Source organism: Lutra lutra, chromosome 2, assembly GCF_902655055.1.
Source record: "Lutra lutra chromosome 2, mLutLut1.2, whole genome shotgun sequence".
NCBI classification, from domain to species: Eukaryota; Metazoa; Chordata; class Mammalia; order Carnivora; family Mustelidae; genus Lutra; species Lutra lutra.
Genome location: NC_062279.1, coordinates 69851544 through 70136023, shown reverse-complemented (window position 1 = coordinate 70136023; position 284480 = coordinate 69851544). Strand labels below are relative to the sequence as shown.

The window sequence follows — 284480 nt, the reverse complement described above, 5'->3', positions numbered from 1 at the left end:
ATGCCTGCTACTAATGTGCGTGTCACTATATTTCCAGGAGGGAGGCAAGTTAATGCCTGGGTTCCACATAAGAATTATACTCTCTGAAATGCACATGGTGGCTTAGAAAGAGATCATATAATTGTTGGTGCCACCCAGATGGACTCTGTGTCAGTTGGGGAACATGGGTGACAGTGCCTCAGACATCATCACCTGGCTAGAGAGGTTTTTTCTTGGTGGTAGAGTAATTGAATCTAATCCTTGTTTTCAGAGGGACAGCCTCAAAGCAGTCAGTTCAACCTGCCCTTTTGTCCACACCCCCAGTTGAGTGGCATATGTTTGTTCTGTGGAATAACTAAAGAATGCCTATGAGTATGTGACGATATCCAGAAGTGTTGACCAGGATGTTGCTACATTCTGCTGTTTCTTTTTTTTCTTTTTTAAAAAATTTATTTAGGGGCGCCTGGGTGGCTCAGTGGGTTAAGCCGCTGCCTTCGGCTCAGGTCATGATCCCAGGTCCTGGGTTCGAGCCCCGCATCGGGCTTTCTGCTCAGCAGGGAGCTTGCTTCCTCCTCTCTCTCTGCCTGCCTCTCTGCCTACTTGTGATTTCTCTCTGTCAAATAAATAAATAAAATCTTTAAAAAAAAATAAAAAAATAAAAAAATAAAAAATTTATTTAAATGTAATTTATTAACATATAGTGTATTATTAGTTTCAGAGGTAGAGTTCAGTGATTCATCAGTCTAACACAAAGTGCTCATTACGTCCCATGCCCTCCTTAATGTCCATCACCCAGTTACCCCATCTGTCTACCCCATCTCTCTAGCAACCCTCAGTTTGTTTCCTATAATTAAGAGTCTCTTCTGGTTTGTCTCCCTCTCTGATTTCATCTTATTTAATTTATCGCTGCCTTCCACTATGCTCTTCTGTTATGTTTCTTAAATTCCACATATGAGTGAAATCATATAATGGTTTTTTTCTGATCGAGTTTTTCCACTTAGCCTAATACCCTCTAGTTCCATCCATGTTGCAGATGGCAAGATTTCATTTTTTTTGATGGCTAATATTCCATTGTATTTATGTATACCACATCTTCTTTATCCATTCTTCTGTTGATGGACATCTGGGCTTTTTCCATAGTTTGGCTATTGTGGACATTGCTGCTATAAACACTGGGGTGCAGGTGCCCCTTAAGATCACTACATCTGCATCTTTGGGGTAAATACCTAGTAATGTAATTGCTGGGTCGTAGGGTAGCTCTATTTTCAGCTTTCTGAGGAATCGCCATACTGTTTTCCAGAGTAGTTGCACCAAGTTGCATTCCCAGCAACAGAGTGAGAAGATTCCCCTTTCTCCACATCCTTGCCAACATTCTGTTGTTTCAGGACTTGTTTATTTTAGCCATTCTCACTGGTGTGAGGTGATATTTGTGGTCTCGATTTATATTTCCCTGATGCCGAGTGATGTTGAGCATTTTTTCATGTGTCTGTTCACCATTTGTATGTCTTTGGAGAAAAGTCTGTTCATATTCTTCTCCCCATTTCTTGACTGGGTTATTTGTTTTTGGGGTGTTGAGTTTGGTAAGTTCTTTGTAGATCTTGGATGCCAGCCCTTTACCTGATACGTGATTTGCAAATACCTTCTACATTCCATAAATTGTCTTTTAGTTTTCTTGGCTGCTTCCTTTGTTGTGCAGAAGCTTTTTATCCCAATGAAGTCCCCGTAGTTCATTTTTGCTTTTGTTTCCCTTGCCTTTAGAGACATGTCTAGCAAGAAGTTGCTGTGGCTGAGGTTGAAGAGGTTGTTTGCCTGTGTTCTTCTCTAGGATTTTGATGGATTTCTGCCTCACATTGAGGTCTTTCATCCATTTTGAGTCTATTTTTGTGTGTGGTGTAAGAGAATGGTCCAGTTTCATTCTTCTGCATATAGCCATCCAATGTTCCCAACACCATTTTTTCCCTGATTTTTAAAATTAACATATAATTTATTATTTGCTTCAGGGATACAGGTCTGTGAATTACCAGTCTTACACAATTCACAGCACTCACCATAGCACATACCCTCCCCAGTGTCCATAACCCACCCCTCCTATCCTTCCCTCCCACCCCCCAGCAATCGTCAGTTTGTTTTGTGAGATTAAGAGTCTCTTATGGTTTGTCTCCCCCAACACCATTTGTTGAAGAGACTTTTTTTCCCCCCCATTGGACATTCTTTCCTGCTTTGTTGAAGATTAGTTGACCACAGAGAGGAGGGTCCATTTCTGGGTTCTCTATTCTGTTCCAGTGATCTATGTGTCTGTTTTTGTGCCAGTACCATACTGTCTAACGATTATAGCTTTGTTATACAGCTTGAGGTGCAGAATTGTGATGCCACCAGCTTTGGTTTCCTTTTTCAATATTCCCTTGGCTATTTGGGGTATTTTCTGGCTCCATACAAACTTTAGGATTATTTGTTCCAGCTCTGTGAAAAAAGTTGATGTTATTTTGATAGGGATTGCTTTAAATGTATAGATTGCTCTAGGTAGCATAGCTATTTCAACAATAGTTCTTCATGAGCATAGAACATTTTTCCATTTCTTCTGTCTTCCTCAATTTCTTTCATGAGTGTTCTATAGTTTTCAAAGTATAGATCCTTTGCCTTGTTGGTTAGATTTATTCCTAGGTACATTGAGATTTTTGGTGTAATTGTAAATGGGATCAATTCCTTAATTTCTCTTTCTTCAGTCACATTGTTAGTGTATGGAAATGCAGCTGATTTCTGTGCATTGATTTTGTATCCTGCCACATTGTGGAATTGCTATATGAGTTCTAATAATTTGGGGGTGGAGTCTTTTGGGTTTTCCACATAAAGTATAATGTAATCTGCAAAGAGTGAGTTTGACTTCTTCTTTGCCAATTTGAATACCTTTTATTTCTTTTTGTTGTCTGACTGCTGAGGCTAGGACTTCTAGTACCATATTGAACAAAAGTGGTGACAGTGTACATCCCTGTCGTGTTCCTGACCTTAGGGTCAGGAACTTAGGGAGCTTAGGGAAAAAAGCTCTCAGTTTTTGTTTTGATCTGATTAGATTTTAGTTCTTTTATATCTCCAGAAAGTCATTTTCTAGAGTCTTCTATGCTTTTTTTCAAACCCAGCTAATATCACTATAGTTGTTTTTCTGAACTCTAGTTACAACATCTTACTTACATCCATACTAATTAGGTCCCTGGCAGTCAGTACTGCCTCTTGCTCTCTTTTTTGAGGTGAGTTTTTCCATCTTGTCATTTTGTCCAGAGAAGAATACATGAACGAGATAACCAAATACTACAATAGCAACAATGACCCCAGAGAACTGAACAAATCAGGAAAGATCAGAAACCAAGAAAAAAAAAATAGAAGAAGAAAATATAATCAGACAGGTGAATAAAATAGAGCAATACAATAGATCCTGGGTGTATTTAGGTCTGTTCATTAGAAAACTAGATCTGAAAATTGTAAAGAAAGAAAAACTATATATATATATACATATATATATATGTATATATATATTTATGTTTATATATATATTTAAATACAATGAAAGGATAGAATGTAACTGTAAAAATAGAAATTTTAAAAAGCCAAAAAAAAAAAAAAGAAAGAAAGAATATAATCAGACAGGTGAACAGAACATAGCAATACATAGATTCTGGATGTGTTTTGACCTGTTTATTAAAAGAAACTACTTCCCAAAATTGTAAAAAAAAAAAAAGAGAGAGAGAGAGAGAGAGAAACTTATACATACACAAAAATAAAATTAAATACAATGGAAGCATAGAATGTAACTCTAAAAATGAAAATTTAAAAAGACTTTTAAAAAGGAAAGAGAATATAATCATACAGGTGAACAGAACATAGCAATACCCTAGATTCTGGGTGTATTTAGGTCTGTTTGTTAGAAGAAACTACATCCCAAGACTGTAAAGAAAGAAAAACTTATATATGTATAAAAATAAAATTAAATGCAATGAAAGAATAATATGTAATTGTAAAAATGAACATAAAAAACTTGATAAAAAGAGTTGATAAAATAAGAAATTAGTTGAAAAGGAAAAAGAAAAATACTAAAATTGATAGACTAAAGAATCCAGGGGGGAAAAACCCACAAATTCTATATACTATTTTCCCCAGCACTGGAATTTTGCAGTTCTCTATGATCCATAAACTTGATCTTGGCTGGATGTTCTGGCTGATCTTCTTGGGGAGGGGCCTGTTGCACTGATTCTCAGGTGTCTCGCCCCAGGTGGAATTGCACTGCTCTTGCCAGGACCAGGCTAAGTAAGTGGCTCCAGTTTGCTCTCTGTGGCTTTTGTTCCCTGAAGGCTTTTCGTGCAGCTTTAGAGGATAAGAATGAAAATGGTAGCCTCCCAATCTCCAGCACCTAAGCCAAAAGCTCATGCCCCCCATGCCTCAGTGGCCCTCACAGAAAATCAATCAATCACTCCTGTCTTCCTGGTTTCTGCCACACTCCGTGCTCATCCAGCCTATGAGGGAGCTTTTCTATTTCAGGCATGTGACCCCACTTTGAGTCTCCGAACCCTGCAGACTCCTGTGGCACACAGCCATGCTGTTCCTCCCTGGTTGAGGGGGGTCTCCCTGCCATTCTGCCACTTGTTGGGCCTCTGCTTGGAGACGGGTCACCCAACCATGCCACCATGAGAGGTTTATGGCAAACCTGAGCTGAGAGCCCACTCCTGGGTTCCCTGATTACAGCCAGCTTCCCCGCTCAAATGCCTATGTAAGGGCCTATTCAGCCAGAGAGGCCCCACCCCCGTTGAACTGCCATTTTGTTGTAAAACTTAAGTTGACTCTGTCCGCAGTCCACCCCCCCCCCCCCCCCCCCCCCCCCCCCGCCAGGGGAACTTACTTAAAAAACAAGTCCTGGAAACCAGTCCCAAGTAATAAAGTCCAAATACAAGTGTGGGTCAGGCCAGGTGGAGGTATTCAATCAGTGGGGGCGCATACTGTCTCCTAGCTACCAAGGAGTATGGGTCCCGCCCTTTGGGCACCTTTTGGGCGCCAATTCTGAACAAGGTGATAGCCTGGTTCAAATGTCTACTAGGGTAAATTGTAATTCAATCGGTCACCTAGCATGACTGTGTAGCTTTCTCTGTGTGTTACAATTTCATTGGCCACCTGTGAGTGGCTAGGCCCAACCACATGGCCTTTGCGCTATAAAAGTTAGTCTGGAAAGCAGGGAGGGGTCATCCTCCCTGAAAGGGGCGGCCCGACTGGTCTGTTTGACGGTCGGTTTGATTCTTGATGCTTGGCGCGAAATGAAGCTTTGCTTGACTTCCGCTTTGTATTAGTCTCGCTCCTTTAATCATGGACCCATTATTGGGGTACCCATTTTGGGGGGACCAACACCTGAAAACTCTGTCACACTCAGGCACCTCTGGTGTTCCGGTGACCCTTGCGATCCTGAGACCATCCTGTCCCACCTAGGATTCCACCCTTCTTCACCCACTGAGTGCATTTCAACCAGGGAAATCCCTCATTGGAGCAGACTTCTCAAAGTTCCAATTTTGTGTTCTGCTGCTCTATCACTTGCTGGGAGCCAGCTGAGGGAGGCTTCCTCCCCACCCCCACAGTCTATCTTCCCGTATATTGCCTTAGATTCATTCCTCCGCACCTCCTACCTTGTCACATTTCTATTTGTGGAATTGCAGCAATTCTTTTCTTAGATCTCTGGTTGAGTTTGCAGGCATTCAGAGTGATTTAATAGCTATCCAGCTGAATTCCACGGAGCAGATCAAACTAGAGTCCCTCACTCCTCCATCATCTTCCCTCTCCTCTATTTCAATTTATTCCCACAAACATTTTTCTAATGCCTGCTCTGTGTTTGGCACTGTCGAACGAACTAAAAACTCCCCCTGCTGTTTCTCTTAGAATTTTTGGTAGGGTTAAAGGGACTAGAGATCAAATCCTGATCAGAGTTGTCTGGCAGGGTTGGCAGACCTAGCAGCCAGTTAAAAGGAAGGCACTTAACGTACGGGGGGCACTTTCTTTTGTGGGGAAGCTTCTGGGTGATTCCAAAAGATAAGGACTATTAGTGTCCTTCCCTCCTTCATATTTTTATTTTCCAAGATCTGAAGTATTCCCTTCCCCATTTCTACCACCCCAAAATCAGTGTGTCCATTCCAGTAGTTATACCTTTTTCAAATCATCTCCTATATGCACCCAGACCTTTTGCCTAGAAAGGTTAGGCGCAAGAGGAACAAGTGCGTTCTTATAAAACTTACAGAGACCCACTCTACCCTCCACTTTGTGAGTTACTGTAGGGAGATTCAGTGAGCAGTGTACTCAACCAAGTGGTCATTACCCTGATGTACTAGGACATGTCCATCCAATAAGAGAATCCAGGTATCTGAACAAGAATTAAGTTTGAATTCGCAAGGCCCCCTTTTGGACAGGCTGATAAATACATTTGGGTATATACCTGATATATACCCAGATAGTGTACAAGCCAGGCCAACCTAGGGTTTCTCTTGAGGAAACCCTAGGAAAGGAAACTTCTCTTTCTAGGGGAAAGACGTACCATACCCAAGAATTGGTAGAGCAGTATCCTGAATTTTCAAAAAAGTCTTCTTGCCACTTTTATCATGACATTACCTAGGAAGCAGCCAAGGGGAAAGGATCACTCTCTGGGGACAAGCCAATTCAGTTAGCAAACTGCCTTAAACAGGTGTAGGAACCTGGATGATGTGAGGTAGGTTGAGTCCTAAATCTTTTTTTGAGTTGGGTGTTGAGGAAACCATTCCACTGGTCAACAATATCAGATGCCTATGTGTTGTAGGGAGCCTGGAAGGTCCATTGAATATCTTGACTATCAACCTCTATCGAACAGTTTATCTGATAGAAGGTGCATTGTCATGAAACTTTAATCATCCAGAAAGCCAAAGTGTTGCCACAGATAAATTTCAAGGGCCACAGTGGTGTGAGCAGACTCAGCTGTTCAGACTACAGGAGCAACACTGTTACCTTAAAAAATGTCAGTAGTGGGTGCCTGGGTGGCTCAGTGGGTTAAGTCTCTGCCTTTGGCTCAGGTCATGATCTCAGGGTCCAGGAATCGAGCTCCGCATCAGGCTCTCTGCTCAGAAGAGAACATGCTTCCCCCTCTTTCTGCCTACTTCTGATCTCTCCCTCTGTGAAAAAAATAAATAAAATCTTTTTAAAAAGCAATAATGCTGGGGCACCTGGGTGGCTCAGTGGGTTAAGCCGCTGCCTTCGGCTCAGGTCATGATCCCAGGTCCTGGGTTCGAGCCCCACATCGGGCTTTCTGCTCAGCGGGGAGCCTGCTTCCTCCTCTCTCTCTGCCTGCCTCTCTGCCTACTTGTGATTTCTCTCTGTCAAATAAATAAATAAAATCTTAAAAAAAAAAAAAAAGCAATAATGCTGAGGCATCACGATTTGCCCTAAAAGGATCAAAGGTTCAGCTTGTTCAATCTGCCAGGAGTTTATAGAAGTAATGCAATGTGACCTTCCTCACCACAAGGTAAATGGATCAACTTATGGCAGAAATCCCAGGCCTGGCATGTAATGGTGGCCTCTGAATCAGAAATAGAATCCTCTGCTTTGTACCACATGGTGGGACATGCTGTCATGTCCAATTCGGTGATGGACCAGGCAACAATCTGGGAGGTGCAGACTCAGTCGACAGCCTGACCCCAGCTAGTTTCATCAGAGAGTGGGCGCTTAGTGTTGGCATCTGTGGGAAGGACCCAGATGGTTCAACCAACAGCCATAATTTGGTTCCACAGCTCACAGCCCCAAAGACAGGTGTCTGTAATCCAACAGACTATACTTTTTAAAGTGGCTTCTAGCCATTAACAATAGCCCAAGAGTCAATAAAAATATAACTAGTTCCATCAAGAGGAATACTGGCCCAAGTTATGAAAACACCCTTGATTTCTGTCCCCAGTGTAGAACAACCACAACTGCTTCAGTTCCTGTATAGCTGATGCTGTAGTAGCATAGACTCGGCAAACCAGTGGATGTTATCTACCAGGTACTGGCTTGGCTAAACCATCAGTGAGCCAGGCCCAGGCACTTAGAGGAAGCACGGGGAGTCAAGGACCCCACTGAGCCAGCAGCTTGCTTCAGGTGGTAGCATGAGAATGAAGTTTCCCTCAAAGAAACAGCTGCCACTTTTTCATGTAAAGCCAACATGCCATGTGAACGAAATCAACAGTGTCCTTGTATATACCACTCCCACCTGACAAGTGAGGCTCTCTGGGCCCTTCCCACCTTGTTAGACATTGAGTCAACATTGGTCCAACCCCAAATAGGAATATAGGATGAAGAGCTACAGGGCTCCATGAACCAGGGATTCGGTTTCGTCAAGAGCCCAGCAGCAAGCTAAGAGACATTTTGTCAAAATGGGTGTACCCGGTCACCATGTCATGTAGATGACAAGTCCAAAACCCTAACAACTAACTGGCTGGAAGCTGCTTCCCTTCCCCTTCCCTGTGCCCAGACAAATAACCAGACACAGGGACTTATAGCATAAAGATTTATACCCCAAACATAGAGAGTGTGTCACCGCTTGCTGGATAGCTTCAAATGCAGTCTGTTTGTTGGGGTCCCAAAGTATCCTGATATAAAGGAGCAGGTAAATACCCAGCGAGGCACACACTTTCTCCAATGCTCACGGAGTCCATGAAGAATCTGGGCATCTTTCAGTGGTGGTGGTGGCAGGGCTGAAGACACAGCAGTTTTTCCCTAACTGCGGGGGTGGCTGAGCATTGTAAACCTGCCCACATAGTCTTAAGACACTTTACTTGGTCAGGTAGTTCTTGAATTTTGTCAGGGCTTATCAGCTTCACCTGCTGCCAGAAATACAATAATAACTGTCAAAGCCATGGAGACTAATGCCTTCTTACTTGCCAACCAATAGGACATCAACCTTGTAATGAAAACTTTGGACACACAGCTGGAGGGATTTTCACTAAATTCTAACCCATCCACCATAGGCAGGTGGCAGGAAATCTATATCCTCCTGAAGGAATAATGCAAATGCATAGTGGAGGCCTTGGAAGGTGAAGGGGAGCTGTACTTGATTCTCAGGTGCCAGTGGTATGGCAAAGATGGCACCGGCAACATCCAAGACATCAGGCCAAGTGCCATCAGTCTGTGCCATGGATTCAGGGACAGTCACAATGTCCAGAACAGCTGGGGCTATGGGATCAACAATTGAATTCAGCTGACAATAATCTACTGGAGGTCAAGCTTCTGTTAGCTTTCCTCACTAGCAGGACCATTATACTGCAATAATGCATCTCTTATAACCAGAGTTGCCTTTAAATTCTTTGATCAAGACTGTTCTGTCCTGGAATTTTATACTGATTGTGTTGGAGCATCCAGGAGGATCAGAGAGGTGGATTGAGAAGCAATGTATATGTTCCACTAGCACTTCTCTAAATGTGGCTCTTTTCTTTCAGGAGAATCCTCTTTGGACTTTATGGACATTTACAATACAAGAATGTAAAACATCAATAACAATGACACATTGGTCAGTGGATCCACAATGGCAGTCTACAGAATCGGCCCAAAGGACCCTGGCTCAAGACCCCTTTCGTTTCCCTTCTCTACTGCCCAAATTCCATCAGTTGAATTGGGAGCCCCCTCCTCCCTCAGGACCAGATAGGATATTAACTTGGACACCCATATCCAACAAAGCCATAACATTTCAAGTTCCTCCCTTTCCCCAAAACTCTAATATCCTTGGGCTGGAGTATATGGCCTCTTCTCTTTATTTTATTAAAATATAGTTGACATACAATGTTGTATTAGTTTCAGGTGTACAACATAGTGTTTCCACAATTCTATACATTACTCAATGCTTATCACAATAAATATAGCTATCATCTGTCACCATACAATGTTATTACAATATTGTTGACTATATTCCTTATGATGTACTTATCACATCTGTGATTTATTTCTTTTATAACTGAAAGTATGTACCTCTTAATCCCCTTCATCTATTTTGCTCATCTCCCCTACATCCCCTCTGACAACCACCAGTTTGTTCTCTGTATTTATGAGTCTGTTTCTGTATTTTTGTGTGTTCATTTGTTTTGTTTTTTAGATTCCACATATAAGTGAAATCATATGGTATCTGTCTTTCTCTGACTTATTTTACCTAGCATAATACCCTGTAGGTCCATCCATGTTGTTGTGAATGGCAAGATCTCATTCTTTTTTATGGCTGAGTAATATTCTATCATATGTATATACAAGTACTACCTCTGGTTGTTTTTCTCCTTAAAGCAATTGAAAAGGAAGCAGAGGAGAAGGAAGAAATCAGGGAACATGAAGGTAGAGAGTGGCTATTACAGACAATGTTTGTGTCTTCCCCCAAATTCTCATGTTAAAGCCCTAACTCCCAGTGTGAAGATATTTGGAGATGGGGCCTTTGGGAGGTATTTAGGTTTAGATAAGATCACGAGGAAGGAGCCCCCATAATGGGATTAGCCTCCTGATAAGATGAAGAAGCAACACCAGCGGTCTCTTTCTTTCTCTGTGGGCTCTGTAAAGACACAGTGAAAAGGCAATCATCTGCAAGCAAAGAAAAGGGCTCTTCATCAGCCTTCACTCTGATCTTGGACTTCCCAGCCTCCAGGATTGTGAGAAATAAACTTCTGTTGTTGAAGCCACCCAGTCTATGGCATTTTGTTATGCCAGCCTGAGCAAACTAATACAGTGGCTCTGTCCATTAAACAAGGTTTTCATTTCCTTCCAGTTTCAAACAACATGGCAGTGTCACCTTGCTCAACCCAATGAACTTCATTGCTTTTGGCCCTCACAGTGCTCTATGTCAGGTAGTGATATCCTCATTTGTCACAGTCTTGGGAACCCTTGACTCTTCAGCCACAGCCACATTGTTTTCTGGGATCATGGGGCTGTATCCTCTTTCAACTTGAGCATGGCTCACTTTAATCTGGGACAACCATTTCCCCATTACTAAGACAACAGTTCATGTTCTCATCTTGTATGATGGGGTGGACCTAACGCTCACCACCAGATTGGCAAGGAAATCCTCCATTTGGAGGATAATTAACAACAAAGAGGCAGCTGTCATTTGGGTAGCTGTCTTTGAACCTGTCTCTTACTTGTGATCCCCTTTCCAGTCTCCCCTCATGGTCAGGAAATAAAGCAGACCATTTAGTGCCTTGTTGACCATAAAATTGCATCAGCATGCTTCGTGCCAATTCCCCTGGGCTTTCTTCAGATCCCATTAACGCGCTTACAGGCCTGCATCCAGAAAGTCACATCTCTCAGTATCCTATCCTCACCACCAAAACTCTCAAGAACTCTTAAGGGTCTAAGATTTTACCCTACTTGAACCTAACAAGTTAAACTGGTACAATTTCATAGATGCTGGTGGAAGACATGAAACACTTGGGTCAGACACAAAGGACAATTTATTACTTAGAGCAACCAAAGCAGCCTGAGAATCAGTATTTTTGTAGTAGTTCCCTGATCCACACGTCCTACAGAGTGACATCAAGAGGTCCAATGACAACTGCTCACTCAGGGGGTTGTGTACTGAGGGGAACTCTGAGCTTCAGAAACCCACATATTTTTAAACGGGCAATACGCATGCTTGTCCTTTGCTCTGATAGAAGACCCTCTATCTTCCAAGGCTGTTCACTAAACAAACTTCCTTGAAGAGATCATCCAGAACAATAAGCAGTCAGTGCTTCACACACAAGACATGCAGAAATGCAAAGGACCTGTGGAAAACTGGCTCTCAACAATACATGTTCTCATTTGACAGAATCCTTTTCCAGTCATTCGCAGTTGTTTTGAAAATGTATTTCTGTGTCCTAAAGTATTAAGAGACAATGAAACAAAAAATTTTATCATGAAAATCAGGAAGAGAGAATATTGAATATATACTTCAGAATGACCCAGAGATGGATAAATTGATGCCTTTCTGCCTTTAATGCCTCTAAGAAATAGCAGAGCAACACCTTTTAGGGACTTCTTAAAATTAAACTTTTTATTTTGAGATAAATGTAGATTCACATGCAGTTCTAGGATGCTAATATAGACAGTCCTGTATATCCTTTACTCAACTTTTCACAATGATACAATCTTGCAAAACTGTAGTTCAATATCACAACTGGGATTCTGACATCCACACAGTTAAGGCAGAACATTTCCATCATCACCAGGATCTCTCATATTGCCTCTTTATAGCCAGAAGTATCTTTTTATGCTTCTCAGTTTTCTCAAAATATACTTTCTTTTTTTAAAAAAAGATTTTATTTATTTATTTGACAGACAGAGATCACAAGTAGGCAGAGAGGCAGGCAGAGAGAGAGGAGGAAGCAGGCTCCCCACTGAGCAGAGAGCCCGATGCAGGGCTCGATCCCAGGATCCTGGGATCACAACCCAAGCCGAAGGCAGAGGCTTTAACCCACTGAGCCACCCAGGTGCCCCTCAAAATATACTGTCTTAGCTAACTTGTACCTTCATTTTATCTGTGAAGAAATAGGGTTTAAGTAACCAGTCTTCTTGATTTTAAGGTAAATTGGTGCTCTCGCTAATTAGACTGTTTCCCAAAGACCAAAGGGATAAGATGGTTTATACTTAACAGGAAAATATTTTATATTTTATTTTTGTAAATATAAATAAAATAGCTCATCACAGAACATTTAGAAACCACAGTAACAAAGAAGTGGGAAAAAGCTTTTCGTTGCCCAGGGGCGAAAAAGTGCTTACCAATTTAATGTATTTACTTTCAATCTTTTTTCTTTGCTAAGAGAGGACATACACACACACACAGATTGAGAGAGAGGACTATTGTTATCTATCTACATATCCATATATTGATGTATAAATACATTTTGTTATATTCTAGAAACCAATCATATCAGTGAAGGGGACAATTCTTATGTCCTTTTACTCTCAGCTTTACTATAGAAAAACAAAGAATGGGGGGGTTAGCAGGTTTTATGAGTAGTTTGCCAAATCTCCAAGACTATGACCCTATTATAGTTACCTTACACAGTAGGCACATGGACTGTCCATCAGCCAGGGGCTTCTGAAGGGGCTGAAAGAGGAAGAAGTCCACTAGTTTGGGGGTTTGGCCAGCAACTGGAAGGAGACAAGAAAGCTGAGAAAGTGGTTGCCTGTCCCAAGCAGTACATTTTCAATAATCATTAGGTTTATGACTTTAAAAGATGCTAGAAGCAGCAGTGTGAAACATGTGACTGTCTCCTCCAAGGTCAGAATGTGAGTCACTATGAATTACACAGTCAAGGGTGGCCCTTTTCAATGTACTTACTGCCTCCCATCAACCAAAGGCATTGTTTCTTTGTAACCCTCCTTGCTTCAGAGTGGGGCCCTGGTCACAGATCCAGTGGTGAGTCGGGTTTCTGCCAAAAGGATCCCAAATGTCAATGGGCTGATAGGTCAATGCTGACTCACACAAGTCTTCCCAGTGAAACCATAATCACCTCCCACTCTCAGAAAAGAATTTACAAATGCAGTTATTATGTATGATCCTTTTACACATGATCTCATGTATTTTACTCATGCTAATCCAATATTTCCCATTAGATTTTATGTTTCCTATGAGATTTTATTATAAGAAAAATCCTTTTATATGGATGTCATTACAAATAAATTATTGGCATTAAAAAAAACCTTGTTGACCATATGTGATCATGAGGGTAAAAAAAAAAAAGTGTTTATCCCTTCATACAATAATACATGTCTCTTTTTAAGAATTTTTTTTTCATTTAATTCATGAGTAAGGCCGGGAATGAATTAAATTTTAAGTACTGAGACAGGGATATGATTCCTAATAATAAAACAAAATAATTTGAATGTACTCTAGAATAATTCTAACAGGATTTTATTCAAAATCTCTCAGAGAACCTAATATAAATATGTGGGCTTATGAACATTTATCTGAGCACCAATTGCATCATATATAAAATGAGGGCAATTCATGCCAACCTCATAGCAATGTTTTGATCCAATAACAGAAGATCGTCATGGGTGTCATTCCAGAAGCAACAAGGAAGGACAAGATGCTTCCCAGTATCCTGGCAGCCCCAAGGAGTGCTGCTGGTGAAAATCTCACCTTTTCTCACAGGATCTTCTTGTTAGTCAGGAACACAGGACTAAACTGAAGTTGTAAACTAACCATCATAACCAGCTGTGGGTGAGCAAGTCTCCGACTCTTTGGGTCTCACTTTAATCTACAAAATGAGCTGAGAGGAGAGCAGGGGAGTTGTCAGACTACATCAGAGGTTTTTGCCCCCCGCCCTCCCTGGTACATTAGGATCATCTGAGGATATTTTTTCAAATCCTAATGCCCAGATTGCACGTGGAACCAATCAAGTCAAAATCTATGGGGGCACAGAAGCATCAGTGATTTCTGAGGCTCCTCAGGTGATTCCACTATGTAGTCAAGATTGAGAACCATCAGACTAGCTAAGATAGCATTCAACTAATTATTTCAATGATTCTAAGGTAAAATATTTAGTGGCATTTTGAAAAATGAGGTACTACTAACATTATTCTTGTTGGGGGCCTGTAACATTTCAACCCAAGGACCACAGTATTCTTCATGGAGTGAGGATGCCAGAAATGGGGGGAGGGTAGAGGGTCTGTGAGAGGATAAAATTCTTCATAGAGGGATTGTGCCTCACATTGTCCTCAAACTTGCTGCAACCATCATCATCTCTGGCCAAGATTTCAATAGGAATCTCTCTCATAAAAATCTGTGAGTAATGACACTGATGCTAGAGTGTGGCCTTGGAAAATTAATCTCATCTTATTGGCCCTCATTCTCCTCTGTTACAGGAGGATGTTCAGATTATGTATCTCAGGGTTCACTCCAGTCTCCCCTTTAAGGGTTCCATGGCATTGTTTTATTCACAGAAGGGAACTAAATACATATGACAATAATACTTCTACAATACAAAGAAGACATTGACAATCAGAGAAAGACAATTATCATATGATCTCTCTGATATGAGGAATTTGAGAGGTAGGGCAGGTGGTTTGAGGGGTAGGGAAGGAAAAGATGAAACAAGATGGGAACGGGAGGGAGACAAACCATAAGAGACTCTTAATCTCACAAAACAAACTGAGGGTTGCTGGGGGGAGAGGGAGTGTGGAGAGGGTAGTTGGGTTATGACCATTGGGGAGGGTTATGTGATATGGTGAGTGCTGTGAAGTGTGTAAGCCTGGTGAGTCACAGACCTGTACCCCTGGGGCAAATACTACATTATATGTTAATAAAAATAATTTTAAAAAAAGAAGACATAGAAGTGTGTCTGGTAATTCCACTACTTTTAAAAAAGATTTTATTTATTTATTTGACAGAGAGAGTGAGAGAGCACAAGCAGGGGGGCAGTGGGGAGAGAGAGGGAGAAGCAGATGCCCTGCCAAGCAGGGAGCCTGATGTGGGGCTTGATCCCAGGACCCTGGGATCATGACCGGAGCCAAAGACCGCCTAACCACTTGAGCCACCCAGGCGCCCCTACTTCCAGTACTTTAAAAGGAAGACAGAACCTTATGCTATTCAATTCTGGAGAAAATTTTTTTTTAATGATTTTATTTATTTACTTGAGAGAGAGAGCACAAGTGGGGTGAGAGGCAGAGGGAGAAGAAGGCTCTCCACTGAGCAAGGAGCCCGATGCAGGACTCGATCCCGGGACCCTGCTGAAGGCAGACACTTAACCAATTGAGCCACCCAGGCATAAGAAATTTTACTTTGCATATTTAGAAAGGAATGTTGACGATCTTATTTCAAGTAGGCAGACACCCTGGAGATAGGTATCATATATGTGGCTTTTGCATTTCAAGAAGTTATTATTTATGTAATTTAACTGCAGCTTTTATGTTTTTCTTTGAACCCCTGTGATGCTGGAAGTCCTGCTTATTGAAATCTTGTATGCAAAATAGGCAAGACCATATAATTAAACCATCTGCAAGAGTAATGAGTTCATAAATCCCAATAAAACATAACATTCTATCAAGAGCTGTAGTTCAGAATTATGTTTCTGTTGATAAGTTATAACCATATTTGAGTTATTACTCAAATATTAAACAGGAAATGAACAGTTTTGAAGTCTTTTTTATGTGTGTAAATTTTAATGGAATATAAAGATTCCATATTGATTAAAACTTACCCAGCTTCCTTGATAGCTTTTCTGTGCAATATATACAGTGAATAATACTTACCTCCTTTTTTTTAATTAAATCAATATATGCTTATATTTTTCAGTAGTTGAGAGTTTCTTTCTCCCTTTTCTACATTATTTTATGTAGTGTGTGCTATTAATAGTGAAACTTAAATAGGTTGTAAACTAGGGACAATGGTGTGCCCAAACTAGAGGAGAATGAAGCTGTTTGTAGAAACAGATAAGGCTTTGGAGATATACCTATATATCTACAAATATATATGTATATGTATATTTTTTTTCTGTGTCTCCTATTTTCTCTCCAGGATTTAAGATAGCTTATAAAGAAATATGTAATATACCAAGATCACATTAATTAAATGTAGGAAAAAACATTGCAAGAGAAAAAAATTGATAGAGATATAAAATAGGAAAGAAGTTAATGTAAGAATATATACCATGATTTTCTGTATACTTATACAATATGCTAAACTTAAGCAACAAATTTGATTCTAAGCTTTCTACTAGCACACAGAGAGAAATGTGATCAATTACACAATTCATAGTTCATGAAAAACGCAAACTAGTTGCTTGTGAGAAATGTATTTCTAATATTAAGATTGGACCATAAACTTCTCCAAGGGTCTTTAACTAATAGGGTATAGTGTAATAAAATGAACATAAATCTTGACAAAAAGGGGTTGTAGAGAATTTTTAGTACAGTAAGTAGCTATATTTGGAGCACCTGAGTAAAGGGAATATCTTTCACTCGTTCTGTTTTGTTGATGTGTCTGCAACCATTTCACACATGCATTGGAACTATTCAAGATGTAATATGAAAGAAGGAAAGAGGAAACTTACCTGTATTAGGTGCTCAATGTGGGCCAGACACCTTTTATATGTTATCTCATTTAACCCCAACAAGGCATTTTTCATGTTATTTCATTTTTTTAAAAGATTTTATTTATTTATTTGAGAGAGAGACAGTGAGAGAGAGCATGAGCAAGGAGAAGGTCAGAGGGAGAAGCAGACTCCCCATGGAGCTGGGAGCCCGATGCGGGACTCGATTCCAGGACTCCGGGATCATGACCTGAGCCGAAGGCGGTCGTCCAACCAACTGAGCCACCCAGGCATCCCTACATTTTATTTCATTTAACCTCTAGCAACACTTTAAGGCACTCCTATTTAAAGATGGGGAAACAGAGAACTTGAACTATGTCACCAAACTATTTGGTAGAAATAATTTCCTTCAGAAGCAAATTTCATCAAGTCTGAGTCACCTCCTCAGAATATATTACTATTTTGTGTAAAAGTCTGTGAACTGAAGAGACCTCTTATTTATATCAAGTGCCTCAAGGTTATTAATAAAACTTCATTTCAACAAATTTCTGAAGCTCCAAGCTTCCCAAGTGCCATGTTTTCCTTAGGGAAACCAGAGGGAACTTAATATTCTCTCTTTTCCAACTATGGAGCTCAACCTTGGTGAGTTATTCTTTGTGACATTTTGATTAGGTGAGGACATAATTCAAATAAATATGAGAAGTGTTATGAAGTTCTGTGCCCACAAATCAAGGTTTTATTTTGTGGTTTATTCCTCACTTTAAAGACTATATTGTATTTTGTAACAGCTTTTGGCTAAATCATGAATTATTTGACCATTTTAAAATTTTAAATCTTTAAAATTAAAAGCTCTACATTATAAATTAATTCCCAGAAAGAGGAATAGACAATGAAAAAATACCTAAAATACATATGCTATAACTTAGGGATCCCTTCAGAACTAATCTCCCTGTTTCTATGATGCTTCACCTTCTACTCTGTAATAGAGTATAAAATCCATACAGAATGCTTTTTTTTTTCCTTTAAGAGAGGGAGGGTGGGGAGGAGTAGAGGAGAAGGAGAGAGAGAATCTTAAGTGGGCTCCACACCCAGTGTGGAGCCCCATGTGGGGCTCAGTCTTACAACCCTGAGATCATCACCTGAGCTGAAATCAAGAGTCAGTCAATTAACCAACTGAGCCACCCAGGCACCTCTGGAATTGCTTCTTTGAACAATTTTAATCTGAAAAGATTGAAAGGTTGGCCATTCAGAGATTGGCATAGATATGTATGACAGATTCCAAAGTGAGTAGGTATTTCCTTGGAAAACAGAGGCATGATCTCCACAGGTAGAAAATAGGACATGCAAGGACTCCTGAAGGTGGGGGCAGGCAGGGAGCAGAGTGAACACACTGTTTAGAGAAAAAAGTTAAAGAGATATGAGTACAGGAGCCTAGAAGACAGATTCCAAGTCTGTGAGAAGCAGTGGGTAGTATATGGAAGAATAGCAGATATACAGTTGGCCCTTAAACAACACAGATTTGAACAGTTTGAGTCCACTTATAGGCAGATTTTTTTACATAAATACAGTAGAGTACCATATATGTATTTGCTCTTGCTTATTATTTTCTTAATGGGGTTCTATTTTCTCTAGCTTATTTTATTGTATGATTACAGTATATAATACATATAACATACAAATTATTTATTAATCAACAGTTTATGTTATTGGTAAGTCTCCCAGTCAACAGTAGGCTATTAGTAGTTAAGTTTTTGGGCAGTAAAAAGTTATACACAGAGTTTTGACTGTGCAGGGGTTGGTGTCCTTAACTCCTATATTGTTTAAGTGTCAACTGTACTGTTGGGGGTTGGGAATTGAATAGGGAGAAACTAAAAGCTGAAAAACAGACATTTATTCCATGTCTGATCTGTAGAAAAAGCCAAGAGTATTCATCCTATCCAAGCAAGTTTTTCTGCTCTCCTGAATATCTATAGGTCAGCTTTAATCAGATACATTTCTTTCTAATTGTCCTAAGTTTCAGTGTTCTAAGAAGCATTTTTGTGAGTCAAGAAAAAAAATCAACTCATTTTTTAAAAGTCATTGTGATTCCATCGGACTACACCATTTGGAGTTTGGAAGTAATAATGATGACCAGCTTTTGCAGATAATTAGTTGATGACCTCTTCTAGAGTGATGTCAAGGAAGGGCACGACCAGCCACAAATACCGCATTTGGCAGTGCAAGGAGCCATACTGCCAAAAGGTGCTATTCGCTGAAACGTGAAACCAAACCAGGGCAAGACAAAAGGAGCTTAGTCCTTTAAAAAATCATATTGTTTTTCATCAATGAGCTTTTTTTAATCAAATGCTCTTAATCAAGAATGCTTTTCTCAACTAAAGTTTTAAGTTTTCAGGTAAGAACTTTCCTGTGCCAAATGTAAAAGTTATCTGATGAGACTCGATAACTTTTATTGGCATGCGAGTGGTAGCTTATAATTTTAATTGCTTTTGCCTAATTACTACAAGATACAAACTTTATACTGAAGATAAAATTTATTTTCTAGAGTTTCCACAGGACATAAAGGATTTCTTTATTAATCCATTCATCAAACATTTACTGAATACCTACTGCAAGCCAGGCACGGAGCCTGGCATTAGAAATGCAAAGATGAGTAAGACACAATCATTGCCTTCAAAACCTCACAAAATCTTTAGGGAAGGAATATTAAATCAATAATTTTTATGCCATATAGGAAGTGAAAAATCTTGCAATACACATAGTGTTGAGGCATTCACAGGGGTGGGGGAATTAGCATTGTCTCGGAATAGTAGGAGAGCATGGAAAAAGTCAAAGAAGATTGAAATGGCCATTAGTAGATGGAAACTCAATACCTGAATGTACCATATAAATGAAAACAGATAAGCAAGCCAGCATGTGCCAAACCATAGTCATCTTTATGCCAACTTAATAATTGTTAACCTATGTATCATCTATGCCACTGTTTACTTGACATTATGTTTTTAAATGGCTCATTTTCAAAAATTAAATTCAGGGGTTCCTAGGTGGCTCAGTCAATTAAGCATCTGATTCTTGATCTCAGCTCAGGTCTTGGTCTTGGGGTTGTGAGTTCAAGCTCCATGTTGGGCACAGAGCCTACTTAAATAATAATAATAATAATATAAATGAATGAATGAATGAATGAATGAATGTTAGATAGATAGATAAATTAATTAAATTCAGTCTTTGGAGCGCCTGGGTGGCTCAGTGGGTTAAGCCGCTGCCTTCGGCTCAGGTCATGATCTCAGGGCCCTGGGATCAAGTCCCGCATCGGGCTCTCTGCTCAGCGAGGAGCCTGCTTCCCTCTCTCTCTCTCTCTCTTTCCCTGCCTGCCTCTCTGTCTACTTGTGATCTCTCTCTGTCAAATAAATAAATAAAATCTTTAAAAAAAAATTCAGTCTTTGATGTGCTAGTTACATTTCCCAACAACTTTTGTAGTGGACAGTGTTGGGGTCCGTTATCAAAGGAGCAAGACTGAGACAAAGTGAAAGTTATGCAAAGCTTTATTCTATGCCAAGCATTAGAAGTCAGACTGACTGGCCAGGGTCGCCTCCGAAGGGAGCGACCCCATCCCGATCTCACAGGCTGGTTTTATAGGGCATAACTGCAGACCCAATGTACGTGGCTTCTATTGTTAAGGCGTTTACTCCCGGAATCGATACTAGAACCGATGCCGGGAACTACTGGGGCGTTTATTCCCGGAATGAAGTCCGTGGATGTAAACAACAATATGGCTACCTAGGCAATATGGAGTCGCTCTAGCTAAGCAGGCCCTAATAGTTAAATAGGTTTTAACATTAAATCGGTCCTAATAGAGAGTGTTTCCCTTAGATCACTTTTGAGGATTCTCTGTGCTCTGTAGGATTCGGTGTGCTTTTGGTTCCAACAGTCAACACATATGACTTTTCTTTGACCAGTTGCCCTAGAGGAGACCAGAGCCACTTTGTCCACACATGCTGAGTCCCAATACCAGGAATTTCTATCCTTGGGGTGGTATTTAACCAATGCTTGAGAGATATGGGAGTATGAATGTTCTGTTTCCTTACCTTGGTTTTGGACAATTTGTCAGAATTCCCTTGGTAGATCAGGATGAAGCTACTCTTTGCAAAATTTTGCCTTCAAGTCTACCCTTAGTGCTAGCTTCCCCCAGAGGCACTTCCTTAATAAATCACCTGCATACAAATCTTTGTCTTGGGATAATGCTTCTGATGAATTTGATTTAAGACAGTATAAAACCCTTACTGGGGCACCTGGGTGGCTCAGCTGGTTGGGTGGCTTCATTCAGCTCAGGTCATGATCTCAGGGTCTTGACCCGGATTAAGCCACATTGGGCTCTCTGCTCAGCAGGGAGTCTGCTTCTCCCTCTCTCCCTCTCTTTCTCAAATAAATAAATAAAATCTTAAAAAAAAAAAAACCCTCCCCATAAAAGGAAAAGTGTTCATTTTTGTACTCAGAAAATACTTTGGCTACCTATCTCAGTGACATACACAGCTTGGAGAACAATCTGACACTGTTACATGTAGTCACAATGGCAGATACTTTACATCCTTCAACAACAGGCTATTTAGTGGGACCGATTCTCTTGTTAGAAAACAGTCTTACTTTTTAGCTTTCCCATCTCTATTCATTTGCTTGTCCTTTACCTACCTGTTTCCATCTTCTGCCAACGCCTCAGACCAGAGGTCCTGCTTGTTTCAGGCCATGTCTGTTTGATTCTCTCTCTATACAATGAATCCCATTTGCACATTTTTGACTGTTCTTTTTTTTTTTTAAAAGATTTTATTTATTTGACAGACAGAGTTCACAAGTAGGCAGAGAGAGAGGAGGGGAAGCAGGCTCCCTGCTGAGCAGAGAGCCCGACGCGGGGCTCGATCCCAGGACCCTGAGATCATGACCCGAGCCGAAGGCAGAGGATTAACCCACTGAGCCACCCAGGCGCCCCAATGACTGTTCTTTAAATTGGAAAACGAATTCCCTGCCTTTTAAAAAAAATGTAGCAATTCTCCTTTGCCAAGCTTTAATAATTCTTATGAATTATAATTTATTCCTTGTCATTTTTAATGGTATTATAGCTATCCCAAATCATTATAATATGTATTTGTATTTGTTTACTCATTTTCTGTTACTCCTACTAGAAGCTAAGCTCTAAAGAGTAGGACTTTGCTTACCTTATTAGTTCTATATCCCAATACCTAAAACAGGGTCCAGCACATATAAAGCATTCATATATTTGTTGAGTAAATTGTGTAGAATTTTTCAACATAATTCCAAATTAAATCCCCTATTCTAATTCCTTCTGTGTTTAGTGAACACACTGATAGGTATCTATCATGTTTGTGTAGATGCCTGTGACTCTTCCATTAAATAAAAAAATATCAGGAGGTAGACCATTCCTAATCTATCTTGGTCATCTTTGAGGATCTAGAGTCTTTAAGAAATCAACATCATTTTCAAAATATGTATATTAATAATAGATCAGATGGTAGAATCAAGCTTGTCTGCACTATTAGTACATGTGATTTTTCTTTATTCCATTGATATGGATAGTCAGAGAGGGAAGTGAAAAGTGCATAGGATGACCTCTCAGAACATCTGAGTCTAGCTTGGCCTTGATCTTATGCACATCACAGATGTGCTGAGCATTCTTTTCCTCTTTAATAAAATGAGAATAATAATAAACTCCTCCAAACTCAGGATTGTTATAAACATTAAATCTGTAAATTAATGTAAAAGCCAGTAATTTAAATTGTTAGTTATTATACAATTACAAATAATTATGAATTTTCCCCTAGAATTTCACACAAAATCTACACATAAACTGTCTCCCCATAGTTTATGCACATCCTTAAACTTATAAACATATTTGAAACTTAAGCAGAAACTGGATAAGTAAAGAATAGTATAACTAAAGTTAAAATTTAATTGGATAAGATTAAATTTAATAAAAATTTAATTGGTTAAGAAATTAGATAAGTAAAGAATAATATAACTAAAATTAAAAGTTATTTACAACCAAGTTTTGGCAGGGATGTGGAACAACTGGAATATATACAGTGTTGGGAAGTATGAATTGGTAAAATCATTTTGGAAAACTGTTTATCCCTATTTACTAAAACTGTATATATATATATATATATACACACAGAGACATATATATACACACGCACATATTATATATATTATATATTTATATATAAATATATATAAATATGAATATATATACTAAAACCATATATACTAAAACTGAACGTATATATATATGCATATGTATATCTTATGACTCAAAAATTCCATTTCTAGGTATACACTTAACAGAAATTCATATATATCTCACCAAAAGATATGTAGACAAGGGGTTACTATAGCTCTATTCTAAATATCCAAACACTGAAACAGTAGAACAGATTTTTAAAATTGTGGAATATTTCAAAGATTTTACTTATTTATTTGAGGGAGAGAAAGAGAGCATGAGCACGAGCAGAAGGAAAGTACAGAGGGAGAGGAAGAAGCAAACTCTCCGCTGAGCAGGGAGCTGGATACAGGACTTGATCCCAGGACCCCAAGACTATGACTTGAGTCAAAGGCAGACAATCAACTGAGTGAGTCACCCAGGTGCCCCTGGAATATCTTTTTTTTTTTTTTAAGATTTTATTTGTTTATTTGTCAGAGAGAAAGAGAGAGAGAGCACAGGCTACTCTGCCTAGAGTAGCAGCAGAGGCAGAGGGAGAAGCAGGCTCCCTGCCAAGCAAGGAGCCTGATGTGGGACTCGATCCCAAGACGCTGCGATCATGACCTGAGCCGAAGGCAGCCACTTAACCAACTGAGCCACCCAGGCGTCCCACCCCTGGAATATCTTAATAGCAGAAAACACCAAGGGAATGAACAAAGTCAACAAAGTGCAACAACATGGATGGCTTTTACAAACACAATGTTGGGTGAAAAAAGTCAGACACCAAAGAGTAGTATATACTATATGATTCTGTTTATATATAGTTCAAAAACATATTTGTGATGCTGGAAGAAAAGATAGAGGCTACTTGTGAGAGGTAATAATAGAGTGGGAATTCTGGGGGTTCTAGAAATGTTCTCTTTCTTTATCTATGTGCTCACTGTATGAGTATATTTCTATTTTTTAAAAAAGATTTTATTTATTTGTTTGACAGAGAGAAGCACAGAGAGAGAGGGAATACAAGCAGGGAAATGGGAGAGGGAGGAGCAGGCTTCCCGCTGAGCTGGGAGCCTGATGAGGGGCTTGATCCCAGGATCCTGGGATCATGAACTGAGCCAAAGGCAGATGCTTAATGACTGAGCCACCCAGGCACCCCAGTATATTCTATTTTTGAAAAGTAACTGAGCTGAACAACTGTGATTGGGGACTTTTCTATATGTATATTTATATTTCAATAACAACTTTAATTTTTTAGATTTAAATTCAATTAGCATTAGCCAAGATATAGTACATCATTAGTTATTGATGTAGTGTTCAGTGATTCACTAGTTGCCTATAACACCCAGTGCTCATCCCAACATGTGCCCTCCTTACTGCCCATCACCCAGTTACCTATCCTCCACACACCTCCCCTTCTGCAACCCTCAGAGTCAAGAGTCTCCCATGGTTTTTCCTCCCTCTCTGATTTCTTCCCATACAGTTTCCCCCCCTTTCCCCTATAATCCTCTGTGCTATTTCTTATATTCCACATATGAGTGAAACCATATGATAATTGCCTTTCTCTAATTAACTTATTTCACTTAGCATAATCTCCTCCAATTCCATCGTAGGTATTCATCCTTTCTGATGGCTGAGTAATATTCCATTGTATATATGAACTGCATCTTCTTTATCCATTCACCTGTTAGAACGACATCTTGACTCCTTCCACAGTTTGGCTATTATGGACATTGTTGCTATGAACATTGGGGTGCAGGTGCCCCTTTGAATTACTACATCTGTATCTTTAGAGTACATATTCAATAGTGCAATTGCTACATCTGTATCTTTAGAGTACATATTCAGTAGTGCAATTGCTGGGTCACAGGGTAGCTCTATTTTTAACTTCTTGGGAAACCTCTATATTGTTTTCCAGAGTGGCTGTACCAGCTTGCATTCCCACAAACAGTTTAAGGGGGGATTCCCCTTTTTTCCATTCTCACCAACATTTGTTGTTTCCTATCTTTAATTTTAGCCATTCTAACTGGTATTAGTTGGTATCTCATTGTGGTTTTGATTTGTATTTCCCTGATGCTGAGTGATGTTGAGCATTTTTTCATTTGTCTGTTTACCATTTGTATGTCTTTGGAGAAAAGTCTGTTCATATTCTTCTCCCCATTTCTTGACTGGGTTATTTGTTTTTGGGGTGTTGAGTTTGGTAAGTTCTTTGTAGATCTTGGATGCCAGCCCTTTACCTGATACGTGATTTGCAAATACCTTCTACATTCCATAAATTGTCTTTTAGTTTTCTTGGCTGCTTCCTTTGTTGTGCAGAAGCTTTTTATCCCAATGAAGTCCCCGTAGTTCATTTTTGCTTTTGTTTCCCTTGCCTTTAGAGACATGTCTAGCAAGAAGTTGCTGTGGCTGAGGTTGAAGAGGTTGTTTGCCTGTGTTCTTCTCTAGGATTTTGATGGATTTCTGTCTCACATTGAGGTCTTTCATCCATTTTGAGTCTATTTTTGTGTGTGGTGTAAGAGAATGGTCCAGTTTCATTCTTCTGCATGTGACTGTACAATTTTCCCAGCACCATTTGTTGAAAAGACTGTCTTTTTTTCCATTGAATACGCTCTCCTGCCTTGTCCAAGATTAATTGACAATGGAATTGAGGATCCATTTCTGGATCTATGATCCACTGATCTATGTGTCTGTTTCTGTGCTGGTACCACACTGTCTTGATGATCACAACTTTGTAACATAGCTTGAATTCAGGCATTGTGATGCCTCCAGCTTTGGTTTTCTTTTGAACATTCCTTTGGCTATTTGGAGTCTTTTCTGGCTCAATACAAATTTTAGGATTGTTTGCTCCAGCTTTGTGAAAAATGTCAATAGTGTTTTGATAGGGATTGCTTTGAATGTATAGATTTCTCTTGGCAGCATTGACATTTAAACATTGTTTATTACTCCAATCCATGAGCATGGAATGTTTTTCCATTTCTTTGTGTCGTCCTCAATTTCTTTCATGAGTGTTCTATAGTTTTCAGAGTACTGATCCTTTACCTCTTTGATTAGTTTTATTCTTAGGTATCTTATGGTCTTGGGTACAACTATAAATGAGATCAATTCCTTAATTTCTCTTTCTTCAGTCACATTGTTAGTGTACAGAAATGCAGCTGATTTCTGTGCATTGATTTTGTGTCCTGCCATGTTATAAATTTCCATATGAGTTCTAATAACTTGGGGGTGGAGTCTTTTGGGTTTTCCACATAATTTATCATGTCATCTGTGAAGGGTGAGAGTTTGACTTCTTCTTTGCCAGTTTGAATGCCTTTTTTTTTTCTTTTTGTTGTCTGATTGCTGAGGTTAGGACTTCTAGTACTATGTTGAACAACAGTGGTGAGAGTGAGCATTCCTGTCGTGTTCCTGATCTTAGGAAAAAGCTCTCAGTTTTTCCCTATTGAGAATGATATTTGCTGTGGACTTTTCATAGATGTCTTTCATGATATTGAAGTATGTTCCCTCTATCCTTACACTTTGAAGAGTTTTAATCAAAAAAGATGCTGTATTTTGTCAAATGCCTTTCCTGCATCAATTGAGAGGATAATATGGGTCTTGTCCTTTCTTTTAGTAATGTAGCATATCACATTGATTTGCAGATGTTGAACCACCCTTTCAACCCAGGAATAAATCTCACTTGATTATGGTTAATAATCCTTTTAATGTACTGTTGGATCCTATTGGCTAGTATGTTGGTGAGTATTTTGGCACCCATGTTCACGAGGGATATTGGTCTGTAATTCTTTTTGGTGGGGTGTTTTTCTGGTTTTGGGATCAAGGTAATGCTGATCTCATGGAACAAGTTTGGAAGTTGTCCTTCCATTTCTATTTTTGAAACAGCTTCAGTAGAATAGGTATGAATTCCTCTTCAAACGTTAGGCAGAATTCCCCTGGGAAGCCATCCACTCCTGGACCCAGCAACACTTGTTGGGAAGTTTTTGATTACTGCTTCAATTTCTTTGCTGGTTATTGATCTGTTTAGATTTTCTTTTTCTTCCTGTTTCAGTTTCAGTAGTTTATAAGTCTCCGGATCTGTTTCATCCGGATTGTCTAATTTGTTGACATGTAGTTGTTCATAGTACATTCTTAAAATTGTCTGAATTTCCTTGGTGTTGGTCGTGATCTCTCCCCTTTCATTCATGATTTTATTAATTTGAGTCTATTCTCTTTACTTTTGAGTAAGTCTGGCCAGAGATTTATTAATCTTATTAATTCTTTCAAAGATTCAGCTTCTAGTTTCATTAATCTGTTCTACCATTTTCCTGGTTTATATTTCATTGATTTCTGCTCTAATCTTTATCATTTCTCTTCTCCTGCTTGGTTCAGGCTTTATTTGCTGGTCTTTCTCCATGTCCTTTAGGTGTAAGGTTAGCTTGTGTATTTGAGATTTTTCTAATTTTTGAGAGAGGCTTATATTACAATGCACTTCCCTCTTAGGAACATCTTTGCTGTATCCCAAAGGCTTTGAACAGATGTGTTTTCATTCTTATTAGTATCTATGAGTTTTTAAGATTCTTCTTTAATTTTCTGGTTGACCCATTCATTCTTTAGTGGATGCTCTTTAACCTCTAATTGTTTGAGTTCCTTCCAAATTTCCTCTTGTGGTTGAGTTCAAATTTCAAAGTGTTGTGGTCTGAAAATATGCAGGGATTAATCTCAGTATTTTAGTATCAGTTGAGACCCATTTTATGATCAAGTATGTGATCTATTCTCGAAAAAGTTCCATGTGCACTCCAGAAGAATGAGTATTCTGTTGTTTTAGGATGGAATGTTCTGTATATATCTGTGAAGTCCATCTGGTCCAGTGTGTCATTCAAAGTCCTTGTTTCTTTGTTGATCTTCTGCTTCTCCATTGTTGTGAGTGGGGTGTTGTAGTCCCCTACTATTGTATTATTATCAATGTGTTTCTTTACTTTGGTTATTAATTGGTTGATATAATTGGATGCTCCCATTTGGGGGGCATAGATACTTACCCTTGCTAGATCTTCTTGTTGGATAGACCCTTTAATTATGATATAGTGTCCCTCCTCATCTCTTATGACATTCTTTGGTTTAAAATCTAGTTTGTCTGATATGAGGATTGATAGCCCAGCTTTCTTTTGAGGTCAGTTATCATTGTAAGTCTTTGGGGTGTTGATCTATTTTTATTGATTTTGGAAGGGACCCTCTCTGCCTCTAGGACATGAATGCATGTTTCCTTCCCCAGATTAGGGAAGTTCTCAGATATGATTTGTTCGAATACACCTTCTGGCATTCTGACATTTGTTTCAGGGCACAGTTAAATTTCAAAGACTTTCTTCATGGGCTCTGAGTTCTCTCTCTCTTTTTTCCTCACCTTCCTTCCTTTCCATCAGCCTGCCTTCTAGATCACTTACTGTGTCTTCTGATTCATTCACTATAGGTGTTAGAACAATTCCAATTCCAACAATTCCACTATAGGTGTTAGAACATTCCAATTTCTAACACCAATAGGTGTTAGAAAATTCCAGTGGAGATTACATCTCCATTCTAGCATTTTTAAGTTTAGCTTGATTAGATCTCATTTCTGCACATAGAGATTCTCTACTGTTTTTTTTTTAAGATTTTATTTATTTATTTGACAGAGACCACAAGTAGGCAAAGAGGCAGGCAGAGAGAGAGGAAGGGAAGCAACCTCCCTACTGAGCAGAGAGCCCGATGTGGGGCTCAATCCCAGGATCCTGGGATCATGACCTGGACCGAAGGCTTTAACCCCCTGAGCCAGGTGCCCCTCTACTGTTTTTTTTATGCTTTTTTTTCAAGTCCAGCTTTTAACTTTATAATTGCTATCCTGAATTTCATCTCTGACATCTTACTTATATCCATATCGATTAGCTCTGTGGCATAGAGCATTACCTTTAGTTCTTTCTTTCTTTCTTTCTTTCTTTTTTTTTTTTTTAAAGATTTTATTTATCTCACAGAGAGAGATCACAAGTGGGCAGACAGGCAAGCAGAGAGAGAGAGAGAGGAGGAAGCAGGCTCCCTGCAGAGCAGAGAGCCCGATGTGGGACTCGATCCCAGGACCCCGAGATCATGACCCGAGCTGAAGGCAGAGGCTTAACCACTGAGCCACCCAGGTGCCCCCCTTTAGTTCTTTCTTTTGATGAATTCCTCCTTCTAGTCTTTTTGTCCAGGGAAGAATGGGTGAGTAATTGAGCAGAGTCCAAAATATCAACCACAACCCAAGCAATATATACCCCAGACAAATCTGAAGTGGTTGGAAACTACAACGGAAAAGCAGACAAAACAAAACAAAACAAAACAAAAGGTTGATGGGGGGGGGCAGTGGGGGGGGGAGACTATAATCTTGCAGGGCGGACAAAGCAGGGTTATCCCACTTGTTCCTGAGTGAATTTTGGTCTCTGTGTTAGAAGACACTACATTCCAAAATTGCAAAGAAAGAAAAAAAATTTTATATATATATATACAAAAATAAAATTAAATAGAGTGAAAAAGGACTAAAATGAAGCATATATCTATAAAATGTAGATGTAAAAGAAATTAAAAAGTGACTTAAAAACACAAGTTGGTCAAATAAGAAACTAGTTGAAATGGGAAAAAGATAAAAAAAGAAATGGAAAATTTTAGACTGAAAGATAAAGAAATCATGTGAAAAAACCTCAAGCTCAATATAATATTTTCCCCTGGCACTACAGTTTTACAGTCTTGTGGGATCCATAATCTAGCTGTTCACCTGTTTCTCCAGTTGGTCTTCTGGAGGAGGGGCCTATTGTGCTGCTTCTCAGCAGTCTTTGCCTGGGTGGAAGTTGCACCACCCCTTGCAAGGGAGCTGGGCTCAGTGTAAGCTGGTCCTCTATGTGGCTTTTTTTTTTTTCCCCTGGAGGCTCTCTGCTCCTCTTTAGAGGACCGGAATAAAAATGGCCATGCCCCCCTGGGTGGCTCAGTGGGTTAAAGCCTCTGCCTTCAGCTCAGGTCATGATCTCAGGGTCCTCGGATTGAGTCCCGCATCGGGCTCTCTGCTCCGAAGGGAGCCTGCTTCCTCCTCTCTCTCTCTCTCTCTCTGCCTGCCTCTCTGTCCACTTGTGATCTCTCTCTGTCAAATAAATAAAATCTTAAAAAAAAAAAATGGCCATGCCCCAATCTCCAGCCCCAGAGCCGAAAGATCCTGGTCCCCTCTCTTCAATAAGACCTCTGGGACAAACAGTCTTCACTCTTGTGTGTGCCAAACTCCACAGGCTCTTGTGGTGAGTGCCTACTATAATCCTTCCAGGGGGGAGTCCAAGGGACCCAAGTCACTGTCCTTTGTGTGCCTTGGGACTGAAAGCAATTGTGAGCTCATGCATGTACCCCATTCTGCTGGTCCTGGGGAACGGCTGGGTGTTGCCTTACTGTCCCTTCTGGAGTCATCGCCCTGAGAGCTATTGCTGGGTCATGGATGCACCTGTTTCACTACTCCCAGGGGATGGCAAAGGGCCCTCACATTCCAGTCCTTTTCAAGGTGCTCAGGCAGAGGGTGTTCACTGACTGGCCCAGCTCACAGTTTCCGCAAACCAAGCTGAGCGTCCCGTGGTGGGCTTGCTGACTATAACCAGTTTCCCGGCTCTACTGTTTCGCACTCTACCAGTGCAGGCGCCTCGTTCATTCTGTGACTCCTGGGATCCTGAATCCACAATGACCTACCTAGAATTCTGCCCTTTTCTTCCCCTGAGCCCCTTGCAGACAGGGATGTTTCTCACTAAAGCAGATTTCTAAGGGCTCTAATTTTGCCCCCTGAGGTTACATCACCTTCCTACAACCAGCTTATGGAGGCTCCCTTCCCCCTCCATTTATCTTCTGATATCTCCCTGCAGATTCATATCTCTGCATTTCCTACTTTGCAAAAGGCAGTCACTTTTTTCCCCCCTGTAGAGTTCCAGACACATTTTTCTTACATCTCAGGCTGAATTCATGAGTGTTCAGAATGGTTTGATAGATATCCAGCTAAATTCATGGGACCAGATGAAACAAAGTCCCCTACTATCCCACCATTGTGTCTCCTCCAATAACAAGTTTACTTAAAGGAGAAAAAATTCAGTGGAAGTTTTAAAGAGTAGGTTAGATTCAGTGGTGTGCTAAAATGCTGGCACATATGATTTGTAGTATCTGCCAAGTTCTGTGGTATAAATACTCTTACCATGTTTGATGTCAGGTTATCAATATTTTAACAACCATCCCATAAAAGTCTTAAGTATTTAACAATCAGATCTCACAAGTTGGAATGGGCCACTCTAACACACCAAGAAGATAACACTGATGAGAGAATTGACTCTAAGAATGATTTTTATTTTACAGTTTACTGATGTTCTTTAACTCTCAGTATGCTTTTTGCCATATAAGTCCTCAAAAGAAAATTATTTTATTATCACAACAGATTAAATTTATAGGAATGATACGTGCTAATAAGATCACTTCAAAATACACAAAGTAAAATGGACAAAACTACAAGAAGAAATGCACAAAACCATTATTATGGGTTATTTTAACATACCTTTCTCAGTAATTGATAGAAAATCAATAAAAATCAATAGATAACAATAGATAAGTAACACTAAATTAACAGTTCACCCTCTGGGTATTCAGAATGTTGATTTCACATCTGCAGAATGCACATTCTTCTAGGCAAAAGCATATCTCAACAAATTTCAGCTAACTGGTATCATATATGTAAAAAATCAGAAAACTATGGTCTGTGGGCCAAATCCAGCCCACCACCTGTTTTTGTAAATAAAGTTTTATTGGAATGAGTCATGCTCAATCGTTTATGTGTGGCTGTTTTTGCACTACAATGTCAGAGCTGAATAGTAGCACCAAGACAGGCCCACAAAGTTTAAACTATAAGCCATATGGCTCTATACAGAAAAATTTTGCCTACTCCTGACATAGATCATATTTTCCAACCACAGTGCAACAAAATTAAATAAGCAAAAAAGTTTAGAAATTTAAATTCTAATTAATTCTAAATAACTTATGGGTCAAAAAAATAATAATGGCAATTCAAAAATAATAAAAGTTGAGCAATAACAAAAATAATATAAATCTTTTAGAAAACAACTCAACATATACTTGGAAATATAACAAAAGAGGGTCGTTTTGTATTTTATGGAAGAGGGATCAAGTTATCAAGAGAGCATAACAATCTTTAATTGTTTATGCATCCAATAAGAGAACTTCAAAAGACATGAAACAAAACCTGACAGAACAGCAAGGAGAAACAGGTGAGTTGACAAATAAACAACTACAGTGTATTATTTTTATTGCTGCATAACAAACTACTATAAATTTACCATCTGGAAACAAAATCCACTTATTATCTCATAGATCTTTACATCTGAAATCTGGCATAGCATCACTGGGTTTTCTGCTTGGGATCTCCCAAGGCTGAAATAAAAGTGTTGGCCCAACTGGGTTCCTATCTGGGGCCTCTGGGGAAGAATTCACTTCCAAATCACTTCAAGTTGTTGGCAGAATTTGATCCTTTGTAGTTGAAGGAATGAAGTCCTTATTTTCTTGTTGGCTGTCAGTTGGGCACCACTGTCAGCTTCTGAAGGGCACTGATACTCCTCATCACATCGCTCTCTTCATATTCAAGCACATCGAATATTTCTCATGCTTTGAGACTCTCTGATTTCCTTTTCTGTGACCAAGGAAAACCCTGTTTTTAAAAGACTCATATGGGGGCATGTGGGTTGTTCAACTGGTTAAGTGTCTAATTCTTGATTTTGGCTCAGGTCATGATCTCAGGGTTGTGAAATAGAGCCCCAAGTTGGGCCCTACATTGGGCGTGGAGCCTACTTGAGATTCTCTCTCTACCTCTCAAAAAAGCAAAAACAAAAAATAAAAACCCTCATATGATTAGATTAACCCCACCTGGATAATCTCTATTTCACAGTATAATGTATAATAATCATGAGAGTAATATTTCTTCATATTCACAGTTTCCACCCACACTCAAAGGTGAGGGGAATATATAAGAGTGAGGGTTGTTGAGGGTCATTCTTAGAAGTCTTGCTACCATAGTCTGCCTCCTAATAATCCATGTCCATCCCACATGCAAAATACACTAACTCTTATCCCAAGGTCCCCCAAATATCACTCCATTATAGCAACAGTTCCAAAATCCAAAATCTTTTCATCTAAATCATCTCAGTCAGATGTGGATGAAGCTCTTGATATCCTCTATTATGTACAACTCTTCAGATAAAACTCCTCTCTCTCTATGCACCCGTGAAACTGCAGAGACAAGTTATCTGCCCCCAACACTCCCAACATACAGTGGTGTGACAAACATAAGATAACAGTTATAGATTTTCCAGTTCAAAAGGGGGAACTTGGAAGGTAAAAAGGAGTCACAGGTCAAATGTAGTTTTGAAATGGTGGGCAAATTCTACTTGAAGAACCTTGATTAGGCTACAAGGACATCTTCCATGTCCCTCAGTCCTGCTATCTGACCTCTCAGCTCCCACCTCTGCACTCTTGATTCTGTCTTCAGTCATTTTTATTCCCCAGGTGAGTAGTTTTATAAGCCTGCTTTTCAGGATTCCTGTATAATTTTCAGGATCTGACAGACTTCCATTTTGTACATACCTGCTTTTCAGTATAAGCAGGAATTGTTTCTGCTGATATAAAATTCCCAAGAACCCTGTGGATCTCAAGTAGATTCACAACATTGGCAGAGCTACATTCACAGATCTTTTTGAGATAACACATTCTCTATAGTTGGTTCTATTAAGATGGCTGAGAGGCAATGCTCTCAAGCTTCCTAGAGATGCTCTGGTTTCACTGAGAAGACCCGTGAGGTATATTCTTAATCTCTTGTGTTCTGACCCTTTAATCATTCCAGTGTCTCAGAAAAGTTTGCAAAGACAAACTTCCATAATTTTATTTTCTTTGCCATGTTTTCAGCAACCACCTCTGGATTTTATCATCTTTTGCCATCTAGATAGGACAAGAACTTCCTAAACTGAGTCCTATTTCCTTTTTGCTTTATAATCCTTACCTAATTCTGTCTCTTTCTTCTGACATTTTACTATAAGCAGAAAGAAGAAGCCAGGGAAAATCTTCAACACTTGGCTTGGAAATCTCCTAAGCTAAATAATCAAGCTTATTATTTATGAGTTCTGCTTTTCACATCACTGTAAGACCCAATTTTGCTAAATTCCACCACTATGTTACAAGGGCCTCTCTTCTTCCAATTTCCAATAATATGTTCCTCATCTATTTTTTTCTGAGCTCACACCAGCAACATTCTTAATGTCCACATTTCTATTGTTTGTTCATGGTGATTTAGGCTTCCTCTAAGGCAATTTAGATTTCTCCATAATGCTCCTCATTTCCTTCTGAATTCTTTAACATCTTTAACATCAATATTTCTATTAACAGTCTACTCAAAGAAATGTAGATTTTACCATCATGTCCCTCAAGATTCTTTCAGCCTCTTCTCATGCCTAATTTCAAGTCACTCCCACATTTTTAGATATTTGTTATGGCAGCATTCAACTTCCAGGTACCAAAATCTATACTAGCTTTTTTTTTTTTTTTTAAACAGTGTACCATATTACCACAAAATTTGTGGCCTAAAACAACACTCATTTGATATCTTATAGTCATGCCAATCAGAGATCTAAAATGGACAGATGGATCTGTATTCCTTTTGGAAGCTTTAGGGATGCTTTGCTTACCTTTTCCAGATTCTGGAAGTTGTCACATTCCTTAGTTCTTGGCTTTGTACCTAATTAGATAATCATCTGGCCTTTTTTTTTTAAATTAAAATGGCTTATTATCCCTTTAAATATTGCTGGATTTGATTTACAAAAATAAATTTTTAAACTAAGTCTGTACTTCCTTCTTTCTTTCTTTCTTTCTTTCTTTCTTTCTTTCTTTCTTTCTTTCTTTTTTTTTAAATATTTTATTTGTTTGACAGAGAGAGAGACAGCCAGAGAGGGAACACAAGCAGGGGGAGTGCGAGAAGGAGAAGCAGGCTTCCCACAGACTGGGAGCCTGACATGGGGCTTGATCCCAGGACCCTGGGATCTTGAACATAGCCAAAAGCAGATGCCTAACAACTGAGCCACCCAGGCACCCCCTTCTTTTTCTTTATAGTTTTTATGGGTTTTGGTATCAGGATAATAGTGGCCTCATAAAAAAGAAATGGCAAGTATGTCGCCCTCTTCAATTTTTCTGAAATTGTCTATGAAGAATTAGTATTATTTCTTTATTATATGTTGATAGAATTATTCTGTTATGCAATCTGAACCTGGAGTTTCCTTTGAAGATATGTTTTGTTGTTGTTGCTGCTGCTATTATTGTTCTTGTTGTTGTTGTTTTGTTTCAGTTTAGGTCTTCAAATAATGACCTTGAGCTGAGATCAAGAGTCAGACACCACTGGGGCTAATAATACATTATATGTTTATAAAAAAATTTTAAAATTATTAAAAATAAAAGAGTCAGACACCTAACCTACTGAGCCATTCAGGAACCCCTCTGGGCTCTCTATTCTGTTCCATTGATTTATGTGTCTATTTTTATGCTAATACAACACTATTTTGATTGCAAGCTTTGTAGTGTATCTTGAAATCTGGGATTATGATACCTCCAGGTTTGTTGTTCTTTCACAAGATTGTTTTGTCTATTTGGGTTTGGGCTTTTTTTTTTTTTTGGTGATTCCATAAAAATTTTAGGATTATTTGTCCTATTTAGTTGAAAAAAAATCATATTTTGATAAGGATTGCTTTGAATGTGTAAGTTGCTTTGAGTAATCTGAACATTTTAACAAAATTAATTCTTCAACCCATGAAAATGGTATATTTTTCCATTTCTTTGTGTCCTCTTCAATTTCTTTCATTAATGTTTTATAGTTGTTAAAGTACAAGTTTTTCACCTTGGTTAAACTTATACCAAGATATTTTATTCTTTTTGGTGTAATTATAAATGAGATTGTCTTCTCAAATTCTCTTTCTGCTACTTTATTATTATTGTATAGAAATGAACACATTTCTGTATATTGGCTCTCTATTCTGCAACTTTACTGAATTCATTTATTAAATCTGATAGTTTTTGGTGGGGTCTTCAGGGTTTTCTATATGTGGTATGTCTTCTGCAAATAGTAGCAGTTTTATTTCTTCCTTTCCAATCTAGATGCATTTATTTCTTTTTCTTGTCTAACTGCTGTGGCTAGGATTTCCAGTAGTATGTTGAATAAAAGTGGTGAGAGTGGACATCCTTAATCTTACCTGATCTTAGAGGAAAGGCTCTCAGTTTTTCATCATTGAGTATGATATTAGCTGTGGGTTTATAATATATGACCTTTTTTATGTTGAGGTATATTCCCTCTAAACCTATTTTGTTGAGAGTTTCTATCATGAATGGATGTTGAATTCTGTCAAATGCTTTTTTTGTCATCTATTCAGATGATAAGGTTTTTATCCTTCATTTTGTAATGTGATGTATCATGTTGATTGATTTGAAGACAAGGAGCCATTCTTCTATTCCTGGAATAAATCCCACTTGATCATGGCAAATGATCCTTTGACTGTATTGTTGAATGTAGTTTGCTAATATTTTGTTGAAGATTTTTGCATCTATGCTTATCCAATATTAGCCTGTAATTTTTTTTTTCGTAGTGTCTTTTTCTGAATTCTGGCCTTGTAAAATATATCTGGAAGCTTTCCTTCCTCCTTTACTTTCTGTAATAATTTGAGAATAATAGGTATGAATTCCTTTTTTTAAATGTTTAGTAGAGGGGCGCCTGGGTGGCTCAGTGGGTTAAGCCGCTGCCTTCAGCTCAGGTCATGATCTCAGGGTCCTGGGATGGAGTTCCGCATCGGGCTCTCTGCTCAGCAGGGAGCCTGCTTCCCTCTCTCTCTCTCTCTCTTTCTCTGCCTGCCTCTGTCTACTTGTGATCTCTCTCTGTCAAATAAACAAATAAAATCTTTAAAAAAAAAATAAATGTTTAGTAGAATTCACCTGTGAAGCCATCTAGCCCTGGAATTTTTGGTTTGTTGGGATTTATTATTTATTTATTTATTTAGTACCAATTCAATAATGCTACTAGGAATTAGTTATTCAGATTTTCTATTTCTTCCTGATTCAGTTTTGGAAGATTATATATTTCTAGGAATTTATCCATTTCTTCTATGTTGTCCAATTTTTTGGCATATAATTTTTTGAGTTAGTCTCTTATCATTCTTTGTATTTCTGTGGTGTCACTTGTTATTTCTCCTCGTTGATTTCTGATCTTATTTATTTGAGTACTCTCTTTTTCCTGATGAGTTTAGCTACATGTTTATCAATTTTGTTTACCTTTTCAAAGAAATAGCCTTTGCTTTCATTGAGCTTTCCTATTGTTTTCTCAGCTCTATTTCATTTATTTCCACTCTGATCTTCATAATTTCCTACTTTCTATTAACTTTGGGCTTTATTTTTCTTTTCTAGTTCCTTTGGGTATAATATTATATTGTTTATTTGAGTTTTCTTCTTGTTTCTTGAAGTAGGTGTGTATTGCTATAAAATTTCATCTTAGAACTGCTTTCACTTCATCTCAAAGATTTTGGAGCACTGTGTTTCATTTTCATTTGTCTGCTTGTATGTTTTCTTTTCTTTTTTTATTTCTTCATTGGCCCATTATTTGTTTAATAGCACGTTGTTTATGTTTTTTCAGTTTCTTCTTATAGCTGGTTTCTAGTTTCATATTGTTGTGGTCATAAAAGATGGTTGATATGATTTCAATCTTCTTAAATTTACTGAGACTTGTTTTGTGGCCTAACATGATCTATCCTGAAGAATGTAATGTGCACTTGAAAAGAATGTGCATTTTACTATTTTTGGATAGAATTTCTGTATATATTTAAGTCCATTTGGTCAAAGCCACTGTTTCCTTACTGACTTTTTGTGGATGATCTATCCACAGATATATATGCTGTGTTAAAATCCCCTACTATTATTCTTTGCTGTCAATTTCTCTCTGTATGTCTATTAATATTCACTTTATGTATGTAGGTGAGCCTATGTTGGGTGCATAGGTATTTATAATTGTTATATTCTCTCATTGGTTAGAACCCTTTATCATTATGTAATGTCCTTCATTGTCTCTTGTTACAATCTGTTTTAAAGTCATATACTGAAGTCAATACATACAACTAGCATTTCTGTCTGAGCTGTTTCAGATACATAGAGCTGAAATTAATTACAAGGTATGGTCTAACAAATGCTAGGGGAGTTTTTTTTTTAAGTAGTTTTTACAAATATTAAACTTGTCTTGTACACTGAAGTCATCATACATTCAGGGCAAAGTCAGAGCTTTTATATTTGAGTTTATTCTTCATTTAACTTTTAAAACACTACTATAGTTGAATATTAAAACAAGAACAATAGCAAGTAGTGAGCTATGATTATAGTCATTCACTCTTTCACTACTGCATATAAAATGCTAGCAGTGTTATTCACTGGCCCCATTGAGAGGTCTGACACTGAGCACCACCCCTGGGATGATGTTCATCATCCTCATATGATTCCCCATGGAAATGGCACCATCTTTCCTGATTGGGATCAAAGTCCACCAGTTCTACCTGGTCCATTTCATCAGTCTCTTCTACTTCCTTCCTCTCAGGTAGGAGTTTTTCCAGCAAAGAGAGTTTATTAGGAGAGAGAAAGCCATTCTCAGGAAAGTTTACCTTAAATTTGATGATGAGGCAACGCTTCTCATATGGTGTACAATAAACTGGCATGCCTTCATTTAACACACACTTGATATCTCCATGCTTGACAATTTGACCTGGATGAGAGGCGATGACAATGGTTCGGTTGTCAAGAGTAGATACTTGCTTTTGAAAACCACACAGTGCTTCAACCAGCTATATGTCCATACATATGAAAAGGTCTTCTCCTTGTTGTGTAAAAATAGCATCATCCTTCTGATCTAAAACAATGATATTATCTCCTGGTTTCAGTCCTGGTTCTTGGTCTCCTTCACCATGGAATGTTATCTTCTGGACATCTTTCATGCCTTTGTCAATATGAACATCTAGAATCTTCTTCTCTCAAACTATCTTCCTTTCATTGAAGCTTTTACATCTATCTTTAGGACTGATCTGTTCCCCATGGCCCTGGCACTCCATGAACAGAGACTGAATTTGCTGAACCATTCCAGATCCTATCTGATGAATTCTTATATGCATTCAAGTGCCTTGGCAATTGGGACATTTGACTGCTCCTTTCTTACCACCTCGGCCTTCACATTTATTGCAAATCACGTTCTTTTGCAGAGCTAGTTTTCTTGTTGCACCATTATATAAATCTTCTAAGGTTTCTGAGAGGTGATGCACAACATTTTTACCTCTCCTTTCTCTCTGCATCCTTCCTCCTCTTCCAAAAAACATATCAAAGATGTCCATGGGGAGCCAAAACCACCACCAGCTCCACCTTCTTTAATTGCTTGTTCGCCTCCTTTGTTGTATAATTCCTTTTTCTTTGCATCAGAGAGTACTTTGTAAGTTTGAGAAATCTGTTTAAACTTTTCTCTTTCATTTGGATTCTTATCAGGTTAGTAATTCAAGGCCAGTTTCCTATAGGCCTTTTTCAATTCTTCTGGGATCACATTGGGTTTGACCCCCAAAACGTCATAGTAAGTGTTTCTTACACCATTTTCTACAGCAAGCAAGAGGGCCAAGGCTGGTGTGGGGGAGTGGGAAAGAGCACGTTGCTGGGCTCAGCTCAGGCAGTTGCTGTTCCTCCGTGTCTCACTGAGCATTCTGTAAAGATCCTTGTTTTCTTGTTATTCTTGTAGCTCTTTTCTATTCCTTTCTTTTCCTGCTCTCTTCTCTTGTGATTGGTGACTTTCCTTAGGATTATGCTTGGATTGCTTTCTCTTCATTTTTTGTGAATCTATTACAGGTTTGGGGGTTACAGTTGGCATGAGGTTCATATATAAAATATTAAATATAGAGTAGTTTATATTAAGTTGATGACTGCTTAAGATTGAATACATTATAAAAGCACTACATTTTTACTCCTCTTCCATGTTTTATGTATATGTCGTATTTTGCATTTTTTATTTTCTAAGTCCCTTAGTTGATTTTTTAGATATAATTAATTTTACTACTTTTGTCTTTTAACCCTCATACTAGTTTTATAAGTTATTGATATACTACCTGTATTGTATATTCACTTCTACTTGTGAAATTTTTTCAAAAGTGAACAGTGCAGATACAGTCAGTACAATAATATACACGATGAGAGTCCCAGAAGGAAAGGAGAGAGTAAAAGGGGCAGAAAAAAAAGAATGGCCAAAATTTCAGAATGGGCATAGTGACAATAGTAAGTATTGGTCATGTGGTACAATAGGAAGTCATAGCATTGGTAAATGTATGAATTGATATAAATACTTTGGAATGTAATTTGACATTATCTTGTAAATTTGAGTAATTCCTAGAATGGTAATTCTTGATACATGTATTTATCAGAAAATGTATATGAACACCATTGTTTGTAATAGAAGGACAAACTGTAAATATTCCAAATATCCATTCATAAGACAGTGCAAAATTAAATTGATATTCACATATATAAACATAAATGTGTGTGTGTGTGTGTGTCTTATTTATTTGAGAGAGGGAGAGAGCAAGCAAGAGAGAGAGCACAAATGACAGGGAGAGAAAGAGGGAGAGAAAGAAGCTGATTCCTGGCTTCCTGGCTGAGCAGGGAGCCTGTTGTGGGACTCAATCCCAGGACCCCAGGATCATGAACTGAATGAAGGCAGCCACTTTAAAAAAAAAAGGCAGCCACTTAACTGACTGAGTCACCAAGGCACCCCTCATTTGGATACTTTTTGGCAGGTAAAATGAATCAACTCCAGTCACTTTCATCATCATGGATGAATATCATGAATAAAATGTTAAAATTTTTAAAGCAAATTATAGGGTAAAAATACAATATGATATTACTTATACAACATTCAAAACAAGGACCAAAAACCATAAGATACTTAGGAATAAACCTAATCAAAGAGGTAAATGATCTGTACTCTGAGAACTATAGAAAACTCATGAAAGAAATTGAGGAAGACATAAAGAAATGGAAAAACATTCCATGGTCATGGATTGGAAGAGCAAATACTGTTAAAATAGCTATGCTACCCAAAGCTATCTACACATTCAGCACAATCCCTATCAAAATATCACCAGCATTTTTCACAGAGCTAGAACAAACAATCCTAAAATTTGTATGGAACCAAAAAGGCCTCAAATAGCCAAAGCAATCTTGAAAAAGAAACACAAAGCTGGAGGCATCACAATTCCAGACTTCAAGCTGTAATCATCAAGACAGTATGGTATTGGCATAAAAACAGACACATGGATCAATGGAACAGAATAGAGAACTTAGAAATGGGCTCACAACTCTATGGACAACTAATCTTTGACAAAGCAGGAAAGATTGTCCAATGGAAAAAAGTCTCTTCAACAAATGGTGCTGGGAAAAGAATGAACCTGGGCCACTTTCCCACACCATAACAAAAATAAACTCAAAATGGATCAAAGACCTTAATGTGAGACAGGAAGTCATCAAAATCCTAGAGGAGAACACAGACAGTAACATCTTTGACCTCAGCTGCAGCAACTTCTTGTTAGACACATCTCCAAAGGCAAGGGAAACAAAAGCAAACATGAACTATTGGGACTTCATTGGGATAAAAAGCTTTTTTTTTTTTCTTCCCTTGGGATAAAAAGCTTTTGCACAGCAGAGGAAATAGTCAATAAAGCTAAAAGGGAACCTATGGAATGGTAGAAGATATTTTAAAATGACATATCAAAGAAAGGGCTGGTATCCAAAATCTATAAAAAACTTACCAAACTCAACACTCCAAAAAACAAATAATCCATTCAAGAAATGGGCAGAAGCCATGAACACACATTTCTCCAGAGAAGACATATGAATGGCTAACAGACACATGAAAAAATGCTCAACATAACTCAGCATCAGGGAAATACAAATCAAAGCCACAGTAAGAGACCACCTCACACCAATCAGAATGGCTAAAATTGACAGGTCAGGAAACAACAGGTGTTCACAAGAATGTGGAGAAAGGGCAACCTCCTTACCCCATTGGTGGGAATGAAAGCTGGTACAGTCACTCTGGAAAACAGTATGGAGCTTCCTCAAAAGATTAAAAATGGAGCTAGTCTACAGCCCAACAATTGCACTACTAGGTATTTATCCAAAGGATACAAAAATCATTCAAAGGGGCACCTGCACCCCAATGCTCATAGCAGCAATGTCCACAATAGCCAAAATATGGGAAGGGCCCAGATGTCCATCAACAGATGAATGCATAAAGAAGTTGTGGTATGCAGTGAAATATTACTCAGCCATCAAAAAGGATGTACTCTTGTCTTTTGCAGTGACATGGATGGAACTAGAGGATATAATGCCAAGCAGGATAAGTCAGTCAAAGACAAATAACATGTGATTTTCTTCATCTGTGGAATTTAAGAAACAAAACTGACAAACATATAAGGAAAGGAAGAAATAAAATAAGATGAAAACAGAGAAGGAGGAAAAGCATATGGGACTCAACTCTAGGAAACAAACTGAGGGTTGCTGGAGCGGAGATGGGTAGGGGGATGGGGTAATTGGGGGATGGGTATCAAGGAGGGCATTTGATGTAATGAGCACTGGGTGTTGTATGTGACTAAGAATCACAAAATTCTACCCCTGAAACTAATAATGCAGTACATGTTACCTAAATTGAATTTAAATAAAAAATTTAGGGGTGCCTGGGTGGCTCAGTGGGTTAAAGCCTCTGCCTTCGGCTCAGGTCATGATCCCAGGGTCCTGGGATTGAACCCCTTATCTGGCTCTCTGCTCAGTGGGGAGCCTGCTCTCTCATCTCTCTGCCTGCCTCTCTGCCTGCTTGTGATCTCTGTCTGTCAAATAAATAAATAAAATCTTTAAAAATAAATAAATAAATAAATAAATAAGTAAGTAATTTAAAGTAAAATTTAAAAATAGAAATTTAAAAAACATTCAAAACAAGCCAAACAATATAATACATATTTTAGATATCAATATATAAGCAGAAAATTTGAAAGATGACAAAATTCAGGAGGATAGTTGTCTCTGGAGTAGAGATGGGTAATATGATATGGAAAGGGCAATGTGGGTTTAATTATAATGGCAATACTTTGTTTCTTAAGCTGAGTATATAGGTGTTTATTATATTTGTATGCTTTATAAATTCTGCAAATTACATATATTCCATATTTATGAGTTATTTCATAAAGTTTTAAAAGTTGAAGAAAGAAGGAGGAAAAAGAAGTTGAAGTAGGGAGGAGAAAAAAGAAGGCAATCATAAGAAAACAGAGAAGGAAACTGGAACCAATCAAAACGGGAAATTAGGTCAAGAGTTGATCAGGGGAAATGTGTGTTCCCAGAAATCCTAGAAAATGCATGTTGGGTTTTCCACAGTGTTTGGAATGAGGACTCAACCCATTTTATTTGAATATGAAAAGACAGGATTTCCTGAGTTCCTGTTTTATCTAGGTTCTGTACCTAGTGCTGATAATGAGCCTTATTTCTCAATGTTGGTCTTTTAAAATACCAGTTCTACTGCAAAACTTATGTTATTGATTCCTATTAACTTAGACATCCCTATTAATCTGTTCCTGAATTCACTTTAAAGACATAGTAACTGTTGGGTCCCCCCAAAATTGGGTACCCCAATAACGGGTCCATGATTAAAGGAGTGAGACTGATACAAAGTGAAGGTCAAGCAAAGCTTTATTTCGTGCCAAGCATCAGGAATCAGACCGACCGTCAAACAGACCGGTCGGGGCCACCCCTACAGAGAGGACGACCCCTCCCTGCTTTCCAGACTAACTTTTATAGAGCAAAGGCCATGTGGTTGGGCCTGGCCACACACAGGTGGCCAATGAGATTATAACACACACAGGAAACTCCACAGTGATGCTAGGTGACCAGTTGAATTACAATTTACCCTAGCAGACATTTGATTTAGCCTATCACCCCAAAGGGCGGGGGCCCATACTCCTTGGTAACTAGGAGACAGTATGCACCCCCACTGATTAAATACCTCCACCTGGCCTGACCCACCCTTGTATTTGGACTTTGTTACCTGGGACTGGTTTCCTGGACTTGCTTTTAAATAAGTTCCCCTGGTTGGGGGGGCAAGGTCAATTTAAGCTTTGCAGCAAAATGGCAGTTCAACCGGGGTGGGGCTGCTCTGGCTGAATAGGCCCTTACAGTAACAATGAGATGAGTAGAAAATTATCCTCTTGGAAAACTTTGCCACTCCACAAATAAATAGATAAAAATATTCTACGTAAAACCATTGTGGATAGTACAGATTCCTAAAGCACGAAATGGAAGAATTAACATTTGAGAAGGTCCACATGTAACCTTAGAAAACAGGTTGTCCATCTTTGTGCTCCCTTGCTGGATGTAAGAACAATAGGTGGGTTTATATATAGGTCACATTTCTTAACTTCTTGCAGTTCTGCAAGTCTAAATCATTTTGAAATTGGTTTTGACCATACTCTGTTCCAGAGCCATAGATACCAGACAATCCATATTAGCCAGAAAGTTCAATTATTTACCTTAAAGTAATATTGGTAATGGCTGTGAAATCTGATTTGGAAATTTGGAAAATGGAAGAAAATGATCTCCCTCCTAAATGAAATAAACTACACACATGAGAGTCCTGCATTCCTTTCAAATTAGAAAAAAATGTTCCAGTGCTAATGGTGAGGCTTTGATAAATGAAAGACTGTGTTGCTTACTCTATTCCTGGACACATTCAAGGTTTAGAATTTCCACAACTAAGGAGCTAAGTGCAAAAGCAAATTTACCTTGGAAGCTAAGATACTCCATAATCTTGCCTACAGTCATGATTCAGCACACAAATTCAACATTTTATTAATTCTCTAAAATGATTTCTTTTGAATAATTTACAAAATTACTATAATTATCACAAAAAACAAACCCATTATGCCAGATTTCCTTTCTAATTATTGGGAACCATGATTTAAGTATAATTAAATAATTATAATGGTGTTTTTAATCCAGTAAATGTACATTTCAAAATCTTGATATAGACTATCAGACACAATTATAAGAAACTGTGCTTTAAATTTATTTTTACCAGGTAAATATGATCTACAATTTTCCCCTCTGGAGATAGAATTATATATTTTTAAAACTTAGTCCTCAGAAGGAGCAGTTAATGCTCCAATGTGTCTTGCCTTAATGTGTGACACCAATTCTTAAGAGAATGTTTTTATTTTACTTTTAAAATATTTATTTATTTATGGGGGAAGGCAGAAGGTGAGGGAGACAATCCTCAAGCAGACTTGTGAGCACAGAGCCCCACCTGGGGCTTGAACCCAGAACCCCAAGAATACGAACTGAGCCAAAATCAAGAGGCAGATGCTTAATTGACTGAGACAGCCAGGCGCCCCAAGAGAATGTGTTTAGAAAGATAGCATTGCTCATTGCTCCTGGCTAAGGTAATGTTTCTCTAACTCCTCAATATCTCATTCTTATACCTAGAAAACAAAAGCCCAAATGGGAACTAAACAAAGGTCTTTAGTGATTGAAACAAATTTTTTTTAAATATTTTATTTATTTGACAGAGAGATCACAAGTAGGCAGAGAGGCAGGCAGAGAGAGAGAGAGAGAGGGAAGCAGGCTCCCCGCCAAGCAGAGAGCCCAATGTGGGGCTCGATCCCAGGATCCTGGGATCATGACCTGAGCCGAAGGCAGAGGCTTTAACCCACTGAGCCACCCAGGTGCCCCTGAAACAATTTTTTTAAAGAGAGATAAATTTACTAACATTTTTGCTGAGCTACAGTTTATGAAACATTCCCACAGATATTTTCTCTTTTGATAAAATCATCCTGGGAATCACTTGGCAGTTGAGACCGCAGAATCTTAATCACTAGAACTCCAGGGAGCATCTCAATTGGCAGCTGAATAACAGAGTTAGGTCAACTGAGTCAATCAAGGGGCTAAACCAAGCCTGAGATTCAGATGTTCTCACTACATGCCCAGCAAGAACATTTAATTAGCATACACAACCACTTATTTTGTATTTTAGTACATTATATTCACAAGCATAAGTATGTATACCCAAATCTGGTTGCCTGAACATGATTAATACTGTTGATTAGAGCAAGTTGCTGGTCTTAATTCTGTAATTTGTATATTTAGGGCCTGTATAGATGATTATACCCTCACATGTGACCGTCCTTATAATCCTTTGAAAAATCCAAGACCTTGGCTCACACTCAAGGCAGACTCCTATATATCTAACTACCAATTGGACAATTTCACCTGGCTTCTCTCAAACTCAATAAGCCAAAAATTGAACTTACTGTCTTTCTTGAAAACCTGCTTGTACTTAAAATGTCTTTGTGCAGCTCCTTCATCTGTTCCCTGCCTACTCTCCTCCCCCCACCTTGTACTCCATCTGTTCCTGCCCACTGCTTTTGCAGATTATGTATGGCCATGTTCTATCTCATATCATATAGCATTTCTGCATCATAGTTGATTGGACAGGGATGGATGCTCTACCTAAGACCACAGGACAGTATTCAGCATCTTAATTATATTTCTAGGCTCAAGGCCAATCAGATTCTCCCTCTTTGAGACACGGAGTGAAGTAGTAGTTGTTTGTAGGAACAAGCTGAAGATCATGTAGAAGTAAAGTCTAAGGCAGCCTTTATAGGGCCTATGAATTACATTTGATGCCAGGGTCTCAGGAAAACCCAGATCTATTTAGGAAATTTCTCAGTGACCTTGGAGGTGAGGTGCTGCATGTCAGGAGATGCCAAGAGACCACAAGAAAATAACTGGATGAGACATCTGAGGCTAGATATCTCTGAATTGGCAGGTTTACTTCCCTTGTCTTTCTGACACAAAAGTATGGCCTTATTGTTTTTCAAGGGAAATGGGTTGACACAACAATAGGTCTATGAGCAGAGAGTAAATGGGATTTTAATGAAAAGGGATTATAAAAATTCTGCAAAGAGGTTTTTTTAAACCAATATAAAATCATTTCAAAAGTACTTTTCAGAGTAGGGCTTAGGACATTGCATTGTTTGCAGAAAGCCAATCAAGTTTCCTTACCATTCTGCGAACCAAACTTCTCTACGTGACTCTGGCAGCCCCATGGAGAATGTATCTCTCTGGGACTAAGGTCCTGGAAGGGATAAGAAGCAATTAAGTGCATAAAACTGCACTAATGTGGACAGGTACTTGTTTTTGTTAACACTCATTTAAACATTACACTATTTCAAGTACTCTTGAATTCTTTAGAAATCTATGTATTTGTGTATATTAATTATCTAGGAGGATCACCTCACAATCTTTACTGGTTTACCTTGTTTGGCTTATGGTATATAGTTGAGTGCAAAACATTTTCCAAAGTTATTATAACTTCCCTACTGTGAATTAGTAATACTGTAATATAAAATTGAGTAGAATTCTCTTTATGCAAACACTTCTTGCAAAAAGTGCATGAAACTTATCTGTAAAGTTTATCCAATGGTTGCAAAGGAAATATCTGTCATCACCTCATGGGCCACTTGCCTAGAACCCCTTGCCTAGAATATTTGAGGCAAGCAGAAACTATCACTATTGGCCCTTGTGTCTCCTAATTACAACACCTCCTCGCTTTTATGATAATTTATTTCCTTGTTCTTCTCTATGATTTTTACCTTTTATGATTGCATTCCTGAGCCTGTTTAAAACTTTAAATAAATGGAATCCTATTAGGTACATTCTTTGTTACCTTTACCAATTCTTCAAAACCTCTGACATAAGATTCATTCACATTTTTGAATGTTGTATAATATTGCTTCATATGAACACAGTGAAATTGAGCCATCTTAATGTTGATGAATATTTGGGTTGTTCCAATTTGAAGCTCCAAAGAAGAACACTGCAATGAACATTCTTGGGCATGAATTCTAGTGAACATGTGCACACATTTTTGTGGTTAAATATCTAGGACTGGAATACTGGTCAAAAGATATGCATATCTTTAACATTCCACAGAATAACATCAAATTGTTTTCCAAAATGATTGTACCAGTTTATACTCCTATCACAACATATGAGAATTAATTTTTCCCCACAAAATTGCCAAGAGTTGGATTTATGTAATTTTTGCTAATCTTATGGGTAATAGAAGCTTTGCATTGTTGTTAATTTGTATTTCTTTTTTTTTGCCAATGAGACTGATAATCTCTTCATATCTTTATTGGCCACAAAGGAGCTCTTTATGTATTTAAATACTAGTCAAAAATCTTTATGGCTTATCTTCTCACTTCCATTATAGTATCTTCTGAAAAATGAACCCTTAACTTTGTTATACTTGAATATATTAATCTTCTCTTTATGGTTAATGGTTTGGGACTTAAGAAATTCTTCCACACCCTGAGGTCCAGAAGATAGTTACTTCCAAAAGATTTAGTTTTAATCACTAAATTCCACACCTGAAACTAGAAACAGTTTTTCTTTTAATTTAAAAAATTAAGAAAAGAGGGGCACCTGGGTGGCTCAGTGGGTTAAAGCTTCTGCCTTCGGCTCAGGTCATGATCCCAGGGTCCTGGGATCGAGCCCCACATTGGGCTCTCTGCTTAGCGGGGAGCCTGCTTCCTCCTCTCTCTCTGCTTGCCTCTCTGCCTACTTGTGATCTCTGTCTGTCAAATAAATAAATAAAATCTTTAAAAAAATTAAAAATAAAAATTGAAGAAAACATTTATTTTTATTTTTACATTACTATTTCACCTGGAATCAATCTTTGCATGGAGTGAGAGTCTAGTGTGTTTCCTTCCCTCCCTCTCACTTTTGTCCTTTCTTTCCTTTCTTTTTTCCTTAGAGATACTCCATTGTCCCAGCATCATTTAAGAGACTGTACTTCTCCAGAGTCCAGAACTGTTACTTCTAACACATATCAAGTATCCATCAATGGATGAATCTGTTTCTGGGCTCTCTGCTCTGTTCCATTGGTCTACTCATCTTCCTCTGCACTATTGCTCATATCTGTATCTCTATAGTTTTATTATAATTCTTGATATCTGATACAGCAAGCCCACCTACCCTTTTACTTACAAAAGTGTCTTTGCTATATCTGGCCTTTTCTATATTCAAATGAATTTAAGAATGGACTTAAGATTTAGATTGTGATTGGACTGAATCAATTTATCAACTTGGTAGGAACTGACATTTTTATAATGTTGAATCCTCTAATTCATGAATATGGTACTCCATTAATCTCTGCTTTCTTTAGTGACTCAGTAATGTTTTACAATTTTCCCTTTGGAGGTTTGAGCATATTTGTTGCTTGATATTTTTGATGCTATTATAAATGGGACCATTCATTTTCTAAACATTTCCTGGTGATTTATAAAAATATAATTTATGCACTTTTGATGAGCACCAGGTATTGTATGGAAGTGTTGAATCACTATATTGTACACTTGAAACTAATACTACATGTAGTTAAATAACTGTAATTTGAATGAAAGCTTTAATATATATATATATAATTGACTTTGTATCTAAGAACCTGACTAAAATAATTTATTAATTCTTTTTTTTAAAGATTTTATTTATTTATTTGACAGAAAGAGATCACAAGTAGGCAGAGAGGCAGGCAGAGAGAGAGGAGGAAGCAGGCTCCCTGCTGGGCAGAGAGCCTGATGTGGGGCTCGATCCCAGGACCCTGGGATCATTTACTGAGCCAAAGGCAGAGGCTTTAACCCACTGAGCCACCAGGCACCCCTAATTTATTAATTCTAAAAGTATATTTGAGGGGCACTTGGGTGGCTCAGTCAGTTAAGCATCTGCCTTCAGCTCAGGTCATGATCCAGGGTCCTGATTGAGCCCTGTATTGGGCTCCTTGCTCAGCAGGGAGCTTGCTTCTCCTTCTTGTCCTCCCCCTGCCTGTGCTTGCTTTCTCTCTTTCTCTCTCTCTCTCTGTCAAATAAATAAATACATTTTAAAAATAAAAATATATTTGAGATATTTGGGTTTCCTATGCATAATGATTTTATCTGTGAATAATGATGATTTCATTCCCTTTCAAAACTTATAATGTCCTACATTATTGTACTAGTACCTCCAGTACAATGTTGAATAAGAATGAGAATAGTCACAACTAATACCAAAGAAATACAAACAATTATAAGAACATACTATGAGCAACTCTACGCGAACAAATTTGACAATCTGGAAGAAATGGATGCATTCCTAGAGACATACAAACTACCACAACTGAACCAGGAAGAAATAGAAAACCTGAACAGACCCATAACCAGTAAGGAGATTGAAACAGTCATCAAAAATCTCCAAACAAACAAAAGCCAGGGTGGCCAGACAGCTTCCCAGGGGAATTCTACCAAACATTTAAAGAAGAACTAATTCCTATTCTCCTGAAACTGTTCCAAAAAATGGAAATGGGAGGAAAACTTCCAAACTCATTTTATGAGGCCAGCATCACCTTGATCCCAAAACCAGACAAGGATCCCATCAAAAAAGAGAACTACAGACCAATATCCTTGATGAACACAGATGCAAAAATTCTCACCAAAATACTAGCCAATAGGATTCAACAGTACATTAAGAGGATTATTCACCACGACCAAGTGGGATTTATTCCAGGGCTGCAAGGTTGGTTCAACATCCGCAAATCAATCAATGTGATACAACACATTAATAAAAGAAAGAACAAGAACCATATGATACTCTCCATAGATGCTGAAAAAGCATTTGACAAAGTACAGCATCCCTTCCTGATCAAAACTCTTCAAAGTGTAGGGATAGAGGGCACATACCTCCATATTATCAAAGCCATCTATGAAAAACCCACCGCAAATATCATTCTCAATGGAGAAAAACTGAAAGCTTTTCTGCTAAGGTCAGGAACACGGCAGGGATGTCCATTATCACCACTGCTATTCAACATAGTACTAGAAGTCCTAGCCTCAGCAATCAGACAACAAAAGAAAATTAAAGGCATCCAAATCGGCAAAGAGGAAGTCAAACTATCACTCTTCACAGATGATCTGATACTATATGTGGAAAACCCAAAAGACTCCACTCTAAAACTGCTAGAACTGGGCGCCTGGGTGGCTCAGTGGGTTAAGCCGCTGCCTTCGGCTTAGGTCATGATCTCAGGGTCCTGGGATCGAGTCCCACATCGGGCTCTCTGCTCAGCAGGAAGCCTGCTTCCCTCTCTCTCTCTCTCTCTGCCTTCCTCTCCGTCTACTTGTGATCTCTCTCTGTCAAATAAATAAATAAAATCTTAAAAAAAAATAAAACTGCTAGAACTTGTACAGGAATTCAGTAAAGTGTCAGGATATAAAATCAATGCACAGAAATCAGTTGCATTTCTCTACACCAACAACAAGACAGAAGAAAGAGTAATTAAGGAGTCAATCCCATTTACAACTGCACCCAAAACTATAAGATACCTAGGAATAAACCTAACCAAAGAGGCTAAGAATCTATACTCAGAAAACTATAAAGTACTCATGAAAGAAATTGAGGAAGACACAAAGAAATGGAAAAATGTTCCATGCTCCTGGATTGGAAGAACAAATATTGTGAAAATGTCTATGCTACCTAAAGCAATCTACATATTTAATGCAATTCCTATCAAAATACCATCCTTTTTTTTTTTTCAAAGAAATGGAACAAATAATCCTAAAATTTATATGGAACCAGAAAAGACCATGAATAGCTAGAGGAATATTGAAAAAGAAAGCCAAAGTTGGTGGCATCACAATTCCAGACTTCAAGCTCTATTACAAAGCTGTCATCATCAAGACAGCATGGTACTGGCACAAAAACAGACACATAGATCAATGGGAGAGAATAGAGAGCCCAAAAATAGACCCTCAACTCTATGGTCAACTAATCTTCGACAAAGCAGGAAAGAATGTCCAATGGAAAAAAGACAGCCTCTTCAAGAAATGGTGTTGGGAAAATTGGACAGCCACATGCAGAAAAATGAAATTGGATCATTTCCTTACACCACACACGAAAATAGACTCAAAATGGATGAAGGACTTCAATGTGAGAAAGGAGTCCATCCAAATCCTTAAGGAGAACACAGGCAGCAACCTCTTCAACCTCAGCCGCAGCAACATCTTCCTAGGAACATCGCCAAAGGCAAGGGAAGCAAGGACAAAAATGAACTATTAGGATTTTATCAAGATCAAAAGCTTTTGCACAGCAAAGGAAACAGTTAACAAAATCAAAAGACAAGTGACAGAATGGGAGAAGATATTTGCAAACGACATATCAGATAAAGGGCTAGTGTCCAAAATCTATAAAGAACTTAGCAAACTCAACACCCAAAGAACAAATAATCCAATCAAGAAATGGGCAGAAGACATGAACAGACATTTCTGCACAGAAGACATCCAGATGGCCAACAGACACATGAAAAATGCTCCACATCACTCGGCATCAGGGAAATACAAATCAAAACCACAATGAGATATCACCTCACACCAGTCAGAATGGCTAAAATTAACAAGTCAGGAAATGACAGATGCTGGCGAGGATGTAGAGAAAGGGGAACCCTCCCACATTGTTGGTGGGAATGCAAGTTGGTGCAACCACTCTGGAAAACAGCATGGAGGTTCCTCAAAATGTTGAAAATAGAACTACCCTATGACCCAGCAATTGCACTGCTGGGTATTTACCCTAAAGAGACAAACGTAGTGATCCGAAGGGGCACGTGAACCCGAATGTTTATAGCAGCAATGTCTACAATAGCCAAACTATGGAAAGTACCTAGATGTCCATCTACAGACGAATGGATAAAGAAGCTGTGGTATATATACACAATGGAATACTATGCAGCCATCAAAAGAAATGAAATCTTGCCATTTGCGAAGACATGGATGGAACTACAGGGTACCATGCTCAGCGAAATAAGTCAATAGGAGAAAGACAACTATCATATGATCTCCCTGATAAGAGAAAGTGGAGATGCAACATGGGGGGTTAAAGGGGTAGGAGAAGAATAAATGAAACAAGATGGGATTGGGAGGGAGACAAACCATAAGTGACTCTTAATCTCACAAAACAAACTGAGGGTTGCTGGGGGGAGGGGGGTTGGGAGAGGGGGGTGGGGTTATGTGAGTGCTGTGAAGTGTGTAAACCTGGCGATTCACAGACCTGTATCCCTGGGGATAAAAATATATTATATGTTTATAAAAAATAAAAAATTAAAAAAAAGAATGAGAATAGTCTGCATTCACAGTTTATCTAGTTATCTATGTCTTTTAAAATTTCTCCCTGCAACATTTTGTACTTCTCAGTGTATATAGTTGTTTCATATCTCTTGTCAGGTGTATCCCTATTTCAAATAATTCATGCAATTTAAATGGAAGCTTAAAAAATTTAATTTCTGATTGTTGCTATAATATGGGGATAGAGTTGATTTTTGTATATTACCTTTTATCTTCCAAACTTTTAAAATTCATTTTTAAATCTAGGAACTACTATGTAGATTTTATCATGTCTTTACACAGATAATCATATTGTCTGAAAAAAAAAAAAGGCAGTTTTACTTCTTCCTTTCAATTGGGATGACTTCTATTTTCTTTATTTGCTTAATTGTACCAAGAGAAACTTCCAGTATAATGTCAAATGGGAAGAAACATGAAAATTTTTATCAAGTATGATGTTAGCTATAGGGTTTTTCATAGATGTCCTTTACCAAGTTGAGAAAATTCCCTTGTTTTTCAGTTGCTTAGTTTTTATTAGGAATTGGTGATATATTTTTGCAAATGCTCTTTTCCTTTGATTATCCAATCATTTGATATTTCTTTTTAGTTTTGTGTCTTTATATATGAAGAGATTTCTTATAGGCAGCATATAGTTATCTTTTTATCCAATCTGACAATCTCTGCTTTTAAATGGGATATTTAGGTAATTTATATTTAGTTTATTATTAGTTTGGTTAGATTTTAAAATGTCATCTTGTGGGGTGCCTGGGTGCCTCAGTCAGTTAAGTGTCCAACTCTTGGTTTTAGCTCAGGTCATAATCTCAGGGTCCTGGGATTGAGCCGTGCATCAGGCTTTGCAGTCAGCCCAAAGTCTGTTTCAGATTCTTATTCTCTCTCTTACTCTCTGCCCCTCCTCCACCTCTCTCTAAAATAAATAAATAAATCTTTTTAAAAATAGCATCTTTTTATTGATTTCTATTTGTTCTATGTGTTCTATGGTCCCTTTATTTCTTTAAAAAATTTTTTAAAAACTTTGTGTGAATTATGTTTGCTGTGGATTTTTCAAAAATAGCCTTATGATGTTGAGGTATTTTTATCTTTGTTGAGGGTTTTTATCAAGAATGGATGCTGTGTGTGGAAGGACCCCACAAGAGGGTGCTTACCCTAGCCCAGGCATAAGGGGGAAGTGAACATAAGGTACTGAAGTTTGAGAGGATTCGGAATTTAGACTGGCATGGTGGGTGGTTCTGTTTTTAATTGGAGTCTGATGCTTATAGGGCTTTGGTTTAGAAGGTGGACAGCCGGGGCTGGGTTCAAATTCTGACATTGTTGTTTGCCTGCCTCCTTGGGCAGGTTGTTGAGCAGCCCAGTCTCAGCACCTTTCTCTGCAAATGAAGAGAACAATATTACCCACTTCAACTATTTGCTGTGAGGATTTGATGAAGTGATGCCCATGAAGCACATGGCCAAATGTGGGATATATGTTAGTCATCTTGTTACCACTTAACAGAAATCTAATATAAATTACTAATATTTAAAACAGATTAAGAGATGTTTTACAGTACCAACTTCTTCTGTAAGAGGATGAATTAATATTTCCTTTCAAATATGAACATGTTTTTCTATTGATTTTCTTCAATGGTGTTAAAATCTGGGATGGGGCATCTCTATGTGTGAATTGTTCTTTTTAAAGATTTTATTTTATTTATTTGACAGACAGAGATTACAAGTAGGCAGAGAGGCAGGCAGAGAGAGAGGGTGAAACAGAATCCCCGCTGAGCAGAGAGCCCGATGCAGGGCTCAATACCAGGACCCTGGGATCATGACCTGAGCCGAAGGCAGAGGCTTTAACCCACTGAGCCACCCAGGCGCCCCTCTATGTGTGAATTTTTAAACATTGCTAATTTAAAGAGTTCAAATCCATTAGAAGTGAAAATAAAGTCTTCTGTAAGAGGATGAATTACTATTTCCTCTCAAATATGGAAAAAAAAGAATGGATGCTATACATTGTCAAATGCTTTTTCTACATCTATTGAGATCATATGGTTTTATTCTTTCTTTTATTAATGTGGTGTATCACATTGATTGATTTGCAAATATTGAATCGCCCTTGCAACCCAGGAATAAATCCCACTTGATAGTGGCGAACGATTCTTTTAATTTACTGTTAGATTCAATTTGCTACTATTTCACTGAGAATTTTTGCATCCATGTTAATCATGGTATTGTCCTGTAGTTCTTTTTTTCAGTGGAGTCTTCATCTAGTTTTAGAATCAGGGTAATGCTGGCTTTGTAGAATGAGTCTGGAAGTTTTCCTTCCATTTCTATTTTCTTGTAACAGCTTCAGAAGAATAGGTATTAATTCTTATTTACATGTTTGGTAGAATTCTCCTGTGAAGCCTTCTGGCCAGGAGTTGTTTTTTGGGAGATTTCCTTGTTGGTTATCAGTCTGTTCAAGTTTTCTATTTCTTTAAATGTTTCTGGGAATTTATCCATTCCTTCCAGATTGCTCAATTTCTTGGCCTATAGTTTTTCATAATATTTTCTTACAGTTGTTTGTATTTCCATGCTGTTGGTTGCAAGTCCTCCTTTGTCACTCATGATTTTATGTGGGTCCTTTCTCTTTTCTTCTTGGTAAGTCTGGCTTGGGGGTTATCAATTTTGTTAATTTTTTCTAAGAACCAGCTCACGGTTTCATTGATCTGTTCTACTGTTCTTTTTTGTTTGTTTGTATATCATTTATTTCTGCTCTAGTCTTTATTATTTCCCCTCTTCTGCTGGTTTTAGGTTTCACTTGTTCTTTTTCTGGATGCTTTAGGTGTAAGATTAGGTTGTGTATTTGAGATTTTTCTTGTTTCTTGAGGTAGACCTGTATTGCTATTTACTTCCCTCTTATGACCACTTTTGCTGCATACCAGATGCTTTGGACCATCATGTTTTCAGTATCATTTGTTTTCATGCATTTTAAAAATTTCTTCTTTAATTTCCTGGTTGACCAATTCATTGTTTAGAAGGATATTCTTTAAACTCCATGTATTTGTTGTCTTTCCAATTTTTTTCTTGTAGTTGATTTCAAGTTTCATAGCATTATGGGTGAAAACATGCATGGTATGATCTCAATCTTTTTGTGTTTGATGAGGCCTGATTTGTGACCTAGTGTGTCATCTTGCCTGGAGAATGTCTCATGTGCACTCAAAAAGAATGTGCATTCTGCAGCTTTAGGATAAAATTCTGCATGTATCTGTTAAATCCATCTGCTACAGTCTATCATTCAAAGCCAGCTACCTTGTTGATTTTTTGCTTAGATGATCTGTCCATTGATGTAAGTGGGGTGTTAAAGCCCCCTACTGTTATTGCATTATTATCATTGAGTTCCTTTTGATTATAATTAATTGGCTTATATATGTGGATGCTCCCAAGTTGGGAGCATATTTGGAATTACTAATTCTTCTTGTTGGATAGACCCCTTTATGATATAGTGCTCTTCTTAATCTCTAGTTACAGTCTTTGGTTTAAAATCTAGTTTTTCAGGTATAAGTATTGCTACTCCAGCTTTCTTTTGACATCCATTTGCATGATAAATGTTTCTCCATTCCCTCACTTTCAATCTGCAGATGTCTTTAGGTCTAAAATAAGTCTCTTATGAGGCAGCATATAGATGGGTCTTGGGTTTTTTTTGTTTTTTTTTTTTTAAAGATTTTATTTATTTATTTGACAGAGAGAGAGAGAAATCACAAGTAGGCAGAGAGGCAGGCAGAGAGAGGGGGAAGCAGGCTCACCGCTGAGCAGAGAGCCCGATGCAGGGCTCGATCCCAGGACCCTGAGACCATGACCCGAGCCGAAGGCAGAGGCTTAACCCACTGAGCCACCCAGGCGCCCCAGGGTCTTGGGTTTTTTTAATCCATTTTGTCACCTTATCTTTTTTTTTTTAAGATTTTATTTATTTATTTGACAGACAGAGATCACAAGTAGGCAGAGAGGCAGGCAGAGAGAGAGATGGGGAAGCAGGCTCCCTGCTGAGCAGAAAGCCCGATGCGGGGCTCGATCCCAGGACCCTGAGATCATGACCTGAGCCGAAGGCAGAGGCTTTAACCCACTGAGCTACCCAGGCGCCCCACCTTACCTCTTTTGATTGGACTAAATGTTCCAATCAATCAATGTCTTTTGATTGGAGCATTTAGTCCATTACATTCAAAGTAATTATTGCTAGATATGAATTTAGTGCCATTGTATTACAACTTTTATCACTTCTGGAGATTTTCTCTGTTCCTTTCTAGTTTCTGTAACTTTCGGTCTTTCTTTTCCACTCAAACAGTCCCCTTTAATATTTTTTGTAGAGCTGGTTTGGTTTCTGTTTGTCTGGGAAACTATCTGTCATTGATTTTGATTGATAGTCTTGCTGAACAGAATATTCTTGGGTGTTGGTTTTTCCCATTCAGCATGTTGAATATATCATGCTACTCCCTTTTGGCCTGTCAACTTTCTGTGGACAGATCTGCTGCTAACCTTACTGGACTTCCCTTGTAAGTTATAGACTTCCTTTGTCTTGGTGCTTTTTGGATTTTTTCTTTATCTTCATATTTTACAAATTAAACTACAAAGTGGTTTTTGTTGGTTTTGATGGGATCTCTCTGTGCCTCCTGGATTTAGACGTCTGTTTCCTTCCCCAGACTAAGGAAGTTTTTAGCTATAATATCTCGAGTGACCTCTCTGTCCCTTTTCCGTCTTCTTCTTTGAGGTCTCCTATAGTACTAGTACTATTATGCTTTATGGAATCATTGAGTTCCCAAGTCTACCTTATAGTAAGATTTTTCTTTCCTTTTTTTTTTTTTTTTTGTTCAGCTTCATTATTTTCCATAATTTCATCTTCTATATCACTTATTCATTCCTCTGCTTCTTCCACCCTTGTGGTCATTACACCAACTCATTTAAATCTTGGTTATTGCATTTTTTATTTCAGACTGATTAGTTTTTCAACTCTTTTATCTCTGTGGTAAGGGACTCCCTGTTGTTTTCCTTGGTTTTCTCAAGCTTATGTAGTATTCTTATATTGTTGCTTTAAATTCTGAATCAGCCATATTACTTTCATCTGTTATGATTAGATCTTGGCCATGACCTTTTCTTGTTCATTCTTTTGGGATGAATTCCTCAGTCTTGCCATTTTGTCTAGGTCCCTGTTTTCTTCTGCCATTTTGTCTAGGTCCCTGTTTTCTTCTGTGTGTTCAGAAAGCCTGTTACGTTTTCTGCTTCTGAGAGCAATGGCTTTATGAAGATGTCATATACTGTCCAGAGCCTGATGCTTCAGAAAGTGTCTCTAGTATATCCTGCGTGCACTCTGCCACTGTGTTATGGCTTCTCTATCCCTCAGATCAACCCTTGGCAGAGTTTCGCATTACCTGCAGTGGGGAGTGTTTGGACTTTGACCAGAGTGTGGTGAGTTTTTACTAAGTGTGCTCTGGTCTGCTTGTTAAGAGACTTGATACTATTTCCACTAGAGCTGAAGCTGTGCAGAACTCTATGGTTGGTATATGTGGTCTGTGTGGTGTTTGTGCTGGTCTTCTGGGGGAGGAGCCCATTGTATTTGTTCTCAGGCACACTTGTTGGAGAAAAGCAGTACCAGCAGAGCACAGGGAAGCAGGGCTTGGTGTAAACAGTTTAGGCAGTCAGTGTTGGTGCAGTACTGTTTACTGAAGTTAGTTTATGCTGAGGGTGGGGGGCATGGAACGGCATCAACCAGCTCCTTTGTCCCTGGAGAGGGGAGTTTGTATTTGCTGTCAGGCAAACGCTCCAGAAAAATGAATAATTTCCTCCTGTGTGTCCTGGGTGTTTTTCAGATTGTTTTCACACTGTCTGTGTCCAGGTTGCTTGTTTGCCTGGAGCTGCACAGTGCACTTTAGGCTTTTCTGGCCAGGCCAGCTGGGTTTTAAAACTCCAAACTTTAGGGACCTGGTGTGGCCAGGACCTGTGCTGGTCTTCTGGGGGAGGGTCCTGCTGTGGTGGTATTGATGCAGATTTGATCCAGAAGGGTAGTTGTACCAGAGTGTAGGAGTGTGGGATCTGGAGCAAAGCACACTAAACAGCCAGTGTCCAGTTAGCCACATTCAGCAGATGTCTCTGTGCCTATGCTGAGTGGCAAGGCAGGGAAACAGCACCCATGGGAGGTCCCCTGGGCATTTGTCCCCAGAGAGGCAATGCCACCTCTCTTCAGTGTGCTCCAAGAAGAGAGGGACTGTCTATCCCAGTGTGTCTCAGGCTATCCGCTGATCACACCGTCTGCCCCAGGGGTTACTTGTTTGCCTTCTATACATGAGTACTGCTGTGCCTTCAGGGCTCCACATCAGCCATGCCGGAGTCCTCTAAAACTCCAGTCTTCAAGCGCCACTAGTTGCAAAAACCCATGTAAGTCAGCTCCTCTTGTTTTCTTAGTCAATTGCTTTCCCTGTCTGATCCCCTGTGTGCTCCTCTCTCACCTCTGTGACCAAGGCTCCCTCTTCTCCACAGCACTCATGTTCTATTTCTCTCCCAAACCACATCTCTGCCCCTCCTACCTTTCATGGTGCGGCCTCTTCATTCCCTAGATCTAGTTGTGCAATTTGTTCTGTCAGTTCTCAGATTGAATTCTTGGGTATTCAGAGTGGTTTAGTATTTATCTAGCTGTATTTGAGGGAGAGACAAGACTAGGGTCCTCCTACTACTCTGCTGTCTTAGCTCCTCTCCCCTGTGTTATTGTTTTAATGCATTTTCCTTTTACATGTGTTACAACAGTATATTGCTATTATTTTTTGTGAAAATAATGTCTTTTAAAGAGATTTAAATAAAAAAAAATCATGTATATATGCCATATATGTCTATTCATATATTTACCACATATGGTGCTTATTATTTTGTGCAGACCAACATTTCAATCTAGTATCATTTTCCTTCTTCCTAATGGAATTCCTTTAATTGTCTTGTAATATAGGTCTTCTGGTGATTAATTCTTTTAGCTTTGCATCTCTGATATTTTCATTTTATTTTTGTTTTGAAGTTAGGCAGAGAATTTTGATTGATAGTTCGTCCTTTCAGTACTTCAAAATATTACTCTACTATCTTCTTGCTAAATTATTTCCAAGAAGAACTCAGTTACCATTATCTTTGTTCCTTTTTATGTAACAGGTCCTTTTTTCCTCTGCTTTTAAGATTTTCTCTTTGTCACTGGATTTGAGTAATTTGATTGGGTTATTCCTTGGTGTAGGCTTCATGTTTCTTGTGCATGAGTTTTACTGAGTTTCTTGAATCTTTGTATTTATAGTTGTTATCAAATTTGGAAATTTTCAGCCATTATTTTTTCAAAAATTTTTTCTTTTCCTTTTCTCTATTTCTTCTCCTTCTTTTCTTCTTCTTCAGCGATTCTAATTAGACTTATATTAGGCCATGTGAATTTGTTCTAAAGCGTACTGATCCTCTGTTTTATTATTCTCATTTTTTTCTGTTTTACTACCAAAAACAAGTTTCTGTTTTTATGCTTTCAGTTCAGTAACCTTTGCTTTTGTAATGTCTAATCTGCTGTTAATCCTATTCAGTGTATTTTACAACCCACATATTGTGGGTTTCATCTCTCTAAGTTTCATTGGTTCTTTTAATATTTCTTCTGTGTCTATACTTATAGTTAAAATAGCTATTTTTTAGTTATAATATTGAGATAAGTATAGAGTCACATGCACTTTAAAGAAATAGTAGAGATCCTATGTACACTTTATCCAGTTTCCACCAAATGTTAGCATTTTGCAAAACTATGATACAATATCACAACCAGGACATTGAAACTGATACAATCCATCTATCTTATTCAGATTTCCCCAGATTTGTACTCATTTGTATGTCTATTTAGTTCCATACAATTTTATCACATGTGTATTTTGTTCTATATAATGTGATTTCATGCAGGTTTGTGTATCCATCACCAGAGTCTAAAGAACTAGTTCTATCAGCATAAAGATCTCTCACACGCCCTTTCCCTCTTCCTGGCCCATCCTAACCCCTGGAAACCACTGATGATGTTCTTTCACTTTAAAAATTTTGCTTTGAAATATTATGTAAATGGAGTCATAAAGTACCTAACATTTTGGGACTGGCTTTTAAAATAATTTCTCATAATTCTCTAGAGATTCATATGTTTCTTGTAATAGTAGTGTGCTTCTTTTTATTATGAGTGGTATTTCATGGTATGGATATACCACTTGTTTAACCACTCATTTACAGAAGAACCTTTAGGCTGTTTATACCTTTTGGCTATTACAAATAAAATGGCTATGAACATTTCTGTACAGGTTTTTATAAAATTTAAGTTTAAGCCTTTAAAGCTTCCTTGATAAATACCTGAGAAATTTGGGTCATATGGTGGTTGCATGTTTAGTTTTACAAGAACTGCCAAACTGTTTTCGAAAGTGCCTGTAACATTCTACATTTCCGTCAACAGTTTTTGAGCAACTGAGTCTCTCTGCACTCTTATTAGTATTTGGTGTTCTATTTTTTAAATTTTAGCTATTCTATTAGGTGTAGTGATATCTCATTATGGTTTTGATGTACATTTCCCTGGTGGCTAAAGATTTTAAAAATCTTTTCATGTGCATATTTGCTATATGGACATTCTGATGAAGTATTTGTTCCTGTCTTTCACCTATTTCTAATTAGATTGATGTTTGAGTTTTTAGAGTTCTTCATATAATATAGATATTAATCCTTTGTTGGGTATATGGTAAATATTTCCCCTGGCCTGTGTCTTTTCATTTACATCACATGAAATTTGCAGAGCAAGATCAGTTTCGAGTGATTAAAATTTTCTTTTATGGATCATTCTTTTGGAGTCAAGTTGAAGAACTATTTGCTTACACCTAAATTCTGAAGATTTTCTTCTGTTTTGTTCTAAATGTTCTATAGTTTTTTTGTTTTACATTTAAGTCCATGGTCTGTTTTGAATTAATTTTTTTATAAGTTGTCAAGTTTAGATTGAGTTTCATTTTTTTTCCTATAGGTTTCTGTTTCCTCCAGCATTTGTTGAAAGGCTATCTTTCCCCTATTGAATGCTGTTACACCTTTTTTCTTTCTTTCTTTCTTTTTTTTTTTTTTTTTTTTTTTTTTTTGAGAGAGAGCAAGCATGGGAAGGGCAGAGGAAGAGGGAGAGGGAGGGAATCCCAAGCAGATTCCAGGGTCAGGGTGGAGCCTGATGCAGGGCTCAATCTCACAGCCCTGAGATCATGACCTGAACTTGAAATCAAAAGTCGGATGCTTAATTAACTGAGCCACCCAGGTGCCCCTGCTGTTGCATCTTTGTAAAAAATCAGTTGGATATTTACATGTGTGTCTATTTCTGTCTAGCACTCCACCTATACTACATTGCCTTAATTACTATAGCTATATAGCAAACCTTAACTTGGGTAAGGTTAGTCCAGCCACTTTATTCTTTGTCAAGATTGTATTAGCTGTTCTAGACCTGTGACTTTCCATATAAACTTTATTTTTTTAAAATTATTATTATTATTATTATTTTAATTTATTTGACAGACAGATCACAAGTAGGCAGAGAGGCAGGCAGAGAGAGACAGGAGGAGGCAGGTTCCCTGCTGAGCAGAGAGCCCGATGCGGGACTCGATCCCAGGACCCTGAGATCATGACCTGAGCCGAAGGCAGAGGCTTTAACCACTGAGCCACGCAGGCGCCCCCCCATATAAACTTTATAATAAGCTCACCTGTCTCCAAAAATCCTTAGGAAGATTTTGATAAACATCTCATTAAACCTATATATATCAACTTAAGGAATATTGACCTAATTACTGTTATATCTTTAAATCCACAAGCTCAGTATGATTCTTCTTTTATTCAAGTTTTCTTTGATTTCTATCATCTACATTTTATAATTTTCATCATAAGGATGTCAATTCTGTATATGGTTTGTGAAGTATTCACTTTGGAATGATTTTACCTTCAGTTTCTGAATATTCACTTCTAGAGATGAAATTAATTAGTTTTGTTTCTGCATTTCTTCCTTTCCAGTGTACATGAATTTTATCTTTTACAGTTTTATTCTAGTGGTTAGAACTTTTGTACTATGCTAAATAAGATTTGTGAGAGCTTTATTTCTGATCTTAAAATAATAATAAAATAGAACCTGTAGTGACTCATTAGTAAGCATGATGTTGTAGGATTTTTGTAGATGCTGTTTATCAAGATGAGGCCGTTCCCTTCTACCATGCTAAGAGGTTTTATCATGAGTTGGTAGTTTTCTTAGCCTATTGACATAGATTATATTGTTTGATTTTTGAGTTGATGAGCCAGCTTTGCATACCTGGAATAAATCCCACCTGGTCATAGTATATAACTTTTACTATGTTGTTGGATTTGATTTGCTAAAATTTTGTTAAGGATTTTTGCATCTAAGTTCATGAAAGACATTGGTCTATAGTTTTGTTTTCTTTTCCTTTCTCCCCTCCCCCCTTTTCTTTCAGTCTTTCTTCCTTTCCTTTCCTCCCTACATCTATTTCCTATCCCACTGTCTGATTTGGGTGTGAGGGTAATGTAGAATCATAAAATAAGTTGTAAACTACCATCTGTAAAAATTGTGTCTGTTTATTAATCCCAATTGTATTTTCCTTCAAACACTTGAACATACTTACAACTGCTTTAGAGTCCTTGTTTTCTAATCTGAAAAACTTGGGGTTATTTACTAGCCTTTTAAGCATGAGTTGCATTTTAAAGTTTCTTAGCATGTCTGATATATTTTCAAAAATCAACTTGAGGCTTATTTACATACAAGGGAATGAACTCATGTAAGTGTATAATAAATATTGACAAATGTTAACATTTGTGTAACCAAATTCACAAAGATATAGAACACTCCCACCTCCCCAAGAAGTTCTATTTTGTCTCTTCTCAATTATTCCTTCCCCTACTTAGTCCTAGGCAACCATTGGTCTGCTTTCTATCATTGCAGATCAGTCTTCTCTAGTTTCAAGTGAGTGGAATCACACAGCATCGTTTTTATTCTTTCAACAGCCTATTGCTGTGACTCAAATATGCTGTGTTCATAGCTCATAATTATTGCTCAGTATTCCATTTTGTAGCTGTCAGCTTATCCATTTATCTGTTGTTGATACCTTGACTTTTTTTTTTTTTTTTACAGTTACTGGCTATTATGAATACATTTGGTATGAGCATTCACATCCTTTGTTTTTCCAAAGTGATATTTTATATATTCACCAGCACACTATGAGTTCCACTGCACTATTCTCAACACTCTTTAATTTTAGTCATTTTAGGGTGTACAGTGGTATCTCATTGTGGTTTTCATTTGTACTTCCCTAATGAATAATGGTAACATCTCTGCATGAGCTTGTCATCTATTTATCTTCTTTGACTGCATATATAAACATTTTGCCCATTGTTAAACTGGATTGTCTCATTTAATTATGTGTGTTTATATATTATAGATAACATTTTCAACAGATATGTGTGACAAACATCTCTCAGTTTACGGCTAGCCTTTTCATTTTCTTAACAATGTCATTTGAAAAGTAAATTTTTTAATTTTAATGAAATCACATTTTTTATCGTTAATATTTTAAGTCTGTTTAAAGAACTTTTGCAAACCCAAGGTAACTACGATTTCTTCTATGTTTTCCTCTTTAACAATATTGCATTTTTTAATTGCATTTTTTTGTATGTTTGCCCACTTAGGTCATCTTTTTAGCAATGTTTGTAGTTTCAGTGCACAGATCTTACATTTTTTAAAAAAGATTTTATTTATTTATTTGAAAGAGAGTGCACAAGGCAGAGAGAGAGGGAGAAGCAGGCTCCCCGCTGAGCAGAGAGCCCAATATGGGGCTTGATCCCAGGATCCTGGTGTCATGACCTGAGCCAAAGGCAGACACTTAACCAACTGAGCCACCCAGGCACACCTGCACATCTTCTTAGTCAAATTTATCCTGAAGTACTTCATAATTTTAATGCTATTATAAATGGTATCTTAAAATGTTCTATTTCTCATTGTTCCTTGTTAGTATATAAAATTGTTTTTAATATTGACCTTTGTATCTTGCAATCTTGCTTAAGTTTTAGTTCTTGTAGCATTTGTGTAGCTTTCTTAGGATTTTAGAGACAATCAGATCATTTGTGAATAAAGGCAGTTTTTACTTCTTTCTTTTCAATCTGTAGACATTTGTTTTTACTGCATTACCGCAATGGCTAGAACCTTCAGCACAAAATAGAATATAAGCGATGTGAGCAGAGATACTCTTTTTCCATTTAGGGAGACAACTTTGTTTTCACAAGTATGTTGGCTGTTTTTGTTTAAAATGACCTTTATCAGATTGAGGCATTTTCCTTTTATTTCTAGTTTGCTGAAAACTTTTGAGAGGTGTTGGATTTTCTCAAATATTTTTCTGCATATGTTGAGATGATCATATGATTTTTCTTTTTTAGTCTGAAAAGAAGATGAATAATATTGATTTTTAAATGTTAAACCATTTTTGCATTTTTGGCATATACTCCACTTGGTTATGATGCATTGTCCTTTTTGGATATTGTTTGGTTTGACTTGAGAAAATTTTAATAATTTTTTCATTAGTGTTCACAGGTTTAAGAGTATGTAATTTTCTTGTAATTCTTTCCTTGTTTTGAGAACAAGGTAATGCTGTGCTCTCAGATTAAGTAGGAAACTGTTCTTTCCTCTCCTATATTTTGGAACAATTTGTGTAGAACTAGAACTATTTCTTTCAGAAATGTTAGATAGAATTCATCAGTGAAGACACCTAGGCTCAAAGCTTTCTTTGTGGGAAAATTTCAAACTAAAATTAAATTTCAACATGAGATATAGGGCTATTCAGATTTTACCTCTGCTTTCACTCCTCTAAATTCTTCTATCTTCTCAACTTAGAGAGAATCCTGGGTTTTGTATGGGTTCCCTGGCTCCCATGTTATTTCTACGCAATAAATTTGGGCAATCACAGGGCTTGCCTCATTTGTTTCCCTTCTTTCTTGGATCACTGACCTTTGCTGTCCATTGCCCACTCTCTGAAAAGTGCTGTTTATGTATTTTGTTCAGTGTTTGAGTTGTTAAAGGTTGGAAGGCAAATATCTCTTTTATATCATGGTCAGTTGTGGGAGTCAGAATTCATTTTTATTCATTCATGAAACATATTTTTTTGCTACATATACAATTCTAAATGATGATTTTCTTTGTCCCACTGAAGATACCATCCCACTGCTCCATTACTACTTTTGAAAAGCCTTTTTAGTCTTTAACATTCCTTTGAAAGTAGTATGCTTTTTAGCTTCACCTTCTTTTAAGATTTTCTCTTTGATTTCCAGTTTTACTCTGAAGACACTAAAAGAAATCCTTTTACTTTATCCTGCTTGACCTTCACTGGGTTTCTTCAATCTGTGGATTGGTGTTTCCAATGGCTCAGAAAAATTCTGTCTTTATTTCTCCAATTAACTTTATCCCATTCTTCCTTCTTCTCCAGGGCTCCAATCAAATATATACTAGATGTTCTCACTGAATCAGTCTCTTACCTTCTCTATTTTCCACATTTTTCTTTCTGTGCTATATCATGGATAATTTCTTCCATTTCTTTCTGTTTTCTGCCAGGCATAGTTTATTGCCACGCATGTCCACTGTTTTGTCCACATGTCCACCATGTTTTAAAACTTTGGCTATTGGTAATTTTCATGTAAATGAGTTCTATTTGTTTCTTCAAATGTATATTAAGAAACTTTTTAGTTTTTCTTTCCCTGCAGATATTTTCAAGTTTGTTGATCATTTTTTAAACCCAGTAAGTATAGCTCTCTTAAAACACAACTCTGATAACTTCATACTAAAGTCTGGGCAGATCCTGTCCGTCTCTCCCACTTGTATTGATTGACTGATTGATTGTGTACTTTTTCCCTGTGTCCATCATTGTCTTCAAAATTTACTTTTGGCACTTTTTAAGATATAAAATAAATGTCTTCCTTCACAGAAGCATTGGAATGGCTTCTGCCTGATTCATGGGGGGCACTACCAGTTGGGAACCATTTCAAATTATGTTTGATTTTAAAGTTACATGGCCCACTCAGATTTTGGTTCTCAAGATACAAAAGCACTTAAAGACTGGCTTGTGGTCACTTTTTTTTTTTTTTTTTTAAGATTTTATTTATTTATTTGAGAGAGAGGCAGTGAGAGAGAGCATGAGCAAGGAGAAGGTCAGAGGGAGAAGCAGACTTCCTGTGGAGCTGGGAGCCCGATGCGGGACTCGATCCGGAAACTCCGGGATCATGACCTGAGCCGAAAGCAGTCGTCCAACCAACTGAGCCACCCAGGTGTCCCTGGTCACGACTTCTTAAGACTTCTTTTTGTCCTTTTATTTTCCTACAGTCCCTGAATTTGGGGTTGGCTTTACTTCTAGTTCTCCCTTATTGTGAAGATATAAGCTTCTGGAGTTTCCATCTTAACCCACTGAGCCAGCCAGGTGCCCCTGGAGTTCCATCTTAATGTAGGATTTCCTACAGGATTCTCCAACTTGGATGGGCACTTGGCCTCATCTTTTACGTCCTTTGCTCCATGAGCCATTATATCAAAGTGTAAGATATTGGATACTTTCAGATCAAAACTACCCTTTTTTCTCTCCAATATTCACTAGTCCCTGGGTTGAGAATTTCTCCTAAGTGTTGGCCTTGCAATTCATCTTCTGACACCTTCTGTATTTTTATTTAAGTATTTTATTTATCATTTGACAGAGAGAGAGAGAAAGAGAGAGAGAGAGAGAGAGAGAACAAGCAGGGGGAGCAGCAGAGGGAGAGGGAGAAGCAGGCTCCCAGCTGAGCAGGGAGCCCGATATGGGGCTTGATCCTGGGAGCCTGGGATCATGACATGAGCCAAAGGCAGATGCTTAATTGACTGAGCCACCCAGGTGTCCCACCTTCTGTATTTTTAGATGTGTATTACAGATACACACACACAGACATGTGATCTTTAAAGATCCATCATCAATGAAGTGATAAAAGGTAGAGTATTTTTCAATTTATGAGGAAAAAGCCCTTAGCATTAAAAATTTTTCAACAAGAAGGTTAATTACAATAGTGTATTATTCCTAGGAACAGGAAATCTCTGCTGAATTCTTAATGTATTAATGCTAAATATACTTTTTCCTATTGAATTTATCCTTTTTTCATTCTCCAGGTGAAATAATTTAAAAAATCAGTGTGCTAATAGCACAATGTTAGACCTGGAACTAGTCTGACTCTGAGCTTTCATGCAAGTGACTTCATTCATGTTACAATTCAAATGTCTTTGCTTGTTAAGTGGAGGTAATACTAAATTATCCTCATAGCCATTTTAGCTCTAATTTCTCAATGTACAGATACTTCCACACTTCATTTTGAACACTTATAATAGACCTTATTAAACAATAATAGCCCTCTTCCCATTGGCACAATCTTTCCATAATAACAATCCAGAGCCACTCACTATCAACTGACTGGAGATGGCACAAACCCTATTTGTCATCCCTAACCTTGTATATATAAATGACATCTTTTGAAATATGGTTAAACAACTTTTCTACTGTGTTATATCCTTAGCTGCTTTTCTAATAGTTGTAATAGGCTAAGAATTAGAAAAGATCATTCTCATTTTTCAGGATTGTAGAGAATTAAAGTGCAGAATTCAAATTTTTCCTTGAAAAAAATAGTGGAAATCATCAGATAAAACAAACAAAAGTATTCTCGGCTCATTGTAAAAGCATTCTATTAAGAATAGGGCAAATAAGTAAAAGACAACTGATAGTGTACTTCAGGTAGAGAATAAAAATTTAATAGTAATATAAAATAAACAAACATATAAAAATCAAGTATTTAGTTTTAGATGTTAGAAATAATTTACATAATAAAGTTAGAATAGTACTGATAGTGCTGCAAGTAAGATTTTACTGTTCAAATTATAGATTATGCCAATCACACTATGTACTCTGGGTTTCAAAAATTATGCTTTTATTACTAAAAGCATCTGGACTTTAGATGTCACTAATGAAAGCATGTAATACCTGGCATATTGCAACTGAAGCTGTGTAACCATCATTTTAATGACCATGATGGAAATAAAAGAGGCAAACATCTCCTATCTTTGGAATGCTAGTTACCCAAACTGTCACAGTGTCCAAATAAAAACAATTCCTTTTTCTGTATTGCCTTGGAAGCATATACATGAGAGAAAATGGGGGAAAAAAAGGGGCAACTTTATGATATATGCAATGCCAATGTTAAAACTCATAAACTAAATTTCTCAATATGATATTCCTGATTCTGGTCCTTAAGAAATAATTAAAGAACTTTTTAAATACCAGGAAATATGATTCTGCCATTTTTCCATAATCAAATTTTTCAATGATCTCTAAGACTGACTTTCACAGCCTGTTCCACTGAGCTAGTTCAAGGAGACACACTGGTTGAAGAAGGATGGAGAATATAAACTTTAAGGCTAAAAATTCCATCTTCAAAATGTAAAGATTTAAATAGAGCCCTTAATAAGGTTATGTAATACCAAATTGCTGGCTATGAAAACATGTAGACAGAAAAAAAGGTCATGCTTAATTAAATGAAAAACCATAGGCAAGCTTTTCATAATTAAGTAATTCTCTCAACTTAAGGACATTTGCTCAAAGTTACCTTACTGCATTGGTAAATCTTTTTCAGAACCATTAAGTCCAGTTCTGCATCAATGTCTCTTATGCTTTGGCTGCATAATTTAATAAAGTATATATTCTGTAGGTGGTTACTATAGAACTCCATGAACAAAATAAAGTAGATAAAATACTAGAATCTTAATTGAAAAATGGCATATTTCTCTTTTTCATGCAATCAGCATGCCAATCTTAAATCTGATATTTGTAGAAAATTGCTACATTTCCCACTGCAGCTTGCTTTTCTGATGAGCCAAATATAAATGCTTTCATACAGTTGAGAATTAAGAAATGTTCTGATGATTATTCATCATTATCTGTGAAAAAGAAAAAAAATTAATTCACTTCATTGCAAATCAAACTGTATCTACTTAGTAAAAAACTAACTCTTTTTTATGCTAAAGGAAAAGAGCTTTAATGTAGTTTTAATGTAGTTTATATTGAATATCACTTAATATTATTTACTATCACATACTCAGTGTAAAATATTCAAACAGTACAATGAAGAATAAAGTGGGAAACAAAAAGCCTATAAGCCAAAGACAGCCAATGTTAATAATTCTATGCAAATAACAAATTTCCAAAATCTAACTTTTTAAATTGTATATTTTCTCCTTAAAGCACATAATGGATATGGAAGAATAGATCAATAAGTGATAAAGCAAGATTATAAAATGTTAGTGGCAGAATCTAGGTGCTGAGTACATGGGTGATAAATGTGAAATTCTTTCAACTTTTACATACGATGAAAATTTTACAATATGATGAGAAAGAATAAATCATGGATATACTCCATGTCCGTTTCAGTGGCTACATAGTATTTTTTTAAATAGATAAGGCATAGTTAAATTAACTATTTCTACTTATAAACACATTGGTTGCTTCCAATTTTTCTTTATTTAAAAAAAAATAGTTGAATAAATTAAACAGACTGCTTGGTTTAATTCTATATAGCAATCACTATCTTCCACACTGGAGCAAAAGTGATCTTTCATTAAAATTCAAGTGTCAACTCGAGTCACTGCACTACTGAAAACTCTCCTCTACACCTCCCCAATAGCTCAGAATAGAACCCATGTTCCTTATGTGGACTGCAAATCCCTTCACGATTTGACCTAAATATTTCTAGTCTTAGCCACTTTCATTACCCATCTTCTCCAACTGTCCCTAGAATATATGCTTTAGTAACACTGACTTGGCTATAGATCCCCTAATACATTTTGCATGCTTCTATGTTTAAGTAAACATACTGATCTTAAGATAAACTCCCATTCATCTTTCAAAATCTAACTCTGAAATCCTCTCCTCTTGGAAGAATTACTTTAAATCTTTTATTTCTTCCAATATTGCTGGATCGCTACTTGATGGAACACATATTTTATTGCTTCCAATGTTATATCCAATGTTATTACTCTGTACTATAATTTACTTATATTTTACAATTTCAAAATGTTTCAAATAGAAAGGGCACTCATGTACCTAATACTTAGAATTAATAAAAGTTAATTTGGGGTCATATTGATTTGGGATATTAAGAAAACCACATTATGGATTGAAAGTACCCTTTTCCAATCTTACTGTCCTTTCTTCTTGCCCAAGGGCATTATCAATACACTAAACTGATGTGTCTTTTCTTCTCAAGGTTTTTTACTTTTATTGCATATATGCACACCCAAATAATACTGCCTTTAAACATTATATAAGTGGTACTCTGCCCTCCTTATTCCAGCATCATATTTGTGGGGCTTATCCATACTGACAGATGAAAATTTAGTTCATTTGTTTTAACTACTATAGAGAACTCCATTACATAAGTAGAGCACAACAGTTTATCTAAAATAAATGTGGAAGGAAGGTCTACAGGTGTGGACTGCCAAGATTGATATTCTATATGAGGACTTGGTGGCCTCTTCCATTCTACTGCCGACCACAGTTATAATTCTTTCCCTTGTGGAAGAATTTTTCAAGACTAATGTGAAATAACTTACACATTTTGCTAATGTGTAAAACTAATGTGAAATAACTTACACATTTTGCTCATTCTACTTGACTTCTGACTCTGGATAATACTTAGCTAAATGGCATTAATTTTACTAATAGCTGTGGTTGTAGATGCTTACCAAACCCATAGTCTAACAGTATCAGGCAGCTAAAGAGAGGAGGCCATCTTTTGAGGACTCATTATTTTCAGTTAAATAATATGGAAATGTATTTTAGATAATCTTCTTTTTAACGGATTTCTTAATGACACTGACACCACTTTTGCGTGAACTGGATATAATTTGCCTATCCTCTCCCTTCATTAATCTCACCCTCCTCTAAAATAGAGTATCAAAGTGTGTAAGTACCATATGCAGATCACATGGTTTAATTATTATCTCTTAATGTGGCCTAAAAGAATGATCTGTAAGACAACTAGATCTAGGGTCTAAGTATTTTCAATAAGAATGACTTTGAAATAGTTATTCTAAACCTAATCACTGTCCAACATTTAACTGTTTTGAGATTAATGATACAAAACAGCAATTTATTCATACAGTTCCACATACATTTTAAAACCAGTTTAGCGAATTTATATATTAGTATCTATAATTTTTACATATGAGTAAGTTGCAATATTTTAGGGGCTTTAGTAAGATATTTAAAAAAAGGTTTCTAAGGTAAGCATTTGACTAACTGCTTTGTACTTTTTCTAGGCTAAAGGAAATACTGATAGGCTTTATGATACAGAACTTCAGGATCTTCATTCCCTTTTCATTTGTGTGATATGAATTTGTATGAAATTTTGATATTGCTTCTTTTTCTTTCTTAGATTGAAGACTAACAGATACACAATATTATATTAGTATCAAGTGTACAACATTCTGATTTGATGTTTATATATACTACAAAATGGTCACCACAAGGTCTAGTTACCGTCTGTCACTGTATAAAGCTGTTACAATATTATTAACTATATTCCCTATGCTGTATATTATATCCCTTGTCTTCTTTTATAACTGAAGACTGTACCTCTTAATCTCTTCACTTATTCCATCCATCCCCCCCATCTTCCCTCCTTGCTGGCAACCACTAGTTTGTTCTCTGTATCTATAAATTTCTTTCTGTTTCTGTTCTGTTTCATTTGTTTCTTTGGGTTCCACATGTAAGTAAAGTCATATGACATTTGAATTTCTCTGATTTATTTCATATAGCATAATACCCTCTAGGTCTATCCATGTTGTTGCAAATGGCAAGAATTCACTCTTTCTGTTGGCTAAGTAGTATTCCACTATGTATATTTGCCACATCTTTATCCATTTATCTATCTATGGACATTTAGGTTACTTCCATATTTTGGCTACTGTAAATATTACTGCAATGAAAATATGAGTACATATGTCTTTTTGAATTAGTGTGTTTTTTTTTTTTTAAGTAATCTCTACACCCAACATGGAGTTTGAATCCATAACCCAGAGATCAATAATCACATGCTCTACCAACTGAGCCAGCCAGCTCCACTGATTTAGTATTTCCATTTTCTTTGGATAAATACCTAGAAATGGAATTGCTGGATTGTATGGCAGTTCAATTTTTAATATTTTGAAGAACTCCATACTGTTTTCCATGTCTGTACCAATTTACATTTCCACCAAAAGTTCCCTTTTCTCTACCTCCTTGTCACTTGCTACTTCCTGTCTCTTTCATAATAGCCATTCTGACAGGTTTAAGGTGGTATCTCTTTGTGGTTTTGACTTTTCCTTGATGGTGAGTGATGTGGAGCATCTTTACATGTGCCTGTTGGCTATCATATGTCTTCTTTGGAAAAGTGGCTATTCAGGTCCTCAGCTTTTTAAAATCAATTGTTTGGGTTTTTTTAGTATGGAGTTTTATGAGTTCTTTATATATTTCTGATGTTAATCCCTTATTGAATATGTCTTTTTAAAAAATCTTCTCCCATTCAGGAGGTTGCCTTTTCATTTTGTTGATGGTTTCCTTTTCTGTGTAAAAGCTTTTTAGTTTGATGTGGTATCCCTTGTATATTTTTGCTTTTTTTGTCCTTGCCAGAGGAGATAGATCCAAAAAACTATTGCTAAGACCAGTGTCAAAGAACTTACTGCCTATGTTTTATTCTCAAATTTTTATGGCTTCAAATATGATTTTAAGTCTTTAATCCATTTTAAGTATATTTTTATATATGGTGTAAGAAAATGGTCCAGTCTCATTCTTTTACATGTAGCTCTCCAGTTTTCCCAATACCACTTAGTAAAAAGACTGTCTTTCCCCTGCAATTTCTTTCTTCCTTTGTTGTAGTTAATTGAACATATAAGCATGGGTTTATTTCTGGGCTCTCTATTCTGTTGATAGATATTGATAACATATTGATAATATGTTTCTGTTTTTGTGCTAGTTTTGATTACTACAGCTCTGCAGGATAGTTTAAAATCAGGGAGTAAAAGAGATAACTCTTTTTCTTCTTTCCCAAGACTGCTTTGGCTATTCAAGGTCTTTTGTGATTGTATATAAATTTTTTTTTAAAGATTTTATTTATTTATTTGACAGAGAGAGAGATCACAAGCAGGCAGAGAGGCAGGCAGAGAGAGAGGAGGAAGCAGGCTCCCCACTGAGCAGAAAGCCCAACGCAGAGCTCTTTTTTTTTTTTAAAGATTTTATTTATTTATTTGACATGTATATAAATTTTTTGATAGGGATTGCACTGAATCTGTAGTTTCCTTTGGTAATACTGATATTTTAACCTATTAATTCTTCCAACTGATTTTGAACAATGGATCTTTCCATTTATTTGTGTCATCTTCAATTTTTTTCATCAACGTCTTATTTTTTTCCAAGTATAGGTCTTTCACCTCCTTGGTTAAATTTATTCCTAGGTATTTTACTCATTTTGATGCAATTATAAATGGGATTGTTTTCTTAATTTCTCCTTCTGAAAGTTTGTTATTAATGCATAAAAACACAACATTTCAATTTCTTTCATAAGTGTTTTATATATAAGTTTTCAGAGTACAGATCTTTTACCTCTTTGGCTAGGTTTACTCCTAGGTATCTTGTGTTTTTTTTTTTTTGTGGAATTGTAAATGGGACTGATTCCTTGATTTCTCTTTCTGCTGCTTTAACAGTGGTATACAGAAATGCAACAGATTTCTGTAATTTGATTTTGTATCCTGAGATTTTATTGAATTCATGTTTCAGTTCCAACAATTTTTTGGTGGGACCTTTTGGATTTTTCTATATAGAGTATCAGGTCATTTGCAAATAGTGGAAGTTTGACTTCTTGCCAGTTTGGATGCCTTTTGATATCTTTTTGTTGTCTGTCTGCTGAGACTAGGACTTCCAGTAATATTACTCAGCCATTTACAAAAAAAAAAAAAAAAAAACAAAAAAAAAACTGAAATCTTGGCATTTGCAACAACATGGATGGAGCTAGAATATATTATGCTAAGTGAAATAAGTCAGAGAAAGACAAATACCCATATGATTTCACTCATCTGAGGAATTCAAGAAACGAAACAGATGAACATAGCAGGAGAAGATGAGCCAAACCATAAAACAGACTCTTAACTATAGAGAACAAACTGAGGGTTGCTGGAGGGGAGGTAGGTGGCTGCATGGATTAAATGGGTGGTAAGTATTAAGGAACACACTTGTGATGAGCACTCCATGTTATATGTAAGTGATGAATCACTAAATTCTACTCCTGAAACTAATATTACACTATATGTTCTAACTAGAATTTAAATAAAAACTTGAAACTAAGAGAGAGAGAGAAACACAACAGATTTCTGTATATTGATTTTGTATTGTGCAACTTTCCTGAATTCATTTATTATTTCTAATAGTTTTGAGGCAGAGGCTTTAAAGTTCTCCCTATATAGTATCCTTTCATCTGGGAAAAGTAACAGTTTTACTTCTTTCCAATTTGGATCCTTTTATTTCCTTTTCTTGTCCAACTGCTGTGGCTAGGACTTCCAATACTATCTTGAATAAAAAAGCTAAAAGTGGGCATCCTTGTTTTGTTCCTCATCTTAGAGGAAAAGCTTTTAACTTTTTACCACTAAGTATGATGATGCTTACTGTGGGTTTATCATTTACAGCCTTTATTATATTGGGGTACCTTCCCTGTATATCCATTTTCTTGTGAGTTTATATTATAAATGGATACTGAACTTTATCAAATGTTTTTATTGCATCTACTGAGATGATCATGCCTTTTATACTGTGTTTTGTTAATGTGGTGTATCACACTGATTGACTTGTAAATACTGTACTATCCATCCATCCCCAGAATAAATCCCACTTGATCATGGTGTATGATCCTTTTAATGTATTGTTGAATTATTTTGCTAATATTTTGTTGAGGATTCACATCTATGTTCACCAGGGATACTGGTCATAACTTTCTTTTGGTAGTGTCTTTTCCTGATTTTGGTCTCAGGGTAATGCTGGCCTCATAAAAAGAGCTTAGAAGCATTCTTTTCTCTTCAATAATCTGCAATAGCTTAAGAATGATAGATACTAACTTTTAAAAAATGTTTGGCAGAATTACCTGTGAATCCGTCTGGTCCTGGACTTTTTTTTTTTTTTTTTTAAGATTTTATTTATTTATTTGACAGACAGATCACAAGTAGGCAGAGAGGCAGGCAGAGAGAAAGGAAGGGAAGCAGGCTCCCCGCTGAGCAGAGAGCCCGATGCGGGGCTCGATCCCAGGACCCTGGGATTATGACCCGAGCCGAAGGCAGCGGCTTTAACCCACTGAGCCACCCAGGCGCCCCTGGTCCTGGACTTTTATTTATTGGGAGGTTTTGTTTTGTTTTTTTGTTTTTACTCTTCAATTTCATTGCTTGTAACCAGTCTGTTCAAATTTTCTATTTCTTCCCAATTTAGTATTAGAAGACTATTTGTTCTAGGAACCTATCCATTTCTTCTAGGTCTTCTATTTGTTGATGTATAGCTGTTTGTAGTAGTCTTTTATGATCCTTTGTATTTCTATGTTATTAGTTATAATTTCTCTTTCATTTCTGATTTTATTTGGGCCCTATCTCTTTTTTTCTTGATGAATTTTGCTAAAGATTTACCAATTTTATCTTTTCAAATAGCCAACTTTGAGTTTCATTAATCTTTTCCACTGTTTGTTTAGTCTCCATTTTATTTCCTCTGTGATCTTTACTATTTCTTTCCTCTACTAACTTTGGGTTTTGGTTCTTTTTCTAATTCCTTGAAGTGTAAGTTTAGACTGTTTGTTTAAGCTTTTTATTGTTTCTTAAAATGGGCATGTATTGCTATAACCTTCCTTCTTATAATTGCTTTTGCTGCATCCCATAGATTTTGGAGCATTGTGTTTTCATTTTCATTTGTCTCAAGGTATTTTCTGATTTCCTCTATCATTTGATCCATTGGTTGTTTAGTAGCATGCTGGAGTCTCCACATGTTTGCGTTTTTTTTCCAGTTTCCTTCCTGTAGTTGATTTCTAGTTTCATACCATTGTGGTCAGAAAAGATGTTTGATATGAGTTCAATCTTAAATGTATTGAGACTTTTTTTTGTGGTTTAACATAGGACCTATTCTGGAGAATGATTCATGTGCATTTGAGAAGAATGTTCTGTTTTGGGATGGAATGTTCTGTACATATCTATCAAGTCCATCTGGTCTAGTATGTTGTTCAACCGCCAATATTTCCTTATTAATTTCCTGTCTGGATGATGAACCCATTGATTTAAGAGGGGTGTTAAAGTCCCTATATTATTGTATTACTGCCAATTTCTTCTTTTGCATGTTAATATTTGCTTCCTGTATTTATGTGCTACTATGCTAGGTGCATAAATATTTACAAGTGTTATATCTTCTTGTTGGACACCTTTAACATTATGTAGGGCCCTTCTTTGTCACTTCTTATAGTCTTTGTTTCAAAGTCTATTTAATTTCTTAAGTTCTGCTACCCCAAATTTCTCGTCATTTCTGTTTGCATGTAATTTTTTCTATCCCTTCATTTTCAGTCTGTGTGCGTCTTAAGATCTGACGTCAGTCTCTGGTAGACAGCATACAGTTGGGACTTTTTTTTTTTTTAATATACACTTAGTCACCCTCTATCTTTTGAGTGAAGCATTTAGTCAACTTACATTTAAAGCAATCATACACAGGTATATATCTGTCATTTTGTTTTCTTGTTGTTTCTGTAGTTCTTCTCTGTTCCTTTCTCTTCTTGCTTTCTTATGATTTAATAATTTTCCCTAGAGTTAAATTTCATCTCCTTTCCCTTTTTTTTTTTTTTTTTGTGTATGTATTACAGATTTTGGGTTTGTGTTTACTGTGAAATTCATATATAACAACTTACATATATGCCACTTTATTTTAAAACTGGTGGGGCTGGGGCGCCTGGGTGGCTCGGTGGGTTAAGCCGCTGCCTTCAGCTCAGGTCATGATCCCAGGGTCCTGGGGTCGAGTCCCGCATCGGGCTCGCTGCTCAGCAGGAAGCCTGCTTCCCTTCCTCTCTCTCTGCCTGCCTCTCTGCCTACTTGTGATCTCTCTCTGTCAAATAAATAAATAAAATCTTAAAAAAAAAAAATTTGAATTTGAAAACTGGTGGGTATTTATTTATTTATTTATTTAGATTTTGATTTATTTATTTGACAGAGAGATCATAAGTAGGCAGAGAGGCAGGCAGGCAGAGACGAAGCAGGGAAGCAGGCTCCCTGCTGAGCAGAGAGCCCAATGTGGGGCTCAATCCCAGGACCCAGGGATCATGACCTGAGCCAAAGGCAGAGGCTTTAACCCACTGAGCCAACCAGGTGCCCCAAAACTGGTGGGTATTTAATTTTGAATGCATTATAAAAGTACTACATTTTTACTCCCTCCCACGTTATGTTTAAGTTTTTGATGTCATACTTTATATCTTTTTATTTAGTGTATCCCATAAGTAATTATTGTAAATTTAATTTTATTACTTTTGTCTTTAAACCTCATGCTAGCTCTATAAATCATTGATTCACTACCTGTCCTATATGTTTGCCTCTACTGGTGTGATTTTTTTTCTTTTATATAATTTCCTATTCCCAGTTAAGGGCTACCTTTTCTTTTCTGCTTAAAAAAGACCCTTTGATATTTCCTTGTAAAGCTGATTTAGTAGTGATGAATTCTTATAACTTTTGTTTGTCTGGGAAACCATGTATCTTCCCTTCAATTCTGAATATTAACCTTGTCTGGGAGAATATTCTTGCTTGTTAGTTTTTTTCCTTTTAGCACTTTGAATATATCATGCAACTCTCTTCTGGCCTGCAGAATTTCTGATGAAAAATCAGCTGATAGTCTATGGGGATTCCCTTACATGTAACTGTTTTTCTCTTGCTGCTTTAAAGATTTTCTCTTTATCTTTCATTTTTTACTTTTTTATTATGTGTCTTAGTGTGGATCTCTTTGGGATCATCTTGTTTGGGACTCTCTGTGCTTCCTGGATCTAGATGTGTTTCCTTTCCCCAGGCTAGGGATGTTTTCAGCTAGTCTTCCTTTCTTTCTTTTTAAAAAAGATTTTATTTTTTCATTTGTCAGAGAGAGAGTGTGAGTGCACAAGCAGGGGGAGTGGCAGAGAGAGGGAGAAGCAAACTCCCTCCTGAGCAAAGAGCCTGATATGGAACTTGAATCCAGGACCCCAAGATCATGACCTGAGCCGAAGGCAGATGTTAACCAACTGAGACACCCAGGCATCCCAGCTATTATTTCTTCAAATAAATTTTCTGACCCTTTCTCTATTCTCCTTCTAAGTTCCTGTAATGCAAATGTTAGTATGCTTGATGTTGTTGCACAGGTCTCTTAAACTATCCTAATTTTCTTTTCTTTCTGCTATTCAGTTTGGATGATTTTTAATATCCTATCTTACAGTTCACTGATGTGTTCTGAGTATCATCTAATCTATTTATTCTCTCAATTGTGTTTTTCATTTCTGTGAATGTGTTCTTCCTCTCTGATTGCTTTATTTTCTTTTTTGAAATTCTTATTGTGTTTAACCATTCTTCCCTGAGTTCAGTCAGCATTTTTATGACTATCATGCTGACTCTTTATCAGATAGACTGCTTATCTTCATTTTCTTCAGTTCTTTTTTTCTAAGATTTTTGTCTTACTCTTTAATTGGGACATATTCCTCCATCTCCTATTTTGCCTAACTCTTGTATCTGTTTCTATGTATGAGGTTTCTATGTAAGAGAGACAGCCTCCTACATAGGCATGTATCCTTTTGAAGCCACTCAACTATCCAAAAAACATGTCAATTCTACCCTGTGCCTCAACCAACTGTTCTCAGCTTAAGGAGGAATATCAAATAAAGTTTTTCCAAATATTTGTCAAGCAAAGTTGAACCCCAAGCACATTGCTGATTATTCACAGAAAGCACTATTGAAGCAATACTTATGGAGAACTGCCCGAAGGATAAACAGTCTGAATATGAATATAACTAGACTGGTATTCTTCTCAGATTAATTAACTGGGGTCATTCTCTGACTTCATGCCATTAAATTACACTATGTCATATTATGAGAAAGAGGCCCATGAAATCCAAATACTGTAAAAATTACTGAAGATAAATTTTAGTTCACTATATAGTGTTGATTTATAAAACAGGATCCAAGACCTCAATAAAATCAGAAATATTCAAGTTCCAGATAATGTTTACATTTTATGTATTAATTTTGAAAACAAAAATAGTATTTCAATATTTAAAGGAAAACCATCTGTTTTACAGTAGTAGTTCTTAACTGACAGATATTTTGAAAGACTAAGACTTGAGTTTTTCACTAAGATCTATGGACTTAGATTCTTAAAGTCTAAAAAATATCCTCTTTAAAGGAATCTACAAGTTATTAAAATTTGAGGAATACTATATGATTGTACCCTCTTTTTAAGAATCATGGGGAAATTATTCTTTTGTTTCAATACTAAAAATAGCTGACTTCTGAGTGATATGTTTTGTCTCAAGAACAGTGACTTATGTAATTAATTAGGTTTCCTGCTTTGCTAGAAAGATAAGCACCAAATTTATGACCTATTCTCACAAAATGCAGAGACCCTTTGAACATTAACTTTGTATTCTCACCTCATTCTTGGCTTAATAATCATTGCTTATGCTCATTTGCCTGATACGCTGACTTTCCCAAGCCCTTGTACTCTATATATTTTTAAGTGCAACATTAAATTTTTTGACAAGATAGAATATAAATAAACTTTATAAAAATTTATATTGCTAAAATTAAGCAACATTTTAAAAATATCAAATCCTCAAATCACTTTAGCATACTAATTGTATCTTTAAAGTAATTTTGACAGATATTCTAGAACAGAATTCTTGTTCAAAATATTTAATCAGTTTACAAATCACTTTAAAAAATTAAGATCATTACTTCACGGTGAGATACCTAAAAACTATAAGACCACAAATATATCTTATATCTTGATTCCCACTTCATTCACTAAGCTTGACTTCAAGAAACTTTAAAACTTTGTCCAAAAAAAATCCTACATGTGCCCAGAATAAAGACTCATACAAAGAAAGACTATCAAAAGAACCTGGTATATAAGCTGTCAGTGAAATTCCAAAAGTTCCAAGATATTTTGTGTAATGGAGAATCTTAATTAAATTTATATCTCTACTTTAAAGAAACTATTATTTATGGATATTAAGTTCTGACATTTTCCCCCCAAAGTGATGTTATAGTTCTTCAATACTTCTTTAAAGGAAAACAGCTCCCTTAAGGATCAACAGATTAGCGGATATAGAAGAACATATCAGTAATCTAGAAGAAAGGGAAATGAAAAGCATCCAAGCTGAATGTCAAAAAGAGAAAAAAATTTTTTAAAATGAGGATAGGTTTAGGCATCTCTTAGACAACACCAAGCAAACAAACATTTACATTATAGGGGTCCCAGAAGAAGAAGAAGAGAAAGGGGATAGAAAACTTACTTGAGGAAATAATAGCTAAAAAGTTCCCTAACGTGGGAAAGGAAATAGACATTCAAGTCCAAGCACAGGGAGTTCCAAGGATGTCCATACCAGGACACATAATTAAAATGTCAGAGGTTAAGGATGAAGAAAGACTTTTAATGGCAGCAAGAGAGAAACAAAAAAACCTATGAGGAAAACCAATAAAACTCTCAGCTAATTTATCAGTAGAAATTTTGCAAGCCAGAAGAAAGTAGAATATATTCAAGATGCTGAAAGTAAAAAAACCTAAAACAAAGAACACTCTACCTGGCAAATTATCCTTCACATTTGATGGAAAGATAGAGTTTCCTAGACAAAAAAAGATAAAGGAATTTATTACTACTAAATCAGCCTTATAAGAAATGTTAAAGGGAATTCTTTAAGTTGAAAAGAAATAGCTAAAATTAGACATAAGAAAATGATGAAAAGGATGTACAATGTGACAACACATACATTAAATGTGGAGGAGAGAGAAAAAAAGTTTTTTAAGAATGTGTTTGAACTTAAACTACCATCAAATTAATATAGACTGCTGTATAATTAGGATGTTATATTTGATCCTCATGGTAACCACAAACTCAAAACTTGTAATAGATACACAAATAAATAAAATAAAAAGTCAAACCTAATACTATAGAAATTCATCAATCACAAAGAAAGATAGCAAGAGAAGAAGGGAACAGACAACTACAATAATTACCAGAAAACAACAGAATGGCAATGAGTACATACATATCAATTACTTTAAATGTAAATGCCTTAAATGGTCCAATCAGAAGATATAGGGTGGTGGGATGGATTAAAAAAAAGAAAACACACACACACACACACACACACACACACACACAACCCACCTATATACTGCCTACAAAAGAGTCACCTCAGATCTAAAGACACATATAAACTAAAAGTGAAGGGATGGAAAAATATTTACTGAGCAAAGGGAAGCAAGGAAAAAAAAAAAGCCATGGCAGCAATGTTTTATATTAGACAAAATAGACTTTAAAACAAAGACTGCAAGGGCTCCTGGGTGGCTCAGTCAGTTAAGTGTCTGCCTTTGGGTCAGGTCATGATCTCAGGGTCCTGGGATTGAGTCCTTTATTAGGCTCTCTGCTCATCAGGGAGCCTGCTTCTCCTTCTCCTCCCCACTCATGCTCTCTCTTGTTATCTCTCTCTCTTTCTCTCTCTAATAAATAAAAAAAATCTTTAAAAAAATAAAAAATAAAATAAAACAAAGACTGCAACAAGAGACAAAAAGAGCATTACATAATGATAAAGGGGTCAATCCAACAAGAGGATATAACAATAGTAAACTATCCACCCAACACTGGAGCACCTTAAATACATAAAGCAAATATTAACGGACATAGAGAAACTGATGGTAATATAATAATAGTAGGGGACATTAACACTCCACTTATATCAATGGCTTGATCATCCAGGCAGGAAATCAAAAGGAAGGAGTATCTTTGAATGACACATTAAACCAGAAGGACATAATAGATAAACAGAACATCCCATACCAAATCAACAGAATACATATTCTTTTCAAGTGCACATGGAACATTCTCCAGAATAGATCATGTTTGGCCACAAAACAACCCTTAGTAAATTTAAGAAAAATGAAATCATACCATGGATTTTCTTCTGACCACAACAGTGTGAAACTAGAAATAAATCACAAGATAAAAATTGGAAAAAAAAAACAAACACATGGAGACTAAACACCATGATACTAAACAACCAATGGGTTAACGAAACAAAGAAGAAACCAAAAAATACATGGAAACAAATGAAAATGAAAGCACAATGCTTCAAAATCTCTGGGACACAGCAAAAGCAGTTCTAAGACGGAAATAAAGTGACAGAGGCCTATGTCAAGAAACAAGAAAAAGCTTAAATAAACAATCTGACCTTACACCTAAAGCAACCAGAAAAAGAACAAAGCCCAAGCTGAGTTAAAGGAAGGAATATAATAAATTCAGAGCAGGAAAAAATGAGACAGAGACTGAAAAAGCAATAGAAAAAAAAAATCAATGAAACCTAGAGCTGGTTCTTTCAAAAGATAAACAAAATTGATAAATCCTTAGCCAGACTCATCAAGAAAAAAGAGAAAGGACCCAAATTAATAAAATCAAATGAGAGAGAAGTAACAATTGACAACACAGAAATACAAAGGATTATAAGAGAATGCTATGAAAAATCACATGCTAACAAACTGGACAAGTAGGAGAAATGGATATATTCCTAGAAACATACAATCTTCCAAAACTGAGTAAGGAAGAAATAGATAATCTGAACAGATTACTGGTAAATAAATTGAATTTATATTTAAAAAATAAAAGTCCAGGGACGCCTGGGTGGCTTGGTCCTTAAGCATCTGCCTTTGGCTCAGGGCGTGATCCCAGGGTCCTGGGATTGAGCCCCGCATCTGGCTCCCTGCTCAGCGGTATGCCTGCTTCACCCTCTCCCACTCCCCCTGCTTGTGTTCCCTCTCTCGCTGTGTCTCTCTCTGTGAAATAAATAAATAAATAAAATCTTAAAAAAAAAAAAAAAAAGTCCAGAACCAGCTAGAGTCACAGGCAAATTCTACCAAACATTTAAAGAATTAAATACCTATCCTCTTCAATCTATTCCAAAAACAGAAGAAGGAAAGGTTCTAAATACATCCTGTGAGGCTAGCATTACCCTCACACCAAAACTAGACAAAGATACCATAAAAAGAAAAAAAAACCAAAAAACTACAGGCCAATATCCCTAGTGAACATGCAAAAATTCCCAGCCAACTGCATTCAACAATACATTCAAAGGATCATCCATCATGATATTCCAAGGATGCAAGGACAGTTCAATATTCACAAATCAATCCATGTGACATACTGCATTAACAAAACAAAGGATAAAAATCACATGATCATTAATAGATGCAGAATGGATATGATGTTGTATGTGTGTGGAATATCACACAACCATAAAAAAGGATGAGAGTGGGTCCTTTGTGACAACATAAATGGAACCAGAAGTATTTTGCTAAGTAAACTAAGTCAGACTGAGAAAGAGGAATATCATATTCCACTCATGTGTAGAATCTAAAGATTTTTTTTTTTTTTATTTGACAGACAGAGATTACAAGTAGGCAGAGAGGCAGGCAGAGGGAGAGAGAGGAGAAAGCAGGCCCCCTGCTGAGCAGAGAGCCCGATGCAGGGCTCGATCCCAGGACCCTGGGATCATGACCCGAGCCGAAGGCAGAGGCTTTAACCCACTGAGCCACCCAGGCGCCCCCATGTGTAGAATCTAAAAATAAATAAAGACAATAAGGAAACAAAAAGCAGAATCAGACTTACAAATATAGAAAACAAACTAATGGTTGCCAGAGACAAGGTTGAGAGGACAGGCAAAATGGGTGAAGAGGAGTTTGGGATACAGGCTGACAGTTATGGAAGTACCAAATCATGGGAAGAAAAGGCATAGTATAATGAATATAATTAATGATGTAATAGTATTGTATGGTGACAGATGGTAGCTATATTTGTGGTAAGCATACCATAAAGTATAAACTTGTCAAGTCAGTATGCTATACACATGAAACTAATATAAGATTGTGTGCCAACTTAAGTCAAATAAAAAAATTAAAAAGAAAAGAAAGGAGCTCCTTTAAGTTTCTTTTGCTAGGTTTTATAGCACTACCATACATATGAAACATTTTCTGTTTTTGCCTATTTGTGATCATCGTAATTATTAAATGGGCTAAAGAAAATCATAATTAATAACATATGCAGTACTAATTACTGGCGTATATTAGATCCATTACTTGTTGCTAATGACCCCAACATTTTCTTGATAGTTATTTTGTTAAGGTAAGAATACTAATGAAGATGCAGTGGATTTTGAATCATAAGGTAAAAGTACTCACTGTACCTGATGATTTTCTGGTTTTGACTTAACAATAACTATTAAAGTTTTTAGAAGATTTTTACTTACATTTAACTGACTCAAAAACTTCTTTTTTTTTTTTTGGCTGAGCTTTATGGTCAATATAAATAAGTATATAACCTAACTAAGTAAAGTTGCTCCTAAAATAAAAGACATTCTTGAATTTGATTTTAGGAAACCTGATTTTTCATGAGTCAATATATCAAATACTTTTATTGAAAGCCTGGCTCGAAATACCTGAACTGAGTATTAATGCTCCACTTGTATGAACGCTAAATCCAGGTATTCATCATCTTGTGCCCAAAGGCATTTATAGCTTCAAAACAGATCTTATTTGCAATTTTAATACCCTCCAAGTTATCCAGAATACTACTATGAGACTGAACTTTATAAAATGTCTCCTTCATTCTGTCAGTTCTTTCACTTCACGAATCTTCAATGATTTCCTCTATGTTTGCATTTTAAACACTTCACAGTATCTAATCACAAAGACTAATTTTCTAATTTAAATTCCAGTTAGTTAACATACAGTGTAATATTAGTTTCAGGTGCACAATGCAGTGATTCAACACTTCCATACAATGAAGACTATTTTCAATAAGAAGCTTCCAATATTAACTCTAATATACATTAATTTTCACTGTTTTCTGACAAGTTATGGCTCTACATTTCTTTCCATTTTTTACAATCTAAGCTTCTCTTGTCTAATTCCTACTGCACTGAAAAGTATTTTAGAATATGCATTTTATACATAGTTCTACACTTTCATATACTTATGTCTCATCTTCCAAATTCAACATGTAAGCAAAGACTACGTCTTTTAATGTCCATAGTAATAAAGTACTAGGCTACAAAAGCACTTGATAAGTACTTTCAAAACAATTCATAGTATATTGAAATAGTGATCATCCTTTTACAGCAGTGGAAACTGAAACTTAAATCACTTAATGTCACATTACTAGCTTGTCACAGAGTCAGGACTATACCACTGGTCTGGTACCATGTTTAGTGCTCTTGATAAATTTAAGGGGAAACACCATTTTTAACTTTAATAATTTTCAGTAAAGTTCTAATATTTTTTAAGTGATTCTGTAGGTAAATATTTTCCAAATATAAAAATGGTTTACATCCAAATCACTATAAATGAATTCCATTTACTGTGAATGGAAGAGATTATATTTGGTATTACTTAGGAGAAATTGTACATATTGCTGAAGCATGTATGTCTAAAGGTTTACTTCTACATCGTTGATAAGAAAGTATTCTAATTTCTAGAGCTGTCCAATAAGGAGTCGTTAAAAAAAACTCATTCAAATATTACTTATAAATTAAGTAAAATAAGAACTTAAAGGACTTAAGTCAATAAAAATGATAGAATCAGTTAATATATATGACATGGTTAATTTTATAATTGCTCATAAGTACCAGGATATGATTCCAATATAGATTTCACTAAAACGCATGTGATAAAAAGCTCAGCAATTTACATTTGTCATCCTGTTTTTTTGCACATTTACTTAAGATATAAAGACAGGAAATCTTACCTTCTTGATAGGCTCCATCTGCCATGACTAAATGAAGAATCTTGGCATAAAGATGTTCATGTTCATTTCCTAAAATATCCTGAACTATTGTTGAACAAATCTCAATATTTTCATCTTCATCTTCATGAATAGCCTATACCAAATTTCCAAATATAAATATATGATTATTAACATTCTCTAGAGGCTTTATTATTTATAATAAATCCAACGACCTATAAAAATCACTGACATTTCACTAATAATTCAAAAAGAGCATATTTCAAAATTAATTTTTTTTTTTTAAAGTAGGCTTCACATCCAAGGTGGGGCTTGGACTCATGACCCCTGAGATCACGAACTGGATGCCCCAAACTTAAAATATTTTTTAATTGACATTTTACTTACTTTTATTTTCTCATAAACCTCAAAGAATTTTTCAAAGCCCATTTCCTGCTCCAGGTGAAGTCTCAGTTCCTCTAAATGGTTAAAGACACTATCATATTCACATTCACTAGTAATTTCACCATCACTGTTATCTAAAAAACAGAAATTAAAAGAAGATATTTTATGACTAAAAAGAATAAATAAAATCTTTAAAAATAAAAAAAAATAATTCTGACCCAAACAGACTAAAATTCTTTTTGATGAGTGACGTCACTGAAAGACTACTTGTACTTACAATATAAGGTTTTGTTATTACAATTATTGTCTTTTATGGAGGAAATCAATGTATATACAAATGTCTTAACAAGACTGTTACTTTGGGAATCTTTTCTTTTATAGACATAAACAGTAAACCAGATTAAAAACATTTTAATGGAGTAAAAAATGAAAAAAGCATACCCATATGTTTTGTGCTGCAGCAAACCAACCATAACTGTGTTTAAAAATCTGACATTAAACATGAGCTAAAACATGAAAAAGCATGCAGGAGGCAGATGACTTATGCTACATATTATAAAACTTCAGTAAAGCATTTAGAAAGTATTATAAATGCTATATATGTTTTATGTCATGTACATGTCCAAGCACTTTATGTTATCTTTAGTACTAGAAAAATAAGGCAAGAAAGATAAGAAAACAATAAAAATATTTCAAAAGCATTCCCAAAATTTAATGGGAAAGAAATGGAACAAATGTATATGGGCATTTGTGTGAAAATAAAAAGAATGAATAAAAGTCAGAGACACAGAAGGATACTTCAGTTTTATTTAAATTAGAAAACTTCCTATCAGGTACCAGAAAAATACACTCTGATTGAAATATGTGTATACACTGAAAAAAAAAAAAAAAAAAAAAAGCCCCATGTACCTGAGTGCCATTCTTCATTTAGGGCACTTTCACTGCTGGGATTGTCATCCTCATCTACCAGATCTGTCCCATTTGCAGTCTGCTCTATGTCACTGTTCTTTAAGACTGATTCTTCCTCCTCACTGTATTCTTCACCAGGTTGTTCCCTAAGTAACTGTTCCATAGAGGCCTGAAGCTCTTGTAAATCTGTGTCAGTTTCTTCAAAAACACTGAAATTTTAAAAAATTAAACTAAACATTACCAAAATGTCACCTTATTTTGAAATTTTACTTCAATATACATGCACTCCTTTCTGCTTAAAAGTACTAATAGTAGATAAAAAGAAATCTGAAAAAACCTACATAAGTGGTCTTTAACAAAGTAACTGAAGATTAATACAATTATAAATATAGCACATTACACATATTCTGGAATACATAAGCTGGAAGATGAACTTGTTTAAAATGATCCTGATCTGCTAAAAGAGAATAAAATAACGTAACTATCAATATTATTCATTGCTTAAATTTTGAAAGACTGTTTCAGTATTTTAAGGGGCTAGACTAAAGAGATTTTTTTACATGCTTTCTAAAAAAAACCTGAATATTCAAATATTTTTCTTCTATGTAATTCTGAACATTTAGTAAAATCTTTGTGTAGATGTATAATAGTAGTATAGTATATGAAAGGCTTTCCATATAAACACTCATTAGACATTTGAACACCTGAACATTATAGGTTCAGGTGAATAGTATGAGCTAGTAAATAAATAGTCATCAGAAATCTTATCTTTAGATGCTTATTCTTGAAAACATTTCTAAAATACATAACAAATGGACTTTACTGAGTAATTAGAATATACTAACCATAATAATCTCCACTGGATTATCTTGTTTCCAAGGCATTGCTCAGGATATTAATTTTACTTTCAAGGGATTACAGATGCTAGAATTAATTAATTTATGTAAATAATACCCTTGATTTATATAGTACTTTAGTTTATTAAGCAGTTTTAGCCTATTACTAAAATTTTATCTACACATAACTCATAATTCATTTTAGAGATACGGACACAGAATTAAAGTGTTTAAATTATTTGCTCAAGGTTATACAATCAATAAATAGCAAATAAAGATTGAAATCTAGGTCTTCTCATCACTTCTCATAACTTCTCAAAATACCCCAAGAATGTACTCATCAACTTTATTTCTCTTAATTTGCCTCTTTCTACTAAAGTGGCATGCAAAGGGAAAAGTCTGTAGATTAAGAGTTAATTGAAATTTTAGGTAAGTGAAGTCTTTGAAAGAGATTATGTATGATGTTGACGATTTCATTCACCAGAAAAGCGATGCTGAATAGAACATAAAAGCTGATTAAAGCCTTAAAGTTTAGATTCCAGTCAAACAAGTATTTACTGAAAACTAATATAGAAATGGTATTACATGGGGCGCCTGGGTGGCTCAGTGGGTTAAGCCGCTGCCTTCGGCTCAGGTCATGATATCAGGGTCCTGGGATCGAGTCCCACATCGGGCTCTCTGCTCAGCAAGAAGCCTGCTTCCCTCTCTCTCTCTCTCTGCCTGCCTCTCCGTCTACTTGTGATCTCTCTCTGTCAAATAAATAAATAAAATCTTAAAAAAAAAAAAAAAGAAATGGTATTACACAAGATCTTAAATAAAACTTCCATTAATGGAAAAGAAAATACTCTTTTAAAGTAGAAATATCTTTATTTAGTATTTATGTGTACAAACTTCTACACCGACTTTGTAGCAGGTATAGAAAAGCAAAGCATCTAATTAGAATGAGAGAATATGTCTAATCTTATGGATCACCCTATTAGTAACATTTAACTTTATATTTAATTACAAGACTAACATAATATGCACATCTGCTATGTACCATTAGAACAATGATTAAATAATCTGTTGACAAAATCTTACAATGGCCAACCCAGAGGAATTAGTGCCCAGCACAGATGGTATTAAAGTAAATGGGGCTGCCAAGTCTGCCATTATAAGAAAAGTATAAGATTAACATATATTTTAAAAGATCTATTTTAAAATCTGGCCTTGAATTCACATTTTAGTAGATTTTATTGTATGACCTTGAGTGAAGTTTGGACAAAAAGAAAGAAAAGAAAAAGAAAAAGAAAAAAATCCCAAGGAAAATTTTGTGGTACGGACTAATTTACTTTAAAAAAATAACTTGGGGGCGCCTGGGTGGCTCAGTGGGTTAAGCCGCTGCCTTCGGCTCGGGTCATGATCTCAGGGTCCTGGGATCGAGGCCCGCATCGGGTTCTCTGCTCAGCAGGGAGCCTGCTTCCCTCTCTCTCTCTCTCTGCCTGCCTCTCCATCTACTTGTGATCTCTCTCTGTCAAATAAATAAATAAAATCTTTAAAAAAAAAAATAACTTGGTTTTCAAAATTTTAAGTTAATATTAAAAGCTCCTAAACTTAAATTTTAAAATAAAATTCTGTCATCAACTAGTAATTAAAAGAACACAAGCCACAAACAAGTTGCTGTGCAGTCAGATAAAAACTGATGACTTTATAAACACTTAGAGGAAAAACTGTACTTAGCACTCTGTCAACCACAAAGGTGCTGAGACGTTGTCATGTTCCCCAAGAGGCTCAATAAAAACACATGAAGTGCTGATGACTACCCCTAAGCAGAAGAAAACAAGGATAAAAGGGTAACTTCCTGTAAAATCTGAGGACACTAGCAAAAATATAAAGAACAGTATGAGACATGAAAAAAAGGAGGACAAAGCCTTTAATAGAAACAGTTTGGTTAAAAATTTAAGAAACAAGAGGCAAGACTTAAAAAAGACAAACAAACATAATACCAGAAAATAGTGCCAGATACAGTGGCTCTGGCTCAACTATTGCAGGGGGGGAAAATATCACGAGACTGACACAGTTTTTTTCTATTAAAAGACGTAAAATGTAGAAACTTAAGCTCAAAAATATCAGAAAATAAATCATAAAAATCCCAATATTTTATGCCATATTTTCCTGGTGATCTGAATATACTATACCTTCTTGAACACTTTATTTTCCCCCCATATTGGGTAACATTTGTCTGAGGGGGTGAGAGGGCTTACTTGTCCTGTTAAAGGGGCTATTACTTCCTACAGTTCTCAGAAGGGTTGGTTAAATTTGCCTCGTAGATTCTAAATTCCCCATGAATCATGAAGAAAGGAATTTTGTGAAAGCAATTAAATTACATGCAGAACACACATGTGCCCACACACATGCAAACAAAACAACTAGTCTACCTGCTAATTTCCCACTGTCATGGTTTCAAAATCATACATAGCAGGAGAGGGATGTAGAGGCTTTCTGATCTTTTCCCTGGGGAACTGTAGAATAGTTCATATCTCACAATTTTCCATTGCAATCCCCGTATCATGTGGTGTTAAACTGTTAAACAGTCATTATTCTGCTAATATTCCTTCATTTAAGCAATATTTATTAAACATGTACCATGGACAAGTCAATGTGCTAGATGCTCAGTGCTGAATATGAATATTCCTCAAGTGAGGGTCAGTCATTACATTACTTAGAGGTTAATATACATATCAAAGCTTATATGACTGTACTTTAAATATGTTGTAAAAAGATAAAGGAGTGGTGAAATAACAGTTACAGATAATTTTTTAAAACTGTCTTAGGTGAGTTACATCTCCAAAGTTCACATAAACTCAAATTCTGTTAGTGCTAGTATTTATTAATGACATCATGCTCACATGTCTTCAGAATCAGAAGGTCCTTCTTTAATATGCTCATCTTCAATTTCATCTATTTCAAGATTGTCTTGACATACATCTCCTACAGTGGGAACATCCATCAGTGTTCTGAACAATTTTGAGAGATCTGGAAGTGAACATGTCCTCAACATCTAAAAAAAATCAACAGATTTCTTAGTAGGAGTAAGATTATTAGAAAATAAAAATGAAATAAAAAAATTAGAAAGTTAGAGCTAATACTAATTTTTTATTTTATATCATATATTTAGAGTTAGAAGTTCCAGAAGTGACTCATCTAAGATTAGAACCTAATTTTCTTGAATTTTAGCTCTGTAATTTTTCAGTGAGGAAAACTAAACCGGTGAGTTATGCTTAGGTTTCAAAATTCAAGGGATTCACTTTAGTCACCATTTAAAGGCAAGGAGAGGCATTTAGTCAGGGTATACCCAGGGAATGGAATTAGAAATCTGTCAGAAATCGGCAGTGCCAGAAACTGCCAATTTGCTCCTTCTCACTCAAGACCCATACTGTCCCTCTTTCCTTGTATCTCTTTCTCTCACACTTTCCTATGGCCAATCTTCCCCATATATTTTTCCCAAATCCTGAACTGAGTTTGTCTGAAGCTTGGCAAGGCACTATCACGTATAATTGGTGGCCCTTTGTATCCTTTATCCTAGGAGCTCAGTTAAATAAAAAACTTCATTTTAATGAAAAAAAAAAAAAAGTCTAATATCACTTCCATAAACAATGGACTGTAATTGGAGCCTTTCCCAAAAGAAGGTAAGGGTGGATAGACAGGTACTTTGATGTTTGTACATAGAATCATTTATAGCAGCAGGTAAGAAGGAACTGACTTGAGAAAAAAAACAATGTACAGTTGAGGTGTCTAAAATTTGAATTTGTTTGGGAAAGACCAGGAATAGAAGAAAGTGCCCCTGTCCACCAACCTATTAGCAATTAGAATGTGATGGATAGGCAGGATGATCAAACAAATGTCTATATACATAAGTCTCAGAATTTGGTTAATAAACCTAAAGGAACCTGTGAGATTTGAAACCTAACTCCTAAGGCCCTGGTAAGAATCCTACACCAGATTGGAGACTCTGAAGAAAACATAATGTTTAGCATATTAATGAAAATTTATATACTTTGGCAATTTAATTGGTACAACTGTTTTTGAGAATAAAAGAGGATAGATTTCCACTATTTGAACATAATTTACATATTATAGCGCAAGAAAAAGATGGTTATGAACTACAAGATGGGTAGATAGGTTGCTTGTTAAAACACTTAATGATGGTACTGAAAGTATATCTTTTACTGAATCTCCCATTGTTAGCAGAATTTATGCTTGACTTATTATTTGAATCATGTATATTATAAACCAATAGTGTGCAAAATACGCATACGGTAACAGTTTCTCCAGATAAATGCTAATCAACAAAAATATAGAGCATATATGCATTAAACACTTAAATTCAAGGGGACTCTATATAAAGATGCAACCTTTGTTAGGCTGAGATAAATTTTCATCCTGGCTAAAAAGAAATCTCAATTTTAGTTTATTCCTTTCACTAATTATAATAGCTTTCCTAACCTAATGTAAAATAATACAGTAGAAAGAAATTTCAAGAGGTATGTAATTTGGCAATTTTCCTCTTGGCATGGAAATGGGTATATGCACCCATCAGTCCAACAGCTATCTGTCCTATATTAAAAATGTTTCATGTGCAGTCTTCTTTGATAAATATTTTAGGTGTTTTGTTTTGGGTTAAGTTCTACTTTTTCTCAAAAATGAAGGGACGCCTGGGTGGCTCAGTTGGTTAAGCAGCTGCCTTCGGTTCAGGTCATGATCCCAGCGTCTTGGGATCGAGTCCCACATTGGGCTCCTTGCTCATCGGGGAGCCTGCTTCTCCCTCTGTCTCTGCCTGCCATTCTGTCTGCCCGTGCTTGCTCTCTCTCCCTCTCTCTCTCTGACAAATAAATAAATAAAATCTTAAAAAAAAAAATGAAGAGAACCACAGGTTGGTAGACAAGGGCTATTTCTGTTATTCCTGATAATGTTTAAAGCAAAAACAGTAACAATTTATTGTGGTGTGCGTAACATGTGGATATAAAATATAAGAGAACAATGCCAAAACAATAGACAAGAGGGTGGAAATGGAAATATACTGTGAAAAGGTTCTTATGTCATATGTGAAGTGATATAATATTATTTGAAGACTGTAAAAAGCTAAAATTGCATCTTGAGAGCTGAAAATTACAACTAAGTTTTTGAAAAGATCTATACTGGCAAATAATAGAGATAAAACAAAATGTTAAAAACACTCAATCCAAAAGAAGGGAGAATAAAAGTAAAATAAGAACAGAAAAAGTGACGAGACAGATAGAAAACAAATAACAAAGGTTTAAATTTCATCATACCAATAATATATTGAAAATTACATGAAAAGTAAATGGCCAAAAAAAAAAGTAAATGGCCTAATCACTTTAAATAAAAGAGGTTGTCAGACTGACTAAAAAGCAGTTGTGACAATGTGACAGCTACAAAAAAAAAAATTTACATGAAAGTCAGTGTGATTATAAGTTAATGTGTGTGTGTATGTGTGTGTGTAAAATAATGTAAAATAATGTATGTGTATCCTTAACAAATAATCATCAGAAAGCTAGAATGGCTATTACAACCAGAAAAAATAGATTTTAGAACAGGTGATATGACCAAGAATATGGAGAGTCATTTCATAGTGATAAAGAAAGCAATTATCAAGAAGATATAAAGATTATTAATTTGCATTCAATTGACTAGAAATTTCAATACTCCTTTTCCAGTAACTGATAAGTAGAAAGAAAATTAGTAAGACATAGAAGATGAACAACACTATCAAACAAAAAGTGACCTTTCATAATAATAAACTTATCAATTCATCCAGAAGGTATAGTAATACTAAATTTTTATTCACTCAGTAACAAAGTTTCAAAATACATGGAACAAAAATTGACACAAATGAAAAGATAGATAATTATATAGTTTTTTCTCAAAAAATGATATAACTAGATAGACAAAAAAATAGTAAAGATAAAGAAGACTTGAACAGCACTATCAACCAATTTGACTTAATCCTTGACATTTATAGGCTATTTTACATGATGACAGAAGAATACACATTCTTTTAAAGAGATCTGTTAGAGTAGTAGCCGCCAGTAAAGGAGACTAAAGGGTGACTCATGAGTGCAGAGGAAAATATGATACACAGAAAATCAAGAGATAAAATGATTTTAAAAATAAAGTGTATATCAACTATGCTGGAAGAAGAAAAGAAAGAAGAGAGAAAAAGGTAGTGGGAATTAGGCAATGTTCTAGTAATTGATTTGACAAAAGCAGTTTTAATGGAGGAGTGGGCTAAAAGTAACGTTGGAATGTATTTGGAAGTGAATGGAAGTGGAGACTATAAATGTACAACATATTCAAGATGTTTGGTTGTAAAAGGGAGCAGAGAAAGGGGTGGAATGGTAGCCAGAGAAGGATATGTTCTCAACAGAAGTTTGCTAATTATGATGGGACTTATTAGAATATGTATGTTGAGGAAATGATCCATTATAGAGGAGAAAGTTGATGATACAAGCTAGTGTGACCAAAGAAAAATAAAAGGAGGGACTTCTTGAGAAGGTGAGAGAGGTTAGGATTCAAAGTACCAGGAGAATTTCCTTTAATTAAAAAAAAAAAAGACAAGTAGCATAACAACATTTTAAAAGAGAATTTTAACAAAAATCTTTGTAAGAGCGCAAATTACTTCATTTAGTAAACAGATTATTTAAATGGTTATAAGTAATTTCTACCTTTTCTTCATATTTCAAGGTTACCATTTTGGCCCAGTGATGAACTCTCATGACCTCAAAGCCTTTTTTTTTTTTTTTTTTTAAAGATTTTTATTTATTTATTTGGCAGAGAGAAAGAACACAAGCAGGGGAGCAGCAGGCAGAGGAAGAGGAAGAAGCAGGCTCCCCACTGAGCAGGAAACCCGCTGCAGGACTCTATCCCAGGACCCTGGGATCATAACCCAAGCAGAAGGCAGATGCTTAACCAACTGAGCCACCTAGGCTCCCCTCATGACCTCAAAGATTTAAGGGATAGACAGGTATGGCCTTCTGCCCTTGCCTTAAATAGCTATAAATTGCTTTGATTTTCTGTTTTTTTCCCTTGCCCCTCTCCCTCAGAGGAGATCTTCTTTGTTGTGCTTACTTCCCAAGTAAGTACTTCCGTAGAACTATTAAGGCTGAACTAAGGTCATGAAAGAAAATAAAATAATAAAATGTATTATGCAAGGAATGTATACACAGATATGTTATTCAAAAGCTCTGGGCTAAAGACAGTTAACTATATACCTCTACCTCAAAAGAAAGTACATGGATTATAGGATAATCCTTGTCTGTAACATAAATAGGCCTTATTCTCAAATTCTGAAGATCATAAATTTGTTTTCATAGTTCATTATCTTTGAAAACTTGACTGCTATTAGACAAGTGGGAGAATTTAGCAATCTCTACATTTAAAATAAGTGTAAGAAAACACTACAAAAAATAAAACAGATCCAATTTGAAAATTAAACTGAAAATCAAAATGACATATTTAAAAAGGATAAAAGAATTCAGGTAATTCATTCCCATTTAGACTTACATTCATGAAAAATGTTCAACCTCACTGGTAAACATAGAAACACAAATTAAAAAAAATATATCATTACTCACTCACTAAATATAAAATTTTTAAGTGAATGATAACAGTTGGTGCTTTTTAGAGTACAGACTCTTACATACTATTGAGGCATTATAAGCTATTTCTTAAAAAGGCAAATCAGGCTATATCCAATATAACTTTTGAACTCCACTTACAGAAATTTATTTTATGAAAATAATTGTGGCTATTGTCAAAGATACAGGTGTAGGTGGTTACTATAACATGATCCTGGAATCCCAGGATCGAGTCCCACATAAGGCTCCCTGCTCGGCAGGGAGTCTGCTTCTCCTGCTGACTTTTCTCCTCTCTCTCTCTCTCTTTCAAATAAATAAATAAAATCTTTAAAAACAAAACAAAACAAAACAAAAAACGGGTGGTTACTATAACAAAAACTGAAACCTAAAGCCCCAACAATAAAAACAGATTAGTTAAAAAAATTATATATAGCATAGCAGCTTAATGGAATTTGTGATTCTAGATAACATGAGATTATTTGATGATATGACAAAATGCTATTTTTGTAATAATTTATAATATTAACATTTGTAATAATTTTATAGTACATATTAACAGAAAAGGTTATAAAAATATGCATAATATTCTAACAAAAAGTTTTATATATGTAATACTTACATATATAAAATCTAACAAAATAAGTGATTTCTTTATATCTTTAAATTTTCTATAGAGATAATATTGTAATTTCTTAATAAAAAATTTGTTACATATTTTCAAAAATACCAAGTGAAAAAAGATGCTTGAAAATTTTTTGCCAGAAAGTGCATATGAATATCTATTACCCTTTCTATATCAAATTAGGCAAACACATTTCTGTCTCCTTAAAATATATTGCTTAAGTTTAGTCTTATACGAAAAATGGAAGTTGGATTGAGTAGTGAGGAAGGGAAATGGTGTAAGAGGGATTTTACTTAAATAAAAGTAGACCCTATAAAAAGAATCCTGAACAAGGAGCCAATGAAATAGTTTTTGTCCTAATGGTATTCTCAGTGTACTCAATTTTACTCTCAATGGCAATTTCTTTTCAGAATCCCAGAAAAGAAGATGGAAGTTTTTTGTTCTTTTTGTTTATGTGTGTGTGTAAGAGTTTAAAACTCAGTATTATGGCTTATTAAAGAAAAACTATAAATAAGAAATGTTACTAAAACAGGTATTTTCCACTGGAGGTGCATACTTGCCTTTGGGTTATTTGCATCAAATAGACCAGTTGAAAGTCCGATCAGCAAGGAACTCTGGTTTTCATTTTTTGGTGGTGAATCAGAGCGAGATCGAAGCGGAAAGGATTCTTCTGGTGAACACAGAACTGACTGATTTTGAGAGACTATGTTCAAGTGTTTTGAAAGAACCACTCTATGGAAAAATGGCTCTGGTTGCACAGGTTTATCTACATCACATTTAGGGTGCTGAGGATCACCTATTTCAGGTCCTGTGGTATAAAGGAAAGATTTTGTGGTAAGTCTATACAGTACTTAAGCTCTATGTGATACTGAGAAAAGCACAGTATTTAACATGAGGCTTACTTATATCGACTTCACTAAGGTGGTCCACATTCCTTGGGATTTCATCTTCAGAAACTTCATTTTGCTGAGCAGTGATCCTATCTTCCATTCTGCACAGGATGATACATCAGTAGAAATACAATTTACTAGAAATAAAAGCACTCTTAAACAAAAAAAAAAAAAAAAAGGAGCACAAGTTCACTAGCATGCTGTGGTTCCTCTTCCAAATATTTTCCTCATTTATATGTGTGGAATATATAAATTTTTTTCTCTCTCATAAGTACATTATATTTTTTACCCTGTTAAAACCTTTAATCATAATCACTAATCAGTCACAAAAACCAGACTCACCGCTTCTTATAACTATGGTTCCCAAAATGTGTTCCCGAGACATTAGGAACACACAGAAGCTTGTTTAAAATGCAAATTGCTCAGGGCCTACCCCAGGCCTATCAATCGGAAGCTTTGGAGGATAAAGCCCAGCAATTTATTTTAATAAATATCAAAGTAATTCTAATCTTTGCTAATATTTGAGAACCACTACTTTAAGCAATCAAAATGCCCCTTAATAGCAGAGAATATAAAACTGTAGTATACTAATACTATAAAATATTATGCAGCTGTTAAAAAAAACGAAACAGGGCGCCTGGGTGGCTCAGTGGGTTAAGCCGCTGCCTTCGGCTCAGGTCATGATCTCAGGGTCCTGGGATCGAGTCCCCACATCGGGCTCTCTGCTCAGCAAGAAGCCTGCTTCCCTCTCTCTCTCTCTCTGCCTGCCTCTCCGTCTCCTTGTGATCTCTCTCTGTCAAATAAATAAATTAAAAAAAAAAAAATCTTAAAAAAAAAAATTAAAAAAAAAAAAAAACAAAAAAAAAACGAAACAGAAATCTATGTGAAATACTGTGGAATGACAGTCTATAAATAAATTAAATGTAAATAAATGTATCTAATATATATTATATAAATAAAATAATATACTTAAGTAAACAAAGTAGAAACATATTTATATATTTATTTAATATATATTACAACTTATTTATAATATAAATAAAATAATACATTTTACAAGTAAAATAAAATAAATTAATAAAATAAATTGATAAATTTATAAATGAAATATTTTATTAAGTAAGCAAAGTAATCTACAGATCAATTTGCATTAAATGATGTTAGGTTTCAAAAAATGGTATGTAGCACAGTATAAAATATAGAATGATATGCACCAAAAAGTTTTAACACTAAAAGAGAGTGAATTAATTGAGGGAAAAAGGTAAAGAAGAACTGACAGTTTTTATCTCAATGAAGCTGGAATTAAATTCATGTATTATATATATATTTTTTTTAACAAAAATTTAAAGACTGGAAGAATACAGTCCAAAGGTTTTAAACAAACACAGAAAAAGATGCTCACCATCACTAATCATCAGAGAAATGCAAATAAAAACCAAGTAAGATATCATCTCATATCTGTTAGAATGGCTATCACCAAAAAGACAAGAGGTAAGTGTTGATGAGACTGTGGACAAAAAGGGAATCCTTGGGAGGCCTGGGTGGTTCAGTTGGCCAAGCGTCTGTCTGCATTTCACTCAGGTCATGATACCAGGGTCCTGGAATGGAGCCCCAGATTGGGCTCCTTGATCAGCAGGGAGCCTGCTTCTCCTTCTCCCTGACACTCTCCCTGCTTGTACTCTCTCTCTCTCCCAGACAAATAAATAAATAAATCTTAAAAAGAAAAAAAAAATCCTTATGCATTGCTGGTGAGGATGTAAATGGTGTGGCCACTATAAAAAACAGTATAGTTTCCTCTAGAAATTAAAAATAGAAATACCATACAATCCAGTAATTCTATTACTGGGTATTTATCCAGAGAAAACAGAAACATTAATTTGAAAAGATCTCTGTATCCCTATGTTTATTACAGCATTATTAACAATAGCCAAGATTTGAAAGCAACCCAAGTGTCCACTGACAGATGAATACACACGCACAGACACACACACGCACGCACACACACACACACACACACACAAATGGAATATTATATAGTCATAACAAGGAATGAGATCTGGCCATCTGCAACAACACAGGTGGACATAGAGGGTATCATGCTCAGTGAAATAAGTCAAACAGAGAAATACAAGAACCATGTGATTTCACATATTATACATGGGATCTAAAAACCAAGTGAACAAACAAATGAAGCAAACAAAAGCAGAAACAGAGCCATTAATTCAGAGAAATAACTGGTAGTTACCAGAAGGAAGGGGGGAGGTTAGAAGATGGGCATAGGGGTAGGGGTTAGTTAGTAAGAGGTCCGTGGTTCCAGTTATGGAATGAGTAAGTCATGGGGATAAAGGGAACACAGACATAGGGAATATAGTCAAGGGTATTGTAACAGTGTTATATGGTGATAAATGATAGCTACACTGGTGATAACACAGTATAAAGTACAGAGCTGTCAGAAACTAATGTAACATTTTGTGTCAACTATACTGCAATAAAAACAACAACAAAAAACAAAAACAACAGTACCAGTAAATTTTCTCTGCAAGTTTGGCTTATAAGCAGTTTTTGTTTTCTTAATTCTTTTTAATGTTTCTCAAATTTAAATAACTTTTTTTACTTTTTCAGTTTTAAATTTTGAAAATTTTTCTATTTTTGATTTTCAAAGTTTTTACTTCTAATCATACAAGTAACACTTTTCTTCACTGAAAATGTAATGTTCCTTGCTTCCTCAGAAAGTTAAACACAGAATTACCAGATGTTGCAGCAAATCTACTCTCAGCTATACACTTCAGAAGAATATGGGTCTGCAAATAAAAGCTTGTACACAAATATTCATACAAGCATTTTCAACAGCCAAAAGGTAGAAACAATCCTGGAAATGACCCACTGTCATATACTGAATGCCCATCAACTCTTAGTTGCCCGTACTGCCATCAGCTTGGTATATATCTTCCCATATTTTTCCTCGAATTTTAGAGAAATAGTGTTATTTTAATATATAGAAATGCCTTTTTATTCAGTACTATTTTATTCAGTACTATTGTATTAATCATTTGATAACTGGGGCATATTTCCATACTGATACATGAAGCTACATTTTATTCTTTAAAGTGCTATCTACTGTCCACAGTGCAGTATACAGAAACTTCTTTATTTTTAGCAACTTCCTTATTAATGATTACACTCTTTCAAATTATTTGTTACGATTCTCCTACAATAAACATTCTTGCATATGCCTCTTTGTGCCCATTGTAAGTAATCTTAGAGTAGATACCAAAAAATAAAAGATTATTACAGGATATATACATTATTATTATTTTTAAAAAGATTTTATTTATTTGACACAGAGATAGGGACCACAAGCAGGAGGAGTGTGAAAGGGAGAATCAGGACAGGGAGAAGCTCCTCGGCAGGGAGCCCCATGTGGAGCTCATCCCAGGAGGACCCGGGGATCATGACCTGAGCCAAAGGCAGACACTTAACCACTTAACCTTCTGAGCACCCAGGAGACCTCGATATGCATATTTTATTTTTTTTTTAAGATTTTATTTATTTATTTGACAGAGAGAAATCACAAGTAAGCAGAGAGGCAGGCAGAGAGAGAGGAGGAAGCAGGCTCCCTGCTGAGCAGAAAGCCCGATGTGGGGCTCGAACCCAGGACCTGGGATCATGACCTGAGCCGAAGGCAGCGGCTTAACCCACTGAGCCACCCAGGCGCCCCTAGATATGCATATTTTAAAGTAACAGAATCTTTAATGGATTTCAAAACTGGCTCTCCCAATTCTTATGTGTGCTTGCAATGTATCAACGGCCCTAGGGCCCAACCTCACACCAGTGATGCTATTATTTGATGCTATTATTTGCCTTCCTCCTGGCTTCCTGTTATTTTTGTGAAGAAACTTTCATTAGCAAAACATCTGGACTCTTGGCCCACCTCTTATTTACTCCTCTTCTTTGAGGAAGAACAAGTATCTGACATTCATACATTCATAGTTCTCCCCTGAGTAAAGTTAGTCAAAGAATTTAGGAATTTGATGTCTTTTTCTCACTGTATTGTATTTACTAGCCATATATGTGTTTTGCTATATTCATATTCTTTCCCCATTTTTCTCTTGGGCTTTGATCTTTTATTTCTTAATTTGCCAAGTTCTTTATGAATTGTGGATATTAATTACTAGGGTGCATCCTTTCTATTTGTTGACCTATATGTCTTTAATAAATCAGATATTGTTTTGTTGAATGGCTTTAGAAATGGAACTTTTATTTTCAAATTGTGTTGAAGTACTAGATATGCTATGTAGGATAGAGAAACACAATATTTTTAACTATTTCCTTATTAGTGATTATTTAGACTATTTCAAATTATTTGCTATAAGCATTTTTTATAACAAGCATTTTGGCATTTTTTTTGTGTGTGCTCATGTCCAAGTCCAGCCCTCTTCCTGTTTTTATAGATGAAGTTGTATCAAAACAGTCACAGTTATTTGTCTATGTAACACCAGTGGCTGCTTCTGCACTACTCAGGCAGAGTTGAGTAGCTGTATCACAAACCAAATACTCTACCCAATACTGAAATTTTTACTACTTGGCCCTTACAGAAAAAGATCGATGGTCCCTGTTACAGACAATAGCAATGGAAGAAACTTCCAATAATTTTTTATAAAGAAACCGTAATGATGACAAAATCCAACAATAATTTCCCACAAGCAAAAGGAACTGCAAATGACTCTTGCCAGTATTAATACAAAAATTCTAAAATATGTAATTACCTTAAAATAATATGTCATGAACAAAAAGAATCTACTTAAGGTATGCAGGATGGTTTATGTTAAGTAATCCATTAATGTAATTAATTATACAGTTGACCCTTGAACAGTGTGGAGGGATGGGGTGCTGGCTGAATCCCCTATGCAGTCAAAAATGTGTGTGTAAATTTTGACTCCCCCAAAACTTAACTAATAGTCTACTGTTGACCACAGCCTTCATGATAACACAGTTGATAAACATATATTTTGCATGTTATATGTATTATATGCTGTATTCTTTTTTTTTTTTTTTTTTTTTTAGAGATTTTATTCATTTACTTGGCACAGAGAGAGAGAGAGGGGGAAGCAGACTCTCTGCTTAGCAGAGAGCCTGACATGGGGCCCGATCCCAGGACCCTGAGATCATGACCTGAGCCAAAGGCAGCGGCTTTAACCCACTAAGCCACCCAGGTGCCCCCATCTGCTGTAGTCTTAAAATCCCTAACTTTTATTTTTGTCAGTATTCCAAGCTACACAGTTCCCCTGCCAGTTTTTTTTTTTTTTTCAAATTGCCACAAACCTCCAAAAAATTTTCCAATATATTTATTGGAAAAAAAAATCCATGTGTAGGACGAGTTGCCATGCAGCTCAAAACTGTGTCATTCAAAAGTTAACTATACTAATAAAGAAAGGAAAACATATATATAAGCAGTTCCATAGAGAATGAAAACTATTTGTTAAAATTCATTCCTAACTTTAAAAAAAATCAAAGTATCAATAGAAACTATCTTAGTTAAAAGGTACAGTCATGCCTAATGATGGTTAACAAGAGAAGCATCTTCACTAAAGTCAAGAACACCACAGAAGTACTCCCTATTTCCAGTATTTGACATTGTATAAAAGATACTAACGAAGGCAATTACAGAGAAAAAAATCAGTGTTTAAAAAATTGGAAAGACATAAAATCATCATTGTTTTCATATGATATAATTGTATATCTGAAAAAAGCAAAGGATTCAAGTGAAAATCTATCCTGAACAATAGTAGGTATCAATAAGATAGTGTGGTACAAAATCTATATAAAGAAATCTAAGCTTTCATACACACAACCTTCTAGTTATAAGATCTCACAGAAGAGGGACCATTTATAACACCAAACAAAAGAATATTTCTATGAATAAGCTTACCAATAAAAGTGTAAAGCCTAGATGAAGGAAACTATAAAAATACTCAAAACCTACTCAATAGAAAGGCCTATCAGGTTCTTCATGGATAGGAAGAACACATCATGTTGATTTTCCCTATGTTAATCTATGAATTTAATATCTCAATAAAATACCAATCAATTTTTTTTCCTGGGGAAGGTAGGCAAAATTTAGTAAATTCGAAATTCAAAGGAAATATTACACAAGCAAAAGTAGCCAAGAAAACCGAAAAAGAACAAAATTAAGAAAATTTAGTATGTATTAAAAGTGGCATTTTTTAATGTATGCAGGAAAGATGAACTTTTTAATAAACACAACTGGGAAACAGGGTAGCAATCTGAAGGAAAACTAAACCCCTACCCCAGAATAAATTCCAAATAGATTAAAGATTTAAATGTAAAAAGTACCCATACTGAAAGTACTAGAAAAAAGACTGAAAAATTCTTTGAGAATCTTAGAAAGAACCAAGTATCTCTGAATGATTATTAAAATCCAGGTAAACATGACAATTAAAAAAAAAACTTCTGCATGTCAAGTATCTCTAATATTTAAAAAGTTCTTACTAATTTTTAAAATGGATCAAATACATATATACAGAGAACTCACATAAAAAGAAATACACATGAAACTTGAACATTTTGAAAAAATGTGCTCACTTTACCAATAATAAGAGATGGATAAAGTAAGAACCCAAACCAAGATACTATTTTTTAACCAATCAGAGTGGCAAAAATAAAAAACTTTGACATAAGTTTGGCAGGGCTGGGGGAAATGAGATGTTTCATACATTCTTTCTGAGAATGTAAATTAGTACAAACCCCGGGAAGAACAGTAACTGAATTACAAATGCAATTTATAAGAATGTAATTGACACAGGAAGTCAACTTCTATGCATTTATCCTACAGATATACGTATATACATGCAAAATGACCTTATGTAAAAGGTTGTTATTCATTGAAACATCATTTGAAATATCAATTAATGTAAGATATCAATTAACGTAAAAGACTTGCTGAGTTGTGGTGTATCCTTACAGTGGAATACTAAGTAGCCATAAAATAAGAAAAAAAATATAAAAAATTCCTGGGTTACTGACTAAAAACAAAAAGGTGAAAATACCATATGTGTTATACTAATAACTTCATTTAAAAGGGAAGGAGACATTTTTGCTTTGTATACATTAAAAATATCTGGAAGGAGAAGAAAATGGGAATCTGCTGAATGGGGACAAAGTTGGGAAAGACATGTTTTACTCTATCTTTACATACTTGATTTCTGAACCACATGAATGTAGTATCTTTCCAAAAATTAAATTATTTTATAAGGCATTATAATAATAGGATATAGAGCAGTATTAGGTTATTCCAGTATTTTTTAAAAAAGAATTACAAAAAGGGAGCCAGGTTTTGAAATGAAAGGAAAAAGAGGTAACATACTCAGTTTCCTTTGTTTCTTTTATCTCACTAATCCACACATCAATAATCGTGCATGGCAAGCTACTATCTTTATTTGCTCCACCTGGCTCTTGTAGAACTTCTGTTTCTAAGCCATCAGCTTCTGAAAATCAAAAACATAACAATAAACATGTCAGCAAAATTCATCCATAGATATTTGAATAAATATTCTATAAATTATTATTACCTAGTTTTAGGCTAACATACCAGTTATAACAAAAAATTAAATATTTTATCTGTAGATCTTTAATCTTGTTAATTCTTTGGTTATTTTCTGAAAGTAAATACTAATGAGAAAGGTTCTGTCTTCATTTGCTGACTTCTCTTCTTCCTCTTCAATTCAGATTATTGGTGCTTTGTTTTTTTTAACATTTATTTATTTATTTGAAAGAACGTGCGTGCATGTATTAAGCATGGGCAGGGAGGGGCAGAAGGAGAGTCTTAAGCAGACTCCCCATGGAGCAAGGCCTGATCTTAAGTCCCCAGATCATGATCTGAGCCACAACCAAGAGTCAGACACCTACCCCACTGCACCATCCAGGCGCCCCACAATGCTCTTGTTTAAGTCACCATCACCCCCTCTTTTTTCCTGGAATCCATACAATCTTTCATTCTCTATTTTTAAAATTTCCAATTAGCTTGTCCTATTTAGAAAGGGAATTGATATTGTACCAGTCCATAAAGTTTTTATGTTACTTAAATGATTTCTTTTATTCATCTGTATAAAGAAAGCACTTGGAAGAAAAAAAGTCTTTTAGTTATTATTTTTTTAAAGACTTTATTTATTTATTTGACAGAGAGAGAGATCACAAGTAGGCAGAGAGGCAGACAGAGAGGGGGGAAGCAGGCTCCCTGCTGAGCAGAGAGCCCGAAGCGGGGCTCGATCCCAGGACCCTGAGATCATGACCTGAGCCAAAGGCAAAGGCTTATTAACCCACTGAGCCACCCAGGTGCCCTCTTTCAGTTATTTTTTAGTGAATAACTGTTCATTAGCACCTTAAGCCATACCAATATGACTTACTCTACAAACCAGATTTTTTACTGTATTGCCCTCAAAATCTAAAATATTTACTATCTGGCTCTTTGTTAGGAGATATTTGCTGAATTGTACTAGGCTGTATAGTCTCTACTATATGCCTAACAGGGTTCTGTTTTGTTTTTCTTTAAAGAAAAGGCATAAGGTACCTATTAACTATAATTCTAATAAGTAAGACTATTTAAGTTATCATGGTGTATTAAAGATGGTCACACATACAGCAAGGTCTCTGACATTTCTCTCATGTAGAGGGGGCCTCTACATCCCCTCTCCTCGAATTTGGGCTGGCATTGTGATTGTCTTAACTGAGTACAGTTCAAGATTATGTCGGGGCGCCTGGGTGGCTTAGTGGGTTGGGGCCTCTGCCTTCGGCTCAGGTCATGATCCCGGGGTCCTGGGATCGAGCCCCGCATCGGGATGTCTGCTCCGCGGGGAGCCTGCTTCCTCTTCTCTCTCTGCCTGCCTGTCTACTTGTGATCTCTGTCTGTCAAATGAATAAATAAAATCTTTAAAAAAAAATACAAAAAAAAAAAAAAAGATTATGCCAGTTCCAGCTCTAGTCTTCAAGAAAACTGGCAGCTTCTACATGGACTCTGGAAGCCTAAACCACCATGAAAGTTTATTATGGAACAACCACATAGCAAGTTTATGAGACTAAATAAGGAGTGGGAACCAGCTAAACAGGCTCTGTTGAGACACCATGCATGGAATAATATCATCTTGCCCCTTCCAGAATAAACCCAGTTGATGTGAATACCAATGAGTGGTACTGATGTCTCATGGAGGAGAACCTTCCCAATTCCTAACTCACTAAAATGTGAGATAAAACAAGTTATTTTAAGCCACTAAGTTTTGGGAATCTTGTTTTGCAGCAATAGATACTGAAACAGAATTTCCTATATGAAAATAGGTGCTGACATAACAAAAGCTTAAAACATGTGCACTGGTTTTGGGACACGGCAGTGGGAAGAAGTTAAAAGTGCTTCAAGGAGACTGCTGATGAGAGATTAGCAGTGAAAAAAGTTTCTGGAGGCTAGAAAAAAGGAGATTCTTGTTCTACAGTGCCAGAAAATATGGTGCCTGGAATAACAATGATGATAGAAAACATACCTAAAAGACTCAATGATCTAGCTAAGATGCTATCTAAACAGAATGTTAAAAGTTCCAGCTAGCTTCTTTAGTAGACTTTGATAAATTTGAAGAGAGATTAATTGAAGAAAGAACTATATAGTTTATGAGGACAATTTAGAAGAGAAAGTTCAAGTTAATTCCTTCCAGGCAGTTTTCTTAAGGGAAAACATGGCCTTAAAACAAACACTGAACTCAGGGCAGATTTTACTGGTCAAAGATGAAGTCAAGGAAGGGAAGGAATGAAGAAATAAAGAAAAAAAGAAAAAAAGAAGAGTGGTTAAATGTAGTGAATGTCAAAAACATTCATACAAAGCCCACAAAATTAAGAAAATTCAACTTGCAGAAACTCTATCAGCTTAGATTGCAGAGGAAAGAAAGATGCAGTTTAGAAAGGCCCCAAGGGCACTATCTTTGGTGCAAAGGAAGCAAGCTGACATTGCAACACCTCACTGGCATTGCAGAATTTCTGTGGACCAGTGATTGATATGTGTTCCCCATTTTCCTTGTTTTTGTGAAGAAGTCTCTATTCTTGTTTCACTACTGTCTGTTAGATATATAGAAGGCAAGGGACTTATCTTTTTCACTTATAGGTCTTGTGATTAAGAGTAACTTTACTCAAAGAACTGTACCCAAGAAAATTCACCTCTACATAGGCCTGACTTGGATAACAGCTTTAGGCATTCAGCCCTTTTAATAAGAAGAGGCTTTGCGGTGCTTAGGTGGCTCATCAGTTAAGTGCCCAACTCTTGATTTTGACTCAAGTCATGTGCCCAGCTCCGTGCTGTGTGTGAAGCCTGCTTGGGATTCTCTTTCTCTCTTCCTCTGCCTGGCCCCATGCTCATGCATGGCTCTCTCTCTTTCTCAAGATGAGGCTTTAAGAAGGGGTAAGTGCATTTTACACATGGAAGAAAATGTAAATATTTTTTTATTCAGTGGCAGACTATGGCAGATTACCAATGGCTACAAATTATTTAACACTCTTAACTTGGATAGGTGGGCTCTGTTTTACCTCCTTTGAATTGAGGCTGGTTTTGACTGCTCTGACCAAGGAAATATGGCAGAAGTGCTACTGTGCGAGTTGAGACTAGCTTTAAAAGTATAAGTAGCTTTTGCCTAGGATCTGTGAGCCCTGGCCACCATATAAGAAGTCAGTCTACCTTGCTGGAAAGAGTTATGGAAAGGTGTAGAGACTACATGAATAGGGAGAGGGGACCAGTTGAACACAGCCTTCAACCTGCATCTGAAAAGACACCAGTGAAACCATCTTGAACCCATCAGACCAGATTGCTAGCTGAATATTTCCAGTGATCCCAGAGACAAAAGCACATGAATTATAAAAGTTATATTAGTCAAGCCTTGACTTAATTCCTCAAACACAAAATCAGGAGATATAATGAAAGTGTTGTTTTAACACTAAATTTTGGGGTGATTTATTATGCAGCATTAAAAAATCCAGACCAGTTCTTAAATACAGAAAAACAATGAACCTAATTTGAGATGAATCACCTAAACATTTACATATATTTTGATGATCTGTTTATAAAGGCCTGTTTATATAGAAGAAATTAAAGTATTATCAAGTTAAATAGAGCTCATTTTGAGTTATTAAAATACCATCCACATTTCCTTCTGGCTTCAATGATGTCTGTGAAGATGCTTCATTAAACTCTGGACTGTTCGTTTCAACAGAAGAATTAACAGTAGCTGATGGATTCATTTCAAGTGAAGTATATTTTACTTTTTCTTCTCCAGTAATTAAAGGTTTGTAATTCTCCCTTTCAGGAGAAGTCTCTGAAACAACAACAAAAAAAAGAATGATCATGGTACATTCTCAAAAATAACTTGAATTTTACCTATAATGGTGTTTACAGCAAAATTAGAAATTACATTCTTAAAACAGGCAATTACTGAATAAGCTCTGTTATAATTATAAGTTGATAAATGATTAAGGTATATGACAGCTAAACATCATTTTATTATTTTTTAAAAAATATTTTATTTATTTATTTGTCAGAGAGAGAGAGAGAGAGCACAAGCAGAGGGAACAGCAGGCAGAGGGAGAGGCAGGCTCCCCACTGAGCAAGGAACCCAATGCAGGACGTGATCCCAGGACCCTGGGATCATGACCGAAGACAAAGGCAGAGACTGAACCTACTGAGCCATCCAGGCATCCCCTAAATTTCATTTTAACTATACATAATTATATGTATTAACATATACATATGTTGTATGTATTACAACATACATACATGTTGGATGATTAACATATGATTTACTTTCTTCTCCCTTTTATTGAAACTACCACACATGTGTCATAATGTATTTTAAATCATTAACTAACTGTTTTGTTTCTGGAATTGCTAGTTATTTCTAATTGCTCAGAAACTTCCCATACTTTTTTTAAAAAAGGATTTATTTATTTTAGAAGGGAGGGAGGGGCAGAGGGAAAGGGAGACTGAGAGAATCTCCAGCAGATTCCCTGCTGAACACAGAGCCCAATCTTATGACCCTGAGATCATGACCCGAGTTGAAATCAAGAGCTGGATGCTCAACCAACTGAGCTACCCAGTTCCCCTAAACTCCTTATACTTTTAACCGATGCCACGAGAGAATGGATTTACCTCAGAACAATTCATTGCAGTTATCTGTAAGATACACAGGCCACTCCCATTCATTCCTTGAAGACGTTACTTTCTAACTTCCAGTCAGGAGATCTGCCCAGCACTAATTCTGTCTTAACTAATTTAGTTGATTGCCAGATCTCCATTAATAATCCTTCCAGTCTCTGGGCCTTTCAATTCCTCTCCAGTGATTTTTATCTTCATCCTACCTCAATCACTGATCATATATCTTAAAGAGCTTGTCACTAACTAGAGCTCCTCAAAATTTTCAAAGCTAAATATTCCACCTTCTAATTTCTAACATCTTTTTCTTCCACTTCTCTCCCTCTACTATCCCAACTTTAAGAAATGTGACCCTACCAGGGGCGCCTGGGTGGCTCAGTGGGTTAAGCCGCTGCCTTCGGCTCAGGTCATGATCTCGGGGTCCTGGGATCGAGCCCGCATCGGGCTCTCTGCTCAGCAGGGAGCCTCCTCTCTCTCTGCCTACCTCTCTGCCTGCTTGTGATCTCTGTCAAATAAATAAATAAAATCTTAAAAAAAAAAAAAAGAAATGTGACCCTACCAGAACTTATAATGCCCTGATCCTACTATGTTTTCTCTTCACCATCATCCTCATTAAAATCCATCTAAAGTCCATCATTAAAAATCACTTTTTTGGGGATGCCTGGGTGGCTCAGTCAGTTAAGCATCTGCCTTCAGCTCAGGTCATGATCTCAGAGTACTGGGACTGAGCCCGGCATTGGGCTCCTTGCTCAGAGGGGAGTCTGCTTCTCCCTCTCCCTGCTGATTCCCCTGCTTGTGTGCTTGCTCTCTTTCTCTGACAAATAAATAAGTAAAATCTTTAAAAAAAAATCACTTTCTCAGATACATCTTTAACTCACTCATGTGGAGAAATCCCAACACCTTTTAATTCAATTTTCTGTGTATTATATCTGCACACAGGTGGCTGAAATGGTTGGGGAAAGACAGAGTCTTCCTTACTGATCTCAATTTCAAATCATTATCACTGAAGCTAAGTGGGTGCTTTGTGCTGTTTGCAATCCTATCCTAACAGTAGGATACCAGGAACTGTACCTAGTTCAGTAAACTTCCTTAGGAAAACAAGCTGTGTACAGGTATTTTTGAGCTATATTACCTCTTACTTCTTCCTAATTAATCAAGAACAAAACTATAGTGTTGCTCATCTTTTGGATATCTTCCCTACACCAAGCTTCATCAACAAATTGTGACAGAGGTCCCATCTGTGTTTTTGCTCATTCAGCCTAATTGTTCAGCTATAAAATCATGTGTATTAAAATCAGGAACAAGGATGCCAGTTAGCACCATTATTAAAGATTGCTTTAGAGTCTGTTATGAATGCAGTAAGAAGAAAAAGAACGAATCAGAATAAATACTGGACCAAAAAAAACACTAGTTCTTATCACTGATGATATAACCCTCACATTTGGAAGATCTAAGATCTCAGGGGGAAAAACTATATATTTAAAAAAATACTTCAGTGAGGTATCTGCATATAAAATTTTACATAGACACATAGAAAGAAAGAATAGCTTTATTTTAACCAGAAATAATAATTTAGAAGGGAAACAGGAAAAATATGTCATCCATTATGAAGACAAAAATACACGCATTGTGTAAGAATCAATTTACCAGTTTTCCATGATGGCAGAGGACTAGGAGACCTTAGTTTTGTCTGGTCCCAGGAATAGATAGCTAGATAGCTATCAAAGCATTCTGAACACCTGTGAACTCAACCAGAGATGTAAGGAAAGAATTGCTGCAATTCTACAAATAGAAAAGCAGCCCCTTTCTGCAAGGTGGGAGGTGCGAAGAAGTGAATCTTAGGCAATATATGGGAAGTTAAAGCATGGGGGTAGACAGCATCCGTAAGCTGGCTACTAGGAAGTGATTTATTTTAGTTTTGTTATTTAATTTCATTTTTAAAAATTTTATTTACTTATTTGACAGAGAGAGAGAAAGCACAAGTAGGCAGAGCAGCAGGCAGAGGGAGAGGGAAAAGAAGCCTCCCCATCGAGCAGGAAGCACACTGTGGGGTTCCATCTCAGGACTCTGAGATCATGACCTATGCTGAAGGCAGCCACTTAACTGACTGAGCCACCCGGCACCCCCAGAAAGTGATTTAGCAGCAGAGCTCAAAATCGGAATTTTTAGAAGTCTGCTCTGGTGAGGGACATCCTGACTGAAAAATGCTCAGGTGGTGAAGTGGCCAGAATCTTAGGTGGGAGAGTGTGACTTCAGGACCTCCAGGGTCACAGAAAGAACGGGGGTGCCTGAGTGCGGAAGAGTTCCCAGGTATCTGAATGGGAAAGCTGGCTTCCCATTCAGTGAGCCCCAGAATGAGCTTTCAGCTTGGGGTTGCCATAAACTACGAACTGCAGGGGCCCAGGAAGCTGCAGAACTATGACGAGACACCCCCCCGACCCCCGCTTCCACCAGGAGGAGAAGCATGGCTGTGCACTACAGGAGTCTGCAGGGATTGGAGACTCAAAGTAGGGTCCCATGCCTGAGATAGAAATGCTTGGTCTTGGGGCACCTGCGTAGCCAGTCTATTAAGCATCTGCCTTAGGCTCAGGTTGGGATCAAGTCCTACATGTGGCTTCTTGCTCAGCAAGGAGTCTGCCTCTCCCTCTGCCTGCCATCCCCCTTCTTGTGCTCTCTCTCTCTCTGACAAATAAATAAAATCTTTAAAAAAATTTTTTTTAAAAAGAAAGAAATGCACAGCCACAAGCTGGATGAGCATGCAATATGGATGGAAACCAGGGAGACAAGAGTAATGGACTGCTTTCCCCAAGGGCACACTGAGGAGTTGAGGGCAATAGCTTTGGGCCCTGGGCTGGAAACTAGGAGGCTGCCATTTTCATTCTCATCTTCTAAAGTTGTGGGGTGGAGAGCTCTCAGGGAACAAAAGCCACAGAGAGCAATCCAGCGCAGCTTACTTGGCCTGGCCCCCTAGCATGGGTGGTGCAACTCTGCCCAGGACAAAGAAACCTGGAAATCAGTACAATAGGCCCCTCCCCCAGAAGATCAGCAAGAACATCCAGCCAAGATCAAATTTACTGATCACACTGAACTGCAAAATTCCAGTGCAGGGTGAAATAATATATAGAAATCATGGTGCTTTTCTCAGGATTCCTTCTTATAAGTCTTCCAATTTTAATTTTTTTTCTCTCTCATTTTCAACCAATTTTCTTATTTTATCAACTCATTTTTAAAGTCTTAAAAAATTTCATGTTTACAGTTATATTCTCTCCTTTTATTGTATTTAATTTTATTTTTTTATATATACATATGTTTTTCTTTCTTTACAATTTTGAGAAGCAGTCTCTTCTGACAAACAGATTAAAGCACACCCAAGATACAGTGTATTGCTCAGTTCTGGTTATCTGTTTATATTTGTTCCTTTTTTTTGTCTTTTAATTTTGATTTTTATGTTACATTCTATCCTTTCAGTGTATTTTATTTTTGTACCTATATAAGTTTCTCTTTCTTTACAATTTTGGGATTTAGTTTTCTAACAAACAGACCAAAATATAAACAGCAGTGTATTACTTTGTTCTGTTCACCTATCTGATTATATTTTTTCTCTCTTTTTGGTTATAGGTCTCTTCTGATTTGTTTGGTGTATATTTCTCTGGGGTTGTTGTTGCCATTTTAGTATTTGGTTCTCTCATTCATCTATGCACAGAAGGACAAGATGGAAAAACTCACCTCAAAAAGGTAAACAAGAGGCAGTACTGATTGCCGGTGACCTAAATCAGTATGGATGTAAGTAAGATGTCAGAACTAAGGTTCAGAATAATGACTATAAAGATATTAGCTGGGCTTGAAAAAAGCAGAGAAGACACTATAGAATCCCTTTCTGGAGATAGAAAAGAACTAAGATCTAATCATATCGAAATAAAAAAGGCTATTAATGAGATACAATCAAGAATGGAGTCTCTGTTAGGACAAATGAGGCAGAAGAGAGAATTAGTGATATAGAAGACCAAATGACTGAAAATAAAAAAGTTGAGAAAAAGAGAGATAAACAACCACTGGATCACGATGGGGAGAATTTGAGAGATAAGTGATACCATAAAGCAAAACAATATTAAAATAACTAGAATCCCAGGAGAAGAGAAAAGAGAGAAGGGAGCAGAAGGTATATTAGAGCAAATTATAGCAGAAAACTTCCCTAATCTGGGGAAGGAAACAAGCATTCAAGTCCACAAGGCACAGAGAACACTCCTCAGAATCAATAAAAATAGGTCAATAGTGAAGCTTGAAAAGCTCAGAAACAAAGAGAAAATGCTGAAAGCAGCTTGGAACCAGAGGCCCATAACCTACAAGGGTAGAAACATTAGATTGGTGGCAGACCTATCCACAGGGACTTGGAAAGTCAGAGAGGACTGGCATGATATATTCAGGGTGCTACATGAGAAAAATATGCAGTCAAGAACACTACCCAGCAAGGATGTCTTTCAAAATAGATGGAGATAAAAAGCTTCCAGGACAAACAAAAACTAAAAAAATTTGTAGTCACTAAACCAGCTCTGCAAGAAATATGAAAAGGGATCCTTTAAGCAAAGAGAGAGCCCCAAAGTAACAGAGACCAGAAAGGAACAGAGACGATATACAGAAACAGTGACTTTATAGGTATTACAATTCACAGGTACTAAGTTATTATCTTTCAATAGTTACTCTGAATGTAAATGGGCTAAATGCCCCAGTCAAAAGACACAGGGTATCATATCAGATTAAAAAAAAAAAAGCAAGACCATCAATATACTGTCTTCAAAAGACTCATTTTAGACCCAAAGACACATCCAGATAGAGAGTGAGTGGGTAGAAAACTATTTATCATGCTAATGGGCAGCAAAAGAAATCTTTATATCAGACAAATTAGATTTTAAAGCAAAGACTATAATAAGAGATAAGGAAGGACACTGTATCACAATTAAAGGAAATGCAACAAGAAGTTCTAGCAGTTGTAAGCATTTATGCCCTAACATTGAAGCAGCCAATTATATAACCGAATTAATAGCTAAATTAAAGAAACACACTAAAAATGATACAATAATAGTAAGGGACTTTAACACCCCACTTACTGCAATAGAGAGATCATCTAGAGGAAGATCAACAAAGAACCAAGGACTTTGAATGACACACTGGACCAGATGGACTTCACAGATATTCCAGACTTCACAGAGCATTCCATCCCAAAGCAACAGAATACACATTCTTCTCGAGTGTATATGGAACATTCTCCAGAGTAGATCAGATACTGGGTCACATAACAGGTCTCAACTGGTATCAAAAGACTGGGATCATTCCCTGCATATTTTCAGACCACTATGATTTGAAACTTGAACTCAATCTCAAGAGGAAATTCGGAAAGAACTCAAATTTATGAATGTTAAAGACCATCCTAGGAATGAATCTGTCTGCCAGGAAATTAAAGAAATTTGAAAAATTCATGGAAATAAATGAAAATGAAAACACAGCTGGTCAAAACCTTTGGGATGCTGCAAAGGCCATCTGAAGAGGAAAGTATATAGCAATACAAGCCTTTCTCAGGAAACAAGAAAGGTCTGAAATACACAACCTAACCACACCTAAAGGACCTGGAGAAAGAATACCGAATGAAGCCTAAACACAGCAAGAGAAGAGAATTACTAAAGATGAGAGCAGAAATCAACAAACTAGAAACCAGAAGAACAGTAGACATATCAATGAAACTAGGAGGCAGTTATCTGAAAGAATAAGATTGATAAACCCCTGGCTAGATTAGTAAAAAAGAAAAGAGAAAGGGCCCCAATAAATAAACTCATGAATGAAAAAGGAGACATCACAACCAACACTGAAAAAATACAATTTATAAGAACATATATTTTTTAAAAATTTTAAAAGGTTTTATTTATTTATATAACAGAGTGAGAGAGAGAGATCACAAGTAGGCAGAGAGGCAGGCAGAGAGAGAGGGGGAAGCAGACTCCGCACTGAGCAGAGAGCCTGATGTGGGGCTTGATCTCAGGACCCTGGGATCATGACCTGAGCTGAAGGCAGAGGCTTAACCCACTGAGCCACCAGGTGCCCCAAGAACATATTTTTTTTTGAAGATTTTATTTATTTATGTATTTGAGAGAGAGAGAGAGAGCGCGCGCACAAGCAGGCAGAGTGGCAGGCAGAGACAGAGAGAGAAGCAGGCTCCCTGATGAGCAAGGAGCCCGATGTGGGACTCGATCCCAGGATGCTGGGATCATGACCTGAGCCGAAGGCAGTGGCTTAACCAACTGAGCCACCCAGGCATCCCGATTATAAGAACATATTATGAGCTAACTACATGCCAACAAATTAGGCAATCTGGAAGAAATGGGTGCATTCCTAGAAATGTATAAACTACCAAGACAGAAACAGAAAGAAATAGAAAACTTGAACAGACTGATCAATAACAAGCAAGGAAATTGAAGCAGTAATAAAAAAAATCTCCCAACAGACAAGGGTCCAGGGCTGGATGGCTTCCCAGGGGAATTCTACCAAACATTTAAAAAAATTAATACATATTCTTCTGAAGCTGTTACAAAAATCAGAAATGGAAGGAAAACTTCCAAACTCTTTCTATGAGGCCAGCCTCACCTTGATCCCAAAATCAAAGACCCCATCAAAAAGGAGAATTACAGACCAGTATCTCTGATGAACATGGATGAAAAACTTGTTACCAAAATACTAGAGAATAGTATCCAACAGCATATTAAAAGGATTGTTCACAGTGACCAACTGACATTTATTCCTGGGATACCCCATTCACAAATCACTCAACATGATAGATCACATTTATAAAAGACAAGAACCATATGATCCTCTCAATTGATGCAGAAAAAGCATTTGATAAAATACAGCATCCTGTATTTGATTAAATACATCCTGTATTTGATTAAATACAAATTAAATTTTTAGATTTGATTTGATTAAAACTCTTCAAAGTGTATCAATAGAGGGAACATACCTCACTATCATAAAGCCATATATAAAAAGCCCAATGATTTATAATTTATCATTCTCAGTGGGGAAAAACTGAGATCTTTTCCCTTAAAGTCAGGAACATGACAGGGATGCCCACTCTCACCACTATTGTTCAAGATAGTACTGGAAGTCCTAGCCTGAGCAATCAGATAATAAAAAGAAATAAAAGGCATCTGAATCAGCAAAGTAAGAAGTCAAACTCTCACTCTTTGCAGACAACATGATACTCTACATGGAAAACCCAAAAGACTCCAGCCCAAAATTTCTAGAACTCATATGGTAATTCAGCAAAGTGGCAGGATATAAGAATCAATGCACAGAAATCAGCTGCATTTCTATTCAATAACAATGAGAGAGAAGAAAGAGACATTAAGGAATTGATCCCATTTATAACTGTACCAAAAACCTTAGCATACTTTGGAATAAACCTAGCCAAAGAGGTAAAAGATCTCTACTCTGAAAACTATAGAACACTAATGAAAGAAATTGAGGAAGACACAAAGAAATGGAAAAATGTTCTATGCTCATTGATTAGAAGAACAAATACTGTTAAACTACCTAGAGCAATCTACACATTTAATGCAATTCTTATCAATATACCATCAACTTTTTTCACAGAGCTGGAACAAACAATCCTAAAATTTGTATGGAACCAGAAAAGACTTCAAATAGTGAAAGGAATGTTGAAAAAGAAAACTAAAGCTGGGGGCATCACAATGCCAGACTTCAAGCTCTACTACAAAGACAATATGGGACTGGCACAAAAAAAGATACATATTCAATGGAACAGAAGAGAGAGGCCAGAAATGGACCCTCAACTCTACGGTCAACTAATCTTTGACAATGCAGGAAAGGATATCTAATGAAAAAATGATAGTCTCTTCAACAATGCTGCTGGGAAAATTGGACACCCACATACAGAAGAATGAAACTGGATCACTTTCTTACACCATATACAAAAATGGACTCAAAATGGATGAAAGACCTCAATGTGAGACAGGAATCCATCAAAATCCTTGAGGAGAACCAGGCAGCAACCTCTTCGACCTCAGTCAGAGCAACTTCTTCCTAGAAACACTGCCAAAGGCAAGGGAAGCAAGGAAAAAAATGAACTATTGGGACTTCAAGATAAAAAGCTTTTGCACAGTCAAGGAAACAGTCAACAAAACCAAGAGACAACTAAAGAATAGGAGAAGATATTTGCAAATTTCTTATCAGATAAAGGGCCAGTATCTAAAAATCTACAAAGAAGTTATCAAACTCAACACCCAAAGAACGAATAATCCAATCAAGAAATGGACAGAAGAGATGAACAGACATTTCTCTAAAGGCAACATGCAAATGGTCAACAGATACATGAAAAATGCTCAACATCATTCAGCATTAGGAAAATACAAATCAAAACCACAATGAGATACCACCTCACACCAATCAGAATGGCTAAAATTAGTAAGTTAGGAAATGAGATGTTGGCAATGATGCAGAGAAAGAGGAACCCTCCTACACTGTTGGTGGGAATGCAAGATGGTACAGCCACTCTGGAAAACAGTATTGAAATTCCTCAGAAAGTTGAAAATAGAGTTACCCTACAAGCAGCAATCACACTACTAGGTATTTACCACAAAGATACAAATGTAGTGATCCAAAAGGGCACCTGCACACCAATGTTTAGAGCAGCAATGTCCACAATAGTCAAACTATGGAAAGAGTTCAGATGTCTTTTGACAGATGAATGTTTAAAGAAGATATGGTATATATACACAATGGAATATTACTCAGCCATCAAAAAATGAAATCTTGCCACTTGCAATGATATGGATGGAACTGGAGAGTATCATGCTAAGTGAAATAAGTCAATCAGAGCAAGATAATTATTATGAGATCTCACTCACAGGTGGAATTTAAGAAACAATACAGAGGATCATAGGGGAAGGAAGGAAAAATAGAACAAGACGAAATCAGAGAAGGATACAAACCCTAAGAGTCGTTAATCACAGAAAACAAACTGAGGGGTGCTGGAGGGGAGAAGGTGGGGGAACAGGGGAACTGGGTGGTAGACATTAAGAAGGGCATCTGATGTAAAGAGCACTGGGTATTAGATAAGACTGATGAATCACTGAGCTCAAACTAATGATAGACAATATGTTAATTTATTGAATTCAAATTAAAATAAATAAATAAATGGATGATTTAAAAAGGCAACATTTTACAAAAAAGAGCCTTTAAGAACTTAAATGAATAAAACAAAATGTTACTGATAAACACAATATAAGATTGGTGCAAAGATAAAGATAAACAAATTCCTGAATTTAGTAGCATAAAAAATATTCTAAAAATCAATATATAAATTTAATACAATTCTAATCAAAATACCCAGTTATATAAAATGAGCTTAAAATTCGTTTGAAATAATTATCAAAAAATAATCCAGAAAATTGTTAGATTTCCAAGTAGATTAAATGTCTTATGCATGTGTGCATGCCCATTCACAATCACATACATGCATATGTTGTCTATCAACCTGATTTAAAAATTTGGGAAAACTTTTACCCACTAAAGAAAATTGAAAAGCTATAAAGAAAAAGATATACCTGCATTGAAATTTTTTTAAAAATCTGCATGACCTAAAAAAGCATCATAAGTGAATTAGGAGCATGTGGAAAAAGCCTATGATGATATGCTAGATAAAAGTAATCTACAACAGATAAAAATTCACAAGAAAAATACAGGCAATGCAACATAAAACGGCAAAGAATATAAATACAATTTATAAAGAAGGAAATCTAAATGGCCAAAAGAATATGACAATGGAATTCACTTACAATCAGAAAATCACAATTGAAATCCTTAACTTATAAGGCTTGTAACAATAAAAAAAGTGAAAATACTGAAAAACTTGTTTAATATTTGAAAATCAATCATTGGTATTTGCAACATTAATATAATGAAGAAAAATCATACAATCATCTTAATTGGTTAAGAAAAAGAGTTTGATACATTTCATGACTCTTCATAAAATAAGACTAGACAAGAATAACTTATTCTGATAATAGATATTTTCAAAAAAGACTTGAGTTAAGAACATGGCACTTCTATAATCAAGATTCTATTGGAAGACTTAGCATAAGAATTAGAAAACATAAAATAAAACTGTTTTAACACAGTATCATGTGTTTACAAAAATATCAACAGAAACTACAGATACATTACTAGAATTAATGAATGAACTTAGCATAGTTGCTGAATATAAAGTCAACATAAAAAGTGAATTATATTTCTACTTTTATACATGAGCCACAATTATAAAGTAAAATTTCAAGAGATGAATAAAACAGTGGCATCAAAACGTATACAATTTTTAGAATTACCTAACAAGTTTTTAAAATACTTCTATAGAGAAAACTATAACCTCCTGTTGAGAAGAAATAAAAGATCTAGACAAATGTGAGGATATAAATATTCATGGACTAGAAGAGTGAATATTGTAAAGATACCAATTTCTTCCAATCTAAATATTCAATATAATTCTAAAGAAGTCAACAACATATTTTGAGAAGCCTACTCTAACATTTATATGGAAATGATAAGGGGTAAAAACTAGCCAGATTTCTCTTGAATTTGCAAGATGGGAAAACTTGATCTACTGGGTATCAAGACTTAAATACTTACAATTAAGAAGTACCATAATAGTAAAAACATAGAAATCAATGGAATAATTTAAGTGTTCTGAAATACATATATAGATACTCAATTTGCAATAGAAATAGCATGACAGACCTGTGGGAAAGGAGGGTTTTTTAAATAAATGAGGAAGGGTCAACTAGGTACGAAATCAGAAAACATAAAATGACCCCTCTTTATGCCATACAGAAACATCTTTATGAGATAAGCTGCAGGTCTAAATTTGAAAGTTAAACAATAAAGCTTTTAGAAATTAACAAAAGAAGAAAATCATCATGACCTTAGGATTTTTTTTTTAAACAGGATACAAAAAACACTATAAATTAAACTATAAAGAAAAGGACTAAATAAATTGGACTGTAATAAAACTAACAACTTCCATTCTTCCCAAAAAAATGCCATTTAGTGAAAGGACAAGCCAGTGAAAGACGAGATAAATTTACAACACATATTACTAACAAAGGGCTTGTATCTAGAATATACAAAGAACTTCTAGAAACCAAAACAGTAACAATGGAGGAAAGGGCAAAACACCTGAATGACCTCCTCAAAAAAGAGCATATACATCACGACAAGGAATTTTTGAATATGACACCAAAAGCATAAGAGACAAAATCAAAACTAAATGAGTGGAACTTTATCACGACAAGGAATTTTTGAATATGACACCAAAAGCATAAGAGACAAAATCAAAACTAAATGAGTGGAACTACATCAAACCAAACTGCTTCTGTACAGCAAAGGAAACAATAAACAACATGAAATGGAAGTTTATGGAATGAGAGAAAATACTTGCAAACCACATACCTGGTAAGGGGTTAATATTCAAAATATATAAAGAATTCCTAAAACTTTATTGCAAAAAAGGGCAAATTAATTTTCTATTATTAATTAATATTAATTAATTAAAAATGAGGAAAGGGACTGAAAAGACATTTCTCAAAATAACACATACAAATGGTCAGCAGGTATGTGAAAAGGTGCTCAATATCACTAATCATCAGGGAAATGCAAGTCAAAACCACAAAGAGATACCATCTACTCCTGTTATTACAACTATTATAAAAAAAGTTAAGACATAACACATTCTGGTAAAAGCATATGGAAAAAGGGAACCCTTGTATACTTTAAGTAGGACTGGAAATTCGTCCTGCCATTATGGAAAACAGTACAGAGGTTCCTAAAAAGTTAAAAATAGAACTATCATATGATCCAGCAACTCCTCTTCTGGGTTTACATCCAAATGAAATGAAATGAGTATCTTGAAAAAATACCTGTACTCCCATGTTCACTACAGCATTATTCATAGTAGCCAAGACATGAAAACAAAGTGTCCATCAATAGATGAGTAAAGAAAATGTGACGTATATACTGGAATATTATCCGCCTTAAGAAATAGGGAAATCCTACCATTTGCGACAGTGTGGTGAACCTGGAGGACATTATCCTCTGCCTCAGTAAAATCAGCCAGACACGGAAAGTCAAACACTGTATGCATCATGTACATGTGGAATCTAAAAAGGCTGAACTCCAAGAAACAGACAGTGGAATGGAGGTTGCCAGGGGCTGGTGTGGGGGGGAAATGGGAAAATATTGGTAAAAAGTACAAACCTTCAGTTATAACATGAATAAGTTCTACAGATCTACAGCATGGTTAATTATAGTTAATAATCTATAGTATACTTGAAATTTGCTAGGAAATTAAATGTTCTCATATACACAAACACACTGTTAAGTATGTGAGCTGATGGATATGTTAATTGGCTTGATTGTGATAATCATTACACAAGGTATACTTATATCAAATCACCATGTTGTATACCTTAAATATATACAATTTTTTATTTGTCAATCAGAATTCAATTAAGCGAGAAAAAAGTAAAAACCACATGAATGTTTATTTTACTTTGGATACAACTTGTTCAATTCACATGGCCACCTCCAGCTGCAAAACAGAAGCTGGGAAATGTAGTTTCCCAGTAGACTGCCATGTGCCAACCCAAACCAATGGTGGGCATGCGGAGAGTCTATTACTAAAAAAGAGGAAGGAAAAATTGGATGCTGAAGGACAGTAGAAATTTCTTCCACATATGGTCTCGCTCCCACTCTCTTACACACCCCCCCTCCACACATACACACACCTCACAGATGCCAGTAAAATGTGGGAATATATCAAGAAAAACAAAGCAGTAAGAGATCTAACATTAGGTAGGACAAGTTAAGGGAGAGGCCAGGATGACATCTTTACAGGAGTTCAAAGGAAAAATTTGTCTAATTTGGAGGTCAGAGGGATTCCAAAGAAATGCTTCCAAGATTATACCAATATAATACCTAATGTATCTGGATGCTCCAAGAAGAGATAAACATATCTAGGGGATAATATGGTAGCAAACTAGAAACAACTATGTGAAAAACAAAGCAAAAAGTAATTACTCACTAAAGGGAAAATGAAATACTATGCAAAAAAGAAAAGTAGTCATGGTACAATATATCTTAGTCATAACAATACCAATACTGTATGTTGATTTAACCAAAAATCTAACTGTATTTGAGGATGTTAAGAATGGTATGTGTAGGGCACCTGGGTGGCTCAGTGGGTTAAAGACTCTGCTTTTGGCTCAGGTCATGATCCCAGCGTCCTAGAATCGAGCCCCACATCAGGCTCTCTGCCTGTGGGGAGCCTGCTTCCCCCTCTCTCTCTGCTTGCCTCTGTCTACTTGTGATCTCTGTCTATCAAATAAATTAAAAAAAAAAAAAAAGAATGGTATGTGTAGATGTATATGATGAGATCAAGAGGGAAAAGAACAGATGAGAGGCAGCTAAATTCTCATCTTCCAAAATAAGTCCATATGTAATACCTAAAACTGGGGGAATTTTTTTTTAAATTAAGAAGTAATAGTAGAGGTATTTGCTTTATACTTATGTGGAGAAATAAAAAAAACAAATAAAAGAGCTGAAAGTGGGTGACTCTGGGAAGCAGAATATAAGGCAAGGAGTGAGGTCTAGGGACTGCTGTTTTTGGTAAACAACAACAACAACAAAACTTTCAGAGCTACTTGGCATTTTAAATTATGTGCACAGATAACTTTTATAACAACTGAAATTTAAAATTAAAAAAATTTATGTGATTAATGAAAACATAATCTCTGGGTAGTAGTGTTATGGGTAATTTTAATTTCCTAAAGTATGTTTTTTGGTATTTTCAATATGTTTTACAACAATGAAAATATAATATTATAGTCAAGAAAAAAAAAACAGTTGAAGAAAATAACTGATGCAGGCAAGGACTAATGGACTTGAACTGAGAGAAGGTAAACACATGAGATGAGCTCGACTTCATCCCAGCTTTTCTCTGAGGGCATTTTCTAAATATTAGCACAGGCAAATAGATTATAAGTAGAAAGCAACAGTCTTACCATGTTAGAAGTGACTCAGACTTGGATAACAAAATCATGGAAAAGAATAAGTCACCAATAAGTAACTCTTAAATCTATGCAGAAGTCCTCTAACAAGGATAAAACAACAAAAAATCCCCTCTTTTTTTTTTTTTAAATTTCTTTTCAGCGTAACAGTATTCATTGTTTTTGGACCACACCCCGTGCTCCACACGATATGTGCCCTCCCTAATACCCACCACCTGGTTCCCCCAACCTCCCACCCTCCGCCCCTTCAAAACCCTCAGATTGTTTTTCAGAGTCCATAGTCTCTCATGGTTCACCTCCCCTTCCAATTTCCCTCAACTCCCTTCTCCTCTCCATCTCCCCTTGTCCTCCATGCTATTTGTTATGCTCCACAAATAAGTGAACATATGATAATTGACTCTCTCTGCTTGACTTATTTCACTCAGCATAATCTCTTCCAGGCCCATCCATGTTGCTATAAAAGTTGGGTATTCATCCTTTCTGATGGAGGGAGGCATAATACTCCATAGTATATATGGACCACATCTTCCTTATCCATTCATCTGTTGAAGGGCATCTTGGTTCTTTCCACAGTTTGGTGACTGTGGCCATTGCTGCTATAAACATTGGGGTACAGATGGCCCTTCTTTTCACTACATCTGTATCTTCAGGGTAAATACACCGTAGTGCAACTGCAGGGTCATAGGGTAGCTCTATTTTTAATTTCTTGAGGAATCTCCACACTGTTTTCCAAAGTGGCTGCACCAACTTGCATTCCCACCAACAGTGTAAGAGGGTTCCCCCTTCTCCACATCCTCTCCAACACATGTTGTTTCCTGTCTTGCTAATTTTGGCCATTCTAACTGGTGTAAGGTGGTATCTCAATGTGGTTTTAATTTGAATCTCCCTGATGGCTAGTGATGATGAACATTTTTTCATGTGTCTGATAGCCATTTGTAGGTCTTCATTGGAGAAGTGTCTGTTCATATCTTCTGCCCATTTTTTAATATGATTGTCTGTTTTGTGTGTGTTGAGTTTGAGGAGTTCTTTATAGATTCTGGGAATAATCCTAATCAAAGAGGTAAAGGAACTGTATTTGAGGAACTACAGAACACTCACGAAAGAAATTGAAGAAGACACAAAAAGATAGAAGGTCATTCCATGCTCTTGGATTGGAAGAATAAACATTGTTAAAATGTCTATACTGCCTAGAGCAATCTATACTTTTAATGCCACTCCGATCAAAATTCCACCGGTATTTTTCAAAGAGCTGGAGCAAATAATCCAAAAATTTGTATGGAATCAGAAGAGACCCCGAATCGCTAGGGAAATGTTGAAAAACAAAAATAAAACTGGGGGCATCACGTTACCTGATTTCAAGCTTTACTACAAAGCTGTGATCACCAAGACAGCATGGTACTGGCATAAAAACAGACACATAGACCAGTGGAACAGAGTAGAGAGCCCAGATATGGACCCTCAACTCTATGGGCAAATAATCTTCGACAAAACAGGAAAAAATATACAGTGGAAAAAAGACAGTCTCTTCAATAAATGGTGCTGGGAAAACTGGACAGCTATACGTAGAAGAGTGAAACTCGACCATTCTCTTACACCATACACAAACATAAACTCAAAATGGATAAAAGACCTCAACGTGGGACAGGAATCCATCAGAATCCTAGAGGAGAACATAGGCAGTAACCTCTTCGATATCAGCCACAGCAACTTCTTTCAAGATATGTCTCCAAAGGCAAAGGAAACAAAAGCAAAGATGAACTTTTGGGACTTCATCAAGATCAAAAGCTTCTGCACAGCAAAGGAAATGGTCAACAAAACAAAGAGGCAACCCACGGAATGGGAGAAGATATTTGCAAATGACAGTACAGACAAAAGGTTGATATCCAGAATCTATAAAGAACTCCTCAAACTCCCCTCTGACTCTTAATCTCAAAAACAAACTGAGGGTTGCTGGGGAGAGGGGGAGGGGAGAGGGAGAGGATCGTGGGGTTATGGACATTGGGGAGGGTATGCGCTATAGTGAGTGCCGTTAAGTGTGTAAACCTGGCGATTCACAGACCTGTACCCCTGGGGCTAATAATACATTAAATGTTTATAAAAAAAATTAAAAAAATTATTTAAAAAATCCCCTCTGTTTTTGGCTAACTCCTAAACTATGCATGCATAAAGGAGTACTCCAAGAAAATCAGCAGGTGTAATAGCAGTTAGGAGAATAAAATACTGAGGAAAGATTTGACTAGTTGGGTAGTATTTGGGAGAGAGATTGGAGATCAAGCCCCACAGATGTATGTTTGGTAAACATAAACTTTTTGTTGAGATCTCAGAAAGATCAAGGCATCAGAGTAAGGGCTAAATGTTGAAATAAGTTAAAAACTACAAAAACAAGCAAACAGAGCATAACAGAAGTCTAATACAAACCTCAATAGTTCCAAGGTAATCTGCTGGTATTATTTAGTTTTAAGATAACACTATCCAGAGGCTATTAAACTTTTCAACCACAACATCTGGCATACAATCAAATATTGTAAAACACAAGTACAACAATTATAACCTGTGTCCTGGTTTTGTATAGTCTATGAGTTAAAAACAGTTTTTACATTTTTTAAGTGATGTAGAAAAAACATTTTTTTTAAAGATTTTATTTATTTATCTTAGAGAGAGAGCACGCTCCCGTGAGCACAGGGAGGAGCAGAGGGGAGGATGAGAATCTGAAGCAAACTCAGCACTGAGCACAGAGAGCAAAGCAGGGCTTGAGTGCCTGACCACAAGATCATGACCTGAGCTAAAACCAAGAGTCAGACACTTAACTGACTGAGCCACCCAGGTATACTTGTAGAAGAATTTTAAAAGAGGAATATGGATATGGACTCATAAATCCTAGAATGCCTATAATCTCACAATTTATTGACTTCTGTCATAAATCATGGTTTTTAAAAGAAATAGAAAATGACTGAAAAACAAGAAAAACAGAAACATAACAGAAACATAAATAGATACCTCAGATATTAAATTTATGACATAGTTACTTTAAAATAACTTTGAACAGTATGTTCAAGAAAAAAGAGGGAGAGATGGGCCAAAGGGATAAATCTATGGGCATTTTCAAGAGAGAAGTGAAATCTATAAAAGAATATTAAATGGACATTCTAGCATAGAAAAACACAGTATCTGATATTATGAACTCATTGGACTCAGAAGATTAGAGACCACAGAAGACAGAGTTAGTGAAATGACAGATCAATACAAATGCAGGCATACCTTGTTTTACCACATTTTATAGATAATTGTGTTTTGTTTTTTTTTTTACAAATGGAAGGTCGATGGTGACCCTGCATTAAGCAAGTCTATTGGTGCCACTTTTCTAACAGCATTTACTCACTTTGTGTCTCTGTTGCATTTTGGTAATGGCGGTATTTCACCTTTTTCATTATTAAATTTAATAACAAATTTGTTTTTTAATAACAAATTTGATATGGCCATCTGCAAATAGTGATGATGACTTGCTGAAAGTTCAGATGATGGTCAGCATTTTTTTTAGCGATAAGTACTTTTAAATGAAATGTGTACATTGCCTTCTTAGAGTGCTATTATACACCTAACAGACTATAGTGTAGTAAATAAAACTTCTCTATGCACGGAGAAACCAAAAAATTCATTTGCTTGCTTTATTGTGATATTTGCTTTACTGCAGTGGTCTGAAACTGAACCCACCATATCTCAGAGGTATGCCTGTATTCATACTGAAGCAAAAATGAAGAAAATATTTAAAAAGCATTAAAGACCAAAACAAACATGATAAATTCAAAAGGTCTAATATATGTGTAAATAGAGTCCAAAAAGAAAAAGAGAAATAACTGGGCAGAATATAGGGGCGCCTGGGTGGCTCAGTGGTTGGGGCCTCTGCCTTCCGCTCCGGTTGTGGTCTCGGGGTCCTGGGATCGGGTCCCGCATCGGGCTCTCTGCTCAGCGGGGAGCCTGCCTCCTCCTCCTGTCTCTCTCTGACTGCCTCTCTGCCTACTTGTGATCTGTCTGACAAATAAAAAAAAAAAAAAAAGAAAAAAGAAAGATCTAATGAAAGCAATCTTCCTCAAATTGAAAGAAAATATATCAACCTTTAGGTTTAAGAAGCTGAAATAACCTACAGCAGGTTAAAGACAAAGGAAACTACATCTACTCGTATCATGGTAAAACTGTTGAAAAACAAAGAAATACTACTTAAAAAGCTCAGAAAAAAACATATTGCTTTCAAAGGAACAAAAATAAGACACATAAATGACATATAATTATGGATGTTGGAAGAAAATGTAACGATACCTTTAAAGTACAAAGAACAAAATGAAATAAAAACAACCCCCTCCTTAAGAAACCCTAACTACTTAGCATTTAGTACACTGAAATATTACTTAAAGCTGGAAGTGAAATAAAGATCTTTTCAGACAAACAAAAGCTGAGAGGATTTATACAGGGCAGATCTGCACTGCAGGAAATACTAAAGGCAATTTAAAGGAAAAAAATATCAAATGGAAGTATGAATCTCAGGAAGGAATAAAGAACATTGTAAAGAATAAACTGTGGGTAAATGTAAATGAATACTGATTGCTTAGCATAATAATGCCTTATGAGCTACGTAAGATATATGTTTGTAAAGTATGTAACTAAGCAAAAGGATTAGAAGGGATAGTGTAATATTCTTAAAAGGCTCATAGGCGGTTTGAGAAGCAATATAAACACTAAATTAAGGTAGATCTGAATGAGCATTATGGTAGAATCAAGGATACAATTTGTAATCTCTACGATCAAAACAAAAGAGTAAACGAAAAATGTATAATTAAAACAAATAGAAGAGAAAAATGAAATGCTTGATCAGTTCAAAGAGAGGGAAAAATGGTACAAGAATAAAGAAACAAAGTACAGATGGAACACATAAAAACACATAGCAAGACTGTGCACAGAGTAAAGAGCAAACCATATCAGTAATTATATTAATGCATGAACAAATTAAACACTCAGATGAAAAGACAAAGATGGTCAGGTTGGATCTGAGATAAGAGAAACATATAAATCTAAGAAATCAGAGAAATTAAAGATACAGAAAAAGTATAACAAGCAAACATTAACAAAAAAATGCTATACCTACATAACATAAGATAAAGTAGACTCTAAAGAAGTAATGTTATTAGAGATAAATTTATTATGTCATAATAATAAAAATGGTCAATACAACAGGAAGATGTATAAAAAGGTTAATGCAACCACTTAAACAATATAATGCAACAATCTAAACAATCACTACACAATTTAAATTGTCATACACTAAATAACTTAGCTCAAGTAGCAAAAAAACTATAGAATTAAAAGGAGAAAATGAGGGGCACCTGGATGGTTTAGTGGGTCAATGCCTCTGCCTTTAGCTCAGGTCCTCATCCCAGGGTCCTGGGATCAAGCCCCACATCAGGCTCTCTGCTCTGCAAGGGAGCCTGTTTCCTCCTCTCTTTCTTTCTCTGCCTACCTCTCTGCCTACTTGTGATCTCTGTCTGTCAAATAAATTAAAAAAAAAAAAAAAGGAGAAAATCCACTTAGGAGATTTTAACACTCTTCTCTCAATAATTGATAAAACAACCAGATGAAAATAGTAAAAATACAGATTTGAATATAATGATGAAACAACGACACAGAACATGCATACACTACCCAATAACTTTCCAAGTACATACGAAATATTTACCAATATAGACTGTAAGTTGGGCAATAAAGCAATTTTCCAAATTTCAAGGTGAAAATCATACACAGTATGATGTTCTGTGACCACAATACAATGAATCTAGAAAGCAATAACAAAAAGACAACTAGGAAGACTAAAAAATGTTAACAAATTAATTGCCACATACTTGTAAATAATCTAAATATCTACAAGAAATTATAACATAAAGCGAATCCATAACTGAAATCTCCTTACAGAGATAACTCCAAGTCCCTGTGGCTTCATAGTTGAATTCTTCCAAATACTCAAGGAAAAAAATACTAATTTTTTACAAAGTTTTCCAGAAAATAGGAAAAAAGGGAATATTCCCCAGCTTGTTTTATAATGTCAGCAAAACCTTGATACCCAAACACCACTAGCACATTACAAAAAAAAAGGAAAATCATAAGTGAACATCTTTCATGAGTTATTTTCTCTGATGGTGGTTGGGAGTGTTAGATATTTAGAAGGAAAGAACAGTCAAATGTGAGAAAAAGTTTTACAGCAACATACATCAATCAAATATTTAAAGAGAAAGAAATTCTGAGAAGTTAGCAAAGAACGCTATTTTTTTTAAAAGATTTTATTTATTTGACAGAGATAACAAGAAGGCAGAGAGGCAGGCAGAGGGAGAGAGAGAGAGGTGGAAGCAGGCTCCCTGTTAAGCAGAGAGCCCGATGTGGGGCTTGATCCCAGGTCCCCAGGATCATGACCTGAGTCGAAGGCAGGGGCCTTAACCCACTGAGCCACCCAAGTGCCCTAAGAATGCTATTTTTAAAAAATTTCCCTGAATCCCTGCACAAAACAGAAAAAAAAGAAAAAAAAAAAACCCGACAGGATAGCAGAACCATATAGCCATGAATAACATCTAAACCTAATCTAGGTGACAAGGTATCCTCACAAACTCCCAATTATTTGTGAATGGGATAAATCACTGACAGCCTTCAAACTCATGTAGTAAAAGCATCTGTACAAAAGAGGGAAATAGAAGGGCACCTGGCAGACCCTAAATCAGAAGAAACTCCAAAATAGCCAGTAGGTATTCACAAGCAAGCATAATGGGTCAGTTTAAGAAAAGCAGCTGAAATAGGAATAGTTTTTATACATTTTAATTTGCAAGTAAATGAAAGGGGTAAATGGAGAAGTCAGAAAGTGTTGGGGAAGTGTGGGTCTGAGATTCTCAAAACTAACCAGCTGAAACTCCCTTCTAGAACCAAGCCTCACACTCAGGAGAAATTGCTGGTAGGAGAATCCAAATTGATCTATGCAGGGATAATAGAAAACAAAGGAAAGAGAAAGTAGGGGAGAGGGGCAGAGACAGAAGAGCTCAGAAACTAAAAGGCTATAATTTTAAAATACTTAATGAAAATAAAAGAAAAGGAAGCCCTAAGTGATGAAGTGAGAAAAGTCTCTACTCTCCTAAAAGTTTAGTAAAACTAATTTCATGTGAAAAATAAGTAACCGAGGATTATTGTTGACTTCTGTCCAAGTTGTAAGAACAAAACAGAGTAAGAAGTAATGTCCCCAAAGACTGGTGTTCCCTAACTCTGGCACTACTAAATTAGATAATTATTTGTTTTGGAGAACACTTGTTATAGTACACATTGTAGAAGATTTACCAGCTTCCTTGGCCTCTACCTACTAGATACCTATAGTACCGCTCCCAGTTGATAACCAAAAATGTTTCCCAAAAATGCCAATTGTCCTCTGTGAGTAGAATCACCCTCAGTTGAGAAGCACTGCCACATATAACTGAAACCCACAAAAAAACCTAAAACTATAATCTATTTAAATATTTGTTAGTAAAATTAAGAATATGATACAAGACATTAGAGAATATAAATTACAATGAGAAAATAATCAGGAATGAGGGAGTTGATAGTTAAAAACCAGAAAAAAATCTTATAAATAAATATCCTATAATAAACACAAGATCATCTACACAAAACATAAAATGTCTTAAGAGCTATAAAAGGTGAACAGGAGAAAAAATTTTAATTAAAAAGTGAGAGGGGGGCGCCTGGGTAGCTCAGTGGGTTAAGCCACTGCCTTCGGCCCAGGTCATGATCTCAGGGTCCTGGGATCGAGCCCCACATTGGGCTCTCTGCTCAGCAGGGAGCCTACTTCCCCCTCTGCCTACCTGTGATCTCTCTCTCTTTCTGTCAAATAAATAAATAAATAAATAAATAAATAAATAAATAAATCTTAAAAAAAAAAATAAAAAGTGAGAGGGACTCCGGGGTAGTTTAGTCAGTTAAGTGTCTGCCTTTGGCTCAGGTCATGATCCCAGGGTCCTGGGACTGAGTGAGCGGGGAGCCTGCTCCTCCTTCCGCCTGCCTGTCTCTCTCTCTCTGACAAACTCTTTTTAAAAAAGTGAGAAAAAGGATTTAAGAGAAAGTGAGAGATATCAGAGAAAGATGAAAAATATCAAAAACACAAATAGTAGAAGTTCCTGAAAAAGACTTAAAGAACAGAAAACTAGGAAAACTACAATTCAATAACACTTTCCTAAGATTGTGGGGGAAGACTGGAGACCGCATATTAAAAAGACACACTATGATGAGAAAAACGTAAACTCTAAAAAAAAAAAAAATTAAGGAAGAATTAAGTAAAGAGATATTCCATGTTTGTGGATAGGAAGACACGATACTGTCAAGATGTCAGTCCTTTCCTCTCTGATCTACGGATTCAGTGCAATCTCAGTCAAAATCACAGCAAGTTATTTTGTAGATACCGACAAACTGATTCTAAAAGTTTATATGAAGAGACAAAAGACCCAGAGAAGCCAACACAATATTGAAGGAGAACACAGTTAAAGGAATGACACTACCCAACTCCAAGACTTAGTATAAAGCTACAGAAATCAAGACAGCATGGTAATGGTTAAAGAACAAATAGATCAATGAAACAGAACATAGGTCAGAAACAGACCTATATAAATATGGTCAACTGATCTTTAACAAAAAAGCAAAGGCAATTCAATGGTACTGGAACATCTGGACATCCCAGCCCCCTTTCCCCAAACACATTATCTAGACATAGACCTTACACCATTCTCAAAAATGAACTCAAAATCGAACAAAGACGTAGATGTAAAACACAAAATTGTAACATTAGAGAAGAAAATCCAGATGACCTTGAGTTTGGCAATGACTTTTAGATATACTACCAAAGGCATGATCCACCAAAGACAGAATTAATAAGCTGGACTTTACTAAAATTTAAAATTTCTGCTCTATGAAAGACACTACCAAGAAAATGAGAAGACAAGCCACAGACTAGAAGAAAATATCTGCAAAAGGCAAAGACTTAAAGCACTGTTAACCAAAACATACAAAAAACTCTTACAACTTCACAATTAAAAAAACCTGAACAATCCAATTTAAAAATGGACTAAAGGGTGGCTCAGTGGGTTAAAGCCTCTGCCTTCGGCTCAGGTCATGATCCCAGGGTTTTGGGATCAAGCCCCACATCAGGCTCTCTGCTAAGCTGGGAGCCCGCTTCCTCCTTTCTCTCTCTGCCTGTCTCTCTGTCTACTTGTTGTGATCTCTGTCAAATAAATAAGTAAAATCTTTTAAAAAAACAAAACAAAACAAATTGTGCTATATCTCTACAATGTAATATTATTTGGCACTAAAAAGAAATCAGGTATCATATGATGAAAAGACATGGAGGAAAGGTAAAATGCATATTACTAACCAAAGAAGCCAGTCTGAAAAGACTACATATTGTATGATTCCAACCACGACATTCTAGAAAAGGCAAAACTAATGAGATAGTATAAAGATTGATGGTTGCTAGGAGTTCTAGAGGAGGGAGGAATAAATAGGTAGAACACAGGGATTTTTTAGGGCAGTAAACTGTTTTGTATGATATTATAATAGTGGATATGTATCACTACATATTTGTCAAAATCCATGAAAAATATAACACCAAGAGTATACTTTAATGTCTACCATGGATTTGGGATGATCATAATGTGTCAATGCTGGTTCACCAATTGTAACCACTTTAGAGAAGGGAGACTGATGGCTGGGAGGCTGAGCATACATCAGAGGAAGGGATGTACTGAAACTCTACTGTCTATTCAATATTGCTATGAATCCCAAATTATTCTAAAACAAAAGTAACTATTAAGGGGAAAAAACCACAGCACCTACTAGAAAAATGTATTTTTAAAAACTACTAGAAAAAAAGATTTTTAAAAAATTTTTAAGGAAAAAGATATTCTTTTGAGTATCCAAGCAAAAAGAAAGTAAGATTGTCATCAGATTTCTGACAGAATAAAATGGAGTTTTATATAATAAGACATTCAAGGGATGGAAATGTAGGCCAAGGATTTATATTCCAACTGACCTTCAAAAATAAAGTCTTAAGGGGCACCTGGGTGTCTCAAGCATCCAACTCTTGATTTGGGCTCTGGTCATGATCTCGGGGTCATGAGACTGAGCCCTGCATTTGGGGTGGTTAGTGCTCAGTGGAAAGGCTGCTTGAGATTCTCTCCCTCCCCATCGCACACTATCTTTCAAATAATAAATATATAAATCTTAAAAAAAAAAAAGGGAAGAAAGTCTCAAGACAAACTGCTATAAACATGCAAAATCTCTGGTTGTATTGTTCACAGGAGCCCTTCTATTACAAAAAGAACTTAAGATAATCAAATTGATGAGAAACTGGCATAAAGATTGGAAGACTAGAGAACACTGCAGGTCCTTTATGTTCCTCATTAAATCCACAAAACAACCCTTAATAACAGTGTTTCCATTCTACACATGGAGAAACCAAATGTCAAAGTCAGTGGAACTTGTCCATGGGCAAATGTCACTGGGCAAGTGACTGAACCAGAATCGGACCAGAGCCCATTCTCCTTCCACAGCATGAAGTTGCTCTCACATACATATTAAATAAACCCTTTTTGTCTTTGCATATACTGGGATTGTGTATTCCCTGGAACTTCATTCTCTCCCTTATTTACCCATTGAGCTCTTTTTTTATTTTTGGCCTACCTCAAATCACTTGCTCTCTCTGTGGCTTTCTCTGATCCAAAGGGCCTTATCATCCTTAACAAAATTATACAGTACTGACAACGTAAATCCTCCTAATCTGTGCCTCCATACCATTACACATACAACACTTCCAACATAGACTTTGTCACATGTGATTTCCAGGTGATAAGAAACTGTGATTTGTGTTAAAATCCCAGCACAGAGCATATTCTAAGTAAATATAGTTAGGGAAAAAATTAAAGAGGGCAGATGACAACTCTAAGAAGTCATATATCCAAGATAAAGTTAAACATCTCTATACTATCTCTTAACTTTGTGCATACTTTTATCCTTGACTTTTTCATGCAATATTACCACTTACTTGTTTTCATTTGTATCTGTCCTCTGAGAGCAAGGATGATCATTTTACTCTTTGTACCTTTGCTGCTTAATACATGGGAGCAGGAATAGCTAATTAGTATTCCATAAATATTTGGTAAATTGAAGTTAAAAAAAAGTAAGACAAATCATAAATTAATTCTCAGTTCCAATTCTCTGAAGATGGATTATTTAAAAATGGAGAAGACCTGCCTTTACACTGCCTAGGTATTATTATTATTTTTTAATCATTTTTTAAATTTATTTTCAACATAACAGTATTCATTGTTTTTATACCACACCCAGTGCTCCATGCAATCCATGCCCTCTCTAATACCCACCATCTGGATCCCCCAACCTCCCACCCCCCAACCTCTTCAAACCCTTCAGATTGTTTTTTAGAGTCCATAGTCTCTCATTGTTCACCTCCCCTTCCAATTTCCCCCAACTCCCTTCTCCTAACTCTTAGGTATTATTATATACCAAATTATATACAGTAAGCAATAATGATTTTACATAAAAGAAATCAGAATCTAATGTTTTTAAAGTAATAGTTCTAATGAGGATAAACATATAAAGAACTTTCAGATTACAAAATAATCTCAATTTTTTATCATTATTTTTGAAAATGTTTTAGCCCAGAGGTATTCTTTGTCCTGAATAAAGCCTCAGGCATTTTGACAATAGGATCAGACTAAGATATAAGAATATTGTTACTAGTATTTTTGTTTTTGATCAGTGTCTAGCATACAACTGCACAATTTCCAAACACAAGACTGTGAACAATTACAAATACACATATTTTGTGTACTTACCCTTTCTTCAAACAAGTAATTATACATACAATCTCTTTTCAAATTGCTTTTTTCTAAAGAAAGTGCTAGAATGATCAAAATAGTAAAAAAAAAAAAAGTAAAAAAATAAGTCTACTTTTTACACTTTAATAACACGTGTTCAGGTTTATCTCACTGGCATATTGGTATCTGGCTAATTTTTTTAAATACACTGTGAATAACCTTACCTCCTATGTTATTTTTTTTTTTTAGTTCCAATGTAAGCATCACGCTAATTCAAAGAACTCTCTATATTCAATATTCTCCATATTTAAATAATCCATCTTCAGAGAACTGGAACTGAGAAGTAATTTATGACTTGTCTTTTATTAACTTCAATTTACCAACTATTTATGGAACACTAATTAGCTGTTCTTACTTAACTATGTGTTAAGCAGTAAAGCTATAAAGAGTAAAAAGATCATCCTTGCTCTCAGAGGATAGGTACAAATGAAAACAAATAAGTGGTAATATTGCATGAAAAAGGCAAGGATAAAAGTATGCACAAAGTTGACAGAGACAGTTAAGGGGAAAAAAAGAGATAGATTGAGAGAGAACACAGGAGTGACACACTTTCGTGTCTAGACACAAATTCTGAAAAAAGAAAAACCATATTCAGCCCCTCATTTGAATAAGGCTTAAAGTCTGAAAACACCTGTTTTATACATGGACAATCTTCATATGCATAGCTGTAATACCAAGACCCATAATACTTATGGAATATAAAAGTTTTCCTCCCGCTTCACAATTCAACCTCCCCAGTCCTCAGTTGTCAGTCATAGCTACCACAGATATCTTTATTCAACCTAATCCAGAATACACATGCATTGCCCCTGTATCTTTCTTCATGTAAAATGATGTTTTGACTGTTCTGCTTTTCTGTCTCACCTTAAATACATTTCCATTTCCTTTTAAGAGCCCATCCAGGTTATGTCAGGTCAAAATTCAAGACTACAATTTGAGACAACTCTTCAGAAATACAATTATTTTCCACCTAACTAGAAAATTATTTGACAAAAATATCATCACTTAAAGTAAACATATCTTAAAAATACAATTTGAAATTTAAAAAAAAGATTTTATTTAATTATTTGACACAGAGAGAGAAAGCACAAGCAGGGAGAATAGCAGAGGGAGAAGCAGGTTCTCTGCATAGCAGGGAGCCTGATGTGGGGCTCCATCCCAGGACCCTGGGATCATGACCTGAGCCAAAGGCAGATGCTTAACTGACTGAGCTACGCAGGTGCCCCTATAATTTAATAGAGCTACTCAGGTGCCCCTATAATTTAAATTTTAATAACATTACTTCTATTATAGAAAAACAACTTGTTTCTGCTTACCACTTCTAATGGTTGTGTTTTCCAATAGCTCTGTCTGAAGTTGTAATTCAGCTTCTCCAAGTATCTTTAGAACTGAATCTGTAGGGCTTCTCCCCCACACTTTTCTTGGAGATCCACCAGGATCTAATTTAATAACTTCTCCCACTGTATGTTCTATAAAAAAACACAAAAACAAATTTCGCTGATAGAACATAATACTATTACTGTATTATAAAGCAGATTTAAACATATGCTGCTGAATTTTTTTTTTTTTTTGAGATTTTATTTATTTGAGAGAGAGAGACAGAGAGAGCATGAGAGAGGAGAAGGTCAGAGGAAGCAGACTCCCTGCGGAGCTGGGAGCCCAACTCGGGACTTGATCCTGGGACACCGGGATCATGATCTGAGCCAAAGGCATTTGCTTAACCAACTGAGCCAACCAGGCGCCCCTATGCTGATGATGCTTTAAAATACTTTCAGGGGCATGTGGTGGCTCAGTTGGTTAAGCATCTCTCTCTCCCTCTCTTTTTTTTTTTTTTGGTTGTAAAAAAGAATTTTTTTTTTTCCTATTAACATATAATGTATTATTTGTTTCAGGGGTACTGATCTGTGAATCATTCATCAGTCTTACACAATTCACAGCACTCACCACAGCACACACCCTCGCCAATGTCAATCACCCAGCCATCCCAACCTGCCCAACCCCCTTCCCTCCAGCAACCCTGTTTGTTTCCCATGATTAAGAGTCTCTTATATTACATGGAGCCTTGGGTGTGGTGCATAAACAATGATTCTTGGAACACTGAAAAAATATAAAAAAAATTTTTTTAAGAGTCTCTTATAGTTTGTCTCCCTCTCTGGTTTTGTTTCATTTTTCCTTCCCTTCCCTTATGATCCTCAGTCTTGTTTCTCAAATTCCTCATATCAGTGAGACCTTATGATAATTGTCTTTCTCTAATTGACTTATTTCGCTTAGCGTCATAGCCCAATTAGGCTGCATAATAATCCATTGTCTATATATATACACCACATCTTTTTTATCCATTCATCTGTTGATGGACATCTAGGCTCTTTCCATAGTTTGGTTATTGTGGACATTGCTGCTATAAACATTGGAGTGCACATGCCCCTTCAGATCACTACATTTGTATCTTAGGGTAAATACCCCATAAACAATTACTGGGTCATAGGGTAGGTCTATTTTCAACTTTTTCAGGAACTGCCATACTGTTTTCCAGAGTGGCTGCACAAGCTTGCATTCCCACCAACAGTATAGGAGGGTTCCCCTTTCTCTGCAACCTCGCCAATACCTGTTGGTTCCTGACTGGTTAATTTTAGCCACTCTAAAGTGAGGTGGTATCTCACTGTGGTTTTGATTTATGCTGAGTGATGTTGAGCACTCTTTCATGTGTCTGTTGGCCATCTGGGTGTCTTCTTTGCAGAAATATCTGTTCACATACACTTGTGCCCATTTCTTGATTGGATTATTTGTCCTTTGGGTGTTGAGTTTGGTAAGTTCTTTATAGATTTTGGATATTGGCCTTTATTTGATATGTCATTTGCAAATATCTTCTCCCATTCTGTCAGCTGCTTTTTGGTTTTGTTGAGTGTTTCCTTTGCTGTGCAAAAGCTTTTTATCTTGATAGAAATCCCAGTGGTTCATTTTTGCCATTACTTCCCTTGCCTTAGGAGATGTTTCTAGGAAGAAGTAAGCATCTGACTCTTGATTTTGGCTCAGGTCATTATCTTGAGGTCATGAGATGGAGCCTAGGTCAGGCTTTGCGCTCAGTGGGGAGTTTGCATCTCTCCCTCTGGCCCTCCCCCTGCTTGCTCTCTCTTTCTCACTCAAATAATCTTTAAAAAAAATTTTTTTAAAAATAAAAGACTTTCAGAAAATGATAGAATGAATGATGAATGATATTACTAATATTAGTAGTAAAAATATGGACAAATGCCTTTTAAAATACTTATGGGGGGTCAGTTGGTTAAGCATCTGACTCTGGATTTCAGCTCAGGGTCGTGAGATCAAGCCTTTTTTTTTTTAATTTTATTTTTTTAAAGTTTTTTTTTTAATTTATTTATTAATTTATTTGACAGAGAGAGAGAGATCACAAGTAGGCAGGGAGGCAGGTAGAGAGAGGAGGAAGCAGGCTCTCTGCAGAGCAGAGAGCCTGACATGGGGCTCGATCCCAGGACCCTGGGACCATGACCTGAGCCGAAGGCAGAAGCTTTAACCCACTGAGCCACCCAGGTGCCCCGAGATCAAACCCTTTGTTGGCTCTGGGCTCAGAGACAAGTCTGTTTGGGTTTATCTCCTTCTCCCTCTGTACCCCCCCCAAATAAACGAACAAAATCTTTAAAAAATATTGTGGGGGGGGCAGAATCAATATGGCAGAGTAGGAAGATCAAAAACCCAACTCCTCTTAAAAAAAAAAAATTATTTATTTATTTATTTTAGAGAGACAGAGATCGCACAAGGAAGGAGGAGAAGAGAGACAAGCAGGCTCCCCTCTGAGCAGGGAGCCCAATGCTGGGCTTGATGCCAGGACCATGACTTCTGAAGGCAGATCCCTAGCTGACTGAGCCACCCAGGCACCCCAAAAACCCAACTCCTGTTGTGGATACACCAGAATATACAACTATATATGGAACAACTACCTCTGAGAATGAAATAAAGACTAGCAGAACAGATCATGTAGAATGAAAAATATGAAGAAAAAGCCACATTGAGATTATTAGAGAGTGGAGACACAATTTAGTCATGGCCCACATCCCTGGTACAGTGACCCACAAGTGAGTGATATCACAACTACAGAGGCCCTTCCTGAGGACTGAGGGGTCTGAGCCCCACATGAGGTTCCACAGCCCAGGGGACCTGCATCAGAAAGACAAGAACCTATAACATTTGCTTTGAAGACCAAGGATCCTTGCTTATGTTTGGGAGAGCCAGAGAGCAGAAGGAAACAGCAACTCTTTTTTTTTTTTTTTTAAAGATTTTATTTACTTGACAGAGAGAGACACAGTAAGAGAGGGAACACAAGCAGGGGGAATGGAAGAGGGAGAAAGCAGGCTTCCTGCTGAGCAGAGAGCCCGATGTAGGGCTTGATCCCAGGATCCCAGAATCACGACCCGAGCTGAAAGCAGATGCCCAACGACTGAGGACCCAGGCGCCCCAGCAACTCTACTTTTAAAGAGCATATGCACAATGTCACTGACTCCAATATAGTGTAGCAGTTTGAAAACTAACTGGGCTACAAATGAAGGAAATCCACTGACTAACTGCCAGAGGGGCAGGGATTTGTTGGAAAAGGTCACCATGGATTTAAGTGCTAATGTGTAGAGTTTTTCATATCTTCCTTCTACCTAGCTGACCCAGCATTGGTGGGTGCCATTTATTTATTTATATCTTCCTTCCTTCCTTTCTTTTCTTTCCTTTTTTCTTTAAGAAGGTTATTATTTAATTCATTCATTCATTTAGAGAGTACAAGCAGAGGAGGTGCAGAGGGAGAAAGAGTATCCCAAGCAGACTCAGCCCTGAGTGCACGGCCCAATGCAGGGCTTGACTCTACTACCCAAGATCATAACCCGAGCCAAAAACAAGAGTTGGACACTCAGTCTACTGAGTCACTAAGATTCCTGTGGTAGGTGCCATTTCTGACACTCTCCACTTACAGTGCTAGCACCACTAGCTCTATCCTGGCATTCCCCTGTGGATTTGCCCCACACAACCTATCCACCCAGGCCCAGAGTCCCTTCCCTAACATGCCTTTAAGTTGGTTAGGAGCCCCTCCCAAGCAATTCCTTCTCCCATCACTCCTGAAGAGCACCATCAGGCAGCACCTCAGGTTCACCTCCTAAGTGAGCCCAATCTGGGGGGTCGGTCCTTAATATTAGAACACTTAGAAAGTTGCAGCCAGATCTCACAACAAGTCATACTGAGGGCCAGCCCCACTTACCAGTATACATGCAGCAGTGAAAGTCAGACCTCACAGACAGCTGCATAAACCAGTGAGTCTGCAATAATCTTGACCAAGCTACAATAGGAGGGTACAGGCAGCCCCCACCCACCATACGGAACACTCATGGGAACCTGGCTCAGGTGACCATGGGGGTTTGTGCTACTAGGCCCCTTCTGCATAAAACCATTCCTTCAAAATCTGGAGGTATAACTAATCTACCTAATACACAGAAACACAGAGAGGCAAAATAAGGAGACAGAGAAATATGTTCCAAATGAAAGAACAAAATAAAACCTTAGAAAAAGAACTAAATGAAATGGAGACAAGCAATCTACCAGATAAAGAATTCAAAGTAATGGTCATAAAGATGTTTACTGAACTCAGAAGAAGAGAACAGGGTGAGAACTTCAACAAAGAGATTGAAAATATAAAAAGAACCAATCAGAGCTAAAGAATACAATAACTGAAATAAAAAATAAACTAGAGGGAATCCATAGCAGATTAGATGATATAGAAGAAAAGATCAATAATTCTGGAAAGCAGTGTAGTGGCAATTACCCAATCAGAACAGCAATAAGAAAAAAGAATTTTTAAAAATGAGAAGTTTGGGGCGTCTGGGTGGCTCAGTGGGTTAAAGCCTCTGACTTTGGCTCACATCGTGGTCTCCGAGTCCTGCAATCGAGCCCCACATCAGGCTCTCTGCTTGGTGGGGAGCCTGCTTCCCCCTCTCTCTCTCTGCCTGCCTCTCTGCCTATTTGTGATCTCTGTCAAATAAATAAATAAAATCTTTAAAAAAATTTTTTTTAAAAATGAGAACAGTTTAAGGGACCCTTGGGACAGCATCAAGTGCATTATAGGGTCCCAGAAGGAAAAGAGAAAGGAACAGAACACCTATCTGAAGAAATAATCGCTAAAAACTTCCCTAACCTGGCCAACGTAAAGTACATCAAAGTCCAGTAAGGAGAGTTCCAAACAAAACATATTACAATGCACTGACAATTAAAAATAAAGAGAGAATCTTTTAAGCAGCAAGAGAAAAACAACTAATTTTTCAGCAGAAACTTTACAGGCCAGAAGAAAGTGGCATGATATACTCAAAGTCCTGAAAGGAAAAACACTTATAAACATGAATACTCTCCCTGACAAAGTTATCATTCAGAGCTGAAGGAAGATACAGTTTCCCAGACAAGCAAAAGCTAAAAGAAGTTCATCAATGCCAAACTGGCTCTCCAAAACATGTTGAAAGGATTTCATTAAACAAAAAAGAAAAGACTATAACTAGAAATGAGAAAATTATGAAAGAACAAATCTTACTGGTAAAAGGTAAACGTAAAACAAAGGTCATGGATCAACCACCCTCATATCTAATGTGAAGTTTAAAATATAAGAATACTACAATCATGTTGTTGGGAAGGGGATAAAAATGCAGTGCTTTGAGGATGTGCTTGAATCTTCAACTTAAAATAGACTTTTAGATATATAGGATGTTATAACATGAACCTCATGGTACCCATAAACCAAATACCTATACCGAAAAAATAAAGAGAAAGGAATAGAAACATAATACTAAGGGAAGTCACTAAAGCACAAGGGAAAAGAGCAAAAGAAGAAAACAGTAACACAGAAGAACTACAAACTACAGAAAACAATAAAGTAAATGGCAATAAGTACATATCTATCAGTAACTATTTTTAATGTAAATGACCTAAACACTTCAAACAAAAGACACAGGCTGGTTGAATGGATAAAAAAAACAAGGTCCAGGGGCGCCTGGGTGGCTCAGTGGGTTAAAGCCTCTGCCTTTGGCTCAGGTCATGATCTCAGGGTCCTAGGATCAAGCCCCGCATTGGGCTCTCTGCTCAGCAGGGAGCCTGCTTCCTCCTCTCTCTCTGCCTCTCTGCCTACTTGTGATCTCGGTCTGTCAAATAAATAAAAAAAATCTTAAAAAAAAAAACAAAAACAAGGTCATTTACATGCTGCCTACAAGAAATTCACTTAAGACCTAAAGACATACACAGACAAGTGAAGTGAAGGGATGGAAAAAGATATTCCATGCAAATGGAAAACATAAAGAAAGCCTAGGTGGCAATATTTATAGTAGGAAAAAAAAAAAAAACGGATTTAAAAGAAAGACTGGGGGCACCTGGGTAGCTCAGTGGGTTAAAGCCGCTGCCTTCAGCTCAGGTCCATGATCTCAGGGTCCTGGGTTCGAGTCCCACATTGGGCTCTCTGCTCAGCCGGGAGGCTGCTTCCCTGTCTCTCTCTGCCTGCCTCTCTGCCTACTTGCGATCTATCAAACAAATAAATAAAATCTTAAAAAAAAAAAAAGACTGTAACAAGTAACAATGAAGGTATTACAGAATGATTACATACATCAAAGAAGAGGATAAACATTAATGAATCCAACCTAGGAGCACGTAAATATATAAAGCAAAATATTAACAAGCATAAAGAGAGAAAGTGATGGTAATACAGTAATGGTAGGGGACTTTAATATTCTACTTTCATCAATGAATAGATCATCTAGATAGAAAATCAATAGGAAAACATTGGCCTTAAAAACACATTAGACCAGGTGGACATTAATATATATATACAAAACATTCCATCCCAAACCAGCAGAATACATATCCTTCCCAAGTGCACATGAAACATTCTCCAGGATGGATTATACGAAAGCCACAAAACGAATCTCAATTTAAGAAAACTGAAATCGTGGGGTGCCTGGGTCGTTCAGGTCATGATCCCAGGTCCTGAAACTGAGCCCTGCATCAGGCTTCCTGCTCAGCAGGAAGCTTGCTTCTTCCTCTCCCTCCGCTTGTATTCCCTCTCTCGCTGTCAAATAAATAAATAAATAAATAAATAAATAAATAATCTTAAAAAAAAAAAAAAAAAAAGAAAACTGAAATCATATCAAGCACCTTTTCCAAACACAACAGTATGAAACTAAAAATCAAGCAAAAGAAAATTGTTTTGTTTCATTTTGTTGAAGCATAAGAGAACTAAAAAACACAAATATGTGAAGGCTAAACAAAAGTATTATATTAATGCATGTTAACTATGCTTCAATAAAAAATAAAATATTTATGAATTAGTTTCAAGAATATAAAAATAGAAAAAATTATACTTCTGTAAAATTTTGATTTGAGCAAATTTTTGAAAACTAAGACAATAATTTGGAGTGTACAAAGAGAAGAAATATAAATTAATATTTGTTTCTATAAATATACTTAAAGAAAATAGAAAAAAATAGTTGTAAAATCAATGTCCATATGGTTTAAAGGTAGAGAAGAATATTTCTTAAAAAATTTGTTTTAGTTTAGCTTACATATTATAAGTAGGCAACTGACACTGCCCTTTTTTGGCAATAATAATTCTGGGGGAACTATTAAAATAAAATTTCACAGAGCAAAAAACAGGAAATTACCTATTGTAATTCAAGTCTTTAGAACCTTTTGGAATAATACACAAAACATCTACGTACTTAGCAGTATAGACAAGGTGCAATCTCACATATTACAGCACAAATAATTCAAATAAAAATTTTTGTGTGTGAGGAAAGTGATAGAAGTTTATTAAGTGAAGATACAGAAAAAGCTCTCAAGAGTGAGAGGGAGGGGTGCCTGGGTGGTTCAGTGGGTTAAAGTCTCTGCCTCTGGCTAGGATCATGGTCCTAGGGTCCTGGGATCAAGCCCCACATCGGGCTCTCTGCTCAGCAGGGAGCCTGCTTCCTCCTCTCCCTCTCTCGGCCTGCCTCTCTGCCTACATGTGATCTCTGTCAAATAAATAAATAAATAAATAATATCTTAAAAAAAAATAAAAAAGAGTGAGAGGGGCCCCAATCAGGCTGCCCTATAAGTCATATAAAATTTTAATGGTAACTAAATACAAAATGTTGATTCAAATCTACATATACTAGTTCTTTGAAAGTAAGTATCTTCAAATTAGCAGGTGATATTCAGTTTCATAAAGGAAAAATGATTCCCCAGTAGGGAATCAACTTTTAAAAGGATAGTTAAAGAGTAGAAAACCCAGAAATAGACCCATAACTTACAGACACGTGATATTTGACAGAGGCGTCAAAACAATATAGCGAAGAATGTGAAGTCTCTTTAACAAATACAACTGGAGAAACTAAATATCCATATGAAATGATATTAACTTAGTTTCCTTTGATTCAGGGAGCGAAAACCAGGTAGAGCCAGCCGATGGTCTCTCTGAGCTGAGGTGACAGAAATTGGAAGTCTAGGAGGCAAAAGTGGCTAATGTTGCAGAACAGAATACGGAAGAGTAGAAAGCTACACAAATAGAACTCAGAGTCTTCTTGAGGTCTTAAGCTAAATACTAATCATCACACACATGGGAAATTACTATAGTCTAGGGAAGAGACCCAAAGGGAGTAGAGGGAATAATACCTGGAGTTCAAACAAGGTAGGTCAAAAATAGTCCCTTTTCCCACCAGCCAGAAAAAAAAAAAAGGCCTCTGATTCACCAGTCATTAGGTAGATTACTCAGAGAGGTTTTAGATTCAGTGAAAGGGGACAGATTAGCCAGGGGTCCCACCTAATAAAACCTTTTTTTTTTTTTTTAAGATTTTTTAAGATTTTAAGAGAGAGAGACAAGAGCATGAGCAGGAGGGGCAGAAAGAGAAAGAGAGAGAATCTCAAGCAGACTACCCACTAACGATGGAGCCCAACATGAGGCTCGATGCCAGGACCCTGAGATCATGACCTGAGCTGAAACCTGGAGTTGGATGCTTAACCGACTGCACCACCCAACCTAAAAAGCTTAAAAGCAAGACCTAAAAGTGTGAAGCTTTTTAAAAGCAACTGAACTGTGTCCCAGAACAAAAATTAAGAACATTTATAGGAATACAAAAACATATAGCCACCCACCCATTTACGTAAAATTCATGGTATGGCTTCCAAAGAATGATCAAGCATGCACAGAAGCAAAAGAATTCAACCTTTAATAAAGAGGGGAAAAGTCAATTAATATTAACCTAAAAATGAGAGGCTGATTTAATTAGTAGACAGGGCATTTATAGCAGTCATTATAAGTGAATTCTATATGTTCAATAAGCTAGAGAAAGAACTGATGATAATTAGAGAAAAGGAAAACATTAACAAGATACATATAAACTTTTAGAAAAGAAGACAAAAAAAGCTGGAAAAAAATAGCAAAAATTTATCCCAATTTGATGAAAACTACCCAGAATTTCAAGAAGCCCAACAAAACCCAAGCAAAAGAAACATGAAGAAAATGTCACCAAGGCACATCATAATGAAATTTACTAGCTTAGGGGAAAAGTCTAAAATTATCCAGAAGAAATAAGACACATTACATACAGAGGAATAATAAGGATGACAAAAGATTCTTGTCACAATAAATGCAAACTAGAAGACAATGGTACAATATCAATAAAGTTATAAAAGAAAAAAAATCCAGAAAAAATACCTGTGCAAAAGTAAGGCAAAATAAACATTTTTACAGACATACAAAAGCTTAAAGATCTCCTCGCCAGCAGGACTACAAGAAATGTTCAAGAAAGTCCTTCAGGCAGAAGAAAACTGGTACCACATGGAAATGTGATTCACACAAATATCATGAAGACCACTGGAAACAGTAACTACATGGGTAGATACAAAAGGATTTTTCTCTTACTATTTAAAGCTCCTTCAAGGAGAAATGATTATAATGTATTGTGGGGTTTATAGCATAAGTTAGGAAAAAAACCCAAAAGCAATGGCACAATGACTGGAAGGGAACAAATCTAAGTACACCATTTTAAGGGTCTTATACTACATGTGAAATGTAATCAATTGCTGGAAGATAGACTGTATGATAAGTTAAAGATGTGTGCTATGAACTCTAAAGCAAACACAAAAATAAGAACAATAAACTGCAGTTAATAAGCCAATAACAGACAAAATAGAATCATAAAAATAATCCCAAAGAAAGTAAAACAAAAGGGGAAAGGAAACAAAGAATGGATAAGACAAACAAAAAATAAACAGCAAAATGACATTTTTAGATCTGACCATATTAACAACCACATTAAATACAAATGGACTCAACAACCAAGTTAAAGAGCGGATTAAGAAAAGCAAACCCAACATATGCTGCCTATAAGAAACCTATTTTAAATATATAGACACAAACAGACTAAAAGGGAGGGGGGAGTGGATAAAGATATATCAACTAACACTGAGCAAAAATAAATAAATAAATAAAATAGAAGTGACTTTATCAGTAACAAAGTCAATTTTAAATAATGTTTTAAAAGGAACAAACTTGATAATCACAACGCAGATGAATCTCAAAAATCATTATGATAAGTTATTAAACAAGCTAAACACACAAAAAAGTAAAAATTCTTAGTCTGTTTAAATGAAATTCTAAAACAGAGAAAGTTAATCTAAGATAGAAAAAATTTGGAGAAAAGTCCCCTCTGGGAGACTAGAAGCAGTAACTGACTGGGAAGAGGCATGAAACTTTTTGTTTGGGAAGATGGTGACGTTCTATATCTTGATAGGAGTGTGGGTTATGTAGGTGTGGGCATTTGTTAAAACTCAACAAATGGGGGCACCTAGGTGGTTCAGTTGGCTAAGCATCTGACTCTTGATTTCAGCTTAGGTCCTCATGTCAGGATCATGAGATCAAGCCCTGTGTCAAGCTCTGTGCCGTCAAGCAGCCTGCTTAAGTTTCTCTCTCTCTCCCTCTCTCTCTGCTCTTCCTCACTAATCATGTGTGAATGCACTCTCTAAAAAATAAATAAATAAATAACTCAGCAAATGTACTTTTAAAATATCTGCATTTCATTATATGTAAATTTAATATTAAAAAACCTTCTAAACAAATATTGAACTCGATTTAATGATATGTATACTATGAAGTACTTAGGACAAAGTATACCAATATCTGCAATGAACTTTAAACTGCATGAAAAAATAAGATACACGAATTGTTGGATATTAGGGTGGACAGATACGTGATATCAAGCACAGTAAAATATTAATCACATACTCTCAATGGAGAGTACGTGGTGTGCACTGTGAAATTATTTCAGGTTTGCTATGTTTGAAACTTTTCATAATAAAATGTTGAAAAACAGCCATGAGAAAGGATGAATATCCACCATTTGCACTGACATGGATGGAACTGGAGGGTATTATGCTAAGTGAAATAAGTTAAGCAGAGAAAGACAATTATCATATGGTTTCACTCATAGGTGGAACATAAGGAATAGGGCAGAGGACCACAGGGGAAGGGAAGGAAAATTGAATGGGAAGAAATCAGAGAGGGAGACAAACCATGAGAGGCTCTGGACTCCAGGAGACAAACTGAGGGCTGCGGAAGGGAGGGGGGTGAAGGGATTGGGTAACAGGGTGATTGGTATTAAGGAGGGCATGTGTTGGGATGAGCACTGAGTGTTATACACAACTAATGAATCTAATGAATTGAACACCACTTCAAAAACTAATGATGTACTATATGTGGGCTAACTGAACGTAATAAAAAGAAATAAAATGTTGAGAACAGTAAATCATGTAGATCATACAATGGACTATTAAATAGCTATAAAGAAGATAAAGGAAATTTTTTAATGTAGAGATATGAAAAGATTTATAAAACATACTTACATGTAAAATAAATACAATAAATGATACATAACATAAATGCAACATAAAGGTATACGATATGTGTCTTTATTCAGATACACACACACACACAAACACACAAACAAAAAGGAGCTCAGAGGAATAAACAATAAACTACCTCAGTGGTTACCTGGTAACAAGGATGGAAATGGCATATATGTTGAGGTGGAGAGAAATTTTATACATTGTTTATACTATGTAAAAACATCACATAAATATATTGCATACTTAGGTTAAACACGATTTTTGAACTCATGAGAGGAAGTATTGTTCATATAACAGTATTAGTCTCATGCTAACTTTCCACATAAAAGTGCTTTTAATAAGGTAATGAGGTGTCTCAAATGTCCTCACCTTATTTGTCTGAGATAGGCCTATCTAATCATTCAAAATTACCAATCCTTGTGTTTCTGGTCTGCATATGACCTTTCTTCCTAGTTTTTAAGAAAATATGGCAGGAAAAAAATATGGCAGGAATTTTTTCATCTTATATAAAACTTACTTGCATTTCTCTACCTTTGCCTTTATCCCAACCTGTCACACTGGTTTGAGTTTATTGTCTCAGAGGTGCTCTAAATCATTTATAGCCCCATCAGCTGAGAGATCTCACAACATCAGTTGTGTTTATCATCATGTGTATGTAATTAATAACCACTTTTATGCATAAAATATGTGCTACATGATAGGGAACACAAAACATGCAGCACAACTCCCATGAGAGAAGACAGATGATTATCTCATGGGAGATGGCTACTGATTAATAATCAACACAAATATAACACAGATAATGGAATTATCTGACAAAGATTTTAAAAGTTATTATAAAAATTTTCCAGGAAACAATCATGAATGCTCTTTATAGCAATGAAAAACAGTCTGAAAAAAGAAATTGAAGACATTAAAGAAAATTTTAAGAAATTCAAATTTCAATACCCCTAAATAAAATTTTACTGGAAACACAGCAATGCTAATACATTTGCATATTGTCTATTGTTACTTTCACACTATATTAGAGAAGTTCCAACAAGAGTCCTTATGGCCTGTGAAACCTAAAATAATTACTATCTGGTATTCACAGATAACATTTGCTAACCCTTGTTTCAAAGACTGCACTCTGCACTCAGAGTAAATTCATACTGTTTCAGAGAGCCAATGTATAGTACCCTTCATGATCTGGTCCTGCTTACCTCCTTGAAGGCTTCTACTTGCCATTCTTTGTCTTATTTTAGCCATCCATTCTGAATTATACCAAGTTCCCTGAATTTTACATACTCTCTCACCTTGGTCCTGGTTATTCTATGCCTAAAACACTTGGCTTGGATTTTGGTTTAGTTAACTACTTATCCCTCGGCTATTCCCTTTTTCCAGAAAGCATTTCCTTGGCTTCCCTAAGACTGATACATGTCCTAATACATATTCTTACAGTAGCCTATGATAATTTCTAGTATATTCCTTATCAATTACAATTGCCTCTATCTTGTCTCTCATTCCACCAGACCCTAAGCTCCTTATGTCTTAACCATTATTGTATCTTCATTGCTAAGGAATGTGTGGCATTTAATGGGACTAAAAAGAACTGCTAAATAAGTAAATAAAATAAAAGACACCACAGGTTAGAGTCTTTGAGCTTTTCTCCAATGCAAGAAAGAATTCTATAAAAACAGTCCATTAAAAATTACTTAAAACTGTATTTAGTTGGTTGACAATCAGACTTGTCCTTTCAGAATGTAAGCTCCACAAAAGCACATGCTTTTATTTACTATTGTATCTCTCTCTGTGTCTTGGACAATGCATGAAAACTATTGCTCAATAACTATTGCTGAATAAATAAATCATTAAGTGAGATCTTTTCCATACCCCTGGCTACATACCGAAGAGACCTGAGATTCTGTGAAAGTTTGCTACTTTCATTCTCAAACAGATTAAAGTAATACAATTGGTAGAAAGAGTTAAAGTAATACAATTTAAATATTTATCATTAGTTCCCACTCTCATACCACATACTATTGTAATAAAAAATCCTTGCTATTCTTAAGGCTGAATAGTTTTCTCCACTTTTCATATACAAAGAAAATTTTTCCAGCCTCTCTCAATCCTTCTAAGTGTTCTTTCTTTCCAAGCATCCAGTCTACAAGTTTACATGTGTGCTAGACCATCATAGAATATCAACATTTTATACATACTTTCAGTAGCAGAGAAGGATGTGTCCAGTGTTAAGTCATCCAAAGGAATGACAAGTTGACCTCCTGTCTCCCATTTCTTGCGATCAGATGAAACCGATTTTTCTTTTTCATGCTCTTTGGCATCTGCATTATCAACTATCTCACACGTATCAGAGTGACATTGCTTTTCTTTTTCATCTTCTTGAGCTTTAAGATTTTGATTTAATCTACGTAGTATTTCTCGCTTACTCTGAAACAGTTAAAGTGTTATATTTTAATATCTATACAATTAAGTGAAATGAGAGCTTGAAAACTGTACTTACTGAAATAGCATTGTTAGTCTTCTGCATGTCTTCTGAGGTTTCCTGGGTATCAGTTAAACTTCTGTCCTATAATACAGATAGTTACAGAGTAAGGAATGTTATTTTAAATGTCTACCTTAAAAACTTACATATTTTTATTACTTTTTGTTTTTCATTAGTTGCTCCTTGTGAATTTTTTTTAATCCCTGTAAATTGTTAACATAGCTTCCTTCATTATCAGAAATGAGAAATAGTTACATATAATCAAGTAATAGACTTAATAGAAGGAGGACCAATTCTCAATTATTTATCTTATTTTTAGATTACTGATCACATACATATTTAACTACATCTTCTTCCTTTTGACATCTTTTTTTTGGTAATTTGGTAATTTTATTTCAATGGTAGAAATAAAAAGAAAATTAACTGCCCCATTTTTTTTTTTTTTTTTTTTTAAAGAGAGAGACTGTGCATGCACTCAAGGGAGGGGAAGGGGAAGAAGGGGAGAGAAAATCTTAAGCAGGCTCCACATACAGTGCAGAGCCCAATGCAGGGCTTAATCTCACTATCCTCAGATCATGACCTGAGCTGAAATCAAGAGTCAGATGCCTAACCAACTGATTACTCATATACTCTTTTAATCAAAGCTAGGGAGTTTTGGTGGATAAAGTAATTCAGGCTAGACTGTGTTATTTTGAAGCTGCCTTTATGTTTCAGGTATATATATTCCTATAAAGCCACACTACCAAACATAATTGAGAATTGGCTTCTCTCCATAAGCAAAGAGAATAATAAAAATAAGTTCTGAGTCCTTTATACCAACAATAATATAAAGTCTGTCTTTTGATTAGTATAATCATAGTGATCTAGACCAACGAGAATTTTTAAACACATGAAAAGAAGTAGTTATGAAAGTTCTGAAAGCAAAAGTAATCTGAAAGATGCAAAGAAAGAGCATTTTTCAAAGTTTTAAATAAGCAGTATTTACCAAGACAACACATAAAGAAAAACCATTTCATTATACAGATTACCTCAAATTTTGTAATATTTGAGGAAAATGCAAAAGAGTATAGTGGTCAGTTTTAAAGTAATACATGTAAATGAGACAAAGAGCATTTTACCCAATAAAGTAGTCAGGAATTAGCAGTCGCTACAACCAGAGAGATGAACAGCTAGTTGAGATGTGAGACTGGGTACCAGGAAGGAAAACACACAGTGGTATCTAAAGTTGAAGTGAACAATGCAGCACACGCAAAATCATTATCAGAAAGAAAAAGAGACTAAACCTACTGGAAGAACAATAGTTTTGTATATGAAGTTCTTGAGAGTGACCAAGAAACTTGCATTTTCCTACTCAGTCTTATTTTCAAGAAAAACACAAAGGCCATAAAAAAAAATTGGTGTATCAGTAACATCTGCGTTGTCTGCAAAAATTTAATGAAACTCGGCAATTAAAAGGCAAAAGACAATAAAAAAGAAAAGAGAAAATCAAGTTAATATGTTATATAATTCAGTAGACTTTTCCTCTCTGTTGTGTTAAATTCTAGGCTGAAATTCCCTATGAAGAGCCCATTTCCTTTAATCTCAGCACAGAGTTTTCATGTTTTATTTTTTTTTTTAAGATTTTTATTTATTTATTTGACAGAGAAAAAGACCACAAGTAGGCAGAAAGGCAGGAGGGGGGCAGGGGGGAAGCAGGCTCCCTGCCAAGCAGAGAGCCCGATGTGGGGCTTGATCCCAGGACCCTGAGATCATGACCTGAGCCGAAGGCAGAGGCTTAACCCACTGAGCCACCCACGTGCCCCGAGTATTCACGTTTTAAATGAACACCTGACACATACTTCTAAGTTTAAACTTTTTACTTGCCCCAAATTCTTTGTTTCTGTATTCATATAGCATGATAGAGATTCATTCGTAGAAGGTAAAAGAAATAATTGATGGATTAAGTATAATTATATTAAATCTTCCAACATCTGTTGTGCCAAAAATTTAAAAATAAATATAAACATGTCTTGGGCTTTATTCCTAAAGTTAATTAAAGTACCAAAGAGACATTATTTAAATAAAAAATGAACATTTGTTTAAAAAAAAAGGAATCTGTTAATTGTGAGAGCTGGGGTATAAAAATGTTTGTTGCATTATATTCTGTACATTTCTGTATATATTTTATTTGTTAAATATTCTTTTAAAGTAAAAATGAGAGACAATCAGATGAATCTATTTTTATGTAGTAGATGGTCCTAGATATAAACCTATGAGCAGTAAGGCTCCAACACTCACAGTAAACCATACACAAAAATCTTAAGAAGTTATTTTATTTTCCCTAGAAAAATTTAATATATTATGAATTAATATAACTTCATTAAATTTAATCCTTCTAATAAACTTTCACTTTGAGGAGTTCTAAATTTAAGAAACTTACCAAACCCACTTCTTTCAAAGCTGAAGTCACAGAAATAACAGATCTCATCTGTTGCTTTGATGGAGAGCCACCTGTTTCATGTTGTCCCAAAGACGGAGACATATCAGAATTCTTTACTCCTTTAGCCACCAACTATAATAAAGAATTTAAATACAATTGCAAATTTATAGTTGTATAAAGAGATAAAAATTTAAAAAAGTAAAAATATAAGATCACTGTTTATCCACTCTATCTATTGATTTATTTGAGAGAGAGAGAGAGAGAGCATGAGAGGAGAGAGAGCAGTGGGAGAAGCAGATTCCCTGCCGAGCAGGGAATCCGATGCGGGACTCGATCCCAGGAGTCCAGGATCATGACCTGAGCCGAAGGCAGTTGCTTAACCAACTGAGCCACCCAGGCTATCCACTCTATCTAAAAGTACAGCTTTTTTCATTTCTCAATTTTTTAAAAAAGATTTTATTTATTTATTTGACAGAGAGAGAACACAAGTAGGCAGAGAAGCAGGCAGAGAGAGAGAGAGGGGAAGGGAAGCTGGTTCCCTGCCTGGGATCATGACCTGAGCCGAAGCCAGAGGCTTTAAACCACTGAGTCACCCAGGCGCCCCTCATTTCTCAATTTTTATTGTATAAGACAATGTGCTAAATCTGAGGAAAGATCAGAAGAGAAAGAAACATCTCTGGCCTCAGATGTAAAATAATAATGTCTCATGTAGTACTACATAACTCCTTCCCATTGCATTAACAGTGTTTAATAAAATAACCTTTAAAAAAATCCTGACTTGTAAAAGACATTAAATTTTAATTCACTACAACATTTGATGGGAAAAAATATTTTACTTATTAATCTTACACTTCAAAGAGAAATGCTTGTGCAAATTCTAAAAGTTCAGTACAATCTTCTTGAAGTTTGAAGCTCACCCGACATAAGAATCCTCATTATAGGAATGTCAACATAATGGAAGAATGGAAGAAATGAAAGGTGCAAGTAACAAAATTTTAACTTCACCAAAAATATCACTTATTATATCATATTTGTTCATTTTTATCTTACCATTTAGACTCTAAACAATATGAATGAACTAAGATACTGAACCATTAATATAAGGAAATGGCATTCACAGATACGCTCACAGTAACATGGCAGCAAGTCTGCTCACTACTTCTTTCTTTCTTTTTCTTTGAAGTCAGTCACTTAACTGGCTGAGCCACCCAGGCACCCTGATCTCTGCTATTTCAAAATTCACATCAGATTTATTTATTAAAATAGCAGGAATCAGAAATCTGATATGAGGGGCGCCTGGGTGGCTCAGTGGGTTAAGGCCTCTGCCTTCGGCTCAGGTCATGATTCCAGAGTCCTAGGATCGAGCCCCACATCGGGCTCTCTGCTCGGCAGGGAGCCTGCTTCCTCCTCTCTCTCTCTCTGACTGCCTCTCTGCCTACTTGTGATCTCTGTCTGTCAAATAAATAAATAAAAATCTTAAAAAAAAAAAAGAAATCTGATATGATTTTTTGAGAGAAAAATATTCAATATTTGATAAAAATTAACCAACATATTCAAAGATGTTTTAAGTGCTGAGTACAGTGCCATATAATGGACATCCAAATTGAATGATACATGGCAACTATGTGACGTGACAAATGTATTAACTAGACTTACTGTGGAAACCATTTCAGAATACATACATATATCAAATCATCATGTTATGTATCTTATACTTACACAATATTGTTTGACAATTATATCTCAGTAAAATTAGGGGAAAAAAACCTAATATACTGTAGACCAGAACTAACTGCAATAATTTTCTAACAAACAAAAGACAAAAACAAAATGGATCATATAATGCTTTCTTTCAAAGGACTATAAATTATAAGAGAAAGGGAAACATAAATCAATCAGTATGTTACAGAGAAATAAAAGTAGATAGATGTGTGTTAAATGGTCTGGAAGAAAAATAAACAAGAAAAAAAAAAGAGAGAGAGAGAGAAAGATCTGTGTAAAGCCAGGAAGGGAAATGATGAGAGTGGCCTTTGCAGGGCAGCCAGTTTGAACAGCCATTCATTGTTTAAGGAGGTCATAAAATATAGTTCTAGTGGGACAGTTCTACACTTAAATCACCAAACTCTCATTTACTAGTCCTGTGATTTTTCATTGTTTCTTATCCTCCTTGAACTTCAAACTTTTTCTCTTTAAATTGGGAATGCTACACTCATTATCTCCTTACTGTAGGGATTAAATGTGATAATTTATGTAAAGTGACAGTTGTGTTCCTAATAAACAGTAGTAATTACACTTCAGTAAACATTTATTTAGTTTCTATTAAATAAAGTTATTTGGCTTAAGTACTAAAAGTCTGATTTTAGACCCTGACAAAATGAAAAAACTGGCTTTTTTCAAACGGCTAATGACTGGCATATATATAGTCTATTATCTAAGACAACCTGACAATCAGACAATCTGAATCAGGCAATCTGATTCAATGTGTAAGGCAGAGTTAATGTCACCTTGATAATAATGACCTTCAGCAGCTTTCAGTAAATGCTTATAATAAACATATACTAGTCTCTCCCGTGGGTCAACTAAACTAAACAGATCCTAAGACCTGAAATAATAAACACACAGAAAAAGTCAGACATAATGAAATCTAAACCAAAGAACAGACTGCCCTACAAAGTATTCCAATTACTTAATAACAAAACTATGTCAGTTAACAAAAATATAAAGGTAATTCAGAGTGACTACTGAGGTGCTGGAACATCATTATAAGCCCAGGTAACATACACCACTACCTGATTAGTACAACAGGAGCTGGGCCTTCTATCTAAACATAATGGATATATTATTCATAACCTGAATGTTAAGGCTATTCAATGTTAACCAGATCTTGAGACAGAATAACTTATTTTTAAATTGTCAAAAGAGAAAACACTAGACTGAGTTCTTAATTCAGGAAGTTCATCCAAGGACAAAAAACACAAAAATGAAACTAAGAAAACAGAACAAAGTTTCACGGATGATAAAGACATTAAAGCCTCAAAAAATATTTTTTTGTTAAAATTTATCACCTAGTTACATCTAGTTAAGCACAGTTTTTCAAAATCCAAAGTTGGAAAAAAAATTGCAACAAAAATAAAACACTGACTTGAAAGTTTCATTAGGCAAGTTCAAAAAAATAAACTGCTTTAGGGGCTATTTTCCCCAGCCATTTACTCACTAAGTTCCTAAATTCAAGACTTTTCTACTTACATCACCACAAAAAGTTTTTAATTATCACTCTAAAATTGCTTAGATTTTATCTGTCAATTGTATCTGCTTCAATTTCCTGAAAAATTAATCAGCAGTGCCACCAAATGACAAAAGGCAAAATTTCACCAAATAGTGAGTCCAGGTTTATAAACACATGAAACTATTGGTTTACCTATTCTCGAAGCATAAATATAAATATTATTTCACCTCTAAATTCTGAATGACTTAAAGATTTTATTTATGTTGGGAAAATTTTAAATTGGCCTGATTCCATATTTTGAATATAGAGCAATTTCACACATAATTTTATATAACTTAAAGATACTACACAGTTAAATTTTATCAAATTCACATTTAACCTCTTAAAACCTCATCTTTGAAGAACCAAAAATACAGAAGTATTTTTTCTGAATAATCTTTATGAACTGGTAATGCTATAATGTATTTATAAGAATGTCTATGAATAAGAATGTCTATGAATAAGAACAAGGTGGCCAGAAGAGTATTTCTCTACCCTGAAGGAAGCCTTATAGAACTTTATGGCAGATCCAAAGAATAGGACAAAGATAGAAACAAAAATGAAACAGACAAGAAAAGAGATAAAGGCAGTGAAAAAGGAATTCCTCATACTCAAAAACAGTCTCTCACCAAATCAATACATATTTTCCTTGATTGTTTTTCATTTCATTTTAATTATTAAATGCATTGCTACTCTTTTTTTTTTAATTTTTATTTATTTGACAGAGAGAGAGAGAATGAGAGAGGGTTCACAAGCAGGGGGAGTACGAGAGGGAGAAGCAGGCTTCCCGCTGAGCAGGGACCTAATGGGGCTGGATCCCAGAACCCTGAGATCATGACCCAAGCTGAAAGCTCCTAGCCCCCAGGAGCCCCTAAATGCATTGCTACTCTTAAAAAGCTATCTTCCTGGGGTGCCTGGGTGGCTCAGTGGGTTAAGCCTCTTTCTTTGGCTCAGGTCATGATCTCAGGGTCCTGGGATAGAGCCCCGCATTGGGCTTTCTGCTCAGCAGGGAGGCTACTTCCTCCTCTCTCTCTCTCTCTGCCTGCCTCTCAGCCTACTTGTGATCTTTGTCAAAAAAATAAATAAAATCTTTAAAAAAAAAAAAGCTTTCTTCCTTACGTTTCACTCAGAATATGAGCATATATGCCAACTGAGAAAAGCAATACTATATTATTTGGGGGAAAAAACTATTACAACATATGAAAATTTTTCTTCATTTTAAAATCCTATGCTGTACTATAATTTTTATACTGAAATATGTCAAAGAGAAAATTCCATAAAATGGGTCTTACATGCCAATGAATCAGAATAATTAAGGCAATGATTTCTATGACTGTTAGATCAATGATATTTTTGATAATCCATTGAAAGATATGTGGTCCTTAAAGGGATAGTATCCAAGATCTGTAAAGAACTTATCAAACTCAACCCCCAAAAAAGAAATAATCCAGTCAACAAATGGGCAGAAGACATGAAGAGACACTTCTCCAAAGAAGACATGCAAATGGCTAACAGACACGTGAAAAAATGTTCAACATCACTAGCCATCAGGGAAATACAAATCAAAACCACACTGAGATACTACTTTATACCAGTTAGAATGGCTAAAATTAACAATACAGGAAACAACAAATATTAGTGAGGATGTGGAGAAAGGAGACCCCTCTTACACTGTTGGTGGAAATGCAAGCTGATGCAGCCACTTTGGAAAACAGTATGGCGGTTTCTCAAGATGTTAAAAATAGAGCTACCCTATGACTCAGCAATTGCACTACTAGGTATTTACCCCAAAGATGCAGATGTACTGAAAAGAAGGAGCACTGCACCCCAGTGTTCATAGCAGCAATGTCCACAATAGCCAAACTGTAGAAGGAGCCGAGATGTCCTTCAATAGATGAATGGATAAAGTTTAAGTACTTAAATTATGAAGATTATTTTTCTAAATAACTTATATAGAACAATATTAGAGACCAAGCTTTTCATTTAGGAGATAAGGAAATAAAGGCCTACAAACATTAAGTCAGTTTTCCAAACAGGCAAATTAACTGGCAGAGCTAAGACTAAAAATCAAGTATTCTGATTCTTAGACTTATTTTTTTTCTCATGACACAAGAATGAATTTAGTAAACCAATGTTTGAACACTCCTCTATATATAACTCTGAAATGTCATGAGCCATAGAATTCCCAATGAATTTGTGTTACTATTCACCAGATGCCAGGCTAAGCATTTTACAAGGTAAATCAGGGTCCTTTGGTTGAAAAAAATAGAAACTAATTCTGGAGGAAAGGAGGGGAGGAAGGGTAAAGAAGAAGAGAGAAAAGAACTGTAAAAGATTATAAAAGCAAAGGGCAGCCCTCCAAATAGAAGAGTAGCTGCATGGATGAACCTAAGTAGCGAAACTTATTCATTGTTTCATCATGTTCTCTTACTGGATTCAATAAACTTCAAATCTTTTGACATTATGCTCCAGCTTTAAGACCTGAGAGATGATTCATTTGGTCTACTTTAGAGGACATGCCTATCTTTTAGCTAGGAGAAGCCAGAATACTTTGTTTGACAGTCTTACCAAAAGAGCACACAATAATTCCCCCAAATGAAAATGGGTTGCCTGCCTGTTGGACCTGACAAGTCAGGCACACTGCCATAATCTAAAGCTGCCACCATACAAATACTTCTAAAAGAACTTGAGGAAATACAAAGTTGTCCCATACTAGGAACTAGTATTCTCTATCAATAATAAAATCATAAAAGCTTTCATTTGTGCACACTTTAGAACTATCCAAGACAGATACACTATTAACAGCGAAAACGCATACAGAGAAAAAACTTTATACTGGTTTAAAAGGCTTAGAAAGCAAAGACTTTCGTGGTGCGGGGGGGTGTTCCTGGACTATATTTGAACTATATGGATGCTCTTGAAAATGCAGTGTTTGGATGGATGAGGTCTACCTAGTGCAGTCTTCTGGAAGGAGAAGCCTAGCTCCAATTGACTATCTGAGGAAACAGAACTGTGCTATTATGCAGCTGCCTAGTAATAAAAGTATTATATGAGAATGTATAGCACCTGCTCAGAGCTGAATCAATGTTGGACATAATTTATAAAATGTACTTGTTGACATATAAAACCTAACACACTTCCAGCGGTGCTCCCCTGTTCCTCTCCCTCTGCCTACACTATACCACTACCACAACCACCTGAAACTTCTGCTGCTGTTGCTTAGGGAAAGTTAGCTAAATGCATCAGAGGAGCAGCTATGAAACAGGGTTCCTCAGTCTTAGTGGAATCCTGATTCTCTGATGTTCTTGAAAATTTTCATGTCAAAAAAACTTATCTTGCAGACCTCTCTGAAAACACTGTTAATGTCCAGTGACACTTGGAATGGGGAGCATGATTCCAAATTGATCTCATGATGTGTCTGTTTAAATGGATGAGATTATGTGCTGTATGGGCCTACTTAGCCAGAGGGAGTCATTTTGTGTTTATGCAGTGAACTTAGATTGACCCTGCCCCTCCCAGAAGAACTTACTTGCAAAGCCTAGATACAAGGGCGGATCAGGCCAGGTGAAGACATCCAATCAGTGGGGGCACATAGATCTACTAGGGTAAATTGAAATTCAATTGGCCACCCATGTGTACCCTAGCATGACTGTGCAGTTTTCTCTGTATGTTGCAGACCTAGCATGACTGTGCAGTTTTCTCTTGTGTATTGCAATCTCATTGGCCACCTGTGTATAGCCAGGCTCAACTACCTCTATAAAAGTTAAGTTTGTGAGGGTGGAAGGGGTCGCCTCTTTGTAAGAGATGGCCCCAACCAGTCGGTTTGATTCTCGATGCTTGGCATGAAATAAAGCTTTGCTTGACCTTCACTTTATATCAGTCTCACTCCTTTGATTATGGATCCTAACAGTGGAAAGACTAAGAACATTCTGAAGTAGTCAAAGATGGGGAGTAGGTCCACCAGAAGCCTTACAGGCCTATATGGCAGGTCCAAAGAATGAGACGATAGAAATAAGATACACAACAAAGAGTGAAATGCACAGCAGAAGGAACACAGCATATTCAAAATATAGTCTCTGACCTAACCAAAGAATAGACTTCCACAGATATGTTTCCTGAATTGATACTAAGAAATATGCAGATTGGGTACCCCACTATGATAATTTAGATTAAAAATACAGTAAACAGCTCCATTCAGAACAGTAGAACTGTAACTGGAGGATGTCAATGGAAGCGTCAAGCACCAATGAGAATAAGAAGACAAAAAAGGGGTGCCTGGGTGGCTCGGTTGGTTAAGCGTCTGCCTTCAGCTCAGGTCATAATCTTGGAGTCCTGGGACTGAACCCCAAGTTGACTCCCTGCTCAGTGGGGAGTCTACTTCTCCTCCATTTCCCTCTGTCCCCCCACTCATGCTCAAGTGTTCTTTCTCTCAAATAAATAAATAAAATCTTTTTTAAAAAAAGAAAAGGAATAAATGAAACAGTCAACTGAATCGATAGATATACTGATACTGAATGATCAAGCATATATTTACACTGACTCCTGGACAGTGGTCATGATCTTGTTGAATGGGTAGGACAATGGGAAATAAACTATAAAAAGAAAGCCTGTTTGGGGAACTGTGTTTTCGAAAACCGTTATACAAGATGTACTTAAGACCACATTTAGAGGTGTTTGTGGGCTACAAACACCTCCACCTCTAGAGGTGTTTTGCCCACAAAAAGCAGATTTCAGGAAAGAAACAATTACACAGCTCCACTTTGTGTTCCCTGAGCTATATTAACTTGGGCTTTGGAAGCATAACATTCTGAATCACTAATATGAGCAGTTCCTAAATGACGGAGAAAAGGAAACATTTCCCATTGATAAATGTGCTACTCCACTATCCCATGTGCCAATCACAACATGAACCAAGACACAGCCATTCATTTTACTCTGGGGAAATCACAAGGTGTATACATAGCTGGCACAGACTGGCAGGTGGCTATATAAGCCTGCTGCCGATACAGGCCTATGCATGCATGCATACTGATAGCAGAGTATATGGAGTAGCTGTCCCATCTCTAAGACTAAAGGGTATCACATAATCAAAGCCATGCAGACCGCTATTTTCGAAAATGTGGATGCCCCATCTAATTTTGGATAATAGATCATATTTTAAAAACAAGTCTGATTTACACTAAGCATAAGCGTATCATATTTAATGGATATATTACTATCCCAATCACCTTCATGTGCTATATAAACTGCTAGAATGGATTATTAAAGACTAAACTAAAAACTGCAAGGGCAATTAATGGTCCATAAAGTTTGCAACTGCAATATTATTGCTGAACACAAGGATGGTGGCAGCAGGCTTATCATGAAGAAAGCTGATTGAAAAAGAATACACAGGGAGGTTCATACAGATTCATCTTGATATAATCTCTGCCCCTCTGTGCAAATGAGCACAAGATGAAATGTCCCTGTTTCCTGTGTTGAAGACACAAAACCAAGAGAAAAAAGCAGATTGTTCCTGATATATAGATCGATCTATCTATCTATCTATCTATCTATCCCACCAAAGGTAGGCTCATACTATTTTCCAGATTAAGGTAACCCTGAAGGGACTTGGGTAATAAATCATTGGTTCTGACTACGAAGATGAATTATTTCTACTTCTGACAAATTTGGCTGTTGAAACGTTCTCTTGAGGAACAGCTGATGAGTTAGCACTGTAATTGTCTCATACTCTTGTCCTATTCATGCTACTCCATCTGAAATAAGGGGGAGGAAAAGGGAATTAAGGAATAATAGGTTCAAAATATTTAAAAAGTATAGCAATCTAAAGCTAGGTAAATTTTGGTCATTGGGCCAGGAGATAATTTACTAGACACTCTTGGGGAAGATGAAATATATTATCACAGTTAGTTTCACATTCAAACTTGTCCATGTTATAACAGGAAAGGAAAAGGGGGAATGAGATGAGATTTCTCTACTGCTAGACTTTTAAAACTTAGGAGAAAAATGTAACTAAGAGGATGAACAAATCAGAACAGCTATTAAATGAGATTACTTTGAACAGAAAACAAAAAGGAATTCTCAAACAATCCTTAGACTTATTCTAACTTTTGGAATTGTCTCTTTCACACATTCTCTTATACCTAAGTGGTTCTTTTTCATCAGGAAGCTGGTAAGAAGAGAATCTCCCTATATGTTATTCAAATGGTGAATTAGGAAGAGACACACAAGACATATGATCAAACTCCAAAACACACCGCTGATAAAAACTATTAAATCCTAGATACAACTATACTCCTTATTATTTTACCATATATAACAGTAAAATGACAAAAATATTTCCATTAAAAATAGGAACAAAGGACGCCTGGGTGGCTCAGTTGGTTAAGCCACTGCCTTCAGCTCAGGCCATGAGCCCAGGGTCCTGGGATCGAGTCCCGCATCAGGCTCCTTGCCCCCCAGGGAACCTGCTTCTCTCTCCGCCTCTGCCTGCCACTCTGCCTGCTTATGTGTGCGCTCTCTCTCTCTCTCTCTGACAAATAAATAAATAAAATCTTTAAAAAAATAGGAACAAAATATTATCCCTATTATTGTTTAATGTTGTCCTAGAAGTTCAGGCCAATGTAATAAAAGTAAAACAGTAAGACAAGGTACAGCTTAAAGAAAGCAAGGGAAATTAAGGTTAGTGCATACGAATAAAGACTTTGGGTGCCTGGGTGGCTCAGTTGGTTGGGCAACTGCCTTCGGCTCAGGTCATGATCCTTGAGTCCCAGGATCAAGTCCCACATCGGGCTCCCAGCTGTATAGGGGGTCTTTCTCCATCTGACCTTCCCCCGCTCATGCTCTCTCTCATTCTCTTTCTCTCAAATAAATAAATAAAGTCTTAAAAAAAAAAAGAATAAAGACTTCAACACTGGGCAGGCCTAGGTTCAAATCACTATTCCATACTAACTGGAATTTTGACTTCATCTAATTGTTTCATCCTTCTATCTATTTTATAAAGTTGTAAAGATTAAACGAAGCACAATATGTGCAGTGGTTATAATGTGCCTACAATAAATTACAGAAATTATTGTTATGATATATATCATGACTACTTGCAATTGATATAGCTGTACACTAAAAATCCAAAAAATTAAACACTGTATAAGCTAAAACCCAACAATTTCTCCATATATCAGTAATATTCTGGCAGGGAAAAAAAAAAAAAACCTTTTGAAACAGAAATAGAATTAGGTACTGTTAACAAATAACCTTTACAAGAAATATAACAAGTATGACCTTAAAATGATCAAAATTGTACAAGAGATACAAAAGAAATAATGAATAAATGTAGACACTTAACATGCTCCTGAATAAATTAATTTGTGGGTTTAAGGTAATACTGATAAAATTTCCAACCGAATTTCTTTTAAAGATTTATTTATTGATTTGAGAGACAGAAAGGGAGAGAGTGAGGGGGGACAAGGAGAGAGAGAAAGAGAGAGAGAAGCAGACTCCCCACTGAATGAGGAGCCCAATGCAGGGCTTAAGCTTACGACTCTGAGACCATGATCTAAGCTGAAATCCAGAGTCAGTCAGATGCTTAAATGAATGAACCACCCAGGTGCCCCCCAAGAGAATTTAAAAAGAAAAAAAAGAGAGAGAGAAAGAGACAAAAATTAACCAGGAATGTATCTGGTAAAGAAAAAGAGAGCAAGCAACTAAGGAAAACAAAGAAGAGTAAAAAGGAAATGAGGGGAAAACTCTATCAGAAATTTAAATATAAGGAGGAGGGGCAAGAAGGCAGAAAAGTAGGAGACCCTGTTTCAACCGGTCCCCTGAAGTGAGCTAAATATGTACCCGAACACTCTGAACACCCAGGAAATCAGCCTGAGATGTAAGATTATACACTTCTGGAATTCTACAGAGGCAGAAGACATCAGTGGAGAGGGTGCACCTTGCCTGGATCGTGGCTAATATGTTCAGCTATACATCCCCCAATCACCTGTCACCAAAATGACTAGGAGGAGGAACACCTAACAAAAGACAAAATCAGAGACTGTGCCTTCTCCCACGGGACTGCTGGATATGGACATAAACAGCATGTTGGAAAGGGAATTCATGGTAACAATTATCCAGGCAATGGCAAGGTTGGAGAAAACGATTTGTAACAACAAAGAATCTCTAAGGGCGGAAGTGAGAACCGACCTGGCAGAAGTTAAAAATGCTAGCAGTGAGATCCAATCTAACCTAAAAACTCTAACAACTAGGGTAACCGAAGTAGAAGATAGAATTAGTGATCTAGAGGACAAAATGATAGAGAAAAAGAATTAGGAGTAGGCCTGGAACAAACAGCTTAGAAGCCATGAAAACAGAATTAGGGAAATAAATGGTGCCATGAAACGTTCCAACGTCAGAATTTTGGAGATGCCTGAGGGAGTGGAGAAAGAGAGAAGACTAGAAGATATAGTTGAACAAATTCTGGATGAAAATTTCCCCAACCTAGGGAACGGAAGAAACGATCATGACCTAGAGGCACAAAGAACACCCACCAAGATCAACGAATCTGGAAAGACCTCCAGACACTTGATTGCAAAATTCATGAATCATAATTTTAGACAAGAGGTCCTAAGGGCAGCCGGGGGGAACAGATTCCTTACATACAGAGGAAGGTCCATCAGAGTAACGTCAGACCTGTCCATAGAAACCTGGCAAGCCAGAAAGGGCTGGAAAGATATATTAAGGGCTCTAAATGAGAAGAACATGCAGCCAAGAATACTTTATCCAGCAAGGTTTACATTCAAAATGGATGGAGAGATAAAAAGCTTCCAAGACTGGCAAGGTTTAAAACAGTATGTGACCATCAAGCTGGCTCTACAAGAAATATTAAGGGGCAGGTTCTATAGAAGAAGAAAGAACCCAACAGTGTCATAGAACAAAAATTTACAAGATAATCTATAGAAATAAGGACTTCACCGGCAACATGATGTCAATGAACTCTCAACGTGAATGGACTAAATGCTCCCATAAAACAGCACAGGGTTGCAGATTGGATAAAACAACAGGGCCTGTCCACAGGTTGTCTACAAGAGACCCATTCTGAACTTAAGGATACATCCAGACTGAAAGTGAAGGGAAGGAGAAGCATCTTTCATGCAATGGGTCTCAAAAGAAAGCTGAGGTAGCAATTCTCATATCAGATAAATTAGATGTTAAACTAAAGACTTTAATCAGAGATAAAGAAGGACACTACATCATTCTTAAAGAGTCTATCCACCAAGAAGATCTAACAATTGTAAATATTTATGCCCCCAATATGGGAGCAGCCAATTACATAAGCCAACTGTTAATCAAAATAAAGAGTCATATTGATATGAATACGTTAATTGTAGGGATCTTAACACACCACTCTCAGTAATAAACAGATCATCCAAGCAGAAAATCAATAAAGAAACAAGAGCTTTGAATGACACATTGGACCAGATGGACCTCATAGATATATAAAGAACATTCCACCCCAAAACAACAGAATACTCATTCTTCTCAAGTGCACATGGAACTTTCTCCAGAGTAGACCACATACTGGGTCACAAATCAGGGCTCAACCAATACCAAAAGATTAAGATTATTGCCTGCATATTCTCAGACAACAATGCTTTGAAACTGGAACGCAACCACAAGAAAGAGTTTGGAAGGAATTCAAACACTTGGAAGCTAAAGACCAAGTTGCTCAAGAATGTTTAGATCAACCAGGAAATCAAAGAAGAACTTAAACAATTCATGGAAACCAATGAGAATGAAAACACATCAGTTCAAAACCTATGGAATAGAGCAAAGGCGGTCCTAGGGGGGAAATACATAGCCATCCAAGTCTCACTCAAAAAAATTGAAAAATCCTGAATATACCAGCTCTTTTTACACCTTAAAGAACTGGAAAACCAACAACAAATTAAGCCAAACCTATGCACAAGGAGGGAAATAATCAAGATTAGAGCAGAGATCAGTGAGATAAAAGCTAGAGATACAATAGAACATATCAACGAAACTAGAAGCTGGTTCTTTGAAAGAATTAATGAGATCTATAAACCACAGTCCAAACTAATCCAAAAGAAAAGAGAGAGGACCCAAATTAATAAAATGATGAATGAAAGGGGAGAGATCACAACTAATACCAAGGAAAGAGAAACAATCATCAGAAATTATTATCAACAGTTATATGCCAATAAGCTAAGCAACCTAGAAGAAATGGATACATTCCTAGAAACCTATAACTTACAAGACTGAAACAGGAAGAAACTGACAACCTGCATAGACCAATATCTAGTAAGGAGATTGAAGCAGTGATCAAAAACCTCCCAAAAAACAAGAGCCCAGGACCTGACGGATTCCCTGGGTAATTCTACAAAATTCAAAGAAGAAATAATACCTATTCTCCTGAAGCTGTTTCAAAAAATAGAAACAGAAGGAAAACTTCCAGACTCTTTCCATGAAGCCAGCATTACCCTGATCCCCAAACCAGGCAAAGACCCCATCAAAAAGGAGAATTTCAGACCAATATCTCTGATGAATATGGATGCCAAATTTCTCAACAAGATCCTAGCTAATAGGATCCAACAGTACATTAAGAAAGTACATTAAAAAGATTTTCCACCATGACCAGGTGGGATTTATCCCTGAGATGCAAGGGTGGTTCAACATTTGCAAATCAATCAATGTGATAGAACAAATCAATAAGCGAAGAGAGAAGAACCACGTGGTCTACCCAACTGATGCAGAAAAAGCATTTGACAAGATACAGCATCCGTTCCTGATTAAAACTCTTCAAAGTATAGGGACAGAGGGAACATTCCTCAACTTCATAAAATCTATCTATGAGAAACCCACAGCAAATATCTTTCTCAATGGGAAAAGCTGACAACCTTCCCTTTGAGATCAGAAACACAACAAGGATGCCCACTTTCGCCACTGTTGTTCAACATAGTACTAGAAGTCCTAGCAACAGCAATCAGACAACAAAAAAGGGTATTCAAATTGGCAAAGAAGAAGTCAAACTCTCTCTCTTCACAGATGACATGATACTTTATATGGAAAACCCAAAAGACTCCACCCCCAAACTACCAGAATTCATACAGCAATTCAGTAATGTGGCAGGATACAAAATCGATGCACAGAAATCAGTTGCTTTCTTATACACCAACAATGAAAATATAGAAAGGAAAACTAGAGAATTGATTCCATTTACTATAGTACCAAGAATCATAAGATACCTAACCAAAGAGGTAAAGGATCTGTACTCGAGGAACTACAGAACACTCATGAAAGAAATTGAAGACACAAAAAGATGGAAAAACATTCCATGCTCATGGATCAGAAGAATAAACATTGTTAAAATGTTTATTGTTAATGTAAAATTAAATTTAAAAAATTTTAAATATATTCTAAATCCATAATTACTAACACAGTGAGGTGGTGGCAGAACAGATAGAATAATGGAGCAGAAGAAAGCTTGATGCATGTGTACTACAGAGTCATTCTCTAGTTTGTATAAGAGTTTAATATATGTATTTATATTACTATTTATGTCAATAATTTATATTAATTCATATTATATAGGTATTTATATTAATGTATAAAGGTAGATTAATATACTATAAATTTATATATTTTATATTTATAATATCTTACATAATTATAATATAAATTATAAATCTATGTTATATTATATATAAAATATATTTATAAATCAGTGGCAGAAGGAAAGCACAGCCATTAAGTGATGCCAGTACTTTGATTAGGAACTTGGCAATAATAAAAACTTACTATTTTAGAACTTATTCATTTAGAATAAGTAAATTAGGTTCTCACCCCAAATCAAACCCCAAAATAACTTTCATACTGATCATCCTTAAATGGGAAAGACAGAGAGGGAGAGCCAGGTGAGGGGATGAGAGGGGGAAATGAATGAGAATAAAAAAGGGGAAAGAATTACAAAATTATAATGGTGACATATTAGCCAGTAAGAGATACAGGAACACCAACATGACAACGATCAAGAATATGAGCTAAAGCTTACATGCTCTTCCCATACTTTCTTTTCTCTCTCATACGCTTCCTTTCTCTTTCGTTCTAATTGTTCTTTTAGTACAGCAGCACGCGCACTTGCTTGGGCCTGAAAATAAAAACAATCAACAAAATTAGTTACCAGAAAGAAGGGGATAGGTTGTTTTTTTGTTTTGTTTTGTTTGAGGTCTCTAAAACAATCTACTTATTTTGCCAAAAAGAGAGGAGTTCTGGGTGGTGGGGGAGAATTTCTTGAGTAAAAATAGAAGCTCACTCTATATCCCTAGCACTAAAACCAGGGCTCAACACACAGCAGCTGCTCAGTAAGTATTTGTTGAATAAAAATAAATACAGGCATATTCTTTTTTTTTTTTAAGTGTGCAGCATGATGGTATTTTTATTTATTTTTTAAATTAAATTTCATTTTTTTCCAGTGTTCCAAAATTCATTGTTTATGCACCATACCCACTGCTCCATGCAATACGTGCCCTCCATAATGCCCACCACCACCAGGCTCATTGCACTCCGCACCCCCCCCCCCCAAAACCCTCAGTTTGTTTCTCAGAGTCCACAGTCTCTCATGGCTTGTCTTCCCCTCCGATTTCACCCAATTCACTTCTCTCCATCTCTCATTCTAATGGAATATCAAATGTAAAAATTTTAAACTATGGTTATTATATACAGACATCATTTGTCTTCAGAGAAACAGACAATAATATTTTTCATTTTTAAGGTTACCATTTTCTCTTTCTAAGACTGTGTAATAGTTTCATATACTTCTGTCATTTTATCAAATTACTCTCCATAAATACAGGATACGAAGAGAGAGGAAGACACTGTTTTTCAGAAACCAAACAGTGAAGGATAAAGGGGAATGAAAAATTAAGGCAGAGAATAACTATGTAAGACTTAACACAATTTTCTTTTACTTTTTTAAGCTTTTATTTGTTTATTTGACAGAGATCACAAGTAGGCAGAGAGGCAGGCAGAGTGAGAGAGGGAGGAGGAAGCAGGCTTCCTGCTGAGCAGAGAGCCTGACGTGGGGTTCAATTCCAGGACCCTGACATCATGACCTGAGCCAAAGGCAGAGGCTTAACCCACTGAGCCACCCAGGTGCCCCAAGACTTAACACAATTTTCTACCTTAAGTCCCAATCTTCTCCAAGAAAACTGTAATACATTTCTAGTTTATACCTTAAATGCTTCAACTTTTTTCCGCCGCATGTCAGCCTCCTCACTTCCTTCTTGTCCTTCAGAATAATCAGCTTCTTTCTACAAAGTAAGTACATAAGCAAACCTCTTAGGACAGAGCCTTGAATTCAGTGCAGAGCTCTGTGGAAGATAATACAAATAAACTAACACCTAAAAATATAAAATGGTATATTGTTCAACACTACTAATTTTCTCTCAAGTGCTGCAAGTGAATTATCCACAACTACCAACTCTTACAGACAATGAATGGAAAAAAAGACAAAAATAGAATGATATAAAATGGCCATGGGTAGTACTTTAATTTTCCTCTCAAAATTCCTCTGGAAAAGTGGTCTTATCAATTTTAAATCCCACAACTAAAATGTATTTTATTCCTATGTATAGTTTTCTGATCTTTGACTTGAACTCCATCAGATTTTATGTTAGTGGCACAGCATTTTTTATTTTTTTAAAAGATTTTATTCATTTATTTCAGAGTGAGAGAAAAAGAGGAGAGAGAGAGAGGGGGCATATACAAGTTGGGGGTGGGGAGAAGAGGGAGAGGGAGAAGCAGACTCTGCGTTGAGCAGGGAGCCTGATGTGGGGCTCTATCCCAGGACTGTGGGATCATGACCTGAGCCGAGGGCAGATGCTTAACCAACTGAGCCACCAGGCACCCCAGTGGCATAACATTTTTAATCTTAATCTATTATAATGTCATTCAATTACTTTTTAAAAATTATTATTCAACCTGCCTTTTCACCACGAAGTTTGGCTCTAATCTGTTGGCGCTCATTGAAATTCTGCAGTCTTATTTGCCTCAGTCTTGCCAGATAAACCTACAAGGAGAGAAAAAAAAACATACAGCAGTTTAATTGAGGGAAAAACTATCAATATTTTTACTGCTAAAAATTTTTTAATTTAAAGAAAAGTGTTAATCTGAATACAAGAAATAAAAGTTTCAAAATCTGGTTAATGGAAATGTAATATTAGCTTTCAAGTGTTTAATTTAGATCAACTTATTTCTGAAAAGAAACACATAATTATAAATTTTTATTTTTATCAAAAAAAAAGAAATCAACTCAGAATACTGAATATCAGTTATGGGGCAAAATTATGACACAGCATGTCAGTCAAATTATATTAACAGGTCCCTGTAGACTTACAAAATCCTTAAATAATTGTTAAGAATTTAAACCATGCAAGAAAGGAAGGCAATAAACTCAAAAATGGCTATGTGACGGAGGTAGCGAACATGCGGGAAGCATACCTCTTCCTCTTTGTTTCTTGGCTTCCCTCCTCTTGAAGAGCTGGACCTGCCTCCATACATAGCTGCCAGGTTTTGCAGGATTCCCTGTTCATCATTTAATGTACTAAGTTTAAAGAATGACTAAGGCTACATTAGCATCTTACCTAGGAATATCCAGGTGCCACTTTATTTCATTTGGCAAACATTGATCATTTCTAGTGGATAAACTTAGATAAACCCTGGCATTTTCTTACGTCAGTATAACCAATACATTCATTGAGAACAGAAGGAAGCAATTAAACCCCATATATAATTATTCAAAAGAGAGACCAGCTATGTTTTTATTAGTCATTTAAGTAATCAGCTTTTTAAAACTGCTTTGGAGGTTAGCTAAACCCAAATACAAGTTCTGTTCTGTAACGGGTTGGTCATTTCTACACATTTGTTTACATACTAAATACACAGACACAATATTAAATATTTGAACTCAAATTCTACACTTGGACACATCCTGTTACTATACTGCAAATGATCACATTCAATCACAAACTGGTATCATTTTTAAACACAGCTTATCATAAACATGGAATTATGTCCTTATTAATTATTAATATCCTTCCAAAAAGTTATCAGATTGTCAAACTATCCATTTTCTCTGTATTCAGCACACAACTATGCTGTAAGATTTTCTCCTTAAAAAAAAAATCATCAGGTTCTAACTTTCCTATCTAATGTCTTTTTATCAGCTTGTTGAAAGCATACTTTTTTATATTCATGACCTCCATTTTCCTGCTTACTATTTACATTTTTTCCCTATTTACTTTCTAACCTAACACAATCTGGTTTCTGATCCCACTAAGACTGTGAAAATTTTCAAGGTTACCACTGACTTCCTAGTTCACAATTCAAACGGACACTTTTGAGTAAATTTTTAATTAATATTTCCACTGGAGATGAGTTTGAATCCATATAACTCTTTTTTTCCTCTCATAAAAACATATGTTCACTGCAGAAAGCTTATAAATCATTCACAATTCAACAACCCAAAGCACCTAAAGTCTAAAGTTAATTTACTTCCAAATTTCTTTTTCCTCATATGTATAAGTACATACACATTTTATCTTTACAAAACTGGAATTTTACTATAGTTATTCTGATTTTACCTTAATATTAATCAGCATATCAATTAATTGTAATATTCTAAGTCTCTCCTCACATTCAATATCCTTAAAAACAGTATTGTTAACTGACTATATAGTATTCATAATATTCCACCAAATAGTGTTCTATAATTCACACATTAAAAACAAATCTCTCTTCTCTTTCATATTTATAACAGCACTCTCTCCTGGGTTCTTCCAATCAATCCTATTTTTCCCTGGCTTTTCTCTTCCTTGGCTCATCACTAATGTCAATATTTTGTCAAGGTTCATTCTCTGGTCCTCCTTCTCTTCTTATTCCTAGGCTTTAACATATGTTGCTGATTCCCAAATCTCAATCAGCCTTGTAGTCCTTTTTCTTGAATGTCTGTGTATATTCAACTAACATCTGGACAACTCTACTCACTATGCAGCAAAACTACTTCAAACAATTTATAAACCTGACTTCATCATTCTTTTTACTATATGATTTTATTCCTACTTCAGTTATTGATCACAATCTGACACCCAAGGCAGCAAGCTTGGAGTTTTGCCTCTTTCTCTACCCTGCCAAAATAGGACAATCGAATTACTAAGCCACCTCCTCCTGTCTAACTACCCCTTTAGTTTCTTCCTGAGTTCATGGTCTCTGCTCTTGACTTCTGACTTTCCAAGAGTTTCCTAATTTATCATTACATCTCTTAGTCTATTCCTTTCCCCAGTCTATTCTCTACAATGCAGAGTAGCCCTTTTAACAGTTTCTTTCACATCAAAGCCCACATAAACCTTCCAATGGTTTCCATATCTTCGTAATATATGAATATAGATTATTCATATACATTCTATTCCATTGCATGGCAGATAAGGCCATTTGTGACCTATTTCATCTCTGCCAATGCCTACATTCTAGCCATGATGACTACATGTGGTTTATAGACTATGTCATGATTTCACTCATCTTCTTAAAATGGCTAATTCTACTCATCTTCCAAAATGCAAATCAAACATTTCTCCCATGGAGAAAGCCTTGCTCATACCTCCACCAGTCATTTAAGTGTGACATGCCATACCATTTTTATATATACCATCTGCAGTAGTGCACATCAGTGTATCATAATGGTGGACAGGCAGTATATATGACGGTTAAGAACATGGACTATGAAAAGACTCCAAATTCTGTCAGTTCACACGTTTGTCAATGTCACCTAACCATTGCTGACCTTCAGCAAAATTACTGAAACTTGCTGTAAGTTTGGGCATAATAATACCACCTACTTTGTGGGTATATCAGAACAAAAAACATTATTATATGAATGTGCTCTGCCTGTCTCTTCTTGGAGCCTGACCAAAGGCTACTGCCCACTCAGTTTCTTCCCCTCTTCAAAGGGATCTTGGCATTAGCTTATCAGTTCCTTGAGCTTTTGAAATATGAGTCAGAGAGTAGGAAGGTGAAGGAAAACAAGAAATAGGCAAGACTGGGCAAAGATGTGAACTATGAAAAGATGATGGAAGTATCTACAGTTACAGAAGAGTGGGTGGAGGAGAACTGAGTATCACTATAGCCTATATCTTTCTTTCATGGTATTTGAGAACTTTAAGTAGAAAAAACTGAGTTACTTTGAAGCAATTTTTTTAAAAGATTTTATTTATTTATTTGACAGACAGAGATCACAAGTAGGCAGAGAGGCAGGCAGAGAGAGAGGAGGAAGCAGGCTCTCCGCGGAGCAGGGAGCCCGATGTGGGGCTCAATCCCAGGACCCTGGGATCATGACCTGAGCCGAAGGCAGAGGCTTTAACCCACTGAGCCACCCAGGCGCCCCATGAAGCAATTTTTTTTAACATTTCATTTTGAAATATTATAGATTCACAGAAAGGTAAAATGTACAAGGAGTTTTCATGGACCATGCATCCATCCTCTCCCAAGTTAATCATCTTGCATAACTATAGTACACTATCAAAGCCAGGAAACTGATTCTAGCAATTATACATGACATATAGTGTATCTGTATTAATGCAATTTGTCACACATATAACCTTATGTAACCATCACCATAATCAAGATACTCAATTGTACCATTACTATACACTTCACAGCCATATTCACTACTCCCTACCTAACACTCATCAACTACTAATATGTTCTCCATCTTTACATTTCACAAAATTTACATATTGGAATCAAACAGTACATATCATTTGAGATGGACTGTTTTTACTTCATATTATTCCTTGCAGTCCATTTCAAGGTATTGGATGCATAAATCAATGAGTTGTTCTGTTTCACTGCTAATATTCCATGGTATGGATATACCATAATGAGCTCATTCATTGACTCACTGCAGGACATTGGGCAGTTTCAACTTTTTACTATGAAGAGTTAGAAGTTGCTAAGAACATTCATGTACAAATTTCTGAGTGAAAATACATTTTCTTTACTCTGGGACATAAGTGCAAGAGTAGAATTACCTATGGTAGATCCATTTTTAGTTTTAAAAGGGACTGTCAAATTATTTTGCATAATGGCTGTGTCACTTTACATTCTTACCAACAATGGATAATTCAGTTTCTCCACATCATCACCAGCATCTGGTTTTTAATCACTTGTTGTTTTTTTTAAAGATACTCCAATCTGGGGCACCACTTAATTCTTCAAAACTGTTTTGGCTGTTTTAAGACCTTTCCTTTTCCATATACATTTTAGAATAAGTTTGTCTGTATCTATAAAAAATGTTCTTGAGATTTTACCAGGAATTGCACTAAACAAAGGTCAAGTTAGGACAACCTACCATTTTTACTACATTGAGTCTTCTAATTCATGAACGTGGTATGGAACATGGTATGATTCTTTAAGTATTTAGATCTTCTTTGATTTCATCAACATTTTGTCATTTTAATTGCATAAATCCTGCATGTTTTACTAATTTTTTTCATTTTTTGGAAGCAATTATAAATGGTATTATATTTTTATACACTTGTTTATTGTCAATGTATGGAAATTCAGTTGATTTTTCTGTGTTGAATCTTGTATCCTGCTAACTATAATGAACTCATTTTTAGTTCCAAAAGAGTTTTCAGAGAGTTCTTGGGATTTTCTAAACAAATAATCATGTCAACTGGAAATAGCAATTATTTCATTCCTTCCTTCTTTTCAACTCTGTATGCCTTTTCTCTTTCCTGCCTTACTGCAGTAACTAGAACTAGTAACTAGAACTAGAACTAGTAACTAGAACTAGAACTTCCAGTACAATGTTGTGATTCCAGTGGTGACAGCAAACATCCTTCTTTTTTTCCCTACTGTAGAGGGAGAGCATTTAGTCTTCTATGTATATGAAGTTAGATTTAAGGTTTTTGGTTTTTTTGTAGATGCCTATTATGAAGTTGAGGGTGTTTCCCTTTATTTCCAGTTTACTGACAGTTTAAGTCATGAACTTTATCAAAAGATTTTCTGCATCATTTGATATGATTTTTCTTCTTCAGCCTCCTGATATGGTGGATTACACTGATTTTCTAATATTGAAACATGATTTGCATTTCCAGACTAAATGCTACTTGGTCATGTTAGATTAGAATAACTAAAATTTTATTACAGATTTTTGCACCTGGGTTCATGAGATACATTAGTCTGTACTTTTCTTTTTTGTGCTTTGTCAAGCTTGGATATCAGGGTAATATAGGCCTCAGAATGAGTTGGGAAATATTCCTTCTGTTTCTATTTCCTAAGAGATTGTATCATTGTATCAAACTGGTGTTAATTCTTTGAATGTTTGGCAAAATTCTCCAGTGAAACCAGGTAGGGCTGAAGATTTATTTTTTTTAATACATTTTAAATCACAAATTCAATTTTTAAATGTTACAGGGCTGGGATGCCTGGGTGATTCAGTCAGTTAAGCAGTTGCCTTCGGCTTGGGTCATGATCCCAGCGTCCTGTGATCGAGTCCCACATCAGGCTCTTTGCTCGGCAGGGAGCCTGCTTCTCCCTCTGCCTCTTCCTGCCTGTGCTCTCTTTCTCACTCTCTGACAAGTAAATAAACAAAATCTTAAATAAAAAAAAAAAAAACCACAAAACCAAAAAAACTAAGTTACAGGGCTACTTAAGTTATCTATTCCAATTTGGCAGTCTGTAGTTTTCAAAGACTTGGTCTAGTTCTTCTAAGTTGTTGAATTTATGAGTGTCAAGGTGCTTGTTATTACCCTGTTACTCACTACAAAATCTGTAGTAATATCCCTTGTTTTATTCTTGATATTGGTGATTTGTGTCATCTTTGTTTTTATTGTCAATCTAGAGATTATCAATTTCATTCAATTTTTTTTTAAGAACCAGCTTTCTGTTTCATTAAATTTCTAAATAATTTTCCCATTTTCAATTTCATTGATTTCTACTTGTAATGATTTCCTCCATTCTGTTTGCTTTGGGTCTATTTTGCTCTTCTTTTTCCAGCATCTTGAGATAGGAACTTAAGACTGCTGATTTGAAGCCTTTCTTCTTTTCCAATATAAGCATCTAGTGTTATAAATTTCCTTCAGAGCAGGGCTCTAGCTGCATCTCACAAATTTTAATATGTTGTGTGTTTATTTTCATTCAGTTCTATGTATTTTTAAGTTTCTTTTTAGATTTCCTATTTGACCCCATCTTAGTTAAAAGTGTTTTAATTTTCAATTGTTTCTACATTTTCCTGTCATCTTTCTAGTATAGATTTCTAGTTTGGTTCCATGATGTTCAAAGATCATACTCTGTGTAATTTTGATTCTTCTGAATTCCTTAAGATTTTATGATCCAGTATATAGTCTGTCTTGGTGATGTCTCATTGCATGTTAACTTATTTCCACTTGAAAAAAAAAGTATATTATGCTATTGTTGGGTTGAATGCTCTACAAGTATAAAATAGAACTTGGTGGCTTGTGATGGTGCTTAGCTATTCTGTATCATTGCTAATTTCTGTTTAGCAGTTCTATCAATCACTGAGAAGTAGGGTACTGAAGTCCCAAACTATACTTGTGGATTTGATTTATCCTTTCAGCTGTTTCCACTTTGTGTATTTTGAAACTCCATTGTTTGGCATATACCCACTTACGACTGCAGTAACTTCTTACAGGAGTGATTCTATTGTTATTATATAATGTCTTTGTCTCTTTGTCCTTAGCAATTTTATTTGCTCTGCTAACAACAGATTCTTTTAGCTTACTTTGCTTGAGAATATCTTTATTTCCCCCTTGAAGGACAGTTTAATTAGATAAAGGATTCAGGATTGACAGTTCTTTTCCTTTAGCACTTGAAAAATCCTGTCATTTCCTTCCGTACTCCATGGTTTCAGATGAGGGATCTGATGTCATTCAAATTGGTGCTGCTTTATAGGTAATATAGAATTATTTTATTATTAAAACAATAAAGAATTGTTTTGGGGCACCTGGGTGGCTCAGTGGGTTAAGCCGCTGCCTTCAGCTCAGGTCATGATCTCAGGGTCCTGGGATCGAGTCCCGCATCGGGCTCTCTGCTCGGCAGGAAGCCTGCTTCCTCCTCTCTCTCTCTCTCTCTCTGCCTGCCTCTCTACTTGTGATCTCTCTCTGTCAAATAAATAAATAAAAAATAAAATCTTAAAAAAAAAAAAGAATTGTTTTGTCTTTTACTTTCAGAAATTTAATATTGCTTGGTGAAGATTTGTTTATCCTAGTTGGGGATTTGCTCAGCTTCTTACATCTGTAGGTTTATGTCCCTTGCCAAATATATAAAGTTTTCAGCTATTATTTCTTCAAACAGTTTTCTCACTCCCACATTCTTTCTCTTATCCTTTGGGCTCCAATGATACAAATGTTAAATCTCTTCTTATTGTTCCACAGATCCCTAAGACTGAAAAATTTTCTTCTGTCATCTCCACTCTACCACTGAATCTACCCAGTGAATTTTAAATTTTTGTTATTATAGTATTTTCCAATTACATAATTTTCATTTGGTTATTTTTTATAACTTCTTTTTTTCGCTGAGATTCTCCTTTTTTTATTCATTCAAAAGAGCTTTAATTGCTTGCTAAAGCATTTGTTTGAAGCAGCTTTAAAATCTTTCTCAGCTAATTCCATTATGTAACTCATCTTGATAACAGTGGCAGCGCTATGGCCTTACTCATTCAGGTTGCGGTTTTCCTGGTTCTTGGTATGACAAGAGATTTTTTTTTTTATTATATCCTGAATATTTTAATTATTTGAAAACTCTTAATAGCTTCAATTTTAGTAGGCAATAGCTCCATTTAGGATTGGCATTTAGGTTCTGGCCTACTTTTGTGGGCTTTAGTTCCAATGAGTTTGCTTTCCTGAGCCCTTGTAATATTATTCTAATATGCTTCACTGTTCTGATGCTGATGGTACTCTTGCTCAGTCTCTCCTGGCGCTATCTTGTGATAATGAAAGGTGCCTCCCTAAGCCACCTGCTATTACTGGAAGATCTCCTGAGAGTAGGAGACAGATGACACTTGTCTGGGTCTTTGTATGTTTCTAGATGGAGGGCACAGAGATACAAAGACCTTATGGCTGCTACTCTGTTGGGGATAGATCGAATCACCTGCTAGTGCCCTAGTTGTTGAGTGGAACTGGGATTGTCCAAGGCTTTTTTTGCCACTGATGGGTCAAACTGCCCTCCAAGTCACCTGCCCATGCTCTAGTTGTGGAATGAGGTTGGGGCAGCTTGAGGCTTCATTGTTGCCCACAGTTTACAACAGGATCCTACTGTAGCAGATCCTGAGATTCCTCTTTCCCAGTAATGTGGTGAGTGAGAGCAGGCTTTTGGTTTTTGTTTTAGCTTTTTTCTGTCTATGGTGGATCTGGGAGGCAAGCATGGCCAACACCCAGCCCACAATATATGGGAGATAAAAAGAAACCCCAGGAAACCACATTGCCACTTCTTAAGTCCTAAGGTCTCTAGTTAGCTCATCTTCTTCTTTCCAGGATAGAGAATCCTACCACAGTTGTAAGCTAACTAGTTTCCAGAGTATTTAATTCTATCTAGAAGGGAGGAGCAGGGAAAAGAGGGTTTATGCGATTTTATTCTGGAACTGTGCCTAAGTCACTTTTTAGTAGCTAGGGTTTTTGTAATACAGTATACACTATGACAGAACCAGTATCATTAAGGTTCAACAGCTACATGGGACTGTTGTAAAGTCTAAAAGAGACTATTATGGGTTGAACTGTGCTCTTCCGAAATCCATATGTTGAAGTCCTAACCCTTGGTACCCAAGAATTTGAACTTATTTGGAAATAGATTCTTAATCAAGTTAAAAGGATATCATTAGAGTGGGTTCTAATACAATACAACTGATGTCCTTATAAAAAGGGGAAATTTGAAGCAGGTTCACATACAGGGAGAACACTATGTGAAATGCAGGCAGACATCAGGATAATGATTCCAAGGTCAAGGAATGCTAAAGATTGCAACCACCAGAAGATAGGCACGAATGAGTCTATCTTGCAGCCCTCAGAAGGAATCTACCCTACAAACATGTTGATCTTGGACTTTTACCCTCCAGAACTGTGAGATAATAAGTTTCCATTGTTTAAGCCACTTGGTTTATGGTATTTTGTTATAGCATCCCTAGAAAACTAATACAGAGATAATGTATATAAAATATTTAACATCATGCCTGGCACACTAAGCTTTCAGTAAACAGCCACTGCTATTATTTGTTGGTTTAACTATTGCTTATCTTACATTCTCTTGCTGGCACAAAACCCAATATACTACAGTCAATAAATGTTTGTGTAATATTACATAAATGGATGAAAGAATGAATGAAAGGCGTAACACTTAACTGCACACTTTTAAGGCATTTTTCCATTAGTATAAGTAAATTCCAAATGACTTAATATGAGTTAATAAGAAAGTAACATTTCTCAAAGGAAATAATTCAGATTTTCTAAGTTACTCAACAGAGGAAAACTGATAACCAAGAAAAATTTTTGCACATGTGTACCAAGAAACATGTAAAAGAATGTTTAAAGCAGAACTCAAACCCAACTAAATAAATACCTATTGTCAGGAGAATTAGTAATTGTGATAATATGCACACAACAGGATACTGTACAACTACATTCAACTACACGAATGAATTTCAGAAAAAAAATGTTGAATGAAAAAAACCAAGTCCCTGTCTATATACAGTATAATTTTTATAAGCTCAAAAATAAAACAGGATACCACATGGTGTAGGTGTATATACATAAGTGGAAAAAAGCATTTTAAAAAATCCACAGTAATGATAAATTCAAAATTCAGGATAATGGTCACCTCTGGGAGAAGGCAGAAAAAAAGGTTAGGTCAGGATTGCAAACTAGAGATCACAGGCTAAATCCAGTCCGCCACCTATTTTTGCATGGTCCAAAAGCTAAGAATGGTTTTTCACATTTTTAAATGGTGAAAAAAAATGAAGAGAATATTTCATGACCACATGTGGTTTATAAGGAATTCAAATTTCAGTGTTCATAAATAAAGTCTTATTGGAACTCAGCTACACTCATTCATTTACACAATGTCTATATTTAGTTTTGTGCCATAATTCAGTTTGCAGTTATGACAGAGACCTTATGGCTAATAAAGCCTAAAATATTTACTATCTGGCCCTTTACAGAAAAACATTTGCCAATCTCTAGATTAGAGAGCAGTATATACACTGAACTTATCAGTGCTCTGACCTCCTGAGTATATTATTTTGCTTCATAACTTACACATATATTACACGTATTCATTTCTTTGTACCAAACATGTTATTTTAGAAGGATAAGAGAATACTTTTTAGAGAACTGAAAATTTTTTTTAAGTAAACAATTTAGTATTAAATAACTAGCTTGCTATTATGATACTTTTTAACAAGAATTAGCAAACTGTAATACCCAGGTCACATCTAGATTGCTGCCTGTTTTTGTAAACACAGTTTTTCTAGAACACAGCCACACCCATTTGTTTTAGAGGAGACAATATGGACTGCAAAGTCTGAAATATTTACTACTTGCCCCTTTACAGAAAAAGTCTGTCTATACCTGCTCTACAAAATTATGCCTACAAGTTTTACCTAAATTAAAGCAAAACTAATATGAGATTTAAAAAGGAACAAAGAGCATAGTAAAACACCTAAAAGCATAATCTCCAAAGCCACACATTTGGGCTTACATCCTGTCTCTACATTCTATGTGATCTTTGGCAGAGTACTAAGGACTCTGAGCTGGTTTCAAAACCTGTAACTTTGGAATAATAATTCCTATATAAAGAATTATTGTCAGGATTAGACTCTCAGTTACTTTACTTTTTATTCATACTGTTTAGAAGAAAGCAAACCATTTGGTTGGAGTCTTCCTTTTTAGTTTCCCTGACTTTTGAAGATTTCATTTTTCATTTTTTGAAAATTCCAGTGACCCAGAGAAAATTTTGAATTCATATGCAAGCATATATAATTACTTTGAAATCCACATTTTCTGTAAAATTTCAATTCAACCTAGAAATTATTTATGTTCCAAATGCTTAAAGCCAGGGACTTCAATTTCATATTGCCACAGAAACAATGTTATAATTCATTATGATTTCCCAAAGCATTTAATAAAACATACTGAGCAAATAATTTATAGCAGTTTTCCAATTCCAAAGGATTAATTTTTAAGACTCAGAACCTAATCTTACCTGTTTAGGTTTATTTATAATGTGATTTGTAAAAGTATTAGAAAACACATATTGCTGCATGTGTCACAACCTCTTTAAAACTGCTTCTCTTCATCAGCAAAATGGAGATTCTGTGAGTGGTTATAAGGATAAACCACAGGATAAATGTATATACATTTTCAAACCGTACAAATGATGACTATTAATATTTATCAATAGATAATGCTGCCTAAAAATTAAAATCAGTGATTTTAATTTTTTTCTTGAAGAGTCAGAGTTATTATAAATATTCATTACTGTATTATGCTCTAGGTACATATAAAGATTTAACTACTTATAATGTTGAACTGAGAAGTAAAGAGAGTCACAGCCTAAATGACTACTATAAAATTAGTTCCCAGGTATTATTCCTTTCCCACTTAACACCAGTTTCTATTCACATTCATCACATCAAGGTCTTTGTTGGTCAATCTCTCCCTGACTGTTGGATGTTATACAAAATGAATGGCAAAAGAAATTGCAAATCTTGCCAAAGATGAAGGATGTCATAAAGATGTTGACAGTGATATTGTAAAATTGTTCAAATCAGATGCAAAATCATCTATACATAGGACAGGACAAATTAAATGAATAAAAGAAAACTGCAAAGAATTATAATGTTAATTCCTCAAAATATTTTGGTTATTAAAAAATTAAGAAATCTTTAGAAAACTGCCAAAGTCTCAGCCATTTTTAAAAAATGGTTCTCTTTTATATTATATAGAAGTATATGCAAAATCATGAAGTGAAGGGTGCACCATCTTTCATCAATTCTAATATGAATAATTTTTAACATTTTAACATCTCTGAAATGGGGTACATTTTAAAGTCAATGTCATCTTATACTCTTATAATCTCACCAACTGTTGGCCAGATATCAGTTATAACATAAATGTTATGCTGGAGTGATATCTAAATTTTGTTAGTTTATCTTTCTTGGTGTCAAAACTGGACAACTGTAACCTCTTAAAGTTTTGATATAAGAAATCACTTATGGGCTTGTTCAAAAGGAAACATGACCCCTGCTAGTCGTTGAAAACTTTCCACTGATTCCTTTTAAGAACAAGAAAATGCTAACAATAAAACGCACAGACTGGTGTTAACTCCTTGAGAGAAAATACAAGAGACAAAACTGGAGTACTCTTTTTTTTTTTCTTAAAGATTTTATTTACTTACTTGAGAGACAGAGAGTGAGTACAAGCAGGGAGAGCAGCAGGCAGAGGGAGAGGGAGAAGCAGGCTCCCTGATGAGCAGGGAGCCCATGTGGAGCTCGATCCCAGGACCCTGGGATCATGACATAAGCGGAAGGCAGCCAGCTTAACCAACTAAGCCACCCAGGCACCCCAACACTGGAGTATTTTTCAGAAATTCTGAAATCTCATGGAGCACTGGGTGTTGTACATAAACAATGAATCTTGGAACACCAAAAACTGATGATATATCTTATGGTGACTAACATAACACAATTTAAAAAAAAAAGGAAAGAAGTGTTGAAATATCAATGCACTTGGTGCCATAGAGGATAATATTATTTGAGAAAACATGAACATAAATTACCCTAATTTAAAAAAGAAATGGTGGGACGCCTGGGTGGCTCAGTTGGTTAAGTGTCTGCCTTCAGCTCAGGTCATGATCCCAGGGTCCTGGGATGGAGTCCTGCATTGGGCTCCTTGCTCTGCAGGGAGCCTGCTTCTCCCTCTGCATGCTGCTCCCCCTGCTTGTGGTCTGTCTCTCTTTCTCTCACAAATGAATAAGTAAAATCTTTAAATAAATAAATAATAAATGACTGGAAAGTCAAATTATAAGTGTGAAGTAGATTTAGGAATGAATACCTTTATCAATCTATTTCATTCATATTTTCCTTTTTATGGATTTACAAGAATGATATAATTAAAAAAGACAAATCTAAAAGTTATTTCAGCAAGTATAAAAGTCATAAAAAGTATTATATCAGTTAAACTGGCAATACTTTTTTTCTGTTAGTCATATATAAAACAACAATATACCTTACAGTTGTATCTTGGATTTGATAAAACACATACAGTATTCATTATATAATTCTATCAGAAAAATTACAATCCTCCCTAAATTAATTACTTTCAAATTAGCGTAGACTTAAATATAACAAAAATTATGATGAATATATATATTTTTTACAGAAAAATAAATTTTTATTATATCTCAAGATGGAATAGATAAAACAACAAAGCCATGTGATTAAACATCACATAGATGTAGGAGTATTTCTTCACATGCTTCTTCAATGTATTTCCAGGCTCTCTCTATTTATTGTTTTGTTTCAAGTTTTTATTTAAATTCTAGTTAGTAAACATATAGTATAATATTGGTTTCAGAAGCAGAATTTAGTGATTCTTCATTTACATATAATACTCAACAATAATTTTTAAATTGTATTTTTCAAGGTAAAATCCCATCCAAACCCTTTTTTCACTCTTTACTCCAAATGTGGATCTCTATTCTAGTTAGACTTACTTTAGGTGATCTTTTTCCAATTTCAACAATACTGGGCTAAGGAGTCTTCCTACAGGACACAAGGTTGAGTGACAGCACATAACACTATAAATGAGTGTTTCCACAGATTTCTGATTGTGTTTTCTAGGTAGACTCTGAAGTACTTCTTGAGATGTCTACCATACTCCTCTCCTACTCTCTCCTCCCTAAGCTTCTCTAATTATTGGAGCTGATAAACTCTTTCTTATGATGAGAATACAATGTCTAAACTCTGAAGTTCCTGTGAAGATAAATGAAGGGCAAAAGGAAGCTTTTTGTAAGCTTTATAACACGCTATACATTAACAATGGTAATTATTTCCATAGTTAATCATCTTCCCCCTCACAGCAGGAAACCAATTTATTCTTTCCTATTGAACCTCCCCCACATCCTCTGCAATAGTCCCCAGGCCAACAAGGCAATAGAAAGGTACCATGAACTCTCTCTCCAAGAAGATAAGGGAGATGAGATTTCTGGTAAAAAAAATTTCTTTGGTATTGCTGAAATTTAAGAGGTGAAGAAAGTAAGAAAGGTAACTCAAGAGCAGTAAGAAAGCCAAAGTGTGGAAGCTTTCAGCTAAGCTAAAAAGGTTTTAATTTACCCTCCGGGCAATACAGAACCTCTAAATAACTTTAAGCAAATGAGCAATGCATTCAGTTTTGCTTTGGAAAAATCACTGTGGTAGCTCAGATAAAAGATAAATTAGAAAGATCCAAGATTAGGACACCTGGTGGCTCACTCAGTTGCAAGTCTGACTTTGGCTCAGGTCATGATATCAGGGTCAAGGGATCAAGCCCTGCATTGGACTCCCTGCTTGGTGGGGAGTCTGCCTGTCCCTCTCTCTTGGCAGCTCCTTCTATGCATGTGCCTCTCTCTTTCTCTCTCTCCCTCTCAAATAAAATCAAGAGAGAAAGAAAGAAAGAAAGAAAGAGGGAGGGAGGGAGGAAGGAAGGAGAGAAGGGGAGGAGATGGGGGGGAGGGGAGGGGGAAAGGGGAGGGGAAAGACAACCAAATGAGTCACCCAAGTGCCCCCAGACTACAGACATTTAAACACTTATTCTATCATTTAGTATCTTGTAAAGCTTGACCCGTTAAATTTTTTATGCCTCCGTAGGATATAAAAGGGGAATGTAACAGGATCTACCTCTGAGAGCTGTTGTGAGATTAGAATATAAGAATTTAGAACAACTAACATATAGTAAGTACCCAGTAAATGAGATGTTAACAATTATTAGTAATATAACTATCAAACAGGGTGGAATGGAAGAAATTACTTTTGAATAGAGGAAGTTCTATTCTTCTCTGAGACTAGAGAAAACAAAAATTTGGTGCCATTATAAATATACAAGTTCAGGGGCAGAAAATGTGAGGAAATGTGGGACTTGTAAGCCCAATTTTCTCTGTGAAATAATGATGAAATAATGATTATCTTCATAGAGAGATAAGGGGAAAATTATTGAAGAAAACTTCCACTGTGGAAAATGAGAGAGGCTACTGACCACAAAGATATAAAAGGATTGCTAGTAGGACTGACAGCATCCCTCTTTTGGAAACTACACAAATGTCCATAAACCGAGGAATAAATAAACTGTGATATATCCACACAATGGAATATGACTTAATATGGAATAAAAAAGAACAAACTACTGATATACATCAACCTCAAAAAACTATATATTGTATATAATTGATAAATTAATATAAAATCTTTACTTTCTAAAAATTTTTATTTATTTGAGTAATCTCTACAACCAACATGGGACTCAAACTCATGATCCCCAGATCAAGAGTCACATGCTCTTCCCACTGAGCCATCCAGATGTCCCCTACTCATAAGATTTTTAAAAAGACAAAACTGGGGTGCCTGGGTGGCTCAGTCAGCTGAATGTCTGCCTTCGGCTCAGGTCATGATCTCCAGGTCCTAGGATCAATTCCCGTTCAGGCTTCCTGCTCAGCAGTGAGTCTGCTTCTCTCTCTCTCTCAATCTCTCTTCCCCCCGCTCCTCCCCACTGCTCATTCTCTCTCTCTCAAATAAATAAATTAAAATCTTTAATTAAAAAAAAAGACAAAACTATACTGACAGGAAGCACATCAGTGGTTTCTGACAGTTGGTGGCAGACTGACTGCAAAGGAACACCAACCCCCCCCCCAGTTTTATTGAGATATAAATACCACATAACACTGTACTAATTTAAGTTGTACAACATAATGACTTGATATACGTATATATGAAAAAATAATGATCACAAGAAGTTTGGTTAACATGAATCATCATATGTAGTTACAAATTTTGTTTTCTTATTGTGAGATGAAAAAACTTAAGTGATGATTGGATGGTGCTATACCATGGTTATGGCAGTAGTTACATGACTACTTTGTCCATACTCATTGTGATATACACTTAAGAGTTACGACTTTCATTGTATTTAAATTGCATCTATTAGTAAAACCAATTTTTAAGAAAGTTCTTATTTGAAGACCTGGGTAGAATGTTGTCCTATCAACCATGCTGATAAAGAAAGTACTAAAAAGGAGCTCCTTCACCTACCCTAGTCTACTGTCCCCAGAAACAGTCTCTAAAATTACAGGCAAAGGGGATGTGATAGGCAGAATTTTAAAAATTCCAAGGCTTCTTGTTACCCTTACTGCTCCACCAGACTTATAAATGCTACATAATTCCCAGCACTTTATATATCATGGATTTTATCAACGCAATTAGGTGATGTTAAAGGGGATGACTGACATTATAATAGAGACATTATCCACTGGGCCTGACGAATCACAAGAACCATTTATTCATTTGTTTACATATTTATTCATTGACAGGAGATATTTGTGAGCTATTTCTTTTTTCTTTAAACTGAAATATAGTTGACATACAATATTATATTAGTTTAAGGTGTACAAGAGAGTGATTCAGCATCTATTTACATTACAAAATGATCCTATAGTTAAGTCTAGTTACCATCTGTCACTATACATACTTACTACAACATAACTGACTATAAATCCTATGCCATAGTTTACATCCCCATCACTTATTTATTTTGTAACTGTAAGTTTGTAGTACTTAATCCCCTTCACCCATTTTGTCCATCCTCTCACCCTTAGCCCCTCTGGCAACCACCAATTCGTTCTCTGTATTTATGAATCTATTTCTTACTTTGATTTTTAGATTCCATATATAAATGAGGTCATACAGTTCATTGTCTTTCCCTGACTTATTTCACTTAGCATAACATTTTCTAGGTCTAACTATGTTGTCACGTATGTTAAGATTTCATTCTTTTTCATGGCTGAGTAGTATTCCTCTGTGTGTATGCATGCACATTCATGCATGTGTGTGCATACAATCTCTTCTTTATTCATTCATCTATGAGTGGACACTTAGGTTGTTTCCATATCTTGGCTTTTTTAAATAATGCTGCAATAACCATAGAGGTGCATATATCTTTTCGAATTAGTACCTTTATTTTGGGTAAATAACCAAAAATGGAATTGCTGAGTCCGCTGATATTTCTATTTTTAATTTTCTGAGAAACTTTCATACTATTTTCCACAGTAGCCGTACCACTTTACATTACTATTCACAGCACAAGGGGTCTCTCCTCCATGTCCTCATCAACACTTGTTATTTCTTATTTGATACTATCCATTTTGACAGGTATGATGTGATATCACATGAGCTCTTTAAAATCAGAGTTTTTTCCAGCTGGATTTAGAAGTGGCAGTCAGGAACTTGAAGTATGGGAGGGGTTTGATGTGCAAGAAATTATCTGTTGTGGACATGAAGGGGGCCACATGGCAAAGACCTGACAGTGGTCTCTCAGAATTGAGACTGACTCCTGGTCAAAAGCTAGTCAGACAATGAAGACCTCAATCCTATAACAGCAAGAAAAAAACCCTACCAACACCCTAAGCAGTGAAGATCTTGCCCTACTTGAGCATCAGATAAGGACACAGCGGGCTGAACCATGATTTCAGCTTTATGAGACCATGAGCAGAGGATCCAGTTAAAACAGGTCAAATTGCTGACACACAGAAACTATAATAAACTTGTATTTCTTTAAGCCACTAAGTTTATGGTCACTTGTTACACAGCAATAGAAAACTAATACAGAAAGGCAAATTTTAAATAGTATCTCTATCTCACCATAAAAAAGTTCTAATTTCAAATTTAAAATCTGTAGGCCTTCCCCACAGTTAACTTTAGCTCTCACCTCTATTTTACTGCTTCACATTACTAGTTTATATATTCTTATTCAATCTTAAGATGATAAATTACTCTAGAGACAAACTATATGTGAGTAAGCTTTAATTAAGTAACATTTCATTAATTAAGCTACTACTCCCAAAATTTTTAACTGCCTTGGTTTTAAATTAGCAGATATAAAAAAACTTAATATATGAGGCAATATCCAAATATAAAATAGTAAAATAGAAATTCTTCACTCTTACTCACATATTTCTAAGGTAAAGTTTTATGTATACATTTAGTCATCTAGGGAATGAAGAAATTCTATACAGTTTAACAAAATGAATCTGGAAGGTCATAAAAAAATCAGTCAAAATGCACTGCTCATCTCTAAGGATTTTTTTTTTAATGCTAACAAGATAAAAATACTAAATTCTGTTTGTAAGATGGCAGCATGACACTATAGCTTCTCTTCTTGCAAAATCCTAGAAGAAAGCTGTTTAAAGTGAATATATATTAGGACTCAAAAACAAGCAAAAGTCTTGGTAGTTACAAGTACAGAAGGAATCCAGAGATAAAGAAAAGTACACAAAATCAGTTTTAAGCGAGAAACTTTATTAGCAAAAGCATGTCAGAAAGAATACTATCACAGAAGGTATGAGCAACATGAAGCATGCTCTCAGACTTCTTGGAAGCTAAAAACATGAGAAGGTCTAGAAGCAGATAACAGTGGTTGCAGTAAGAGGGTTACCTCCATTGCATTACTCATCTCCACAAGCCAGAAAGTAGTCAGTCACCTTCAGATAGAAGTGATCAGAGAGGGCATAGTGGTAAAAGACAGGCTAATTCTCTGAATGACTGGTTATAATGAAGAAGAATGACAGTCTCCTTAGCCCAGAAAATAAACTGTCGAGGTATTTGCCTGGCAGATTATCAATACATGTCCCATCCATTCTCTACTCTCACCGAAAACTATGCAGGAGACAGGTCAGTAGCATTCTCCCATCTCACCAGGAGACCAAACAAAGGTAATGAGCAAAAAATAACTACTCCCAAATATGAATATTGTCAAGAACACCAAGAATTTGATAAATGCCAACACTGTGAAACAGAGAACTCAAAAACAGAGGAAACTAATAACAGCACACTAAAAACAAGATTTTGTAATAACTGTAGTATTATCAGAGAAATGAGAATATGATTAAGGAGATTTAGGGGAAAACTAATTACAATTCATGGACATGAAAACACAAGTTTCTAAATGAAAAGAAAAAACTCATTAGGTGGGCTGAACTATAGAGTAGACAATACTTAAGAATATATTAGTGAGCTAAAAACCAAATCTAGGAATATTTCTAAAATACAGTACTAAGAGAGAAAGGGATAAAAAGGATGAGAAAGGGACAAAAGGTAAAAGTACAGAGAAAAGCACATTTGATGAAAGCTCCAATCTATCCATCTAATAGGAATTCTCTTAAGAGAAAAAGGAGAAGAAGCAGTATTTGAAGCAATGGGGCCAAATTAGTTCTAGACTTAAGGCTGTTCTGGATCTGCCTAGCAGATCTTAGAAGCAAACCCTGAAAGACTCAAAAAACTATTCCCTAGTAACTTAACTACATCCCTGAATAAAGCCCCACATATTTAAATATGAAAAAATCCAAGATTTTTATACACACACACACACACACACACACACACACACAATGCCTGGCATCCAGCAAATTACCAGGTATGTGAAGAAGCAGGAAAAGACCCCAATGAGGAGAAAAACCAATTAGAAATGACAAAGATAACAGAATTATTACAGAAGGTCATTAAAACAGCTATTATATTCAAATTCAAGAATGTAGAGAAAAGCTTAAACATTATAAAAAGAGACATGGAAAACATAAAAATGACCCAAATAAACTTTAAGAAATAAAAAAATGTTAAGATGAAAAAGTTTTGGGGTGCTTGGGTGGCTCAGTGGGTTAAGCCTCCCTTCGGCTCAGGTCATGAACCCAGGGTCCTGGGATCCAGCCCCGCATCCAGCTCAGCAGGGAGCTCAGCAGGGAGCTCAGCAGAGAGCCTGCTTCCTCCTCTCTCTCTGCCTGCCTCTCTGCCTACTTGTGATCTCTGTCTGTCAAATAAATAAATAAAATCTTAAAAAAAAAAGATGAAAAATTTTTCTGAGATTAAAAGAAACCACAATGTCTGCATGGGATTTATAGATTAGACAAAGCAGAAGACAAGATTAATGAACCTGAAGATATTGAAATAAAAGCTATTTAAAATGAAAAATATAATAAAGAGTGAAAAAAAAATGAACAGATCTTCAATGAGCTGTTGAGAGAGCATCACATTGTCCAGTGGATGGGTACTGAGAGTCTCAGAATCAAAAACAAGGGAATGAAAAAATATTTTTGAATAAATAATAATGTAATTTTTCCAAACTTGATGAAAATTATAAATCCACAGATCCAAGACACTCAATGAATTCCAACAAAAGAAACATGAAGAAAACTACACAAAGCTACACTGTAACCAAATTGTGTCCATTGATATGTTAAAAGTCAGTAGAGAAGAAAGACATATTACATATATAGGAGAAAGATAAGAAGGACAATGAACTTGTCAGAAACAGACATGCCAAAAGATAACTGGAGAAACATCTTTAAAGTACTGAAAGAAAAAAAATCTCATCATATAATATTACACTTACCAAAAATGTTTCTCAAAAAAGGCAAAATAATTTTTCAGACACACAAATGCTAAACATATTCACCAACTGACCACCACAACTTATCATTTAAGCATGAGGACAAAATAAAGAAGATTCCCAACATATCTTGGGAAGTTTCTGTCCAAAAGAATTGCCAGAGAATATTCTCCATCATAAAGAAAAATAAAGTGAGGGCAGAATAGAATGTAATGATGAGGAAAGAAATATATAAATCCTGACAAGTCTAATAATTGTTTTAAAATATTTTAAATTAAAATCTGTAACTAAAATTCCAAATGCTATTAACTTTGGAGATAGGGGGTAAGAGAAAACACAGGAGGTTCTCTTGTACCATCTACAGGAAGGATACAAATAAAGATTAATTCCAAAATTAGAAAAACAAATTCAGGTGTTAAAATATAAAGCATAACCATTAAAAAAATCTAAGCAATCATTCAATGATATTATTTCAAAGAAAAATATCCTAAATTGAAATAATTACATTAACTCACAAAGATACCACTTATGAATTTACAGCAGTTATAAATGTAATCAAAACACATTATCATATAATTGACCTATTTTCTATGTTAGGAGGATGCTTCACAGAGTGGTGAGCTGATAAAAACAATCATCAATTGTTCTGTAGACAAAAGGTCAAAAGGCATTTTGTGTACCTCTACAAGTCAAACTATTAAGTTTTAACTACTAAAATGATGATCTAAAAACTGTTAATATTTTCTTGGATACATGACTTAATTAAATTAGCTGGCATAATGGGGGTTTTAATATACTTTTGCTTCTAATGTGCGTTTGAGAAGGTAATACAGTTATACATATTTATCAAACTGTTTCCCAGTTTTCTTTCAAAATTCTTTGCTACTTAAAAGTATTTAAAACCAAAAGCATGTCTGAAAAAAAAATCTAGCAATGTAAAAACTCACTTGTTTTAATACAAATATCTAGGTTGCTAAATCTACTTCTCTTTTTAAAGGAAGAATACAGCTATGAACTTACTCCTAATTAACCAAAACATCCATAGAATTTCACCTTGGTATAAAGAATATGGCAGAAGACATATGGTTAAGATATATCATAACTTTATAAAGTTTAGAGTAAATGTTTGTAAAGATTTAGAATTCATTTATACCTACCTTGTTCCAGACCTTCACTTTGAATATTAATATGTTCAAAATCTCAAAAAAAAAAAAAAACATACCATATGTCCTTCGGCTCGAGCTTTATTTTGCCGTGCTTCCCGTTTTCGCTGTAGGAACTCCTCCACTTGTTTAGCTCTTTCCACAGCTAGCTGCCCCTTTTGCCTGTGTAATTTGGACAAATAGCCAAAGTCAGAAATTCTGAACATTAAGTATTTCAAAAAGTTAAAAATTAGCCTTATTCTAAATGTTTTCTTTGTTGCAGAATAGGAAATAAAACCTTCCCCTGTAATGAAATAGCTATATATTTTACTATCTACTACCTCAATCACATTCTTCACTTTTTTTTTTTTTTTTTTAAGATTTACTTGACAGAGAGAGAGGGGGACAGGGAGAGGGAACACAAGCAGGAGAAGCAGGCTCCCTGCTGAGCAGGGAGCCCAATGTGGGGCTCAATTCCAGGACCCTGGGATCATGACCTGAGCCGAAGGCAGATGCCCAACTGAGCCACACAGGCGCCCCTCTTCACTATTTTAAATAGAAGTAAAATCTATACTACTATTCCAAATCTTATCAAGAAGGTTTCTCTTACATTTACTTAAGCTATTCAACTTATAAACACATAAAATTGTTTTGGACTATATTTAATTATAGAAGAATCTCAATAGTGTCCAAGTAGTGAAACTCATCACAGAACTCTGTACCAAATATACCTAAGAACCTTCTTTAAACAGCACTGAAGTAAAATTAAAGCAGTATAGTAGCAATTTCAAAAATGAAATACAAATTCAAAAATTAATAAAATGTTTGTGTTGAGTTTTCAAAATACAGTAAAAACCAATGTCTAAATTCCTTGAGTATCACAACTATTAAAAAGTAAAATGTAAAGGTTATATTTCTGTATCTTTCACTCATAATTATAAAAGAATGTAAACATGTTGAGCTTAGACTACAAATGAAAAATACAAGGATGACAGGCTGGTTCTGTCAGTTAAGCATAAACTCTTGATTTCAGCTCAGGTCATGATCTCAGGGTTGTGAGAGTGAGGCCTGAGTTGGGCTCCACACTGAGCCTGAGCCTGCTTAAGATTCTCTCTCCCCGGGGCGCCTGGGTGGCTCAGTGGGTTAAAGCCTCTGCCTTCAGCTCAGGTCATGATCCCAGGGTCCTGGGATCGAACCCCACATCGGGCTCTCTGCTCTGCAGGGAGCCTGCTTCCTCCTCTCTCTCTCTCTCTGCCTGCCTCTCTGCCTACTTGTGATCTCTGTCAAATAAATAAATAAAATCTTAAAAAAAAAAATGATTCTCTCTCCCCCTCTCCCTCTGCCCCTCCCACCCCTGCTTACATGTGTTCCCTCTAAAAATTTTTTTTAATTTTTAAAAATTTAAGTTTTAATTTAAAAATATAAACATTTACTGAACATCTAATATATATTGTACCTGTTCTACTGTACCTAATATATATTTTGCCTTTTATATATTATGACTGTTATATATTTTGAAAGATACAAAAATAAATAAAACGTAGCCCCAATAATCAGAGAACTCATAATATCAACTGCAGTTAATTTTGGAGGTAGTTAAAAAGATGAGCAAGTGGTTGACTGTGCTTCTACTGATATTTTGGCTACTAAGGCACACAAACTTCCTACAGCCTCTCTTTAAGACCATAACTAAGATAATTAATAAAAAAAATTAAAAAATAAAAAATAAAAGATAAAAATAAAAAATAAAATAAAAAATAAAAAATAAAATAAAAACATAACTAAGTTATGTTCTGAATAATAGAGGAAGTAATATATTTTCTGTCTTCCAAAAGTTTTAAACACTTCCTGATTTCCATCACTGGCATCTTCTAGGGTTAGGTAATCTCTATAGCTGGTTAAAAGCCTTTTATTATGATTGTCAGGTATATGTAGGTAGTTAACTCTTAATCTAGTTCCACATTACCAAATTCAGGAATGTACTTCAAATAACCCATGGAGGTTTGGGTAGATTAAGAATAATGAATGAGAATTTGGTTATGCCTCTGTAGTGCGCCTGTGCTATCCTCTAGTAGTCGTATTACGCCCCACATAATTATGGGATTAATATCTAGTCTGGATGCAACATATCTCCCTGGATATATCTAGGCAAGGCTGCATCCTAGTCAGGTATAGTCCCTTTATATAAGTCTGGGCCTGAAGAGGGCCCATAATCTTTAAGAACACTCACACACTCAGACACTGAAGCTGCACGTCTACTGGTTAAGGTTCTTTTGTGGGGTCCTGGAAGTTTACAGCACCACTTACAATTAAATAAAATTGCTGATCCCTCTGCTTTGTATTCTGACTGCATCTCTAACCTTAATAAAAGTAAAACGTGTTTCATTTCCCATCCTGATACCATGTCCAATGTTTGTCACTCTAAACCTCCAACTGACATATTAATACAATAGTTGCATGGAATTATTTTAGTAAAACATGGTCATATGTATAATGGTTTTGATTTATAGATTTTCATACCATTCAAATCTATAAAGTATTTTCATTCTATTTATTTATATGATTTATAGGTTTAGAGTCACTGAAAAAAGTCTTTTCCTAAGCTGGTTTAAATAAGTAGGTTTACATAACTCATTGTTTTCAATCACAAACTTAAATCCTGTAGTGATTTTTGCTTAACATTATTTCTTTTCCCCTCCCATTTATTAAACAAATATTGAGTGTCAACTATTTACCAATATTATATCTGTCTTTGAAGATGTAAAGATGTGTAAACAGAGTTCCAAAAATTCAAGGTTGATTTAATATATACAAAAATGAGAATAATGAACCTTATTAAAGGAATAAAAGGACAAAATCAGTGTAATTGATTCTATGACACCTGACAACACTTAAAAACCTATAAATATACTGTCTTTATTTCTCACATTTGCTACTACTTCATATGTACCAAAATAAGAACTCATACTCATATTCTTATTCCTCTCTAAAACTATAAAACTGCTAGACTATTAGCACAAACTATCCATGCTACATTCACAGAGAGAAACCAGAAATAGTCAATTTACTCAATGGTCATTTTCTTCATTACACATTAGGAACTCATAGGCACATACTATTTTAGACAAATTAAACATTCTGTCTTCTCCATCTTTTGAGTTCCAAAATTATTCCAATTAAAATCAATAAAACAGTAGTCTAAATTAATAATAAAGTAATGGTAACATAAACACTATATAAACCACAATTATATAGTAAGAAATTAGGATTTTGGAAAGTAAAATATAGAGACATTAAAATGCATTAAATAGAAGGAATTATCTTTGGTGGGGGAGGGGAGAACTAAGTTCTTCCCTTTCCTTTTCTTATTACAAAGGCATGAATAAGTGCCAACATCTGGGTAGGTTACTTCACATCCATGGCTCAAATCTTTTTTTTTTTTAAATTTAGTAATTTATTTTTTTTAATAAACATATAATGTATTTTTATCCCCAGGGTACGGGTCTGTGAATCGCCAGGTTTACACATTTCACAGCACTCATCATAGCACATGCCCTCCCCAATGTCCATATCCCCATCACCCTCTCCCGTCCCCCCTCCCCCCAGCAACCCTCAGTCTGTTTTTTGAGATTGAGTCTTTTATGGTTTGTCTCCCTCCCAATCCCATCTTCTTTCATTTTTTTCTTTTCCTACCCCCCAACCCACCCACATTGCATCTCCACTTCCTCATATCAGGGAGATCATATGATAGTTGTCTTTCTCCGACTGACTTATTTTGCTAAGCATAATACCCTCTAGTTCCATCCACGTCGTCGCAAATGGCAAGATTTCATTTCTTTTGATGGCTGCATAGTATTCCATTGTGTATATATACCACATCTTCTTTATCCATTTGTCTGTTGATGGACATCTAGGTTCTTTCCATAGTTTGGCTATTGTGGACATTGCTGCTATAAACACTCAGGTGCACATGCCCCTTCGGAGCACCACATTTGTATCTTTAGGATATATACCCAGTAGTGCAATCGCTGGGTCATAGGGTAGCTCTATTTTCAACATTTTGAGGAACCTCCATGCTGTTTTCCAGAGTGTTGCACCAGCTTGCATTCCCACCAACAGTGTAGGAGGGTTCCCCTCTCTCCACATCCTCGCCAGCATCTGTCATTTCTTGACTTGTTAATTTTATTGGCTCAAATCTTTTACAGGTAAGGGTTATTTAAAAATTTTGAGGGATGATTTTGAGTGATTAAGGGGTAAAAACAACACAAAAATAAGTAGCAATATAGGTAGAAGAAATAATCTGAGAAATAAAAAAATGAGTCAATATGGTTTAAGGTAAAAGAGCTGGAGTGGCACAGAGTTAATGAGATGAGAAAAGAATGTAGGGGGTTTATTCATTAAGCTTCCTCCTCTGTTTAACTGGCATAATGTTGATCTGATGGAATGGAACTGCTATCAGCTTTACACAAATTAAATGATGCACTAGAGAAAAAGACTTGGAAAAGTAAAACACAAGTGTTAAGAGGTACTCAATAGTTTTATAAAATGGCCTTACATGGCTGAGGCTCTAATAATAAAAAACTAACTGAATTTAAGTTCATCAGCTGCAACAGTATACCACTCTGATCAGAGATGCTCATAAGGGGGAAGGCTATGTAAATGTGGGGACAGGGATAATAGATGGGAAATCTCTATACATTCTCCCTCAGTTTTGCTGTAAACCTAAAACTGCTCTAAAAAAAGTCTTAAAGAGAAAGCTAATTGAAGCAGTGTGTTAAGAGACATACACGTGAAGTCAGACTGGCAAGAGTTACTGATAATAAGGGAAGAAGAAAAATAGGTAAAGCCATAAGGAGGGGAGCAAGCAAATAGTGATAATCCAAAAATATAAGGAAAAAAGAATTTGAAAGAGTGAGTTGACCATAACTATCAATTTGCTGATTCAATGTGAATTAGGGAAAAGAACTGACCAGGAAAGAAAATGACATACAAATAACAATAAAACCAGTTGCATGACAATGTGTAGAAAATGTTCTTTAATGCTAAGGGCCACTAAAAAGTACAAGATAAAAGAATCATAATATTTAAATTGGAGGAGACCTTAAGTATTAACTAATCTAACTTCTAGCTGAATAAAACATTCCTCTATTCCCATCTGGATTTCCTGACACATGGTCATTCAAATCTCTAGATTAATAGTTTCAGTTTGAGGATATTCATTAAATCCTACGATAGACCGGCCATTGAACAGCCCTAATACCGGGCTAAAATCAGTTCCTCGACTTCTCCAAGTCATAGTAATTCTACATGGTGGAAATATAAATAAGTCTAATTTCTCCTTTACATGAAAAGCTATCCAATTTTTTTAGGCTTGCGCCTTTAAGCATGCTTTCTTTAATGGTGGCTAAATTCTCCCAGCTTCTTTAATTTTCCTAATAAATTGTTTTAATCCTCACTAAATTCAATATGGCACAAGTGAAGTGAGTGAACTTTGGAAACAAACTGTCCAATTTCAACTCCTGGTTTTACTAAGTTATGTGGACTTCAACAAATCATTTGTTTATGCAGTGCCTCAATTTCTTAATCTGTAAATCAGGGAGAATTATAATACCTGCCCCATGGCATTGGTGATAAATAAATGAGTTAGTACTATGGTCAATTCCCATTATTCACAGTAGTTATGTTCTGTAAGGTCACCATGAACAATGAATTAGCCAATACTAAGCTACCACCCGTAGGAAAAAAATACAGTTATGTTCCTACTGCCTCTTGTTACAACATCTTCCACAATGGACTGATATATATAACATTGTTTAATGTGTGTTTCTATTTAAAAATGCCTTATTTAATGTATACACCCTGAACTCTCAGCCACTAAACTCTATCTCACACTGGAGCAAAGCTTATTTGACACAAATATTTTCTCCATGAGGTACATTACAGCCTTCCTGCACTTAGAAACATCTGACAGTACTTCAATGCTGTTTGAGGGCCATTTTAAACAGTGAAATCACCAAGATGATGCACAAAAATGCAAACTTGGTAATAAATACACTATGAAAACTACATTTGTTTACAAGTGCTGAAACAAGAAAGCAAAATATTGCCTTTTCAGCTTGGAATATGTGCACTGGACAATCATAATTTTTTGCTGCTCTGTACACATCCATGAATGACTGTGAAAGCACTGGGAGTACTGATTCTGGGGTTACATATAAATTTTTTTTTTTACATATAAATTTTAGCAAGTAGTCAAATTCACACACACACACTCCACAAATAATGAGAATTGACTATATATGTAAACTACTTCAAGCTGGTATTGGCAGAAAGTGCCCAACTAAATATTAACTCCATTTTTATTATTGTCATCATCATCCTCATAAATCGCTATTCTTTTAAGTACCTAGTTTATCAATATCCTTTTAGGTAACCAGTATAGAATACAGAGAAAACTTCATCTCCTCTACTACTTTAATTTCAAATTATGTATTTTTAAAAAACCTTCTTTAGCTCCTAAGAAGCTACTGGTACTGGCCAGCATGTAATAAAATGGGTACTATCATATACTGTTAGACTGAAAATAAATTGGTTCAACTTTCCCAAACAGAAATTCAGTACTATTTAGTTAATAAATACATTTAGTTAAATAAGTTTAATTAATATATTAATACTTCTTTCTAGAATCTTCACCAAGAACATAACTGACCAACTTCTTTAATCTAATAGTTGCCCTTCTAAGATTTTTATTATACAGAAATAACAAAAAATAAAATTTGGCAAAAAATTTTCAAACAAATACAAGATTACAAACAGGGGCACCTGGGTGGCTCAGTGGGTTAAGCCTCTGCCTTCAGCTCAGGTCATGATCTCAGGGTCCTGGGATCGAACCCCACATCGGGCTCTCTGCTCGGCAGGGAGCCTGCTTCTTCCTCTCCCTCTGCCTGTCTCTCTGCCTACTTGTGATCTCTCTCTCTCTCTGTCAAATAAATAAATAAAAATCTTTTAAAAAAAATTACAAACAATTACAGTAGGAGATTGGTTACATAAAATATGATAATTCAGACCCTGGAATCCTACAGAGACATCAAAATTCCCTTGAAAACAATTTAGCATGGGAAAATATTATGGTAAAAATGTTAAATAAAAATAGATTTAAAAAAAAAGATATAAATTTGTACATATGATTTTATCTCAACTAAGGAAAAAAATGCAAAGAAAATAGACCAAAGTCTTCACAGCAACTGCCTCTGTAGAGACGAGTAGTGATTTCCATTCCTGCTTAACACCCTCCTTATGCTTCATACTTTTTTTGAAACTAACCTTTATTACTTTGGCAAACAGAAAAACAAGACGGAAAACCCACTGGTGACTTTCCTTCGGATTTCACCTTTCCATGAACAAAAGGGAGAGAAAAGATGTATGAATGTTTGGTTAAGAATCCTATGCAAGGGGCGCCTGGGTGGCTCAGTGGGTTAAAGCCTCTGCCTTCGGCTCAGGTCATGATCCCAGGGTCCTGGGATCGAGCCCCGCATCGAGCCCCGCATCGGGCTCTCTGCTCAGCAGGGAGCCTGCTTCCTCCTCTCTCTCAGCCTGCCTCTCTACCTACTTGTAATCTCTGTCTGTCAAATAAATAAATAAACAAAATCTTTAAAAAAAAAAAAAAGAATCCTATGCGAGGGGCACCTAGGTAGCTCAGTTGGTTAAGCATCTGCCTTCTGCTCAGATCATGATTTTGGGGTCTTAGAATTGAGCCCCATGTTGGGCTCCCTGTTCAGTGGGGAGTCTGCTTCTTCCTCTCCCTCTACCTACCTGCTACATGTTCTTCCTCTTTCTCTCAAATAAATGAATAAAATCTTTAAAAAAAAAAAAGACCCAACTCAAGAATCCTGTGTGAGGGGTGCCTGGCTGGCTCAGTTGGTTAACTGTCTGCCTTCAGCTCAGGTCATGATCCCAGGGTCCTGGGATATAGCCTCCTTTTCCCTCTCCCTTTGTCGCTCCCCGGCTTGTGTTCTCCCTGAAACAAAATAAAATCTTAAAAAAAAAAAAAAAAAAAAAAAAAAAAAGAATCCTATAAGTAGTTATATTCTTTTTTTTTTTTTTTTAAGAATTTATTTATTTATGTGACAGAGAGAGCACAAGCAGGCAGAGAGGCAGGCAGAGAGAGAGGAGGAAGCAGGCTCCCCGCTGAGCAGAGAGCCCGACGCGGGGCTCGATCCCAGGACTCCGAGATCATGACCTGAGCTGAAGGCAGCGGCTTAACCCACTGAGCCACCCAGGAGCCCCAAGTAGTTATATTCTTATAGCACAATATAATTATACTAGGTTCCAGGCTTTTCTATTTTATATAAATATACATATTATATATATAACAGGGTTTATTTATTTACTTATTTATTTATATACATAAATAAATACCCTTATCTTTTATAACTAGTAATCATTGGTAAGGAAACAATTTTACTGCTGTTTGTATGATATTCTCCTAACTCCATGCTTCATAATACTCTTTGTCTCATATTTACATATATGCTGTAATCCTTTTCCACTCTCATGGATCAACAACTTTTATAACTCCCTCAAACTTAAGCTATTATCTTTGCTCCTCAGTGTTCTGCTTTACTCAAAAACATTTATTCTTTTTTTTGCCCCCTCTCATCCTCAAGTTCCCTTTTAATATTGCTTCCATTGCTGAGTTCAAGATTGCTTACATATTTCCTATTTTTAAAAATACTGGAAGCTAAGTACCTTGTCATCTCCCTTTCACATAGGATTCTTTTTTTTTTTCCTTATATTATTGACAACTATTGAAAACTTAGTGATAGAATACCACTGGTCAGAGAATGAATACTGGCTAGTCATTACTGCTGTTCTAAGCCTGAATAAGTTGGTCACAACTGGACCAATGCTGTCACAACTGGACACATGCCTCTTTATAGCAGAAATGAGCCTGTATGAAGAGGCCTTAAGGATGAATTGAGCATTCCTTCTTTGGTCGTTGCTTGGATAGCTAAAGGGGAGCTTTTGGGGCACCCTTCATATCTCTCACCATTACCTTTGCATTTACTACTATCATCCTCATAAGTTAATTTTTTTATTTGTACATGTTAATGGGATCAGGTCTCAACAAAAACCTTGTCTTTGTCAACAAGCCATTCCATCTCATTAGGTTTACAGCTTATTTCTTTTATTCTTTTTTAGTGTGTTGATTTTATAATTTAAGGCTGAGCAGTCAAATTTATTTCTCTTAAGTTCAGATCCTGGTGGAGAATAGATTCACATATTCAAAATAGGTTAAATTAAGGAAAAAGAAGCAAGTTTGGGGCCCCTGGGTGGCTTAGTTAAGTGGCTGCTTTCAGCTCACGTCATGAGCCCAGGGTCCTGGAATGGAGCCCCGCATCACATCTGGCTGCCTGCTCAGCGGAGAGTCTGCTTCTCCCTCTCCCACTTCCCCTGCTTGTGTTCCTCTCTCGCTGTCTCTCTCTCTCTGTGTCAAATAAATAAATAAAATCTTTTAAAAAAAAAAAAAAGCAAGTTTAAATCATGTATCAAAGCTCTGCTTCTCTCCTGCAACTCCTTATAAATGAAAAGAAAAACAATAGAAAACACTGGAACCCTGAATCGAGTTCTCTGCTCAACAGGGAGCCTGCTTCCCCCTCTCTCTGCCTGCCCCCCTGCCTACTTGTGACCGCTCTCTGTCAAATAAATAAAATCTTTAAAAAAATAATAAAATAAAATGTCCACTCCTTTGGAGTGCCTAGGTGGCCCAGTCACTTAAGTGTCTGAGTCTTTTTTAAAATATTTTTTTATTTTTATTTGAGACAAAGAGAGAGAGTGAATGCAGCAGGGAGAGGCAGAGGGAGAGGGAGAATCTCGAGCAGATTCCTCGTTGAGTGCTGATCCCAACACAGGGCTTGATCTCACAACCCTGAGATCATGACCGGAGCCAAAATCGAGAGTCAGACGCTTAACCAACTAAGCCACCCAAGCGCCCCAGCCTCCAACTCCTAATCTGAGGTCAGGTCTCGATCTCAGGGGTCATGAGCTCAAGTGGGCTCCATGCTGAATGTGGAGCCTACTTAAAAAAAAAGGAAAAAAGTCCATTCTTTTGCCAAAGGATGGAATTAGGGCTGATAACTTTTTTTTATTGGACTTACCTGGCAAAATTAAAAGCCAGAATTCCTCAAGCAGGTCCTCAATTTTATTTTATAGAGCTAATAAATAACTGTTAACATAAACCAAGGCCAGAATAATGAACAGGCATTAGCCAGGCAAAGTGGGCAGAGGCAAAGATATGTTAGGCAGAGGGAGCAGCAGATGCAAAGGAATAAGGATGGGAAAAAAAAATGTCTTTTATCTCTTCACTCCTGGAAGTATAGAAAGCAGAAGCACCAAGATAAGAAGGAGTACAGAGGCCTCTATGAGACATTGTAGGCCATTCAGGGGCTATAATTTGATCCATGGGAAAAGGAAGGGTATTTAATTTTTTTTTTTAATGCATGCTATTTATAAACCTTTTTTCAACTATGTATTTTTTTTGGAAGATAATTCTTCAGATTCAAAAGTACATCAAATTTATTCCTGTTAAATTTTATCCAAAGCAAATTCACTGTAGCTATGGTCTACAGAGATTACTTTGTGTCCTAATCAATCCTACCTTACCTAATCAATTTACTATTTCTTTCCACTTTATATCTTCTGTATGAAATATGATGACTGCATCCTTTAAATGTTTTTTCTATGCCCACCTTAAAAAGTAAGATTAGTTTGATGCCAAGCCTCTAAAATTTTTTTATTTGGATGACATAAAAATATTAATTAGCATCCTATGAATACAAACAATATACTGCTGAGGTTTATCTACTCTACTAGGTATCTAATTAATTTTTTCATACTGCCTCTAGGCCAACAGAAATACCTAGCAATTTCATTTATTAGTTAGGTCCAAACTGTTTAAGAGTAGTGATCTGTGCTTTGTCCAAAAGATATAGTTGTGCTTCCTTCAAAATTATAAAATATCCAAGGCACTATGATGCTCTAGGTTGCCTCACCATACAGTTTGAGAACTGAACTTCTAGCCTATAATCCTAACAACAACATACAAAAAGATATATTTGACATACTCTATTCTGTGTGAATTTATACTTTGTCAGAGTGATTACTGCTTCCTCCTAAGATACTTGCAGACATTGCTTTTAATCTTGCCAGGGATCAAGATGAAGAAAACTGGTCTAGTTTATAGAATATGCTTTTTGAAAATTATATGACATACAATGATCTTTAGTTTTCTGCCAGTTTTTCTATTTTCCATGTCCTCAAATAAAATCAAAATAAATTCAGCAAGTATATATGAAAGTTCATGCAGTTACTGATACCACGTTAAATGTTTAAAGTACCCAATATTTTAAAACTTCATAACCAACTAAAGCAATAACTGTTTAGCTTGTTCACTAGTAATATCTCAAGAAGCTGACAGATCTTCGTAAGAGAGTGTTTAAGGGGCACCTGGGTGGCTCAGTCAAACATCTGCCTTTGGCTCAGGTCAGGTTCTAGGATCCTGGGATTGAGTTCGACATTATGCTCCCTGTTCAATGGGGAGCCTGCTTCTTCCTCTCCTCCCCACTTGTGCTCTATCTCTATTGCTACTCTGTCTCTCTCAAATAAATAAAATTTTTAAAAAATAGAGAGAGCGTGTTTAAGGAGAACTCTACAGTCAGATGGACTTAGTTTAAATCTGAGCTCTAACACTTACTAGCTAAGTGACCTTGCATAAGTTTTAAATCTCTGTAAATCCTAATTTGTTCATCTTTATTAAAAGAATAATACCTAATTAAAAGGGTTGCTGTGATGAATAAATCCAACTTGGTATATAATAAGCATTCAAAAATACCTACTATCATTAATAGTAAGAACAATAATTTCATGCAACATAAGAAAAGGTATACTATATGTCTGAGTACTGTTAAGCCCACAGAGTTGATATAAATGAAATAAATACGATCATAACCACAAATGATTCAAAAACTGAAAATCAAAATAGTGAAACTACATCTAATGCAAAACAAAGATTGAATGGAAAGTGTGGTATAATGGAAGAAGTAGCTATTTAAGAGAATTTGAAACTCAAACATATGCAAATATTTCAAGGTTATAATAGAAGTTTGATAAAAAATGGCCCAATGTAGACCATTATTTGTCATTCCAATGGAATGTTCAACTGGAAGATTTGAACAGTGTGAAGAAGCATAATATAGTTTTCTCTATTTTCTTTATACTATACTTATTTATTTTAGATTAATATAAAGCAACATAAAGCCAAATTAAACACTAGAATATCCATAACACCACAGAATAAAAGCCACACACAAATTTGCTTTCCATTTCATAAAAAAAAATTTTCATTTCATAAAAAAAATGCATATTGTGAATTGGTAGCCTTCCTTTCTCAAAAAGAGACTCTACAATTAGCTTAATTAATACTTTAGGCTACTGTATATAATTCATAATGTTAATTTATATTCACCTCATTTATTTATCTCTGCTCACCTACATTTTAATCATCTTTTTTAAGTGACAGGGATCATAAAGATTTTTATTACATTCGAAAGTATTCTCCTTAAAATGACATGAAAAAGACAACATAAGTAAATTTTCACAAAATGCTATCTGCTTTTTTTCAACAGATGTTTTATAGAAAAAAATGGGAATATCTAGGGAAAACATGTATACATACTTAAGAAAAAAGGAACCATGAAAATTAAGACTACTGATTACTATCAAATTAATTCAGTGAAAGAAAAGGAAAAATCTGATGAACAAGGTCATAGTCATCAATCAGAGACACATGTAAGAAAACAAGCCAAAACAACAAAAAGTGGGATTCTAAGAGAGGAAGAAAAAGGCATGCTTTGAAATTTTGCATAAAGTGTGATTCCATTTTAATATATTTTGATTCATTTAAAGCAAGTGGGTGAAATTATTATGATCATATGGTGGTTTAAAGTGATATTATCACATCTCCCTTTAAGTAAATATGTTCAGACTATAACATATAAATAAGCTACAAAAATTAAGCTAAGTTGAAGAGCTACACGCTTGTCAAATATAATCAAAGGCCAAATTTGCATCTGAGAAAATTACTGCATCCAAAAGGCAAAAAAATATTCTTTGTCATCAATAAAGAAAACATATACAAAGCATAGATACTAAGCTATATAGGACATAAGGCAAAATTACACACAAGAATGAATTTATGGATCATCACAGCTCAACCTGTTTACATTGGCTTATTTAGACATGATCTTCAATCTTTTCAAAGATTTTCTAAGAGAATCAGCATTTGGGAAATGGTGAGGACCTGTAGCCCCTTAGGAAATCCTGTATGTATTTCAGATGAAATTCCTCTGCAGATAAACATGCAAAATGACTTTTGTTATTTTCTCTGAAGCAAAGCATAAGCAACTTCTGCAGAACACAGCCATACCTTTCTGGATGTCTTCGGCCATATATTTCTCCTTTCCATTTAGTTTCATTATTTTCTGCTCTTTGTTGTTGCATTTGATCAAAAATAGCATGATAATGTTCATACTGTCCTCGAGAAGAAAAAGATGATGGAGCCACAGCCCCTCCACTGCCAAAAAAGGGAGCCTAGGAATTAAACAAAGAGCTCTCACATGTTTATCTCATAAGGCCCAAAAGGCCTGTAGTACCCTCAAAAGAAAGGTTTTTTTTTCAACACATGACTTTTAAAAAGCAATTAGCTAATTTGAACACATTAATAAACAGCCTAAAGCAAAAGGTTTTCCTACTATAACCATGTCAAAAATATAAAAGTAGTATACTTTGTTACTAAGAATAAAGCATAATTTAACAAACAAAAATATAAAAAGATTAAAATTGTAAATATTGAAAAGTCTGGTCTTGTTTTGAAACAAGTTTCTCATACATATTTTATGATGCCATTCTATTAAGTTTAAACATGTACAGTTCATAAGTAAAAGCAGAGCCTACTTTAGTAACATTTGAAATTATATTTAACAAAAACATTTACATATGGCATTTAATATACCTCAAATCCTTCAACTCCACAAATGGTAAAGATATAGTAAGTACTGAGACTGAGCAACTTTCAAAAAATAGAAAAAAACTTACCAGAAATAAAAATTCCTCAAAAGAAAAAAAAGGTACTGGAGAAAGATACTGTTCAACCCAGCCTCGAAAGCAACGTAACAAAGATAGACTGAATGATTAAATATAAGCCAGGGTATTAAAGTAAAAATAAGCAATGTATGTGTAATATTTGGGTGTTGACAGCAGGAGGAGGAAAAGAGTATGCAAACAAATATGAAAAGAAGGCAGACATTGGTCAAAAAGGCTAGTATCTCTAACTGCTATAGATATATAATATGTAATATATAATAATATAATAAAGGATATATAATAAAGGACAACAGAAAGCATTTATAAACTTTCTGAAAGGTATAGCAAAGCAAAACAGTTTTTAAGAAGGTGAGTCAAATGATGCATGATAAGCAGTAATAAGAGAGAGAAAAAGGTAGAGGAACTAACTGGAAGGCTTACTGCGCTGATGCCTAGTCACAAGCCTAGAAGTAAAGAAAGGCAATCAATGAAAAAGGGAAGGGAGCTGTGGAGTCTCTCTGTGAATAACACAGAATAAAGGCAGACATAATGCCACAACTACTGAAACATAAGAACTCAAATGTGTGGAAAACTCATAGTTAGAAAACAGATGTCAGACAAGGATAAGAGTTTTAAAAGTAAGTGTGAAATGCTGCACAAGTCAAGGTGAAAGAATTTCACAATCAAGAGGAAATTAATAATCTCAAATGCAGAGGTCAACAACACTAAAAAGAAACTGTTATGACTGAAGTTGAGTGGTAGCATTTCAAAATCCATTTTTGTGGGTGAAGTGATGAGAACAGAAGCCAGAATACTGACAAGTAAAAGATCTTCCAAGTGATCACATCTTAAGAAATCTGGCAAAGAAAAGAGGCAAAGAAAAAAACCAGAATCAGGTAAATTTCAGTGTACCCAGTGGGATAAAATCCTGACATAGTAAGCTGCAGACAATATTATAAGAAAGCATGAGTTAAAAAAAAAAAAAAAACTGGAAATGAATACAGATAACTGATTGAAGATGTCTGAGAAGAGATGAAAGTTGTTAGAAATAGGGAAGGTAACTAATTAGGCAGGAAACCCCATTAAAAGAATCCTCACACACATCTTCAAAATGTGCCTCTCAAGGCAAGAATCAGAATCAGAATTCTGATGAAAAGCAGTTGCATCTCTTTTGAGACTGGTTACTCTCTGAATATAGTCTGGTGCTAATATCACCTTGACTTGAATTTGAGTTGTCTAATGTTTCTCTTTAGCGAAAATGAAGGCTGAAAATACTGGAAAGTAATGTTGAAAGTAATGCTGAAAATACTGGACTAGAACACTGAAGCAATATGATATTTCAAAAATCACCTTCTTCACCAATTAGAAGCACAGGTGGGTAAGTTTTGACAAATATAACACAGAATATACACCTGTGTAACTACTACCACAATCAAAAGCATATCCATCACCCCAAAAAAGTTCCCTCGTTACTCTGCAGGCAACATTCCCTCATCCCAGCAACCACTGATCTGCTCTCTGTCATGGATTGGACTGCCTTTTCCATAATTTCATGTAATTGAAATCATACAATATGTACTCTTTTGTCTGGCTTCTTTAACTCAGTATGTTTTTGACTAATCCGTGTTGTTGCGTGTATTAACAGCTTATTGCTTTTTATTGCTGAGTAGTATTTGAATATATTTTCAAACCACAGATAAGCTTCTCACATATTATGATCACCGTATGATCCAACTATGTATGTACAACATTTCATAATGTAAAAAAAAAAACACATTCATAAGAGATACATCAGAAATAAAGCAGTAAGTCCCAGATTTTGCAGATATTAAATAACCAAAGACATCTGGTAATTTATACTCTGAATAATGCCTTCTTAGAGGTTTATAATAATGGTATTAATTTTGAAATCTTTCCCTTAATGTCTAGTTTCCGTTTTATCTTTAGTTAGGGGATTTCCTTAATTTGATCAACATTATACTGAGGCTCTAGGCCCCTATCAACTGTAGAGAAGTCAAACAACCTAAGAGGTTAACTATTTCAAACTTCATAGGAAAGAAGTACAGAAACTAACATCAGAATTTGCTTTAAGGGTGCCTGGGTGGCTCAGTCAATTAAGCGGCTGCCTTCAGCTCAAGTCATGATCCCAGGGTCCTAGAGGTTAACTATTTCAAACTCCATGGGAAAGAAGTACAGAAACTAACATCAGAATTTGCCTTAAGGGCGCCTGGGTGGCTCAGTCAATTAAGCGGCTACCTTCAGCTCAAGTCATGATCCCAGGGTCCTATAATCGAGCCCCGTGTCAGGCTCCCTGCTCAGTGGAGAGCCTGCTTCTCCCTCTCCTTCTCCCTCTGCCTGCCGCTCTGCCTACTTGTGCTCTCTCTCTGTCAAATAAATAAAATCTTTTAAAAAATTAAAAGAAAAAAGAATTTGCTTTAAGTCATGGGAAATAGTTTTCTTAATCCTCAATAAAAGCATTATAGAAATTTATAAAATGAAGCAGAAATCTATTAAGCACATACTATGGAATTCTGTTGAAAAACTGTCCCAATCAGTTACCAAACAACATTGATTAAACTGGACTTCAGGATTAAGTATAGCTTTAGACATCATAGAAGAAAAGACATTTTATTGCATAGAGGATATATGCAAAAGGAGAAGAAAAAATAATCAAATTCTCAACACTAACCATGTACTTGATATAAAATGCTTGACAAAATCAAAGGGCCTACATTTTAATTGTTGTTTTATTTTAGAATCAGTTAAGATATGGAATTAGTTATTTTAGAATGGGCAACACTGAGTCATTCTTGTCATTCAGGAGGTAGCAAGCTCTACTTCCAAGTACAGTAGATGGTACAGCACAAAAATGCTAAAGTATAATAAAGATAAAAGTATATTACTAAAAACAGTATATTAAAACAGAATTAGAAAAAGTGACTTACTGAATTATTAATACGTAATATGAAAAATATGAAAGCCAGCACAGAACACACATATCTACATAAAACGAACTTTTATTCAAATTATAACTTTTGGGGAAAAGAAGTAAAAATGGTAATCACGTCAATTTGATAAATCTATTTAGCACCTAGATACTAATGAGCTTGGGTCAGGGAATGAATTCACAATTTGAAGACATGTGGTGCATAAACAATGAATCCTGGAACACTGAAAAAATAAAATTAAAAAAAATAAAGACATGTTGACTAAAAGTTGACTGGATGACATGCGTTAAAATTATAATACAGAGGAATAAAAGTATATTCATTTTTTTATTGCTGTGTAACAAATTACCACAAACTTAGTAGCTTAAGACAATACCCATTTATTATCTCACTGTTTTCTTGGCTCAGCAGTCTGGATGCAGTTAGCTGGGTCTCCTGTTCAGGATCTCACCAGAGAGCAATGAAGGTGTCAGCCAGAACTGCAATTCTCATCTGAGGATCAGGATCCTCTTTCAAGTTCACTAGATATTGGAAGAATTCGTTTCCTTGTGGCCATAATGCTAAGGTCACCACTTTCTTGCTACTTGTTGGTCAAAGAGGACTGTCTACTCCTAAAGGCTACCTATACTTCCCTGCAACATTGTTTGCTTTTTTAGAGGCCAGCAGAAGCATGTCTCTCAGACTTTCTTCTCGCCTTCCAGTCTGTTATGAGGGAATCTAGTTAAATGTCAACAGTAATCACAGGAGTGACTATCCCATCACCACTTCACCATGCAACAAAATCTAATCAAGAGAACTGTGACACCACCCTAACCATAAGGTTCCACCAAGGGGAGGGAATACAAGGTATCTACACCATAATCATAACTTTGAGGGACCATCTTAGAATTCAGCCTACCGGGGCGCCTGGGTGGCTCAGTGGGTTAAAGCCTCTGCTTTCAGCTCGGGTCATGATCTCAGGGTCCTGGGATTGAGCCCCGCATCGGGCTCTCTGCTCTGCAAGGAGCCTGCTTCCCTCTCTCTCTGCCTGCCTCTCTGCCTACTTGTGATCTCTTTCTGTCAAATAAATAAATAAAATCTTAAAAAAAAAAAAAAAAAAGAATTCAGCCTACCATAGATACCTAAGGATGCTACAAGAGCAAAAGAGGAAATTTAAGATTCAGAAAAACAGAACAAGAAAGAAACAGGGAGTCAAACCTATGAGTCCTTACTAGCCACACTGCAGGCATTGTTTTCAAAATTTTTTTTCTTTTTTTTTTTTTAAATGAAGAAGTTAAGGCTTAGAAAAGTTAAGTAACTTGCCCAAGGTTATAGAGTCTGGATCTACCCAAAAGGAATGTCTGAATTAATATATCTAGGTAAATGGTTAGCTAGGTAATCTGCTATCTAGATAAATGGTTGGTTGTGGGATTGACAGTGAAGAGGGAGGGAGGGGTGCTCTCAAGTAAAGAGAAACACTGTGCAAAGACAAAGAGATTAGGCAGGTTACACACAATAAGAAAACTACAATACAAGTATGATCTTTAGTTCAACCTCACTTGAGCACATAGCCTGTGGTAGGGAATGGATGGAAATGAGCTTAGAGAGATAGGCAGGTGCCAGTCTAACAAGAATCTTATGAAAACTTATTCCTTAAGGCTAGATGAAGCAATAAAAGAATTTTAGGCAGAAGTGTGAAAAATTTTATTGAATTTTTAAAAAGATTCTTCTGGAAGAAATGATGTATCATAGCCTTCACGCTGAACTTTTTAAACAATTTACCAGTGTCAGATATTAGTTATCAATACAAATTATGTATCAAATACATGTAGGAAAACTAAGAATTTGTAATAGATGAAGAATTCCAGGTAAAAAGTTAATACCTCCCCTCCTCCCAAAGCCAGTTATATACATTTCAAAGAGCAAGGTGAAACTGGAGAAACAAACCACAGCAGTGTAACCATATGGGTATCAAATGCCTACCTTTACTTCACCACTTCCACCAGTACTTAGCACGTTTCTCCATCCTTGTTCCCTGGCCCTATTTATTCTCTCCAACTTTTGGGGAAAAGAAACAAAACACAATTTCAAGTATTTAATATAAAATACATGAAATATATTTACTTACACAATGGAAATCAGTGTATTCCTTTAGAGAAAAAAAAGTATATGTGTGGGGAGGGGGTAGAATGCACCATAGAAAAATGGATTATCCTCTTACCCTTTCCTTTTCCTGTCTTTTCATCTGCTCGGCCTTCATTAAACTAATCTGTAACAATTTTAAAGACAAACTTCTTAGAACTCTTGAAACTATTATCGTCCACAACTTGGCAAGGAAGAAAAAAGCAAAAAAACTACCTGATCCTTTTGTTTCTTTTCTTTTTCAATAAATTCCAACCTTCGCTTTCTTGCTGCTTCCTTAAATAAAAAAGAACAGTTTTATCAATAGTAATTCCTACTTTTTCTAGTTTCATAAGGAAAGTTAGTATACCAATGTAAACATATGCCCAGGGAGATTAGGAAGAGAAAAAAAGGATTAAGTTGAAGGTTTATTTGTTTGAAAGAAATAAGGAGGAAAGGTTTGGAGGTTTTATAAGATTTTGTTTCTTAGAATTGTTTTTGCAAAGCTTTAAAATAAGCAGACAGATGTCTTTATACCTCAAACATTTTCCTCCTTTCTTCTCCGGGATTCACTTTCTTCACTGGAATGTGATGGGCCTGGACAAAAAGTAAAACTACAAATTAGATAAGGATTTTGAGGTACCTATTTGAAAAATGCAAATTTGTGGAAACTTAAAATAAGAAAAAGGTAAAGCCAAATACTGCCATGACTCTGTTTCAAAACATATTATCCCCACAGTAACACAATAATAGGAAGAAACTCTTAACACCTACTTACATCAATGGATAGATCATTCAGACAGAAAATCAACAAGGAAACAGCAGCTTTGAAAATCACATTAGACAAATATACCTAACAGATACATACAGAATACTCCACCCCAAAACCTCAGAATACACATTCTTTTCCAATGCACATGTAACATTCTCCAGAATATTAGGCCACAAAACAAGGTTCAATAAACTTAAAAAGATTAAAACCATATCATGCATCCTTTCCAACCACAATGGTAAAGTTTTAGAAATCAATCACAAGAAAAACTGTGGAAAGAATACAAACACATGGAGCTAAATAACAAGCTACTAAACAATGAATAGGTCAACCAAGAATTCAAAGAGAAATTAAAAAAAATACATGTAAACAAATGAAAATGAAAACACAACAGTCCAAAATCTTTGGGACAAAGCAAAAGCTATTCTAAAAGGGAAGTTTAGGGGCGCCTGGGTGGCTCAGTGGATTAAAGCCTCTGCCTTTGGCTCAGCTCATGATTCCAGGGTCCTGGGATCGAGCCCCGCATCCAGCTCTCTGCTTGGCAGCGAGCCTGCTTCCCTTCCTCTCTCTCTGCCTGCCTCTCTGCCTACTTGTGATCTCTGTCAAATAAATGATAAATAAAATCTTTAAAAAAAATAAAAGGGAAGTTTATAGCAATATTGGCCTACCTCAAGAAACAAGAAAAATCTCAAATACAAAACCTAACCGTATATCTAAAGGAGCTAGAAAAAGAACAAGGTCCAAAGCCAGAAAATAATAAAGATTAGAGCAGGAAAAAAACAAAATACAAACATATATATGTAATATATATATACATATATAAATTTCTCTAAAAATTTTATTTATATACATATATATCCCTAAAAATAAAAGAATGACTATAGTGTTTGGTATGGTGTTTGTTAAGCAAAAAGAAACCTCAGATTCAAAGAAACTATGAAAAAAGGTTCTTCTACAATTACTAAGTTCTGTCCTCAGATACAGATGTTAATTTTCAAAGTTCTCTAATATGAAAATAAAATGTCATTTAGAAAGCCCAATATTGAAGAGATAAATTTTTAAAAAGTAGTTACAATATATGTTCACTATTATATAAAATTTAAACAATAGTAAAAAGTTAGTCTACTTCACTCTCTACTTGTAGAGGTAACCACTGTCAGTATTTTCATGAGTAACCTTCCAATACACACTTAAATATATATATACACTTAAGTATATATATAACTATATACATACATAGAATTTTAGCTTTTTATGCTTCTTACACAAACATAGTAACAATGTCTTATTAGATGAAAAAATGCTTTTTACTGTTAACAATGCTCCTTGACATTTTCACACTGTAGTAAGCAAATTAACAATGGCAATATTCCATACAATAGATATAATTAATTTATTTTAGCATTCCTCTAGGTATGGATAACTGGGTTGGTTCTACTTTTTCCTACTCTATATGCTTGTAAGGCACTTCCCTGTCCATTCATCTTTGTGCCATATGCAAGCTTTCAGAAGGGCAGTTTTTCTAGTCTGGAAGGACATGTCTAACACAACTTAGATGTTGAGAAAAACTGCCCTCCCAAGAGTCTGCACCAAATTATACTCCCACCAAAACACTCATTTACTCACAGTCTCACAAATATTGAGTATTATCAATCTATCTTGATTTTCTGCTTTTACAAAGGTTAACAATATCTCCCAGTAAAGAGAGATTAACATTTCTCTTTTTATGTACCAATTGTTCATCTAATTGTGGGGTTGTTCAATTATAGGAGCTCTTTGCATACTGCAGAAAATAAGATTATTACAGATGTTACAAATATTTTCCCCATTCTATTAGTTGCTGTTTATTGCATCTTTCACCATACAGAAGTTTATAATTTATATACAGTTAAATCTGCCAATCTTATCCTTTATGAGATCTGCATATATTGTTTTGTTAAGGAAGACATTTTAACCTCGATATTATGTTCTGTTTCTGCCACTTAGTTTCATTTTTATATTTAGATCTTTAATTTATATTTAGATTTTTAAACGTTTATAGTTAGATTTTTATTTTTAGACCTATCTAAAATAAATTTTTATTCATGGTATATGAATTGGGAATCTACATTTTTCTAGGATTTCTAGGAAATTCAATTATCTCATAACAATTTATAGGCTGATACATTTTTTCCCCCACTGGTTTAAAATGCCTCATGTATCATATAATAAATTCACATACATATTTGGGTCAGTTTCTCAAATTCTCTAACCTATTCCACATAATCATCTCTTCTTTTTTCTTTTTCTTCTTTTTTTTAGTGGGATATAAAGTCATCTATAGGAAAGTAGATAAAAGATCTACACAGAGGTTAGCAAAAATAAATAACCATATAGCTACAACTCAAGTCAAACCAATACCCAGAATCCCTCCAAGTATCCTTTCACAAATTCTACCTCTACTACAGAGGTAAAGTCCTGACTTTTTAACTACCACCTTGCTTTTCTTTATTGTTTTGCAACTTACATATGCCTTTCTAAACAATATAGTTTGGTATTTTTCTGATTCTGAATTTCTAATGAATGGAATTATATAATATGTATTCTTTTGTATCTTGTTTCTGTTGCTTAATACTGTTTTCGGGATTTATCTACATTATTGTTTCTATCTACAAGCTGCTTCTTTGAGATCACACAGGTATCTTCAACTGTATCTACACAGAAGAGAAAAATATGGTAACATAAAACATCACATTAAGAGAAATGTTTTATTTTGCATTTCTTTTTAAAAATCAGAACTAAACCTATTCATAGAGCTCCCTCTGGTGGCATAACAACAGAATCCTTAAAAAAAATAACATTACCGGCAGTGAAACAAGTTTCTGACATGCAAATATTTTTATCATACGCTGAGTAGTAATACTATGTTATTAGCCTAAATATTTCCAGTTAAAAAGTGACAAGACAGTATCATTAAGTGGTTGTAGTTTTTCTTATAAACTTCTCATTTTCAAGCTTTCACCACCTCCATGAACACACCAACTTTACACCTATTTATGGGAGCAATTTCTCCTAGAGAACTACAGGCTGATTTAACAACTTCTACAAAACTAAATAAAGAACAAGAGAAACAAAGACGTGGTTTAAAAAAAAAAAAAAAAAGGAACTCCCATCCCCAATGTTGAGAACTACAGTGCTGAGGGACTGGAAACAAACTGGTCTGCCCTGGGACACAGAAAATAAGCTGTTTAAAAGAACAATTAGTATTTAAAAGAGCTGGCCCTAGAACGCCATGAAACAGAGGAGCAACTATAACTCCATCTAGGTACAAGTGGCTGGAAGTGCCGTGGTTTACACTACCTCCTCCGCCATGAAAGCACAGACTAGATTAAGGTACAAGACACCAAAGCTGGCCTACCCACTTCATCATGCTCTGGGTCCCTAGCCCACAGCTGCCCCAGGAGTTCTGGAGCTTTAAAAGAGCAACCAGCATATAAAAGAGCAAGTCTTAAAAATCCACCAAGGGGCAGGGAGAGCTGATAGAACTCTTTCTGGGCCAAGTCAGAAGGGCTAGTGAGTAACACAGTTTACACTCCCCTCTACCTTAGTAAAGGGAGCAGGGTCCTGGTACCCTATCTGGCCTGCCACTTCAATGGGCCCCAGGCCTCTAACCCACACCAGATCCAGCCATCAAGGTAGCCAGAGGGCACTGCACACAAAACCCCTGGTCAGCCCTTACTACAGCTCCACCTTTTGTGCCAAGGTGACACAGGTGTGCAAAAGGACCCCAGAACACACATGCCCAGACCACCATGGCTTTGGACAGTTTATAAGGGTAGCTCTGGTGCATGGTGCTATAGGACCTCCCAGGTGATGCCTGCTTCGGCTCCGGCTGCCGTGCCAGGGTACCCCAGGTATGAAGGCCCCCAAAACACCCCACCTGTACTTGCCTCAGCTCCAGTCACCTTGTCAGAGCACTCTCTATGCAGAGAGTCCTAGAACACCCTGAAATATACCTAGTTCAGTTTCACCAGACCAATGTGCCCTGTATAGAACCATGGGATCCTCTGTGTTACACAGTGCTTCAGCTGTCCTGACAGGCTGTCCTCTGCATTTAGGGGCCCCAGACACTCCCTCCCAGGCCTGCAACCAGTTTAGTTTTAGCTGTCCTGCCAGGGTGCCCACTGCATTGAGAATCCCAGAATCCCTTGCTTGGATCTGTTTCAGTTTCAGCTCCTCCTAGGGCACCCTATGAACAGATAGAAACAGGACCACTCTGGGCCACACCACCCCAACAAGGCAACCCAGCACAGAATGCCCTATGACCTCCAGGCCACAACAGCCACAGTTCCACCCAGCCACCACAAGTCATCAAGCACACACAGTCAACATAAATGACAACCATATTTAGGACCATTCCTCCCAAGGTAAGGAAAAGCGGCTGTTCCACATATGCCATAGAGACAAACACAGAAAAGCAAGCAAAATAGGTAGAAAGAAGAGTATATTCCAAAAGAAGGCCACTCCCCTTCAGGACTGAGAGAGATACTCTTTCACCCAATACAGAGAAACAAATAGAGAAAGCCAAACGAGGAAACAGAGACATATGTTCCAAACAAAAGAACAAAACAAAAATCTCAGAAAAAGACCTAATAATATGAAGATAAGTAACATACCTGATAAATAATTCAAAGTAATTGTCATAAATATCTTTACTGAACTCAGGAGAAGAATGGGTAAACATAGAGAGAAATTTGACAAACAGAAAGGAAACATAAGAAAGTACCAAACAAAAGTCAGAGCTGAAGAACACAAAAATTGAACTGAAAAACACACTAGAGGGGTTCAACAGCAGACAAGATGAAGTACAAGTACAGATTAGTGAGCTGGAAGATAAAGTCATGAAACTCACCCAGACAGAGCATCAAAAAGAAAAAAAGAATTAAAAAAATGAAAATAAGGGACTTCTAGGACAGTATCACGTGGAATAATATTTGCATTATATGGGTACCGGAAGAAGAGAAAAAGAAAGGGGTCAGAAAACTTAACTTAATAAATAATGACTGAAAACTTCCCAAACCTAGGGAAGAAAGTGAAATCCAGGTCCAGGGAGTACAGAGAATTCCAAATAAAATGAACCAAAAGAAAGCTACACCAACACACACTATAATTAATATATCAAAAGTAAAGAGAGAATTTTTAAAACGCCAAGAAAAAAGCAAATTGTCACATACAAGAAAAACCCCAGAAAGCTGTCAGATTTCTCAGCAGAAAGTTTGCAAGCCAGAACGTAGTGTCATAACATAAATAGTGCTAAAAGGGAAAAGCTTACAAAGTAAAAGACTTTACCTGGCAAGATTATCATTCAGATTTAAAGAAAAGATAAAGAGTTTACTGGACAAACAAGATAAAGGACGTTATCACCACTAGACCAGTCTTATAAGAAATATTAAGGGACTTCTTTAAGTTGAAATGGCAATTATTAATAACAAGAAAACATACAAAAGTAAAAATCTCACTGGAAATGGTAAAAACTGGATTAATCACTTATAAAGATACACATAAATTTAAAGAAATAAGTAGTAAAGGGGCGCCTGGGTGGCTCAGTGGGTTAAAGCCTCTGCCTTCCGCTCAGGTCATGATCTCAGGGTCCTGGGATCAAGCCCCGCATCAGGCTCTCTGCTCAGCAGGGAACCTGCGTTCTCCTCTCTCTCTCTGCCTTCCTCTCTGCCTACTTGTGATCTGTCTGTCAAATAAATAAATAAAATCTTCAAAAAAAAAAAAGAAAGAAAGAAGTAGTAAAATTAACTAAATCTACAAAAATTAGTTAAGGGATACGTAAAACAAAAAGGTATAAAGAGTGACATCAAAAATATAACATGTGGAAGGGGGAAATGTAGTGTCTTAAAGTATGTTCAAATATAAGTTGCCATCCACCAAACCAGCTCTATAAGAAATAATGAAAGAGGTCCTCTAAGCAAAGAGAGAGTCCAAAAGAAACAGACCAAAAAGGAACAGAGATACAGATACAGTAATAGTCACCTTACAGGAAATACAATGGCACTAAATTCATATCTTTCATAGTGACTCTGCGTGTAAATGGGCTAAATGCCCTAATCAAAAGACAAAGGGTATCAGAATGGATAAAAAAGCAAGACCATCAATATACTGTCTGCAAGAGACTCATTTTAAAGTATTTTTTTTTGAAGATTTTATTTATTTGATAGATAGAGATCACAAGTAGGCAGAGAGGCAGGCAGAGAGAGCGAGAGGAGGAAGCAGGGTCCCCGCTGAGCAGAGAGCCCGATGTGGGGCTCGATCCCAGGACCCTGGGATCATGACCTGAGCCGAAGGCAGAGGCTTTAATCCACTGAGCCACCCAGGCGCCCCAAGAGACTCATTTTAGACCCAAAGTCACCTCCAGATAGAGAATGAGGGGGTGGAAAACCATTTATCATGCTAATGGGCAGCAAAAGAAATCCTTATATCAGACAAATTAGACTTTAAAGCAAAGACTGTAATAAAAGATGAAGGACACTATATCACACTTAAAGGGTCTATCCAACAAGATCCAACAATTCTAAATATTTATGCCCCTAACATGGGAACAGCAAATTATATAAGCCAATTAATAAGCAAATCAAAGAAACACATCAACAGTAACACAGTAATAGTAGGGGACTTTACCACACCGCTCAATGAAATGGACAGATTGTCTAATCAAAAGATCAACAAGGAAATAAGGGCTTTAAATGACATACTGGACCAAATAGACTTCACAGATATATTCAGAACATTCCATCCCAAAGCAAAAAGATACACTTTCTTCTCCAATGCATATGGAACATTCTCCAGAATACATCACATCCTGGGTCACAAATCAGGTCTTAACTGGTACCAAAAGACTGGGATCATTCCCTGCATATTTTCAGACCACAATGCTTTGAAACTAGAACTCAACCACAAGAGGAAAGTTGGAAAGAACTCAAATACATGGAGGCTAAAGAGCATCCTACTAAAGAATGAATGGGTCAACCAGCAAATTAAAGAAGAATTTTAAAAATTCATGGAAACAAATGAAAATGAAAACATAACTGTTCAAGATCTTTGGGATGCAGCAAAGGCAGTCTGAAAAGGAAGTATATAGCAATACAAGCCTTCTCAAGAAACAAAATAGTCTGAAATACACAACCTAACCTTAACTCATAAAGGAGTTGGAGAAAGAACAGCAAATAAAGCCTAACCCAGCAGGAGAAGAGAGATAATAAAGATCAGACCAGAAATCAATGACATAAAACCAAAAGAACAGTAGAACAGATCAACGGAACTAGGAGCTGGTTCTTCAGAAGAATTAATAAGATTGATAAACCCCTGGCCAGACTTATCAAAAAGAAAAGAAAAAGGACCCAAATATATAAAATCATGAATGAAAGAGGAGAGATCACAACCAATACGAGCAATTATAAGAACTTATAATGAGCAACTATCTGCCAACAAATTAGACAATCTGGATGAAAGGGATGCACTCTTGGAGGCTTATAAACTGCCAAACTGAAATATGAAGAAATAGAAAACCTGAACAGACCAATAACCAGCAATGAAATTAAAGTAGTAATAAAAAATTTCCCAACAAACAGATCCCAGGGCCAGATGGCTTCCCAGGAGAATTCTGTCAAACATTTAAAGAAGAATTAATACCTATTCTTCTGAAACTGTCCCCAAAAAATTAGAAATGAAAGGAAAACTTCCAAACCCATTTTATGAGGTTAACATTACCCTGACCCCAAAATCAAAGACTCCACCACAAACAGGAAAATTACAGATCAGTAACCTTGATGAACATGGATGCAAAAATTCTCACCAAAATACTAGCCAATAGGATCCAACAGTACATTAAAAGGATTATACACCACAACCAAGTGGGATGTATTCCTGGGCTGCAAGGAAATCAATCAATGTGATACACTATGTTAATGAAAGAAAGGAGAAGAACCATATGATACTCTCAATAGATGCAGAAAAAGTATTTGACAAAGTACAGCATCCTTTCTTGATTAAAACTCTTCACAGTGTAGGGATAGAGGCTACATACCTCAATATCATCAAAGCCATCTATGAAAAACCCACAGCGAGTATCATTTTCAATGGGGAAAAACTGAGAGCTCTTCCCATAAGGTAAGGAACACTGCAGAGATGTCCACTATCGCCACTACTATTCAATGTAATACTAGAAGTCCTAGCCTCAGCAATCAGACAACAAAAAGAAATAAAAGGCATCTGAATCGGCAAAGAAGAAGTCAAACTCCCACTCTTTGCAGATGATATGATACTTTATGTGGAAAATCCAAAAGACTTCACCCCAAAACTGCTTGAACTCATACAGGAACTCAGTAAAATGTCAGGATACAAAATCAATGCACAGAAATCAGTTGCATTTCTATATACCAACAACAAGACAGAAGAAAGAGAAATTAAGGAGCTGATCCCATTTACAATTGCACCCAAAACCACAAGATACCTAGGAATAAATCTAATCAAAGAGGCAACGAATCTGTACTCAGAAAACTATAGAATACTCATGAAAGACATTGAGGAAGACACAAAGAAATGGGAAAATGTTTCACTGGAAGAACAAATATTGTTAAAATATTGTCTATGCTATCTGGGGCAAACTACACGTTCAATGTAATCCCTACTACAATGCCATCAACTTCTTTCACAGAAATGGAACAAATAATCCTAAAATTTGTATAGAATCAGAAAAGACCACGAAATAGCCAGAGGAATGTTGAAAAAGAAAACCAAAGCTAGTGGCATCACAATTCTGGACTTCAAGCTCTATTACAAAGTTGTAATCCTCAAGACACATAGAACAACTCTATGGGCATCTAATCTTTGACAAAGCAGCAAAGAATATCCAATGGAAAAAAGACCATCTCTTCACCTAATATGGTTGGGAAAATTGGAGAGCCACATGCAGAAGAATGAAACTGGACCGCTCTCTTACACCATGTACAAAAACAGACTCAAAGTGGATGAAAGACCTAAATGTGAGACAGGAATCCATCAAAATCCTAGAGAAGAACACAGGCAGTAACCTCTGTGACCTTGGTTGCAGCAACTTCTTGCTAGACATATCTCCAAAGGCAAGGGAAACAAAGGCAAAAATGAATTACTAGGACTTCATCAAGATAAGGAGCTTTTGCACAGCAAAGGAAACAGTCAACAAAATCAAAAGACAACCGACTTAGAATAGAAGATATTTGCAAGTGACATATCAGATAAAGGACTAAAATCCAAAATCTATAAAAAAAAAAAAAACTTATCAAACTCAACACCTAAAGAACAAATATTCCAATCAAAAAATGGGCAGAAGAGATGAAAAGACATTTCTGCAAAAAAGACATCCAAATGGCCAACAGACACATGAAAAATGCTCAACATCACTCAGCATCAGGCAAATACAAATCAAAAGCATAATGAAATACCACCTCATACCAGTCAGAATAGCTCAAATTAACCACTCAGGAAAAAAAGAGATGTTGGCAAGGATGCAGAGAAAGGGGAATCCTCTTACACTGTTGGTGGGAATGCAAGCTGGTGTAGCCACTCTGGAAAACAGTACAGAAGTCCATCAAAAGGTTGAAAAAAGAGCTACCCTACGACCCAACAATTGTACTACTGGTTATATACCCCAAAGATACAAATGTAGTGACCTAAAGGGGCACCTGCATCCCAATGTTTATAGCAGCAATGCCCACAAGATCCAAACTATGGAAAGAGCCCAGATGTCTATCAACAGATAAATGGATAAAGAAGATGTGGCATGGATCACTGGGTGTTATACACAAACAATGAATCACAAAACATTACATCAAAAACCAATGATGCACTGTATGGTGACTAACATAATAAAAAAAAAGATGTAGTATGTATGTATGTATGTATATGTGTATACCACACACACATACACAATGGAATACTACTCAGCCATTAAAAAAAATGAAATCTTGCCATTTACAATGACAAGGACGGAACTAGAGAGTGTTATGTTAAGAGAAATAAGCCAGTCACAGAGAGATAATTAGCATCTGATATGCGGAATTTAAGAAACAAAACAGAGCATCGTAGGGGAGTAGAGGAAAAAAATAAAACAAAACTGGGCGCCTGGGTGGCTCAGTGGGTTAAGCCGCTGCCTTCGGCTCAGGTCATGATCTCGGGGTCCTGGGATCGAGTCCCGCGTCGGGCTCTCTGCTCAGCGGGAAGCCTGCTTCCCTCTCTCTCTCTCTCTGCCTGCCTCTCCGTCTACTTGTGATCTCTCTCTGTCAAATAAATAAATAAAATCTTTGGAAAAAAAAAAAAAAACAAAAAACAAAACTACATCAGAGAGGGAGACAAATTATAAGAGACTCTGAAAAATAGGAAACAAACTGAGGGCAGCTGGAGGGGAGAGGGATGGGGGATGGGGTAACTGGATGATCAACATTAAGGAGGGCACACGATGTAATGAGCACTGGGTATTATATAAGACTGATGAATCACTGGCTACCCCTGAAATCAATAATACACTACATGTTAATTGAATTTAAATTTTTTAAAAAATTAAATTAAATAAAGTGGGAGAGTAAGTGGACTGAGGAAATGTAATACGGTGGCCAGGTGTTCACTTGACACTATTAGTTATAAACTTAAAGTGAGACCAGTTAGAGTAGTTGTATGTTTTCTCCAATCACATTTCACTACCCAAGTTCAGGCTCAAAAGAGATGGAGAATTGTATTTCACCAAGTTAGTTTTTGCTAGGTGATTTGTAATAATGAAAGATAGGTGTGGTTTTGGAAATTATTATAAAGGGAGAACATGGAATTTAAGCCAAAAAAGGAAAATAAAAAATGAGGAGAGGGACACTGAAAAAAACTAGTGAAATCCATGGTTCCAAATAGGACAAAGAAACTGTGCAGGCAGAACCCTCCAGGAATAAGCTGGAAACACAGGAAATAGTGCTAAGTCATGGACGCTTATAATTGAGATTATGGAAGAGTTGATATAATCAATAATGATAAATTTGATAACATGACTATAGGTGAGAGTTCTAAGGTAGGGTGGTAGACAAAATCACTGAACGAGAACAATAAAAAAAATAAAAGACCCTGCACTATTGGAAGGATCATTTGTTTTTTTTGGATACTAAAATCACCAAGAATTAGGAAGTACTGGGAAGAGTGACCGTGAGTCAAGCGTTAAACTCTTAAAAATGAGAGCATGCAGATGACCCACAGAAGGTTAACAGGTGATACAGTCTGTAGCAAAAGCCTCAAAAGTTTTGGGGGTGGCTGTGGTTAGGGAGTACGGAAGAGTCTTGCAGTGAGTGGGAAGCAAGGAAAACACCTCCGTCATCCTACTTCTAGATGCAGTGGTATAAGGATTAAGAGACACGATGTAAGAAAGTTGCACAACAGAATGTTCAGATTCAAGCCAGAATATAGAGCAAAAAAGATGAAGAAAAACTCTACAAGTTTAGAATAGAGGAGATTTTGCTGATAATGTGCTGTAAGAGGGCTCTCTGGAAGAATTTAGGGAGGTATGCAGGGCATGGGGTCAGATTGGGGTATGACCAAAGTCATATGGAATTGAGAGACTAGCTAATGAAGGAAGTCTGGAGGTCCAGGACTTCTGGTGATTAAAGAAAAGGGATAAAAGATATGATGGAATTGGTCCATTAGACCTAGATAAATGTTAAATGGAAGAACTGAAGGAAGGAAGGGAGGAAGGCAGGGAGGGAAAACTCATGTGCCAGTTTTCATATTGCCTCTCAGCTACAAATTCACCCTTCTTTTTAGAAGCCAGCCAATATAAACACTTTTTTGCTTGCTAGCATGATGTTAAGCTTTGTCCGCAGATGATGTTGGAGGGATAGTGCAGAAGGCAATGGCTTCTGTTCCTGAGTAGCAGGCTTTCTTTCTTCTTGTTCCTCCTGCACGTGGGACACATAGTAACATTCACCCCTGTGGGCAACTTCCAGGAGAGTTCTGCTGGTGCCCCTGTCAGCTCCCCTGTGACCTTGGACAGCAACCCCAAGGCCAGTTTCCCACCACATTCCATTGGTGACCCAACTGGCAGCCCAGCCTACCTTGCAAAGAGTTCAGCAACACCTGGCAACCTCCACCAGCGCTCCAGCAGATTCAATCCCAGTAGATTCAATGATTCAATGAATCATCAAGCAGCTTCCCAGTACATTTCACTGGTATGCTAGGCAGGTTCTCAGGAGCTTCATCAGCTCTACTGTGGAAGTTTCATGTTTGCCAGCCTTAGCCTATGGCACACCTCAGTGAACTCACCATCCAGTGAATTATAGCCATACCACACCCAATAAGGTCTGAATCTCAGCATTAAGCGTGGGGTTGTGGCAATCTTCCAAAATCTATTTCTTCTTTGGGTACTATGTCTCAGAGCTAGGAGTAGAGGTTGCTTCCTTTATCTGCCCTTCTTATATTCTCTAAAGGCCTTTATTCCTTAAAGTTAATTCTCTAAACATAGTTACTAATTCTTTAAACTTTCCTTGATCAAATTAATATGTATTTTTTTCCTCCTGACTGAAGGCTGAATTATACAACTTATTTGAAGACTAATTCACGGTGATCATTTGAACTATGTTATGATAGACTTTAACTTAGATTCCTCTTACAGCACTGTGTTCAATGTTCATATGTATCTAAACACATGTGTATGCACATATGTATGCATGTGCACATGTAGCCCGAAACAAAATCGGTTTCATATACTAAAGTATGCAGCTATTGAAATGAAGGAAAATGTCAGATTCCCACAACTAACACTGTGTGTTCTTGGGCATTTCACCTAAATACTATAGGTGTTAATATTTTCATCTGAAATATTATAGACTGTATAATAAATTCCTTCCAGCTCTATGTTTTTGATTAATTTATCTGATTATGAATTCTCAAATACAAAATTTTCCCACATTTTCATCAAGTATATCACATTTACTTGTTTTATGCACAAAAACAAATGGCTCTGCTTAGGTTGTTCAAAAGTGATTTCACTGATGACATCACTTTCTTTTTACTGCACCAACTACTTAATTTATCTACTTATGTTTCTTTGTGACTTCTGTAAGTCTTCTTAGTTTTAGAAGACTGGTGAAACAGAGAATAGCAATGTTTCTTTAGTAACTTAATAAAAAGAATCCTATGAGTATCAAGAAAACTGAATTGAACTGCAATAAAAAAGATCAAACTGAATTTGCTACTAACACACAGTCTGTAATATGATCATACCTGTTTATATTTTTGGAGTGGTTTCTTTTCATGTAATTTTTTATCTCCAAATTTCTTATATGTTAAAGGTACTCCATACTTGGCGGCAGGCTTTGTAATTTTCTGAGCAGACACAACAGAAGCCAAGCTTTGTCCTGAAGCTGGTCTTTTAGCTATAAGAAAAGATAGAAAGAGTTTTCTTCCTAGAGTTTTTTATATTAAATCTTTAATTTCAAAATTCTTCAAGACAGCACTTTCTCATTTTCATAATCATTGACAGCATTTGAGACTTTTCATTAGAAATCTTGTTTACTCCATAGTACATGTCAATCAATGCTTTCATTATAAACTACTTGATACTGAAGTCATTGCGGGGGGGGAGCAAAAAGCCACACATCTTTAAGATGTTGAAATTTCTCATTATTAAAAAAAAAAAAGGCAAATCCCTAAAACTGACATTAGAAGATGACTGTATTTATGAATATACTAAAAATCACTGAATTTAAGAGTTGACTTTGAGTGGTATAGAACTGTAACTCAATAAAGCTGTTAAAAATATTTCTAAAAGAACACTGCTGTTTTAGAAATTACTTTCAAAATTATCACATAAACTTCGAGAGCAAGTGTTAAACACTAACACCATCACTGTGAGCAACTTTAATACTTTCATCATCTATAGTATGAGTGATGTCTATCCCTCAGACTTAGGGAAGAACAAACACTTTAAAATAATCACAGCTCAGGGTCCCATGAAATGGGTACCTTTACACATTATTGGTGGGAACATAAAATGGTCAAACTTTCTAGAGGACAATCTGTATCAAGAACAATGTATACCGATTGCTTTTAAAGAAATAATCAGAGATACATAAAAATTTATATACATACAAGTAAGTATAAGCCCTAAAGCAATGCTGTATTCAATTCTTATCAAGGCCTTGAATTCACAATGATGAATTCAATAAAAACAGTTGAAGAGGGAGGAGTTGAGATGACGGAGAAGTAGCAGGCTGAGACTACTTCAGGTAGCGGGAGATCAGCTAGATAGCTTATCTAAAGATTACAAACACCTACAAATCCAACGGGAGATCGAAGAGAAGAAGAACAGCAACTCTAGAAACAGAAAATCAACCACTTTTTGCAAGGTAGGACTGGCGGAGAAGTGAATCCAAAGCGACGGGAAGATAGACCGCGGGGGGAGGGGCTGGCTCGCGGCAAGGGGCGGAGCAACGGAGCACAAAATCAGGACTTTTAAAAGTCTGTTCCTCTGAGGGAAATCGCTCCAGAGGCTTAACCGGGGGGAAGCCCAAGCGGGGTCAGCGTGGCTTCAGGTCCCGCAGGGTCACAGAAGGATCGGGGGTGTCTGAGTGTCGCAGAGCTTACAGGTATTAGAACGGGGAAGCCGGCTACAGAGACAGAGCCAAGGAGTGACTCTCAGCTCGGGGTTACCTTGAACCGGTTGCAGGCTCGGTCAGCTCGGAGCGCGGCCAGAGGCCAGGGTGATGGGAGTAATTGGGCGCTGTTCTCTGAGGGCGCACTGAGGAGTGGGGCCCCGGGCTCTCAGCAACTCCAGGCCAGAGACGGTGAGACCACCATCTTCATTCCCGCCCTCCGGAACTCTACGGAAAGCGCTCAGGGAACAAAAGCTCCCGAAAGCAAACCTGAGCGGATTACTCAGACCACCGGATTAGGGTGGTGCAACTCCGCCTGGGGCAAAGACGCTTGAGAATCACTACAACAGGCCCCTCCCGCAAGATCAACAAGAAACCCAGCCAGGACCAAGTTCACCTACCAAGGAGTGCAGTTTCAATACCAAGGAGAGCAGCGGAATTCCAGAGGAGGAGAAAGCAAAGCACGGAACTCATGGCTTTCTCCCCATGATTCTTTAGCCTTGCAGTTAATTTTTTTTTTCAATTTCTTTTTCTCTTCTTCTGCTAAATTTTTTTAACTTTTACCATTTTCTTTTTAACGTTTTTTAACTAGTTTATCTAATATATGTATATTTTTTTCCTTTTTATATTTTTTCTTTATTGGTTTTCTTTTTTTAATTGTTTCTTTTTTTTTTTTTTCCGTTCTGAACCTCTTTTTATCCCCTTTCTCCCCCCTCACGATTTGGGATCTCTTCTGATTTGGCTGAAGCATATTTTCCTGGGGTTGTTGCCACCCTTTTAGTATTTTACTTGCTCCTTCATATACTCTTATCTGGACAAAATGACAAGGCGGAAAAATTCACCACAAAAAAAAGAACAAGAGGCAGTACCAAAGGCTAGGGACCTAATCAATACAGACATTGGTAATATGTCAGATGTAGAGTTCAGAATGACGATTCTCAAGGTTCTAGCCGGGCTCAAAAAAGGCATGGAAGATATTAGAGAAACCCTCTCGGGAGAGATAAAAGACCTTTCTGGAGAAATAAAAGAACTAAAATCTAACCAAGTTGAAATGAAAAAAGCTATTAATGAGGTGCAATCAAAAATGGAGGCTCTGACTGCTAGGATAAATGAGGCAGAAGAAAGAATTAGTGATATAGAAGACCAAATGACAGAGAATAAAGAAGCTGAGCAAAAGAGGGAAAAACAGCTACTGGACCACGAGGGGAGAATTCAAGAGATAAGGGACACCATAAGACGAAACAACATTAGAATAATTGGGATTCCAGAAGAAGAGGAAACAGAGAGGGGAGCAGAAGGTATATTGGAAAGAATTATTGGAGAGAATTTCCCCAATATGGCAAAGGGAACAAGTATCAAAATCCGGGAGGTTCAGAGAACCCCCCCTCAAAATCAATAAGAATAGGTCCACACCCCGTCACCTAATAGTAAAATTGACAAGTCTTAGTGACAAAGAGAAGATCCTGAAAGCAGCCCGGGAAAAGAAGTCTGTAACGTACAATGGTAAAAATATTAGATTGGCAGCAGACTTATCCACAGAGACCTGGCAGGCCAGAAAGAGCTGGCATGATATATTCAGAGTACTAAACGAGAAAAACATGCAGCCAAGAATACTATATCCAGCTAGGCTATAATTGAAAATAGAAGGAGAGATTAAAAGCTTCCAGGACAAACAAAAACTGAATGAATTTGCAAACACCAAACCAGCTCTACAGGAAATATTGAAAGGGGTCCTCTAAGCAAAGAGAGACCCTAAAAGTAGTAGATCAGAAAGAAACAGAGACAATATACAATAACAGTCACCTTACAGGCAATACAATGGCACTAAATTCATATCTCTCAATACTTACCCTGAATGTTAATGGGCTAAATGCCCCAATCAAAAGACACAGGGTATCAGAATGGATAAAAAAACAAAACCCATCTATATGTTGCCTACAAGAAACTCATCTTAAACCCGAAGACACCTCCAGGTTTCAAGTGAGGGGGTGGAAAAGAATTTACCATGCTAATGGACATCAGAAGAAAGCAGGAGTGGCAATCCTTATATCAGATCAAGTAGATTTTAAGCCAAAGACTATAATAAGAGATGAAGAAGGACACTATATCATACTCAAAGGAACTGTCCAACAAGAAGATCTAACAATTTTAAATATCTATGCCCCTAACGTGGGAGCAGCCAACTATATAAACCAATTAATAACAAAATCAAAGAAACACAGCGACAATAATACAATAATAGTAGGGGACTTTAACACTCCCCTCACTGAAATGGACAGATCATCCAAGCAAAAGATCAACAAGGAAATAAAGGCCTTAAATGACACACTGGACCAGATGGACATCACAGATATATTCAGAACCTTTCATCCCAAAGCAACAGAATACACATTCTTCTCTAGTGCACATGGAACATTCTCCAGAATCGATCACATCCTCGGTCCTAAATCAGGTCTCAACTGTTACCAAAAGATTGGAATCATTCCCTGCATATTTTCAGACCACAATGCTCTGAAGCTAGAACTCAATCACAAGAGGAAATTTGGAAAGAACCCAAATACATGGAGACTAAACAGCATCCTTCTAAAGAATGAATGGGTCAACCAGGAAATTAAAGAAGAATTGAAAAAATTCATGGAAACAAATGATAATGAAAACACAACAGTTCAGAATCTGTGGGACACAACAAAGGCAGTCCTGAGAGGAAAATATATAGCGGTACAAGCCATTCTCAAGAAACAAGAAAGGTCTCAGGTAACCAACCTAACCCTACACCTAAAGGAGCTGGAGAAAGAACAAGAAAGAAACCCTAAACCCAGCAGGAGAAGAGAAATCATAATGATCAGAGCAGAAATCAATGAAATAGAAACCAAAAAAACAATAGAACAAATCAACGAAAGTAGAAGCTGGTTCTTTGAAAGAATTAATAAGATTGATAAACCCCTGGCCAGACTTATCAAAAAGAAGAGAGAAAGGACCCAAATAAATAAAATCATGAATGAAAGAAGAGAGATCACAACTAACCCCAAAGAAATACAGACAATTATAAGAACATACTATGAGCAACTCTATGCCAACAAATTTGACAATCTGGAAGAAATGGAAGCATTCCTAGAGACATATAAACTACCACAACTGAACCAGGAAGAAATAGAAAGCCTGAACAGACCCATAACCAGTAAGGAGATTGAAACAGTCATCAAAAATCTCCAAACAGGGCGCCTGGGTGGCTCAGTGGGTTAAGCCGCTGCCTTGGGCTCAGGTCATGATCCCAGGTCCTGGGTTCGAGCCCCACATTGGGCCTTCTGCTCAGCAGGGAGCCTGCTTCCTCCTCTCTCTCTGCCTGCCTCTCTGCCTACTTGTGATTTCTCTCTGTCAAATAAATAAATAAAATTAAAAAAAAAAATCTCCAAACAAACAAAAGCCCAGGGCCAGATAGCTTCCCGGGCGAATTCTACCAAACATTTAAAGAACTAATTCCTATTCTCCTAAAACTGTTCCAAAAAATAGAAATGGAAGAAAAACTTCCAAACTCATTTTATGAGGCCAGCATCACCTTGATCCCAAAACCAGACAAGGATCCCATCAAAAAAGAGAACTACAGACCAATATCCTTGATGAACACAGATGCAAAAATTCTCACCAAAATACTAGCCAATAGGATTCAACAGTACATTAAGAGGATTATTCACCATGACCAAGTGGGATTTATTCCAGGGCTGCAAGGCTGGTTCAACATCCGCAAATCAATCAATGTGATACAACACATTACTAAAAGAAAGAACAAGAACCATATGATACTCTCCATAGATGCTGAAAAGCATTTGACAAAGTACAGCATCCCTTCCTGATCAAAACTCTTCAAAGTGTAGGGATAGAGGGCACATACCTCAATATTATCAAAGCCATCTATGAAAAACCCACTGCAAATATCATTCTCAATGGAGAAAAACTGAAAGCTTTTCCGCTAAGGTCAGGAACACGGCAGGGATGTCCGTTATCACCACTGCTATTCAACATAGTACTAGAAGTCCTAGCCTCAGCAATCAGACAACAAAAGGAAATTAAAGGCATCCAAATCGGCAAAGAAGAAGTCAAACTATCGCTCTTCGCAGATGATATGATACTATATGTGGAAAACCCAAGACTCCACTCCAAAACTGCTAGAACTTGTACAGGAATTCAGTAAAGTGTCAGGATATAAAATCAATGCACAGAAATCAGTTGCATTTCTCTACACCAACAACAAGACAGAAGAAAGAGAAATTAAGGAGTCCATCCCATTTACAATTGCACCCAAAACTGTAAGATACCTAGGAATAAACCTAACCAAAGAGACTAAGAATCTATACACAGAAAACTATAGAGTACTCATGAAAGAAATTGAGGAAGACACAAAGAAATGGAAAAATGTTCCATGCTCCTGGATTGGAAGAACAAATATTGTGAAAATGTCTATGCTACCTAAAGCAATCTACACATTTAATGCAATTCCTATCAAAGTACCATCCATTTTTTTCAAAGAAATGGAACAAATAATCCTAAAATTTATATGGAACCAGAAAAGACCTCGAATAGCCAAAGCAATATTGAAAAAGAAAGCCGGGGCGCCTGGGTGGCTCAGTGGGTTAAGCCGCTGCCTTCGGCTCAGGTCATGATCTCAGGGTCCTGGGATCAAGCCCCGCATCGGGCTCTCTGCTCAGCAGGGAGCCTGCTTCCTCCTCTCTCTCAGCCTGCCTCTCTGCCTGCTTGTGATCTCTCTCTGTCAAATAAATAAAATCTTAAAAAAAAAAAAAAAAAAAAAGAAAGCCAAAGTTGGTGGCATCACAATTCCGGACTTCAAGCTCTATTACAAAGCTGTCATCATCAAGACAGCATGGTACTGGCACAAAAACAGACACATAGATCAATGGAACAGAATAGAGAGCCCAGAAATGGACCCTCAACTCTATGGTCAACTCATCTTCGACAAAGCAGGAAAGAATGTCCAATGGAAAAAAGACAGCCTCTTCAATAAATGGTGTTGGGAAAATTGGACAGCCACATGCAGAAAAATGAAATTGGATCATTTCCTTACACCACACACGAAAATAAACTCAAAATGGATGAAGGATCTCAATGTGAGAAAGGAATCCATCAAAATCCTTGAGGAGAACACAGGCAGCAACCTCTTCGACCTCAGCCGCAGCAACATCTTCCTAGAAACATCACCAAAGGCAAGGGAAGCAAGGGCAAAAATGAACTATTGGGATTTTATCAAGATCAAAAGCTTTTGCACAGCAAAGGAAACAGTTAACAAAATCAAAAGACAAGTGACAGAATGGGAGAAGATATTTGCAAACGACATATCAGATAAAGGGCTAGTGTCCAAAATCTATAAAGAACTTAGCAAACTCAACACCCAAAGAACAAATAATCCAATCAAGAAATGGGCAGAGGACATGAACAGACATTTCTGCAAAGAAGACATCCAGATGGCCAACAGACACATGAAAAAGTGCTCCACATCACTCGGCATCAGGGAAATACAAATCAAAACCACAATGAGATATCACCTCACACCAGTCAGAATGGCTAAAATTAACAAGTCAGGAAATGACAGATGCTGGCGAGGATGCGGAGAAAGGGGAACCCTCCTACACTGTCGGTGGGAATGCAAGCTGGTGCAACCACTCTGGAAAACAGCATGGAGGTTCCTCAAAATGTTGAAAATAGAACTACCCTATGACCCAGCAATTGCACTGCTGGGTATTTACCCTAAAGATACAAACGTAGTGATCCGAAGGGGCACGTGCACCCGAATGTTTATAGCAGCAATGTCTACAATAGCCAAACTATGGAAAGAACCTAGATGTCCATCAACAGACGAATGGATAAAGAAGATGTGGTATATATACACAATGGAATACTATGCAGCCATCAAAAGAAATGAAATCTTGCCATTTGCGACGACGTGGATGGAACTAGAGGGTATCATGCTTAGCGAAATAAGTCAATCGGAGAAAGACAACTATCATATGATCCTCCTGATATAAGGGAGAGGAGATGCAACATGGGGGTTTAAGGGGGTAGGAGAAGAATAAATGAAACAAGATGGGATTGGGAGGGAGACAAACCATAAGTGACTCTTAATCTCACAAAACAAACTGAGGGTTGATGGGGGAAGGGGGGTTGGGAGAGGGCGGGTGGGGTTATGGACATTGGGGAGGGTATGTGCTATGGTGAGTGCTGTGAAGTGTGTAAACCTGGCGATTCACAGACCTGTACCCCTGGGGATAAAAATATATTATATGTTTATAAAAAATAAAATTAAATTAGTGAGAAAAAAAACAGTTAAATTGAAGAAATTTAAAGGAAATCTATTATTTGTATCAAAGATATTACCTAGGAACTAGGAAAAGTGGAAAAAAAATATTTCCCTCTGAGAGTTCAACTGTAAGATCAAATTAAAATACATATATATAACATCACAACATTGTAACTTGGCTAAATGTATTAAAACGACCAAAGAAATACCGTGTATACCAGTACACATACTGGCACACATACTGAAGAAGAAGCTAAAGTCACAAAAGTTTTATAAAAATGAAGATTGACTGGGTGTGGTGCATAAACAATGAATCTTGGAACAATGAAAAAAAAAATAAAAAATAAATAAAAAATGAAAATGAAGATTCCCAGGTGAAAAAATATTAAATAGTTCCCATTCACTTCCAGAAAGAGGGAGATTTACTTATCTGCTTTGGGAGTGTTTCTCATGCTCAGTGATGGGCCATCAGTAGTTTAAAGCTTAATATGGGGAGTTGGAGCCCACAAAGTATCTACAGACCCATCAGTAATACAATTCCTATTTTAGTCTCATGTTATTAAACATTTCATTCATCCAACTCCTGTTAGAGCAAAATAACTTTCTAATTCCTGTGTAGGCTTATCTACATGGAAAGAATGTGCTGACATGGAATATTTCTGGTCTTTGTGACAATGAGGCTTTTAAGATTTGACTTCTCATGAGGCTTGACCGCCAGGAGAGACATGCTGATTCAGCTGTGTGTCAGTTTCTTGTGAGTTCTGCTTAAGAGTGAATTGATTTCTGAGAACTGACAGTCTCTGCACACTGATAGGATGAGTCTAAGGGTCTTTAGGAAGAGCTAAATATAGCTGGCCTTCCTAAGAACACCCTGCTGTACCACTTCCAGCTTACGTGGACTCATTGTTGTAATACGGTATTTATTTTTATTAATTTACTCAAACTCAAAATGGAGAACCTGGAAAGCATTGTTTGAAAAACAATATAATCCTCAAATCTTACATAACTTCCACTGATTTTAGAAATCCATTCTGAAATCATTCTATGAAGAAAAAATGTAATTTCCTTCTCACACAAATATTTGTATATACATACACATAGTATATAACCGTATCTACAATCCTACAAATATTCTACTGCTGCTGGCCACATTTAAAACATAATTATCCTTGGTAAGGTACCTGACTTGCCATTAATTCACTTTTTAAAAATTTTAGAAGATGAAGTAATTCTTACAGAAAAATATATAAAGAGAACACTTAACTAAGACATTTTAGAACATTCTATGACAATCTGCTCAGAATATCTGCTAAGCAACTGATAAGGATGGAAGACTTTAAGACAGATTTAATTCAAATAAGGCAGACAAGAAATTTTGGAAATTTTCTTATTAATTCATCACAAAGTGTTGTATACTGTCATATATCAAAAATAGCTTAAAGATGCATTTCCTCTGGATTAAATTTATCTACATTTACCCCAACTTACTATATCTCCATGTATCTCTAGTATAATTAGAAAGTATTACTAATTAGTATTAATATACTGACTATTGCAAACAGATGAAAGGACTCATATTAAATTTCATTTACCTGGTACAGGCTGCACTCCAAACTTGGAAAATGTTTTTAGACAAAATTCTTCTGCAATAAGCTGAGATTGAAAAAGAAACAAAAAAAAGTTAGAAAAGACATCAAATTTCCAAAATAAAAACTCTACCCATTATTCAGATTACATTTTTCCCTTTCCAGTCACATATATGGTATCAGATAAACTGTACTTATTCAACCTAAGTAATCCCAAATTCCTCATACTAATTCTCTTCCACTCTTACAGATTTATTTTATTACTTTCCTACATAACCCTTCTTCCCATATTAACCTAATGAACCACAAAGGCCCCCATAAACTGCCTTCCTGTTCTATGTCTCAGCAATTTAACATAATTACCTCCTATCTGGAATAGCCTCCATATTTTTTATACAGCCAAATCCCTCACTTACCTCAATAATAATCACTCAGATTTATTTCAACTTTACTCTGAATCTTCTCAGCCTCTCCAAATAGTTTTCACTTTAAACAATATGCAATTATAAACATACTACAGGATAAATATTTGAATATTTAGATAATTTAGATAATAAAAATTTAGATAATTTAGATAATCCAATAAGTGTCTCTTTTTACTATTAATAAAACACTCCAGGACCTATTCTCCAGCATTCATGAACAAATTTTGAAGAGCAAAAATCATTAGTATTTCCCACAAGTCATTTTTTTCCCTATTTACTAAATTTTCTTTTCCCCCTCTTTAAGTACAAAATATGACGCCAACAAAGATGTAACTCAATTTAAGCCTGCTTTTTTCTTACTGGCTGGAGAATGGGAAAACAAGTGAATGTTCTTTTTTTTTTAGAGAAATGAGGCCTGCTGAAGAGAATATTTACACAGTAGCAGTGGAAGAGATGCTCCAATAGTCAAAAAACCATGACTGAGATGGTCTTCTGTCTCATTAAGGATCCCCTAATAGCAGTTTTCAAGTCTCATACTGGCAGAATCAGCATCACCAGGGACATATTATATGTGGAAATTCTCAGGCTCCCACCTCAGAAACACTAAAATAGAAATGGTAGTGATGGGACCCAGCAATGTCCTCCAAGTGATTTTTTTAAAGTATGGTAAAGCTTAAAAACCAATGCACCAAAAGATAAATTAAGTGAAGACCTGGTTCACAGATAGTTCAGAGCAACTGTGTAAATGTATTTTCTCTTCTGAACATTTGCTTTTTTTCCCTTTCTTTTGCATGGAAGACAATGGGTGGTTTATGCACTCCCAACTGCCCCAGACTGGATACTTTCTTTCACTGCTTGAAGGTGAGTCTTTTTGGTGTGAATACAAATATGAACTAAGAGGTGGGGCATGAAGAATCCAAGATTTTGCAATCTCTATGCCATGTTGTCCAATATAGTTGTCACCCATAAGTAGCTATTTGAATTAAAATTTTAAATAAATATAATTTAAAATTCAGCCACTTGGTCATATTAGGCACAATTCAACAACCACATGTGGCTAGTGGCTACAATGCTGGACAATGCAGGTATAAAACACATCATTACTGACGCACTACTGAAAGTACTATTGGACAACACCTATATTGCTAAGGAATCAGAGCTTAACCATGATTTGTCAAGCTTCCTCCTGCATGTGCAAGATTGAGAATTAAGCCGTATTAAACCTTGGGTGACAGCAGTTAGAGAAGTAATTTTTTAAAAACTCTACAGAATATTATAGTAGTTCATATACAGTTAAGCTTACAAACTGTGTCAAAGTTAAAGCCTTAAAAAATGTATTACAAACTTTCTCACAAGAATACTGAGTAAGTGATATATAGCAGAAAATAAATTTAGGAATCAAACAAGAGATTTTCACAAAAATGATATCTAAGTGATGTCTAAATATTAACAAGGAGCTATTCATATACTAAACACATACTATCAAATATTCCACTTAATAATCATAATCTGTCCTTTTTTCTTTCCATATTATAAATTTTGATAAATCAGGCTTGCACATTTTCCTTCATTGCTAGCTAGCTGAACTCCAGTGCTTCAGCCTTGAGACTGTTATGTCCAAACCACTGGTTTTGGGACTGGGGGAACCTCAGCAAGATTCAATGAAGTTATTCTTTCTTTGCCAATAGATGCCAAAAAAACAAGAGTATATTGCCTCATAAATGTTCTTGAAATTGTTACTTATAACAAAGGAGTTTTATAAGACACCTACATTTCAGAGATTCTTGCTATATCCTATAAAAGTAACCTTCAATCTATACATTTTAATTGGCTTTTCGGTGACTAATGTGTTCTCCTGGTAGTAATAATTAAATCCACACTTCTGTTTTCTGAAAATTATTTGTTCACAGATGTTCTGTTAACCCAGAGAATATATGACACTTCCCTCTTATCCCATGAGCATATAAAAGTAAAAAAACTGATTTTGCTAGATACATGATTTACAGAAGAGTTTAATTAAGAAAGGCCACACAGAACATGTAATATAAAATAATTCCAGTTTCAGGGGATCATATTTATATCAATACCTTACAAACTGATTTGATATAAATTTTTAATAAATCCTGTCAAAGTAAAATTCAGCTCAACTCCACAAATATTTATTATGCATCTACATGTGAGTAATAGAGGAAAAATCATGAGTCAACAATCTGTTATAATACAAATGCCCACAAAACAAGTTTTCAATAATTATCAAATAGAATATAATTATAATCACATAAATTAAGATACTAATATGTTTATATTTGTATAATAAAATGACACATTGATAATATTTTGTATTGAATATATTGAGCACTTATTACATGCTCGACATTAAGAACACTATGTACATTATCACTTTTTTTTAATTCTCACAACCAGTTCATGATGTAGATATATTTATAATCTCATTGTTTATAGGTCATTGAGGCAAAGAAACATTTAATAATTTTACAATTAGAGATGGTTACCAGAGGGGAGGTGGGTGGAGGATGGGTGAAATGGGTGAAGGGGATTAAGAGTTCACTTATCTTGATGAGCACTACTGTGCAGAATCACTGAATCACTATATTGTACATGTACAACTAATATAACCCTGTATATGTTAACTATACTGGATTAAAAAAAATTTTTAATAATAATTTTACAGTTAGAAACCTAAGAAGACAAAGTAGAGAGGTGACTGCCAGAAGCTGTGATAGAAAGGAATGGGGAGTTACTGATTAATGGAATTGAGTTTGTTTTATAAGATGAGGAGTTGTGAAGATGAATGGTGGTATTAACTGCACAGCATTGAAAATCTACTTAATACCACTGAATTGGACACTCAAAAATGGTTAGGAGGATGCAATTTAGTTGTGCACATTTTACCACAAAAAAAGAAAAACTGGAAAACAAAACAACAGAAACCCAAGACAAAGGAATGATTCTGTGATATTGTAATTTATATTAAGAAATACATATCTTGTGTCTAGTTCCTGGCATACAGCTCCTAAAACCCTTAAAGAGAATAAAGGTGTCTTTTGTTATTCCTCACAAGCCACTTTCAACCACACCTGAATTTAGGTTAATGAGGTGACACCTGGAAAGCCCCTAAGGATGGAAGCTGATTGCCAGGAAAATCTACCATGTGATTAGAGGATGAAACTTTTAGTCTCACTCCCCTCCCCAAGAGGAAAGGGACTGAGGTTGATTTAAACACTAAAGGCCAATGATTTAATCAATCATGGCTACATAATAAAGCCTCCATAAAAAGTTGAAGGAAAGGATCTGTACAGCTTCTGTGTTGGTAAACATGCCAGCAGGGTGACACATTCTAATTTCACTGCAACAGAAGCTCCAGACTCAGCACCCTTGCCCTTCGTATCCCTTCAGCTGGCTGTGGGATCTGATGATCTGTATCACCAGGAAGTCCCAGAACTGAACTAAACTGGACACCCAGCTGTGTTGCAGAAGTGCTTGATGTGGGAAAACTACCACACATTTGGTGATTGGAAGGGTGAGAAGTTCAGTATTAAGTTAAGAGGAAACACAGGAAGAATGTTTTCCCTCCTACAGATTCACAACTAGAAAACAAATCCAAAGAGGAAGAATATGAGAGCAGAAAGAAAGGTGAGTCCAATGTCATCTGAAAAAGGCATTTCATTCTCCCAGAACTGTGATGTGCTCTCCTCAAAACATAGGTCATGTCCTAATTAAGCACCAAAACCTTACTACTTTAAAGTAAAAAAACATACCTGAGGTGAGAGAAACTTTTCAATGCGTTTGGCTATAAAACCTTTCTCCAATATGGAGTTGACTGATGGTCTATCCCTAGGATTTCTTTTAAATAGCTGAGAGAGTAAATTGCGGAGATCATAAGAATAATGTAAAGATACGGGTGGAAAAGATCCAGATATTATCTTCAGTACCAGGTTTTTCATATTGCCAGCTTCAAACTAAAATCCAGAAAATAAATTAACATATATGAAACATACATAAATTGAAAATAGGAATAAACACTGAGAAAGTTATTTTCCTATAGAACAGAAATATAATCCTCTTACAAATATTCTAATCACCATCTGTTCTTTTTTTTAGCATATGTTCTTTAGAACAAAGTTCACTTGGTTATTTATAAACACATTTAAGAGAATATTCGTCCTCATAAAAAGTTTAATATTAATTTTTGCTTACTCAAAATACTAAAAGATGGAATAAAAGTATTAAAGATTTTATAAAAACAATAATAAAGACAAAAACAAACCTGTAGTCTTCATTCAAGACCTGCCTACCTATGGCCCTGTTGCAGTAAGTGGAACGAGAAATTAACTACAAAACAGTACTGGGAAAAAACATAATAAATGAAAGTACTGGGGCGCCTAGGTAATTCAGTCAGTAAAGGGTCCGACTCTTGATTTCAGCTCAGGTCATGATCTCATGGGCCGTGAGATCGAGTCCTGCATCCTACTCAGGGATTCTGCTTGAGATTCTCTCCCTCTGCCCCTTGCCCAACTCCTGTGCATATGCCCTTTCTCTCTCTCAAATAAATAAATCTTTAAAAATAATACTAATTACTTTCCTTTAAACACTGATTATTATTATTGTTAAGTGTGTGATGCTCCAAAAGCCATATAGTAAGAAACATGGCAAATATTCCAAAGGGGAATATAAGCCATATCAGAATAGTATATATTTAAGGAGTAAACACAATATAAACTCTAACTGAAGTTAAAAAACCATCAGCAGGGCGCCTGGGTGGCTCAGTGGGTTAAGCCGCTGCCTTCAGCTCAGGTCATGATCTCAGGGTCCTGGGATAGAGCCCCGCATCGGGCTCTCTGCTCAGCAGGGAGCCTGCTTCCCTCTCTCTCTCTCTCTCTCTGCCTGCCTCTCCATCTACTTGTGATCTCTCTCTGTCAAATAAATAAATAAAATCTTAAAAAAAAAAAAAAACCAACAGCAGTGGGGCAATTTAAAATCTAAAGATTTAATTTTGAAAGTAAATAAAATTAAGCTTTTGACATCTCTGCTAAAATAGAACAGAACAGTTGTGCACTGTTACTGTGTTCTTAACATACACATCAACAAAACAAAACATGCTATAAATTAGGTATTGGTGATTATACCAAGTATAAAAGAGTTCTGCTAAATCTTGAGTTCTCTCATACATTTAAAATATGATATTCAGTATACTAAAATTTGAGCACAAGGCCCAGTAGTCTAGAAATAGCTATGTACCTAAGAAGGAATTCTAAATCCAAGGTAGATTATTCCTTCACTACAGTGAATTTTCAGTCCCTCAACTGACAAACTTTTCATAAAGGTTAGTAAATTACTTAATTTCATGTGTCTACTTAAGAGTATGTAATTCCAAAATACAGAAGCAATGGTGACAGAATATAGATGAAAAAATTAAAGAAAATACACTGATTTATACCTAAAATGGCTGTGTGTCGAGAAACTGACCAATTCCTTCAAATATAGATCCGATAAACTACCATTCCATATCACTTTGGCAGTCTATGCTTTTATAAGGCAATACAGTCTTGGGGCACCTGGGTGGCTCAGTGGGTTAAGCCTCTGCCTTCGGCTCAGGTCATGATCCCTGGGATCGAGCCCCACATCGGGCTCTCTGCTCAGCAGGGAGCCTGCTTCTCCCTCTCTCTCTGCCTACCTCTCTGCCTACTTGTGATCTGTCAAATAAATAAATAAAAATCTTTATAAAAAAAAATAGGCAATACAGTCTTAAAATTAAGAGTATGCGGGGCGCCTGGGTGGCTCAGTGGGTTAAGCCGCTGCCTTCGGCTCAGGTCATGATCTCAGGGTCCTGGGATCGAGTCCCGCATCGGGCTCTCTGCTCGGCAGGAAGCCTGCTTCCCTCTCTCTCTCTCTGCCTGCCTCTCTGTCTGCTTGTGATCTCTCTCTGTCAAATCAATAAGTAAAATCTTTAAAAAAAAAATAAAAAAAAAAAAGAGTATGCAACCATGAAAAACATAACAAAGAAAAAATATCCCCCAAATAATATGAAGCAATAAAAACAGGCTCTAAAACTGTTTATACAATATAATTAAACTGCAGAAAGAAAAAAAAAAACTTCTTTTACAAATTAATCTAGAAGAAAGCCTGGAAGGAAACAAAGTATTACAAGTACTCATTACCAGCTGGAAGAATTGCTTTTGATATTCATTCAGTTCTTTACATTTTTATTTATTTTCTTAAGTTTTCGGTAATGAAAATACATTATTGCTTAATGGAGGAAACATTTTTTTTTCTGAGAGCGAGCATGCCCATTTAGGGTGGAGGGGAGGAATAGAGGGAGGAGCAGAGGGAAAGCAAAAGAGAGAATCTCAACCAGGCTCCATGCCCAGAAAGAAGCCCAACACTGGGCTCTATCTCACTACCCTGAGATCATGACCTGAGCAGAAATTAGGAGTCAGGGATGCTTAACTGACTGGGCCACCCAAGCCCCCCAGGGAAGCATTTTTAAAAAGCAAAATTTTGCAATGGAAAGTGATTAAAATTCAACCTATTTAAGAAAAAAACTCCCCCTTTGGGACATATTATGCCCATCTCAACAAAGTCTCAAAAATTAAAAAACAATTTTTTAAAGATTTATTTATTTGAGAAAGAGAGAGACAGAGAATGAGAATGAGTGTGTGTGTGTGTGTGTGTGTGTGTGTGTGTGTGTGTGCACAAGCAGGGGAAGGGGCAGAAGAGAGGCGAAGCAGACTCCCTGCTGAACATGGAGCCCAATGCCTAGCTCACTCTCACCCCAGTCACAACCCTGAGATCATTACCTGAGCTGAAATAAAGAGTTAGACACTTAACCAACTAAGCCACCCAGGTGCCACCAAAATAAATTTTAATTAAAGGGCATCTGAATTGATAAAATCCTTTGATGAGCAGGTCAAAAAATGTTCTTTAATTTTAATTCCAAACTCAAATACAATTCAATTCAAATACTTCAGGTGTTTTAAAAGAAATTGCTAAGATGAAACAAAAATCATTAAGCTAAAATACCATATTCACATATAAATAGAACACTAAAAAGATAGCAAGTTTTTTTTTTTTTAAGATTTTTATTTATTTATTTGACAGACAGATCACAAGTAGGCAGAGAGGCAAGCACAGATAGGGGGAAGCAGGCTCCCCTCCTAGCAGAAAGTTCGATGATGGGCCGGATCCCAGGACCCTGGGGATCATGATCTGAGCCAAAGGCAGAGGCTTTAACCCACTGAGCCACCCAGGCTCCCCAGAAAGTTTATTTTTGTCATTAGAAATAATTTCCTGGTGGAGGGGTGTGTGAATGTCTCAGTTGGTTAAGCATCTGACTCTTGGTCATGATCTCAGGGTTGTGGGATCACACCCTAGTCCAGCTCCCCAATCAGCAGGGAATCTGCTGGAGATTCTCTTTCACTCTCTCTCATTCCAAAATAAATAACTAAATCTTTAAAAAAAAAAAAAAAAAAAAGAATTTCCTGGAAAAAAGTATGGCATATGTATTGTAATAACAAATATATAACATATGTATATAATATATGCATATATATTAAGGGAAAATCTATTTAAATTCATACTTGAGAAAAGATGAGAAATTTAAAAACTAACAGAGAACTTCTAGTAAAAGAGAGTGACCTGAAAGGTGGCATATGATTAAAAATACACACACACACACACACCACACAGATATATTTATTTATTTATTTATTTATTTATTTATTTATTTTAAAGATTTTATTTATTTGACAGAGAGAGATCACAAGCAGGCAGAGAGGCAGGCAGAGAGAGAGGAGGAAGCAGGCTCCCTGCTGAGCAGAGAGCCCGATGCGGGGCTCGATCCCAGGACCCTGAGATCATGACCTGAGCCGAAGGCAGCGGCTTAACCCACTGAGCCACCCAGGCGCCCCATATTTATTTATTTATACATATATATTTACAGGTACTTTAGAATATAATTTTTTAAATATTTCAGAAACCTCTACTTACCGCATGTTTAAGTGTACACATCTCATACAGGACACACCCCAGAGCCCAAATGTCACTAGAAAAGGGAAAAATGAGAAATTTTCTTTAAGTATCAGAATTTAATATTTTTTCATTTAAAGGAAATAAAAGCACCATGAAAATGCTCTCCAAAAATATCTGTTCCATAAAACATATCCTTTAAAACTCAAAATTTCAACCATAACATTTTAAATAAGAGTAGATATCCCAGATTAGAAAAACATCAGTTGCCTAAGCAATTACTTTATTAATTCCCTCACTTTATTTTTTAACATTTTAAAATTTAAATTCCATTAATTAACATGTAACCTAGTATTGGTTTCAGAGATAGAGTTCAGTGATTCATTAGTTGTATATAACACCCACTGCTCATTATATCACATATCCTCTATCACCCAATTACCCCATCCCTCTACTTTACTCCCCCCAGCAACCCTCAGTTTGTTTCCTACGATTTAGAGTCTCTTACGGTTTGTCTACCTCTCTGATTTCATCTTGTTATATTCTTTCCTCTCTTCCCCTATGATCCTCTGTTTTGTTTCTCAAATTCTACATATCAATAAGATCATATGATAATTATCATTCTCTGACTTATTTTGCATAGCATAATACCCTCTAGTTCCATCCACATTGTTGCAAATGGCAAGATTTCAATTTTTTGATGGCTGAGTAGTATTCCACTGTGTATATATATCACATCTTCTTTATCTATTCATAGGTCAATGGACATCTGGGCTCTTTCCATAGTTTGGCTATTGTGGACATTGCCCAAGCAATTAAAGTTTTATTAAAGAAATGTAATATTTAAAAGAACAAAGTCAGTAAATTCCATGAATGCGGAATTTTTTTTTAAAGATTTTTATTTTGTTAGTTAGTTATTTTTTAAAAGATTTTATTTATTTATTTGACAGACAGAGGTCACAAGTAGGCAGAGAGGCAGGCAGAGAGAGAGGAAGGGAAGCGATGCAGAGCCCAATCCCAAGACCCTGGGATCATCACCTGAGCCAAAGGCAAAGGCTTTAACCCACTGAGCCACCCAGGCACACCAAAGATTTTTATTTATTGACAGACAGAGATCACAAGTAGGCAGAGTGGCAGACAGAGAGAGAGGGGGAAGCAGGCTCCCCACTAAGCGGAAAGCCCAATGCGGGGATCAATCCCAGGACCCTGAGATCATGACCTGAGCTGAAGGCAGAAACTTAACCCACTGAGCCACCCAGGCACCCCTGAAATTTTTTATTTTATTAAGTTTTTAAAATTTATTTTAATTAAATTACTTACAAAATACCATGATTTTAAAAATTATTTTAAAAGCAAAATACTGTTTTAATGATGAAAAAGAACATATTAATTTACAAAAATTAAATCTGAAATAAATCTATGACAGCCTACTAAAATATTATATAAGATAAATATATTAATTATTTAATATTATTTTAAGGACATATACTACGTTCTTTGTAGTTTCTTCCTTTCTTTTATCTTAAAAGTATTTTTATAATTTAAAAAATTCTATTTCCATTTTTAAAAAGAAAAAATAAAAGACTTAGAGTTCAGAGCTACAGTGGTCCTTAGTAGTCAACAAAAACCACTGCTCCTCAAAGTTAAACTTAACAGAAAAGAATAAAATCCAATATTGAAATCCAAGGTTATCTTGAACCAAACTCATGAAAAGCTACAAATATAAACCTTTAACTCCAAAAATCTACTTAATTTCAAGATTCAACTTATAAAAAAATTTAAATGTAATTAAACTTATTATTATTTGTTAGTAATGTAGTACTTGTACATGTTAATATATGACCTATGTATAAACAAACTCATTAAACTAATGATCCTATTAATAAAATACTTCAAAACATATTTAGAAAAAATATGAATTTTTGAAGTATACTGATGATGCTTATCCATGACATTTTTAAACCATTTTCCCCACAAAATTAATTTTACATGAAATTCTCCAAAGGATAATTAAATCCATTCCTTATTTATTTTTTTAAAGAATTTTATGTATTTATTTGACAGGAGAAAGCAATCACAAGTAGGCAGAGCAGCAGGCAGAGAGAAAGGGAAAAGCAGGCTCTCTGCTGAGCAAAGAGCACAATATGGGGCTTGATCCCAGGACCCTGATATCATGACCTGAGCGGAAGGCAGAGGCTTAACCCACTGACCCACCCAGGCACCCCCATTCCTAATTTAAATACTGATTTTTTTCACAGTTGACTTATCCATAAGACACAGCAATAGCATTAAAATGAAAAATTAATTTGGTTTAAAGAAAATCCTACTATCCTTAAGAATATCCACTAAAAATACATTCCATGAACTAGACTGATCATTGTAATTTAAAATCATTTAAAAAATACATTGCTGGGGGGGTGCTTGGGTGGCTCAGCAGGTGCGTCAACTATTGGTTTCAGCTTAGGTCATGATCTCTGCATCCTGGGATGGAGTCCTGAGATGGAGTTGGGACTCCATGCTCGGCAGGGAGTCTGTTTGGGATTCTCTCTGTCCCTCTTCCTTTGCTGTTCCCCTTGCTCATACTCTCTCACTCTGTATCTCAAATAAATAAATAAATCTTAAAAAAAAAAAAAAAAAGCACATTGCTAGGATGATGTTCTTTCTCTCCCTCGACTGCTCAGGTTTTAAATACAGCTTCCTTCCCACTCTCAAAAAAAGGAGCTATCACTTTCTTCCTTTTAGGTTCTGTGGGTGCTTTCAAATTTAAGACCAATGTTTCTTGGTTAGGATATTTCAATTAGAAAGAGAGAAAATAAAGGGTAAATGGAGTTCAGTGGCAGAATTCTTCATCTCACACACATATAACACAATCAGTTAGCCAACTAATGGTTAGGGATTTGGGCTTGGGAGCCAGATGCCTGAAGCTTTCAAGTTGCTTTACCTCTCTCTCTGTATTTGGCTTCCTTGCACGGCAAAGGAAGATTAATGAATAACTACAATTCACAAGGTTATTGTGAAGATTAAAGGAGTGAATACATAGAAAGCATTCGAAACAAGGCCTAGCATTTAGTAAGTGTTCAATAACTATTATAACCTATTAGGAAATGACTATTACAAAGACCAAAAAATTATTTCTATTTCCAATTACAACTTATAATAATAAAGTTATTATTTTGGAGTGCCTGGCTGGCTCAGTCAGAAGATGATGCAACTCTTGATCTTGATCTTGGGGTCATGAATTCAAGTCCAACATGGGGTACAGAGGTTACTTAAATAAATAAATTAAATAAAAAATAAAGTGACACTTTCTACATGTCCTTTAACAAGACATGAAATAGCTTCTTTGCAATCCCCCTCACTGTATAGTAAAAAAGAATAGATGTTAAAAAAAAGAAAAAAGAATAGATGTATATATATACATATATATCTATCTATAACTACATATATATTTATATGTGTATTAATGATTTTAGAATACTATTCTGAAGGTTAGTAAATAAAACGTAACAGAAAGATTTAAAGGGAATATATGTGACGAACATCATTTTAAATACCTCTTATTGTTGTAAGGTTTGTTTTCACAGATTTCAGGTGACAAGTAGTAGGGGGTCCCTATACAAGTTCGAGCCAGCTCCACAGTACTAGAACAAAAAGAGAATTATTAGAAAAACTTAAGATACTAAAGGATATTAAAAATTATCACATATATATCACTATGGACATTTAGTCAAAACAAAGTTTAAAATCAATGTTACCTATTAAGTACTCGAGCAATTCCAAAATCTCCGAGTTGTATTGTCCCATCTTTGGTTAAAAATATATTCTGTGAAAAAGATGTAAAAAAAAAAAAATCAGAAATACTGTTACATCCAGTTCTGAGCTGACAACTCTTTTCATATAAATGAATCTAGTTAGGGGTGCCTGGGTGGCTTAGTCATTAAGCTTTTGCCTTCAGCTCAAATCATGGTCCCAGGGTCCTGAGATTGAGCCCCACATCAGGCTCCCTGCTGAGCAGGGAGCCTGCTTGTCCCTCACCCACTCCCCCTACTTAAGTTCCCTCTCTCTCTCTCTCTCTCTCTCTGTCAAATAAATAAATAAAAATCTTTAAAAAAATGAATCTAGTTTAAAAAAATGCAAGAATAACTGGATATCCACATATAAAAGAATATAGTTCCCTATCTAATAACAGACAAAAACTAATTCAAAATGGATTCTTAAATATAAGAACTAAAACTACAAAACTCCTAGAGAAATACATATGAATATATTTTCATGTCATTGGGCTGGGCAATGGTTTCTTAAATGTGACACCAAAAGTACAAGCAAAAAAAGAAAATATAAAGTGGACTTCTCAAAAATAAAAACTTCTGTTCAAAGAAGACCATCAAAAGTGAACAGACATGCGATAACTAGGTAATGGACATTAAGGAGTGCATGTGATATAATGAGCACTGGTATTAAATAAGACTGATGAATCACTGACCTCAACCTCTGAAACTAGTAACACATTACATGTTAAATTAACTGAATTAAAATAAAAATTTAAAAATGATTAATTTTTTTTTAAGTGAATAGACAACCCACAGAACTGGAAAAAATACTTGCAAATTATGTATCTGACTAGGAATTTGTATCCAGAAAAAAAGAACTCTTATAATTCATTAGCAACAAAAGACACACTATTTAAAATACACAAAGTCACATATTATATGATTCCATTTACATAAAATGTCCAGAATAGGCAAATCCATTAAGAAAGAAACTAGATTAGTTGTTTCCAGAGTCTAGGTAGAGAGGGAATGGAGAGTGATTGCTAACAGTACAGGATTTCTTTCTGGAATGATTAAAAAAAAATGTTGTAGAATTAGAGAGTGGTGACGGTTTCACAACTCTGTGAATATATGAAAAATCAATGAACTGTAAATTTTCAGTGGGTGAATGTCATCATATCTGACATATATCTCAACATATCTTTAAAAAAATAAACTCAGACCTTCCACTCCATTACAAAAAAAAAAAAAAGCTGCCTAAAAATTCTAATTACCCTAAACGTAACAAATTAACCTTAAAATTTTCCAAAATTGGAAAATTTTTCCAATAAAATTTGCAATAAAAAACTAGCCAGTTAATTTGCATGCATAAATATGTAACTCCAGTGTTCTACCAAACAGTAAAGGCAAGAGTTTGTGGAACATTAATTAAACTCCGTATCATTCAGGAGACTTAAATTGACACATGTTCACAGTCCAAGATGACACAAAATGGGGATGAGAGGGATAGAGTAAAGTGGAATGAAATGGAATTAGGTAGCAGAGAGGTGGGGGACTGGAAGGATGGGGTATAAAGCTCCCATCACAGTTTCTCCTCTTCTTACTACTCACCCTGAGGCTATCAGGCTATATAAGAAGCTGCAGGAGTAAGAAGGTAAGACAGATACATAGCCTTGACACCAGGAAACAAATCCCCTCTGTGCTACAGGGTCTAGGAGTAAGTAAGCCCTAATGGGGCATCCACGAAAGAAACCTCTATGCAAAGATGAGTGAGCCGTGGGGACAAAACATTTCTCACAGAGTGGCCAAAAAATAAAAGTCCAATATGCGTGAAGAAACCTAATGCAAAAAAAAAAAAGCTAATAAAATAATCAGAACAGGGGCGCCTGGGTGGCTCAGTGGGTTAAGCCGCTGCCTTCGGCTCAGGTCATGATCTCAGGGTCCTGGGATCGAGCCCCGCATCGGGCTCCCTGCTCGGCAGGGAGCCTGCTTCCTCCTCTCTCTCTGCCTGCCTCTCTGCCTGCTTGTGATCTCTCTCTGTCAAATAAATAAATAAAATCTTTAAAAAAAAAAATAAAATAAAAAAATAAAATAAAATAAAATAATCAGAACAAGAATTCACTCTAGACAGAATTGATTTTGTGAAACAATCCAACCAGAACTTTAAAGTAAATGTTTAGGAAATTGCAGATAGAGAGGCACCTGGCTAGCTCCGTCAATAGACCATGGGATTCTTGGTCTCATAGTGGCTGTAGAGCCCCACATTGGGTGTAGAGATTACTTAAAAATAAAATCTTAAAAAACATTTTTTTAAAAAGAAAATTGCATGGGGGTGGGAGGTTGGGGGCACCAGGTGGTGGGTATTGTAGAGGGCACGGATTGCATGGAGCACTGGGTGTGGTGCAAAAATAATGAATACTGTTATGCTGAAAAAAATAAAAAAATTAAAAAAAAAAAAAAAAAGAAAATTGCAAAGAGATAAAGGAAGTCCACTTAAGAAGAACAAGACATTATGAAACAAAAACCAATCACAGTGGGGCACTTGGATGGCTCAGTTGTTCAGTCAGATACTGTTTAGCGTCTGACTCTTGGTTTTGGCTCAGGTCATGATCTCTCAGTCATGAGATGGAGCCCGGAGTCAGCTCTGTGCTAAGTGTGCAGTCTGCTTCAGATTCTCTCTCCCTCTCCCTCCCATTCTCTCTCAAATAAATAAAATCTTAAAAAAAAAAAAAAAGCCATTAGAGTTAAGAACAGATGTATATGAAAAACCATTTAAAAATCCTGGAGAGAAAAAACAGTCATTATTTTTTTTTTTTTAAATAAGTAGATAAGTATCAGTTTACACAAAATTTAAAAAGCATTTAGTTAACTGGAAAGTAAGTTGAAAAATTCACCTAGGATGCAACTCAGAGAGAGATAAAACGTGAAAGAACAAATAAGGTACTTGGAAGGGTTAGATTAAGAAGCTCCAACTTGGGTTGCTCAGTCAGTTAAGCGCTTGCCTTTGGCTCAGGTCATGATCTCAGGGGCCTGCGATCAAGACCCACATCAGGCTCCCTGCTCAGCAGGGAGTCTGCTTCTCCCTCTCCCTCTGCCATCTCCCCCACTCCCCTGCCCTGCTAGCTTTCTCTCAAATAAATAAAATCTTTAAAAAAAAAAAAAAGAAAGAAAGAAAGAAATCATTGGCTTTAAATTCCTAAATAGCAACACTAGAAGCCAAAAAAACAAATGAATGATATCTTCAAAATTCTGTAGGAAACCAAATTTCCAACCTAGAAGTTTATATTCAAATTATCATTAAAGCTAGAGAGGTGAATAAGGTCATCTTCAGACATACAATATGTCCAGATATAGACCTTCCACATATCTATTTTCTGTGTTTTTTTTTCCATCATTATGAGAATAAATCCACAAAGAGGAGGATATAGGAAAAAGGCAGGAGATCTAACACATAATGCATATAAAGAGGATTTCTAGAATTATAATGAAGGGGGAAGAGATAACAGATAATCTGATGCAGAATGATTTGGGTTCAAAAATTTTAGCCACAAACAATGCTGGCTCAATGTTCATATCCATGTAGAAGTTAATAGTGACAGAATAAACATACCTGGGACTTTATGTCTCGATGAAGAATTTTTCGATCATGTACATGTTTCAAGGCCAAACATATCTGTACAAACCAGTCCAAAATCTAGGGGGGGAAATCAAATTTGTCATTTCTTCTAAAATTTATATTCCATAGTAGTCTTTCCTTAACAATGAAAGCACTCATAGAATATTTGAGGTTGAGCGGAACTAAGTCCTTAAAAAACAAATTTAGGCTATAATTTTTAAATTTCACCATAATTAATGTTTTTAACATTAAGGAGATAATTAAGCCAACTGACACATTATGTGTAGGGTATGACTAACTTTCAAACATAAGAGACTGCTACTGAGCACCTCTTAGAAATCAGAAAACAGAAATTTCCAGAGAAGACTGAAAAATAGAAATACTTTATATTTTATGATACTGTGATGGTGAGTCACTTTATTTTTAAATACATCTTTTTTCTACATAAATAAAAGTCATAAAAGGAAAAGGAAAAAAAATCAGGCTCAAAATTTGGAAGTCATCACTGATTATTCATCTCTTTCCACACTCACCATATATATAAACACACTCTGAAACTGGCTACTTGAAAGTAAAAGAATTTAATTTCTACCCCATTCCTAAGACCAAAAGAATTCTAAGTAAATGGCATTTTTAAACAGGAAAAAATTAGACTATAAAACAATCAAAGAAAACACAGGTTAATTTCCTATAATCTTTGAAGGACTTTCAAAACAGGACACAAAACCTCTAAATCACAAGAAAAAAGACTGACAATGTTGAATGTATAAAATTTAAAACATTTGCATGGCAAAATACATAATCAAGTATAATTAATTATTTAAGAAAATAATTAAAATAACTAAAACAATAACTAAAATAGTAACTTGAGAAAAATAAAATAATACACAAGATTGGTCAGAATGTGAGGAAGTAAGTCTTTGCATACCTTGTTTGTGAGAAAGTTAATCACAGTCATTTAGCAAAGTATGTAAAAATTTTAAATTCATATACCATTTGAAAGAGCAACTGGAATTTCAAATTTGTCTTACAGATACAGCATCACAAATACAAAAAGGATGTGTTAAAGGATAATTCATCCCAGGAATGTTCATCAGAGCAAAACATGTATAAACATATGAAGAGGCCTAGTTAAATACACTGTGACATCACTGTACCAGAAATACCATGCAGCCACAGAAAATAATTAAGTACTTCCATGTATACTGTTAAGTGAAAAAAAGAAAGTTCTAGAATGGTATGCATAGCATACTCCTAGCATTTTTAAAAGAAATACTTGTGTATTTTACATACCTAAGCTCCATATAATTGTATATGAAGTATGGTGTTTCTAAGAATGAAAGAAGAAATAAAGGAAGCACAAAAGAATAGCTACCAGTTAACAGTGTTTACAACTCAGAGAAGAGGATTTTCATTAGATAAAATGAAAGTAACAAACTAATTTTTACTCTTTGCAGTATTTTTTAAAAAGAATAATCCATTTTAAAAAAATAACTTTTAATTAATTTTCTTTAAAAACAAACTAATCACCTAGTGCAAATACATATTTACTGAGGGCTACGCAATTTTTAAGTTTCTTTCTGTATTCACATCAGGCACTATAAGCAGAGAACTGAAATACTGGTCTGACTTTGAGTTCACATGGTGGTTGAAATATATTTATAAATAAATATATCTATAATAAAATGCTCAAGTTTTATAACAGTGATACATACATTAAGAGGGCAATTAGTTCAATGAGGCTTAGGAAAAAGTACCAAAAGATAAAAGAAATAAGCTCAGTGGAGTCTTATTTTTATATGGTCTACCTGTACAACTAAAACACATTTTAGAAACCATGCATGTCTCTTTTACAGATAGGGTTTTTCACTACCATATTTCCCATAACTATTTTCCTTTATAATTTGACAAAAATGTATTCAGCACCAATGATATGCCAATAGCTGTAGGAACTGGCAAAAAGGTAATGAAAGAGCTCACAGACCAAATTTATTCTGTAAAGGGCCAGAAAGTAAATCTTTCAGGCTTTGCAGGCCATATTGTCTCTGTTTCAACTCAACTTTGCCACTGTAGGATAAAAGCAGCTATAGATCACTATATGCAAAAAACGTAACCGTGGTTTTAATAAAACTTTGCTTACAAATACAGACAGTGGTATGAGGTTGGCCCTTGTTTGTTGGCCCCTATCAAAGACTACTGAGGGAGGGACGTAAACCCAAAGTAGTAATAAAGAAGCACAAAGAAAGACAGCCAATTCAGCCTAGAGGTGATAAAATAAAACTGGACAAAGAGATGATATGATTCCACAGCTAAATTTTGATGGGGAGGTATACACAAAGCTGAGAAGGACACAAATAAGTATAAAGGCAACATTTCCATTACCTCTGTCTATCCAGTCAAGACTCTTTTTAGGGTTTGATTACTTACAGTTGAGGTTGGATAAGAGGAAAGGCCCTCAAATTATAATGTGCTTCTAAGCTCCCCTTTTTACTTCCTTGTACGTATTAATTCATATTAACATTTGTAAAATACTGCTGGGATAATGGCACTTTTTGCTCAAAAGGCTTTTAAATTCTTGTTACAAAATGTAAGCCAGCCAATCAAACACTATATAATGACCATAAACTTGTCTGAATTACAATTTTATGTATATAGCATTATTTTTACTACTATAGATTGTGTTAGATCACTAAAACAATACTACATACCACCTTCTCTAATTCAAAACTCAAGTTTCTTTGTGCAATGAGATATTTAGAATTTTACTAAAGTATGCTAAGTTCTGACAAATTATTCACTAAAAAAAGTTTGAAAAACTTACAGTGCTAAATATATTAACAGAAAAGTAAAACGTGGCTATTAGAACAGTAAATTGATTTTAGAATAAGAACTTACTCTTTACCTTTCTGCATAATGTGCCCAGAAAGCAGATATTCCAAGCCCACCAGAATAATCTTCTCTGATTTGTGCTGACTTTAACATTTGATTTTTTTTTTTGAACAAAGGTTCCTCATCTCTGAGAAAGCTAAGGATCCTTATAATTGCACTGCCTTTATGTATCTTGTTTTCAATTTTTTTTTTAAAAGATTTTATTCATTTGACAGACAGATCACAAGTAGGCAGAGAAGCAGGCAGAGAGAGAGGAGGAAGCAGGCTCCCTGCTGAGCAGAGAGCCCGATGCGGGGCTCAATCCCAGGACCCTGAGATCATGACCTGAGCCAAAGGCAGAGGCTTTAACCCACTGAGCCACCCAGGCGCCCCTTGTTTTCAATTTTTAAAAATTTTTAAAAGATTTTATTTATTTATTTGACTGAGAGAGACACAGTGAGAGAGGGAACACAAGCAGGGGAAATGGAAGAGGGAGAAGCAGACTCCCTGCTGAACAGGGAGCCTGATGTGAGGCTCAATCCCAGGACCCTGGGATCATGACCTGAGTCAAAGGCAGATGCTTGATGACTGAGCCACCTAGGCACCCCAAATTTTTTAAATTGTAGTAAAACACACATAATACAAAATCCATCATCTTAACCATTTTCGAGTATATACTTCAGTGGTATTAGGTACATTCATACCATGGTACAACCATCAACACCCATCCAACTCCAAGAACTCTTTTCATCTTGCAAAGCTGAAACTCTATAACCATTAAATAATAACCTTAATAATAAATAATAACCCATTCCTTTCTTCCCCTAGTCCCCAGAAAACACTATTCTACCTTCTGGCTCTACGATTTTGGGTACTCGAAGTGCCTCATAAAGTGAAATCATATGGTACTCATTTTTTTGTATCTGGGTTATTTGACTTAGCATCAGGTTGATCTACGTTATAGTGTATTTCTGAATTTCTTTCCTTTTTAAGGCTGACTGATAAGGAGGTACTTCTGTCATTTTGTTATTGCTCTTTTATGTGCCTCATAACTATTCTGTCCCTCATTTACTACATTACTGTTTTCTTTTGTGCTTAGGTTTCTATAGTGAAACATTTAAATTCATCTCTCATTCCCTACATACATATTCTATATCTATTTTCTTTGTAGTCACCATTAGGGATTATATTTAACATCCTAAATTCACAATACTCTATAATCTGGATTTGTACGAGCTTAACTTCAGTAACATACAAAATCTCTACTCCTTAACATCTCTCTGTCCTACACCTTTCAGTTGCCAATGTAAGAGAATTACAACTTCATACAATTATATCTTTGTTCATGTGTCCAAAAACATAAACTGGTGATGTTTAAAAGTACATTACTTTCTTAAATTTTATAAAAAAAAACCTACCAAAATGTGGAATTATAAACCAATTACAGTAATACCAGGTTTTAGACTAGTAATTGTATTTTTAAAATGTGTTTGTCTTTAAATCTGTAGAAAACAAAAATGGGCATTAGAAATCATTATTACATTATCAGCTTTTGTAATTACCCATATATTTACCTTTACTGAGATCTTCATTTCTACATATGACCTCAAGTCCCTGTCTATTGTTCTTTTACTTCCATCTGCAAGACTCCCTATTAGCATTTTCTTCAGTGCAGGTCTAGTAGTCACAAATAACCTCAGCTTTTGTTTACCTGAGAATGCCCCTCATTTTTGAAAAGTGATATTGCCAAATACAGGATTCTTGATTCACAGTTTTTTCTTTTAGCACTTGAAAATATCAGCCCAGTGCTTTCTGGCCTCCAAAGGTTCTAGTGAGAAATCTCCTGAAAATTTTGGTGAGGCTCCTCTTACATGTGATGACTCATTTTATTATGCTGCTTTCAAGATTCTTTGTCTTTGACCTTCAACAGTTTGAATCTAATCTGTCTGGTGCAGATCTCATTCAGTTCATCCTATTTGGGAGTTTGCTGAGCTTCTTGGATGTTTACATTCATGTCTTTCATCAAATTCAGGGAGTTTTCAGCTATTAGTTCTTCAAATATTTGCTCTGTCCCTTTCTCTATGTTTTTTCTGGGACTCCTACAAAGCATAAGTTGGTCAGCTTGATGATGTCCCATAGGTCCCTTATGCTCTGTTCATGTTTCTTCAATCTTTTTTTTTTTTTTTGTCTGTTCCTCAGACCCAGTAATTTCCATTGTCCAAGATTCAAGTTTACTCTTTCTCCTTCCCATTCAAATCTGTTTCTAAATCACTCTAATAAATTTTTCATTTCAGTTATTATATTTTTCAGCTCCAGAATTTTTTTTGGTTTTTTTAAATCTTTATTGATATTTTCAATGTGTTTATACATTGTTTTCTTGATTTTCTCCATTTAGTACTTTAGTTCTTTGAGCAGCTGAAAGTTGCTTTAAAGTCTTTGTCTAGTAGATCTACCATCAGGTCTTTTTCAGACAGTTTCTGCTGATTTTTTTCCCTTTCAATGAGCCATACTTTCCTGTTTCTTCATATGCCTTGTGATTTTTGTTGAAAAGCAGACACCTGAATCTAATAATGTGGTGATGCTAGAAATCAGATTCTTCTTGATCCCCAGGGCTTCTTGTCTTATTTTTGCTAATTATTGTATGGTGTCTCTGCGCCAAGGTTCAGCTTGAGGCACAAACTTAAATTTTCAGGACTTTTCCAAGCCTTCATCTTTCTCCAGGTATACATGGTGACTTTCTAATTTCGCTTGTGTATGTGGCTGCTTTCAAATACCTTAGTTTTTAATGTCTTTCTCCACAAAAGGGAAAAAGAGAAAAGAAGGGGAAGAAAGAAGGCAGTGGCTCTTTAAATCCCCTGGAAATCACATCAGCAAGAGGGGTGGGTCTTGCAACAATGGGGGGAGGTACAACAACAATGGCTGCCCACCTCCTTGTTTGTACCTCCAAGATCAAAAATGACAATATTCAGAACACAGATCCCTGACATTTGGAGGACATGGACCTTTTTGCCCACCCTGGTTTCCACAAGGTACATTCAAATTCTTTCTGGAAAGCCTGCAGGGCTGATTGCCTGGGTGCTGGGAGGTAGGGAATGGGTAGCAGCCACTGTTACCTAGCTAAAAGTTGAAATTGACTGAAAATAACCGCAATTTATTAATCAGGCTTTCACTTAGCAATTATATGCTTACAATAGACTCCAGAGATACAAAATAGTTTCATTGGATAGATTCTACCACAATTCTGTAATTGTGTTGGTAGGAGAGAGAGTCCTCCTGCTTCCTATTCTACCACCTTCCCAGAATCCTCTCCATCTACATTTATTTTAAAATATTTTGTTACTTTGATTAAACAGGTAACCAAATATTATTTTTCAGGTATATAGAGTATTAATAGAAAATACACTATTAATATATTAATTAGCTCAAAACTGTTAAGACTAGCATGGTAAGACTTGGCTAATCAACAAAAAAGTTCAGTCTCTCTTAGGTTAAGTTTATGTAGGAAATTACTATTAATATAAATATTGCAGGAAATGCACACTTTATGGGAAGGTTCTAGACATATGCCAATGGTTTTGCTATCTATATTTACCCTTAAGCAAAATATTCACCTTTATCAAATGTCCCACAGAAAATTTTTGTTTTATTATTACTATAAGAAATTAACCACAGACTTTGCCTCATTATCAAACAGGCTTTTGCTTCTACTGACCAGAGGCTCCTGGACAGGACCATACTAAGAACACTGAACTACTGATACTTCAAAAAATAGACTCTTAAGTACAGGCTTCAGAGATGACATTGTTTAAGCGGACAATCGACTGAGTCAAGATTTCTAGACTTTTTTATAGTCCACAAGCTGATATACATGATGAAAGCAAAGTGCCCCAACACCCGGACAGATAAGAATTACTAGAACTGAATCAACTAAATTAAATGAAATTAAATTGTGGGTACTTGTTTGGAATATGATTGGTATTACTCTTTTTTAAAAAATTTTATTTATTTACTTGAGAGAGAGAGAGAAAGGGGGGGGGGACAGAGGGGCAGAAGGAGAAACAGACTCCCTATTGAGCAGGGAACCTGTTGTAGGACTCAGTCCCAGTGACCTAAGCCAAGGTGCCCCAACTGGTATTAGTCTTAATGTCCTATTTTATATTTAATGAACACATGAAGTCCATTTTTTTTCTTAAGAACCATCTCTAGCCTTCAACTCAGCAGATTATGCTTTCATAAATTGAATTATCACATATTAATTATCTGATTCTCACTGACCCACTCAGAATTCAGAAACCGTTTTACTGAGTTTTACTTTTCAGGACAATATTGTAATTTTCATCAGTTCAATAAAAATCTATACTCCTAAAAAAAAAAAAAAATCTATACTCCTTGGGGCACCTGGGTAGCACAGTCAATTCATTGGGTCATGATTTCGAGCCACCCACCAGGCTCACTTCCTCTCCCTTTGCCCCTCCCCCAACACACATATATGCATGTGTGTGCACGTGCTCTCTAAGTAAAATAAATCTAAAAGAAAAAAGATTTTTTTAAAAAAGTAAAAAAAAAAATTATACTTTTTCCCAATTAATAACTAATCAATTGTGCAACAAAGCCATACCTAGAATGTCTTAATTAAAAATTATTTTCATTCAGTTATGACAAGCCCACACTAAGAAATATATATGGAACCAATTCCTATATCAAACTGCCAGGAAACTGCCCTAGTACCTAACTTAGAAGGTCTCCGCAAGGTCATTTCCTAATAGCCAAAAACCATGGATGAAATGGAAACCTTCAGGAATAAAGAAAATCACCCAAATTTATAAGTACCACAGGTAAAATCTGTTGGAGAATGTATTGGCCTTAGGAAAGAAAAGAAAATAATAGTTTTTATGTTTTTTAAAAATCTAATCCAAGATCCTTATGAAAACATCTGGACAGAAATCAATTTTGCAGCCTTAGGAGATGCACGATACTGCAGGGCTCTAGATTATCAGAAAAAACTCAAGGTACTTATATGCTTCATTAACACTCCCACTGAACCTAAATATTAGGGCAAACCCATGTGAGATGACCCTTTCTTTTGAGAAAAGTATACATTTGGAAATTATATATGGTCAAAAGAAAGGAGACTATTAGGAAATTTATCCAGAACTTGGAAATAAGGTAAAAATAATGGGAAATCGTTTAAATATTTATGTGGGCAAAGGCCATCCAAGGATTATTTAGTTCATTTCATTGCTTACTACTGATTAAAAGGCATAGATTTAGGTTGCTTCCTAACTATAACTTAACTTCCTAATTTCCAACTACAGAGTTTTGTCCAACAAAGATGCAAACAAGGAAGTATCACTGAAGAGAATGGCTTGAGTAGTTGGAGAATCATCTTGTTTCAGAGGTCTTGCTCTTCCCACCTGAGATGGACAAAACCCATCTCAGACTCATGCTACCCGGCAGTCTAAAACAAAAAATAGCTCCTGGCCTTTACGTTTTTGTGCTGCAAAGTCCGGAAAGTAGTAGGATGTAGTAGTAGTAGGATGTTTCTCTTTAAATAATTCCTGTTTCAAATAGGCTAAATACAAAGGAAACAGTCAACAAAACAAAGAGGCAACCTACAGAATGGGAGAAGTTATTCGCAATTGACACTACAGACAAATGGCTGATATCCGAGATCTATAAAGAACTCCTCAAACTCAGAACTCAAAAAACAGATAATCACATCAAAAAATGGGCATAAGACATGAACAGACACTTCTCCAAAGAAAACACACAAATGGCTAACAGACACATGAAAAAAATGTTCATCATCATTAGCCATCAGGGAGATTAAAACAAAACTACAACGAGATACCACCTTATACCAGTTAGAATGGCCAAAATTAACAAGACAGGAAACAATAAGTGCTGGAGAGGATGTGGAGAAAAGGGGACCCCTCTTACACTGTTGGTGGGAATGCAAGTTGGTGCAGCCACTTTGGAAAACAGTGTGGAGATTCTTAAGAAATTAAAAAGAAAAAAGAAATTAAAATAGTGCTACCCCATGACCCTGCAATTGCACTACTGGGTATTTACCCCAAAGATACAGATGTAGTAAAAAGAAGGGCCATCTGTACCCCAATGTTCATAGCAGCAATGGCCACAATTGTCAAACTGTAGAAAGAGCCAAGATGCCCTTCAACAGACAAATAGATAAAGAAGATATGGTCCATATACACAATGGAGTATTATGCCTCCATCAGAAAGGATGAATACCTAAAAAATTTTAAAAAATTAAAAAAAATAAAATAATAAAATAAAAAGAAAGAAAGAAAGAATACCCAACTTTTGTAGCAACATGGATGGGACTGGAGATTATGCTGAGTCAAATAAGTCAAGCAGAGAGAGTCAATTATCATATGGTTTCACTTACTTGTGGAGCATAAGGAATAACATGGAGGATATTGGGAGAAGGAGAGGAAAAGGGAGTTGGGGGAAATCGGAGGGGGAGACAAAACATGAGAGACTGTGGACTCTGAGAAACAAACTGAGGGTTTTGGAGGGGAGGTGGGTAAGGGTTGGGTGAGCCTGGTGGTGGGTATTAAGGAGGGCAGGTATTGCATGGAGCACTGGGTGTGATGCATAAACAATGAAATCTTGGAACACTGAAAAAATAAAATAAAGTTAAAAAAAAAACAAGCTAAAATAAATAATGTTATCTGTGTTAACAAATCATCTTTCTGAAGGGTAGAAAAAATATTAAAAGAAAGACTTGCCAAATTCTCATTATTTATTATGGAATAATCTCAGAGATGGACAAAAATATATAGAGTAGATCTCCATACTAATTTCTAGGATAACAAGATACATATAGGGGCACCTGGGTGGCTCAGTCGGTTGAGTTTCTGCCTTTGGCTCAGGTCATGATCCTGGAGTCCTGGGATCAAGCCCCACATCGGGCTCCCTGCTCAGTGGGGAGTCTGCTTCTTCCTCTCCCTCTGCTGCTCCCCCTGAGCTCCTTCTATTTCCTCTCTCTCACTCACTTTCTCTCTAATAAAATCTTAACAAAAAACCCACAAGATACATATATATACATACATATAAATCATTATGTACCAAGAACATTCATCCAACTGCAGAACCAAATCCACAGACTATCAATGTACTTTATAGGAGAATGTTATGAAATCTAATAGTAAGCATTTTTTAAAGTCCAATAAAAAAGAATAAATGTAAGCACAAGCAATGGAAGGTATTAGATAAAATTCTAATAAAACACAGCACTCTGTACACTAGCATAGATTATTTGACTTCACCACAATAGTGAAGCTGGCTATGTGGTATGAGCATCCCTATTAAAGAATGAGAAAATAGTCTCAAAATAGTTAAGTCATTTGTTAACATAACTATTACCAAGTTGATAAGCAGAAAAATGATTCAAACACAAGTTCTGAAGTTCTGTGCTCTGTCTAGTAGCTTAGTTGTAGAAACAGGATAAGTAAAGTGAGAAGTATTACATTACCCTATTTAATAGTACTTAACTAAAATAAAACTCAAGATTTCAGAACCTTACCATTTTATCAAGTTACTGGCAAGAAGCTAAAAGTCTCCATCAACACAGTATTATCAATTGATTAGTTGTGCCAATTAATTTATGGACACAGCTTTCCTAAGCATCCTAAGAGGACATCAGTGAAAACTGTAATCTCTGCTCCATAGTAAATTACAACCTTATTGGGGAAACAATTATAATGTGAAATTATTCAGCATACATTAAGGGTGCATGATGCAGTAAATTAAGTGTAGACTTGGATGAATATCAATGCAGCATTATACAGCAGAAGCAACAAATGCACAGAAAGCAAAACAAATGATCAGAAACTGTACTAAGGGGAGAAATAAAACTGAATAAGATGTAACGCAACAGTTACACATTTAAAAATATAAGATAGTGACAGCCATTTTAGAAAAATATGCAGATATTAATTAAAGATATTAAAATAGCAGCCTATGGATGGGAATGAAATGAAAATAGAATATGAACAAATAAAAAAGCACAGGCCTTGCTACAATGGGATATAATGTAGCTATTAAAACTAATATAACTGATCAACACAGAGGAACATGTGACAATAATCAAGATAATTTTTTAAATGAAAGCTGTATTTTTTTCCATATTATAAATAACATTTTCCTTACTTTCTAAATTGTTTTGAGTATAGCTGATACACAGTGTTACATTAGTTTCAGATGTACAACATAGTGATTTAGCAAGTTTGTACATTATGCTATGTTCACACATGTAGCTACCATTTGTCTCCATACACTGCTGTTACAATATCACAGACTATATTCCTTATGCTGTGCCTTTTATTCCACTGACATATTCATTCCACAAATGGAAGCCTGTATCCCTCATGCATCTACACCCATTTTGCCCTACCCCTCCTCCTTGCTCCCCCTTCACAAACATCAGTTTGTTCTGTTTATAGGTTGGGATAATCAAGATAATTTTTAAGTGACAAAAGACAGAGTACGCTATGTATAATATCCCCTTTCTGAATATGTGTGCCTTGATGTATATATTTCCATGTACAAGTATGAAGAAGAAAGCCTAGAAGAATGTACCAAACTAAAAACAGTGGTAATCCTCAGAGACGGAACAGTGTGCAAAGAATTATTTCCATTTCTGAACCTTTTAATAATTGTACAATTTAAGTTTGTAAACAAATATTAAATAAATTTTGGAGTTAGACAGAAGTAGGTTCAAACACTGACTATATGATTTGGGGCAAGCTACTTAACCTCTGTTAGAATTATTACCTATTAAATAAAGAAAACTACACTAATTCATGGGGGATTATAAAATTTAAAAGAAACAAATACAACACTCTTAGTACAATGTTTCCCCCATTCCCTTATGTAAAAACACACAAGTTAAGAATGGGTGATAATGAGAAATGCAATAGAAATTTAGAGAAGGAAAAGATCACAGATTAGAGTGGTTAAGGAAAATCAAAGGAAAGGCTGGGACTTGAGCTGAGCTGTAAAAAAAGAAAAAAAAAGGTAGAATATTAGTAAGAGAGTTGGCAGGGAAGTATTACTAAAATAAAAGAAATAATAGAATAACTACACAGGAAGAAGAATGAGATATATGAGCATGTGTTCCTAACACAAATAGTGCCTAACAAAATGAATGCTCAATAAATATTTGTTAAATGAACGAAAAGGGGTACACATTAGGTAATACTAGGAAAAAAATAAGACTGCCTCAGTAGGATAAGGTCATATTTTAAAGATCCTTGAGGTCAAAACAGAGATTAGATTTAATGCAGTTGCCAATGCAAGGCTTCCAGAGCTGGAATTACCTAGGAAAGCCACATTTTAGGAAAATGTGGTCTATTAGCAGAAAGCCAGACGAATAGAGAATACTTAACTAGTTATAATGAATAATTAGGTTATATACATAAATATAAGTGTTTACACAAAGGATATAACATACATTATAAATATAATAATATTACTATAGACAGGAAGTGAGATGGAGAAATGACTAAGGTGGAAGCTAATTAGAACAGAAATATGACTGAGATATTAGAATATGATATCAAACTGTCCTAGTAATTAAGAATTTTGTAGTTACAAGTAAACACATATATAAATTTTGAATTGCTTCTGAATAACATGGATTAAGAGTCAATCTCCTACATGCTAACTCACCTGATCCTCTTGAAACAAAATGCCTTTCTGAGCATTAATTCGTTTAAACAGATCGCCCCCTTCACAGTAATCCATCACTATGTAGAGAGAGCCATTTTCTACAAAATATAAACACGACATTTCATTTTTTATTTTTTTTTAATTTTTTAAAGTTTTTTTGTATGTGTTCTAAGATTCATTCTTTATGCATCACACCCAGTGCTCCATGCAATATATGCCCTCCTTAATACCCACCACCAGGCTCACCCAACCCTTACCCACCTCCCCTCCAAAACCCTTAATTTCTCAGAGTCCACAGTCTCTCATGGTTCATCCCCCACTCCAATTTGCCCGAACTCCCATCTCTTCTCCTTCTCCCAATGTCCTCCATGTTATTCCTTATTCCTTATACTCTGCTAATAAAAACCATATGATAATGTAAGTCAAAAGCACAGCTAAATTAAAGGTACTTAAGGGTTTACTAAAACACAGTGATTAATTATGTTCCACTAAAAACAGAACCACCTTCAAAAGAATTAGACTACAAAATCAAGGTATACTGCTTATACAGATTGTATGATAACCTGGTTTAACAGGCAGCTCTATCATCAATGATTTTCTACTAAGAATACAGCATTCTTAGTAGAATTCTAAGATATGCTTCTTGAATAGCATATCCACAATGATCTAAACATCTCTGGAATACAGACAAAATGCAGATAAATACACTTGGTTTCATTTAATAGACAGATTTCCTTAAATATCATCTATAAAAAAAAATGTTTTTCTACCAACTTGTCAAAGATGGGTTATAACTTGGTTTTCAATTTACCATTACTTTTCAGCTTTGTTTCATCCACTTAATCAACTACTTACTAAACAAATAACAGATATTGCAATGAACTCTGAGGATTCAACAGTGAATAAGAATGTACAACTGCTGGAGCTTTCTTTGATTTTACTTCTATTTTTAAAAATTAGATATAATCTGTGAACAACATGAAAATAGGGCAATACCTTATTTCCCTTTATGTCTCAGTCCACAGAAAGAGAGGCTTCTATCACTCTTCCCATGGGTAGACAGGACTAGAAGAACCCTTCTCATCCTTCCCTCCACCTTTATTCTTAGATTAACACTATGCTGATTCTGCACAAATTAGGGAGTAGCTGATATAACTTCTAACATTACTAAACCACTACTTACCAGTGAGACTACTCCAACTCAAGGAACAGTTTTCACTCCCCTTACTTCTCTGTGCTTATAGCCTAATTCCATCAGTACTTGTACCCTGCACCCTGTGTAGTGTTTCTGTTACCTATAGTTCTCATACCTCCTTTTTGATAAACCGCTCCTAATGTGCCATGGACTGGGAATCTATATGACCGACTAATTAAGATTCTGTATAATTCGTGGGCACTTCTAAGGAAGATGGTGGAGTAGGAGGATCCTGGCCTCACCTCCTCTCAGGGATAAAACCAGGTAACAATCACATCAATGTAAATAACCCAGAAAACGACTGGAAGACTGGGACTCTCCACAGCTAAATGTAGGGAAGAGGCCAGATGGAAGAGCGTAGGAAGGGTAGAGATATGGTCAGGAGCTAAACAGGTCCGTGGGATTGTCTTCAGGAGGAAAGAAGGGAGAAACACCCATGGTGTGGAGAGAAGGAAACAGACACTAACCCCAGGCACCCCAGGCACTGCAGGCACCCAGTCACAGGGAACCTGAAGAGAGAAGATGAATGCCCACAACATTTGGCTGTAAAAACCATTATATGGGGTATAATTTCATGAGTTCTTATAATCAGCAGGGCTTAACATCTAGAACATTAAAAATCAGCATGCTCAGCTTTGGGAAAGTGAGAGAGCAACAGGAAACTGTCCCCACTCTTAGAGACAACACAACAAATGACCCAGCAGAGATGCAGCACTAAGAAAAATGCCCAGGATATAAGGGAGGGGGAGTAATTTACTATTCTGCATGTGCAGGAGGGGCAGGGATGTAGGGGGACTTCTCCAGGAGCAGAAGAACTGGTAGGCTCCATAAAACTCCCCCATCCCCCAGCCCTAGGTACATGGATACCTTCGAGAACTAGTGCAGTGCCAACACTCTCCACCTAGCTTGCTAAAAGCACATCCTGCAGGTACAGGCCCTCCAGCCAGGTCCTTCTTCCACGCTTCCTCCAACAGCAGACCCACACAAACTTTGCTAACACCCTACACCCTGTACCCACATTTTCCTACGGACCTGCCCCTTTCAATATGACCCTGGCCAGAGCCCATCCAAAACAGTGCCACAACAGGCTGAAATCAGCCCCAACAGGGGCTATCAGCCCTCCAAAGTGACTCAGGCCTGAGAGACAGGGAAAGATAACCACACACACCAGACCAACTGTGCCCCTGGAGGCAGACGCCTGGCCTGAATGCAGGCCTCACCCACCAATGAAAGTTTCTGAAGGGAAAAACAAACAGACAGTGCATTGCATTTTGGTGCTACTGCACCTCTAGTTAATGCCTGTTCTAACTCAACTCAAACCCAAAGCAACCCCAGACTGGCCTACCAACAACACAGGGACCAAACAATGCCTACAACAGGCAAAGTGAACCAGTGCAGACAAGTTAATTAAAAACAAACGCAGCTCAGCCACAACAGTGCCGTATACGTATCACACACAGGAGACACCCTGAAATGCCAGGTTCTAGTGAAGAGGGGTCATTGCACTGCATGGTACTATAGGACCTCTTCTTCATAAGGCCACTACTTTCAAAAGCCAAAATGTAGCAAGACTTTCCTAACATTACAGAAACAGACACAGAGTGTTAGAAAATATGAAGAGACAGAGGAATACATCCCAAGTGAATAAATAGGACAAAAATTGCCATAAGAGACCCAAACAAACAGAGATAAGTAATATGCCTGACAGAGAATTTAAAGTAATGATCGTAAAGATACTCACTGGACTTGAGAAAAGAGTGAAGGACCTCAGTGAGACTCTTAATACAGGGATAGAAATAAAAATGAATGAATCAGAGATGAAGAAATCAGTAACTTAAATTGAAAATTACACTAGACATTGTAGATCAGTCATTTGAACCTCCAACGCTTGGTTTCAGCTCAGGTCATGATCTCATGGGTGGTGAGATTGAGCCCCATGTCAGGCTTTGCGCTCAGTGGGGAGTCTGCGTGAAGATTCTGCTTTAAGATTCCCTCTCTCTGCCCCTCCCCCAACTCATGTTCACATGTAAATACATACAAACATACATACATGCATACATACACACATCTTTGGAAAAAATAAAAATAAAAATACACTAGATGTAATAAATAGCAGACTAAAGAAAGTAGAGGAATGGATCAGCAACCAGAAGTAATAGAAAGCAATCAAACAGAATAGGAGAGAGAAAAAAAATAAAAGATGGACCTGGGAACACAGGGACACTATCAAGGGTAATTAATAAATCACATTATAAGGATCCTAGATGGAGAAGAGAAAAGGGGGCAGAAAATGTATTTGAAGATAAAATATCTACAAATTTCCCTAACCTGGCAAAGGAAACAGAAGTCCAGATTCAGTGGGTACAAAGAGCCCCGACAAGGTCAATGTAAGAAGGTCTACACCAAGACACATGGTTCGAATGGCAAAAAGTGGTGATAACGATAGAAGTTGCAAAACAGCAAGAGATGGGGCTCCTTGGGTGGCTCAGATGGTTGAGTGTCTGACTCTTGGTTTCAACTCAGGTTGTGATCTTACAGGTGGTGAGATACAACCCTCCCTCAGATAAAATAAAATCTTTAAAAATCTTTTAAATCTTAAAAAAAAAAAAACCTCCTACTAGAGTATTTGTTGACATACATTAAAAGCTTTTTATTTGAAATACTAAAATTTTGGTGATGGAAGACAAAAGAAACGGAAAGAGATGTAAGGAGAAAGATAAAGGAATCTAAGCTCATGGGAAGAAGATAGTTAACACTGTACTCCTGTACACGTAAACATGCATAAATGATAATTTCACTACCATCATAAAATATAGTATACCTTATAACATAATGTGTTAATTGATCCATACTTTTTTAAAGCATGTTCTACTATAGTATGTACCCAGTTAATCTGGGAATGAGTATACTTTTGCTCTAAGTCAGACTGTATGTGAGTTGATAATGAAACAGTCATTTAAACTATCTACTACTTTCAATCTAAATTATTGTTAAGAGTCACCATACTGGGGTGCCTGGGTGGCTCAGCTGGTTGGGCGACTGCCTTCGGCTCAGGTCATGATCCTGGAGTCCTGGGATCGAGTCCCACATCAGGCTCCCTGCTTGACAGGGAGTCTGGTTCTCCTGCTGACATCTCTCCTCTCATGCTCTCTTTCTCTCAAGTAATAAATAAATAAAATCTTTAAAAAAAAAAAGAAAAAGAGTCACCATACTGGCTGGAGTGCTTAATTGTGATTATCAAGAGGAAATTGTGTTGCTGCAACACAAGTCAAGGAGGACTATTACTGGAACTCCATGGATTCACTGAGGTTCCTCTCTTACTCGCTTGCAAAATAGCCATAATTAATGAAAAACTGCAACAAATATAGTACTCGCAAAGACTCAGATCCTCCAGTGATAAAGGTTTGGGTTATTCCACTAAGTAAAACAGAACACACTCAGCCAAGATGCTGCAGAGGGCAAAGGAGAACAAGGAATTGGTTGTAGAAGGAGAAAAAACATGATTATAAACTTAGGACTCATAAGCAGCTAGAAACTCAGGACCCAAAGAAGCTATTCTTTGTTTCCTTTTTCCTTCCCACCACCACTGCCTTAAATAAACTGTTAATGGTGTCAAATTAAATATATATATACATATATATACACACATATATACACACACAGTATAAAAATATACATAGTATATATACACATATTGTACATAAATATACACATACAGTATATATATGTATAGTATACACATGTATTTATACATATACTATTTATGTATACGTACATATACTATATATATACATACATGCATATACTACATATATGTATGCATACATATGTTTTTTTCTTTTTTAATGATTTTATTTATTTGATAGAGAGAGAGATCACAAGTAGGTAGAGAGGCAGGCAGAGAGAAAGGGGAAAGCAGGCTCCTTGCTGAGCAGAGAGCCCGATGCAGGGCTCGATCCCAGGACCCTGAGATCATGACCTGAGCTGAAGGCAGAGGCTTAACCCACTGAGCCACCCAGGTGCCCCAACATACTTTGTTTTGTAATGTATAGGGATTTATGATAATGGGCATGAATTCAAAGGACTTCAACAAACCATCTTGACCTGTCTTTAGAGAAGCTTTGCTTTATCTTAGTTCCTGCATTACCAAATAGTATATATTTCCAAAACAACATATAATATTTTAAGCTATGACATTTTTAAGAACCTGAGACCACTTTCAATATACCTCACTACTATGATAATGAGGTAAATAAGAGAATACAAATGAGAAGGATCCCTTTCTAAAAATCAGAACATTTTCTTAGTGGCAGTAGTGGTAGCACTTTAAAAGAAGTTTAATTTAAAATGATATAAATTGGGGCGCCTGGGTGGCTCAGTGGGTTAAGCCGCTGCCTTCAGCTCAGGTCATGATCTCAGGGTCCTGGGATCGAGCCCCGCATCGGGCTCTCTGCTCAGCGGGGAGCCTGCTTCCTCCTCTATCTCTGACTGCCTCTCTGCCTGCTTGTGATCTCTCTCTATCAAATAAATAAATAAAATCTTAAAAAATAAAATAAAATAAAATGATATAAATTGGGGCGCCTGGGTGGCTCAGTGGGTTAAGCCTCTGCCTTCGGCTCAGGTCATGATCTCAGGGTCCTGGGATCGAGCCCCATGTCGGACTCTCCGCTCAGCGGGGAGCCTGCTTCCCTTCCTCTCTCTCTACCTGCCTCTCTGCCTGCTTGTGATCTCTGTCAAATAAATAAATAAATCTTTAAAAAAATAAAATAAAATAAAATAAAATAAAATGATATAAATTACTGTCCTTGCTTTGTACAAATTTTTACACTTAACCACATTGCTTCTTTTTAAGCAATCAGAGTAACAGTGAGTCAATATAAAATTACACATGGACAGTATGGTGTGGTGTTAGGTAGAAGCTGGACCTGAGCAGTGGAAGGAATGCCCCAAGGCAGAGTCCCAATTCTTTTTTTTTTTTTTTTAAGATTTTATTTATTTATTTGACAGACAGAGATCACAAGTAGGCAAAGGCAGGCAGAGAGAGAGGAGGAAGCAGGCTCCCCGCCGAGCAGAGAGCCTGATGCGGGGCTTGATCCCAGGACCCTGGGATCATGACCTGAGCCGAAGGCAAAGGCTCTAAGCCATTGAGGCACCCAGGTGCCCCGAGTCCCAATTCTTGAAGGGGAATGGCACAGATAAGGGCTGGAGGCAAGGACGGATAAATAAGCTATACATTAAAAGCCTGGGGACACAATATCTGACCTTGTGGCTTCCAAGACCTGGGGCTAACAAACTAAAGAGCCGTAGGTACAAACCAAGCACTCTCCTCAGCCACATCTGCCCCAGGGTAACCTTAGCCCTAGACTCATAATGCATTTGAATTGTGGGTACAGCCCCACCGGATGGAGAAAGGCTGCCCAGACCTTTCTGTACAAACCTTGTGGGGCTAAAAACTCCCCCTCCCAATTCATGGGAGTCGTCTCCCAAATGACTAAAAACAGATCCACAGGGTGCATGGGTGGCTCAGTCAGTTGGGCAACTGCCTTCAGCTCAGGTTATGAACCCAGAGTTCTGGGACCTAGTCCTGCATCGGGGCTCCCAGCTCTGTAGGGATTCTGCTTCTCCCTCTGACCTTCTACCCTCTCATGCTCTGTCTTACTTGCTCTCTCTCTCAAATAAATAAAATCTTTAAAAAATTAAATAAAATAAAAACAGACCCACAATCCATCACAGTTCTTCCCAGCCCATAGAGATGCAACAAATATCTAATAACAAAAAAATGTCCCCACTCTCCCATGTTGACAGTGTACATTCACTTTTTTTTTTATGATTTTATTTATTTGACAGAGAAAGAGAGAAAGAGTGAGCAAGCAAGAATGAGCACAAGCAGAGGAAGCAGCAGAGGGAGAGGGAGAAGCAGACTCCCCACCGAGTAGGAAGCCTGATGCGGGACTCAGTCCCAAGACCCTGAGATCATGACCCAAGCAGAAGGCAGATGCTTAACCAACTGAGCCACCCAGACACCCCTGTACATTCACTTTAATAAACTGCTTTGTGTTTACTACTCTTCTTCTGGCTGTCTTTATTAGAACACAGATAACCACATAAATCTTCTCATGGGGAATACAAGAACTGAGACCTCCATTCATACAGACTGCCCACCAGTAACATCGGTATTACCCTAGAATCAAGTTGATATGAATATGCATATATACTGCAGCAAAAACAATATACTTTTCTTCCTGAAAATACTTTATAAGTAAAATATCCAAAAGTTGTCGCATGGCTTAGTTCCTTTGAACTCTCTTGCAAAATTTATCTGACCTTCAAATGATTCTCTATACTGGACAATATTTGGATGCTTCATGTTTGCCAATACTGCAACTTCTCTCCTTGATTCTTCCCTTTCTTTATTGGACATCTTAAATGGGAGAGAAAAAGAAAATATTAAATTAGACCATCAGTAAACCATCTAAAAGTCCATCAATAAGAGAGTGGTTAAAAAACAACAGTTCCAATAAAGCATAGTCAAAACAACAAAATAAAGCAGAAGTTAAAAGAAAAGTTGAGGGGTGGGGGGTGGGAGGTTGGGGGCACCAGGTGGTGGGTATTGTAGAGGGCACAGATTGCATGGAGCACTGGGTGTGGTGCAAAAATAATGAATACTGTTATGCTGAAAAAATAAAAAAAAAAAAAAAGAAGTATTAAAAAAAAAAAAAAGTTGAATCCACAAGTAAAAATATTTTAATGTTCAAACCAGATTAAGTTACAGAACAGTAAGTGTATTTTTTAAAACACTTAAATACATAAACATAAGCGCACAGCATAGAAAAAAACTGCAAGGATATACAGTCTATTCTAAAATTAGTGGTTCTCTCTGGGATTATGGTAGCCTTTCACTTAATGTTATGCAATGCCATATTTTTTTTTAATTCTCTAACAATGAGCCCATTGAAATCAGAGTATTCATTGAATTAACCAAACAAAATTATACTTACTCTTGAGATGTTAATTTCCTTGATAACATATTGCTTGCCATCTTCTGTAGATTTAACAAGAATGGCTTTTCCAAATGAACCTTCTCCAATCTTCTGTAGTCTAGCATACTTCTCCATGATTCTTTTTCTAAGGCATCTTAACAGATATACTAGACATTTAAAAAAGTTAACAGTTAATAGAGAGAAAACATGTCTTCCATAACCATTAACAATATTTAATTCAATTGTAATTCCTTAGTGATTTGCTTACTTAAAAACCAGATATTTAAAATCTTTACTCAAAGTTAAATTAACTTTATCTGAGTTTTACTCATGTGACATAGTTATAACTAAAAAGAGAAAAATAATGACATTTCAATTTTATAAAAATGATTTGGAAAGTCGAATACTAAATTTACTTGATGTATATGGAGAAAGAGACAAACTTTTCCCTATGTGAATTAATTAGTAGCATTACTTTATTATCTCCAATAAGAATGTGTGTCTGAAAGTTATTTAACTAATCCTCTTATTAGACATTAAAATTGTTTACACTGTTTGCTATTACAGAAGAACTTTAGATAAAATTTCGGTACATACATTTTTATGTACCCTATTATAAGGATTTCCTTAGGATAAATTATTTGTCCAAAGAATATGCACATGTTAAAATTCTGGTCACTATTTGTTGCTGTTGTTACTTCTACATTTGACAGAAAAATGGTGTCTCATTTTTAATTTCTTTTGCTTATCAGTTAATTTGAAAAATTCTTCCACATATATTGAACATTTGTAATTTGTTCATTCATGTTCTTTTTTCATTTTCTATTTGAATAGTCTTTTTAGTAATTTCTAAAAGTCCCCTCTTTAATGAGGATGTTAGCCCTCCTCTGTCAAAAATATTTTTTCTTTCTATGCTATCTGCCTTTCAATTGTATTTAAATATAAAAATTTATTTTGATATTAACTAAACATGTTATTGGTCTTTATATTTGTCCTTTTGGTATCATAATTAGATCCTTACCAGACTAAGATATTGACAAAGGTCATTAGCAACTTCAGCAATAGTTAATTTCAGGAGAGTGATGGGTGGGGACAAAGTCAGAGTCTAAAAGCTAGTTAGTGAAAGCTTAAAAAAGTCAAAGGGAAGGAGGAGGGAAAGAGAATGATATGGTCACAAGACAATCATGAGCACTACCTATTGGCAAGACTATTTTTATTGTGGAGATACCTGAATTCACTATATCAATTTAAAACTAATGAATATTTAATTTACCTAACTTGCCCTCTTCTATTTCCATTTACATCAAGCAGCTTTCTATGTATGATTCCCTTCTAGGAGAAAATGGGCTTATTAAAAAGGCCATAATAAAATTTCTGTGACAGTTTATATATTTCTCATTGTAAATTAAAAAATCCATGTTCTCATTTCATCCATCAATACTAAATTTGCTTAATTTTACTCTGCCTCTAAAATATGATCCAATCTCCTTAAATGACAAAATTTATATTCAGGGCTTGTAAGACCAAAGTCCAGAACCCAGCCTCTGGTAAAATCAATTGGATAACTATGCCTTAGGAAATTTTGTAGGAAAGAACCTTCTTCTACCTTAGAAAACATTATAACCATATTGCATTTCAAAATAGGACAAGACTTTTGGCAACTTGGAGAGAAATAAGAAATTAATGATTACAATAGCAATACAGCACCATCAGTGAGTTAAAGTCATTCCAAACATATATACTCTCCTCTCAAGTCCACGCTTGGTCAACTGGCATAATATAATGATTACCTGGGCACCAGCCAGAATTTAATGATTTCTCCAGGACATGAGTATATTACATTACCATGCTATTTAGAAAAAAAAAATCAAGATAAATTCATCTTAGAAAACTAAATTTCATAAGTCAAATTACATTAAATAATAACCATATTTCACAACCCTCATTATTCTGTGACTGCTGCCAAAAAAAAAAAAAAAAAAAGAAACAAAACTTGTCAACTTGGCTCTGCCTCAAAATTTAGTTGCCAATTCCTTTCCAGGGACCACACTAACGAAATGGAAGCTCCAAGAGTCCCTAGTATGGCACAGTACTGCCTACCACATTACTGATCATTGTGTTTCTGACAACTCAGTATAGGAGACCTACTACTCCTGGTAGTGAAGAAGGATGACTCTAATTGCCATCAAATGATGTCAAAGCAGAAAGTTTTCTGAATAAAAAATATGCTGTAAATGAGTTTCAGAGAAACTCACAACTCCTCCTTTCCTACAGAATCTACACGAGGGTACTGTGGTAACTGGAGGGAAGTGAAGGGGGAAACATGACAAGATAGAGTGCTTTCAGTGTCTTACAACATATTTAACCGAGCTACTTATTTCCTAGTCATGAGACTTCCCAGCTGAATTACAATCCTAAAAGATTTTTCAGACCAAATGAGAAACAGTGAAAAACGTACTACAGGTTTATACATCCACAATCATCATAATGTATAACTGAAGGAACACAGTAATCCTGTTCCAATTTCATATTTGTAATAAACTGAAAATTGGAGTGTTTGTCCTTTCTATGCTTCAGTTTCCAGCATCAAATGAAAATCATATACTAACTTGACAGTATTCTTTTTTTTTTTTTTAATTTATTTGTCAGAGAGAGAGGAACTAGAGCGAGCACAGGCAGACAGAGTGGCAGGCAGAGGGAGAAGCAGGCTCCCCGCCAAGCAAGGAGCCCGATGTGGGACTCGATCCCAGGACGCTGGGATCATGACCTGAGCTGAAGGCAGCTGCTTAACCAACTGAGCCACCCAGGCGTCCCTTGACAGTATTCTTAAGATCTCCAACTATTTTATCAACTTTATGTCTATAATATTAAAGACATTTCAAATCACAAAACCAAAGACATTTTTGACATTTGAGCTTCCCAAAGAGTTATGTGATATAACAAGCAAAGCAATGGATTTGGAAGAGAAAAGATTTATGACCAAAAAGCAAACTACTTGACCTCTGCACCTTGGTTCCTTCACCTGAAAACACTAACAATTTAAACATAGTACTATCTTAAGGGCCCTACCAACTCTAGTAATGAAAAGAGACGAAAATAAGAGTTGAGTAGATCAGAAAATAGGAAACTTCAACATTGTTTAAAATTGTACCATTAGCCACAAAAAGTAGGAATGACAGACAGATATGGCCAAAGCCTTTCCTTCAGAGAAATCAAAAGAAGACACAAGAATAATTTTTTTTTAAGATTTTATTTATTTATTTGACAGAGATCACAAGTAGGCAGAGAGGCAGACAGAGAGAGAGAGGAAGGGAAGGAGGCTCCCTGCTGAGCAGAGAGCCTGATGTGGGGCTCGATCCCAGGACCCTGAGATCATGACCTGAGCAGAAGGCAGAGGCTTTAACCCACTGAGCCACCCAGGCGCCCCAAGAATAATTTTTTTTAAGATTTTATTTATTTATTTGACAGAGAGAGATCACAAATAGGCGGGGGGGGGGGGGGGGGGCCACAGGGGGGAAGCAGGGTCCCCGCTGAGCAGATAGCCCAATGTGGGGCTCAATCCAGAACCCTTGGATCATGATCTGAGCCAAAGACAGAGGCTTAACCCACTGAGCCACCCAGGTGCCCCAACACAAGAGTAATTTCTTCAGCCTGTATCTTTAAAAAGTAAAAAAATAAAGTGCAATTTAGAATTAAACATATTAAACTGAACCTCTACTTCTATCTCTACTTCTTCCCTAAACCGAATACAACTTTAAAGAGATCAAAAAGGCAGAAATGGAGAGTAAACAATAGCAACAAATTTCTGGAAGCTAACAAACATAAGAATAAGCAGCAACTGACTTAGGAGACTAGAGAAAACTTATTGTAACCCAGCAATGGCAAATAAGTCAATTTCCACTATAGACTAGCTCAATAACTAGAATAAGGTGCTGTGAGAGTGAGGATATCAAAACTAAAACAGAATTGGCTGAAAGACTGTGTAATAAGCAGATAGTTTGCCTCCTCCACACCTCTCAGTCAGGTGACTATACCTCTCTTGTGTTGGCAAAAGACTAGAGATGTCTCTAGATTGGTGATACCAACACAGTTGAGAACGGTACCATATCTGATATGGGAGATTAAGTGAAGGCTGACATCATAAATGGTTCCAATCATGATGTTGTAGCTCATTATCAGACCATCCCACTTCCCAAAACAATCAAAAACTCTGAGTAAAATATATAATTGACCGACAGGAATTGAGGGGCTATAATCCTTGAGAGGTGGGAAAACATTAGTGAGTTTCACATCCATCCCAGCCTTCTCCCTGAAGACATTTTCCAAATTGCAGCATAGCATGATGGGACTTAAGTAGAAAACAGCAATCTTACTGAGCTAAGGAGAGAGAAGTCAGAGTTTAAGGCTGCCAAAGTCCTAGAGAAAGGAAAAAGAACAGGAAAGCCCCAAATTCTCCATATAAATTTTTCTCCTGTCAGCCCATTTCTAAGTTGCACATACAAAGAGCAAGTCTAAAACAGACTAGTCCTAGGAGAGCCTAACACCATTCCTTGACAGGATCAAGGAAGGTAATCTACTGATACTCCCATCAACCTGCCAGAATAAAACATAAAAATTTTTTGGAAGATACATGTTCCAGAGCCTCTATGACTTTATTTACAACATCCAGTAAAAAAATTATGAGGTGTGTAGAAGAAGAAGAACCAAATAACCCAAGACCAAAAGAAACAATAGAAATAGAATCCAAATGATTCAAATACAGATTTTAAATAACCATAAGAAATACGTTCAAGAAAATAAGAGGAAAAGATGATCAAAAGTGATTTTTCTTAAAGATGGAGAACTTCAACAAAGAACTGACATTTATTTTTGAAAATTAAATGAACATTTTGAACTGAAATACAAGATATATGAAATTAAGAAGGCACTGCAAGGGTTTTACAGCAGTCAGGATACAGTAGAAATCAGGACTATTAATCTGGAAAATGAACCAACAGAAAATATTCAAGAAAGAACAAAAACACACCAAAAAAAAAAAAAAGCAAACAGGTGGAAAGATCTAATATCAAAAAGGTTTTAATTCTTAGTCTCTACATTTATTCTGACCTATCAAAAACACAATCTTTGTGGGTGACAGTGATTAGACAAGCTGATTTGAAGTTAGTATGAGGAAAAAAAGAATAAATACTGAAAAAAGAAGAAAAAGACCAATGAAGGAAGACTTTTCTATTGATTATCAAAACACAATATAATGCTACAATAATTATGAAATTGACAGGCAAATAATTGAACGTCCAGAAACATATCAAAAACATTTTTGGGGGGACACCTGGGTGGCTCAGTAAGTTAAGCTTTTGATTCTTTATTTTGGCTCAGGTCATGATCTCAGGGTCATGAGATTAAGCCCGGCATCTGGCTCCATGCTGGTTGTAAAGGCTGCTCAGGATTATCCTTCTCTCTCTCCCTCTGCAACTCCTCCCCTGCCTTTCTCTCTTTTTCAAACAAACAAAAACAAAACATCATATTTTTAACTTTGTGGATGACCACAGTGACATTTCAAATTGGTGAGGAAAAGTTAGATTTTTGAAATAAACAGTATTTAGACAACTAAGTAGTAATATGGAGGAGAAAAACTTAAACCCATTTTCTTCACTTTACATCAATATAAATTCTAGATAATAAACTACTTAAATGTAAAGGGGAAAAAAAACGAAAATAGCAATAAAACATGGGAGGATGACTTTTATAATCTTAGAGTAGAGCAGCTTAGTATGACACAAACCCAAAAAGCCTTAAGGTATTAATATAACTACATAAAAAAACATGTATACAAGAGGTGCCTGGGTGGCTCAGTCAGTTAAGTGTCCAAATCTTGATCTAGGCTCAGGTCTCAATCCCAGGATCATAAATTCAAGCCCCACGTTGGGCGTGGAGCCCACTTAAAAAAGAAAAAAATATGGGGCACCTGGGTGGCTCAGTTGTTAAGTATCTGCCTTTGGCTCAGATAATGACCCCAGGGTCCTGGGATCGAGCCCCACATCGGGCTCCCTGCTCGGTGGGAAACCTGCTTCTCCCTATCTCACTTCCCCTGCTTGTGATCCCTCTCTCTCGCTGTGTCTCTCTCTGTCGAATAAATAAATAAAATCTTTTTAAAACACATGTATGGGTGCCTGGGTGGCTCAGTGGGTTAAGCCTCTTCCTTCAGCTCAGGTCATGATCTCAGGGCCCTGAGATGGAGCCCCATATCAGGCTCTATGCACAGCGGGGAGCCTGCTTCCCCACCTCTCTCTCTGCCTGCCTCTCTGCCTACTTGTGATCTCTGTCAAATAAATAAATAAAAAGTCTTTAAAAAAATGTATATGAAAAGCTAGTGTAAGTCAAAATTCAAATAACAAAAAGAAAAAAAAATATGATATATATATGTATTAGTTCATATCACCAAGGGCTCATTTTTCTAATGAATAAAACATTCTCATATTCATAGAACCAAAAAACTAATCTAACAGAAAAATAAAGGATTGAAGTTACAAGTTAACAACAAAAAGGAATGTAATTAATGTTAAAATTTGCAAAAGTATCCAATCTCTTATAAAGAGAAATATAATTTAAAAGTACAGGATAAATTTTGTTATGTATATTTTACCTTGATTAAAAAAAAGTACAAGTGATGCATTTTTCACCCATCAGAATGGCAAAATTCAGAAAGTTTGTTACTATACTATGTTAGAAGGAAATATAAGGAAGCAGAATATGATGAGAATACAAACTGATACAAATACCAGGGAAAATAAAATTCCATAATATCTACCAAAATTATCAGTGTTCACTATGATCCAGCAATTCCATTCTTTTTTTTTTTTTTTTAAGATTTTTTTATTTATTCATTTGACAGATAGAGATCACAAGTAGGTAGAGAGACAGGCAGAGAGAGAGGAGGAAGCAGGCTCCCTGCTGAGCAGAGAGCCCGATGAGGGGCTCGATCCCAGGACCCTGGGATCATGACCTGAGCCCAAGGCAGAGGCTTTAACCCACTGAGCCACCCAGGCGCCCCCAGCAATTCCATTCTTAGGACTCGACCTTATAAATATTTCCAAATGCGTGAAAATGATACATTTACAAAATTTTCCTCTGCAGCACTGTCTGAAATGGTAAAATGTAAATATCCATAAGCAAATCAAAAGGAAGAAACATTTATATTGATATGGATTAATTTCTAAGTACCAGAATTACTAACATGGCATACTATCATTTGTGTATTAAAAGGAAATATATATGGGGGCACCTGGGTGGCTCGGTGGGTTGAGCCTCTGCCTTCAGCTCAGGTCGTGGTCTCAGGGTCCTAGAATCGAGCCCCAAGTCAGGCTCTCTGCTTGGTAGGGAGCCTGCTTACTCCTCTCTCTGCCTGCCTCTCTGCCTACTTGTGTTCTTTCTTTCTTTGTCAAATAAATACAAATTTTTTTTAAAAACCACTTTCAAAGGAAATATATATGGGTTTATGCTTACACTTATTTACTTACACATGTGAGTATATGCAAATATATACTATCTCTACATGTGTACAGACTCACCTAATTGCTTGTATACGTAACACCTGTGAAGGGATACACACTAAACTGGTACACTATTGGCTGCCTTCAGGGAAGAGAACTGAGTAATTAAGAGGAAGACTTTTTTAATCTTTTGTGCCTTCTGAATTTTAAGCCATATCAATGTATTATTTATTCAAAACAGTAAAATTTAAAAAATAATAAATGCTGACAGAAAGAAGAAGAATGCTAGCTAAATCAATTTCTCCAGTTAAAATCTTTCAACAGTTCCCCATTTTCAAACTTCTAACACTGACATTCAAAGTTTTCCTATACGGCCTACTTCTTTTCAACTATGTCAACTATGCTCCACAAAACTATCTTAGCCTCTAGTCAAATAAGACATCTTTCCTTACATTTAACTAAAAAAATTTTAAGCTATAATAAGCAATGTTTGATATAATAAAATTTCTGTACCAAATATGAAAAATGCCAGAGAATATGAGCAAAAACTATATCCCCTTCAATCTAGAACTTTAAGTTTCTCCAGTTGTTTTAGCTATTTGATGAACAAATTTTCCTGAAGGGAAACACTAGTAGAGGAATGTCAACAGATTTCAAGAAGTCCCTATGGTACTGCCTGCAGCTACAATCCATATACATGGTTTTCCAAACATTAAGTAACGTTTGGATGGTGGGAGGGGTCAATTTACCATCTCAGTGAGTCAAGTCCCTGACTTATTTATTATCCAAAAAAGCAGAAAGCAAAAATGGAATTCCTATTAGACTTTCTTCAAAACATTTGTTTTTCTTCTCTGTAAGCCTATACAGACAACAATTAACGGCTTCCCTAATGGAAATTACCAACGTCTAAATAATTTATATTCATGAAATGGTGTCATGACCACAACTTAGATTAGAAGGGAGAGATTATAGAAAATGTACTTGGAATACAATGCCAATGTATTAAAATGACCTCAAAAGAACTGTGGCCAAGTTCCATAACCCTCACTAAACTGTTAATGCTGACTCCTACTGTGCAAAAACCTGTTTTCCCAAAGAAGAGGCTCCTTACCTTTCACCTAGAACAAAGAGCAATCTTAAGTGAAATAGATCTGTGGATTCTCTAATAACAAACAAATCTAAACTAGAAACAAAGGACTACTTCTCTCCGTATTTGGCTCCCCTCCATCATCTCTACAATACTGCTGCATCATAAGAAAGGGCAATTACTTGCATACATTGGATATTACTTTTAATCCTTCAAATACTTCTGATGTTACCATGGCAATAAAAAAATTTCTGTTTCTCGGAGGTGGAGCTTACATTAGAGAATAAAAATTAGGCCTGTATAAAAAAGTTATGATGAACTCTTAAAGTAGTACAACTTTTATTGTCTTCATAGGGAGATTGTTTCAAATAATATAAACTGAAATATAAGATTAGAAGCTAACCAGTTAACTGCTACTCATTTTTAATTAAAATGTATATGTAACTTAAAGAGACAACATAAATGCAAAGTAAATTACTGTTTATGCATACCAAGATTTCTGTTATTTTAATTCCTTTATCATTTAATATCCTTTAACTAACGTCCAAGCACTGCTTTGTAATATATATCGTTCTTTAGAGAATTAACATTTTAGTGAGGTGGAGGTATTATTTTCTGTCTACTTAAAGTATCCCTGCAAGCTCTACATAAACAAGTCTAAGCAAGATCTCATTTCCAATATGATTTTACTCTTTTGCATATCACTGCTTCCCGCAAGTTAACTAACTTCAACGACACAGAGCGTTAGTCGGAGTAACGGTGGGGATAAACACGCATCCGTCTAGGTGTAGTAGCCTTCCTACAGCAGTTAATGAGGCAGGGGCACCATCCAGGATTTTGAAATTGACATCCTGAAAGAGAAACCAAGTCTATCTAACCTGCAGCTCCTCACAGGCCAGTTTAAGGAGGGCAGTGAGACTCCCACTCCAGATACCAGAGTTTCGCTGACCCCTCAGGCTTGACTCCTTCCCGCCTCCGGCAACGCCCAGTGAGACAGCTCCACACTACTCGGGAAGAACAAATTGGTTTCTGAGCCCCTTGGAAACAGCGGGCGGTGGCAGGGGGAGTGCCCGGGTTACCGCCCCTGCAACTTCACAGAGGTGGTTACTAGTGACCCCGGCGGGATGGGGGTGGGGAGATAGCATTTGGGACTGGGAAGCTACCTGCCTGACACGTCCTTCTGCCTCCCAACGCCGGTACTGGACTCGGGGCTACGCGGAGAACTGCTTACAACTCGGAGCTGACGACTCTGCACCGTAGCGCCCCAAAACGCTAGAGCGAATGCAGAGGAAGGGGGAGCGGCCGGCGCGTCACTGACGCTGACGTGTGACGTCAGCGTGCGGAAGCCGGCACGCATTGGGGGAGGCGGGGAAGGAGTGGCGCGGAGGGGCGGGGCCAAGGCACAGCAGGTGGGAGATGATGCGAGAGAAGGAAAAAATGAAAAGGAAGGAAAGGAGTTAAGGCAGAGATGAGTGTTAGAGCTGTTTTGAATAAAGCATTTTATAAATTTGTCCCACATACACAGAGAAAGGGATTTTTTTTTAACGTGAAGTCTGTTACTTAGGAATACCGCATTTTAAAAAGTAATTTTGCTTTAAAAAGCGAGGCTGTTTCTAGTACATTTTGGATGATTAAAGCAAGAAACTATTTTTAAGTATTGAAAAAAATTCTTAAAGACTATAATGTGGTTTTCTACACATTTACATCCAATGTGTGTATAAATTACTTGCCAGTATATTGAAAGATGGTCTAATTTCATGGCAGGACTCTAAAAGATAGGAACAGATTTTCCCGTATAAGGGATTAGGTCTATTGTCCTGAATAACCCCAGGGCTAAACTGCCTTACCTAGAGTACCCCTGAGATACAGGAGAATCCAAATTTGAAGCTGAAGGAGGATGATGGCTTGTCTACTACATAAGTTACACCCGAGGTTATACCTGTTGTATATGTGATGTATGCAGCCTGCTGGAGTGTCCACAGATTTTGCCAGAAACCTCCGAGGTCAAAGATTCAGATCATTGCTTCAACAAAATCTGCTTCCTTCTCTCTCATCCTCTCTCCAACACACCAACACACAAGACCTCTCTGAGTTTTTCCAGTTTTCGGTTTAGCCATGCTTTTATAAAGGTTTCTTATAAAAAGAAAAAGAAAGAGAGAAAGAAAGAAAGAAAGAAAAGAGAAAAAAAGAAAAGGGAAAAAAGGAAAAGAAAAGAAAGTATTTTATTACTAGCATGGAAATTGAAAGTTTTTGGCTTCTTTGCCAGAAGATGGCACTGCAAGTCATCTAACCTGGCAAATTGGAGAAAAATCTGCTTTGGTTTATCTCCTCTTCAATCTTCACCCATGCAAAAGACTTGATTTCCTCATTTTCCCATTTCTAGGCTAACCTCCTGTGACCCCTCCAACCCTAGTTAGTAGGAATTTTGGTGTCACAATGCACAATAACTCTAGCTCTACCCACATACGGTTGTACAGCAAAGCAACATAGGAATGTTGCCAATTGCTAATCCAAGTCAATTCTCTTTAGCTGCTTTCATGAATAATGGCTAGTCAGATACCTCCTTAGATCATTTTTCAGGCTCCTGTCATAGACTGTTGGTGGAACTATAAACTGCAACAGTCTTTGTAGAAGGTATGCTAGCAATATGCATATCCTTTTGACTTCTTTTGCCAATTCTGTACCATACAACATGACACTCCCAGAGTGGTAGAATTGTTGGCAGAAGGGAATGGCCAATACAACCTCCATTCTCTGGTAATCTCCACCATTTGTTTCTCTGTATC

At 36.2% G+C, this 284480-nt stretch overlaps 1 protein-coding gene and 1 pseudogene across 5 annotated transcripts; both read right to left on the bottom strand.

The window, feature by feature from the left end:
* Nucleotides 1-38532: 38532 nt before the first annotated feature.
* Nucleotides 38533-40096, bottom strand: LOC125094223 (dnaJ homolog subfamily A member 1-like; annotated as a pseudogene).
* A 29209-nt stretch (nt 40097-69305) lies between these two features.
* Nucleotides 69306-283002, bottom strand: NEK1 (NIMA related kinase 1). 5 transcript variants are annotated; one of them, XM_047717704.1, is made up of 37 exons: nt 282858-283002; nt 282422-282545; nt 273136-273284; nt 272462-272558; nt 264943-265040; nt 252373-252456; nt 248748-248815; nt 248547-248633; nt 245014-245068; nt 240786-240986; nt 236588-236648; nt 227319-227470; nt 213809-213868; nt 213509-213568; nt 213372-213419; nt 213134-213208; nt 207568-207731; nt 194165-194267; nt 172751-172834; nt 172236-172319; nt 171484-171561; nt 170304-170399; nt 154984-155115; nt 152583-152648; nt 152281-152509; nt 138499-138651; nt 110090-110266; nt 106291-106411; nt 98919-99007; nt 98577-98824; nt 92646-92797; nt 88922-89130; nt 88016-88146; nt 87632-87764; nt 82667-82739; nt 82422-82463; nt 69306-70509 (listed from the first exon to the last, which is right to left on the bottom strand). In XM_047717704.1, exons 3-35 carry the CDS (start codon nt 273250-273252, stop codon nt 82669-82671), a joined length of 3783 nt encoding a protein of 1260 aa, XP_047573660.1. In that variant the 5' UTR covers nt 273253-273284; nt 282422-282545; nt 282858-283002; the 3' UTR covers nt 69306-70509; nt 82422-82463; nt 82667-82668. The 5 variants fall into 5 exon arrangements, with proteins under 5 accessions (XP_047573660.1, XP_047573661.1, XP_047573662.1 ...); XM_047717705.1 differs by lacking the exon at nt 282858-283002 and adding an exon at nt 282629-282737; XM_047717706.1 differs by lacking the exon at nt 82667-82739.
* Nucleotides 283003-284480: the final 1478 nt, after the last annotated feature.

Bases quoted from the DNA above. Each gene is read 5' to 3' on its own strand.
- NEK1 (XM_047717704.1), bottom strand. From the start codon at position 273,252: ATGGAGAAGTATGCTAGACTACAGAAGATTGGAGAAGGTTCATTTGGA. The intron at 265,041-272,461 runs GTCAGATAAATT...TATATTTTGTAG, and splicing joins GTATAGAGAATCATTTGAAG to AAAATGGCTCTCTCTACATA. The intron at 92,798-98,576 runs GCAAGTATGCAC...GATTTTTTTTAG, and splicing joins TTGATGCAAATAACCCAAAG to ATGTTGAGGACATGTTCACT.